The 288,358-nt window shown below is 35.3% G+C and overlaps 1 protein-coding gene across 4 annotated transcripts; it reads left to right on the top strand.

The window, feature by feature from the left end:
• The first annotated feature begins 87,249 nt into the window (after positions 1–87,249).
• On the top strand, positions 87,250–219,786 carry LOC149552836 (lysM domain receptor-like kinase 3). 4 transcript variants are annotated; one of them, XM_089788375.1, is made up of 12 exons: positions 87,250–87,384; positions 87,657–88,539; positions 93,372–93,401; positions 143,593–143,877; positions 144,050–144,204; positions 144,333–144,422; positions 174,364–174,469; positions 174,677–174,828; positions 186,080–186,177; positions 186,389–186,530; positions 218,984–219,079; positions 219,319–219,786. In XM_089788375.1, the coding sequence occupies exons 2-12, from the start codon at positions 87,972–87,974 to the stop codon at positions 219,481–219,483; spliced, it is 1,887 nt and encodes a 628-aa protein (XP_089644501.1). In that variant the 5' UTR covers positions 87,250–87,384; positions 87,657–87,971; the 3' UTR covers positions 219,484–219,786. The 4 variants fall into 4 exon arrangements, with proteins under 4 accessions (XP_089644501.1, XP_089644500.1, XP_089644503.1 ...); XM_089788374.1 differs by lacking the exon at positions 87,250–87,384 and adding an exon at positions 141,955–141,996 and having other exon boundaries at positions 87,712–88,539; XM_089788377.1 differs by lacking the exons at positions 87,250–87,384; positions 143,593–143,877 and adding an exon at positions 141,955–141,996 and having other exon boundaries at positions 87,838–88,539.
• Positions 219,787–288,358: the final 68,572 nt, after the last annotated feature.

Genomic DNA, 288,358 nt, shown 5'->3' with positions numbered 1-288,358 from the left:
CAATAACAACATAAGAGAAAAGTACACTCAGTCATGTTAATCTATCAATAGCAACACTATCCCAAGAAATGGTAGGGAATCTCATCTAAACCATAAGACACAACATCATAACAAGGAATGCATCAAGAAAAAACTACTATAATCTAAACTTGATATCAAATGCATCCAAAGAAAAACATAACTCACAAGGAAACATACTCTAGATACACCGAAGTACCAAGTGAATATCCAGCATTGGCCTCAAACTGGAAATAGACCATCTTTGTACATTGGTCCCTAGTAGTGGTATAGGTAGCTACACCTCCCAACCATGTCAAACTCAGATCAGATTTTCTCTATGATTATTCTCTGCAGAACTTAATGGCAGGTAGTTGTGAAGTAATTACAGTTAGAGGACATCTCAGTTATGCCTAAACTATAAAGGCAATTTTTGTAAATTTTGTTCTGGTTGACCCTTCTCTAACTTCTCTGATATTGCTCTGCAATTTCACTATAAATTCCCTTGGCCTCTGAGCTGTATGGCATTCTACCTTATCTCCTTTAGCCATTGATGTAAAGTGCAAGAACTATTTGCCTCTCATTGGTGTTTTGTGGATATCTGCAATCTGCATGAGTGTATCTCTTTTGGCCTATAAATGATAGATAAGTGAATCTTCTCTTTCCTTGTGTCATTCATCTGGGTTTTCTAATCTACATGTGGTTGTAAGATTAAAGAAAGTCTAAATGTGTATATCTTTTGGTGTCATGATGGTTCAATAGTGCATATATGGGCAGGGATTGGTTGAACACTCTATTTTGGTGCATCACCCCCTTAGGCTAGAATAGGTAGATTTTCTTTTCATGCATTCCTTCTCCCTTTTCCTCTCCAAGAGTAGTTAGGTGCACCCTGATAGTAAGAGGAAGTCGACCTCCTCCAGAGATTCAACCTCCCAGTTCAAATCCCACAACTTGGAGGTTGTTTCCATGTTTCACAAGGTTATCCTTAGGTAAGACTTTGGACAAGGGTGCAAACCTCTGTGACAACATTTTTTGGCATGCCCGGTGGGACAAAGAAGTCTCAACTATATAAGTTTTTTGGTTAGCCAGTTGATCCTGATACACTAAGAATTTGGGTGTTATTCTTAGTGCCATTAGCCTTTGGAGGCATCCAATCAAACACCATGGCGACTCTAGTGCAAATCTACTAGTTTCAAATAGAAACAGTGCTAGTATGTAAGGATCATCTTTGATCTTTTTGTGATTTTCAAGTTTTCTATGAGATTGCAATGTTTTATGAAGCTTTGTCCATGGATGCAATTCATAGAAATAGTTATTATTCCCCCCCATATCATGAAAATTTTATTCCTCAACCTTCATATTGCCAATTTCAATCTCAACCCCAAGTTGCTTACAGCCAAGCCACTCAAAATTATTATGCTCCTCCTGCCTCTACTCCACCAATCCCAACATCCTTGTATAAGAAGCTTAAAGATATGATGTTGGAGTTACAAAGGCAGACTAACTGCAAACTCTAGGAGAGTAGTATGAGAATATACCAGAGGCTATGTGAACAAGATGAGTTGTTGCTATATCTTGATAGGTGGCTTGATGAGGTTGCAAGGCAACAAGAACTTAAGAAACAACAAGAGGAGATGGCCTACCAGGCCTATCCCTGACAAGAAGAAGAAGGGAGGGAGAAACAGAGACATTTTGACGAGAACCTTGCAAGGCAAGTTGCTACAGCAAGAGAGCAAGAAATGAGGCTCCAGTCAACTCATTTTCAAGCCAAGGAGGCAGATACCCCCCCTCTCCAAAATATGTCATCCCAAGCTTTAAGAAAACCCCTCCCTCACAAGAACCTGCTATTGTAGCCCCTCCACCCCATGTAAGAGAGAGTTGGACTAGTCATGAACCCCTCAAACCTATTTACTATTTCCCTATTTCTAGGTGGGCCGATTGTATGGACTCTTGATGGTCCAAATATGGAGTTTCAGGAGAGTGAGTCCAAACTCACAAAGATTCCATGTGAGGAGCTACAGTCTGCTGAGGAGAACAAAGAGGAGACTGCTGAGCCAAAGGAAAAGGACCCAACTCTCTTATCTAAAGAGCTTCCCTCTTTTATTAAGGAAGAAGAAGAAGACAATAAAGTTGTTCCTCCCCTTAAGGAACAAGTCATGGCTTTTGTGCCCTTGCTAGTGAATGAGGATCTACTGCTAGAGAAGGAAGAGGATCATTTACTGTAGCAGACAGCCCTCTATGATGTGGAGGATGGATAAGAAGACCTCAAGGATAGATTTTTCCTTAAGGAGGAATGTGCTCACCTGCATGAGGTTGACCCCCAACCTATGCATATTTTTGAAATTGCAATGGAGGAGATCAATGATGAGGATGATATGTTGGATGAGTTGGATGCTCTCTACTCTTCCATGGACATTGAATCAGTATCTCTTATATATGAGGAGCATGTTCCACAATAGCAACAAGTGGAAGGTCACACCATACTAGTAGATCCAAAGGAAGTAGTTCATGGGCAGCATGAACAAGATGTGGAAAAAAAAACAAGAGGAGGAGCCACTTCCAAACCAGTTGAAGACTACCATTGTAGAGAAGAGTCAAGTGGTCAAGGATGATTCCTCTAGGCCTACACCATCAAGAGGATGCCCCATAAGGTATCTTGCTCTGCAAAAAATCTACAAGTTGCCCCCAGTCATGCTCACTCCAGAGCATGAGGAAGATTATCACAAAGAGGAGCAGGTATGTTTTTCTCCACAAGGAAACACCCTGGTGTTGGAAAGCTTCATTGTTTTCAACATTGGGAAGGAGGTTTTCCATGCAGCAATGTGCTTGTCATACCTATTGATTCACCTGACTACCATTACGCATGGAACAAGAAACCAGTTGATAAGGAAGGGTAGCTATTTTAGCAAACCAATCAATGGGTTTGTTTGACCCCTCTCTTGTAAATATTTGTATATATTAGAGTAGTTTTCTTTATGTTGGTTTCCTACTTTCCAAGAACTACATGAGCACAGGTTGTCTCTCTGTGAGGAAGCTAGTTTCTTCAAAGTTTTGAAGGTTGCAAAAGTTTTGGTCTTCAGTTCTAGTTGCAGAGTTGCAGAGACAAAGCTTTCAGGGTTTTTTTCTCACAGAGGTAGGGTTAGGGTTTCATTATGCACAAGATCCATAGCTTTTATTACTCTATAGCCCAATGGATGCATAATGCCACTGGTTATATGCATAGCTAGCTTGCGTCCCCTCTGAGTCACCAAAAATGTTACCCATTTTGCCTCCTGCCAAAAATTTGAACTTTAAATGCTTGCCCCACCCAATGGCTAGTTCCCAGATTTAACATTATTTTAAATGCCATGGAAATATTAAAAAATAAAATGATGAAACCTTATGTTTTGTTCCATTGGCCTGCAACTTTCTGCATCGTTAGATCTTATCCAAATCCATGGTAGGCACTTTCTCGCATTTTCCAAATGCACAATCTTTAAACATTGCGAGAAAGCCCCTTAGTAATGCGTGGTAGGTGGGTCCATGTCCTTCTTGTGGGCTGTAGGGTGGACAAGGTGGCAAGATGAGCTGGCAATTCTATTGGTGCTCGCTTCCCCACATTTTATTTTTTGACAGACTTTCTGACAATGTGGGCAAGCACCCTAGCGACACGCATCTAGATGATGTTACAGCTAATCTTGCAGAAGTTTAGAAGACACAGATGTTGATCACCATTAGATCTTCACAGATCCATGGCCGAGGCTTCCTTGCATTATCAAGATGTAAGGGTTTTAATTATTGCGGGCATGCACCTTTGTGACACCTATCTCATGACATCCCATGTTCCCACTTGTACCTCCCACTATTAGATCTTCTGAGATCCATGTCTAGCACATGCCTGCAAGATGGAGTTACAAGGTCTTTAAACAATGTGGGCATGCCCCTTTGTGACATGTGTCCCATGGCATCCCCTGTTCTTAGTTGTGCCTTCCACCGTCTGATGTGATCTAATCCACAGCTGGCACATGCCTGTAAGTTGAAGTTATGAGGATTTTAAATATTGCAGGGAAGCACCCTAAGGACACGTGTCCCAGTGGGCTCGGTGGAGGCAATAATAGTTAGAGGCACTAGCAATAATGTAACCATCACGATTAGAGTTTGAGGAGTTGGTGCGGTTAGTAAAGAGGGATGGTCAACTTGGGAAGACCCCTACAAGGTGGTGAAATGAAAAGAGACTATTGGTCCACGTGGTCCATTCTCGTCACAGTGTCTAGTTGACCTGCTGATCCTGTTAATTCATGAGTTAGAAATGAAGGAAAATTAGGTTTTCCCGCATGATCTGATCCTTTTGATCAATGCCAACCACTCTAGAATGAAGTCAAAACAAAGAGAAACACTCCACCACCTCTAATCCTATCTATCTACCTATTCAGAACTATTTAATGGCGTTGTTTCTATCTTCTCAAGGCCCTATTCCAACAAAGATTAGATATCAATACATCTAGATCTGTACTCAGATCAAATTTTCTCTATGATAATTCTCTGTAGGACTTAATGGCTAGTAGTTGTGAAGTAATTATAGTTAGAGGACATCTCAATTATGCCTGAACTATAAAGGCAATTTTTGTAGATTTTGTTTTGGTCGACCCTTCTCTGACTTCTCTGATATTGCTCTGCAATTTCACTGTAAATGCCCTTTACCTCTGAACTATATGGCATTTTGCCTTATCTCCTTCAGCCATTGATGTAAAGTGCAAGAACTATTTGCCTCTCATTGGTGTTTTGTGGATATCTGCAATCTGCATGATTGTATCTCTTCTGGCCTGTGAATGATATATAAGTGAATCTTCTCTTTCCTTGTGTCATTCATCTAGGTTTTTTGATCTACATGTGGTTGTTAGATTAAAGCTAGTTTGAATGTGTATATATTTTGGTGTCGTGATGGTTTGATAGTGCATATATGGGCAGGGATTAGTTGAACACTCTATTTTGGTGCATCACCCCCTTAGGCTAGAATAGCTAGATTTTCTTTTCATGCATTCCTTCTCCCTTTTCCTCTCCAAGAGTAGTTAGGTGCACCCTGATAGTAAGAGGAAGTCAGCCTCCTCTAGAGATACAACCTCACAGTTCAAGTCCCATAGCTTGGAGGTTGTTTCCATGTTTCACAAGGTTGTTCTTAGGTAAGACTTTGGACAAGGGTGCAAACCTCTGTGACAACAGATCCCATGCCCATAGCTCCTACAAAAAATATAATAGTATTTCCTTTTGAAGAGGATTTGGAATTTTCTCTCAAATTTCTATTTCAAAAAGTGAGAAGTGAGGAATAAAATTCCTTTGTAGATATATATTCACTTTTCAAGTGAATAAAAGGATTAGGGTAATTAACTAGATCACCTAGTTAAACCCTTAATCAACCTAAACAAAAATAGGTTATTCCAAGTAAGTGGAATTCAACTATGACAAAGTTTTCACTAATTAAATTAAATAATTAAAGCCCAAAATTTCCTTAAACCAATAAATCACAGAATTCTTTAATAAATTTCATGGCAAATGCGAACCTCTAAATGCATAGACACACTCACGGGTCTAAACACATAAAGCAAATGAGTCTAGATTTATTAAATCACTGGAGAGTTTAATTAATTAATTAATTAATTAAGATATGTCGACCATACAGGGATGATATTGGCTAGATATGAATAGTTGAATCACTAACTCCATGTGCCACTACCAGGGACATAAATCCTACACTAAAAAACATGATCAAGTGCAATTGCATATAATAATATAGAGGAAGAAATAAATGCATTAAATCACCTAATTTAACCATATATTTAATCGTAGTAAAATAATCCATTTACATCACTCACTTTTGCATAAAACATCACAAAGCAAGATCATCAAGATGACTTACAGAAATCCATTGGGAGAGGCACTTTGTGTGTGTGTGTGCGTGTGTGTGTGTGTGTGTGTTACTTCTATATACAAGGTTGTGATCGATAAGATTTGTTTCTACCAATACGAAAGGGTCTACTGCCAAGTACAAAACTTTATGCACTTATCTAGTTTGTCACAATATTTACATAATTGAATAAATTATTAATATGCATAAATGGTAAAATATATATTTATTGATTGTATCAAGAGAGTTTACACACCAATACCAATTATCACCAGTATTACCATGTCCTTACCCATACTCTAAGATCCCTATATAAATGACTCAAGTTGGTTACAAGAGTCAACTATTATCATCCTTAGTACATAACTTTTCCTAAAAACTATTTAAATAGTTTATTTTATTTTATTACCATCTACATTATCCCCCCTAAAAAAGAAGTCATTGTACAAATGATTGTATTGAAACAATACAATACTTTATTAAGAGGGGTGAAATGGCATCCCTAGAATGGAATGCTTGTAGTTTTCCCAATTTTTATCTTAGAAGTTCCACGTCTTGTTTTTCTACTATTTCTTTAGCACGTACACCTTGTAAAATTTGTAGTGCATCCATTTTGTCTTTTTCTACATCCATTCTACCTTTTTCTGTTGTTGTAAATTGTCTTCCATGTGCAATTATCACCTATGTAAATTTTAGATTCTAGTTTATCCACTTAATCCCCAAGAATAATTTAGACACCTTCAATCTCTGCTAGTTCCTAATTATATTTTTGGAGCTCCATGAAGGTGGATCAAAAAAATCCACAATCTCAAAAAATAGTCAAGGGAGGGCCATGTGCCTATACAACTCATGATGTTTTCCACTAGTCAAATTGTCCCTCTGCCTCTTCAATATGTCATCCATGTTTAGTGAATAACCTCTTGAATTCTTCCTATAAGATGTTTTTCACAAAATGAAATAGTGATTCTACTACAAAAACTATAGTGGTTATGTACACTTCCCTAGCCTTCCTTCTAATCTCATGTGTAGCTTTAGTCATAGCTTCTAGCTCAACCAGGAAGTGTTGGGTGCATTCTTTAAAGTGCACTAGGGAAATGTACTAAATTTTTCCTTTCATCCTTTCTAACTCTATTTGCTGACACCCTTTGACTTCCTAAATTTATAGAGATGGTTCCTCTATCATAGGTGGTGCAAGATACCCCAATACACTTAGGGAAGGGGTTGGCATGTCCCCTACTTCAAGCTAAAATTTGGCAAATAGATTATATTCCTCTTTATCCATCATATTGTGGCCTTATTTTTTATGTGGCCTTATCTCCATTGTACCAAAATTGTGATATTCTTGTGTTCCTAACAACTCTTGTGTTTGGGGTGTTGCCAAGGATGTTAGCATTGTTCTTCTCATTCCTCCTATAGGTGCTACCATCAATGCAATTAGTTGTGTCATATTAATTCCCTGAAGGGTAATAATTCATACCATTTGCCCTGAATGGTTCTTATATTAGTTACCTTGATATTTGGTAATCTATCAACTCGAACAAAAAGATGAAATTTGACATGGTGTAAATTTTTTTCGCTTGGCCCCCCAATCTAGAAAATTTGGTATGTCACCTAGGCCTATCTTTCCTATGTCTATGTGTTCTTTCTAGTTCATATGTATATTGCCTTATGAGGGCATAAAACATGTTCTTATATTCATATGACCTATATCTTAATGGCCTATGTCTATATGACATATTTCTATATGACCTTAGCTATCCTTGGTATTAGAATTGCTTTAGAATAACTGAGAGGGGGGGGGGGGGGGTGAATCAGTTATTCAAGGTCCAAATGTCCCTTTCAAAATTTTCACAAAGTGTGGTGAATCCATTCAATCATTCATTCATTCAAACTTTAACTTGTCTAATTAGCAAGTTACTATAAATCAACATGCATGTATAACACAAAAGAAATTAACACATGACACAGTGATTTATGTGGAAACCCAATTTGGGAAAAACCACCAGTAACATGCTATTCAATTCTCACCCTTCTGAAGTGATTCCCTATGAAAGGTCTACCCTATTAAAGGCTTACAACACACACTGTTAAATGTGACCTCATTAGAGGATTTAACCACCCTGTTAGAAGTGGGCCTAGTTAAAGGACTTTAGAACATTCACTTGGAATGCTACCCTATTAAAGGGTTTACAAATGTCTATTAGGCCAACCTAAGTCCATAGGATTTTCAAATCTAATACAATTACTAAAGAGTATTAGAAAATCTTGACCTGACTACAACATACAACTTATCTTGCAGATCTCAGATCACTTCTCTGCTCATACCCTTGTCTGGTCATCTATCTCTACAACTCTTAATTGCTTGCCTTATCTTTCAATCTTTGTCTCCTTGAGTATCCATACTCAATGTACCATTGCAATCATCTCTTCATGACCACTTGTAGAAGCAGAGCCTCTACGCTCTTCCTTCTCCTAGATGTATCCTTCTTGACACCCTTTCAATCTCTTCGTAGATTTGACACTTCTGCAGCAACAGTATCAGCAGCTCTTTTCTTCTTGGTTTATGACTTCTTAAATAGAATTCTTGGGGTTCCTTTTCTCGCTCAATTTATCTTTTCTTCAATTTCAATTTGCATGGATTAGGTAGGATTCATTGCATCTAACTCATATTTTGTTTCCTCTAGAAACTTCTTGAATAATCCATTAGAATTTTTCCAAAAATGGTTTACATAGGATTCTATGCCAACAACTCATCATCCTTATCCTCCAACTCATTCACAAAATTCAATGTAACCACTAAGTCAGCTTGGATTTGGAAAATCTTTGTTATTCAAAATAATGCAATAGCTCAGCACTATTGAAATACTGGTGCTCGGCACACACTGTGTTACTCGACATCAACTATGTTTTTCCTGATGCTTGGCACCTGAAGACAACTCGGCACCAACTAAAAATTTTCTTGATGCTCGGCACCTAATCTTTACTCCGCACTTGAAGATCACTTGGCACCAACTAAAAATGTCTGTTACTTGGCTTCTACTAAGAATTTTCTCTACTTCAACTGATTTGCTTGGCTTCTTCTGATGATCAAGGTTAAAGCTTTGCAATGAAATTTGTTACAACTTCTTCCTCCAATATGTCTAAGTGTGACCATCCTCTGTATCTTTGATTATGTTATTAATACACTACTTAACCATTTTCTTAGCTAATCCTTGCACTTCATTACAACATCATAACTCAACCTTTCCTTTAGGTGCTCTTGTTACATCTTGTTGATCAAATCCTCTTCATCAATCAACTAAGTGATAGTGCTTGAACCTTATAAGAAAATATCATTCCTACAAATAGCAAGTTTGACATCAATGGAAAAATAATGATTGAAAACATTCTTTTACAAAAATCTCCCTCTTTGATCTTCAACAACAATGAGCTTTTCAATCAGATTTCCAATAATCTCCCTCTTTTGCATTGATGGCAAACCAAGCTGATCAACCATCAGACTAAACTATTCAACCACAAACTAACTAGGTTAGAACAGTAAGTCAAAAGCTAAAAGTAAATTGTAACATTACATCTCCTTCTACTATTTTGATTGCTTCATTTCAGCTTCTCCCTCTTTACTGATGTAGCCTTGTACTTTGTCTTTCTCCCTCTTCTGTATTGTTCATCTTCTACTATTCTAATCAACCTTTGAAATCTCCATCTGTCTTTATTTGTTCAGTTGTCTATATTCAACCTTTGTTTGAATATTTTATCTTCAATAGTCATTGATCAGCTATTGACTTCTCCCTCTACTTCTTTGATCCTTTATCTTTAACAGTTGTTGATCAGTTGTTCACTTCTCCCTCTTTGACAACAATGCTAAAGACATATTAGCATCTTTAATATGTAGATGTAGCTTTTACAGATTTAGTCAATTTCTCCCTTTGTCACCTTGCTTGTGACTGATTTGAAGTTTTTAGCACTTCTATTACTTTAGGCATGGATCCCAAAGTAAACATCCTCTACATCAATGTGCAAAATCTTCAACATTCAACTTCTTTGATGTAGGGCATTCTTGTTTTTGCTTTAAGTAGCCTTAGCTAGGGTATCACCCCTAAATTACCTCTAATATACTCAAAAGCATCTTTAGGTAGTGCTTTTGTGAAGATATCAGCAATCTATTCCTTTGAGCTAACATATTCCATCTTTACTTGTTTATCTTTCACTAGCTCTCTTACATAGTGATACTTAATTGCAATATGCTTGGTTTTAGCATGCATTATTGGATTCTTTGATATATTGATAGCACTTGTATTATCACAATAAAGTGTCATAGGCTCAATTACCTCTTCCTTCATACCTTGCAAAAAATGTTTGATCCACACAATATTAGTGTAGTTTATAGCAGCTGCCACATATTCAGCTTCAACAGTAGACTATGAGGTGTAGCTTTGTTTTTTGCTTGTCCATATAATCAACCTCTTTCCTAAGAAAAGTGCTCCTCCACTAGTGCTTTTTCTATCATTAATGTTATCTCCCCAATCTGCATCATTGTAAGCTCTCAGTTCAAATTTATCATTCCTTTTGTAGTACAAATTGAAGTCATCAGTTCCTTTCAAGTATCTCAATATTCTCTTTGCTACCATTAAGTGGTTTTCTCTTGGATTGGCAGAAAATCTAGCCACTATTCTAACAGCTAATGTAATGTTTGGTCTACTATGTACAACATATTGCATCTTTCTAATCATTGACCTATACAATGTCTAATTTACTTTAGCAGATTCATCATTCTTGGATAGCTTATGTCCAGTTACCATTGGTGTGCTGGCTGGTTTTGAGTCTTCTAGCCCAAATGTTTTGAGTACTTCCTTGATGTATTTGGATTGAGTCACAAATATGCCATGGTTCAATTGATGTACTTGTAATCCAACAAGGAATTTGATTTCTCCAAACATTGACATCTCAAATTCATGCTTCATTTGATTTGCAAAATCTTTGCATGAAACATCTTTTCCTCCAAATATTATGTCATCAATAAAGATTTTTTAAATCAAAATGTCTTTACTTTCCTCAGATTTGATGTACAAATTGCTATTGTCATCTATTCTTTCAAATCCTATCTTTACGATATATTTGTGCAACCTTTCATACCATGCTCTTGGCACTTGCTGCAATCCATAAAGTGCTTTGTGTAGTTTGCAGACCATGTCCTTGTTCTTCTCACCAACAAACCCCTCTGGTTGTTCTATGTAGACTTCCTCTTCCAATATACCATTCAGAAAAGCTGACTTCACGTCTATCTAGTAGACTTTGAAACCTTTTTATGCAGCATATGCAAGTAATGTTCTTACTCCTTCCATTCTTGCAATAGGAGAAAATGTCTCTCCATAATCCAGTCCTTCTTCTTGCACATAGCCTCTGCAAACTAATATGGCTTTGTTCCTTGTTATTTCACCATTCTCACCAAGTTTTTTTTTGAACACCCACTTGGTACCAATCACATTCTTATCATCTAGTTTAGGAACTAGAGACCAAGTTTTGTTCTTCTCAATCTGATCTATCTCTTCTTTCATGGCCTTATACCAGTTATCATCTTGCAGTGCATCTTTGACTATTTTGGGTTCAACCTTGCTCAGTAGACATGATTCATTTCTAAGTCTATTCTGTGTCATTGGTCTAGCATCCTTATCATCAATGATTTGATCTACAAGGTGATGTCTTCTTACATACTTCACTAATTTGGGTTTAGTCCTTCTTTCCACGCTTGATCCTTCAGCTTCAAAGTCATTTCATTCTTCTTCATTACGTAATTCATCATTCCTTTCATGTATACTATTTTTAGAACAAGTTTGTTCATTTTCTACATTTTGCAGCTCAACTTCTGGATGTAACTTAGCATTCACAGGTTGAAACTCGGTAGATCCTAAAGTTTGTTGTTGATTCCCAACTTAATTTGCAGCATTGTCTTCAGCTATCATTCCTTCATAGAAGTATACAAAGGATCTATAATCCTTTATTTTCTTTGACTCATCATCCTAAACTTCTACATGCTCATTAAAATTTACATTTGCACTCTCCACAACTCAGTTAGTGTTAGTATTCAAACACTTATATGTCTTGCTTTTAGTCGAGTACCCAAGAAATATTCCTTCATCACTTTTTGCATCAAACTTTCCATTTCTAGTGTCTTTTAGAATATAGCATTTACAACCAAACACTTTGAAATGTTTAACATTAGGTGAATGACCATACCATAATTCAAAGGGTGTTGCATTTGTACCTTTATTGACTTGAACTCTATTCAGTGTGTAGACTGTAGTACTTATAGCTTCTCTCTAGTACTTAAGTGTAACATTTTTCTCCATCATCAAGGTTCTAGCATAGTCAATCACTGACCTATTTCTCCTTTCAGCAATACCATGGAGTTCTTGGTGCTGACATTTGTCTTTTGATACCTCTGTCATTGCAAAATACTTCAAATTCTCTTGATGTAAATTCACCTCCTCTGTCTGACCTTAGGCATTTCAGGTTCTTTCCTATTTCCTTCTCAACTCTAGCCAAATACCACTTGAACATTTGAAATGCATCAAATTTTTTCTTTAAGAACATAGCAGTCATCATCTTGAAATAATCAACTACAAATAGCATTATGTATATATCTCCTAGGTAGCTTTGTACTTCTATTGGGCCACTTAAATCTGTATGAACTAACTCTAGAACTTCATTGGAAGTGTATGCTTTGCTTATGAAACTAGATTTAGTCATTTTCCGTAGTTGACATTGTTTACACATTGTTTTTTCAAGTTTCTTCAACTTAGGTAATCCTCTAACTTTGTTCTTCCTACTAATGTTGATCAGATTATCAAAATTAACATGACACAACCTTTTATGCCACAACCATACATCATCAAATCTAACAATAATACATGTTGCTTGTTCACCTTTTCCTATCAAATCTCCATCGATATCATAGATCTTGGCAGTTTTGTTTCCAAATTCCACTTTGCAACCTACATTGCCTAACTGAGATACACTCAACAAGTTGTAGTTCAATCCTTCAACATAGTATGCATTATCACATGAAATTTTCTCTGTAAGTTTGATAGAGCATTTTCCTTTGATTTGACATGGTGCATCATTACCAAATCTAACATTATTTCCATCATATTGAGTAAAGGTAATGAACTTACTTTTATCTCCTATCATGGATTTGAGCATACACTATCTATGATCCACTTGTCATTCTTGTTCACATAGGTAACCAATATTGTTACTTCATCTTCATCTTTGTCTAATTCATCCTTCATGGCTACATAGACTACTTCATCATCATTTTCATTAGAGTATTCTTCAACAATGTTGCATCTCTTGCCTTTCTCCTTGTAGTCTTTGCTATCATCTTCTCTTTTGTTCCTAAACTTGCTTCCTTCTTTAAATTTTTTCTTCTATGGGCATCTTGCAGCTATATGACCTACTTCATTACAATTGAAACATATGATAGGAAGCTTACCTTTGAATTTTCCTTTACCTCTATGGGATCTCTTGGCCAATAGTGCTTCTAATTGTTCCACATCTTCCTTATATGTGCTACTATCAAAGGATGCATGTTTTCCTTTTCTTCTTCTCTTGCTTGACGTGTCCTCCTTAGTATCTTTTATTGTCATCATGGCCTTGAAAGTAGATTCAAGGTTCTTAGGTCTGTAATTGTCAAAATTGGATAGCTCAAATGCAATCAATCTTCCAACTATTCCTTCAAAAGTTAGTGTGTTCCCTTGTACACACCTCAGCTCTTGAATGGCTGAAACTCTTATAGCATAGATAGGGAGCAGAGTTCTCAAGTATTTTCTAATGGATGTTTCTTCTTCTAGTTGACCACCTAGACTTCTTATTGCACTCACCACTTCTTTTATTCTTGCAGCATACTGAGCAGCATTTTCACCTTCCTCCATCTTCATGTCATCAAACTTCACTCTTAGGCTTTCTCTCTTTGCTCTCTAGACATTCTGATCTCCTTCATAGATTTCTAACTGGGTTTTACAATTCTTGAATGCAGTGTTGCAGTCTTTGACATCATCATATTTGGCATAGCTGAGTGCAGAGACAATCTCCAACATTGCTTGATTGTGTTCCTTCTTTTTGTTCAAATCATTTGCAATAAGAGGTCCTATTGGAGTTACATGTTCTATTCTAATTGAATTTTGTGCATAGTCACCTATTGATTGAAGGTGCAATTTCATCAAACTCTACCATGTAGCAAAGTTGTCTTTGATAAACTTGGGAACTTCTCTCTTGGACATCTTTATCTTCCTACTTCTACTACCTTGAAACTAAATCAGCAGAAGGCTCTGATACCAATTGTTAGAATTGCTTTAGAATAACTAAAAGGGGGGGTGTGAATCAGTTATTCAAGGTCCAGATGTCCCTTTCAAACTTTTTACTAAGTGTGGTGAATCCATTCAATCATTCATTCATTCAAACTTTAACTTGTCTAATTAGCAAGTTACTATAAATCAACATGCAAGTATAACACACAAGAAATTAACACATGACATAGTGATTTATGTGGAAACCCAATTTGGGAAAAACCACCAGTAACATGCTACTCAATTCTCACCCTTCTAAAGTGATGCCCTATTAAAGGCTTACAACACACACTGTTAAATGTGACCTCGTTAGAGGATTTAACCACCCTGTTAGAAGTGGGCCTGATTAAAGGACTTTAGAATATTCACTTAGAATGCCACCCTGTTAAAGGATTTACAAATGGATGTTAGGCCAATCTAAGTCCATAGGATTTTTAGATCTAATACAATTTCTAGAGAGTATTAGAAAATCTTGACTTGACTACAACATACAACTTATCTTGCAGATCTCAAATCACTTCTCTGCTCATACCCTTGCCTGGCCTTCTATCTCTACAACTCTTAACTGCTTGCCTTATCTTTTAAGCTTTGTCTCCTTCAGTCTCCATACTCAATGTACTAGTGCAATCATCTCTTCATGACCACTTGTAGAAGCAAAGCCTTTGTGCTCTTCCTTCTCCTAGATGTCTCCTTCTTGACACCCTTTCAATCTCTTCGCAGATTTGACACTTTTGTAGCAATAGTATCAGCAACTCTTTTCTTCTTGGTTTATGACTTCTTAAATAGAAGTCTTGGAGCTCCTTTCCCACACAATTCATCTTTTCTTCAATTTCAATTTGCATGGATTAGGTATGATTCAACATCTAACCCATATTCTGTTTCCTCTAGAAACTTCTTGAATAATCCATTAGAATTTTCCCAAAAATGGTTTACATAGGATTCTATGCCAACAACTCATCATCCTTATCCTCAAACTCGTTCAGAAAATTCAATGTAACCACTAAGTTGGCTTGGATTTGGCAAATCTTCGTTATTTGAAATAATGCAACAGCTTGGCACTATTGAAATACTAGTGCTCGGCACATACTGTGTTACTCGACATCAACTATATTTTTCCTAATGCTCGGCACCTGAAGATTACTCAACAACAACTAAAAAAAATTTTGATGCTCGGCACTTGATCTTTACTCGACACTTGAAGATCACTCGGCACCAACTAAAAATGTCTATTACTTGGCTTCTACTAAGAATTTTCTCGGCTTCTTCTGATGATCAAGGTTAAAGCTTTGCAGTAAAATTTGTTACAACTTCTTCCTCCAATATGTCTAAGTGTGACCATCATCTGTATCTTTGAGTATGTTATCAATACACTACTTAACCATTGTCTTAGTTGATCCTTGCACTTCATTACAACATCATAACTCAACCTTTCCTTTAGGTGCTCTTGTTACATCTTGTTGATCAAATCCTCTTCATCAATCAACTAAGTGATAGTGCTTGAACCTTAAGCAAATATCATTCCTAGAAATAGCAAGTTTGACATCAATGGCAAAACAATGATTGAAAACATTCTTTTACAACAATCTCCCTCTTTGATCTTCAACAATAATGAGCTTTTCAATCAAATTTCCAACACTTCGAAGCCATACATGTATGGACCAAATGGACTTCCCTTGTTCATATGGCATCGTCTCTTCTATGGATGGACTCCTATGTTGTGATTGTACCACTAGATTTATTGAGAAGTGGTCCTTTTACTACCTCTATCATCTTGATGTCTTCTCATGTATCTTCCCTAAGTGTTCTAGAAGTGTGGAACACTTCTTCTTCATTCCAACTAAATTCTTTTAATGATGTTTATTCTTCCTCTTTTGTGTTGCTTTCCATGTCTTGTGTATCTTGTATGCTAGATGCATCGTGTCTTTCCTTCTTCTTGTGTGGTTCAATAATACCTACACTTCCTCCTACTATGGCATCCAAATTTAATCAATAGAACATAGTAGGTTACTAGAAAAAATTTCCCTAATAACACAGGAGCTATTTATGTGTGCATTACTTCTAGAAATAAGGCTATAGCATGGTGGGGCAAGAAAAATGTCTTATTCTTTAGCGAAAGGAATTCCTTTATTTTATCTAAAAGTAATTTCCCTCAGTTTTAAACCCTACCACTATGTAGCCCATTTACCTGTGGAAGAATAGGAATAGCAATGTCTAAATTTTGGCTACCTCTAGTTAGTTTACTTTTTATTAAGTCCACAATGCACCTCCATTGTGCATTCATAATGATGATTTTCTTAATTCCTCTATGTAAGGAAACTTGCATCCAAAAATATTATCATTTCCATATAACCTATAATAGATCTAAAATAAATAAGCAATTAAAATCTATATGCAAGAGAATAAACAACATACACACAAAAATGTGACACAAGATATACCCTGGGAAACCCTCATTGAGGATAAAAATATAGCCTTTAAAAGAATCCATAACAATATATAATTCAAAAAAAATAGCATTTCAATACGACCATGGAAGCCTTCAAATCCATAGCCACAACCAAGCAATCCATGTGAATAAGCATGAGTCCACACATCTCATTCCATGCTTCGAACCTTCACAAACACTACCTTGGCTAACCTTTCAAGCCTTATCTTGCCTGACTTTTCTTTTTTCCTTTCTTTTGCCTTCTCATACAACAACTAGCCTTGTTTTTGCTTATATAGTTGCAAGATTCGACAAAACCACCAAGTGGTATTATATAGACCATGTGCTAAAACCAAGTGCTACCTAACCCATTGACCCTGCACTTAATATTGTACATTTAATTATTTTTTCCAATTTTAAATAATTACATCAAGTATTATCACCATGTCACAATACAACTCATCAATTATATCCCATGGGAATCTCTCCATGTTGCACGCCCATCTACATTATCCTACGTATAATGTTACATAATAAAATAAAATAATACAATATAAACAATATTATGCAATGTGTGCAACACCCATTGTCATTCACAATGAGGGTTTTCTTAATTCATATATTGCTACTCCAAATACCTTCCCACTAGTCCTCTATTAAATTGTCTTCGCATACTAATTCCATTAACTTTCTCTTTTCTTCCATAGTCATTATGGGAGGTTTTGTTGTCGGATGCCTTCTATTTAGCACTTTGTAAACCTTGTTGAAATCCTTGGGTACATATGAAACTACCATATCTTGCTACAAGTATTTGATGGAGGACTTTTTTCCCTTCTTGTCATAGCTGTGTACTAAGGTTCTCAATACTGGCTCAAATTCTTTATGATAAAAAAATAGGCATGAGTACAATTTTATCTACATATTCTTTTTTGAAGGAAGCCTTCAATAGATATTGATCATATGTCCCTTGATACCAATTTTTGTATTATGTTCATGCAACCCCTTCAAAGGTAATTCTTGCAACAAAGATTTTTTCTATGCTCCCCTTGTTCTTCCTGGTTTTTCTTTTATTAGCCATTTTGTCTTGGTATAGTCTTATTTCTTCCTCATCCCATTTTTTAATAATCTTCCTCCAAAGAATCATTTTTATGGCTTTTAAAATTTCTCTGAACTAAATTATATAATCGTTTCACCATGCCTTTGCACCAATTTTTTATTGTGTAGAATTCCATTATGAGGAGGCTCGTGTATGCATGTTTCTCTTGTACACATACTCTTTATGGGTCGATCCATTGTAAAGACTCATATGTACAATGTACAATCTCCCCTTATCTATGATAAATTGGGTATACAGTCTCCACTCGTGTATGAATGTTTGAGCATATGAAATATACTTGTTTCTATCATATGTGGGCTACTGTGTCGGCTCTATGTATGTGTAAAGCCAGGATACTTTCATGTATGTGTACAAGTGATTGGATTGAGATAGTACATACAACTATCTTGGCCACTTTTATTTTATGTGCTAGTACAGGCCCTTCATACATATGGATATCTATTTACTCATACAACTTGCACTTTCCTCTCTCCTTATTTTTATCGAATGATACCTCTCTAATGTATGTTTTTCTCTTCCAGATATGGAGTGTTGGCATCCCCACCCACTTTATTCTAGATGATTTTTCCCTTTTTTATTTTTTGTTTCCTTTCCTTCATTCATTTTCCTAAGAAACTATGTATCTTCCTCCTTAGGGGACATACCTCTTTATATCTTGACATTCCAATGTGTGCTTCTTTCCTTAGCCTCTTTATGAGTCTTTCCTCCTATTCATGTTTTTATTTCCTCCCTTTCTCTTCTTGGTTCCTAATCTTTGTTTTCAAATCAAATATTTTTCATATGCAAGAGCATAGGAATTTTTTATAGCATTTTTCTTCACAACAACCTTCCAAGTAATCAAATTCAAGTATTTTGTCCAATAGAGGAGTTGGTCCCTCACCTTTGCAAGTCTCATCAACATGCCTCCCATTGCACTTCTAAAACCAGGTGATCTTCTCCCCTTAGGCTATTGGTGCCTCTTTTGGGTCACAAAGAATACATCGTGTATTAATTTATGCAAGTGGCCTGGAGAGGAATTTTAGACATGGAAGAGGAGGTGATGTGTTTTAGTTAAGGTGGGTGAGGTGGATCACTTAACTGGAGGATATGGGAGTTGGATGGATTTGTTAGAGAAAAAGGTTAGTGGGTGAGCTTAATTAATTAAATGAATTATTTAATTAAAAGGGAAATTATTGGTGAATGATATTTTAATTAAATACATGAATTATTTAATTAAAAGAGGAATTATTGGTGCATGAGATTGAATTAATTAAATAGAGAAGGATTTTGGAGGTTAAACTAAATGAGTTTTACATTTATTTAATTTAATAGAGGAAGGGGGATTTTATTAATAAATTAGACTATTGGTTGTCTATTAATTTATTAATTGAGCTATAATTTATTTATTTAATTATTTAATTAGGGGATATCACTAAAATAATTTAACATTTAATATTTAATTAAAATATGCTTTAGAAGATGACTAAATTATATTAAGAAGTTATATGATCAGATTTAGGTGTCTACATTTTCCCCTCTTTGATAAAGTGTTGGTACAACACTATTTCAAAGATTTTTTTAAATAATGGATGACTTGAAGAAAGTTTTAAAGCAACTAGGTTGCTCCATTCTTGATAAAAGATTGTACTATGTGATGCCCCCTCGAGAAGGTTGTGGGGAGAGAAAATGATACTAGAAAACATCTCGAAAAGTAAGAAAATTAGGGTGAGATGGAGGACACATATAGGATGAAAGAGGTTTAAAAGTGTCTCATACTCTCACTACGGGAGTATGAGACAAGGGGAGATCAGTTGTACAAATTAGAGAAAATTGTGAGATGTGATAGAGGACATGAGGGATAAATGGGGGATTTTTATTTTAGAATTAAACCCTTAGGATGTGGTGGATGAATGCATGGTATTTTAGAAACTTTTTAGGATTTTTCTAGGATTTTTGGATAAGTTTCAAGATAGGATAGGGATGTAGGATAGATGCTAATAAGATGATTTTGATAAGGATAAAAATTACTCTTTTTGTTGTTTCCTTTTTATGAATGTGAGATGAGATGGAATCCATTTGAAGCTTGAGCATGGGATTCTCCATAATGAGAACCACCATGTAGTTGAGCACTTAATTTAATATAGCAATATCAGGGACAGGCCAAGGTTACCAAGAACATCAAGGACTTTTTGCCATTTTTGCATAGGACTGACTCAAAATAAACATGCAAGGATTTCCCCAACATCACAAGTGAAACCCAATGGGAATCATAGTGGAAATGACACTAGGTAACCCATAGATAGGTGATATTTCCCAAGTGCACCTTGTAATCATAAATGTTCATATGTTTGGATATGCAAGGGTTATACCTAAAGAAAACAAAAAATGAAAGATTGATCAAAGACCTTTTCTCTCTTATTTCCCCATTCATAGTGCATTGTGACATCAATGATAGTGGAAAATTTGAGGAGGGATAACCAAATTGCTCAAAAGAGAAAATCAAGAACCAAAATTAAAATCCAATGTAAAAAAAAAGCCAAAAAAAAAAAAGAGTAAATAGAGAAAAATAATAATTGTGTGCCAAAGAGATTGATATGACTCGATACTGATAGACCCAAGTCTGACAAGAGGAAAGAGGTGTCCTACAAGGACTTATCGATAGCACTTAGCACCTAGCACCTAGACTCAAAAAGCAACCATAAATTAAGGACAACACTTTAGTGATAGAGGATTGCACATAAGGACTTTTTGAAGCATGGAGAAGTGAAAACCAAAGGACCTTTTGTGACATGAACTGGAATGAGATTAGACTATGTATGATGGGACCGATGAAAGACTTATCAAGACTTTGTGCTTTGATTGCCCCATTCGCAACACAACATGATATGAATGATTGTGGAAAACTTGAGGAGTGGATAACCAAATTTCTCAAAAAATATAATCAAGAACCAAAATTGAAAACCAATATCAAAAGATAGAGTAAATCAATAAAGAATAACTATGTGCTAAAGATATCATTACAATTCGATATTGATGGACCCAAGTTTGACGAGAGGAAAGATGTATCCTACAAGGACTTATTGGTAGTACCCAGTGCCTAGATTCAATAGCAACTAGAAATTCTAAGGGCAACATTTTAGCGACACAAGATCTTATTAATATTTGGTAGCTTTAGTTGGATAAACTATAGTACAAATATATATTTATAAGTGTGAGATATTATATATGTATGCATATTTATATATATATATATATATATATTCATTAAATATATGAGATATTTATTTGTCATTATATTAATTGCATTCTAATGAATACACATGTCTCATGAAGAGACATGTCTATCCATACTTCATCATATATTAGAGAGATGGCTGGCATTTGGAAAGTACATATTGAATATATAGGAAGTGCTATTACATTTGCAGCAGATCTAGGAAATACTAACATGGTATCAAAGTTGTACTACAAATGTAAGTAAAATATACCATCAAAAGGAGAACACTTGTAATAATCCAACACAAGGAATTTTTTTTAACTCTTCTACAGCAGTGAAATTCTCTCAAAATTGGCAGCAAAATAAATCCTTGAAAAAATAGCAAGATATCTCTTCATTGGTAGTGCTGATTTTTGACAAGTTCATCTTGAGGGGCTTTAGAAGTAGTGATCTTGCATGTGAAGGGGCAGATTTCTTCAAAAATTGAAGGAAATTGGAAAGAATAAAGAAAATTTTGGGCATGCTTGTTGGTGTCATTGATGTCAAACATATTGATGTGAAGATAGAACATTTGTGTGCAGAGAACTATTTGAGAAAATAGGCATTGACATTCATCTAGTCATTTTCAGTCAGTTTCAAGGCACCATACCTTGGTTCAATCTCCAGCAAATCTCTAGTAATAGGTGTTGAGTATGGTATACATTTTTGTTAACATACACACACTCAGGTTGGACACCTACAAAAGAGGACCCGATAATATTTCATTTGTCTTATTTGACACACAGTCAGGTAGCTCTCTATTAATATCATTTGTCTCATCTAACATACAACTAGGTTGGTTAATCTATTAGGCATAGATCCTAGCAGGTCAATGATTTCAAAGGATTTCAAAAGAAAAACTTTTTCCTTTTATTTTTGTTTTTGTCTTTTTTTGTGAATAAGTTGCCTATCTAATAGCTTGATAGATATTGGGTATATATGAGCACATAAAAGAAAATAAAAATAAAAAAATGGAGCATTGTTTCAAAAAAAAAAACTTTATCAAAAGATAATAAAGAAAAAAGTAAGAAAAGACAAATAAAGGTCTATTATTGTCTATGTGGCAGCCCGATAAAAATAATAAAACAATCTTATTAAAGTTTTTGGTTGTGCTTATCAAGGAAAACCTATTACACAGTTATCATCAGATTCAATAAAGTATTGAAATGGTGGTGTCAATTCATATTTTTGATGACTCAAACATTCAACGTCAAGCATGAGAAACAAAATGTTTAAGCATCATGTTCTTTCGATTGAAACGGTCGATTCCTTAAGCATATTTGGTAATATTAATATAATTGGTCTGCCAACTATTCCTAGCTTAATTGAGTCTAATAGGTAATTATAAATATCATTCTAGAATGATGAAATGAATGCTTCTTAATGAATGCTTCACTGACATGTGTAAGAAAAACTCTGAGTCAGATGGAAATGAAAACATATTTCAAGGAGATGTAAAAGTGAGGGAGGAATCAATGATACAAAATTATGAATGATGTTGAACTTAGTGATTTGAAGACAAATAAGGTATATCTTAACAATTTAATGTCTTTTTTTATAAGATAAACAAGTTTTATAGGGACCCTAAAACCCAAAAGTAGCTACAAACCAAGGTTGATAATAAGCAATAAAGCCCAGCCAGATAAAACAAGTCTAAAGGCTGATAATAAGCACGAGGCCTAGCCAACAACAAAGGCCAACAAAAAGGCCAGAAAAGGTAGTCTTTAGTGGAACTAAGCAAAAGCCAAAATGAAAAGCCAATAGAACAAAAAAAACACAAAAGATAGAACCAGAGGACTACTTTTCATTCTTCTTCTCGAAATCCTGAATGGTTTGGGCAGCCTCATAAATCTTTTGGTGCTCCTCAGCCTTCTGCTCTAGGACTTTCTTCGTTTCCTTGTCCAAATTGGTAAAGGTGATGTCAGTAGCCATATCATCCTTAGACATGGCTCTTTCTCTATCCTTTCCTTCCTCATGTACCAGCAAGCCTCTGCCTTTGATCACACTAGTTAAAGAGAGCATATTGTCATTGATCGAATTGAGGAGAGAGATCATTTGACTAGCCAGATTATGATTGTAGTTTTCAAGATTCTTTATTCTCCTCTCTAACAGACTAGCTCTATCACTCGGATCCTCCTGGTTCTCATTTTTAGTCTTCTTGTTGTTGCCCTCCAACTGACGCACCTTCTCTTTGACCTCTTCTAGCTCATGGTATAGCCACTTGATTGATCTAAAATTATCAATCATGTTGTTACAAGCATCATTCAGAAGGTTCATTCCTATCTCCCTTGCATTATCAGAGATGGCCATAATAGCTGGATCAATGAGCTCTTAAGCCTGAGCTATTCCTAATTCTCCACCAAAATTTGAGGGTTCATGGCTTCTCTATAAATTCCCAATGTCAAAGTTCTAACATTGAAATTCCTCCAACCTTTTCTCCTATTGTTGACAAGCACTTCCCCCTCATTAGCATCGGCATTATCCTTTTTCTTCTCCTGAGAATGAGATTGAGGGTGGGGATGAACAGGGGAAAGGGGGAGAATCGAAACATCTGGTTCTTGATTCAAAACACTCACTATATCCGCATTGTCCCTCTTCCATTTTTTCTAGGCATGGTCTTCTTTAATCTCCTCTTCCATCTCCTTGTCTTCATCCTTAGAGTCCATGTCCTCCTCATCCTCTTTGTAATCCATATCCTCTATGCTAGAGGTTTGGCCATGGTCCTTAGGGCTCTTTCTCCTAGGGGTAACATCAGAGGACTACTTCTTAATATGACCCTTAATTTTCTTTCCAGAAGAAACATTCCCCTCCTTCAAGCTAATGCTCTGAATTTCATAAGAGTCAGAAGAATAGCTAGAGCTACAACTATCCTCATTCGCATCCAGTGGGGGATTGTTGCTAATTTTTTAAGCTTTGAAGTATTCATGAATTAGAAGCAACAATCCCTAATGCAAAGCTGGGTTGATAATGGGTTTCTTCTTAAAGCTAGTGATAGCCTTGCTCATGGAATTAAATAAGTAGAAAAGGAAAGAAATTTTCTTATCATGGCAAAAATGATTAAGAAGAATAAAATGGTGAGTTCTTACTCGATCAAACCTAGGGTCCAGAGTTATATATTCAATGATAGCATGCAACACATACCTCCAAAGCTTTTTGATGGATTCTACCACATAAAATGTCTCACTCTTAATCAGTTCATTCATTTCCTCGATGCTTTTCACAAAATCCTTCACAGCATTGGTAGAGAGTTTCTTGTCCCTATAAAACTTGAAACCCTCCATAGGAATCTCTATGACCATAGCAACAACCTCCTCAATGATCAAAAAGGAGACACCATTCACTTTCACCTTGTCATCTTTCCACAAATTCACCATACTATTTGTGACCTCAGGATCGAAACCATGAAGTTTGGCAATGTAACTAACAACCCTCCCTTTTTCAATTGTTTCCAAACTTTTCCCCTTTTCCTCCATTTCTCCAACTCCCCCACTGGATCCTTTTTGCAATGTTCTCCCACCATCTCTTTAGTATTTGCTCCAACAATTCTCATAAATTCCAATCTCTACAAATCCTTCACAGGCAAGATTTTGACACAGTATCTCTAATACGCACCAAGATAATTCCCCTTACTTAAACACAAGCAGTAAATGACAATTTCAACCCAAAAAATGTGTCAAAAAGACAAAGAAATCCTCAACTACTTGCTTAAACCAAAAAGGCCTTTATGACTCATACTCATATCCCATATACCTTTAATATTCATTATTACCATTAGATCTCCACCGTACACCCCTGGATTTTTTCCAGGTCGATAAGGGTCTTGGCTTCCACCAAAATATCTATTCCTAATTTCCATGTAATCAACTTGTTAGATAGCACACCTTTATTGGCAAACCAATCCACAATAGTATTTGCTTCTCTGAACACATTTGTGATGTGGACAGTCTCAAATTTAGCAAGGGTGTCACGTGTCTCTTCAATTAGATTGGCAAACAACCAAGAAGGATGAGATTTTCCATTAATACAATTAATAATTTTATTCGAATCCCCTTCTAACCAAAACTTAGTTATTTTGACTTCAAAAGCCAGATTAACCACTTGGCACGATGCTCTGGCTTCCGCAAAATGATTAGTTTGGATTCCCAATGGAAGATAAAAAGATGTGACTCCCTCTCCAAAACTATTTCTTATTATTCCACCACTTTCTGAGGGACTAGGATTTCCTTTTGAGGCACTGTCAAAATTAGCTTTATGCCATCCCTCTAGGGGAAAGAGCCATCTAGCTTCCTATCTTTTAATCTTCCTGTATTTTTCCTCATCTGTCTTGCTACCACCAACTTCAAAATCTCCTCCCTTCTTAACTTGATAGTTTTCCTTAATTTTTTAATTAATATTCCTCCCAATAAAAAGAGTTGGCTAACCTCTCTCCCTAAAAATTTTGTTATTCCTTTCCTTCCAGATACTCTAGCAGAAGTGAGGCAAAATCTAGTTGCTTAATTCCTGCAAAATAGAAGAATTAAACAGACTTTTCCATTAATTGAAAAAATCTAGAAGATTATCCGGCATACACCAGCTAATCTCAAAATCTTGGTTAGGAACTCCCAAATCTCCCTAGAGTAAACACAATGAATGAAAAGATGGTTTCTCGACTCCAGCTGGTTTTTACAAAGAGGACATCTATTAGGCATTACATGTCCTCTCTTTTTAAGATTATCTTGAGTAAGGATTTTATTTAGAAGGGCTAGCCAATAGAAGATGTTGATCTTGGGAATGAGGCTAGGAAGCCACACATTTTCCCAAGGGGGTTTCTCCCTCAAACACCAAAGAGAGTTATAGCATGAAGCCACTGAATAACTTCCATTAGGATTATCCCCCCAAATCATTTCATCTCTCTTATTATTGAGAACCGTAGAGTTTAATATGATCATAATAGGCTTCAAATCTTTAGATATGAGGGAAAGATCTCTCCATCCCTGGCCATTCCTATAATTGCTAACTTTATAGCCAAATTGTTGCATACATTCATTCACCCAGACTTCATGAGCAAGATTGTTAATAAGGGGACCTTGGAAAAGCCAACTATCATACCATAACTAAATATCCTCTCCATTTCCCAATTTCTAGGAAACCTTGGCCCTTTCTAGGTCCCTAGCCTTTAGAATACCATTCTAGATAACCGACCCCTTGGAATATCCTCATTGTTTAAAATAAAATGAAGAGAAGGCCTTCTGATATAGTTATTAACTAGGATATCCCTCCATTCACCAATGCTATTGAATAAATGCCATATTTGCTTTGCCAGCAAAGCCTTATTGAGATGGGTTAACTTTCTTATGCCAAGGCCTCCATACCTCTTCGGAAGGCACACATTCTCCTAGGTGACCAGAGGATACCTTTTTCTCCCTTCAAGACCAGTCCATAGAAAGTCTCTCTAAATTTTTTCCATCTTTTCAACAAATCTCCCAGGAATTCCATATAAGCTCAAAGCATACATAGGCAAGTTCTGTAGAGTTGATCTGACCAATTGACATTTGACCAACTTACAATTTAATGTCTTGTTTCTTATACATAGAAAATCTCTTCTCGAATTGAATCTGCATATAAAGATAATCAGTCCGGGATTACAGAATCTTCATTTTATTCTGATTGAAATAGTTGTGATTCTAGAATTTAATAATAAGATTTGATTCAGGTAAAAAATTTATATGAATTAAGCTACAGCCTTGAAAAGGATATCAGTATATAGAAATGGGATAATTTACTGAATGATTATCAAATTTGTTTTATCAAAAGTAATAATATACAAAATTGGAGTATTTTTGCTGAATATTTAATAGATCTATCACATGTTTGTTTCTATGTGATACAAAAGGATATGAACTTTAATCGACTTTCAAAGTATTTGAAAGTTGTAACTAGTTAGATGCTCAAAACTTGTTGAGTTGTTGCTAAAATTGAAAGATTTGTAGCTCTGAAAGTAGGGTTTTTTGCTTCTTGCATTGAAGCCCTTAAAGTGTAAGTGACGAGTTGATTGAGACTAGATAAAAATAGTAGATCCTAGCAGTCTTTGTATTGGTGGTTTTTCCCAAGTTGGGTTTCCATGTTATATCTGGTGCATAGTATTTTATCAATGCTTATGTATTTATTTTAATTACTCACAAACTAAATCAATCAGTAAATTAAATTGATTAAAAGATTTTCCACACTACTAATTTACCCCCCTCTTAGTAGTGTAATTGTGTTCTTCAATGCTCGAAGATGAAAATTGATTCATGCCTTATAAATCCTATATGGGCTCACTTTATGAAAGGAAATATTTAAAACAAAATGATGAAAACATATGGAATTTAAATTCAAATGGAGTTTGGCATCTTCAGAGGTCTAAATTTCAATGAACTCAAGCTTTAGAGGGAGCAGGTGGGTTCAATCATCTTGTGAAATCTCAATCATAGTGATTGAGAAGGAGTTTCTCTATTGAAGGTAAAACACTTATGAGGTAAACTTGATTTTAATTGGTTATTATACTAATGATATCATTTTAATGCCTTATGGGCCCTGTGTAAATCATTAGGAAGTGACGCTTTCAAAATGAGTATCACTTGTATTTGTTGATGTTATTGGAAGATGACAATCTTACAATAACTTAATCTTCTATCATGATAGACTCATGTGATGGCTAAAAGAAATCATGATAGATGATTTCTAGCATGGTGGATTCAATTCCTTAAATAGACCATGACCTTCTAGATTGTGAATGTTCCTATAGTAAGTGCACATTACCTTTGAACAATTTTGAGTTATGGTGAATATCATGAGACTTGATATTCGTGGTCAAACCATATCTCTGATGTCATATTGAGATTATATCTAAAATTTGGTATCACATGTTAAGTGATTCCTCATATCACAAATTAGGTGATATGTAAAAAATGGGTATCACATGTTAAGTGATTTCTCATATCATGAGTTAGGTGATACGTAAAATTGGGTATCACATGTTAAGTGATTCCCCATATCACGAGTTAGGTGATATGTAAAACTAGATATTATGTGTTAAGTGATTCCTCATACTACAAGTTAGGTGATATGTAAAACTAGGTATCATATGTTATATGATACTTCATATCATGTGTTATGTGATCACAAGATATGTAATATGATTATACCATTTATCTTCCCTAGCTAAGAGGGAGTGTTGATGTTTGTAGCATTGATCAGATGTCATATGAGTTAACATTCTAGAAATCATTAACTACGTTGAGGTAATATGTTATTCATATTGTGTATGAATCATGTTTATCCTCTCTAAGCCAAGAGGGACTGTTAATATTTGGTAGCTTTAGTTGGATAAACTATAGTGAAAAAATATATATTTATAAGTGTGAGATATATATATATATATATATATATATATATATATATATATATATTCATTAAATATATGAGATATTTATTTGTCATTATATTAATTGCATTCTAATGAATAGACATGTCTTGTGAAGAGACATGTCTACCCACACTTCATCATATATTAGAGAGATGGTTGGCATTTGGAAAGTACATACTGAATATATTGAAAGTGCTATTACATTTGCAACAAATCTAGGAAATACTAATATATCTTGCATAAGGACTTTCTAAAGAATGAAGTGGTAAGAGCTAGAGGACCTGATCTAATGTAAACTAATATTAAAATAGGTTATGTATGATAAGACTAAGATGAAGATTGATGAGTTGATGATTGGCGCCTGTTGAGGGATGAGTGATGATTGATGTGGGGGATAATGTGTATAATGAATTTGACTAAGATATTTACAAGGACAATACTATATATGAGCTATTTAGAGGGAATAGTGAAGATATGTTGGTGCTATGTATAGGGGATGGTGAAGATTATGTGGGATGTATTGTATAGTACATGGTTTGAGAGCATGGGATAGTGTGATTGTAAGTTGTGGATATATTACATGAGATGTGTTACATTTGGATATAGTTATAGTACATGTGAAGATTTGGGATGGTATCATATATGGTGCAGCTATAGTACATATGGATCGTGATAGAGTACAATGTTTTTGGATTTTCTACAAGTATAGTGTTTGGTACAAGTGTTTTGAGTGTGATTTTTGAACACCTTAGTGATATGGGTAAGTGGATGGAGGAATAATATGGGGATTTGATAGATAATAGAATGGTCCAAGTACACGTGGCACCTATTTCTAGGTTTTCACCAAGTAACCTATCCAAGGTGCTTGAATTGCCAAGTTTTCACTATCAAATGCTTATTTTTGTGATTATCTCTCTCTCTCTCTCTCTCTCTCTCTCTCTCTCTCTCTCTCTCTCTCTCTCTCTCTCTCTCTCTCTCTCTCTCTCTTTCTATGTATATATACATACATATATATATATATGGCTTTTTATGATATGTTTGTACTTTTTCCAGGACTAGCACGGTACACTAAGTGGCTCAAGCATAGAACTTCTTGAGGTGAATAATATTGGTGGGATCATTCAGAAGTCTTCCTTCTAGAGTAGATAATTGATATGCTCCTAAGAAAAAATATGTTGAGATAAAATAAGGACCTAGATAGGCAAGCTCAAGTTTTTCTTTCTTGGGATAACATATGGACCTAGCTAGGAAAACTCAAATTTTTCTTTCTTGAGATAACATATGGACCTAGCTAGGCAAGCTCACATTTTTCTTTTTTCTCTCTATCTGATTGGATCTTCATGTTCTCTTTTAGGACCATGTCACCCACTTGAAACTAATGGGGGTGAACCTTTTTATTAAAAAATTATCTAGAGTCTATTTTGGTAAACCACTAGATGTTCATAGGCATGTTGCCTTTTCTCATCAAATAGATAGAGTTGGGTGAGTCTAGTAACTCTATAGTTATCATCAAATATTTTGTCTTGCAAAGAAATGCATAAGGACGAGAGTTCAACCTCTATGGGTAAAACCACTTTGGTTCCATAAACCAAGGAGTGTGGGGTTGTGTTAGTGGATATATGAAATGAGGTGTAGTATGCCCAAAGGGTAGGGTTGATTTTCATATGCCAATCACAACCAAAATCATTGACAACTTTCTTTAGGATTTTAAGTAGGGTTTTATTGGTTTCCTTTGCCTGACCATTACCTTGTGGAAAGTATGGGCTAGAAGAACAGTGATGGATGTGTAAACAAGAGCATAATTCCTCCATATTAAGGTTTTCAAAACTACCCCATGGTCTGAAAAGATAGTGTCTAGGATACCAAAGCAACAATTAAGGTGGTAGATGATGAATTTAGAAACTTGAACTCTTGTGGTGTTGACAAGTGGGACTATTTCAACCCACTTGGTGAAATAATTAGTACTTGTGATGATCCATTTACATCTATCAAAAGATGGGGGCTTGATTACCCCAACAAGGTCAAACCCCCAACATGCAAAGGGCCATGGTAGTGCAATGAGTTGTAGATCTTGTTCTAGTGCATGTATTAGATTAGTGTACTACTAACATGGTAGACATTTCTTAACAAACTCACAAGCATCATGTTCTAATGTGGGAAAATAATACCCATCCCTTAAGATTTTCTTATCTAGGACCATTCCACTCCTATGGGCACTGCAAATTCTAACATGTACTTCCTTTAAAGACATAGCAGCCTCATTTTAGTCCAGACATTGAGAAAGAGTATCATGATAACCTCAGTGATATAAGGTGTTTTCCATAATAGTGTAGTGGGAAGTTCTATGAATGAGGTTGAGGTATAAGTGTTTTGTAAGATGGGGGGAGATGATACCATCTTTGAGATAAGTGTGAATTACATAGTACCAAGGGGATTGGGGACAAATTAAAATGCAAAACATCATTGATTCATCATATTCATAAGAGGGATCATGTAATTGTTCAAGAAAGAATTTGTATTATGAAGATTCAGGTGGAATGTCCGCCAATAGTAGCCATAGCATCAAAAACCTTATTATAAAGCCATGTGATCCACGTGAACTAGATCTAGGTAAAGTGTTCTTTCATCTTGTTAACCATCTCTTTATAGGGAAACAATTTATCATCTTTTGTTTGATACTCATCCAACACTTGTTTGTTGATGAGTTAGGAATCACCAAACACTTGTAATTCTATAATGTTCCATTCAATGGCTATTCTAAGTCATGTGATGAGAGCCTTATATTTAGCTATGTTGCTTATGCATGGAAACTTAAGTATTTAGGAATGTAATCACCTTGAGGGGTGACCAACAAAATTCTTGTTCCTGATTTAGTAGATGTATAAGGTCCATCAAAGTAAAGTGTCCATGGAGGTTGTTCTTCTATTAAACAAAGATACTCATCAGGAAATTCTATAATCAAAGGATGGTCTCTTCTAGAGGGACATTTGCCAATAGATCTAAAATAACTTGTCCTTTCACTACTTTTTGATCTACATATTGGATGTTGAACTCACTGAGAAGCATAACCCACTTTGTGAGACACCCTATGAGAGTTGTCCATGAGAGCATGTCTGTTAATAGGTTGATTTTGGAGATGAGCTTTATTGTGTGGCTAAGCATCTAGTGGAAAAAAATTCAAGTGAAAAAGACCACTGCCAAACAAGATTTTTCCATAGGTGAATAGTTAAGTTCATAACCAACAAGAGTATGACTTATGTAGTATGTAGCTCTCTCTTTTCAATTATCATCTAGTTGAGCTAAGAGCACTGTAAGGGCTATTGGTGTAGTTTGTATGTATAGGATCAATGGTTTTCCTACATCTAGTGACACTAAGATTGGTGGATTTTCTAGATACTACTTGAGTTTTTCAAAGCTACATTGACAGAGTAAATCCCACTTGAAAATTTGGTCCTTTTTCAATAATGTGCGAATGGATCACACTTATTTGCAAGTTGTGAGATGAATCTACACATTGATTTCAACTTTCCTTGTAAACTTCTAAGTTGCCTAAGTGCCCTAGGAGGAGACATGTCCATGGTGGTTTTTCCCTTCTTGGGGTCAATCTCTATACCTCTACGTGAAACTATGAATCCTAGAAGTTTTCCTGATGTGACACCAAAGACACACTTTTTTGAATTCCACATGAGATGGTACTTTTATAGATGGTTGAAGACCTCTTCTAAGTGATGCAAATGATATAAGTTGTCTAGTCATTGGACCAATATATCATCTACATAATCCTCAAGAGTTTTGTGGGTCAAATCATGGAAGACAATTGTCATGGCTCCTTGATATGTGGCTCTAACATTATTTAATCCAAATGGAATCATGTTGTAATAGAAGATACTTCAGGGGGTTATATATGTTATCTTATGTTGATCTTCTTCTACAATGTGGATCTGGTTATATCCTAAAAAAATTTCCATGAATGACAACATCTAATGTCTAGCTATAAGGTCTAAAGTCATGTCTATATTTAGGAAAGGAAAGTCTTCTTTAGGACAAGCCTTGTTGATATCTTTGAAGATAGTGTAGATTCTAATGTCATTGGATGGTTGTATAATAGGGACCATGTTGGAGATTCATTATGAATTATAAATACGTCTAATGAATTTTGCAATGAACATTTTCTCCAATTCTTCTTTTATTAACAAGGCTACCTTAGGGTGCATATTTCTCAATTTTTTCTCGACTGGTTTTGTACAACAAGTTCTTGATCCAATCTCTACATGTCTTGATAGGACCATGCAAAGTGACCAATTTTTTACCTTAGTAATTGGTCCAGTGATTCTTTTTGGGCACTGGTAATGACATGGAGATGTGAACAAGGCTTGGGATTTCTATTGTAGCTATGTTGATCAACTTTTTTTCCTTAGTGATGATAGATGATACTTATTGTATTTTATCCTATAAGGGAAGGATGAAATATCCATCTTTAGGTGCCTCTAAGAGGTTTTCACCATTAGAATGTCCTTTATTTTTATTTATTTTATGATTGAGTCTAGTGGTGCCCCAAGGGAGTTTTCACCAAGGGACCCTTTGATTTTCTAATTTTCTATTTTTTCTCTTTTTTTCTCTTTTGTGACTAGAGATTTCCTCCTTCCCAAAGTATCTCTTTGGATCTAGTTTAGAGACATATGTTGTTGGTACTTTCACTTTCTAGTATTATATTTTAGCTCCCATGAATCTTAGGAGTGCGATCTCACTTGGAAATTCATCAATATGGAGTACACTAGGTTGGCCCGAATCAATGAGTTTGATATGTATAAGTGGAAGATCAATAAGATGAATGGATAGTACATGGCAGATAGATTCTCCTAGGTAGATGTCATCAGGGGTATCTCCATAGGCTCTCTTTTCTACATCTTTCGAGATGTTTTCAACTTCCATGAGTTCATTTAGGATTTTAAGAAAAGCATGTTCATTCTTAGTTGTGACCCTAATTGTTGGTAATCCAAAGCCAAGACCTTTCTTCTTTGTAGTTTCATATGCTTCTACAAGTTGTGCATCCTAGGCCACCTCTTTGATAGTCCCATTATTTGATCGCAAGCTTATGGCAACAGGGATATTTATCTTTTAGATAATTTCTAGGAGATGTTTTCCCTTAAGAGGTGGTGCCCTGTATAGCCATGTGCTTATTTCTTGTGTCATTTCCTTCCCATTCAGTATGTCATTGGAAAAAAATGTACATTTTTTCATATGCTTGAGCTAAGGGGTAGTGTTCTTTTTTCCTTGGTGTGATGGGCAACCTTGCATATGTGGGTGAAGGGACAAGGCACCAACTGCAAATGCATATTGGTTAATCTTAATAGTGAATAAAGTGGAGGCAAGGATGGTGTGTGGATCATGGAAACTATTGGAAGAACTGGCAATGGCAGTGCCAATTTCAATTCTAAGATAATGGTTGTTGTAGGATTTTTTCTACTACATTACAATAGGCAAAGGTTTTTGGATTAGCATGGATGGTTACCTTAGTGCCTTGATGCAAAAATTTGAGAAAATGATGATATGTAAATGGAACAATGTTCATTAGATGAATACAAGGTCGGTCGAGGAGGATGTTGAATGGTAGGTTTAGATCAACCATGTGGCACATTGTTTCCTGAATAATTGGCCCAACTTTGATAAGGTGTTTGATAGTTCCTTTTGATGTTCTTTCAAGGTTATTATATGTCCTATTTTTTATTACTTCTTTCATGATGTTAGCCTCAGTATACCCTATGTATTTAATAAATTTTAGAGTGCATAAGTTGAGGGTCAAACCATTATCTATCATGACCCTTTTGAAATGGAAAAATTGGAGATCATGATGACTATGCAAAGTGGGAGGATGTGATCTGGCTCTATTGTAGGAATGTTGGATGGCTTAAAATATAGTACACATGGTATAGATAGGTGTTCTACTAGATTTGTGAATTTGGTGGTGTTTATGTCTGTAGGGATAGAATATTCATGGAGGTTGTTATTTAGGATCTCTTGATGAAGTAGGATTGTGTGAAGAAGATCCAAGATGGAGATTTGGGCTAGTGTATTCCAATATGTTGTACTAGGCTCTTGAGGTGGTAGTCATAGATGGTCCTAGGGCTCTTGAGGCGGTAGTCATATTTGGTCTTGCAACATTCATAGGACCACACTGAGTTATGATAACACATTAGTGCTCAATGCCTTTGACATAGATGACATTAATTAAAGGTTCTTCTTTGGATATACAATTGATAAGATTTTCATAATTGATTTAACATGTAGTGTAATTCATGTTATCTCAAAAGTCACCTTGCTTGTGTGTGCCATTTTTGTTGTTATTGGGTTTTTTAGTGTTATTGGTGTAGTTGATAGGTTCTTTTCCCATGTTATTGTTGTGGGGTAGAAAAGCATTTTGGTAGATTTGTAGTTTTGCATTTTGGGATGTTTGTGCATTTCCTCCTACTATGATTTCTTTTTATCAACAATGTATTATACGTAGTCTTTAAGGCTCGTGTGCTTGAGGGTGGTATGCCCTTTTACTTCATGATAAGCATAGTATTCATTATCTTTGAACCATGTTGGTTTAGGACTGTCGTCATCCATTTTTTTGTGTATGTGGGAAGATCACTATATTATTATTTTTCATTCTATCAAATATAACATCCAAATGTTCATCAAGGGGAGTATAAACTCATTTAGTCTCATTTTGGACATGTGGTCTTTTTCTTGGCATGACAAGTGTGGTGTTTATTTGATTTATGTGGGCATGTTGTTGGTTTTCCCATGTATTTTGTTGTTACCCTTGTTGTTGATATGGTTATTGTTGTTGATAGTATTATTGTTTCTAGTAAGATTGTTGTTGTTGTTGGTAAGACTATTGTGGTTGATAAGTGGTTTTGTATTGATTTTGAGTGACATCTACTACATGAATATTCTTTGTATCAGTAACATCGTCAGTTACCACATTTTTGTTTTTTCCTAGTATCTAGACTTGTCATTAGGATAACTACAATCCTAATTGTTTTCCTTGTATAACTTTATGACACCATCATCAATGAGTCCCTTCCCCAGTTGCATACCTTTTTCTCTAACATCCTTGTATGTTTGTAGACAATTCATGTGCATGTGGTGTGCAAATTTAGGATGTGTATTTTTTATGAACACTATAACAATTTGTTTTTCAGTCGAGTTGCACACTACTATAGTAGTGAGGGTTTGCTACCTCTATATGAAGTCAGCAAGGCTTTCACCCCCTTTTTATTTGGTGTGGACTAAGTCCACCACTGATAACTCTATCTCAAATAGGTGAGTGTATTGTGAAATAGATGTTTTGAAAAGTTAAGCAAAGGTATTCACAGTCTCATAAGGTATATGATAGAATGATTCTGGAGAAAGACCCCCAAGACTTTTAGAGAATAGACGCATAAGAAACATGTCACTATATGCTACTTTGACAATGCATGTAGAATTCTTTGACATGTGTTACAAGATCTCCCTTTCCCTGAATTTTTCAAACTTGAGTATCTCAAAATATTTGGGAAAGGGTATAGTTGTGATAGATCTATCAAACAAATAGGGACATATAGTCTTGAATTTTAAAGTCTTACTTTCATTTCTTTCCTTGAGCTCTTTAAAGGGTTTTCTCATTCCTTCCCACTCTAGGTTTACTAGTGGTGTGGGGAGTGTCCCCATTACAAGTACCCTCGGTATATGATATTTGATCTAATGGAGTGGGAGAATATGATGAGTTCTATGGTATGAATGGTGGTGGTTGAGATGAGGATTATCATATTTCTTGGAGACAACCTTGGAATTGTTGCAACTATGTTTGGACATGCCGCAACTATGGAGGTGGAATTGGTGGATGTTTAGATAGGATGGGAATGGGTGATTTCTACAAGGATAGATGGGCTTGTGATTGTATATATGACATGTACTATTATTGTAATTGTTGCATCAGTGATGAAGTTTGTACACTAGATTGGGCAATGATTGGTTGTCCACCATATGATGGTTGTGCATTTGTGGGATGAGATATATGAGGGGGAGGTGGTGCAAAGTAGTTGATAGGGGATGTTCTCCTCATTTTTGATGACATGGCAAGTGGGTGATTCTATTATTTCCAAGTGGTGGCATTGTAAATTAGTTGGTAGTAGGTTTAGGTATACTTTTAGGTGATGGTAGTGGTGGCAGTTGAGAATTCATCTTTGGTGGAGTTGGCATTGTTGGGGTGAGAGTAGGGATGCTTGCATTATGAATTTGTGATTGGCTTAGCCCCCATGATGTAAGTGTTAATGATGTGGATACATCTAGATTTTTTATGATAGTATTGGGTGGTGGTAACAAATAGTGAGATAGTTTTGGTAATTGGCCCTATAGATGGCATCCTAGTATATTGGGCTACAAATAGTGCACTTTTTTGAGATACGGTGGTGGTATCACTAGTAGGTGGAATGGTGGATGCAGATGTGGTTGGTTGAAGGATAGTATTTTGATTTTATAAAATGGTGGGTCCTATAGTATCTAATGGGAGAGGCATAGGTTGGGTGGCAACAATATCTGTAATAGGAATGTTGGTGGATGGCATTTGAGGTGAAGTGGGTTGTTGCAGCATACTATGGATTATAGACTGTGTAATAGCTGATGAATTGTTTTGTGGTATGGGAGGATTAGTTTGGGTAGATCCTATATTAGGGTCTATAAATGATGGTATCAATAACATTCTTTTGTCTCTAGAGTGGGGATTTATGGGTTCCCAACATGTAGGCATTCCAAAAAGAGGATGATCAATATCTATGATGGCACTAGATGGTGGCATTCTAATGCAAGAGCACCATGGATTGCCTTTCTATCCTATTATTTTGGTTCATTATACCAATTTCTACCAAGTTCTAGTGTTAATAGAGTTATAGTGTTAAGCAAGTTGCAGTGTTACCAAGTTGCAGTGTTAACTGAGTTGTCCAGTGTTAATCAACTTCCAATGTCAACTGATTTGTCTAGTTTTGACCAAGTGTTTCTTCATGCATCAAGTGAACCTGTTATTTTGTTGATGCTTAGTTCCTTCTTTGGCTGAGTTTTTTTGTGATTGGTTCTTAGTTTGAGCTAACTTTTGTATTTAATTTGAATTGTGAATTTAGTGATAAGATCTTGTCTTGGGATGAGTGCAAACAATTTTAGGTCGACCTTTCTATTATGTAATGATCTAGAATCTTTTGTAAGCCATTTTGGCAAGTATAAGTAGAGGTATTTGGTTTAGGTTAAGTAGGACTTAAAGAGTTGAGAGAAGATGTTTTTGGAATAGGGGATTTGAAGTTGGATTATGGATCTTGAAGTTGTATTTTGTTTTTGGTCATAACCCAAAAGGCCTTATAGTTGGGCATGTATGTTGATAATTTGGTGAATCAATAAAATTAGTTACTTTCTCTCTCTCTCCTTGGTGTTATTCTTTGTGTATTTTCTTCTATTGTGTTTATTCAGCAAGGTGTTTAGATAGTTAGGTGTGCCTCTAACCCTAGTTGTTCATTCCCTCCTTATGTCAAGTGGTACCAAAGTTTGAGGTTCATCCTTGTGAAGTTTGGATCATGTAGAACCCTAAGTCAAATTTGGTTGTAGGGTGGAAGGTCTAAAGATTTGACCTATAACTTGTAGAGGGTAATGATCTTGTCTGAACTTGTTTGTAAAGATGGTTCAAGGTAGAGGAAATGTTGACACTACTATTATGGACATATTGAGACAAGTTGTAGCTAGAATAGATGTTGTGTAGATAGCCTAGAGAAGAGGAGTACATCTTGATGATGTGAGTGATGATGAAGTAATGACACCAACCCCTAATCTAGAACCTAAAGAAGATCAAGATGAGGAAATATTGTTGAGAGTATTGTCTAGAGAACATTCAAAGCCTATTATAGAAGATGTTCCTTATGATGGAAAATTGGACACTAATGTTGTGTTGGATTAGATCTATGATATGGAGAAGCTCTTTGAGTTTGAAAACACTCCTAATAATAGGAAGATGAAAATTTAAGTCACTAGGCTAAAAGGTCACACCTCATTGTGGTGGGAGTATTTGCAAAGTGATAATCAAAGGAGAGGAAAGGAAAAGATTAGGAATTGGCTAAAAATTGTGAACAAGGTAAAGAAGAAGTTCCTTCCTATTGATTTCCAAGCTAGCTTGTTGAGAAAGATGCAAAATTTGGGACAAAAGGACATGATTGTGAAGGAGTATATTGAGGAACTCTATAGATTGGACATTAGATCTGGACATGTGGATGATGAGGTTGAGAAAGTTGCAAGGTATCTCAATGGATTAAGATTTGGAATTCAAGATGAGATAAGTTTTGTGAAATTGAAAAGTGTGGAAGAAGCATACCAATATGCCTTGAAAGCTTAGGAGATCTTGACAAAGAAGCATAAACAAAGAAAAAGAGGTAGAGGTGGTAGATTCCATAGAGGCAGAGGTAGATCTTATGGAGAAAATGGTAGATCTGACAATTTTGTGCAAGATAAGGGCAAATCTGAGTGGAAAATGATGAAAAAGGAAAGATCAAATGGAAAGGTAGTAATTCTTAACAAGGAAGTACTAGTTCTTACTAAGGAAAAGGTAATTCTTATTCTAGAAGTGGTTTTCATGTTAATTATTTTAGATGTAGAAAAGAAGGGCATAGATCCTTCAAGTGTAGATACTTTGGTGATAATGAACAAGGTAATAGAAATGTTGTGATTCATGGAGATCTTGAGGGTTCACCAAGTAGACCTGAGGTAAGAAAAAATATGATTGTGAGAAGAACTTTGTGTAATAAGGGAATTGGTGAGGAACCTATCCAGAGGAGAAGTCTTTTCAAGACCAGCTATAAGATGGCTAGAAAATGTTGCAAAGTGATCATTGACAGTGGAAGTTCATAAATTTTGGCATCAAAGGAGTTGGTTACAAAGTTGTAGTTGCATAGATTGAGACACCCTAAGCCCTATCATGTTTCATGGATCAAGGATGAATATAAGTTGTTGGTAAGTGAACAATGTATTGTGAATTTCAAAATTGGAAATTACTTTGATGAAGTTTTGTGTGATATTATGCCTATGTATTGTTGTCATATTTTATTGGGTAGACCTTGGCACTATGATAGATACTATACATGATGGAAGAGTAAATCAATATACTTTCTAGGTGAATGGAAGAAAGCAAGTATTGTTGCCTTTGAATGAAAGTCTAGATAAGGTTAATTGTACTACTAGTCAAGTCTATGTGGTCAATGGGAATAAATTTGAAAAGAAAACAAAGAAGAATCAAAAAAAAAATTCCATAATTCCTAGAAGAGCGAGTTATTCTAGTCATAACCGAGTGACAAAAAATAGTGATGACTGAGTGGCAAATAGTAATGACAGAGTGTCAAAGCTTAGTAGTAACCAAGTGATAGCAGAAGCTAGTAGTATTGACTGAGTGCCAGTAGAAATTGAAAGTTTACTTGATGAATAGAAGGAGATTTTTGCAGATGATATACTTGGTGGTTTACCACTAGTAAGAAGTATAATTCATTGTACAGGTCTAATTCTTATAGCCAGTTTTCCAAATAAAGCACCACATAGATTGACACCTATAGAAAATGAAGAACTTAATAGACAAGTGCAAGAGTTGTTGTAAAAAGGTTTGATCAGAGAAATTTTGAGTCCATGTGTTGTAGCTATTGTATTATCACCCAATATGAATGGAAAATGGAGAATGTGTACTAATTCTAGAGCTATTAACAAGATCACAGTGAAATATAGGTTTCTTATGCCAAGGATAGATGACATAATGGATTATTTCAGTGGAGTAAAATATTTTACCAAGATTGATTTAAAGAGTGGTTATCATCATATTAGAATCAAAGAAGGTGATGAATGAAAGACTACTTTCAAGAAAAAGGATGATTTGTATGAATGGTTGGTTATGCCTTTTGATTTGACTAATGCACCTAGTACTTTCATGAGGTTGATGAATGAAGTTCTCAAGATATTTTTGGGTAAGTTTGTGATTTTTTATTTTAATGATATTATGATATTTAGTAATATTAAGGAAGAACATCTTGAGAATGTTAGATAAGTGTTGCAGAGATTGAAAGAGGAGAAATTATTGATTAATTTGAAAAAGTGTTCCTTTATGAAAGAAGAGATTGTGTATTTGGGATTTGTGATTTCAATTAATGGTTTAAGAATGGATCCTAAGAAAGTTAAAGCAATTTTTGAATGGCCTACACCTTAGAATGTGGGTGAGGTAAAAAAATTTCATGGTTTGGCTAGTTTCTATAGAAAATTTATAAAGAATTTCACTTCTATTTTTAATGCTATGACTAAGACAATGAGAGGAAATAAAAAAGATTTTAAGTAGACACATGGGGCTGATAAGAGTTTTGAGACTTTGAAACAAAAGGTTGCTAAGTTACCTATCTTGGCTTTGCCTAATTTCAATAAGGTATTTCAAGTTGAATATGATGCAAGTGGTAGTACAATAGGAGTTTTGTTGAGACAAGAAGGTAAACCTATTGCTTTCTTTAGTGAGAAGTTGAATAATGCTAAAAAGAAGTATTATGTGTATGATCAAAAGTTTTATGCTATTTTTAAAGCCTTGAAGAAGTGGAGACATTATTTGATTCCTAAGGAGTTTGTGTTGAACACTGATCATAAAGCTTTATAGTATTTGAGAAGTCACAACATAAGTTGAATTAGAGACATATGAAGTGGGTTGAGTACTTGTAGAGTTTCACATTTTTGATAAAGCATAAGAGTGGAGTTACTAATCGAGTTGCTGATGCATTGAGTAGAAGATATTCTTTGTTGACCGGGATGAAGATTGAAGTTCTTGGTTTTGATGAGATGGATTTGTATGATATTGATTGTAGTGCCTCTCATTTTTGTAGTTTGTACCCTATTTATTTTGATTCAAGAGATACTTGTTACTCATGTTATGTTTTACATTTGAGATAACCTAAGGGTTAGATGTTATACTTTGATTTCAATATCATAGATGTTAGACTACTATGTTGTTCAATTGATCATATTTGCATGATAATGCCATTTTGAGATGATAGTAGGTTTATGATGATATCTGGTTATCTGGTATTTGGAAATATCTTTGATCATGTTTATGTGGATTTAATGCTATGGTTATTTACTTCATTCTTGCTTTGTCATGCTTTATGCAAATCTGAGTATTGTAAATGGCTTATTTCAATATATTCGAATAAATAGTTAAATTAGGTATTTAAAGTAGTTATTTCTTTGGCTATGTAATTATATGCAATTACACTTGATCATGTGTTTTAGTGTGCATGATTTATATCCTTGATAGTGGTACATGGAGTTAGTGATTTAGACGTCATATTTAACCAATGTCATCCTTATATGGTCGACATGTCTTATTTAAGTGTTTAATTTAAACCTTCCAATGATTTGATTAAATCCATACACATTTGCATTATCTAATTAGACCTATGAACATGTCTATGCGTTAAAAGTTCGCATTGTCACAAAAGTTATTAAGGAAATTTATGTAATTTTGGGTTTTTGTGCTTTATTTTATTTGATTTTAATTTTTGAAAGCTTTGTCATAGATAAATTCCAATTACTTGGAATAACCTATTTCTGTTTGGGTTGATTCGGGGTTTAACTAGGTTACCTAGTTATTTTCCCTAATCGATTATTCACTCGAAACATGTATAACTAGATCCAAAGAGGAAATAAATTCCTCACTTCTCACTTTTGGAAATTAAAAATTTGAGAGATTTTTCCAAAATCCTCTTCTAGAGGATTACATTTATGTTCATTGTGAGAGCTATGAGTGTAGGATCTTTGTGAGATCGATCTTGTTGGATCTAGCTCGGGGAGACCTTGTTTTATGTGACTTTCAAAAGCTTTTGTAGGTTATTTATTTTATTTTGTTGATTCCTATTTTTTCCCTTTTGGCTATTAGGTAGGGCTCTCCCATTTTTGTGTTTTAGCTTCATGTTAGCTTTTTTTTCTAGTGGTTGTTTGTTAGGAGGCTGAGAACTAGTGTTTCCCTCCATTTCTAATTGCTAGTTTTGCCCAATGGTTGGGTATAAATGTTTTCCTATTTTTTGGGAAGAGGGTTTGGGGTTTCACACTGTTATGTTGATCATTTTTGCATATGGTGTCCAAACATAAATTTTATTAGATTTTTGTGGCTTTCATGTCTTAAGACCATATGGGTTTTTATTTCAAAAAATTTGAGTTTCAAGATTTTTACCTCATTTTGTGTGTCGCCAATTTTCTCAGGTTTTCTTGGTATGATATTGGTTGTAGACCTAGATCATCCCTAGGATGTCACTTAGACCATTGTTGCACTTTTATGTTGCATTGGGATGTGTTTCACATCCATCCTCCTGCGCTTGTAATTGGTTGAGTATTATTTTTCTTGTTTTCTCATCTAGTCTTTGAGTTATGATCTTCCTGATGATGGTACACCACACACGAGCACATGCACGTGCATTTTTCAAGTGAATTGTGAGGCCTAAACTTCCATTTCTATTTTGAAGAGTTATGATCATTTGAAGTTGGGTTCAAAATGTGCATGCCTGTGGGCACTCATCATTGGATGAGCATGGGTAGAGTAAGGTAGCACCATGGAAGGGGCTTCTATCTCACAGCCTGGTCATCATTGTGCCTAGATGGTTGGTAGAGAAAGTTTTAGATTACGATAAAAGAAAGTTTTGAAGGGGTCTCAAAACCCTTTAACATCAAGAGAAAATATAAAGCAATAATAACCACCAAGAAAAATAGTCCTGAAACCTACGAAAAAACAATATCAAAATCAAGTTTTACAGGGACCTGAAACCACAAACATAGTCCAATAAAAGTACTCAGGTTTTACAAGGACCTGGAACCTCAAATATAGTTTAGACTGAAAACCAGTGGTAGGTAGAGGAATTTTTAATCAAGTGATAACTAAATAAAATACTAGGTGGTAATAAAACTTAAGATAATAAAATGTGTGAGCACCCGATTAAGTTTGAGGACATAGTGTGAGAGCCTTCTATTCGGAAGTTGAACCGCACAATATCTAGCTTGGGCTTTTTAATGCCAAGTGACTCTCCATGTAGCAAGCCCCTACATAGTTACCCATTAAGTGTTTGACTAGGACCTATAGTACTTGCATTGTCTCATGCTCTTGGTTTTAGTCATCTTTACTATCTAGCATGAGTGTTAGCCATGGACACTTTCTTTATGTGTGTTTGTGGTTTGATTATTATCTCCATCAACATGGTAGGAGTGGACCTATGGGTTTCACATGGTTGGGAGGCATAGATACCTATACCACTATTGGGAATCGGTGTATAGAGATGGTTTATTATTCCAGTGTAACTAGTGCTTAATGTTCACTTGGTTTTTTGGTTTATCTGAAGTATGTTTCCTTGTGATTTATGCTTTCATTGGAATGCTTTGGTAGCATGTTTAGATGATATTAGTTTAATTTATGCATTCTTATATTATGATGTTTAGCATATGTTTAGATGTGTATTTGATTAGTTGGAGTATCTATTTCTTTACTTGTTAGCATATTAGATTTCCTTGTTCTTATGATGTAATTATGCTTTAGTAATGACGCCCTCATAAGACAACTCTCACTATCTAGTTGGAAATTTAGGATGTTATGCATGGGGGATGGCTAGGATTTTTGAGGCCTCATGATGCTATTATGGTTGGGAGTAACCATGCATGATTTTTTTTTTATTCATTCATTGTGATGTTACTTTCAGTATTTTTCATTTCTGTTATGTTTCAAATGGTTAGATGTAGTTTCCATTTTTTAGTTATTGTGTTCGAGTGTATAAGCCTCAATTTGTGCATCTAGTACTCCCTGATGTGGAGGAATTGTTTGTCCTATCTTTTTATCTTGTGTTTTTCTTGCTTGTTTTTGCAAATCCTTACACAAGATTGTACTCTCTCCTACATGAGACTTAGTATTTCCTCACACCCAAGCTTGCATTTCTTTGTGTGCTTCCTAGTACTTCCTCGCATGAGCCTTAGCATCAATGCAATGGGTTTTGGCTACTAGACTAGGCATTCCTTCATGTGAAAGGGTAGTTTCTTGCATGGCATGTTGTACTTCATCGCACGATACTATCTATCATAATTTCTCACACAAAAAATAGGGGGCATCTCCACTATTTTTCAAAGAATGTTTTTGGTGTTTTGAGTACCCTTTTGGATTGCTTGATTTTCCTTGCTTTGACAAATCTAAGATTGTGTTTTCTGTTATCATCTTTGGTTTTTGTCTTTTAGTTGAGCATGTTAGTTTGGTAGTGGCATTTGGAGATCCGTTGGTGTTTGGATGTTTTTCTAAGTCTTTTGTTGTGATCATTTTGATCCTTATATGTTGATTGTTGCATACATCCATACTTGTTTATAAAAAAACCTTGGCTTGTATTGAATCCTTGTTTCAAGGATCTTTGGGTGGGGCATTACATTGACCCTAATTTTTCTAAGGTGTAGAAAGAGTGCAGAGCACCAAAGATGATAGAACATTCAAGTAATTTTGATGAGTGTTTCATTTAAGAATATATGATGTTCAAAGGAATTAAATTGTGTATATACCAAGAAGTTCAATGAGAGTTGATTTGATTAAGGAAAATAATTGTGGCGGTTTGACTAGACATTTTGGAATTGATAAGACATTGAGTTTTATGAAGACTAAGTATTATTGGCCACATATGTATAAGGATATTCAGAAGTTTGTAAGGAGTTGTGGAATTTGTCAAGTTTTAAAAGGAGTATGTCAGAATACTGGATTGTATACACCTATTCTATTCCTGAGAAACCTTGGAGTGACATCAGTATGGATTTTGTTCTTGGATTACCTAAGAGGGAAAGAGGGTATGATTCCATATTTGTTGTTGTGGATATATTTTCTAAGATGGCACATTTCATACCATGTAAGAAGACATCAGATGTTGTGCATATTATTGAGATTTTCTTCAAAGAGATTGTTAGATTGCATGGATTACCAATTTTTTATAGAGATAATAAGTTTGTTGGTTTTTTTTGGAGTACTTTGAGGAAGAAGATAGATACTGGGTTGAAGTTTAGTTCTACATTCCATCCATAGACAGATGGATAGACATAGGTTGTGAATAAAAGCTTGGGTATTTTGTTAAGATGTTTAGTTGGAGATAAGTCAACTAATTGGGATATGATATTGGCACACGATAAGTTTTCATATAATTATTATGTGAATGGAATTAAATGTAAAACACCTTTTGAGATTGTTACTGGAATGTAGCCTAGAGGAATATTAGATTTGAGGGATGTTGCTAGTGAAGAGAAGAGAAGTGTTGAAGGAGAAGAATTTGTTGGTTTTATGAAGTCTTTGCATGAGGAGGTGAAGTTTAAGTTAGAATAGAGTAATCAAAAGTATAAGGAGAATGTTGATAAGTCTAGGAGACATCATGTTTTTGAAGTTAGGGATGAGGTGATGGTTCATTTGAAGAGAAACATATTTCTTGTTGGAATATATAGTAAGCTAAAAATGAAGAAATTTGGACCTTGTAAGATCTTGAGGAAGTTTGATAGTGGTAATGCTTATGAAGTTGAATCACCTAATGGCATGGATATATCTCCTATATTCAATGTTGCTGATTTGTATGAGTATCATGAGTTAGATGATGAATTTTATGTATCAGATGATTATCCTAAGAAGCATATTGAAGAGATTGAACAGATATTGGATCAAAGAGTTGGTAAAAACACAAGAGGAAAATATTACTATGAATATTTGGTGAAGTGGAAGAAATAGACCAATTGAAGATGCTACTTGGATTTCTCAATTTGAGTTGGATTCAACTTAGGTTGTAACATCTCAATGATTCAGGGAATCATTTCTTTCAACCCCAGTTGTCTAATGCAGGAGCATCCTAGGTTGCCTTGCTATCCTGCTCTTTTGGTTCATTCTGCTAGTTTCTACTGAGTTCTAGTGTTAACCAAGTTCTAGTATTAACTGAGTTCTAGTGTTAATCAAGTTGCAGTGTTAACTGAGTTCCAGTGTTAACCAAGTTGTCCAGTATTGACCAAGTGTTCCTTCATGCACTGAGTGAACCTATTATTTTGTTGATGCTCGGTTCCTTATTTGATCAAATTTGTCTATGATGGTTCTTAGTTTAAGCTGACTTATGTATTTAATTTGAATTGTGAATTTAATGATAGGATCTTGTCTTGGGATGAGTGTAGACTATTTTAAGGTCAACATTTATATTATGTAATGATCTAGAATCTTTTGTAAGCCATTCTGGAAAGTATAAGTATAGGTATTTGGTTTAGGTTAAGTAGGACTTAGAGAGTTGAGAGAACATGTTTCAAGAATAGAAAATTTGAAGTTGGATCCTGGATCTTTAAGTTAGAATTTGTATTTGGTCATAATCCAGAAGGCCTTATAGCTTGGCATGTCTGTTGATAATTTGATGAATCAATAAAAGTGGTTACTTTCTAATGCAAGAACATCCTAGGGTAGCTAGAAATCCTGCATGTTGGAGTGTTTTGACCTTGGAGGTAGGGAACTTGGTCAAAGAAAGATGTGTGGCTTGGTCATTAATGAGCAGTTTGGATGCAGTGTTAATTGAGTATTAACCTGTCACGTTAACTGAGCTATAGTGTTAACCAAGAATTAACATGTTGTGTTAATTGAGTTGTAGTGTTAACCAAGTATCAACATGTCATGTTAACTGAGTTGCAATGTTAACTTTGTATTAAGTTGTCGTGTTAACCGAATTCTATGTTAACCAGTAGTATCAACTAAGTTTGCAGTGTTAGCCAAGTTCACATGTTAACTAAGTGTTCCTTCATGTGTTGAGTGAACCTAATAGTTGCTAATACTCAGAATTGGTTTTTTGATGCTTGGTCATGTCTTGGTTCCAACTTTGTCTAAGTTGTCTATGTTTGGTTTCTAGTGTGAGCCGACCTTGGCTATTAATTTGGTTGTATTTAATTCATGTTGTAAGACAACTTGTGGCTTAAATATGCATTTAATACAAGAGTTTATTTAATTTGTAACATACTAGGTTGACTTGTGGCTTAGTTGGGTATAAGTAGGGCATCTTGTGGAGTCTATTTTCATAATCATCCAACTTGGAGAAGATGATGTGGCAGAGGAGAAAACTTTGAAGAGTTAGTAGCTGAGGCTTGGGAAACAAGGAGATTGCTTAGTGGGTTTGTGAGCACAGGTCTAGATCTTCCTTAGAGGTTTCTACCAGAGTGTGGATCTAGACTAGCTAGTTTTGGGTTGGATCTTGATAGATCTTTTAGAACTATTATTGTAATTTCTATTGTATTTTGTCGTAACTAGGATGGCCTTACAGTTTGACACATTGCATGTAATCAGTTATTTTTATGAATTAAGAGTTGTGTTTGGCTTGTATCTTGTATTATGTTTCTACTATGTGGTTATTTTTTGGGGGCTAGGACATCTCTTTTGGGAATTCTCCTACCTTTTCCTAAGCATGAAGATAGATCACCAAAGTTGAGGTAGTTCGTACCGAGACCTAGGGTGAATATTATTTGATCGAAGGTTTGATCTAGTTAATTTTTTGTGGAGGTTTACAAAAATCTTGGAAGATGTCTCCAAGATAATTTGACCCTAGGGCGATTGAAGATCTTTGTGATGTTGTGGAAGTAAGGATCTCAAAGAAGATTAAAGAAAAATTCAGATCTAAGATAGTGTTGATAAAGAGTGATATGATCCCTAAGATCATAAGTGATATAGGTGGTGTACCTCAACATGTGGTACTAAAGATGGTTACGAGGAAGTTTTTGAAGACTTTAAGGTTGCTAGATTAGTGAGGATAGAATTGATCATGTGAATAGACCTATGGGAAATAGGGCTGGTTAGTTTGCTATACCTGGATCTTAGTTGAAGCTTAAGCATAAGATGGAGGTTTCTAATTTATCAAGCACTTTAAATCCCGAAGACCTAATTGATTAGATTGGTGAATTGGAAGACTACTTTGAGCTATAGGATATTAGAGATGTGATCAGAGTGAGATAGGCACAGATTAAGCTAAAGGGGCATACTACTCTTTGGTGGAAGGAATTACAGTGAGATAGAGAAGAGGAAGGTGAAATGAAGATCACTTGTTGGAGATTGATGGTGACTAAACTAAAGCCTAAGTCCATTCCTACATATTATGAACTTGAGTTATTTAAGAAGCTACAGAATATAAAGCAAAAAGATATAACTGTGAAAGATTATACAGAGGAGTTCTACAAGTTGACTATTTAGTATGGACATAGAGAACTGTCTAAGGAGAAGGTGACTGGATATATTAATGGCTCGAGATTCAATATTTAGGATGAGGTTGGTATGTTGAATGTTGCTTCAGTTGAGGATGCTTATCAATATGCCCTAAAGGTAGGAGACAAGTTGAAGAAAAAGAATCGAGGTAGTTCCCAAGGGAAGGAGAAGCATGACTACTCGAAAAAGGCTAAATTGAGTGTAGAAGATGCACCAAAACCTATTGATTAGAAGAGAAGATAGGTAGAGGTGATTTTGAAGGTATTTGTTTCAGATTTCATGAAGAAGGACATAGAGATTATGAATTTCCTAAAGCTAGTGATAGAAGAGATGATGTTGTGAATTAGGCTGAAAACAATATCAGCAAACTTAAGCAAGGAGAGAGTTTATTGGCTCAGTGAGTACCGGTTGGTCAAAGGACACTGGAATCCTATCAGAGGAGTAATTTTTTTAGGACTCCTTGTAAGTTTGGTATTAAAGTCTATAATGTGATTGTGGATAGTGGTAGTAGTGATAACCTTGTTGCTGAGGAGATGGTTCAAAATCTTGGTTTGAGGTGAATAAGACATCCTTGTCCTTATAGGATTGGCTAGTTGCAAGATGAACATGCTTTAGAAGTGAGGGAGCAATGTCTTGCTAATTTTTAGATTGGGCAGTATAAGGATCAAGTGTTGTGTGACATTGTGGACATGATTAGTTGTCACATATTACTTGGTAGACCTTGGCAGTATGATTGCAAGGCTATGGATGATTATGTCAAGAATGTGATTACTATTGAGAAAGGTGGTAGGAAGCATTCCCTGATTCCTTTACAGAATAAAGAACTCGAGAGGAGGAACCTAAGTATTGGTAGTTGAGCTGAGTTTAAGGATTCTAAGAGGGTTAGAGATTAGCATGGAAAGAAGACCTGTAGCACACCAAGGATGGATGTGAAGAAGCAGAAGTGGAACAAGGGAAAGAGTGTGCAAGTTGAAGACTTGGAGAATGTGTATGTGAAGTACCAGTTTGGGATTTATTTGGTGAATCCTAGAAGATGTTCTTCTAGCTACTGAGAACATTTTTTTGCACCTGGGGTGTCTAATGCAGGAGCATCTTAGTGTAGTAAGAAATCCTACATGTTGGAGTGTTTTGACCTTGGAGGTAGGTAATTCAGTCAAAGAACCATCTATGGCTCAATCATTACTAAGTAGTTTTGATACAGTGTTAACTGAGTATTAACCTATCGTGTTAACTAAGCTGTAGTGTTAACAAAGTATTAACATGTCATGTTAATTGAGTTGCAGTGTTAACCAAGTATTAATTTGTCATGTTAAATGAGTTCATAGTGTTAACCAAGTGTTCCTTCATGTGTTGAGTGAACTTGATAGTTTTTGATACTCAGAATTAGTTTTTTGATGCTTAGTCATGTCTTGGCTCCAACTTTGCCCAAGTTGTCTATGTTTAGTTTCTAGTGTGAATTGACCTTGGCATTTAATTTGGATGTATTTAATTTCTATTGTAAGCCAACTTGCAAATTAAATGTGCATTTAATGCAAGGGTTTATTTAATTTGTAACATACTAGGCCAGCTTGTGGCTTAGTTGGGTATAAGTAGCCTAGGGTATTGTGGAGTCTTTAATCATAATCATCTAGCTTGGAGAAAAGGATGTCGTAGATGAGCAAACTTTGAAGAGCTAATAGCTAAGGCTTGGGAAATAAAGAGATTGCTTGGTGGGCTTGCGATCACAAGTTTATATCTTCCTTGGAGGTTTCTACTAGAGTGTAGATATGGACTAGCTAGTGTTTGGGTTGGACCTTGAGGGATCTTGCAGAACTATCATGGTAATTGCTATTGTATTTATTCGTAACTAGGAAGGCCTTACAGCTCGACACATTGCATGTAATCCGTTATTTTTATGAATAAAGAGTTGTGATTGGTATTAGATCTTATATCTTGTATTGTGTTTCCACTATGTGGTTATTTACCAGGGGCTAGGAAATCTCTTTTGAGGATTCTCCTACCTTGCACTGCATCACTTTCCCTCTCTCCTTGGTGTTGTTCTCTATGTTTTTTCTTTAGTTGTTTTTACTCAACAAGGTATTTAGATAGTTAGATGTACCTCTGATCCTAGCTGTTCATTCCCTCCTTGCATCACATTTGCCCAAAGTTAAAACTTCTGACATTTTCTCTTTGTAGATTCGATATAATAGTATCTATGTTCTGCTCAATAATGGCATTGACAAGTGTCGAATATTTTGGGTGATCCATGAATGCATCCATGGTAGAGACCATAGGCTACATACTCATATTACCTTTATTTTTAGGTTTTGGATCTTGAGATGTGGGATCTTGCATGTTTTGCTATTTTCTTAGATTTGAGATGTGTGTTAGTTCTTGTGGTGAGAGGGTACGGGGTAGTTTCCTTTTTATTCCTTTTTCTTTTACTAAGATGTATGGTTGGTGGCATGAAATGATACTACAACCTAGATATGGAATGCAAAGATGATGTGATAATAGATGCAAGATGTGAGATGAAGTCTATGATCTTCCTAAAATGCACAGATTCTTCTCAGGATCTACAGGTGGTGACCAATGCAAAAAGATAGGTTGATGGTGGAGGATTAGTTTAAGGACATGATGCCTATAGGACCATGAGGATTATCTTGGTATCAAAAGGATGGATGAGATGTGATCAGTGTAGGAGATGTAGGATGATGGTAGATAATCAAGTGTGAAACCCAACCTTTTGATCAAGGTGGTGTGGAACACAAATGATGAGATAAACTACATTGGACAAGTGTGTTAGTCAAAGGATAGTTTGCAATGATATAAGATTGTTGGTTTCTAGGATAATGATACCAAAGATGAGATGAGGTAGAGGATTCAATTTGGATGAGGATTTTTGATATGATAGCTAAATGATGATGGATCTACTAAAATACTTAAAGAGGATGACTTAATGATGATTCCTAATAAGAGATTCTAGGGTAAATGAAAGTGAAAAAGTGTGGGATGAAGCAAAACAAATTTTTGATAGTGATAGTCGTAGGTTATCATTTTGGAATTAAGGCTCAAATTGTACTACTTTCTAGTAAACAACTTTTAGACTTAGGTAGTGACTAGAGTAAGTATACTCTAACTTAGGTTGGATGATAGCTTTCTATAGAAAAATCCTAGGGTTGTTTTCAATGGGTTTGCTAAAAACCTTTTTGCACATCAATGATAGAGATTGCAATGACAAACTATATATACAAACAAACAATCTTTTAAAAGAAATGATAATTATTTGACTGATAATACTTACTCAAGAATTAAATCCTAGGATTGTTGCAAATAAACTTGATAACAACCTTTTCGGCACATGCAAATAAATTTACATCAATAAGATAAGTGACAAAATAGTCTCTCAAAGGATATAGCAACTTTGAGAGAGACAAGCAAGTGATTTCTTCTAAAAAGGATTGTGAATAATATGACTAAGAACTATGTATGTTCAACAGATGTTTTCACAAGGTCAAATCACAATACAAGCACTTGATAAAAACATTATCCCTAAGGTCAAACTGGCTTTGTAGAATATAGCTAAAAAGGTAGCTACTAAGTTGGTTCATGATTAGACCCATGGAGTCCTCAAAAATAGTTGTTACATGCATGACCCCCTTAAGAGTCTATTTTGACCATGTTGAGATTGTAGAAAAATTTTCCTAGCTCAATCTACCATCAAAGACACATCGCTCGAACTTGCATGAATATAAGGCGAGAGTTTTTTTAGTGCCCAATGGACATGGCTCTCTAGAAGTGCTCCTAGGGTTGTTGTGAATTATCTTGCTAACAACCTTTCGATACACATGTCACATAATTAATTATATTCTAAAATGGAAGAATTCAAATGAGCCCACAAAAGTGTTGTATTAGAAACACTCCTAGAAACACACCAAAAAGAATTGTTCTTTCCAAATTGAAGATTTTTAGTTGGCTATCTATGACAAAAGACACATGTAATTAAGATGCAATGTTAATTTTTCCAACTTGAAAATGTGCGTTGTCAACTTTGTAAATTGATCGTCAACTTAATAAATTGTTCAAAGGGGTCAACTTAATAAATTGAATCATGAAAGCTAGAAAGAGAAGGGTATAAGAGCATGTTAACCTTAGTCATTCCAGAATTGTGCATTCATTTTAAAGCTCAAATTGAAGTGTGTGCAATTTGCAATATTCTTTAAAATTTTATGCATTCAAGATTGTGTGACTTCATTTTAGACCCAAATTTAAAAATTCATTGTTTGGTTCATTAATTCTCTTAATCATTCAAGATTGTGTATGTGAGAGCATGCATTGTTCTTTTTAGTACCCAAAATACAATGTGAGACAGATTTTAAGATTTAAAAATTTAACTCCTGAATCTTTTTTAGATCTGAATTTTTTATTGCATCCTACTAACAACATCGCCAACCTGCACAAATAATTCATCAAAGAATGCCTTTATTTTCTCCCTAAAGGATTTTTTATGAAAAATCATTAAAAATTTATAAATTGCAAAATATTGATCTAACAAAATTGAAATTTTTATTGTAGGTTGTCAACATCAACATCAACTTGCGAAAAAATTCATTAGCCAATTCTTTAATTTTTTCCCAATATATGTTTTTAATGAAAAATTATAAATTGACATAAATTAATCTTTAAACTTTAATTTCTTTACTATAGGCTACTAACATCAATATCAACCTACAAAAAAATTTCATTATCCAATTATTTTATTTTCTCCCAAAATTATTTTTGTATGAAAATTCATGCAAAAATTATAAAATATCATAAAATACTCAAAAAATTTTGAAATTTTTACTGTAGCTTGCACACATCAATAATAACCTACACAAAAAAATCCATCATCTTATTTGTTTATTTGCTCCTAATATATATTTTTTATGAAAAATCATACAAATTTTTTTTTAAAACCACAAATCACTTTAAAATATCTGTATTTTTTACTTTAAACTCCAGACATGAACAACAACCTCCAAAACAATTTTTAGTTTCCAATTCTTTAATTTTCTCTAAATATAATTGTTTTTTTTATGAAAAATCATTAAAAATTTATAAATTTCAATATATGATACAAAAAATCTGATTTTTTTGTTAGGCTCTTTGTATCAACCTTGACCTGCAAAACCCAAGAAACTATGCAAGTGAATCACAAAAATACGAAAATGTTAGATAATCCTTTAGTCCATTAATAAAGAAAAAAACAATTGGATAGTGAAATGACCCATTTGTGGGTCCCACCGGGAGTGCCAAAATGTATGCGATAAAATTAGTATGCAACAAAAATAAAGAAAAGGCTAAACATTCACAAATTAATACTAAAGCAAAAAATAAGATTGACCAGAAAGAAACCTAAACGATATGTAGATGTGATTGTGATTGTGGATGTGTGCTCAAATTTGGTGCTTGATGTTTCCACAATGGATGATTGTGGATGGATGCTTGGAAATTTCAATATCACCAATTATCACATTGAAAGTAATTAGCTTTCAAAATGGTATAATAATTCTACTCATAAGGTGGATGATTTGTGAGGAGCAAATGGTTCAATTTATAGGCAATTGGGTGTAGAGGAGATAAGAATTACTTATGGATAGTTAACTAAGTGAGGTGTGAGATAGGCTTGAGTTGACTGAGATAGGTGGAGGAGATGGACTTATGTGTTTAGAGATAGATGAGGGAGATGTGGTATGAGAGTGGAGTTGGGCTTGAGTCGAGAAGAATGCATGGTGCCTTAATTTATGCAAGTGATCTGGAGAGGGATTTTAGACACGAAAGAGGAGATGATGTATCTCAGTCAAGGTGGGTGAGGTGGATCACTTAACTGGAGGATGCGAGAGGTGGATGGATTTTTTAGAGAAAAAGGTTGGTGGGTGATATTAATTAAATAAATGAATTATTTAATTAAAAGGGGAATTATTGGTGCATGAGATTTTAATTAAATACATGAATTATTTAAGTAAAAGAGGAATTATTGGTGCATGAGATTTAATTAATTAAATAGAGAGGGGTTTTGGAGAATAAATTAAATGAGTTTTGCATTTATTTAATTCAATAAAGGAAGGGCGATTTTATTAATAAATTAAACTATTGATTGTTTGTTAATTTATTAATTGAGTTTTAATTAATTTAATTAATTAATTAATTAGGGGATAGCACTAAAATAATTTAATATTTAATTTTTTATTATGATATTCTTTAGAAGATGACTAAATTTGATTACAAATTTATGTGATCAGATTTAGGTGTCTACACTTTCAATCTCCAGTAACCATTGATTTATATACATAGTGCACGGGGGCCAAATAATGCATTTGTGAGGTTCTTGTGGATCCTTGGGATTTCTACTCCCTCCGCCCTTTTTCTGACCATTTGTTCTTCTAGATCCATGATGAGTTTATTTTAGTTCTCATCTAGTCTATAACGTTCCTCTATGATGACTAGGTCTCCTTTGATTTCTTTGTCTTAATGGAGCATCCTGATGGGACTCAGATTTGCATTCCCCATTTTGAGTACCATTCCAAATTTTTGAGTCACTTTGAGCCCTATATGCACATTTTCTTGCTTGTGTACTTGACTATCATTTTAAGACCTAAGAGATGTTTTATGTTTCTAACATCTTTCATTCAACACATCTATGTGTCCTATAAAGATAAATTGTCCTTTCGAATCATTCTATGAAGTTCTATTTTGAGCAGTGTTTAGTTCTACATTTTTGCTTAAGTGTCAAACAATGATAGGAGGCCTAGTTGCATTCAAATATCTCTCATCCAGATATGTTTCATGACTCACCACTTTGGGATTATTTAGCATACATATCACTGAACCTATGCTTCAATTTTTGAGTTATTTTGATATTTTTTGACTAAGTTTGAGTCAAAAAAAAGTTGGTTACTTATCTTTGTCATGCTGATGCATATTTATCAAAAATCTGGGAAGCCCTGTTTGACCAATTATAATTTTGACCCAATTGACCCTATAGAGAAGATTCCTTTTACATTGCATTCTAAAGGTCACATACTTTCTACACTCCAAATTTGATCTTATGACGAATCCATTTGATTAGATTTCAAACAATATTTTGAATGCAATTTATAACTTTTTACTGGTGTCATAAAATGCAGATTGGTCGGTACCCCTATTCCAGATGTGATATACTATGATTCCATAATAGATGAGATCAAATGGTTGTATCACTACATTCCACTTTGAAAATACCTCAAGTGTGCCAGTTTGTAAACCTTGACAAATTTGTCTGCACACTTTCCCACGGCCATTCCATTTGCAAAAAACACTTTTTTGTTGTTGTCCCCTGTTCTGCAATTTTGAGTAGCCCACTTTGCACGCTCGCCAAATGCGCCCCATGATTTTTCATGAGCCCAAATCATAGAATTAATTTCTCCTCATGGCAATGAACTATTTTTCCAGTTTTCAAGCCTTCAAGTATCTGTTTGCCCAGTTTTTGAAGCTAAAACCAAATGTATTTTGTGTTTTTTTAACATGTTTATTTGCAGACAGTTTTGACTAGGCAACATTGAATGTCAATATCTTATGACTGAGTGATCGTCATGTGAAAAAATTTGATAAGGTGCAAGGATGTTAAACAAAGAATTAGCATGTCAACTTTCAAAGCCTAGTTATCTGTTTGGGTCAATTTTTAAAGCCAACATGTAGGCCTTCCTATCAGCAAGTCACAAATTGTAGATAAGTGGTAAAACAAGTTTTAAATGATGATTCAGTTCTTGATTTTGAATTTAGACATTTTGAGAAGATCAATGGATTAGTTTTCAATGTTAGTTTTTTTAAAATGAAAAAAAAATTAGCTGGACCCACTTTGGGGCCCGACTGATTCCATCAAATCAACAACATGCTATGAGCATTTTCATTAAATCAGGTCACTGAGATATGGAAGGGATGGAATATGTTTTGTTTTTAAGAGATCAACATGGTTATTAGTATATACATTTTGTTCTTCAGTTTTGAAGGATTTTTTATTCTTAAATGCATCAACAAATAAAAGATGAAATTGAGCTTGTCATAACAGTCCCAAGATTCACACGTGTTTGAGAACTAATTCCAATACTAAACTTTCTAATGAAGGGTAGGTTTTAAATTCTTCATTTGATGGAGTATGTCTGGAGATCTTCTATAATTAAGGCTTGAGTTATTCTAAAGCTCTCATCTAACTAATCAAATGGTAAAGTTATAAAATAAGGGAACTTAAGCAGTAGGATCCGACAATGATTATGAAATGGTCAAATATATTTTGATAAAGGAAATAAGGAGTTGTTTTAGTCTAACGGGTAGTATTTTTATGTATGTTAGCATGCCATAAAATACATAAGGATTCCATACTTTTATCATATGCATTTTCATCACAAGCAACTCCTTATTCCCTCACCAAACTAGCAATTTCTTTTCTATGGGCTCTAGATTCAAAAGATCATGCCAAAGCTAGAAGAACGGATTTGGTTTGCAAAGAATATCCATCAAGCTTGCAAATCTCCATGTTGAAAGGGAGGCCTCTAGGGCAGATCAAACCTGCAAGCACATCAGAGAGTCAACATACATGAGGAGTAAGGGCACTAGAGGAGTAATCACATGGCGAAAGGTAGAAGAAGAGGTCTCCAACTATGGAGACAGCATGTGAATCTCCCCCACATTAAAGGAAGTAGTCCATGTTAAGAGATTTGTAATGTAGTAGCACTGGAGTGGAGTAGGGCATGTAAGTGGAGATGCCTATCATAGTAGGGCACCCGCATCCAAAATAAAATGGGATCCCATTCCATACAACAGAATCATGATGTAAAAGAACTCCACGGCACTGGAGGAAACAAAAGAGCATGTCCACAACTAAGGAAGATCTGTAGGGAAGAGCCCCACAATGTTAAAGGGCTAGTGAAGCTAGAGCTTCCACGATGAGGAGTAGAGGAGCTACAGTCTGCAGCAAAGGAAATGAAATGAGTAATATCCCATATTCATTATGGGACAGATTTCTTTTACTTTAAATATGAGAACACAAAAACGCCAAATATCTTCTAAGGTAGGCTAGAAGAACAAGCCATAGCTCATGTGGAGAGACCCACTTGGCGAACTGGGTATGACCAAAAATGCATTTTGACCAATGATGCCTATCACAAGAATGCCACGTGGTATGTTTGGGTATGTTGTTGGGAGATTAGAAGGCTTAATTTGGAGATATAAGATGCTACGACGGGGCTCCTTATTGTAAGATCAGGACGTAAAGAGAAGAGGGCTGCTATGTTACACCAAGCATGAGATTGGAGGAAGAGGGATGAAGGCTTACGATCTTATAAGATTTGTAAGATCATAGAGATTAAACCAAGGTGGGACAATGCTATGACGGGATAATTAATGTGCTCATCGTATTATTCTATAAGTGAAGGATTAATGCTAAGATGTTACAATAGGTTAAAAATGTGGAGATTTTCAATTTCAAATATTTCAATGATATTCATGGGGCCCATCTAGGTAGTTAGCTAATGAGATTTCAACAAGTGGCAGAGGGGAAAGAAATTTTTTTAAAAAAATTCAAGGAATTCAACACATCAAAATTTTAAAGAATGAAAAAATTATTTGATTTTAAGATTTTATATAGTTTTAACTATATGATCATTTAATTTTTTCATTTTCTAACTCTGTTCATAGCTTGGGGCATGAAATTTTGGATGAACTTCAAGAGCATGATTTTCGTCTAAAATATACAGCCTAATATACCGTTGGAATCGGTAAGCAATGACCTATCCATTTCTGCCATTAGTTTTTATATAGGTATTCACTAGAAGCAGCTATACGAGGATTTGTGTTTTTGGGGCATCCTTAGTGCAAAGGCAGATTTGATGTTCTCGGATGAAATAATATTAGGATTTGATCAATTTTTTATGTGATCAAGTGCCCTGAGCAGTTGTAAAGGTAAAATCTAATGTTTTAAAGGCATTTGGAAGCAATAAAGTGTTTGCCAATAGCTCAATTGAATTTCATGGCAAAAGCAGAGCATGACAAACCAAGATTTGATTTGATGTGTATCTGATATTTCTTCAATAGATTTTTTTTTATTACTTTAAGTAGATATATATCAGATATTTTGCTACAGTAATTTATGGTTTTGATTGCCAGTAGATGAAGAAGATCAGTTTCAACAACATCAGGATGAGGACAATTTCAGTAGGACACATGTCAGTATCAGATTACAGATCCATAAATATCTTCTCTTCTATAAATTCTTCTTCTTTGCTCATTGTAAGGGTTCCAATTTTTGGATATCATTCATTACAGTGTGACCACTCTGTGGTTCTAGCCTAGTTGAAATCCTTTCCCATTACTATAATACCATTTTTCTCAGTATTCCTCTACTATGAAAAGCAACGGTGTATTTCTTTTTAAGCATTTTATACTACACAGGGTCATTCCTTGGTGTTGTCTTCTAAGTTTTGATATATAGATGATGTATTGGTTTCAATGAGATTAATACAAGAGCTTCATTTTTCTTAGTTTCATTCTGATTCTCATCTCCTTCCTCTATTATCTACAATCTTTTGTGTTTAAGAATAGAGAGCTTAAACTCAATTGTAATCCCTTAGATTGTATGTCTGGATAGGTTTTCTATTGGAACAAAGAGCTAAGTAAATGCTTATGTACCTTGACAGGGTTGCGGTTTTCACTAGGAGGATTTTGCAATAAGTATGAGAGTTTTATGAAGATTGATGTCTTTTTGCAAGCTAGATAGATAGATCAGATGTCTAAATATATGAGTATATAGTTGATACCCAATGGATAAGGGACTGGTCAGCTTAGAGGTTACATGTTTCTGCAGTTGCATACCTGGGCTATGTTGATGATTCAATTATTAATCAAATATCTTTCCCTTTATGTTTAAAGAGTTGAAAGAGTTTTCCCTCACTTGGTTTATTAGGTTCATGTGCTCGGTTATTAGCTATCTCATGTACATGAATGCTTGCATAAATATAGAAGATTAAGGGGTTTTATCTGTTATCGAGATTTAGTTGTATGCCTTTACACTGGTACCATATAAAGAATCTGAGGTCCACTCACCTAGGTCTTGCAGAGCCTAAAGAAGAAGGAGAGTTAAATAGCCTTATAGTTGGCCCTGGTGTCTGAATAAGTGCATTGAGGATGAGAATTAGCTACCCCTAGGTGTAAATGTTCTTCCACTAGGTTATTCAAAAGTTGTTAATTCAGAAGCCAACACATCCAATCTCCTTTGATAGTATATCCCAACATATTGATCTCCTCTATATTTATTTCTTGATAATTTTTTAGTTTTGACCCATTTACTAATTGTTTAATTGGTCTATAGTCAAGCATTGCCAATTTTACTGCCTTATTATTGGCAATTTCTTTGATTATAGGGTCCAAGCCACCAAACTTTTCTTTCTTGGTTTAATTTCATTATAACCATTATACTTTAGAGCCAAATTCCCTACTAAAAAATCATTTTTGAAGATGTTTGACATGCTACAATTTCCTCTGGCATTGTACTACTTATTTTTCCCACTGGGATGTCATTCGCCTAATTTGATGAGATTATTGAGTCCTTCTTTCAAGTTGTCTTCCTTGCCCCATATGTTATGCACTACCACCCTAAGGCTTGGTATCATGAAATTGTTTAGTACAACTGCTTCCTACTTGTACATCATCTACATTCACGTATGACTTGTACTTGCCTTGTATGAAGTCTAGTAGACCCAGAGTATTGTAGGTAGCTTTTCTTCCTATTCGTCATCCTCCACTCCACAAGTATTATATAGAATGGATACTAAAAAAATTTAGTGGATTTAGCCTGCCCATTGACACTTGGGTAGTACAAGATGGATAAGTTGTGAAATATGTAGAATTCTTATTTCATGGTTCATATCACCTAATTTATGAAATGTATGCGTCTATCACTTGTAATGGAGATTGGTACCCCAAATCTCATTACAATATTTTCATACAAGAACCTCAACATACTCATTATTGTGTTGTTTGGGAGCACTCTTTCCTCGACCCATTTCCTAGGCTATTATATGGTAATCACAAAATACCGACAATGCCTAGTTGTACATTCCTTTAGGGGTCTCACAAAGTCTTTTCCCCACCTCTTGAATAGTTATTGTGATTGTGAGGGAAATAAGGGCATGAAATATTTTTTTAGTTGCTTTCCTATCCTTTGGCATATGTCACACCCCGTCGCCCACTCCTTTGCATCTATATAGAGAGTTGACCACCACAGTCTAGCCAAGAGTACCTTCCTGGCTATGGCATCTGGTCCCATATAACACACATACACACAATTAACCTCTAATAATCTACACACACACACACACACATAAATGACCTCTAAGAATCTATACACACACATACATCTTTATTTATGTATTATGTATGTGTATATATATGTATAGTTATGTATGTATATGTATATATCTCTATACATCTATATATCCATGTATATATGTATGTATGTATGTATATATGTATAGTTATGGTATATATGCATTTATCTCTTTATTTCTATGTAATAATTGGATAGTTGCCAAATAGGGAAGAACATGGAAGAATATACATTCAATTCTATTTTTTGACCTACCTACTAAGGATCTAGCACAATTTATGATTTGACCAAAGCAATCGCGTGCATTCATATGATACCAGTGAATATTCATGGTTTTCACTCCCTACTATATCATTGAGTAGATGCTACATTATTGTATGAAATGGAAGACATGATACAATGTTGCACCAAAATTAATCTAATTCCTATTTTGCCAGATTCTTTGACTAGGGTTGGGTGCTCAAATTTTATGTTGAGCGTTGGGGGAGATAACACCTTCGAGGAGCTAATCACTCTATGATTGGGTGAGAAAGTTCTTGGACATCATTCTTGTCCTTGAGCATAGTAGATGGAGAATAGTCCAAGGTTAAAGGAGGCAAAATGTTGTATAGTATCATTTTATGTTCTTGTGATGTATCGACCCTCGAGTAGTCCTTTCTATCATTTTCATTTGAGGGGTGAGTAGGTCGATCTCAAAGTAACAATATTGTAATATCTCCTAATATGTAAGAAAATTATTTTAAATTTGTTATTAAACAATATTAGTTAATATCGATTTGGATATTTTATGTTATGTTTTAAATACTTGTGTTATCTGGATGTTAATACCTTACAAAATTTGATTATTTTAAAAAAAAAAAATTGAAAGATAACTAAACAAGAACATAGCAATTATTGATATATGAATGGTTATAAATACTTTCTTCAACTCTTCAACAATATAAAAGAATAGTTATCAATACATATGAATATATCAATTGTCTTTTATTTAAAAACTAATAATAATTATTTAAAATTATTGAATGTTAACCACGACTAGATATTTTCTTCAACTCTTCCAGCTATGTAAAATAAAAGCTATTGGTACATAGGAATATATAACTATTTTTTTCATTTAAAAATATAACAATTATTGATATGTGGATTTTCTCTTTTCTAATCAGGGATTTACTGCCTTGTCTTCTACTTCATTTGCAGTCTCTTGCAAGAGGACCTATCTTGTGGAAAATATATTAGGTCATTCTAGTACCTTTCCATGGTCCAAGTTAGTTCCTTGGATTCATCCCCAACTTGCATTGAGTTGTAGGATAAACTTCATTTGCACAAGTTGTACAAACCAGTATGGGAAACCTATCCCTTACAATAGGACTCATTTCCTTAGGAGACCTTTGATTATCTATGGCTCTTGTTCTATAGTATTTTTTTATGCCCATACTTATTGCAATGGTAGCAATGCCCATCTATTATTTTATCATTGAAATGAGAAATACATTGTTGTGTAGTATGGTCATAACTATGATAATTATTATAGTACCCTTCATAGGTACACTATTGAACATGTGTAATCTACTTAAACCAATACACACCAGAAGTGTGCCTTTTCTTACCACAAAAACTATAGGTAGGTTTAGCAATACCCTTACATTTTGGAGACACACTTCTACATCTATCATTGTTTAGTTTTTTATCTCCAGAAGTCCCTTCCTCTTTAGTCTTTCTGTCACCTTGGTAACCAAGACCAATTGTGCTCTTGCTTCTTCTTTAAGCCTCCAATTTCTCATCAATCTTCTCGAAGCTCTCATTGAATCTCCTCAATTTTTCATTTATTGGTTCTTCATAGCTCTTTAGTGAGCTTGAGCACATTCTTTGACAGTTTCATGAACTGCTCCATATTGAGATAGGTGCTCTCCTCAGTCCTCATCTCTATTAGAAATGTTTATAATAATTATGAGGAGGGGGCTGAATCAATTATTCAAGATCTATATGTACCACTTAAACAATTAAACATTAAACACGTCACTATTCTGCTTATCCTGCATTTCCTATTTTTGCTTGGTCTCTACTATAAAACTATCATAAACTTAAATTTGCATTGCATAATGAAAACAGTATCACATGAAAAACATTCATAAGACATTCATCATAGTTTGACACTAGGATTTTAGGTGGAAACCCAAATTGGGGAAAACCACCAGCAACATGTCACTAGTTTTCACTCTTTCGAAGTGAGCTCTGTTAGGAGCCAACCCTGTTAAAGGTTACAATACACACTATTAAATGTGACCTGGTTAGAGGATTTAATCACCCTATTATGAGTGGCCTTGTAAGAGGACTTTGATCATTTCATTTAGAATGTCACCCTGTTAAAGGATTTACACAGACTATTAAGTCTTCAAATGACGATTAGGTCAACCTCTGTCAAAAGGATTTGCATACAAAATATTTACAATGATAAGAAAGAAAATAGTAGGTTTTGATCAATGTGATTACAACACACTTTTTTTGGTTCAGATCTTAGTTCAATCCTTATGTTGGTTCACTGATAAGACTTTCATTGCCATCTTTGATCACGATCTACTTGGACACCCTTCAAGTAATCAGTCCACTCTTCTCATCAATATTAAGCCTTTTGCTCAAATTCACTTATCAACAACACGTCACATCTGCAAGTTTTTTTTCTTTTAGCTTCACATTCACTCACTTGTGTGTTTTTGATCAACCTTGTTCTGCATGACTTCCTTCACATACAAACTTGCACACACACTAGCTACAGCTGGACTAGGCATCAAATGTTCAATTTTATATCACCTTAAATATGCAATCTTTGATTTACCATTTTCTACATCCATTGTAGTTCTTAAGCTTTATGATCAGATTCAACTCAATTTAATGCATTAGTACATCTTCTTGATCATCCTATAGAAACTTCTCTAGAATCCTTCTGTTAGGTCTTTACATAATCATCACATTGAATTTAATGATCCAACTCATCAATCTTATCTTCAACATGTTTTACATCTCCCAAGAAATCAACTGAGTTGGCTTGATCTTACAATTTCTTTGAATTTGATCTTTTATTATCACTCGACAATCACTAAATTATGACACTTGGTCAATGTACTTTGTCTTAGTGTGCATTACTGGAATCTTTGAAATGTTAATAGCACTTATGTTATCACAATAGATAACTACTGGATCTATAATCTCTTCTTGCATGTCTTTCAACAATTGTTTGATTCATATTATATTTAAACAATTGACTACAACTGCCACATACTTGACTTTAGCTATTGATTGGGAAGTACAATTATGTTTCTTACTTTTCCATGACACCAATCTCTTTCCTAGAAATAATGCACCTTCACTAGTGCTTTTCCTATCATCAATATTTCCTGCCCAATCTGAGTTAGTGAAAACCTTCAATTAAAATCTATCACTTCTCTTGTAGTATAATCCATAGTCTTTTGTACCTTTTAGTTATCTCATTATCCTTTTTAAAACCATCATGTGATTCTCTTTAGAATTTGCTGAAAATATAGCAACTATCCCAACTGCCAATGCAATATCTAGTCTGTTGTGAACAACATATTGCAATTTTCCTATTATGGATCTGTATAGGTTCTAGTTCACATTAATAGAATCATCATTCTTAGGTAGCTTATATCCTGTAAACATAGGTGTTCTCACTGGCCTTGAATCTTCCATACCAAAAGTCTTCAATATTTCCTTGATGTATTTGGTTTGTGAAATGAAAATACCAAACTTCATTTGACATCCTTTTAGTCCAAAAAAGAATTTGATTTCACCAAACAAACATTTCAAGCTCCTTTTTCATTTTGGCAACAAATGATCTACATAATTCTTCTCTTCCTCCAAATATGATATCATCAAAAAATATCTCAGACAATAGTACTTCATTGTTCTTATCATTCTTGAAATATAAATTATTGTTATCATTTTTCCTCTCAAACCCAATTTTCACTAAATAGTTATGTAACCTTTCATACCATGCTCGTGTGCTTGCTTCAACCCATTGAGAGCTTTGTTAAGTTTACATACCATGTCCTTAAAGTTGTAAATGTATATTTCTTCAAGTTCATTTGGAAAAACAATCTCTGGCTCATCTCCTCTTTCTTGTTCTAGTTCTAGTTCAGGTTTTGAATGATTGACATTCATTGTCTTATGGTTGGCATTGCTTGTCTATGACTCAACATCTTTAGTCTATTGCTTGACACCCACTCTCTGTTGCTTGACAATTCACATTTGTACTTTCTACAACTTTGTTAGTGTTAGAATTTAAACACTTATAAGCTTTGTTTTTTGTGGAATAACCTAGGAATATGCCTTCATCACTCTTTGCATCGAGTTTTCCATTCTTATTATCTTTTAGTATATAGCATCTACTTCAAAAGATTTTGAAATATTTAACATTAGGAGCATACCCATAACATAGTTTAAAAGGTATAGCATATGTACCTTTCTACTTGAACTCTATTTAGGGTATAGACAAAAGTACTAATTGCTTCTCTCCAATATTTTTATGATACACCTTTCTCCATCATTAGTATTCTTGCACAGTCCATTATTGATTTGTCTCTTCTTTCAGCTATCCCATTCTAAGGAGGGGTCCTTGGTGCTAAAATATGTCTTTTAATTCCTCTGTCATTGTAGAATGTATTCAACTCATGTAAAATGAATTCACCACCTCTATCAAATCTCAAACACTTTAGACTCTTCCCTATTTCTTTTTCAACTCTGGCTAAATACCACTTGGATAGCTGAAAAGCATCATATTTAACTTTAAGAAACATCATAGTCATCATTCTAGAGTAGTCATCCACAAATAGAATGAAATATTGATCTCCACAATAACTTTAACACCAATGGGTCCACATAGGTCAGTATGAACTAATTCTAAAATACCATTAGCAATATATGCTTTACTCTTAAAACTACACTTAGTCATCTTTCCAAATTGATATTGTTTACACATAGCATTATCAAGCTTCTTCGGTTTAGGAAATCCTCTCACTTTCTTCATATTATTGATATTCACCAAATTATAAAAATTTACATGACATAATCTTTTGTGCCATGACCAAACATTTTCTTGTTGTGCAAACATACATGTTTCTCTTGATAGGTCTAGATAGAATAAGTTACGTCGTGTCTACTCACTAGTTCCAATTAGCTTACCATCATCATCATGTATCTTGGCCTTTATGTTGTGAAATTCGACTTTGCAACCTAATTTGTTCAATTGTGAAACACTCCAAAAATTGCAGTTAAGTCCTTCAACCCAGTAAACATTTTCATATGTTATCTTGTTAATCAGTTGAATAGTTCCTTTACCTTTTATAACACATGGGATAACATTACCAAATTTAACTCAAACACTATTGTATGAACCAATATCTTCAAATTTTTCTTTATCACCGGTCACATGATTGGAACATCCACTATCAATTATTTATCTATCACTTTTGTTCACATAAGAAATTAACGCAATTTTCTCATCTTCATTAGACTCTTCTTTAATAGCAACATAGACAACTTCATCATCATTATTCTCAGATTCTTATCAGTCTTTTCTTCAACAATATAACAAGATTCCTTACCTTTGTCATCCTTGCTTCTCTTATAGTCTTTGTCATTTGTAATGCCCTGCCCAGAGATCCTTAGAACAAAGATAAATATAAGCCAAGATATAAAAACTAAAAATTAACAAGTATGGATACACACAAGATACGACATACAAGGATCACAAAGATCACAATGGAAGACAAAAAAAACATCCAAACACCAACATATCTCCAAATGCCAATACTGACCAAAATGATTAACCACGGAAGGACGTAGACAATTTTGAATCCAAAACATTTTGAAATCAAAATGTAATTCCAAGGTATTCAAGAACACCGTAGAGGGTAGCCAAAACACCTCTTGAAAACTTCTGATCAAGCTAAAAAGTGCCCATTGTTTGCCTGGATAGGATTTTCCAAAGACCTGGGCAATACTTTATTCCAGTATTGTGCAATACTTTCCAGTATCATACGACCTTTCTAAAAAAGGTGTGCAATATTTTCAAGGTCTGGGTGACACTTCTCCTGAAGTCGTGCAACACTATGCCAGTGTCATATGACCTTTCTCCAATGGGCATGTGATAGTTCAAAGTATTACATGATAGTTTTCCTATGGGCATACAATACTTTCTAGTATCACACGATTCTTCTTCTTTGGGTGTGTGATACTTTAATGTATCACTCAAAGCTGACACATGGTCACCCAAAAAAAGCAAGAAACACTCCAAGGACAAACAAAGGGATAAAACAAGAAGTCAGAACCTCCACACCAAGGAGTACTAGATCCATAGTCGAGTCATAGCCACTTGAACAATAACTACAAGATGGAAACTACATCTAACCATCCAACATAGTAGTGAAGGGAAAGAACTGAAAGCAACATCACAATGTACTAAAATAACAAGCTAAGTGTGTGATTCCTCCCAACCGTAATAGTATCATGAGACCTTGAAGGCCCTAGCCATCCCTCACACATAACATCCCAAACTGCTAACTAGATAGTTAGAGCTATCTTATAAGGGTGTCACTACTAAAGCATAATAACATCATAAGAATAGGAAAACTAACATGCTAAACCAATAGCACTAGATACTATAACTAAGCAAATAACATCATCAAATCATATGCTAAACATCATAATAAGGAAATACATCAATACTTACCTCATCTAAACATGGTATACAAGCATTCTAAAGAAAGCATAAATCACAAGAAAGCATACTCTGGTACCCAAAATACCAAGTGAAAACATCCAACAATGGTCACACTAGGATAATAGACCATCTTTATACACTGGTCCCCAGCAGTGGTATAGGTAGTTACACATCCCAACCATGTAAAACTCATAGGTCAACTCTCATTGTGCTGATGGAGATAATGATCCAACCACAAATACACATAAAGAAAACACCCATGGCTAACAATTACACCAAACAGTAATGATAACTGAAACCAAGATCATGAGACAATGCAAATACAACATGTCCTGGTTAGACACTCAATAGGCAACTATGTAGGGGTTGACATCATGGAGAATCGCTTGGCATTGAAAAGCCCAAGCCAGTATTGGCAACGACACTTCCCAATAGAAGGCGCACAATCTAGGTAGTTGCACTTCCCAACGGAAGGTGCACAATCCCACTTTTTAATTATCTTAAATTTATTACTACCAAGTATTTTTTTATTTAGTTATCAATTACTTAAAACCTCCTTTGCCAACCCATGGGAAATAGTCAACAGACTTCAAGATAGAAGCCCCTCCATGTGCTACCCTACCCTACCCATGCTCATCTAATGATGAGTGCCTGTAGGCATGCATATTCCCAACCCAACCCCAAATGATCAAAACTCCACCAAAGTACCAATGGGAGATCAAGCCTCATAAGTCACCTGACGAAGTGCGTGCACATACTCGTGTGTAGAGCACCACCATCATGAAGATCATAACATAAGAACTAGATAAGAACACAAGAAAAATATCACTCAACCTAAAATAAGCTCAGGAGAATGGATGCAGCACGTATCCTAATGCAACATGAAAGTGCAACAATAGTCTAACTGACATCCAAACAGATCATCCAGGTCCACGACCAACATGATGTCAAGAAAACCAAAGAAAATAGGGTGGCACAAAAAATGAGGTAAAAACTCCAAAACTAAAAAACTTCAAAAAAAAAACCATTTGGTTCTTGGGCACTAAATCCATGAAAATCTAATAAAATTTGGGTTCAGACACTATATGCAAAAATGACTAGCATAATAGTGTGAAACCCCAAACCCTCATCCTTAAAACTGAGAAAGTGTTCATACCCGACCAATCGAGTGGAACCAATAAATAGAAATGGAGGGGATCACTAGTTCTCAGCCTTCAAACAAATAGCTACTAGAAATAAAGCCTGAAACAGAGCTAAAACATGAAAATGGGAAAGCCCTACTAGATAGCTAAAAGGGCTAAAATGAAAAATAGCTCAGTAAAATAAATAATCTGCAGATATGGCCAAAAATGATGGCAAAGCAAGGTCTCCCCGAGCTAGATCCAATGAGACCATCCTTGCGAAGATCCTACCCCCGTAGCTCTCACAGTGAATAGAAACGTGATCCTTTAAAAAAGGATTTCAGAAAAAGCTCTCAATTTTCCAAATTGCAAATGTGAGAAGTGAGGAATTAAATTCATCTTTCAATACTTATTCACTTTTTGAGTAAATAATCGATTAGGGTAAATAACTAGTTAGATTAGCTAGACTCTGAATCGACCCAAATGAAAATAGGCTATTCAAAGTAATTGGAATTCATCTATGGCAAAGATACCAAAAATTAAAAATTAATTAATTAAAGCCCAAAAACCCTGAAGCCAAAATCACAGAAGGCCTTAAAAACTTCACAACAATGTGAAACTCTAAATGCACAGACACACTCACCAGTCTAATCACATAATGCAAATGTGTCTGGATTTAACAAATCATCGAAAGGCTTAATTAAACATTTAAAAGATACATTGACCATACAGGGACAACATTAGTAAAATATGAACATCTAAATCACTAACTCCATGTGCCACTGCCAGGGATATAATTCTTGCACACTAAAACACATGATCAATTGTAATTGCATATAATAACATAGTTGAAGCAGTAAATGTAGTAAATACCTAATTTAACCATTTATTCAATTATACTAAAATAATTCATTTACATCACTTGCATCTGCATAAAGCATAATCAAACAAGAATGAAGTAAATCACCATAGCATAAATCCACATATAACAAAATCAGAGATATGTCCAAAATACAACATAACTAGATATCATCATAAAACATATTGTCATCTCAAAATGGGACCAACGTGAAAATACAATCAACTACACAACATAGTAGTATAGAACCTATGATACTGAAACCAAAGTATAACATTTGACCCTCAGGTAATCTCAAAAGTAACATAACATGAGTATCAAGTATCTCTTGGATCAAAATAAACAAGGTACAGACTAAAAACACGAGAGGCACTACATCATCTCTTCTTCTTTTGTACTTGCTTTCCTTCTTTTCATCCTTGTCTTCTTTGTTAGGACATCTAGCAACAATATGACCAACTTTGTTGTGTGAAAAACAAATGATAGTTAATTTACCTTTGTATTTACCTCTTCCTCTTCCAAACCTTTTTGTAATGAGGGCTTCAATTTCATCAATCTCATCATGAGAACTATCACTTTCACTCTTCACATGTTTTCCTTTCTTCTTACTAAGAATCAATTGTGACTTAAAACTGGATTCAATGGTAACAGGTGTATAGTTATCAAAATTAGCCATCTTAAAAGTAGTAAGTCTACCAACTACACCTTCTAAGGTCAAATTTTTACATGGTGTCCATCTCAGTTCTTGAATTGTAGAGACTCTAATAGCAAAGAAAGGAAGTAGAGTCCTCAATACATTACTTATCACTATTTCATCTTTAATTATTCCATTTTCTTCTTGAATAGATTTAACAACCTCTTTAACTCTTATGAAATATTGTACTATGTTTTCACCTTCCATCATTCTCATATCATCAAATTTAGCTCTTAGGCTTTCTACTTTGGCTCTTAGTACATTGTCATCACCCCCATATATGGTCTTCAATCTGTCCCACATCTTCTTTGCAGTATTGCAATTTTTTAGGTCATCAAACTTGGCATAGCTAAGGGTTGAGGCAATCTCCAAAATTGCTTGGTTGTGATCTAACTTTTGTCTCAGTTCTTCAGTAGTCAGAGGAGTGGTTGTTTCCTCTACATATTCATTCCTTAGAAAATTGACAATAGCATCACTGATACTGGATATGTGTAGCTTCATTAGGGTCTGTCATGCAGGAAAGTTCTCCTTATTTAGCTCGGGTACATCTCTCTTGTTTGTAATTATCTTTAGCTTTAAGTACATTCAAAAATTTCTCTATAAGCACTAAGCTCTGATATCAATTTTTAGAAATGTTTAGAATAACCTAGAGGGGGGTTTAATCAATTACTCAAAGTCTATATGTACCACTTGAACAAATAACCATTAAGCACATCACTGTTATGCTTATCTTGCATATCATGTTGTTGCTCGGTCTCTATTATAAAACTATCATAAACTTAAACTTGCATTGCATAATGAAAACATCATCATGTGTAAAACATTCATAAGATATTCATCACAATTTGACACTAGGAGTTTACGTGGAAGCCCAATTTGGGAAAAATCACCAACAAATGTCCCTCTTTTTCACTCTTTCGAAGTGAGCTCTATTAGGAGCCAACCCTATTAAAGGTTACAATACACACTATTAAATATGACTTGGTTAGAGGATTTAATCACCCTATTAGGAATGACCTTGTAAGAGGACTTTGATCATTCCATTTAGAATGTCACCCAGTTAAAGGATTTACACAGACTATTAAATCTTCAAATGACTGTTAGGTCAACCTCTATTAAAAGGATTTCAATATGTTGGTTAAAAATTTGTGCTCTAATTATGGTTTACAACTTGACTCTCTTAATACCCAATATGTTGGAGAAACAAAAGGATGTTACCAACAAATGGGTCAATGTATGTGTTCTATCATTGCCCTTTGAATTACAAGGTACAAATCCCTTAGGACTTGCAATGATATGCAATGATTATGTCATTCTTAGATCAGAAGCTTATGACAAAATAATTTTTTAACCTAAGAGTGATAAAGGCTAACCAAATTGCTAATAGACACAAACAATTCAGGAAAAATTGATTGGAACAACCTATCACACCCAATGGAATGACTATAGTAGATTGTCTTGAAATTTTCTGACCCTTACTCCTATTCTAAATTTAGATTAATCATCTAAAAGCAAAGGATGAAAAGGAAGAAGAGATGCACATGAGGGAAAATTGAATTTCTTTAAATATTAGACTTAGGTGAAATGGAATCCAACAAGTTGCTAATAGATTCATTCACATTTATTCTTCAATTTCCAATGAAACTAATTTGAACATGCCATGTAACAAACAAGAGGAGAAGCATAATAACATGTGAAAAAGTAAATAAAATTACCTATACTATAAATACCATAGTAAAATAGAATTTAGAGGGTGATCATAGAATCACATGTAATCATCCTTCAACGCTCAATGCAAAACTACTCTATGAATTGAATGACAACAAAACATATAGAGCAAATAAGGTAAATGGAATTATAGAACCAATTCAGTATCAAGTTTTCCAATCTTTTTCATTATCATCAGAAATTACATTTATATTCTTTTGTCATTCCTTTTTTTTAGTAGTACAATAGTCACACAATAGAAAGAAAACATGAAAATATCTAATATATAGCACTGTATAGACATGTGACATCTTTCTCATCAATGATTCTGATCCCATGGCACCTCTGAGAACACCTGACGATGATTTATCTTCATGCAGCTTCAGAAACCTTGTGAAAATATTTATTCCCTTCATATTCTATTGTTAGCGCCAAATCCATGTAATTCATATCTCAAAAATCACAGCAAGTTTGAACTCTGACCGTTGATCTTGAATCAATGATCACAATTAAAACATAGTAATCCTCTTTGTTTTCCTCTTGTCACTTCTTCATAACTATCATTCATACAATATCATTACCCGATGTGATGATGGGATTCACCAACTATTATTTCATTTCATAGTTTTGCAGCCTAAAATGTTTTGAATGCTTTTTATCCTACGACCTTGCCGTTCCTCTTATTCACCACTTCGCAACTGCTTATTGCCTCCTTTACTAACCACAGCGAAGTAGCGATGACTGTACACTAACCATGATCACACCTTCGCAACATTAAAACTAATTGTTATTTCAAACCTATGATATTGTGATGACCATTTTGAGTTTATCTGTTACTTTTTTCACAAGCTCGCTACTCAAAAATTTGACTCATCCTTTAACCCTACAAAGCTGCAAAAAAGATTTTTTGCTACTTTGCAACCTTGACCTAGAGTTAACTTTAACCTCCTGTCAACATGCGATAACTGTTTGACTTAACCACCACTATCTCTTGTATCTTCACAGCCTTCATTAAGGATCAACATTAACATCATGTGACAATGTGATTTACATACTTTTGCTGCTTTGTAACTTAAAATGAAAGTTTAGCTAATTACATGTGATGTTGTGATCATTAGCTTTGACTATTATTTCATGCTCTTCACATCATCACACCCTAGAATTCTTCAAGCTAGAAACAAGCCGCGAAAAAGTGATGATCATTGGACAGATTGTGTCACATCTTCGTTGTGGTCTGAGACTTAACATCCCTTTCATCTTTGATGTTGTGACAACTTCATACTTAACTGTCCCTCTACATTCCTAGCTTCACAACTTATCTTTCATCATATGTAATGTGAGTTGTGATCTTGCAAAAACCTTTGAATTGATCTTCATATAATGGTCATGGATCCATCTCCAAGGGAAATTTAATTTTCAACTTACCAATGGCATGTGCTCCTTTTGTTTATTGACTTTTCCACTTGTCTACATAGTTGCTGATACAAATTGGTTTCTCTGCATTCTGAGCTCGATCACCTATGATATCTTCCATTGAAATGTAACCATTGCAGATCTTTGTCCTCAGAATCCTTTTGAATATGTAGATGATGAATCATTGGAGTTTTCAAACCTTCTTCTCATCAAGGAGATGCTTATAATTAGCCCACCAAACTCTAAATCACCTAGCTTTTGACTAGTGTAATGCTTACATAATTTCTCGCATAGGTCAGCTTGAAAGGGGATGATGAGAAGAGAAGTCATCCCAGAGGTGTTCTAGACAAATACTCAACATTGACAAGTGATTTGACTTTAACCTAAAGAAGAAAATGAGATGAGCTAAAAATTGGGCAGCAACTGGCTCTGTTTAGTGATTTAAGCATGGCAATGCTTAAAATAATCCTAGTAATCTCTGGTTCTGCAAAATAGGGTAACAAATTGGAAACAAAAAGAACAAAATAATCTAGGAAAGCAACAGCAACTAGTTAAGAAAGTGAGCAACTAAGCTAAAGAAAACAACACGAAAGAAAAACCTACCTAACTAGCTATTATGCAAGGGTTGCCCTACTTTCAATTTCACATTTGATACAACTTCAAATCCTGCCCACTGTAAGAACATGGTAGGGTTTCTCTCATGGGATATGCTAACTTGAAAGAGTTGTTCTAGTTTACTTGTATGGTTTGAAATGGCCCTTTCCACAAAGACTGAAACTTGGAGTGCATTCCTCTTGATTCATGCCTCGTATCCCATAGCAAGACCAAATCACCTTCCATGAATTTCCTTGGTCTTTCGCTTTTATCAAATAACTTCTTAACTCTTCCTTTATGTTCAATGATTCTATCTACCATTTCTTCTCTTTCCTCCTCCAACTTGGTGAGATACAAAATTTTCTTTTCCAATCCATCTCTACATATGTCATCTTCAATCATAGTCTCCAATTCACAAGTGGTAAGCTCCATAGGTAATGGAAAGTTAACTTCTACTCCTTAAACTAACTCAAAAGGTGAGATATGAATGGCTCTTTTAGGTGTGGTCCTATGTTCCCATAAAGCATCATGTATCTTCTTGTGCCAACTTCTCTAATTATCTGAGACCAATTTCTTCAAGATATTAAATCAAATTCTTATTACTAAATTCAACTTGTCCATTTCCTTGAGGAAAATAATCAAATGAATGACCAACTTGGATACCATTATCATATCAAAACTCAATAATTTATGAGGAAGAAAAATAAGATGCATTGTCCATTATCAATTTCATAGGAACTCCAAATCTAACCAATATATGTTCTTTTAGAAACCCACATACCACCTCTGATGAAGTCTTCTTCATAGGTTTGGCTTCCATCCATTTACTAAAATAATCTATGGTAGTCAATATGTAAGAGTGTCCTTGGCTTGAAGGATGATTAATTGGGCCTATGAAATCTAACCCCCATTGGTGAAAAGTAGCTTCAATCACCATTGGCCTAAAAGGCAAGGTAGCTAGCTGAGGTTTACTAGTAAAAATCTTCCATTTTTCACAATTGGAAACCCACTTATATGCATCCTTAAACATACCAGGGAAATAGTAACATTGCTTTAAGATTTTGAATGCAGTGACAGTAGAAGAGAAGTGTCCTCCACATGTTTCATTATGAAAAGACTTTAAGAGCCTCCCTTGCTGCTCTTTATCAACACATCTTAGGAATGCACCATCAATAGCTCTCTTATACAAGACACATGAATTAAATACTTTAAGGCCTTTGTTTTTAGATCTCTCCTCTGCTTAACAATCAATCCGTTAGGACACTCACCATAGGGCAGAAAGTATGCAATATTTGAAAACCAAGGGTCTTGAAGACCTACCATGAGAACCTTTGGAGTATCTTCCTCTTCAATTTGCTGATTTTTTGCCAAGGCTTTACAATGTGTATTTCCTCTCACAAGTTTAGTTGGCTTGATCTCAATGTCATATTCTTGAACCTTTGCAATCTAGACTGCTCTATTATTGCAACCAATATCTTGTCATGTCAAAATGCTTTTTACTGTAGAATATGACACATGTATCACTAAATGAGAATGCAAAATATAAAACCTTAAGTTCTTGAGAGCTCTCACCACTACATATGCATGTTTCTCTATTCATGAGTATTTCAATTCTTGATTCTTCAATGGCATACTCATGAAAGCAATTGGGGCTTGTACTCCTACTTTGTTTTCCTACATCAATATAGCTAACATAGTATACTCTGATGCATAACAATATTTAATGAAGTCCTTGATATAATCTAGATGAACAAGAATAGTGGCTTTGGCAATAGCATTTTTGATGTCTTCAAAAGCCCTTTTTCCAATATCACTCCATTTGAAATATTTATTACCTTTCATCATATCTATTATACACTTAACTATTTCAGAGAAATCAAGCACAAAACTCCTTAAGAAACCTACCTAACCAAAGAAAGACTTTACTCTAGTTTTTCTCAATGGAAAACTTAATTGTTGAATAGCTTTAACTCTATCTAGATCAATCTTCACGCCTTCTTGAGAGACAATGTGACCAAGCAGTTTACCTTTTGTCACACAAAATATAGATTTCTTGGGATTCAATGAGACACCATGATTTCTATACCTTTGTAGCACTCTCTCTAAATCTTTGATATGATATTCCCTTTTCTTTGAAAAGACTGTCAAATCATCAAGATACACAACAATGAATTTATCTTTCAAATCACCAAAATCCAAATTTATTGCATATTGAAATGTTACACCTACATTAATTAATCCAAAAGGAACCCTACTATATGCAAAAGTACCCCAAGGTGTGGTGAATGTTGTCTTGAATTGATCTGCCTCATCTATTTGAATATGATTATACCTTGAAAAGTCATCTAACATAGGCATCATCTCTGACCCTACAATAGTCTGTGAGAGATGATCCATGCTGGGGAGTGCAAAGTTATATTTGAGAGAAGCCTGATTTAGATTTCTAAAATATACCCAAATCCTTGTCTCTCCATTTTTCTTCCTCACTGGCACAATGTTAGCTACCCAAGTAAAGTGATGAATAGGATATATGATCCTAGCCTGCAACATTTTATCAGTTTCTTTAAAGATTTATCCTTCAACTATAGGTTTGTAGTTCCTTTTTTTTTCTTTTGGTCTGAATGGTGTTGCTCGTGGCTTTAGAGGGATTTCATGTTTAAATTTCCCATCCATGAAATTTTTTAAATCTTCATGACTTCAAGAAAATACATCTTGATATTGAATGAGTAATTCCTTGATTTCTACCCTCTCTTTTTGTGTGCAACACTTCCCTATGTTTATCATTTTTGGACTAATCTCAGTCCCTATATTTAGTCCATCATACTCACCACAAGCTTTTCCTTTCTTATCTCTTTCTCTCTTAATGTATGCATCACGTCCATCAAAAAGATTTCCAAAGAAATGAGATGAGGCAGGATCTTGTTACCTTTCAATTGAATCATATCTAGCTCTGGTTTCCTTTTATCATATATTAATGGATCACTACTTGAATTAGTGCTTCCTTCAAAATTCAAGCCTGCAAAAGGTTTAGCCCCTTCAATGAATTGTTGTATGTGTTTGTCATCATCAAACACCTGCCAAGAATCTTCATTATCAAGAGTATTAGGCCTGAACGAAACTTCCACTTTATAGATTTGATCGTTGAAGTCAGGATGTGGTAGGATCAAAGATGCAGAGGCTACCAAAGAATCAACTCTTGAATTGAATTCCCTTGGTATTGCCACAACTAAGAAAGCATTCAAACTTTCAATCTCATCCCACACCTTATTAGGGTAGTTTTTCAATCTTTGGTTCTTTACTGCATATTGGTTCTTCAGTTGTCTTGCCACCAATTCTGCATCTCCTTAAGCTTTGAGTATCTTGACCCCTCTTTGTTTTGCTAAAATTATGCCAAGGAGAAGGGCTTCATATCCTATAGTATTCTTGGTATTTTTGAAATCTAACGTGTATGCCAAAAAAAATCACTCTTGCACATGGAGCAGCATTAACACAACTATCATCAAATTCTAAGGTCCATAATTGCTCAACATTAGTCTGCTCCGATTCTTCTTGAATATCATGAGTATCAAAAAATAGCATATAGTTGCCAAACTAAATTTCTTGATATAAAATTTGAGATCTAGGATCATTTGATTTTAGGACAGTGAACTTTGCCTTTTCTTCTAGCTCTAATTTAACCTTTCCATTCCCAATTGGAATGGTAGCACAAGACCAATCTAATTTTATCTCTCCCCCCATGTCCTTGCAAAAACATCTGCTTAAGAGCATCCCATAACTTGCAAGAATGTTTGCCACTAGGATGGTAAATTTTAGTCTTTTAGAAGGATAAGCAGCTAGAGCAACTTAAGTATCTTTGTCTAAGAAAAGGTACTTGTTTTGCCATTGAGTAACAATGACCAAAATTTTTAGTCAAGGGTAGACCTAGAGCTTTAGCTATAGAGGTAGGCATTACATTATCAAAAGCCCTTGAGTCAATGATGTAATTACTCAACCTATTTCCATTGATAAACACAAAAATGTAAAAAGGATCTGGTTTTTTATTTGGAGAGTTGGCCAAGACAATGGATTCTTCTTCTTGAAACAATTTAGGTAGTGCAAGATCTTCATTAGCCAAAGAAGTTTCATTAATACTAGCTTTGTTTTGATGATAAATGTTAGCATTAATACTAACATGTCCTCCGTCTTTATTTTTACAGTGTTCAACTAACCTTTGCAATTGATCAGGATTAGACTTCAAGTAATCTAGTGGAGATATTTGAATTGTCACTTCTTCATAGTATTGTATTATATTAAAGGAATCAGGTGACTTACCTTAGTGCTCCTTTTGCGAAGTTTAAGGTACCATGCCACTATCTTTATCTGCTTTGTTTGTTGATGCATGATTCTTAATAGGTACTGAATTGGAAGTTTGATTCTTACTCTTTTGACCCCTAGTCATGACTGTCAACTGAGGTCTATAAACAATCCCCTCCAGTCTTTGAATTTGATTTATACTCCAAATAAAAGTTTTCAGAATCACCACGAGGAGTATGATCATCTTCACTGTCTGGATATTCCATTATTTGTTCTTTATTGTCCACCATCTCCTTATATTTGATCATGTCAGCACATGTATCCCCATCATCATCTACCCTTAGGTGGAAAGCACACATATTTTGTCTCTTTGGAGCAGCCTCAATTGCTAACCTTTGTTGAGCAAGTGGTATTTGCAAAGTCTTACCTCCATTTTGATGCCTAAAACCTTCTTGATAAGGTTGGCGAAAAGAATGAATAGGTCTATTGATTTGTTTCTTCAATGAAATAACCTCATTGGACAACTTTTGGAGCATGGCATCTGTATTATATAAAATGCTAGCTACATTACCTATGGTTCTAGATTGAAATTCTCTTTTCCACTTACTAGAGGCTATTATGCCATCTTCCATCTCCACAACTAGTGTTTGGGTAGCTTGTAAATTTGCTACATTTTCTCTCCTAATTTGATATCCCAGATCAAGAGGCATAGAGTTGATGTAGAAGGTCTTCTTATTGTCATCTATTGGTGCACTTGTAGTAGGTATTCTCTTGATGATTATGTTAAACTTTGCATTAAAATCCCTCATGGAAACATATGGTTCTTTCTTCATTTGTGCCAATTGTAGTAACAACACTTGAACATCTTATCTACTTTTATAGTGTTCTTCAAATCTTTGCTTCATGTGATCCCAATATGTGATGCATCCTATAGGTAAATCTTGGAACCAATCAACAACATTATCTACAAGAGTATCTACAACCATCCTGACTGCCACATCTTTATGAAAAGTACTTGAGTGCTTTTCTGTAGAGATTGTGCCATCACCATTGAATCTTGGGAAAATTTTTCTTGATGCTCTTGGAAAATCATTATTAACTGCAAGGGTGAGAGGACAAATTGCATTCCCCAAGGAATTTCCATAGTTGTTGGTCTAATGATATTATTTGTTTGGAAAGTGACTGAAACAGGGAGTGTTGGACCAATCAACAACAAAGCATCAAAGGTAGGAGAAATAGAAGTTTTAGCAATAGAAGGATAAGAAGATTGCCTTCTCCTTTTCTAGTATAAATGACTATAGGCAAGTGAGTTTCTTAGAGCTTCTCAACCACAAATTCCCTTCCAAGCGCTCTTCCCTTTCTAAAAATATCTTCTAGAATAGGAAAGTTGACCTTCTTGAGTTCCTCATACATTGGGTCAATCCTCCTTCTTTCCTTGGCACTCCTGGTATACTTGGGATCCAAGATGAATCAACTACTTAGATAATAGTGTTTTAAGTTTACCTTAACCTTGATGACTAGGGAAACTTTACTTGTCTTCAACTTTGAGTTAGCTTCTCTTTTCTTAGTAGGTTGAGGCTGTAAAACTGGTATTAGGTTCTTATGGCAAACACCTCACTTCCACAAGACCTATCTTGCAACTCTTAATATATAAGAAATTAGAGTGCAAACTAATTATGAAGGGAAATTCTTCAGAGCATTTATTTTAAATTCTTCCTAGTAGAGTCACCAAAAATTGTTGGTTAATAGTTTGTTCTCTTGTTGTGGTTTACAACTTTTCTTTTAATACCCAATATTTTGGAGAAACAAAAGGATGTTACCAACAAATGGGTCAATGTATGTGTTCTATCACTAACCTCTGAATTACAAGGTACACTTCCCTTAGGACTTGCAATGATATGCAATGAATATGTCTTTCTTAGATCAGAAGTTTATGACAAAATGAGCTCTTAACTTGAGAGCAGTAAAGACTAACCAAATTGCTTATAGACACAAATAATTTAGATAAAATGGATTGGGACAACCTATCACACTCAATGGAATGACTATAGTAGATTGTGTTGAAATTTTTTGACCCTTACTCCTATTCTAAATGCAGATTAATCATTTAAATGCAAAAGAGGATAAGGAAGAAGAGATGAACATGAGGGCAAATTGAATTGCTTTAACTATCAAACTTAGGTGAAATGGAATCCAAAAATTTGCTAATAGATTCATCCACATTTATTCTTCAATTCCAAATGAAAATACTTTTAACATGCCATGGAACAAACAAGAGGAGAAGCATAATAGTATGTGTAAAAGTAAATGGAATTACCTATACTGTAAATACCATAGTGAAATGGAATTCATGGGGTCATCACAAAATCACATGTAATCATCCTTCAACTCTCAATGCAGAACTAATCTATGAATTGAATGAACAAAAAAACATGAAGAGAAAATCAAGTAAATGGAATTACATAACCAATTCACTATCAAGTTTGCCGACATTTTTCATTATCATTAGAAATTACATTTATAGTCTTTAGTCATTCCTTTGTTTTAGCAGTGCAACAGTCACACAGTAGAAAGAAAACATGAAAATATCTAATTTGTAGCACCGTATGGACATGTGGCATGTTTCTCATCAATGATCCTAATCCCATGGCACCTCTGAGAACACCTATCAATGATTTATCTTCATGCGGCTTCAGAAACCTTGTAAAAATCTTTATTCCCTTCATATTCTATTATTGGCGCCAAATCCATGTAATTCATATCTCAATGATCATGCCAAGTTTGAATTTTGATCATCAATCTTGAATCAATGATCACAATTAAAACATAATGATCCTCTTTATTTTCCTCTTGTCACTTATTTGCAACTGTCATTTATATGATATCTTTACTCGATGTGATGATGTGATTCACCAACTATTATTTCATTTTGTAGTTTCACAGCCTAGAATGTTTTGAATGCTTTTTAGCCTATAACCTTGCAATTCCTCTTATTCACCTCTTCGCAACTACTTATTGCCTCCTTTACTAACTGCAACGAAGTAGTGATGACTGCACACTAACCATGATCACACCTTCACAACATTAAAACTAATTGTTATTTCAAACCTGTGATATTGTGATGACCATTTTGAGTTTAACTATTACTTCATTCAGAAGCTCACAACTCAAAAATCTAACTCATCCTTTAACCCTATGAAGCTGTGAAAATAAGTTTTTGCTACTTCGTAACCTTGACCTAGAATTAATTGTAACCTCTTGTGAACATGTGATAACTATCTGACTTAACCGTCGTTGTCTCTTGCATCTTTGTAGCCTTCTTTGAGGTTCAACATTAACATCGTTTGATGATGTGATTTATATACTTTTGCTACTTCACAACTTAAAATGAAAGTTAAGTTGACTGCATGTGATGTTGTGAACATTAGTTTTGGCTGTTATTTCATGGTCTTCACACCATCACACCTATAATTCTTCAAGCTAGAAACAAGTCATGATCAAGAGATGATCATCAGACTGACTATCTTGCATCTTCACTATGGTCTAAGGCTTAACATTCCTTTCATCTGTGATGTTACAATAACTTCATACTTAACTGTCTATCTACATTTGCAGCTTCATGACTTATCTTTCATCATATGGAATATGAGTTGAATTTTTTTGAAAACCTTTGAATTGATCTTCATCTGAGGGTCATGGATCCATCTCTAAGGGCAATTGACTTTTCAACCGACCAATGGAGTGCATTCCTTTTGTTGATTGAATTTTCCACCTGTCTACATAGTTGTTGATACAAATTCGTTTCTTTGCATTCTAAGATCAATCACCTATGATATCTTCCATTGAAATGTAACCACTATAGATCTTCATCCTTAGAGTCATTTTGAATCCTTAGATGATGAATCATTGGAGTTTGTAGACCTTCTCATCAAGGAGATGCTTATAACTAACCCACAAAACCCTAAATCACCTACCTTTTGACCAGTGCAATGCTTACATAATTTCCCACATAGGTTAGCTTGAAAGGGGATGATGAGAAGATAAGTCATCCTAGAGGCATTCTAGACAGAGACTCGACATTGACAATTGACTTGACTTCAACTTAAAGCAAAAAATGAGATGAACTTAAAATTGGGCAACACAATACAAATTGTTTACAATTATAAGAAAGAAATGATTAAGTTTTGATCTATGTGATTACAGCTCACTTTTGTTGGTTCAGATCTTTGTTCAGTCCTTATGCTAGTTCACTGATAAGCCTTTCATTGTCATCTCTAATATTGATCTTCTTGGACACCCTTCAAGCAATCAACCCACTCTTCTCATCAACACTTAAGCCTTTTGCTCAAATTCACTTGTCAACAACATCATCACATCTGCAAGCTTTTATCTTTTAGCTTTGCATCCACTCACTTGTGTGTTTTTGATCAACCTTGCTCTGTATGACTTCCTTCACATACAAACTCACACACACACTGGTTGGGGCTGGACTAGGCACCAAATGTTTGGTTTTGTATCACCTTAAATAGGCAATCTATGCTTTACCATTTTCTACACCCACCATAGATCTTAGGGTTTATGATCAGATTTAACTCAATTCAATGTATCTATACATCTTCTTGATCATCCTCTAAAAACTTCTCTATAATCCTTCTATTAGGTCTTTACCTAATCATCACCTTGAATTAAATGACCCAACTCATCAATTTTATCTTCAACATGTTTTACATCTCCCAAGAAATCAACTGAGTCAGCTTGATCTTATGATTTCTTTGAATTTGATCTTTTACTGTCACTCGACAATCACTGAATTATGACACTCGGTCAATACTAAAATAATTGATCCTTGAAAATCTTTTTGGCTCGACATCAACTAACTTGCTCTGTCGATGCTAATGCTTGGTCAACATTAGATTTTCTCGACACTAACTGTGGCTCGATTGACACAAGCATTACTAGAAACTCCTTAGTATTTTACTCTTTTTCTCAGCTTGACTTACCTTCCTTGACATAAACAATTACTTTTCTTTATGAAAGTCTATCTAATCAAATGTCCATTGTAACTTTCTTTTCATAACTTCAACCTTTCCTCTAGGTGCTATAGTTATGAGTAACTCTCAAATCCTCTTCATCAATCAAATAGATATGACATTTAGATTAGGTGGCACTATGTCTCATCCATAGATTTGACATCAATAACAAAAGAATAACTGTTCCAATTGTAAGTTTCCAACAAGCTCACCCATTCTCCTTGTTGCTTCCATGGCTTTATCTCTTGTTAGGATGGCAATATTTTGTTTATCCCGAGTTTTAACAACCTCTCTAGTTAGCTCTTCTTTCTCCTTTCTTAACTAAGCAATAGTTTCCTTCAGTTGTTCTATCTCAACCATCAAGTTAGATATGGCTTCCTATGACTCCTTAAATCCACAATATTGATGTTCAATAACTTCGTGGCTTTCACTAAGCTTTTGTATCATCTTCTTCCTTTTAGCTAAGAAATTTCTCAACTTGTCTTTTAAGTTTTCAATGGTGGCCATGGCTTACTCCAACTGTCTTCTTAGAGACACCATCGGATCTTCCCTCAAGTTGTTAGAATTGCTGCAATAGGGATATGTGCTTTGATACCCATTATTGGTCCCAACTAGTAGTAAGAGGGGGAGTGAATTAATACCATCCACAATATTGGTTATTCCTTAATCACTTCAACTAATCCTAATGTAACCCACTTTACAACTAAAGCCAAGATAAATGTAGTAAGATAAAAGCAAGTAATATCACACACAAAAGCATTCATCAAGATGACACAAAAGATTTTTGCACGTAGAAATCCTTGGTTAGAGGGCGGAAACCATAGTGGGGATAATAGACCCTCTACCCTTATAATGCATGTAAAGGAGTGTCTTGTTAAGAGCTACAAGTGCTTCTTTTGGAAGTGCATCCTGTTACAAATGCCTGCAACCTACCAGGCTTATGAAAGCTTGTGAAAGCTACCTTGCTAGAGGATTTACAAATCTCCTTATGAGAGACACCTTGTTAGAGAATTTTACAACAAGCTTACTAGTGAAGCTTTCCTTGTTAGGAGATTACAAATGGATGCAACGGTAAGAAAGCATACTAAGTATTTTGACCTTGTATGTGGCGTTGAATTTTCATGTAGATCTCTACTTTGTGCCCTTGAAGATGCATTGATCTTCCTACTTGCTCAGTGAGTGCTTTGTTCTCACTTCTCCCTCAACTGTCTGTAACAACTTGTCGCTTTTCCTTCTCACCTATAATTGCTACTTCTGCTAGTTTTCTTCTTTCCGAGTTCTTCATTCTTAGTTCTCTCTTTTTTGTCGTAGTGCTAACAACCTTCAACAACTTGTAACTATGACTGATTTAGTTGTTTATATCCTTTCTTCAGTGTCAGGGCACAATTACCCATGACCAGATTATCCCACTCATTCTTGAATTCAAATTTAAATTCCATGTCTACTTCATTCACATGAGACTTGTGATTCCTATGCCTAGGGTCTAGACTAGTGGCTATTCTAGTCCTTCTCTAAACCTATGGTGACCTTTCATCCTTGCTTGTTTTCATCGTTTCACTCTTACCTTCTGTCATATCATTGGTGACTCATTGTGTTGATGAGTTAGATCAACTGTTATCCATTTATGATTGCCTATGCCAATGTAGGTGTACCAGAGTGTATGCCAGTGTATCTCGTGACCAATAATTATCAACTTCCTTCTTCTTTTGACCGATTGTCATACATTTTACCAATCAAATACTTTCGGCCATCAATGACAACACTTCATACTTCTTTCAACTTTTGTGCCAAAATACTTAGAGGATCAACAATAATGTCTCCTAATATGTAAGAAAAGTTTTTAAAACTTGTTATTATGCAATATTAGTTAATGTGAATTTTGATATTTTACATTATTTTTTAAATACTTGTGTTATGTAATAGATGTTAATACCTTACAATAATTGATTACTTTTTAATTTGTTTGGAAGGTTAACTAAATAAGAACATAACAATTATTGATATACGAGCGACTATAAATATTTTCTTCAACTCTTCAACAATATAAAAGAGTAGTTATTAATATATATAATGTGTGACTGATTATTTCTTATTTAAAAATTAATAATAAATAGATAACAACTAACAGTTGCACACTTTTGTGATAAACCGATAGATGCTTGATAATAAAATTATTTAAAAAAATATAATCTTATGTGAATAAATTATATTAATAAAAATAATTTCTAATTTAAATAACATAATATTTACAAAAGTACTTTAAATAAATAAATAAATATTATTTATTTAAATTCAATTTATCATATATGAATGAAATAATCATTTTAAAATTAAAACCCAATAAAAAAATTGATTATGAAAAACTAATAAGAGAAATAGAGAAAAATAATATGAAAAAACTCTCACAAATATTCTATTACAAAGAAAAAACTAAACTAGTATTAAAAAATTTTTTAAAAATTTTTTAAAACTAAAATGGAAATCAATTTTTAAAATAAAATGTTAAATTAATGGAAATACGACTAATTAATTTTCTAAATAAATTGGAAAAAAGAACAAGAGTTAGAAATGGAGATACTAATAAAATAAGAGAAAAAATAACAAAAAATAACATTAAGTAAGATGAAAATGGGCCTAAAAATAATTAACTAGAATTCAATTTCACATAGCCTATGAGCTAAATTGTTGAATATCAACCACCACTAGATACTTTCTTCAACTCTTCCAACTATATAAAACAAGTGCCACATGACACAAAAATTACATAATACAATAATAAAATTATAAATGTCTTGTTAATATGGATTTTTTTTTTTGAAAATATAAATAATTAACTTAATTAGTTATAGTATTAATTTTTTATGTAACTAATTTTTTTAAATAATCAATAATGTCAGTAATGATTTTTTTTTATAATTTAAAATTGTCATGTAGAATCATAAATAATTAAAATTTAAGAATAAACATTTAATAATAATTTAAATAAAAAAATTATTATTTCATTGCAGTAACAATAAGTAATTTAATTTAGATTAGATATATTCAAACAATCATAAATCACAAATATTAATTATAAAAGTGCCTAAAATTTTGTAATTTTATAATTCTCTTATTTGTATAGCCAATCAAATAAGCGTAAATTAATTTTATTCAATTATAAACATAATAAATTTGAATCTATGTTATTGCAATATATTAATTTTATAATAAATTTTAATAATAACTTATTAGAAGAAATTTTTTTAATCAGGAAGTCATATAGTACTAGGCATATAACAAATACTAATAACAATTATTGGTACATAAGAATGTATAAAGTTCAAATAGAGCTCCTTGTTGAGCTCTCCATGTTATATTTATTTCTGTCTTAATAGATCTTTACCTCTTTTTCCAAAAGCAAACGTTCGGAACGAAGGAGCTTTGGAAAATGCGCGACTCATTTTTTTATCCGCACTATGGACAGAAGGACTACATTTCCTAAGAAGATATGTTACAAGTGAAAATCTTCATGTCAGCGTTTGGATACTCAGGAAGCCCACGTAAATCGAATTTCTGCCGTCTTAGCTCGTAAATGATTATTTTACAGAATCCCATTTGTTTGTCGTTCCATCCTACTGAATCTAACGTCAGCGCCATTCGACAGAGATCTAGCAAGGAGGCTCCACATGGCGGGAGAACCGAAGAAATCGAAACAAAAATATTATGTAGATTGGGAGCAAATATATTTGAGTTGTTTGCTAGTACAAAGCTGCGTGAAAATGGCAAAAGAATGAGGCAATCAGTTTTCCGCAGGCTACTGTAGAAAACAGCGACGCACAATTATTAACATAGACAAACACACAGCTTTGGCTGTCCGTGGAGCTCCTCGTGGAAGAGCAGAATTCTCTATGAATGTAATGAACCATTTGTGATTCAGACTTAGAATGCAATAGATAGAGTCTTTTTACACAGAAGCATCCGGAAAGATGCAAGTTTTTACATGATGATTTGAAATAGGCCGAGTTTAATGTTCTTTCATGTACCTATCGTTTTTTTCATATTAGTTCGTGTTTGGCATGGATTCAAGCTAAATAGCATACATACTCGTCTATTTATTGTTTTGTTCAAGTGCTCAAAATGGAGCGTTGTGCTTGGTCTAATGGCAAGCTTTTTAAATTCTTTGCAGGCATAGAGACGAAAATTTATGTACAGATGGTTTAAATATAGAGAACCTTTGTGTGGGAAAGAATTGTTATCTATGCAGGCAGAATGCTATCCTGAAAAGGGGCCTTTAAATGGACCTGGATAAGGGCTTTGATTAACCCCCCTCTCAGAACATGGACAGCATTTTCAACACCATCGATTGATCTTGAAAGGGCATGGGTGCATTCCACAATACCAACGGCGAAATATTTAAATTCATTACAGTCAGGGATTTTCAGAGAAAAATACTTTAACTAAACCCCATAGAGCTATTTTATGAGTAGAGAAAGTAGTGGAAATGGGTTGCCGCGCTTTAATCTCTTTAATTTTGTTGGTCTGTATAAGTTCTGTGAAAGTAGAGTCAGCTCCTTTGGCCTGCAATGTTTCTACTTTAAATTCTTGTGTTGGATATCTATATTTTGTTTCACCCCAAGAGATGACTGCGGAACAAGTAGCTCATATGTTCAGTGTATCCACGATGGACCTGGGGATAATCACTGGAGATGAACCCGCGTATGTGATCAATGTCACCTGCAGCTGTGACCAAGATTTGAACCAGTTCCTTGCCAAAACTGACTATAATGTTAGTGATTATGATACCTGGAGTTCTATATCCGATGCATTCAATGGCCTAATTTCTGTAGACAGTAGTGCTGATCCGATTCCGGATGTCAAATTGGAACTGAAGCTTCAGTGTGGATGCCTAGATGATGTGGGTGTTATGACATATGCGGTTGTCTTAGGGGATAGCGGGTATGACCTTGGAACTCGGTTCGATACAAACTGGGACAGGGCAGTGGAGCTAAACGGATTGGTGGATCCAAACGTAATTGACGTTGGTGAGATCCTTTTTTTGCCAATGGCTTGTAAGTATCCTTCTGAATTTTTGTTTATTTAAAGAGTTACAAAATGATCACTTTAAAATTTACTAGTACAATTTAAAGTAGCATAGTTCTCTTGGGAGGGAAGCAACAAACTGAATGGAGGAATGATGCAACTGCCCTTTTCTGGTGTGGGTGCCAACGTTCGTTTGTTCCATTATGCTGTTTATATTAAGATTTTGTTTGCAACTGACTCTGGTGGCTGCGTGGTAGTCTTTTAGTGATTTCCTTATTGGTTTTATGGTAGGAGTCCTTTGCTCGGAGGTGAGTCCTTTTGGGGTTTTTGGGTTGGGTATGGATTTGGAGTGGTCGTGCTATTTGTGCAAAAGAAGATTTGAAAATAGAGGATTGGAAAGGGATCTGGAATCTGCCCTGTATACTGAGTCAGTTTTTGTGGTCATTAGAAGATAATAGATTAGCAGAGAATCAATGGAATGTTCACAAAGGATGTTATCATTTTGATGGTGAAACAAAAGATTTGAATTGTTCACATTCCTTTCTCCTCAACAATGCAATTATTAATTACAACATCACACATATCTTGCTAGATGATTAATGTGGAAAATAACTACAAGAAACAACTCATCTACAAAATATTCCTATGTCTAAAATTTTGCAAGACAATGGAAACTTAAAGTCATCATTTTCCCCATAGTTGGATAATTCGGACTCGGCAAAAACTTGTCAAGCCCTGGAAAAAAATAAAATCGACCAGTTTATGGAAAAGCTCGAGAACTTAAAGAACAGCTTAAACTTAATGAAATGCATTTTTTTCGCAAAATTCAATCAAAAGACGCATCCAATGAGTTATTTAATGAGAACACAAACAAAACAAGCTGAGTGTAGATACATATAGATGCAAAGTGGGTACAAAATTACATTCTCATGTGGAATGCTGATGGCTGGAAGCAATTAGTAAATGGTTTCTACAAAACTAGAAGTAATTACATTATTACAATTACATCTTCCTCTTCCTAGCTCTACTACCAAATAAAGGAGAGGAACTAGAGGGTCTAGTCCTAGAAGTAGGACCTTGTGCGGGGCATGACTGTGCCTCCTGGCTTGGCATCTTTGCTAATGTTTGTATATGTGGCTCGTTCTCTATCCTAGATGTATCTCCTCCTAGCACTGGCAATGACTCCTCTGACTCTTCATCGTCGTTCTCCTCAATGTCATCTAATCTAAAACCAAATTCACCCCCGTCCTCCTCCATGGCCTACCTCTCCAAACAACCATGTCATCCTCTGTAAACAATGGAGGTTGCTCTTGTGTCGTCCAATCGCAATAAGGATCTATATTGTCCAAATCAATTGGACCAGATGGTGCTTCTTGTGCCTTTTGTATGCACAACTTAAGATTATATTGCACATAGACAAGGTCATTGAGGTGTTTTTGGGCTAACTTGTTTCTCATCTTTGAGTGGATGGACTCAAATAAGCCCCAATTGCTCTCACAATGGGATGAACTACAGGATTTCCATAAGATTCTGAGAGCAAATTTCTTTAGATGTGAGGTTTATCCACCCCAACTTTGCCATTAAACATCTGCAAAATAAAATATTGAGAAATTAGGAAGCAAAGAGAAAAGTAAAAGCATAATTTATGAAATGGAAAAATTACAAATGTTTTACTTGGGTTTGAGTGCCTCTTGCTATCTTTGCCATTTCTGACGAGAATAACTTACCCTTTGATTCCACATAGGTTTGTTGTTCGGTCATAACAAGGTGTCTCTCTGCAACATTGGGTATCATCCTCTGAATGCATACACAGAGGCCCTCCGTGACCTCTCCATCAGGATATGAAAAGGAATCATCATGCTTGAAACAAAAACAAAGTGAAATCAGGTCTTAGCAAAATCTGAAGAAGAATCATCATACTTGAATTAGGGGTTGAGGAAGTGCCCTGCTGCATGAATGGGTTGATGGAGTTGATTGTTCCACCTGCTATTAATAATTTCCTAAATGGGTTCGAATTCGCGTCTATCCCCCTTATAGCAATTTTTGAATTCTGTCTATACCTCCTTGTTTTGCAAGGTCAATTCTGAAGGAAAGTGGGCTTAGAAGGTGAAAAATGGAGATGATGCTACAAGCTCAAGTTCAATACTTCAAATCAGATCTAGCTCAGGACTCAGAAGGATGCTCAAAGTATTCAAATTGAAAAGTAGAGATTCCTATTCAAGCCACCAAAATGCAAGAAAGACAAGTCCAACCACATGAAGACATCATTGTCAAATTTGAAAATCAAGTCCACAAATACAATCAAGATCACAAATGCCATCCACTTGATGAGATTGAAGATCAGATATTGATTTGAAAACCATTTAAGTCTTCCTTAGAAGCTTGTACTAGGTGGGTGGAGTCGTCAATTAAGCTACATTCAGTAGAGTCCAAATTATTCACAAGTCCTTGCATTCAAGGTTAGGAGTAGAAGTAGAAATTAAGTTTAATTTTAAGTTGAGAAGTCAAGAGTTTGAAAATGAAAAGCGATATTTTCATTGCACTGTTTAGTCTCTGCTTTTAGCTATAAAAAATAGTTTGCAGGTATAGGATTTTCATTTATTTACAATAAAATATCATAAGGGATCTTCTTCTTAGCATTGAAGTGTGTGACAAAGTGAATATAGAAAGATACACCTTAGTTTCATTCAGCATGAGCATGAAACGCCCTACAAAACATTGTGAACATTGTACAGTAAGTATATATTGTGCATAGAAGGTTATTTATTTATTTTTAGAGGGCTTCTCCTTGTAATTTGAAAAGTGGTTATACTATTCCATATTATATTGCATTGAAAAATGTGAACTAAAACCTTGTGAAAATTTGAATAGGATTCTAGTTCTTATAAGTAACAGAAAATGCATTTCTTTATCCACAAAATATTTTCAAAGTAAAGAGTAATCAGATTGAAATTTCCTTCTTGTAAGTGAAATGAGTTTTACTGATAAGAGTCACGGATTCTAACTAAAATATGCAAGTCTAGCTTTGAAATCTTCTTGCCTTTCCAGTTTTCTCATACACACATTGCTTGTCTACGTTCTGGTGCCAACTTTTTCTTCGATATTTTATATTTCCATGTAGTCTTATTTCAGCCTTTCATGTATTCTAGAATGTTATTCACATTTTTGTATTCCAATCAATGCAAATTATTTCCTTTTAACTTTCTAAAGTTATCCAGTACACTTCAGATCAATTTCTATTTACCCTTGATCTTAAATATGACGTGTATTCTTCTACAAGCTACCTTATCTATACAAAATGAATCACTTTGTACATAATCAATTTTAGTGATTGCAAGACAAATATGATTTCCTCTAAATAACTTGTTTCAAGTCTTAGTATTTAATCCGATCTAGTTATGCTGTTGTCAATTTTTATTGTAATCCTCCCAAAGTATGATGCCATGCCAACACCTATAGAACTTTGAGTTGAGAAATAAGTATCAATCTATAGTACCCGACACACTTTTTACATCTATCGCTTCTTCATATGGCTATACGCCTATCCTAGTATCCGTCTATATGGCACAACGAAGTTCGTCACTAGATAATGCCACTTTATGTGGGGGAAAAATGTAACAGATATGCTTTTGATCTAATGGCCCATAACACAATTAAGCAATATGGAGTCCAAGTTCAATCCTACCCATATCAAGTTCACTTGACTCTTGATCATTTGATTCCATCCTGATGTTATGAATATCTTCTTAATAATCTTACATATCCCCAACAAATGATTCCTCACCATTTGCTAGCATAGAAAGTTAGCCATCTTGGTAACAAATATCAATTCAGTTTTTATAAGAAAATTAATGTCAGTCAAAATTGGACTTTGCTAGAAAAATGCTAATTCAAAATTTTTATTATCACATGGAAGGCCATCAAGGCTGTTTTTCATTGTTCACTGAAATCTAAAAGACTCATGTGAGGGCTCTATTCTAGTCAAGATTTTCTCTATCTGAATGACATGCGAATAAAAGGAATAAGTTTTGTACAAGCACCTTGAACTTTGGTAGAGTAGTTAATATTCATCTAGCAGTTAAGAGAAAAGGAATCTTATATTGTCGAGTGTGGCCTCTTAGGTTGTGTTTGAAGAAACTTCTTAATAATACAAAACAATGCTGCAGATAATCACATCTGAAAATCGATTGTCGTTCTGAATATCTAGCTATCTACAAAATAAATATGTACTAGTTGTTATGGTCGATGCAGCTTTGAAAGTTGGCTATCCTAATTGTATTGTATTTATGCCATCAAGGAAATGGTTTCTTGAGAGAAGGTATTTACTACTTTTAGGCATTCCCACGATCTGAATAAGTCATTTTTGGTCTTTAGGCTTTAGCCCAATTATTTTGAGAATTTGAAAAAATGTAATGGCTGAAGTTAATGCATTAAATATGTTAGGATTTTGTAAATCAGTCTTGAATTTACTCAAGATGATGATCTAGCCCATATTTTTAAAGGTGAAGGTATTCTATGCTGGCTTCACAATGATCCTTTCGGTTGTATTTATGTAATCAGAATAGGTAGGTTGTTCCATGGACCATTACCATACTTATTATCTTCTTTATAGTTGAATTAGTTTATCATTTGGTCTAAGGCCTATGACATTTGCTTTCCTTCCAAAAAAATATCTTTATTAAAAAATATTTATATTCAAAAGGTTTAAGATGGATCTTGATTCTTTTTCTTCTCAGATATATGGTTAGTTTCTAGTTTCATATCAATTGCTATGTGCATTTTTTTTTCCATTATAGGATTTTTTCTTTTTTTCTTTCAGAGAATAACTTAGCTTTTCTTTGTGATGCATGCTACAATGAAGATCCAGGGGGACTCATTTTACGACCAATAGGTATGGAATTAATGCTCTTTTCTCCTATTCTGGTAAACTGATGTAAATTGAAATGCATTTTCTCCAATGGGAAACATCTTCAGATTGTTTTCCTATCCCCTAATAAAAATGAAGTGGATAGTCATATGGATAGGCCAGATCATTAACTGCAATTTTCATTGGCTAATGTTAAGTTTCTGCTTGTTACATTTTTTCTTGTAGTTTCTGGAGAATTCGATAATACTGAGTTTTGCAACTTTCATTTACTTATTTGAACAAGATTGTCATCAATATTCAATTTATCATGCCGGTGTTGTAGCATGTCTTAAATATATAGGATTTTAATTTTTGGGAAAAGTTGTGCATTCTTTAGGGTTCAATATTAAGTAGCTACACACTACACCAATGAAGAGGCCATCATTAATGCTTTTTCTCTCATTTTAGAATCAATATTGACCATCTTTCAAAACACAAGGATGGAGTCAACTAGAGTTCTATTAATATGATCTTTCCCTCTTGAAATGGTTGTTTTCTCATGAAATGTACAAACTGTGCTAGATTGTGGTTGATGAAAATCAAGGAGGAAAGATTCTTGTTAAAGGAAACCATAATCTTGGAATAAAAAATTAACAATATTGAGTATTAGAGCTTTTATCATATTAGTGATATTGGGATTCATGTGGTTTGGGGATATATGATCCAAGATTCCAAACTAACATGTGGAGGAGAATCCTCACATAAACGAAACTAGAAAAACACCTAATTTTTGTAAAGAGTTGAATATTTATTTTGGGTGAATTGTGGACCATCCTTTATCATCATGACGATGTTCTCAATTAGAATCTGCATCTCTGTAATGTCCCCAACTTAGCTCACTTTAAGCTGCAGTCAGGATTAGCCTATCAATGACCTTCGTAGGTTAATCAGGGGGTTAGAAGGTCTCAGTGGTCGAGCCAGAGGTTATGTTTCCACTGCAGTAGGTGGTGATGTTCAAGGTTGCTCTTTGTTGGATCCAGATTGGAAAACTTACTATTTATACCAAGTTACTATTTTGGGAGAGTCGGGGTTGCTATTGTGAGTAGGGCAGCTGAGCAGTTGGTAAGCATCAGCGGAGCTTCCAGTTTGGGACTTACTATTTATAGTAATTCAGTTGTTATTCATGTGTCAATTTAGGCATGACTTCCAAGCATCAGGTTCTTACCGGAAGCACTTGGATTTCGTATGGATCATTAATGAGATTATACGTTATTAATTTGGTTTATAATCTTCAATTACCTTTCACTTAATTAATGATTAAATTTAAGCTTATTACAAAGTATTACGAGTACATGTATCATTATGGTTGACGTAGATGCCTAAGTCAAAGTGGAGACTTAAAATGGTTTAATGGATATTAAAGTGGAAGCCCTCTTCAAAAAATAATGACTAAATACTTTGCGTGATCCCCTAGTGTATCTTGGCATTAACTAAAAGGGGGAAATAAAAATCAAATATTTTAATTCATAACATTAGTAACTTCACCTGTTTTTCCCTAATATGCCTTGGTGTAACATTGAAGCTGAAGGTTGAAGCCATATGTTCATTTTTGGAAGGAAAGGAATTATTTAGGCCAGGGCTGGAATTGAAGTCTTCATTCTGCATGGTTTTGATAATTTGCGAATTTTTTCATCTGTACCAGGGGTTTTGAAGATTTAGAGACTAGAGACTTGGGAACTCTATTTGTTTTGCACTTTCAATTGGTTTCCCTTCAGCCAATGAATTGTGCTTGCGGCTATGATTGAATTTTAAAATGTTCAAACTGTGAAGGAGTTTCAGCGTTTGAATACGGGAATTAATACAAGTTAGCGATAGTGGTTTTGGGTGCAGATCACAACACTTTCCTGAAGTTTTAATTAATTTATAAGCTGATGTAATACTCTATAGAACAACCATCAATGTCTACGTGGCTGTGTTAATAGTTGGGAGAGCCTTCAATACCCGGAAAGGGGCTAAATTTCGTTAGAAAGAGTAGACGTCCAACTCTTAGCATTTCACGTTAGAGATGCTTGCATTATTTGGTCACTGCGATCCATTCAAGGGATATTCAACATCAATTAAGTTGCTGTGCATACTTCTTAATTGCATTTCAAATGTTATGCACTAAAAATATTTTATTTTAGAAAATATAAAAAAAGGCATGTATTTGAAAACTCAAAAGATTACAAAACAATGCCAAAAAACACAAAGTTCTCAAAACATTCAAAATTTAGAGCCAAAATTAGACTTAGGCCCCTTGAGGTCCTTACGGTCAGAGCAGTTTCCTACTATCCATGCATGCACCCTCAGAGGTTTGATCTGGATAGATATTATGCTCGTAGGGGTAGATTACTACCACAGGTTGAACATGTACAAGAAACTCAATGGTTGACAAGAGGAGTGGTAGTTCACTTGGAAATATAATCCATGATGATGAGAGAGAGGCGAGAGAGTTATTTAGGTGGTTGGCAGAAGGGTAACAATAGGTAGACAAGTCTCACAGTAGCTCACTACTTTCTTCCAGTAGTTGTCTTCATCCAAGAGACATAATCATGATAGGGATGAACAAGGTAGCATAATTTGGACTTCACAGGCTAGAGAAGCTCCTACATCTACTTACGACACACAACCTATGTTCTTGAGGAACGAGTATTAGATAGGGAGTGTTGGTTCCTAAAACCACAAATTGGAAATCCAAGAGCTTTGCCAATTCTCCAATAGGATTCCTCAATCAGTTCTGGCCAACAAACGGGAATAATTCAAATTCCCCTGCACTTCACGTTTCACTACACCTAGGCGGGTAAATCTTCACTCCAACCGGATCATCTCGTTCAAAGTATTTCTATAACGAATTTAAACTTTACTCTTTAAGTTGGCAAAATCTTAGAACTTAATCAAAATAAAATTGAATGAATGCTTTGGTATGTTTGAATGTTTATACAATAACTGAGTTGATGCTTGCAAGGAGGAAGTATATAGATTTCTGACTTAATTATGAATCCAATAACTATATTTCAATGATTTTAAAAGATTTATGCGTCTGCTTATCTGGGCATTAGAGTCAAGTACAATAAGGATTATTACGTACAACTTTATGAGACAATATTTATTAAATATTATCAACTACTCTTGTGCACAACAACAAATAAATTTGATAAGCAATTCTGTGTTAGCCAAAAGGAATTTAACTTCTTAGGTGGGAAGTCTGTATTAGAGAAAGTTCACACCATCTCTACCCAATGTAAAAGCTTTGACAGAATAATTCAATAATCCTTTTATTGATCATGAAGTACAAATCCAAATCTTAATTTTAATCTCTTTGCATTTTAGATAAACAAAAGACAAAAAAGGCTCTTATTTATCATTAAATAATATATTTGAATTCATAATACAGATCATTTTTAATAATTCATATTCCTCCTTGCAGGTTTGCATTTCTCTTCTAATATTTCTCAATGTGTCTTTTTATGCTTCCATACAAAAATAAAATAAGTTTTATTTATATCTTAACCTTTATAAGATATGCCCCTTCAATATTATATTCTCTTAATCTATGTCACAAGGTTCGCCAAATTTTTGACTACAAGTTCAAAATTCGGGAAGCCCTGGTGCTTCACCCCTGTAAGCATCACCTAGATCCAATGAGTGCTAAGTGTTCCATTTATTCTCATGAGAGATAGAGTCATGTTGAATCACTACTCACGAAACATGGGTCAATGAGTTTGACTCAAAATCACACAGTTAAATTCTGATAGCACTATCACAAGAATCATAAAAGTTTGCCGTAAATTCTTACGAAACTATCGAGAAAAAATATTTTTGTGTCATTTTTGGAGGGTTTTGACAGAGAAAAATAATAAATATGGCCCCTCTGTGCAACGAAATGACATCAATCCATAGATTATTGTCACTGACAGAAAAATAGGGCAAACATATTCAATTTGTTGTGATGGCCATTGCTTGCTCGGTCCAATGTTGTGCGATCATATTTTCCTAGGCGTCGTTGCGCCCTATTCGTGGTTTTTGAACGATGTTTGGTAGCAGTTCAACAGTGTTTCTTCTATGTTTTTTGTGGTTCTTGTGGTTTGTCTACTACTCGTGGTGTTTAGCATTTCACAAAATCATCTCGTCAACGAATTTTAATTATGTTTCAATCGATTAAAATTTATTGAGTATTTGTTAAGGTTTGAAGATTATTTAAATGTTTAAGTTTATTTAATGTGATTTATTTAAAGATTTGAGTTTATTAAATGATCTAAGTTTATTTAAAGATTTAAATTTATTTATCATATTTATTTAAATATGAATATTATGTTTGTTTACTAGTAACAACTATATTATTTTATTGTAATATTTTTATTTTATTTATCAAAGGAAAAATAGAATTACATATTAATAATTTTTATGTTTAATTACTATTACAAATTTAATTATTAACATTTTTGTATATTTATAATTTATATATTTTTATATTACTTTATTAATATTTTGAATATTAATAACATATATCTATATTATAAGTTATATTTTGAATATTATGCTGCACTTGTGGAAGGATAATCAAGAGGGGAACTCACTACTAATGAAGACTCTAGAATGCTGTTTGACTTCCTTGCCTCGCTAAGGACTGGGCCAACATCCTCCTTAAGGGAAAGGATGAGAATGAATGAATGAAAGATTTTTAATGACGTCCATGTGGCCATAAGCCTAAGGAACCCACATAAAACTCCTAGTTAGTCTGATTTGATTTCTCCAACCTGTCTCTTTTGTTGTGAATCTATATAAGTAAAATGGCTCCCTTGAGGAGTCTTGGTCTTTCGGAAAGGTCTTTTATTTTGCTCACTTCTAACGTTTCTTTGTGTTGGTACAATCCTTCAAATATTGCCACTTTGTTTTCCCTTAGGGCCAACTCCCCTTTGGTTTCTTTTGTTTTATAGTTTAAGTAGTACCGTTTCAAGCTAAAGTAACAAGTTGCCTGGTAATACATTTTTAATGATCCTTTGGGTGTTGTTAATACTTTTTTAATGATTCTTCAGGTGTTGTTTTTGCTTGGATTAGTAGCATTAGAGAGTAATTTTGTTTGGTGGTAATTTGTTGGTTGTTTGCGAGCAAATTCTTTTCAATTTTTTTTCACTTGTCATCCAACTTCATAATTGTTAAAGGCACCTTGTGATTTAGCTCGCTCTTCTTAATTATGTGGGCACCTCTTCATTTCAATTAATTTCTTTCAATCACACGTTTCCCCTTAGGTTATTATGATGAAGATGATTCTTGATAGTGCCACCATTTTTATCCCTAGTGGGCTTCTGATAATTTTAGTAATACTTATATTATTTTATTAACGTCATGAACATATACGGCAGGCTTTTGTTCGCACCTACAGTAATGTTTAATTCCCAGCAATAGTATTACAACATCATCGCGTATGCAGGAGCCTTCATTTGTCAGAGGATATAATTTTCATCTTGCAGATTAATAGTGCCGCGTTCAAATGAAATCTGGAGAAAAATATCAGCCTCCCTCTGCTAAGTGCCTGGAGTTTGCAGATGGTGGTTTGATCGGCTGAGTGTATTGGTGGAGTTTCTGTTATCGTAAATTAGTCTTTGAAGACTCTCGACAGCTTGACTATTCTCTGCACTATTCGTTGTCTTGGTTTGTTGCTCTATTAATTCCCATCGATTGCCCTTCCATCTCAACGTCTGACTTCAGATGTTAATTCATATCAGCCTCTTATAAATAGTTAACGACATCTTCAAAAAGATTTCCACGACTCCCTTCAACGTCACTGCACAACTATATCGGTAAATCACGTCTATCTTTCCATCATCGCGGGCTATCCATCCTTCTAAGTTTGGCGGACAATAGTTCTGATAATTCATTTGGTTTGGTAAGTGTTGGTGAACGCATATTCTAAGGGAAATAGGCACGGGCCCTGACTGCTAGTTGATCCTCTCATCATTGTGCTTTGACCTTTTCCATCTCTGTTTGAGCAGGGACATTTATAGTTTCATGTCTTTTATTGGGCCTTTTTATATATTTGCAAAGAGCTTTGGTGGTGGACAATAAGTTTTGTTAGCTCCCTCGTCTTTTCACATACTTTCCGAAAAACAGTCTATTTTAAGAGAATATCTATGATTTGTATCATCTCCTTGATATGAGAATATATTGCCTTTTCTAACAAGTCCAAACCATCAACATGATCTGAACTCAATAAGCATGGATGCAGAACTATATGTGAGGAAATTCATATAGAAGACATCCTTTTAATCACGTCATAGCATATAATGTCTTTATGTTTCAGTCATTCTGCCAAATGCTTAGTATGCATCTTCAATCGCACATCTTTTGAGGTCATTTATTTTTAACAATTCATGCAATTTGTGCTTTCACATCTACGCACAGGGATCATACTAGTAAAGGCTTGCAGAGACTCTCTTTATATCTGCTGAGTGGATTTTCTTGGAAGTTTTTCACCTTGCAACATATCTATTCTATGCATGCCTTAGGAAAAAACGAGATTTGTTATATACTACTCCAGTCCCATCTTGCATTTTATTTTCAGTGGTACAATATTGCTGCTATTTTTCAGGTGTTCACGCTAACTCTCCACCTTTGCTCACTCTTTACAAGAAAAAATGGAGACTAAAATTGAGGCTCCATCAGGGACTATGGGCAAGGAGGAAGCTGGTGATTTTGTTGATGATATGATGACTATACATGATGATTAGGAGGCATTGCCTGAAAGAGTTAGGAATCACCTTCCTTTTGATAGATAAATAACTGAAGGAGAGAGCATGGAAGACCCGGGTAAGAGAAGAGGTACAGAAATCAGAATGCCAACTTGAAGCATACCACCAATGAGCTTACTCTTCCCATGTTTTATGGTAGTGGGAAAGTTATTGCTCAAGCTTGGATCAATAAGCTTGATATATTTTTGATACGTAGTCCTATGACACAAGTGGATGTTATCAAATTTGCATCTTTACATCTAGATAGGGCAACCCATGAGTGGTGGTATCATGGGATGATCACCCTTCATCATAATTTGATTACATCACATCAGGAGTTTGTTAACAGATTAATAGAGCGATTTGATCAAAAAAATCTATAATCTTATTTTCAGAACCTTGCTCACTTCAGGAAGACAGGCAATTTAGAGTCCTTTGTTAATGAGTTTCTGAGAATATATAATGGTTTTGACATGATAGACAAATGCCTGATTATGCTATATACAAAGGGGTTGCATGAGCCCCTTAGAGGGTGGATCAAGGCATTTGACCATCCTTTTCTACACAGGGCCATCAAAAAGGTCAGGAGCATGCAGCCTTTTGCTCCCAAGAGGCAAGCACAACCTCAACCAGTCAACTTACTTGTAGATGATATTCACCCACCAGTTGCTGATGAAGAAAAAAATCAGATGTAAGACATGACGAAGCAACTCGTGAGAATTCAAGGAGGCAACTTTTCTATTCGTGCAAAGAGGCTTATGATAGAGAGCATTCCTGTCCCTTTAGGCCTTGGGTAGGATGCAAGGATAATCTTCCCAATTCAACATTCTGCATGGGTAGCTAACATTGTTCATCTGTGGAAAAAAGAATGGCCAGATCCGCATTTGTGTGGATTTTCGCAATCTAAATCAAGCATCTTTGAAGGTTAATCATCCTTTGCTGGTCATGGATCATGTTTTGCAGATAGTTACTGGTTAACAAATGTTATCCATGCTTGATGGGTTTTTTGGCTAAAATCAAATTGGGGTTAGAGAAGAAGATCAATACAAGATAGCATTTACAACTCCTTGGGGTACATTTGCATACAACAAAATATCCATTAGATTGATAAATGTAGGTGCTACTTTTCAATGGGCAATGAATTTTTCTTTCTGCAATATCAAGGATAAATTCATTGTGGTCTACTTTGATGATCTCAGCGTGTTTTCGAAACAGAGACAAGATTATGTTCATCACTTTCGTCATGTGTTGGAAAGGTATTGCAGACACGAGATTTATCTTAATCCTAAGAAGTTAGTTTTTTAGGTTACAGAGGGTAAGCTTCTTGGACACATTGTATCCAAAGATGGAATCAAAATTGATTTTGAAAGGGTCAAGTCTATTTGAAGTCTTTCATTACCACCCAGTAAGAGTGTCATTTATTCTTTCTTTGGAAAGGTGAACTTTCTGAGGAGATTCATTCCAGACTTTGTCAAAAAAGATTCGTCATATCTCAAATATGATGAAAGGAGCGACAATTTTCCGTTGGAGTACTCAGGGAAAGGCTGCATTCAAGGAGATCAAAGAAGCAAATTTGTCCAAACTTCACGAAGGACTTCATCATGTATAACTATGCTTTTGAGCATACTATGTCAACTCTTCTCATGCAGAAGAATGCTGAAGACATAGAGTCTCCTATTGCTTTCATGAGTTGTCCACTCAAATCACATGAGCTGAAATATTCACTGATGGAGAAGAACGCCTATGTAGTTGTCAAAGCAGTTAAATCCTTCAGATTTTATATACTAAATTCACATGTGGTGGCTCTTCTCTTATATACAACTATCAAATCTATTTTGACGCAACAGAAGCTTGGAACAAAGAGAGGCAATTGGATTACGAAAATTCAAGAGTATGATATCTAGATTAAGCCTACTAAGTTGGTTCATGGTAAAGGCTTATGTCATCTCATGGCTGAAAATGAACCAGATTAAGATCTATCGGAAGAGGTTCCCAAGGTTTTGTTCATCAGTAGAACCAATGAATGGTCCTCTGATATAGTGTACTATCTTACATATGGTGCATGTCCTCATTTCACTTACAAGCAAAGAAGAAGTCTAATTCTCAAAGCCGCACACTTTTGATGCAGGAGCATCGAGCTCGGATTTGTGGACTTATGGTTTGCGCAATTGGGGATTTGTGTTCGAGGCACATTAGGGAACCTTGTCCTAAGTGCACATAAAGTTTGGAGTTATCATGTTGGAGTTAGAGCCATTTTGATGGCTGCTGGTAGCATGTTCTTGATTTCTTGGACAAACTTTGGAGATTGTTTTCGCAAACTTAGATCCGTGGGAGTTGGCTTGCACCCTCTTGGATTTGGATAGTTGGATGGCACGTAGACCTATTGCTAAGGGTGTGTACTTTTATGTTGTCATATGAGTTAGTTATGCATTGTGAACTTAGGCCTTGTCCTAAGTGTTACACCGACTTGTGGCTTGAGGGTGTATTTAATGTGAGTGTTTATTTAATGTAACATGCTAGGCCGACTTGTGGCTTGGTTTAGTATAAGTAAGGGGTCTTATGATGTCTAGATTCATTCAATTCAAAATGGAGTAGTTGAAAGAAGCGAAGTTGAGCAGAGCTAGTAGCGAAGTGTGGGCTAGGGAAACAAGAAGGTTGCTTGGTGGCTTGCGAGCACAAGTTTAGATTCTTTTTGGGGTTTCTACTAGATTGTGGGTTTGGGCTAGCTAGAGTTTGGATCCTGTGAGGTCTTGCAGAACTGTTATTGTTATTGCTGATGTATTTGGCCATAACCTAGAAGGCCTTACAATAGGGCATGTTGGATGTAAATCTTATGATCTTATTATGAGATTTAACATTATTTTGGATCTAAATCTTTGTATTATTGTTATTCTTCCGTTGTGTGGTTATTTGCTAGAGGCTAGGACATCTCCTTTGGAGGTACACCTACCTTGTACTGCATCAAGTGGTATTAGAGCTGATTGATCTTGTGGAGCTAGTTGATCTTGTGTATTTGTTTCTTTGGGTTTGTGGAGATCTTGAACGATGCCTCCAAGAAGATTGGACCCTAGGGCAATTGTAGATCTCTGTGATGCATTGAAGACTAAGATTTCAGAGAAGGTTAAAGTGGATTTCAAATCTGAGATGGAGTTGATGAAGAATGATATAGTCGTTGAGATCGTGAGAGCTATAGTTGGTGTACGTAGGAATGTGGGTACTGAAGATGGTTATGAGGAAGCTGCTGAAGACTTTGAGGTTGCTGAATCTAGTGGTGAAGATAGAACTGATCACATGAAGAGACCTAGAGAAGACAAAGATGGTCATTTGGATGGCTCAGAAGCTTAGTTGAAGTTGAAGCACAAGATGGATGTTTCTAATTTCTCAGGTACTTTAAATCCTGAAGACCTTATTGATTGGATTGGTGAATTGGAAGATTAGTTTGAGTTGGAGGATATTATAGATCTTCTCAGAGTGAGGTTGGCACAAACTAAGTTGAAAGGACATGCTTCTTTATGGTGGAAAGAATTGCAAAGAGATAGGGAAGAAGGAGGTGAAATGAAGATTATTAGATGGAAATTGATAGTGACAAAATTGAAGGCTAAGTTCATTCCTTCTGATTATGAACTTGAGTTGTTTAAAAGGTTGTAGAATATGAAACAAAAGGATATGTTTGTGAAAGATTACACCAAGGAGTTCTACAAGTTAACTATTCGGTCTGGACATAGAAAATTGTCTAAAGAAAAGGTGGCTACATACATTAATGGTTTGAGATTCAATATCCAAGACGAGATTGGTATGATGAATATTGCTTCAATTGAGAATGTTATCACTATGCTCTGAGGGTAGAAGAAAAGTTGAAAAGAAGACATCAAGGTAATTCCCAAGGGAAGGAAAAGGAGTAGGTGAAGGATAAACAAATTGTTGAGAATGAACCAAAACTTGTTGAATAGGGGAGAAAAACAGGTAGAGGTGCATTTAAGGGTTCTTGTTTCAAATGTGGTGAAGAAGACATAGAGCTTTTGAATTTTCTTAGAAGGTTGGTGATAGAAGAGTTGTTGTTGTGAATCTGGACTTAGTGAATGAGACTGAGAAGGAGGGCGAGAACTTGCTGGTTCAGCAAGTGTTGCTTGGTAAATAGGTGTTGGAACCTTGTCAATGGACAAATTTGTTCAGGACTCGTTGTAAGTCTTGAGGCAAATGCTGGAATGTGATTATGGATGGTGGTAGTATTGATAATCTAGTTGCTGATGTGATGGTTCAGAAACTTGGTTTGAAGAGAGTGAGAGACATCCTTGTCCATATAGGATCAGTTGTTTGCAAGATAAGCATGTTTTGGAAGTTAGGGAGTAGTGTCTTGATAGTTTTCAAATTGGATAGTATGCGTATCAAGTGTTGTGTGATATTGTGGACATGAGTAGTTATCACATATTACTTGGTAGACCTTGGCAATATGATTGTAGGGGAGTGCATGATTGAGTTAAGAATGCGTTTATTGTCGAGAAGGGTGGCAAGAAGTTTTCATTGATTCCTTTGCAAAATGTAGAGCTCGGTAGCAAGAACCTGAGTTTTGGTACGCGAGTTGAATTGAAGAATTGTCAAGGGGTTAGAGATCAACATGGAAGCTAGACCTATGGTACACTAAGGAAGGATGTGAACAAGCAGAGTAAACAATTGTTTATTGCAGGAGAAGATTTGTAGAAATGGAACAAAGGCAAAAGAGTGTACAAGTTGATAACTTGGAGGACATGTATGTGAAGAACCGGTTTGGGAATTATGTGTTGAACCCTGGCAGATGTTCTTCTAGCTGTTAAAAACATCTTTTCTCTCACCTAGGGTGTCCAATGCAGGAGCATCCTGGGGTTGTCAACAATCCTGTATGTAGGAGGATCGAGCTCAGATTTGTGGACTTATGGTTTGCACAATTCAGGATGTGTTCAAGGCACATTGGGGAACCTTGTCCCAAGTGCGCATAAAGTTTAAAGTTATCGTGTTGGAGTTAGAGCCGTTTTGGTGACTGCTAGTAGTGTGTTACTGATTTCCTATACAGACATTAGAGATTGTTTTCGTGAGTTTTGATTCGTGGGAGTTGGCTTGTGCGCTTTTGGATTTGGATAGTTGGATGACAGTGGATCTATGCCTAAGGGCGCGTACTTTTATGTTGTCATATGAGTTAGTTATGCATTATTAACTTAGAGCCTGTCCTAAGTGTTATTTAATTTAGTTTGTCAGACCGACTTGTGGCTTGAGGGTGTATTTAATGTGAGTGTTTATTTAATGTAACTTGCTAGGCTGACTTGTGGCTTGGTTTAGTATAAGTAGGGGGTCATGTAATGTCTAGATTCATTCAATTCAGCATAGAGTAGCTGAGAGGAGAGAAGGAGCAAAGCTAGTAGCTAAGTGTGGGCTTGGGAAACAAGAAGGTTTCTTGGTGGCTTGTGAGCATAAGTTTAGATTCTTCTTGGGGTTTCTACCAAATTGTGGGTTTGGGTTAGATAGAGGTTGGTTCTTGCGAAGTCTTTCCAAATTGTTATTGTTATTGCTGATGTATTTGGTCATAACCAGAAAGGCCTTATAGCCGAGTGTGTTGGATGTAAATCGTATGATTTTATTTTGAGAATTGACATTATTCTGGATCTTGATCTCTGTGCTATTGTTATTCTTCCACTATGTGGTTATTTGCTAGGGGCTAGGACATCTCCTTTGGAGATACACCTGCCTTGTACTGCATCAACTTTGTTCTCTGGAACAATGGTTTGTATAAGCAAGTTGTTGATGACACTTTCCTTCGTTGCGTTGACAAAGCACAAGTCAGATTGTTGGAATCATTTCATGACCCTGCGTGTGGTGGACATTTTTCAGCACCTTTTACCGCCCATAAGATTTTGTGAGCAAATTATTACTGGCCAACGCTCTTCCAAGATGCGTGCAGTTGGGTATGTAAGTGTGAACATTGCCAACATTTTGTTGGAAAACAAAAGTTAGCAACTCTTCCATTGAAACCAGTGGTGATTGAAGAACCTTTTCAGTAATGGGGTCTTGATTTCATCGGTACCATTGATCCAGCATCCAACCCAGGACACACATATGTTTTGATTGCAATGGATTACTTCTCTAAATGGGTGGAAGCAATTCCTACGAAGAATGTAACAGATGAGTAGTATGTTCATCCTTAAAGGAGAACATTTTTTCTCGCTTCAGAGTACCCAACAAGGTCGTTATCGACAATATTGTAGTGTTTTTCTCTTAAAAAATTACCTAATTTTGTTTTGAATATGGATTATTCTTGCTCATGCGTCTGATTACCACCCACAAGGAAATGGTCAGGCTGAGTCAAGCAATATGAATCTGGTTACCATTATTCTCAAGCTCGTGAATGATAATTGACATGTCACCATTTCTGCGTCTTAATGGTTTGAATGCAGAAATTCCCATATCTTTAGAGCTTCCTGCTCTCAAGTTAGGAAAGGCAGTAGAAGATGGAACTTTCAAAAGTTCCTTAGATAAGAGGATCATGGTTCTTCAATAGCTCGAGGAACAAAGAACACAAGTGATGGATAGGCTTGTCTTGCATTGACAACAAGTAAAAGCACTGTTTGATAATACAACTAAGCATAGAGAGTTTCGAGTTGGTGATCATGTCCTACTCTGGAACAAAAGACAAGAGCCAAAAGGAATGAGTAGCAAGTTTGATTCTCTATGGCGAGGTCCTTTTACCATCCATTAAGTGACAAGGGAGTACTTTTCTGTTGGCCTATTGTGATGGAACTCCTTTCGCACTTCCATACAGTGCGCAACATTTGAAGCATCATTTCGAATAAGCTCCAGATAAGTACCTTTGTACATAATGTCCAAGTCTATTTAGTTTAGGATTTTTGAATTTTTTTTGTCACCCAACTCTATAGCCCAATGGAGTAGATAAAGATACTTAGAGGTCTGGATTCTACATCCCTTGTCTCTAAGAACAAACAAGATATGTTACCTAGATAGAGGTAGTTGTTGTCCTCAATTTTGGCTTCACAAAATTGGGGCAAGCCTACGCAATTTTCTCATGGATTCATAGGCATATCCTCTTTGTTTTAACACATCAATAAGGTGTCATGAAGACAATTTGTTATCCCTGAATTGTACTCTGTTGTAGCTCTATCTATGCATTCTTTTGAAGGTTTCCACCAAGTTAAATCCTCAGTTGTTTGCTAGTAAGAGTTTTTCTTCTCTAACTTGTTGTCCTGCATTTTGTCACCACAAAATGTAGGTAACAATATGAAACTTTTTCAACTTAGTTTCGCATTTTTCTGAGTTTAGTTCTTTATTTAATTGGATAACATTGATTAACCAATTGATTGCAATTGGTATAATGATTTCTTTTGCTGAAGGCTTTTGTCAAGTCTTTTTTATTATTTTTATTAGGCCTATGCTTGATTTATGAAGCTTTCAACGTCCTTTGTCTCATTTTTGAGGATGTGTTTGTTTGCTTTTGGTCTTTTGGTTTTGTTCAATCCCTTGCTTTCAGTTTTTCCTTTGATTTGGTATATCTTAGGGTTTAATCGGGCTTGACAGTCAAAAGATATGACCGTTTTAATGCCCAAAAGGTGGACTCTCCATATGCAATTGTATCATTTAAAATATCATGATATATTTTAATGTTGACATTCACTTTTTGAAAAACATAACGTAAATTCACTTTGTTATGTTTTTAAATGACTTTATCACCTAAATTTATCACTTAGGTGACTATAGAACACTCTATTTTATATTTTAATGTTTAGTTGCTTTTTAAATTTTTCAGTTAAGTGACTTTATTAACTATATAGTTTGATTTATTTTTGAGTTATTTTATGTTTTATTAAAAAACATCTAAGTTAAAATATTGCTTTTTGAAATAATATATACACATGATATATTAATTATATAGTATAAATGTTATTTTTGGCCTAATTAAGTGATATTTCCTCAAAAATCAATTAAACATGTGCTTAATTGATCACTTACGTTGTGCAAATGCAACTTTCAAACCCATTTACATGTTTTCATGTAAAGAGCTTCCAGGAGTGTGATTTGCACTAGAAAGACACTTTAAAACACTTAAAACATGTAACAAACCTCCAAGAATGCGATTTGCATGAACTTGGTCTTATACATGTTAAGTGTCACATGTAAATGCATGGGGAGAGTGCAATTTTGTTGGAAGCATGAATGCTGATGATATTCCTATTGGGGAGTATTGTAGATACATGGCTAGATCATTATCATGATGATATGTTACATTCATGACTGTGTTTGTCATTGATGTCAACATAGCAATTTTCTGTGATATCTGATAGAAGAACAGTGGAAAGATCAAGTTGGTACGGATGACTAGTTGATTATTCTCACTATCCGAGGTTATGGGATATACTTCTGAGTATCTAGTATATGCAGTTAACGTTAGATGAAGAAATGTTAAGTTTGGAGGAAGTTAAGTTTTGGTGATGTCTTGTTGATGTGAGTTTTGTATCACTACAAAACATATTAGTAATTGGATATCCGATACAGAGTATCAAACATACAATTCCTCTCTTGAAAAATTATTGCTAATGGGATATGAGAATAACTCTAATGTTCCTTACACTTGTGGATACTCACTCAGTTTTATCGATGTGATTTGTTGGTAATCACGTAGGCGGCCTTACGCTATTCATTCGAGGATGACTTGGGCTTTTGGTGAGATGGTGATGATTTTGTATGAGTGCCAGGTGATGTTGATGGTGATGGTGGAGGATGTAGCGCCAGACAATGTTGATTGCGTGAGGAGGTGATAATGGTTCTAATGACTTCTACCCTCCTAACTTTCTTAGAGTGAGATTCTACTACCCAACTACTCTCTATTCTACTCCTACTCCTTCAACTACTCACTATTCTACTCCTACTCCTATGAATGGAAAGGTTAGCAAATGGACGAGGATCGAATCTAATGAAAGCTAACCAGCGGCCTCACCTTCACAGATGCAATGATTCAAAAGAAAAATAAACTAGTTTGCCACACAAGGCTTCCCAACAAGCCGCTAGGATGCTAGTGGTCTAGTATTGATCCCTATCAAACATTCACTAACATCACCATACAATTAGCCATCTACTTCTACTCTAACAACATGAAATGAAATCCTACTTTAATTTGAGAGATGAGAAGAATCATGCAATACACCAAAATGATCGTGTATATCCACCATGCAAGTCACAACAATGAATAGAGAACAATTTTGATAGTATTTTGGCAACAATCTTTCAACATAACTCCCTCACAAATGTTACTCTAACTATTTGGAAGTAGAAACCATGCAATAATACCAAAGACTCTTAATCACCATGCAAGTCACAACAATGAGAAAGAAAGTGATTTTGGCATTATCTTATGCAACAATTTTCTTTGACCCTTACAAATGAGAGCAAATGGCCTTTTATAGATGCCAAAATTACAACCGATGGTAGAGATCAAAAGCAAAACCGACGATCCAGATTGAATCCTAGAAACCCTAATTAGGGTTGCCACCCCACCGGCCAATGAGAAGACGCCACCTTGCTAATGGACCAATGAAAAGTGTAAAAGTGGCAACCAATGAGAAGGCACCAAAATGGTGGCCAATCAAAAATAGACACTTGTCCTATTCTAGAAGAAAGAGAAATTGCCACTTGGGCTTACATCAAATGATCTTTTAATATAGCTCTCCCTTTTTCTTTCATTCTTTTAGTTAAGGCAATGAACCTAGCTAATCTTTCGTTGACTTCCTCTATAGGAGGACAAGGTGTATGCTTTATCTTGAGCTCCGCCGATTTCATCACGCTGTTTGCTACTTGTAGTGTCTTCTCATGATCTTTCTCATACTCCTTTGTGAATCCAATGAAAGCATTTAGGGAGGAAAGGGTGATCAAATGTTTCTTCTTGATGGCAGACTTTCCTAGCTCATCCAATCTCGATCCAAGTCTTGTCTCATTCATATCCTCTTCTCTGATATCTTCAAAATCAAGTGCCATCCCAACGTCGCTTATCACGGTTGAAATGGAAGTATCGACGCTTGGGCTGTGATGTGCAACCACCTTCTATATATCTTCTTTGCCAAAGGGGATTGTCTTTCCTTTAGTCTGTCCTTTACCTGTATCATACCGACATTGGTATCGGTTATTCACTTCATTTTCGAGAAGAAAGGTGTTTTGGGCCTCATATCCTCTTTGTCTTTCTTAGTGTTTGCCCCCTTAGGATTCTTTCTTGTACTAACATCCTCCATCTCGTTGCCCTATTACGGGATGGTAAAGTGGTGGACAATTAGGCTAGCAAAACCAAGGGAGGCAATCTTTAGACTAGAACGAAAGAAGGAAGTCAGCTTAAGGACCCCTTTCAACTCTAAATGATTAAAAGTCACCTCTACCAATAGCCGGATCTTGACTCTTTTGGAATTTAGGATCAGACCTTGAGAATTTCAAACCCTCTTGCAAATTAGAAATTTAAACACTTGAAAATGTCCACCATTTGTCCACAAAAATTTAGACCTTTGATCTTAATAATTTCCCAAATAAAATTGCCCAATTTAGGGCAGAAATCACAGCTCCTTCAACAAAAATCAGAATTTGCAAAAAAAATTGCCTAACACCATGAAAAACTGCCTTTCAACAAAAATTGCCCAAAAGAAAGAGCCAATCTGCCCTAGGAAAAATCGCTTATGAAGGAGAAATCTGCACTTGCAAGAAAAAAATCGCCCAAACACCAAAGAGGAGAAGATGAGAAATGCGGAGAGAAGAGGAAAAAGTTTCCTCTTATACTCAACTTCACATACCTTCCCCAGCTGGCCGACTTGGACCCTGGGAGCAAAAATAAATTAATTAGTGCACAAGATATGGCCCCCCAATTAAATGTTAAGCACGAAATAACTTTGCCAAAATGAAAATTGCCTTTTTTAAATTGCCAATTAGACCCAAATTGCAAAAAGAAATTAAATAATGCTTTGGAGATGTTAAATATTTCCATTTAATGAGGATTTAGTAATTAATACGTCATTAAAATTGGATTTTGGCTAACCAAAAGCCATTTTTCAATATTAAATTACCAATTTCATTAAAGGCTAAAAAGTTTTCAAGGCAAATTTAATCTATTAAAGCCAATTTTTTGCAATTCCATTCAAATTGATTTTGCTATGCCATTAATTTTTTTTTTAAACAAGAATAAAATTACTTCTATAGTCTAAAATCGATTTTGCAATTTGGCCTCATTTCTACAAAATTAATTTTTTCACCAAAGAAAAACTTAAGATTTTCCAAAACTCAAATCTAACAAAAATTTCATTTGTTGAATTTTTTAAAGTTAACACAATTATATCCAAATTTTCAAAAGAAATCGATTAAGTACAAATTTTACAATTTTATCCTGCCAAGCGTTGCCTTATAAAATTTTGTTTGGCCTAAGGATGAAATTGGTTGTTTTGGAAAATCAAGTTGGAATTGGGTGAAAATAAGCTAAACCTCTCCCCATTGGCCTGAAGGTGTCCAAGACTTAAAACTCTTGAAAATCAAATCAAAATTGTTGGACAATCCAAAAATTTGCCAAGGTGATTAAAAAAAGGGGGTCCCTAAAGTTTTGGGGTGATGGTGTGAGAACCTCACAACATGTCTGTTCTGAGATAGAGTTTACAGAGGCATGTTTTGGTAAACTTATTATATCTTTTAGCAGAATTACTATTCTAAGAATCGAGGTGGAGGATGTGAAGAAGACATGTTGGTGATGATGTGGTTAAGCTCGCTCATCATAATATTGCACGTACAAAAAGTTATTCAAGTTGCAAGGCGAAAGATTAATGTTATCATCAAGTGTAACGTGTTCTTGATGTAGTCCTATAATAATTAATTGAGGTGTAACAGTCAACTCAGAGAATTGTTTTATGGATTTGGTATAAAGGAAGGACACTTTCCTTTATCTTAGTAGTATGATATGAGATGATTGTAAGCAGCACAAAGAACATAATGCGAAGTTGAGCAAAGCAGAGCGTAAGTGAAGGAAACTTCATTGCCGAGGTTTTATTGAGTGATCCAAAGTTGGATACTTGGATCCGATGTTCGTGACCTGGTCTACAAGGTCTGATAGTGATTGGTTCGGTTGACAGAATAGAGGAAAGAGAAACTTAACAATAAATTACTTGTTTGGGTAGTGAGCTCTTCTTGTAATTGAAATTGCATGTTTGGGCAGTGGGCTTTTCTTGCATACATTGTACTACAACTCCTAACAGGGTTGGAATCTCCTAACAGAGATTGAAAGTCTCCTAACAGGGACTCTATGTACTAAATGTTGTAATAGACTCCTAACAGGGTCCATCCTCTAACAAGGAATATTTATATTAGTACATCATCTTGTGGGGATCATTCCCACCAAGGTTTTCCCTCTGATCAAAGGTTTCCCTAGTTAGCATATCTGGTGTAATTGTCTATGTGCATCTTGTTATGGTTGATGTTTACTTTGGTTGAATGGATAAGATTGCTTAAGGTTAATAAATGTTTTAATTATTGTTTCGAATAGATTTTGCTTCCAAGGGTAAAATTGCTCAATGCATATTATATATTTTAAAACATGCAAAAGGGTTTAGAGAGTGCGATTTGCATAAAGGAGCCATTCACATGCCTTTTAAATCACGCGAGACTCCCCTAGAGTGCGATCTGCATAAAAGACATAAATAGATGCATTTTAAAACATATAAAGCCTCCTAGAGAATGTGATTTTGCATTCCATCACATGTTAATGCACTTTGAAACCATGATTTTGCTTCAAGAGAAAAAACGTCAATGTTCTTGTGCTTGAAGACCATGTTTTTGCAAGAATGTCTAGTTTTGCCCACTTCATGGCATGAAATCTATACAAGAAGGGGCGTTTTGGCATTCCATGCCTTTTCATGCTTTAGGCGTTGCTTTCCCTTGCAAAAATGTCACATTTTATTGCCTATGAAAATCGCGTTTTGATACAAAATGCCCAGATTTTGGTGTTTTTAGTTCACGTTTTGGCTTCAATAGGAGGCGTTTTGGAGTTGTGATCCATGCCATTGCTCTTGGAAGTCATGTCTTTGCATTCCCTTGCAAAACAATGTTTTGTGTTGTTGCATCTCAAGACCACACTTTTGTCAAAAATGTCCCAAAAACAAGGTGTTTGCAAAAATGTCTTGCACATTGAGGGATTGAAGATCACGTTTTTGGCATCCCCATCCAAAAACACCTCATCCATTGCTCATTCGAGTTAATCATTTGCAAGTGAGGAAAAAGTCAAGAAGTTGTTTAAATATTCAAATTTCGAGGAGAAACATTCTTTCAAACCTATTGATCTTCCATATTTGACTCTTTGATCACCAAGTAAGTTCAAGTGTTGCATTCTTTGCTATTTCCTTGCATAATTTGGTTCATCCTTGTATGTTTGTCCAAATATATGCTATGTATTTTGCAAATCCTCTTTAAATAAGATGAAAACCTTCATTTTCAAGTACTTGGGAATTTCCCCAAATTCCAATTTTCAATTTGCACAGGAAGCAACTTGGTATTTGCCATGTTTAAGTGAAAAACCAAACGTATGTTTTTGTTTTGTGCTTGGTTTTGTATGTTGTTTGGTTGCTGTTTAATTTTTCAGAAAGCTTAAGGTTCTTTCCCAAGAATCCAAAATCATTCTTCACCATTCCACTTTCCACCTTTTCATGCAAGTGCACCACAGTGAATGTAATGTCCCCGCTTTAGTTCGACATGGCATTGATCATGGATTTGCCTATTCCAGACTCTCGTAGGCAAATGGTGTGGAAAGAGAGTCAATTCTGCGGATCAGATAGTCATATCTTGCTCTTGAAGAAGTGTTAAGAGGTTATATTTTATCATTATGTGATATTGGGGCCCACATGTTATAATTTTAATTTGAGTTGCACTTTTTATTTTATAAAATTACTTTATTATAAAAAGGTGCATTATAATGAGAAATTATAAAGGATGTTTCTAGAAGTTCTAGCAACTTCTTAGAAAAGTGAATAAATAGAGGGCTGGGCCTCTCATTTGGACATGCTTGGATTGGAGAACTCTTCTACTTCTTCATTGTGAAGACATTTGTGGACTTTGGATCTGCAAATTATTCGATCTTTGGGAACGAATCACTCCCTTGGATTGGCGACTTTGAGGGTGTGAAATATCCCCTGAATTGTTGCATAATTGGAGTTGGTATTCAGCCATCTCATTGGAGCTTATTGAGAATTCGTTGTTAGGGTTTGTTTTTGGTTGGAATAAGGATTTCAGATTTGCCCTATCATTGGAGAAGCATTTGACAAGAGTTTGAAGACAGAATAAGTGCATTTTCAGAATTGGCAAAGCAGGGTTCGGAACCACATAATTGCTCATATCTCCTCAACCCCTTGGAGTTATTTTTTATGGTTTTACAGGGTTACTACCTAACCCTAGGCGCCCATTTTCCTTGCATTTGGGGGTCCCAAAACCCTAATATTATTTTATTTCAGCAGCCGTACAGGTACGGCCTGGTACGGCACTGCTAGTTTGGGCAGCAGCAGCAAATTAAGGACAGTTTGGGGGTGCGGTTGGAGGTCTTCATCAACGATCTGCAGCAAAACGTGGTGTTCTTCCATAGTTCTTTAAACCAGGTTCTTGCATTCTGAAATATATGTCAATTTTGGGTAAATTTGCTGTCATACAGTCATTGTAATAATCAGTCCAGAATTGGTAATAAAATAATTTCAGAATTTATTGCATTGTAATTGAAATATAGTCCAATGGCTTTATATATATTGTAATTCTGTGATTATACTCTGAAAGTATCAAATCTGAAATTACCATATTCTGAATATTGTTATTGTTACACGCCAAGTGTTTGACAAAATTCCTAAGTTCAGTTTGAGGGTTTCTGTGGCCTTTATAGAGAGGGTCATTACAGTGGTATCGGAGCTATAAGTCCTGCCATCCTGTGGAGGTCTTATAGGGAATTTGGAACAGCTGGATAGGAGGGAAAGTGTTTGACGAAATGTCAAAACACTAAAATCAGAGCATGTGACAAAGGCCTTATAATTTCCGCAATACCAAAGCAAGACAAGATAGGATTTCTGACCTGCAGAGCAAACAGTCTAGCTCATCTATCCAGGTGGACATAGAATCCAGTCATACAGACACAGGGGAGGTATTTTTTGATCAAGACTACGACTACAATATGGATAGAGGCGGGAATGCCGGTCCAGATCCGCAAGAGGAAAGATTTTTACAGTTATTAGACACCCTGGCACAGGGACAGCGATTAGCCGAACAAAGAGCACAAGAACAGAATCAGAGAATGGAGCTTATGATGCAGATGATGGCTCGACAAATGGGGTTGAACGCTAACATAGGTGGAGGAAATAATCAGAATGGTCACAATCAGAATGGGAATAATCAGGATGAGAGACATAATGGAGGCGAACAAATTGGGAACAATTTCGGTCATGCCCCACAGCAAGCTCGGACAGTAAGTTCGAGGCCTATGATTCCTACGTTCCTTCCTAGAGCTCCAGAGCAGCCGGTACCAGAACCCCAGATCACTGACATACAGGATCAGCTGAGGAGAGATTGGGAAGCAGGAGGACCAGATTTTACAGCTGCAATCACCTTTAGAGAGTATATGGATGTGCGGATGAAGCATATGCCCCGTGGACAAGACATGACTCAAAACTATGAGCTACGAAAGAAAGTAGGAAAACTACAGTTACCATATTATGATGGCTCGGGGAAGTCTACAGCAAGAGCTTGGGTTCAAAAGCTTGACACATACTTTCAATTGAATCCTATGTCTGAGGAAGAAGCTATTAAGTATGCAGCAATTCACCTGGATGGGTTAGCACACGAATGGTGGCATCATGGAATGATCACTATGGGTCATGCACACATTACCTCATATGTGGAGTTTACGGAGAGACTGATTGAACGTTTTGATAAGAAAGATCCAGAACTCCATTTCAAGGAATTAGCCCAGCTTAAACAGTGGGGCTCATTGGAAACATACATTTCAGAGTTTCAGAAACTTGCAGTGTTAGTAACAGATGTATCTGAACGAAGGCTATTGGTTTTATTTATGGATGGGTTAGTTGATCCGTTGAGAGGGTGGATTAAAGCTCTCAACCCTCCCACTTTGCAGGAAGCCATTAAGAAAGCTCGTGACATGGATTCCTCTTCAGCTTCTAAAAATAAATTTCAGGCAAAGAGTTTCCCTTCAGGAAAAGATAAGGACAGGAAACCCTTTCATAGAGAGGCACAGCTACCTAAGGAAGAAAGTAAGAGGCTGGACAAGGAGACACTTAATGACTTGCGTAGGAAGAAGCTATGCTTCTATTGCAAAGGCCTGTATGAGTACGGCCATGACTGTCCTATGAGGCCAAAAGGGAAGGCCAACCGGGCAATGTGGGCTTATTACGAAGGCTCAGATTCAGATGGTTCAGAACATCATGATGAGGATCCTGATGAAGCAGAGGGAGAGCAGGAGATAGACAGTGCAGGGCAAAGGCAGGAAACAGAGCTACATTTACAGGAAGCACGACTGTCTAGTATCCAGAGAGGGATCTTTCAGACTTCGGGGAGTCTTGGCTGGGCAGAAGGTTATTACATTGTTGGACACAGGTGCCATGCATAATTTCATTGATGCACGATTCGTAGAGAAGCGTGGACTCATTACTGAGGAATTTGAGGGACTAAGAGTCAAGGTAGCTGATGGATACACTCTTCGTTGTGACAGGATGGTACGAGACTTACCTTTGCGCTTGAACAACTATGAGTTTAAGGCGGACTATCATGTGGTCAACATGGGTGACATGGACATAGTACTTGGAATGCAGTGGCTACGTTCATTGAAGGTGGTTACCCTAAGATTAGAGGATATGGAGATACAATTCGAAATAAATGGTAGGACTCATGTGCTAAAGGCTATCTGTAATGGAGACATCAGGACTATCTCATTTAGGCGGCTGGAGAGATTAACTAGGCATAATGATATAGAGTGGGCAACAGTTTGTACTTTGATACCTACACAGGAGGAGCAACATAAGGCGGAATATCATCCTGATATTCAGAAGTTGAGGATTAAGTACGAAAAGGTATTCAGTGAGATTCCACCAGGCAGGTCACCGGACAGAGGCATTGAGCATATTATTGAGCTGGAGGAAGGTGCTAAACCTATCATGGTCACACCATATCGACATCCAAAGCGACTCAAGGATGAGATCGAAAGGACCATTGAGGAGTTGCTAGCGATGGGGCACATCCGACCTAGTAAGTCACCTTTTGCATCTTCTGTTGTTTTGGTATAAAAGAAGGATGGAACGCTTCGGATGTGTATTGATTACAGGGCATTAAATAAGAGAACCATTAAGAACAGGTATCCTATTCCTCGCATTGATGAGTTGATAGATGAATTGCATAGGGCCTGTTATTTCACGAAAATTGATTTGAGATCAGGATATCACCAGATCAGAGTCCGTGAACAGGATATTGAGAAAACTGCTTTCAGATGTCATTGTGGGCACTTTGAGTTTGTAGTCATGCCTTTCGGCCTGACCAATGCACCTGCCACTTTCCAGTCCACTATGAACAGAGTTTTCCACCATCAGTTGAGGAAATTCGTGCTGGTGTTTTTTGATGACATTTTGATCTATAGCCAATCATGGCAAGAGCATCTAGAGCATTTGGAGACGGTGTTGAGCATTCTACAGAAGGAGTCCTTGTATGCAAAGGAGTCCAAATGTGACTTAGGGATGACCGAGCTGTTATATTTAGGACACATCATTAGTGCAGAGGGAGTGCGGATGGATCCTGAAAAGATTCGCGCTATTGTTGATTGGCCTCCACCAGAGAACCTTACACAGTTGAGGGGGTTCCTTGGTTTATGTGGTTTTTATCGCAGGTTTGTCAGTGGCTACTCACGACATGCAGCTCCCATGACAGATTTACTGAAAAAAGGGGAATTTGTGTGGACTCAGAAGGCACAGGACTGTTTTATGAGATTTAAGGAGATAATGACTACGTGCCCAGTTCTAGCATTACCTGATTTCACGAAGCCATTTGAGCTTCAATGTGATGCATCTGGAGAGGGAGTAGGTGCTGTACTTATGCAGAATAAGCACCCCATAGCTTATGAGAGCAGGAAGCTCAGAGGCCCTGAGCGTTCATTCAGTATATATGATAAGGAGATGTTGGCCATCATGCATGCTTTGGCCAAATTCAGACAATATCTTGTGGGTAGCAAGTTTTGTATTAAAACTGATCATAACAGTTTGAGGCATTTCTTGGGACAGCAGGACTTGAATGATCGCCAACAAAAGTGGGTAAGTAAGTTGCAGGCATATGATTTTGACATCTCATATGTCAAGGGAACTCAGAATGTTGTTGCAGATGCTCTATCTCGAAGGCCACACCTCACTCTTATGGTTCAGATATCAAAAGATTGGCGACACTTGATTACAGCAGAGTATGCCAGGGATACATGGGCCTCCGATATAGTAGAGGGAACAGTGATTGATACCAGATACACACTTGTAGATGATTTGATCATTTACAAGAACAGGATTTACCTAGTCCCAGGATCGAAGGTTAAGTAACTGATTATGAGAGCACTTCACGATTCACCGACAGCAGGCCATCCCGAGTACTTCAAGACTTACAAGTCGGTTCGAGAGCGGTTCACTTGGAAGGGGCTGAAAGCTGATGTTTTGCAGTATGTTCGAGAGTGTCATGTTTGCCAGCAAAACAAACAAGAACACAGCTATCCGGCAGGGCTCCTACAGCCACTTCCGATTCCCGACAAGAAGTGGGAATGCATCTCCATGGACTTTATCAAAGGTTTGCCCAAGGTACAAGGACGAGATTGTATTTATGTGGTGGTAGATAGATTAACGAAATATGCTCATTTCTTTCCTATCACCACTACACATTCAGCAGCTCAGGTGGCAGAGGTTTTCAGATTGCACGGCTTGCCTCAGAACATTGTGAGTGATAGGGATAGCCGTTTCATGAGCCACTTTTGGCAGGAGGTATTCCGGTTATGTGGCACGGAGCTTACACCCAGCACTAGCTATCACCCACAAACCGATGGTCAGACAGAAATTGTGAACAAATGGGTGGAAGGGTATTTAAGGAATTATGTGGCAGCTCAGCAGCGAGCTTGGATCAGATGGATATATCTCTGCGAGTATTGTTACAATACTACATATCATATGACTATACAGATGACACCCTTCATGGCACTTTACGGTTATGAAGCACATAGTTTCTTGGATTTGTTGTTGAGCGACAGCCGGGTACCCAGTGCAGGTGAATTATTACAGGAGAGTAAGGATATAGTTGCTACCCTCAAAGACAATATTGCAAGAGCTCAGAACCAGCAGAAGCAGTATGCAGACCAGAAGAGAACTGAGCGTAGTTTTGAGGTAGATGATATGGTTTACCTCATGTTGCAGCCATACGGGCAATCTACTCTTAAGAAGAGTGGGGCAGAGAAACTTAAGCCACGCTATTATGGACCATTCAGGATTATCAGGCGAGTTGGTGAAGTGGCTTATGAGTTGGAGCTTCCCGCAGACAGCAGAGTGCACAATGTGTTTCATGTGTCACGCCTCAAGAAGGCGTTGGGTCAGAATGTGGTGCCTTCTGCAGTATTACCTCCTTTAGACGATGAGGGAAAATTGATTTTAGTACCAGAATCTATCCTGGAGAGCAGAGAAAAGCAGCTTCGTAGAAGGGTGATCAGAGAATACTTGGTTAAGTGGAAAGATTTACCTGTTGAGGATGCTACTTGGGAGGGGGAGGCTATTTTGCAGCACCCGGCGTTGAGATTGCTTGAGGCCAAGCAATTTCAGGAGGGGCGGACTGTAATGTCCCCTCTTTAGTTCGACATGGCATTGATCATGGATTTGCCTATTCCAGACTCTCGTAGGCAAATGGTGTGGAAAGAGAGTCAATTCTGCGGATCAGATAGTCATGTCTTGCTCTTGAAGAAGTGTTAAGAGGTTATATTTTATCATTATGTGATATTGGGGCCCACATGTTATAATTTTAATTTGAGTTGCACTTTTTATTTTATAAAATTACTTTATTATAAAAAGGTGCATTATAATGAGAAATTATAAAGGACGTTTCTAGAAGTTCTAGCAACTTCTTAGAAAAGTGAATAAATAGAGGGCTGGGCCTCTCATTTGGACATGCTTGGATTGGAGAACTCTTCTACTTCTTCATTGTGAAGACATTTGTGGACTTTAGATCTGCAAATTATTCGATCTTTGGGAACGAATCACTCCCTTGGATTGGCGACTTTGAGGGTGTGAAATATCACCTGAATTGTTGCATAATTGGAGTTGGTATTCAGCCATCTCATTGGAGCTTATTGAGAATTTGTTGTTAGGGTTTGTTTTTGGTTGGAATAAGGATTTCAGATTTGCCCTATCATTGGAGAAGCATTTGACAAGAGTTTGAAGACAGAATAAGTGCATTTTCAGAATTGGCAAAGCAGGGTTCGGAACCACATAATTGCTCATATCTCCTCAACCCCTTGGAGTTATTTTTTATGGTTTTACAGGGTTACTACCTAACCCTAGGCGCCCATTTTCCTTGCATTTGGGGGTCCCAAAACCCTAATATTATTTTATTTCAGCAGCCGTACAGGTACGGCCTGGTACGACACTGCTAGTTTGGGCAGCAGCAGCAAATTAAGGACAGTTTGGGGGTGCGGTTGGAGTTCTTCATCAACGATCTGCAGCAAAACATGGTGTTCTTCCATAGTTCTTCAAACCAGGTTCTTGCATTCTGAAATATATGTCAATTTTGGGTAAATTTGCTGTCATACAGTCATTGTAATAATCAGTCCAGAATTGGTAATAAAATAATTTCAGAATTTATTGCATTGTAATTGAAATATAGTCCAATGGCTTTATATATATTGTAATTCTGTGATTATATTCTGAAAGTATCAAATCTGAAATTACCATATTCTGAATATTGTTACTGTTACACGCCAAGTGTTTGACAAAATTCCTAAGTTCAGTTTGAGGGTTTCTGTGGCCTTTATAGAGAGGGTCATTACAGTGAACACACCATTCGTATTCCACCAACACATGCCAAAGCACATTGCATCCTACGCAAAAACATTCATTTCATTTACATGTAATCTCATTCTTCATCAGCATTTACATGTAACTACCTTCATACCCACTTACATGTAATTCCATCCACTGAACCTAATTACATGTTTACATCAAGTCATGATTACATGTAATTGCATCCGGAGAATCTGACTTTGGTAGAAGGTCACCCTTTAAATACCAAAGTTATCATTTGCACATTACTTCATTTATCTAGCTTACATCCTTAAAGCTTTCACTTACTCATGTGCATTCCATCTTCCTAAGTTACATTTTCGCCCACTACATGTACTTTCCATGTCTCATTCAAGTCATTGCATAAGTTCCATGAGTATTTAATCAATACTACAAACTCACTATTCTTTAGAGAACCGTCTTTGCCAATATCCTCATGGAGTCCATATCTTCTGATGATGTATTCACCCTTTGGAATTTTCATATTGCAGCACAAGACATGCCTGGATCTACGAAATCTAAAGGAAATATGAAGTACCAGTATGACAAGGAGTTAGCTCATGCAACATCTCAGGGTTCATCACCTCTGGATCAAGTTTTTGACATAGAGATCAGACTCATTCACATGGCTGATTTCTTGCAAAGGGTTGAAACTCCTTCAAATAGAGAAATGGGGCACATCAAAAGAAGTAACATTCATTTGGTGTCTACTTTCCCTATGGCTGCGCTGGAACCATAATTCATCTTAGAATGTGCTCAACATTTCAGTCCTAAGTCCAAAACAATCAAGGATGCAGATGGTAACATCATCATTAGCTTGGATCCCGAGGTTATTGAATAGATCTTTTGAGTCCCTTAGAGCATAGAATGTGTAGATTTGTCAAAAGAGACGTCTTTGGAGTTATGGAATGAGAAGAAATTAGATTACCAAAGGTACATGAATGCATATTGGTTGGATGTCAGAAGAAATAACTTTACAAGATGGCCCAAACAATTCATAGATTTAATTTCAAGCCAAAATGTAAAGATTTGATTACTCTCCTTAGTAGAGTATGTGGTCTCAAAGAGTCTAGTGACCTTGAACCATGGATGTACAAGTTCATGTTTCAAATCTTTGACAATGGCGAACCCATGTTTTGGGGAGAACTTATCAGTACAACACTATGTGAGAAATTACTCAATATAGGAACGTCGGTGCCATTTTACATGAATTCATACCTAGTCTACATTGTTGCATCTATGGGATCCTTCTCAAGACTTTTAATTAAAGGGGATTGACTTCAAGTTCCAATTTGTAGGTATTATGATCAAATCACATTGATATAGAGTAGGTTCCACTATAGGAGAGTCCAAGATGCATTTTTTGGACATTTCAGGTGTCGGTTTGACAAAAAATTGGTAATCAAGAGAGTATTAGATGAAGGTTGGAATAGGATAAATCAATTTGGTGCTGTCCTTTTGCAGTTTCCAACTTTTACTTATTTGAGAGTTGGCTATTTAAAAAGAAAACCATATACTTTGCCAAGATATGCTGCTCATAAGATCATTTTGGAGTTAGCCAAACAACTGATGAAGGTGTAGGCATACCAGAATATTCAACACAGGCCAAGAGTCAACATCACTATAGCCAGGCCCTTGGTGATTGGTTAGTATATGATCAATTCAGTCTACAAGGCAACAAATATGGAGACAGAACTTTAGCTTATCACATTGAAGAAGTTCGAAGTTAGGTATGATTTTGATTACCGAGGAATGCACTCAAATTTCAAAGAGCTTTCACTTATGTTCATCGTATAGAGGGCATATGGATCGATTTGCACACAAAGCTGGATATCATGAAGATGGATTATTGCAAGCTCACATTGCAACAAATCATTGATCTTAACATGATTGAAATCCCACCCAATTCTCATGTTGAAGCTGATGGCAACATTCTTGATCCGAAATATCATCAGGCTGGTTTTGACTAGTGTCCTTTTCCTATGCAGTGGAAACCGAAAGAAAGTGCTTCTACCCTTGATAGATTTCAATCCATCTTGGCTAATACTAACAAGTGGCTGAAAATCAATCACCTCAAGAGATTATATCCTAAGCTTGGGGTAGATTGTGATAGTTTTGGACTAATTGGAAAGATAAGTCGGGTAGAGATTTCAAGCAAAGAATGTGCATCTTCCTTAGTTCCAACTAAAATATCTTAAGTTCAAGCTTAAAGGTGGAAAGGGATCAAAATCAGTTCAAGGATCTTCTCAAGCACCTGTGCAAGCTCAAGAATTTGAGCAAGAATCTGAGGAGGAATCTGAAGAAGAGTCCGATGAGGAAGATAAAGAGGAAGGAGAGATTATGATCATTTCTCCTCCACGATTGACAAACACTCAAGGTCTATCCACTCAGGAAGCACCTTTTTTTGATAATATAGACAATTACGTGGATTCATTCTCCACAGCTGTTACATCGACCATCCCTGTTTCAGAGGTGAACATGTTAGCATTCTCTATTTCTTCGGCGGCCCCTCCTATTCTCACAGTTGAGCAATATGAAAAGTTGGAAAATTTGTTTGAAGATTTCCCAACTCTCATAGAGGGTCAAGTTTCCCAACTTGGTACTTCAATGGCTGGTTTTGATTTATTCGTGACAAAATCTTCTTATCAAGCACCTATGAATTTGACCGCATAGATTGAAGCACACATTGTTGTTGATGTCAGTTTTGTACCACTACATAACATATAGCAATCAAATACTTGATACGAAATATCAAACACTCAACCCTCTCTTGAAAAGTAAATACTCATGAAGAACATGAGAAAAACTCCATGGTTCCTTACACCTGTGGATACTAACTCAGTTATATTAATGTGATTTGCTGGTTAATCACGTAGGTAGGCTTACGTTGTTCATTCAAAGATGTTAGACTTGTGTTGTGATGATGATGAAATCTTAGCTTTGCAATGTATGCTAGTACCAAATGATGTTGACGGTGATGATGGAGGGTATGTCTATTGGTAATGCTTCTAATTTTCTAACCTTCTTGACTAAACTCCAACTATTGAACTACTTGCTGCTTTACTTCTACTCCTATGAATGGAAAGATTAGCAAATGGACAGGGATCAAATATGATGAAAGCTTACCAGCAGCGCTTCCTCCATAGATGCAATGATTCAAGGGAAAAAAAAGACTAGATTACCGCGCAAGGCTTCCTAACATGCTGTTAGGATGGTAGTGGCCTAGTTTATGGATCCCTATCAAACATCCATTAATATCACCATACAACTATCCATCTATTCTTACTCTTGCCTAACAACTTTCTTGAAATAAAATCTAATGAGAGCAAATGACCTTATCTAGGGGCCAAAATTACAACCAACGGTAGAGATTAAGAGGCAAAATCAATGATCCAGATCAAATCTCAGAAATCCTAATTAGGGTTGCCACCCTAGAGAAGACACCACCTCATCGATGGACCAATGAGAAAATGAAAAGTGGCAACCAATGAGAAGACACCAAAATGGTAGCCAATCAGAATCAAACACCTATCCTACCCAAGAAGAAAGGAGAATTTGCCACTTGGGCTTACATCAAATGATCTAATATAATTCTACCCTTTTCTTTCATTTTCTTAGCCAAGGCAATGAACTTGGCTAGCCTGTCGCTATTTCCTTCATAGGAGGGCAAGGTGTGCGCTTCATCTTGAGCGCAACTGAATTCATCATGTTGCTCACTGCTTGCAGTGTCTTCTCATGATCCTTCTCATATTCTTATGCATATCCGATAAAGGCATTAAGGGAGGCACAGGTGCCCAAATGCTTCTTCTTGATGGAAACCTTCCCCAACTCATCCAATCTCGACCTAAACTCTGTCTCATTGACATTCTCCTCTTTGATATCTTCAAAATGAAGAGCAACCCCAACATCGCCCAACATGGTTGAAATGGAAGTGTCAACGCCTGAGCTATGCTGTGCAATCTCATTTTGTATCTCATCAAGTATCCTCAATGTGATGGTCAAGGAAATATACCAAGACTCCACCATACTCATTCCTCCTTCATCCACCAACTTGGCTCTTTCCAAATATCTCTCCGGTAGCCCAATAAATGCCCGTAGCCTAGGAATGGCTAAGTCCTTGACTGGAAGGAAATCCTTCCACTCCCCTTCAAATGTTCTGAATTTGTCTCTAATAGCCACCAATGACCTAAATGTTGAGATAAAGGAAGGCAAGAAGTTTCGCCCATCTTGAATTACATCTTGATTTCGTGCAACTGAGCTGATATCTCGTCTATGTTGCTCTCGTTGTCTTGCAGAAGGGCTGCGTGATGCAACTGTTGAATAGGCTAGCAATCTCTCCAATACTGGTTTTCGGCCTCCAACTTTACTATCCCCTCGTTTGCCTTCCTCAACCTTTCTCTAATTGAAATCATGCTTTCTTGGATCTCCTCACATTCCATTTCATCTGCGATTCTTCCCAAGTTATGCTTTACTACCTTGTACTCTTGGGCTACAATCTCATCCACTGCCTTGCTAACCTTTGGTATAGCAATCTGAACTTTTCGGTGACCCTCATCATCGCTCCTGATTACCTTTGCCACCACTTTTGCAATTTGTCTTTGTTTCCCACTATCTTCCTTTTCCACTAACTCTTGAATATCTTCAACTGTTCGGACAGTCACCGCTTTGCCTCTTGGCATAAACATTTGCCTTAACCATAGTGGTGCAGTGCATCTCCCCAAATCTGGATTCGGTTCAACCAGCAAAGCATCACCAACGGCCCTAGGCGCCTGGCTTACTTCCTCAATATCAATTGGCCTATCCTCTTCTTCACTAGTGACTGTCATACCATCTCCTTGTTGGTCCTTCAAGAGAGGAGAGTACTTGGTACTATTATTGTAACCATTTGATTATTAATCAGAGCTCACCTCTACTGAGACCTTTTGTCCACTTGTATTAACCTCTTGGTTCCTAGCCTCAATTATGCTCTCCCTTGACAGTGTTGCATTCTGCATCTTTGCTGGAGGCTCCTAATGTTCTTTACTTTTCTCAACCTCCAAATTTCTCTTCTTGCTTTTAACTACTCTTTGTTGCCGGCTACTGCCCCCACCTTTCTGTCTGATTGACTCTGCTGGACCTTCTTTCTCTAGTTTCATCTTCTCATAAGTAAGGCGTACCTTCCGACTTTGTAATTGCCTTATATTCTCATTGTACCATGACTCAGTGTGTAGATCAACTGTCCTTGTAACTGCCTCTAAGGAAGGATCTTGATGATCATCCCAATCCACTAGACCCAATTCTATTCCATCCACTCTATCATAATCTTCTCTTAGCACCTTTTCATCATCTTCCAACTGATTGGGAATATCAAGGCCTCTCCATCTGATTGCCCTCATCATGCCCACTAACAATCTTGAGAAAGCTAGCTTTCTCACATGAAAGTCATCCTGTGCATTAGTCCGAAATCTTCTATAGTAGAAATATGCTTGAATTTGTTCTCCTGAGATGCCTTGATAAGACCATTAGGATCGAATCCTTGTCTTGCTCTATACCATCCTAGAGGATACCGCTCTGACTCCGTAGTTGCAAAGGCGACAGGATTGGGGCAAGTATCATTGCCTATTCCAAATGAGAAGGTAATCCATGTCTCACTTTTAAGTTTCATCATCTTGTCATAATGCTCAAGTTGCCTAGCCAACTCTATCAAAATTATCCTGTCAGGTGGGTACCTTGGAAGTCTCTTAGGACAAACAATACTTCTTGCCACTCTAATATATGTGAATTGCAGAAATTGGATGAACCAACTCCCATACTTCTTAACTTTTGCTTCCGCTTCCAATGAGAGCCTCCTAGCAGGTTTCCCTTGTAATATCCTTACCGTCTTCATGGCAAAGGCGTCATAAAACATCTTATAATCTTTGGTGTTTTGCAAATGAAGCTGTGGATAACACTCATGCACCAAACATTGCCCCCACTCATTGCCAATCACTCCTAAGGCCTTTAAGTCCAGGATCTTCATATAGTCTTGCAATCAAATAGAAAAGATAGGACCCAATGTAGAATTGCTTTTGATTTTGCACTATCCTAAGTTACAACTCTAAATTTTCACTTATAATTCTAGCCCAATCAAATTTTCTCTTTCCATTTTTGATTTCATCAATAAAATAGTACATCCAGTTCTCTAATTGCATACCTTGAGCCACACCCATGATCCGACTGAGAAGCACCATAAGGTCACCATACTCTGATTTGAAATCTGACTTGGTGAGCCTTGATGACTTGGTAACTCCCTTTTTGCCCTCATGTAACCAATTCTACTTTAGATGAATGAAGTAGGCCTCTTGATTATCCTGAAAGAACTTGGTTGTTTGATCTATCATTACCATTGTCATGCCTTTATGCCGAGGAATATTGAATACTTCTTCAACTACTCGTACGCTGATGTTAGCCAACACTTTCTTCCCTTCATCAAAAATGATGGACTTGGTCACAATATCAAACCAGGATGCACACTCCATTACGAATTCCGAACAAGGCAAGGCAGGAGAGAAAGCTGTTGCATGTACAATTCCTCTCTTGTAGATCTTCTTCACCATGGGGGATTGTTCACTTATTCGCTTCACTTCGAGAAGAAGGTAGTCTTAGGCATCATGACTTCTTTGTCTTTTTTTGGTATTTGTTCTCTTTGGTTCTTGCTTGCACTAACATCTACCATCCTAAACACTTATTTCTGCCCCTTCATTCTAAATGATATGGTTTACACTTATCAATCTCCAAGCTTCTTTCTATCGATGAAATCTAGCTTATTTTTGCCTCTCCAAATCCTATCTTTACACTTATCAATCTCCAAACTCCAATCCTAGGGGTGGGACTACCACTTATTTCTGCCTCTTCGTTACCTTAGGATGGATTACACTTATATCTCCCGACTTCAATCCTAGGGTGGTCTAGCTTATTTCTGCCTCTTCAAGTGTCCTATCATGAAATCTACACTTATATCTCCCAACTTCAACGTATCAATGGAAATGATGAAGTGGTGGATGAGTAGTGCAAGAAGAATATTAAGGGAAACAAACCAAGCAAGAACGAGGAATAAAATCCGTCTTTAAAACCAATCTTCACTTATAAACATGAATGAGAATCTTAAGTTAAATCTGCCTTTTACCAATAATCGGGCCTCTTCAAACTCAGATCTGATCTCAGAAATTTCAATCCTCCTCCAAAATGTGATGCCCTAGCAAATGACTTACTTGCAAAAATCTGCCCCTTTCTCCAAATAAATCACCATAGTTGGAGGAAAATATCGCTGCCAAAGAAGGAAAACTTAGACCTCAAAAAATTGCTCATTCTTGCAAAAATCGAATATGCTCCTCCAAATCGCCCTAGGATAGAAATCACCCAATTTGAAGGAAGAAAATTGCTGCCAAAGAATGGAAAATCTAACCCCAAAAATTACTGCTAAGGAAGAATTCGCTCAGCTGGAGGAGAAATTTGCACAACCAAGAGGAGATGAAATGGATGAGGAAATAAGAGGGGGGAAGTCCCTTCTTATATCCTCCAATTGATCTCCAGAGTGGCCGAACCTGCCTGGAGGGAAACAAATTTAAGTTAAAACCCTCAAAGATGGCCTAAATTTAAGTGAAACATGAAAATAATTGAGCCCTACAACAAAATTGACCCATTTAATTGCTAGTTTGATTCAAGAATTGCAAAATAGAAACAAGGTAAGCCTAGGAGATGTTGAAATTTTCATTTAACAACACTTTGACAATTAAATATCATTAAAATCAAATCTAGGAGGTCGAAATCAATTTCCAATTCCAAACTACCAAATTCCTTTAACATTTCTAAAATCCTCTAGGCAAATTTTCAACCAAATTAATGAGATTTTGCAATTTAATCCAATTTCAATTTTGCTATGCAATTTCAATTTTTTAACAAAAATAAATCCTTTTCCTGGCAATCGAAATTCAAACTCTAAATACAATTTCACTATCAAAATTCTTTTCACCGAAAAATTTCAAGGTTTTTCAAAATGATTAAATTCAAAATTTATTTTGAAAATGCTCAAGCTTATACAATTATATCAAATTTTCAAAAATCCGTCTAAGTGCAAAATTTGCAATTTTATCCTGCCAAATATCATTTTAACGATCGAAAAAATGTTACTGTATCAAATTTGCTAGGCTTAAGGACAAAATTACATGTTTTAGAAAATCAAGTTTAGAGCTGGATGAAAACAAACCAAATCGCCTTTTGGCTCGAAGGCATCCAAGGTGTAAAATTGTCAATTTAAAAAAAACCTCTGGACAACTCCAAATCTTGCTAAGGCAACCGAAAAATTCCCAATACTCCCGAAAATTGCCAAGGCTTGCCCAAAAAAGGGGGTCCCCAAAAATTTTGGGGCAATTGTGTGAAAACCTCACAACAACTATCACAGTGGAAATACAATCGTGATCAATGTCTGTAGTAGTCACTATTCTTGTTTCATTAGATGAAAGTTTCAGTTTGCCTGCATGGTTAGATAATTCCACTATGAAAAAAAGAAAGGTTGTTGTATCTCTAGACACTCTTCCTATCAAGAAAAATAAATCTAAATATTTAAAGGACAAGATTGTTTCAAGGATTGTGGTATATTTTGAAAAGACTTAAGTATGCAGAGATTGATGAACCTTTGGTAGATAAATTAGCTGAAGAACTTAATCGTTCAGATTACAAGTTCACCAAAATTGAACTTGGTAAACAATCATGGGTGAGTTGTTTGCAGGATGCTCAAGATGCAATTGCCAATGTGTCAAAAAACAATCATGAGTTGTGGGAGAACAAAATCAGCTTAAGCAAGAAGTCAATTATCTCGATGAGGTCATTTGTCAGCAGGCTTCACAACATGAGGTCACTACATCTTAGGCACCTTGAGAAAAATGAATAATTGAAGCAACAAAGACTTGGTTTGGAGAGGTTGTCTCTGAAGGAGTTTAGGCCATCAAGGATGCAGTCAAAGTTCTTGAATGTATCCGAGGTGTTGAAGAAATGTTACATGACGTGATTGCTTCTTTGAATCAAGAAGCTGATACCTTGAAAGAGATCTTAGGTGATTGGAATCATAATACTGATTTGGATGGTCTTATTGCATGTGAAGTTGTTCCATCTTCAGAGATGTTCTACAGATGTCAAGGGCTCATGGGCCACAAAGAAGAGACATTAAGAAAACTTTTGATAAACTTGTAGGCACCCTTAGAAGACTGTTAATCAATTGAAACAAAGATCATGTGTAATTTGGAGCAAATGGGATGTAATGTCCTTTTAGATAATAACAACTTGGTCATAGAGGAGGAGATGACTTTAGAGTATACAATCAGAGTAAATACTGATCTTGATTCTGAAGAATTTGGATCATGCACCATGAATAGGTTTTCTAAATACAAATCGGTAGCAAAACGCATATGGGATTCTCTTTCACCAATTTACAAGGTTGTGAAATCAGCCTATGCCAATACAATCAGAATTGAAGCCATATCAAAGACAATGGGAATCTCAGATCTTCCTAAAGTACGTGATTGTATTGCCAAGTACAAGGCCCTTCAGAACAATCCCTAGGATTGTTTCAATCTTCTTCCATCTTCATTCTTTCTTTAGTTTTCATGTTTGTAGATTGGAGAGAATGAATTGCATGAAATTATGTAATTACATGTAATTCGAGTGCATATCCTTATGACATGTAATCCAATAATTTCTCTCGCTTAGTTAGACTGAGTCAAAATTGGTTGAGTTACTCCCACTTTTTTCTCCACTTTTCTCTCAATTTCTTTGTCTATATAAAGGAGTGCCCTGTCATTGGAAAAGTCATCTTTTGTTGTATGCAAGAAAACTCTACCAAATGTGTGCAAGCATATATTTGATTGTGTAGCACCAATTTGGGAGAAAAGTGAATAAAGGAAGCAATTGGATTCAAAACTTTGAGTGGAAGCAATTTTGATAGTGCAAATTAGAAGCTTTGATTGTAATTTGTTCCTATTGTCTTTGATTCATGTTATTATTCTGTGTTTAATCATAGATCATAGTGAGTTAAGAAGCAATCAGAGCCGAAGCTTTGATTGGGAGTGGGTGTGGTAATGTATAGATTAGAAGCTTTGATTGTAGATTGTATCGCTGTCTCAATTAACAAAAATAATTAGAATTCTCTACTTTTGGAAGTCTTTTTGCCCCAATGGTAGAGGTTACTCTTCTAGAATAGATTTAAAAAAAGCCTAAAGCCAAATCGGTATGCTTTCAATCAGCCTTTGAGTTGGTGCTGGTTTATTGGTATCACTATTTCCAACTATTAGATAGAAGTGTAGTTAGAGATTTCATCTTGCCCATTATTCACTCCACAGGTAAGTGCATTCTTCCTGAAAGCCAAGAGGAAAGAATATAGGTAACATCCCTTACGAAATCTCTCAACTTCTTTCTTACCTTGAGTTGATCCAAGGAATGGTGAGAAGAGGGAGCCTTCCTTTTAATGTAGGAGAGACTTGGTCTTATATGCTATGGGTGGTCTACCTATTTTGCTACTAGATTTTCACAAAATTGTCAGTGACAAAATATCCACTCAACATAACTGCAAATGCTCGATTTTTGGTAAACTTTCGTGTCCTTTTTTCATTTTCCTTTGTTTTATAAATAGTTTTTAGTCTTGTTTTTGCCTTACTTAATAGCCCTTGGAATCCCGCTCATTTCAAGCTAACTTAGGTCTAAATCAAAGTTGTCTAGCTCAAGTTATAAAGGAAAAGATGGAGTTTTTCAAGACTATTAAAAAACCTCATAATAGTAGGCCTTTTATTGACAATTGCATGATATAAAATTATATTTAATGTTTAAAGTGGATTTTAATATTCATTTTGAGTTGATTTGACCATAGTTTTTTATGTTTTATGAAAATTAGCCTATTTCAAGTCTATTCTCATGTTACTTCATTGAAAACTATTGTTAAACATTAAATTCAATTACATGAGACACTTTAAGTGTATTTAAGTGGGGTTTTTATTGTTCATTGCATATATCAACATGAAAACCATATGTAAAACTCACTTCCAATAAAATATAAGGTCCCAATATCACGAAAGTGGACTTTTTAAATGCAATAACACATTTTCATGTGTATAGTGGGTTTTTAATATGCTTTTGCATATTCAAATCTTATTAAATTGATTTAAGTGGACATTTTAAATTCATTTACACATGTTGCCCATATAAGTTCATTTTTAATGTTTTAATGCAATTAAGTGGAGTTTTCCAAACCTATTACATATGCATTTTAAAAATTGCCATTTAAGTGGACTCTTTAACTCAATTTATATGTTATTATAACATGTAAATGCATTTTTAAAGTGAGTTTTCCCTTAAGTAAACCATAAGTGGCATCTTTTGACCCAATCACGTGTACTTGATAAAGAAAAAACCCATTTCTGCAAGCCTAAACTAAAAGTGGCAAATTTTAACCCCATTACATGTGTTGTTTTTAATGCCAAAAAGAACATGTATACCCATGGAAAAATCTTGTTTTCACTTGAAGGCCAAAAGTGGCAAATTTTCATGCAATTTCATGTGGTTTTAAACACATTTTTGACTTCAAAAATGCGTCCAAGCATAAGTGACGAATTTGGACCCATGTGCATATCATTTAAAAATGCAATTTTTTTGAGGAAATACATATTGTTCTATGCATGCCATTCACTCTAAAAACCATGTTTTGATTCCAATGTGTTTTTGAGAAAGGGTTTGGATGTAAATGTCATTTAAAAGTGCATCCAAGTATCAATAAACATTTGGCATATTCATTCACGCAAAAAAGTCTTGTTTCAATCATTGACACAAGGCGTTTCAAGGCATTTTTGTAAGTGGTGAATTTTAGAGTGATTGCATGTTATTTGGTACAAGCATTCGAGCAAAATCAGCTCGTCTAGGACACACTTTTGGCCATAAATGGTTAGTATTTTAATATTCTTGGCATTCAATCGTTCCAAGGAAGCTTTCTAGGGTATGTCCTCATGTTTCTCATCATTTCAAAGCTAAAAATGATGCCTTAGATGTTGTTTTTGATTATTGCATTGATTTAGTCGAAGACTATTGCATTTTTTGTGCATTTTATCTCTCTAACCTTCTACACTTGTCTAAATTCAAACCTTGACTATCCTTGGGGATTGAATTTTGAAATCTATGTGTCTTGTTGTCTTTATTAATTCTAAATCCAATATCTCTTGGATTTGTTTTCAGATTTTCCAAAGATTTGAAAGAGACTTATTCTTTTGTTCTTGGTGAAGAGGTAAGTTTTCCTTGTATTTTTCTTAAGGCAAGTTATAGAGTTTTGTTCTTGCTAACTGTTGTTGCAAATTTCTTCATTTCCTTTTGTATTTTTCTTAAGGCAAGTTATAGAGTTTTGTTCTTGCTAACTGTTGTTGCAAATTTCTTCATTTCCTTTTTTTAGATTTGCATTTGTTTTATATATGTCAAGTTGCTCCTTCTATTCTTGCGTCTACTTCTCTAAGTGCATATGCAGTTAGGGGTAAAATCCTAGTCTAAGAAAAAGACGATCTCTTCATTTCCCCTCTTGCGAATGCAAGTATAAATCCCACCATCATGCATTTCATGAACCTCCATATGGCTGCCCTATGGTTGAAAATAGTTCCCCCAAGCTGGCCGGATAAAATATCAATAGTTGCATCTATTAAAACATGCTATGCCTCTAATTTGCCACTCATTTTTCCTCATTTGCATAACTAGAGCACGTTGACGACTCATGTAATGGACCCAAAAAAATCCATTTTGGTTTTTCTAGTAATTTGTGAGCTATTATGAGCTTGACCCATTAGCTCATTTTCTGTCAGCAATCATCCCATACACTTTTCCTATTCATAACTTGCCCAAATTTGTGTTTTTACACCGCAAAAGCTTGCTATGAACCTCTTAGATGATGATGTTCTCACACTATGGAACTTTCATGTAACAGTTGCACAGGTACATAACTTTGAGATGTCAAAAAAGCTTGTACTAGCAAAAGGCAAAGATAAGAAAAAGACGAAGTACTAGTATGACCAATACCACAACTCCATCCCACCATCACAAGTGATTTCCTACAGTGACGAGGTTCAAGATATGTATGTTGTGCACATAAATATGGAAGATTTTCTCGTAAGGGTCAATGTTGAAGCTGCTGAGAATATGACTTGTAATCAAACAAAGTCATATTCATTTGCTATCTACCTTTCCCTTGGCATCTTATGAACTCGAGTTCATCCTTGCATGTGTCTGACAGTTCGATGCAACCCCCAAAACTGTCAAGGACCAAGAAGTCATGATCAACAAAGGTTTCAAAAGGCTGTCATGAAAAGTTATCACTGAAAGTAATGAACTTAGAAATGAAGAAGACATCCTTACAAGGCTCACAGAAGCAAGTCACTTGCGGCTTGAAGTGGTTGACTTCCATATCAGTGTGTTGGATACATTTGCAAGCTGTAAGTATTCACCGAATGATCTACAAAGCAAGATAGGGATTTGTAACAAAGAAACCTTGGAGGCAACAAGTACAGTCCGAAAGATTACAATACTGGTGAACCAGATGCCTTTCAAATTTTTCATATGCTTTAATTAGAATAGAAGTAAGAAGATCACATGTAAAGAGCAATTATGTTGTAATTACATGATAACATGTACCTGTACAACCAGCTCATGTAGTCAAGTTGCAATCACATTAGGCTTGCAACTTTGAACAAGTCAAATTAGTTAGTTAATATTTGTTAGAGAATAAGGGGGTTGAGGATTTCCTGTTTTCCCTCCACCTTTCTTTCTCCTATTTTCCTATATAAGGAAGAGAGCTCATTTTAAAACAATCATCTTTGGCTTTGTGTAAGAAAGATTACATTGGAATTTCCTGTGTCTTGAAAACTTGGTGTTTCTTGGTGCAAACATTCTACGTTGAATAAAAGGAAACAAGACAAAACAATCTTGGTGTTGTGATTCTTGGAGTTAATTAGTGTATTCTTATGTTGCATTGATTGGTTCATCCTAGTTTCAGCTTATAGCTTGTTATACGAATCTTTGGAGCAATTTAACTAAGTTCTTGGATAAAGAACAAATCTTAAAGTTAGAAGTGGTTGTAGTTTGTTAGTTTATAAGAAATTTGTTGTGAGGTTCTCACACCATCGCCCCAAAATTTTGGGGACCCTCTTTTTTTAATTGCCTTGGTATTTTTTTTGGATTGTTCGACAATTTTGATTTTTTGAGAATTTTTTGAGTCTTAGACATCTTCAGGCCAGTGGGAGAGACTTAGCTTATTTCCATCTGTTTTTCGCTTGATTTTCCAGGGCAACCAATTTCATCCTTAGGCCGGACAAAATTTAACAGCCAACATTTGGCAGGATAAAATTGTAAATTTGTACTGAGACATTTTCTTTTGAAAATCTGGATCTAATTGTGTAAATTCGAATAATCTCTCAAAAAGGAAATTTTGTTAGACTTGAGTTTTTGGAAAATCTTAAATTTTTCTATGGTGAAAATTTTAATTTTGTAGAAATAAGACTAAATTGCAAAATCGATTTTAGATTCTAGAAGCAATTTTATTTTATTTTGTCAAAAATTTTTAATGGCATAGCAAAATCGATTTGGATAGAAATTGCAAAAAAATTGTTTTAATAGATTAAAATTGCCTTGAAAACGTTTTTGCCTTTAATGAAATTGGTAATTTAATATTGAAAAATGGCTTTTGGTTAGCCAAAATCCAATTTTAATGACGTATTAATTACTAAATCCTCATTAAATGGAAATATTTAACACCCAAGGCACCATTTAATTTCTTTTTGCAATTTAGAACAAATTGGCAATTTTAAAGGGCAATTTTCATTTGGCAAAGTTAAGTCTTAGCTAAGTATTTAATTGTGGGCCATAATTTTGAATTATTTTTTTGTTTTTTCTCCCCTCCAAGTCCAAGTCGGCCAGCTGGGAAGACATGTGGAGTTGGGTATAAGAGGAGATCCTTCCCCCTTTCTCCCTCATTCCTCATTCATTCATTTCCATGCTTGGGCGAGTTTTCATGTGAGGAGTAGATTTGGAGTTTGGCGAATTTGTTTCAAGGCAGATTTTCTCCTTATTGGGCCACTTTGCAAGGGCAGTTCAGATTTCTCCATTATTGGCGATTTTCCTTCTTGATGGCAGATTTCCCTTCTATTGGTGATTTTCCTTCTTGAGGGCAGATTTCTCTTCCATTGGCGATTTCTTCCTTGGGCAGATTTGGCCCTTGCTTTTGGGCTTTTTTTTCGAGGGCAGATTTTTTTATGGCGTTGGCAATTTTTGCAAATTCTGATTTTTGCAAGGAGCTGCGATTTTTTTGCCCTAGGTTGGGCAATTTTATTTGGAGGTGAATTACATGGTAAAATTCTGATTTGGAAGGGATCTGAAGTTCTTGAGGTTTGATCCTAAATTTCGAAAAGTCACTGTCTGGCTATTGGTTAAGGTGAATTTTAATCATTTAGAGTTGAAAGGGGTCCTTAAGCTGACATCCTTCTTTCGTTCTAGTCTAAGGATTGCTTCCCTTGGTTCTACTTGCCTTCTGGTCCACCACTCTACCATCCTGTAATAGGGCGACAAGATGGAGGATGTTAGTGCAAGTAAGAATCCCAAGCGAACAAACACTAAGAAAGACAAAGAGGATATGATGCCCAAAACACCCTTCTTCTCGAAAATGAAGCGAATAACTGACACCAATATTGGTACAGTGGACATGATATGGATGAAGGATAGACTAAAGGAAGGACAATCCCCCTTGCCAAAGAAGATATACAGATGCGAAATTGTACACAAAGCAACTTTTCCTCCTACATTGCTGTGTCCGGAATTGATTATGGAATGTGCATCCAAATTTGATCTAAACAGTAAATCCATCATTCTTGATGAAGGGAAGAGAGTGTTGGCCAACATTGGCAAACAAGCAACGAAGAAACATTCAACATTCCCCAGTACAAAAGCATGACAATTGTGATGATGGATTAGGCAACCAAATTGTTTCAAGATAACCAAGAGGCCTATTTCACGCATCTAAAGCAGAATTGGATTCACGAGGGAAAGAAAGGAGTTAATAGATCATCAAGGTTCACAATGGCAGATTTCAAACCAGAATATGGCGATTTTGTTGTTCTTCTCAGCCGGATCATGGGCCTAGCTCAAGGTATGCAATTTGAAAACTAGATGTACTTCTTCATTGATGAAATTGAAAAGGGAAAAAGAAGATTTGATTGGGCTAGAATCATAAGCGAGAACTTAGAATTGCAACTTAGAACCGTGCAAAACCAAAGGCAATTCTACATGGGATCCTATTTGTTTTACTTAATTGCTAGATTGTATAAGAGTCTGGGACTTAAGGCCTTAGGAGAAATTGGTAGTGGGCTGGGGCAATATTTGGTGCATGAATGCTATCTGCAGCTCCATTTGCATAACAACAAGGATTACAAGATATTTTGTGATGCCTTTGCCATGAAGACAGTAAGGGTATTACAAGGGACACCTACTAAGAGACTTTCACCGGAAGCAGAAGCAAGAATTAGGAAGTATGGGAGTTGGTTCATCCAATTTCCACAATTTACACACATCATAGTGGCAGGAAGTACAGTTTGTCCCAAGAGACTTCCTAGGTACCCACCCGACAAGGTAGTTTTAATGGAATTGGCTAGGCAACTTGAGCACTATGATAGAATAATGAGAAATAATAGAAAAACAGGCATTACCTTCTCAATCATAATTGGCAATGATAGTTGCCCCAATCGGGCCTCCTTTGCAGCTGCGGAGAAGGAATTGGAATGGTATCATCTAGGATGGTACAGAGCAAGGCAAGGATTCGATCCCAGGGGTCTTATCAAGGTATCTCATGGAAATGAATTTAAACATGTTCCCACCATAGAGGACTTTTGGGCCAATGCTAAGGATGACTTTCATGTAAGAAAGCTAGCTTTCTCAAGATTGTCGGTGAACATGATGAGAGATATCAAATGGAGAGGCCTTGATATTCCCGATCAACTGGAGGATGATGGAAATGTGCTGAGAGAAGATTATGATATAGTAGAAGGAACAGAGTTGAATCCAGTGGATTGGGATGACCATCAGGATCCTTCCTTGGAGGTAGTCACAAGGGTAGTAGATTTACATATTGAGTCGTGGTATAATGAAATACTAAAGAAGCTACAAAGACAAAGGATTCCCCTTACCTATGAGATGATGAAGCTAAAAGAGAGACAAACAGAATCAGTCAGATAGATGAATGAAGGAATTAGCCGACAACAGGAAACAATTAGAAACAGCAAGAAGAAAGCCTTGGAGGTTAAAAAAAGCAAAGAACATCAGGAACCTCCAACTAAGAGACAGCACACAGCGCCGTCAAGAGAAAGTATAATTGAGGCGAGAAGCCAAGAGGTCAATTCAAGTGATAAAGGGGCCGCGGTAGAGGTGAGCTCTGATCCAGAATCAAGTGGTTATAGTGAGAGTACTGAATACTCCCCTCTCTCGGAGAACCAACAAGGTGATGGTATCGCAGTTACTAATGGAGAAGAGGATGGACCAATTGATATTGAAGAGATAAGTTAGGCGCCTGAGGTCGTTGGTGATGCTTTGTTAGTCGAACCGAATCTAGATTTGGGGAGATACACTACACCACTATGGTTAAGGCAAATGCTTATGCCAAGAGGCGAGGTGGTAACTGCCCATACAGTTGAAGACATCCAAGGTTTAATAGAACATGGTGATAGTGAGATAGTGAGAACCAAAAACAAATGGCAAAAATGGTGGCAAAGGTAATTAAGAGCGACAATGATGGTCACTGAAATGTTCAAATTGCTATACCAACAATCAATAAGGTAGTGGGTGAAATTGTGGCCTAGGAATATGAGATAGTAGAACACAACTTGGGAATAAATATAGATGATATGGAATGTGAGGAGATCCAGGAAGGTATATCATCAATCAAAGAAAGGTTGAGGAAGGCAAATGAAAGAATAGTAAAGTTGGAGGCCAAGAACAAATATTGGAGAGATTGCCAGCCCATCCAACAGCTGCACTAGGCAGCCCTTCCTCAAGACAGCAAGAGCAATTTCGAAGAGATATCAACTCAGCTACATGAAGTCAGGGATTGGATCCATGATACAATCCAAGATGGGCGAAATTTCTTGCCTTCTTTCATCTCGACATTCCAGTCATTAGTGACTATTAGAGACAAGTTTAGATTATTCAAAGAGGAGTGGAGAGGTTTCCTTCCTATCAAAGATTTGGCTATTCTTAGGCTACAGGCGTTCATTGGGCTACCAGAAGCATATTTGGAGAGGGCCAGGTTGGTTGATGAGAGAGGATTGAGTACAGTTGAATCTTGGTTTGTTGCATTGACTACTAGATTTAGAACACTTGAAGAAATACATAATGAGATTGCACGCACAGCTCAAGTGTCGACACTTCCATTTTAACCATGATGAGCGACCTTGGGATGACACTTGATTTTGAGGATATCAGAGAAGAGGACATCAATGAAGCAAAGCTTGGATCGAGATTGGATGAGCTAGGAAAGGTTACTATCAAGAAGAGACATTTGGGCACCCTTTCCTCTCTCAATGCTTTTATTGGATTTGCGAAAGAATATGAGAAGGATCATGAAAAGATACTACAAGCAGCAAGCAACGTGGTGAAATCAACGGAACTCGGGACGAAGCACACACCTTGTCCTTCTATGGAGGAAGCCAACGAAAGGCTAGCTAAGTTCATTGCCTTAGCTAAGAAAATGAAAGAAAAGGGAAGAGTTATATTAGAAGATCATTTGATGTAAGCCCAAGTGGCAATTTCTCTTTCTTCTAGAATAGGACAAGTGTTTATTTCTGATTGGCCACCATTTTGGTGTCTTCTCATTGGTTGCCACTTTTTGCACTTTTTTCATTGGTCCATTGATGAGGTGGCAGCTTCTCATTGGCCGATGGGGTGGCAACCCTAATTAGGGTTTTTAGGATGCAATCTAGATCGTCGATCTTGTTTTGATCTCCACTGTTTGTTGTATTTTTGGCCCCTATATAAGACCATTTGCTCTTATTTGTAAAGGGTTGGAGAAATTGTTGCTAAGATAATGCCAAAATTCGCTATTTCTTTCTCATTGTTGTGACTTGCATGGTGATTAAGAGCCTTTGGCTTTATTGCATGTTTTCGACTTCCAAATAGTTAGAGTTAAATTTCTTTTCAAGTTGTTAAAGTTGGTTGCATTTCAAGTTGTTAAAGCAAGAGTAAAGTAGATGGATAGTTGTATGGTAGCATTAGTAGATGTTTGTTAGGGATCAATACTAGACCACTAGCATCCTAGCGGCTGGTTGGGAAGCTTTGTGTGGTAAATTAGTTCATTTTCCTTTGAATCATTGCATTTGTGGAGGTGGAGCCGCTGGTTAGTCTTCATTAGATTCAATCCTCATCCATTTGCCAACCTTCCATTCATAGGAGTAGCAGTAGAATAGTGAGTAGCTGAGTAGTCAAAGTAGAGAGAGAAGTTGGAGAAGTAAGTTAAGTATCAGAACACACCCATTCACCCTCCACCACCATTGCTTTCCCATTGACATCATCATTGGCAGACACATCCTCCATCATCACCACCATCAACATTATCTGCCACTCGCATATTTCACAAACCAAACCCCCATCTCCATCATCCCACCAAAGTCCAAGTCATCCTCAACAATTTGTGTAAGGCCACCTACGTGATTACCAGCGAATCACATCGATAAAACTGAGTATCCACAAGTGTAAGGAACATTGGAGTAATTCTCGTATCCTATGAGCAATAGCTTTTCAAGAGAGGAATTGTATGTTTGATACTCCATATCAGATATCCAATTACTAATATGTTATGTAAGTGATACAAAACTTGCATCAACAAAATTCAGTAATAGATTTTAAGCTATACTGTCCTTCTTATCTAGTTTATTTGTTTGCATTCCGTTTATTGAATCATTGTTTGAATTAATTGTTGGAGGCTTTGGATTCTAGTTGTTAATTCACCCAAGTTATCATTCGTAAACTGTTGTCTTAGGAGTTGTTCTTGCGTCAACCACCGAGCCACTAGTATTATCGTAGCAATAGGAGATTTTTGTAGAGTTGTAAGTTGTTGTAACTTGTGCATCTTTCCTGAAAAAAGAGGAAAAAATTGAAAGAACCACTCCTATTGTAATTTTAGTTCAGATCATATTCGAGCCACCTACGATAAGAAGGGAGCCTTCCCTATTGCTGAGAGGAGAGATTTGTCTCACTACACTGTTGTCTAAAATCACAATTTTGTAAGTTGTAGTTTTAGTGACTTACAAAATATTTAGCCAACAAATCTTTTGTGAGTAATTCCGTAGCTGTGTTATTAATTTGTAAATTCATACTTGAGACCTACTATTCTAGATTAATTAAATATAGAATCACATCCATTTGAAAGTATAAAATATATGAAGACATAAAGCATAACGAAGAATACTCTTTACTGCACGAAGATGCAAACCATACGCGAAGAATACAGTTTAATGCATGAAGACATGAAACATAAACAAAGTATACATGTTATACACACCTTATTAGATTTCTTCCTATAGAAACAAATGTGTCTTTCTATCCATAACATTTATAATTAATTTTTTTACTTCAATATTTTCTCAAGTACACATGTATGTATTTCTAGATTCCGTTTTATCTACTAGAAATTAGAATGATTCCCTGTTTTGTACTTTTATCCTACAGGATGGCAGGATCTTGCTCTATCACCTTTTGTAATATCCCCAAGTAAGTCCATCCAATTATGCAGAATGAATTTATGTTTGCTGTATTTGAATAAACTTAATTTATACCATAAAGATAACAACTGTAGGTAAATTAGTAATAAGCTGTATGTGTGAATTGAGAAGACCATGTTATCTTGGTTATTATTCCCGTTTATGAGAATGCTGAAATCCAATAGATTGCTTAGACACAAAACTCAATGATTTCCCTCAAGGTTTTTATAGAGCCAAGCCCTTAAGCCTTTCTTGGACATGTCGGCAAGTTGCTCAGGGTCGCTGATCTTTATCCTGTCTTGGGACTGACTGATTGGCTGGATTTACAGAAGCCTCTTCAATATTGCATTTATGCTCTTCTTCTCACACTGAGAAATAATAATTAGACTTGGGCATGTATGTTTAAAATAGTTCTCTGATATTTTTTTATCTTTATTATTTAAATAGGCAAATTGTTCATACTAGTCAATCGATGCATAAATTCCTGATTTATGATCTGGAAGTTTTCCTTACTTGCCCGATGCTATTGGTTGTATAGGGATCTAACTGTATTTAATATACAATTGCAGACATTGTGTAATTAATTTCTTTTTCATTATATTTCTTCCACGGTGCCACTGTTGTGTGGAATGTGTTGTAGATATTCTGAGGTGAATTCTCAAATGTTATTCTGCTGTTCTTACCAAAATTCATCTTTTATATTCTATATTACCATATTGATTGAGTTGAACTTAACTTTTATATCTTCTTAACCAAGATGTGGCAGCTTTTCGAGTTGAAAAGTCATTTTGTTTCATTATATTTGGTTCTTTCATTAACTATATTGTATTATAATGGGTCAATATTTATTTATTTTTATATTCTATTATTATTATTGTTGAATCCTATTTTTAAAAAGGGGACATCACAAAAATATTATATCAAATATACAGAGAAAGACGTGATCATGTCCATCAAACTATATCAAACATATGGAAAAATTATGAAATTACTTATCTCCACATATTTGTATTTATAATAAAGTAGTGCAAGCTTGGACTTGCTCATTATTCATCTGCTAACGATATCTGGTTGTTTTGTCTTTCCTTAATCTTTAATTTGGTCTCAATAAATTTGAATTCATCTTTACCAATCTCAAGTAATAAAAATACATACAAAAGGTTCCCAAGTCTTCCTTAATAAGAAACATTAAGAACATCACAATATACAACTCAAACATTCAAAATTGTTTTCAGTTTATGTTATAATCTAATAGTTTATATGGAAAATAGAGATGGAATTGAAACATACAAATTTTTCTTTCATCTCAAGCAGTTGGCTGTGTGCTTTGTACTCCCTCTTTGAATGGATGTCAGTCTGTTATCCTCTTCTTCAGTCTACTAGATCAAAATTCGTGATTCCATTTTTTGATGGAACAAATATCCTTTCTGGTTTCATTACCATTGCGTTCAGCTAGCCATCCTTCAATGTCTTTCCTTCCAAATGCAAGAATGCTTGAACAGAGCCTAACCTTGGGTAATCTGCTTTTTCTAACAGTATGTCTGTTGAAAATAATTTAGGCCAGTATTTCCCTTATCTAACATTATTTTCTTTTAAAATTCCTCAGAAGAAGAAAAGACCAAGCCTAAATATCAAACAGGATTAATTCTAGGAGTTGCTACTGGTGTGGTTTTCCTTTTGGTTGTGTTGATAATGGGGGGATCCTATTTGCGATCAAAATCAACCGAACAGGTTGAGGAAACATTCAGTAAGAAAGATAGCCACCACAATCGAGATCTGGAAGCATCAAAACATTTACAGAAGACCAGTTCAAAATGTTGTTATTTGCCTTTCTGCCAATTTCTTGAGAAGGAAAAGGTCAAAACTAAACATGCAGATTCTTTTCCAAAAGGTGTGGTTTTCATTTGATGCTAACAGATAGATATGTAAATAGGATTTGAGTTAATTTTTATAACATGGTTATGAATTGGTTGTTGGAACTTGTTTCTTCTGTTTGATCAATTTAGCTCTTTTCCATCTGTCTGTTCAATATAAATTCTGCTTTTATGTTGTTGTATATGCAGGTTCCACAACCTTTAGAGTGATAGAGTTGGATTCTGAAAAGCCGGCTGTTTTAAAGTATGATGATATTCTTGAAGCAACTAATAATCTTGACGAATCTAAAAAGATCGGCGAGGGATCATACGGCTCAGTTTATTTAGGAAAGCTTATGGATAAGGTTTCAATTTCAAAACAATAGCTTTAACTGTTTTGGCATGCCAGATATATTGCTTGATTCAAATACATTGAATAATATTGTCTTAAACACTATTAACATTTGAAATTTTATCCTTTTTGTTTTCTCAGCTGGTTGCCATCAAGCAAATGAGGAACACAAAATCAAAGGAATTTTTAGCAGAACTGAAAATCCTATGCAAAGTTCATCATACAAACTTGGTATGTCATATGTCCTAGAATAAGTAATGTGGAAATTGGCCATAAACTGTTGCACACTGTTTTTATCTTCCAAACATACATTTTTTATGTTCTGTTTCCTCAAGTTCTGCATCTTGATAAATGCAAATGACAGTACCCAATATGGATTTTTGATTTCTTCAAGATGGATATACAAGAAATGCGATTTTATCGTTTCATTGCTACATATAATACTTTTTAAGTTAATCTGTTCAGACTATATAAGTAGCATAGCATGGGTTTGTAATGCATCACATCACACTACTAATACATTCCTGTCCTCCTAATTCTTAACCTTAGTCTAATGATATATTCATTTGTCAAGCAATGTCAGCACAAATAGTTAGTCTTTTTAAATATTGTCTCATTATGTTCATTGATTATTGGATTGCTCATTAGGCCTCTATTTTATTTATGTGGTGTAGTGAAGCAGTACTTTTTTCCCATAGCATGTTGTATAAGTTTGCCTTGGTGGCTAGAAAGATGGTTCTGTTGGGTAGGGAAAATTGCACGACTAATATTTTGACAAGGTGCATTATATATAAAATGTGTATGTGAGAGAGGACTAATAAGAGCGTGAACTCTGATTTATCATTGGATTTAGAAACTCTTTCATATGTCAACTAATGCCTGAGAACTTTGCTGAGCTAGCTTTTTTTGAGAGAAGAGAATTCCTTAGTTGGAACTAGCTGAATGTTGTATTCAAAGGAACAAAGGATGATGACTAAAAAATGTGGGAAAGCAATAGTGGCCCCATAGGTAGGATTGTAGGTCCATCAAGATGCCCTATAAAATTAAAATGATAGAAGCTAAAATGGTGCGGTGTGATGTTTTTTATTAAGGGAAAAACAGGTTTTGAAGGGACCTCAAAACCCCTTTTACATCGAGAAGTTAAACAGATATAGCATTATGCCCCATCACAAAATTATGCTGGCAAAGACTAAAACCCAAAACCCAACATCGAGAAAGACAGAGATCAGCAAAAAGCCAGCACTAGACAGAGAAGAACAAAAAGACAAAACACAACGATCAAAAACATCAGAGACCCTGAAAGGACAAAGATAAAGACCAGAAGAGAAATTAGACCAGATTCTTAAGAGTGTTGGCCACCTCATCACTGATAGCATTCATTGTTTTGGCTACCTTCTTAAGATCCTCCAGGTCATCAAGCTGAGAAGTAACCACCATCTTCCTCTTGCTCGCCCTAGTCCTCTTATCCTTCAACATTCTCAAAGCCAACCCCTCTATCTCTACTGGGTCCATAACCAAATTTTCTCCTCCGCTGTCTATAACCCCTCCTCAACCGTACCATGTTGAGGAGGGGCACTGTGCAGATTGTCCAGCTTAGCTGTAGGGACTTTTGTTTAAGATTTAGACTTCTAATCTCATGGAAAGCCCACCTATTCAGGGACAAAGCCTTAGCTGTTTGGAGGACACCAAAATGAGGCTCTTGCTTATCTTGGAACTCAGTAGACCAGATGTCCCCAGAACCACCCTAGTAGAACTTCTCTTCTCACCATAACCATGCAAATAGTTGGGGGAAATAGAAATATCATGAACCAAATTGGTGGTAAAGTCATTAACCAGTGACAATTGTATATCCATTTCCTCTTCACTTTTAAGGAAGACTACCAATAGGGCTAGATGGGATCTTCGCCACCTATGGCACACCAATGCAAACTTCACTAGGGGCAACTCCAATTTCACTGTTTAATCCCTCCAACATCCTTCTTGAGCCTAGAAACCTACCTCACCTTAAAAGGGACAACCATAGGGGACCCTTCAATCTGATGGGAACCCTCAATAGTGTCACTATCCTTTGCGTGTTCACTTTCCTCTCCAAAATAAACATGAATCTTTTTAGGGGGTAACATCTCATAAGATGGAGAGCCATCCTTGTGGTCTTTTGTGTGGTTTCCCTCTTCACCAAAGACCACCTTCTTAGGGGTTGGCTTAGGCTTCTTAAGAGCAGGGGACTTCATCATCTTTTTTGAGCTTCCCTCCTTGACCACGAACTTAGAATCCTTATCACTAGCAGACGCTGTATCAAAAGAGGGGGACTCCACACCCTTGTCCGTAACAAAAGATAAAGGATTTTTTGCTTTCTTCGCCCTCAAGTACCTATACAAAATTAAGATTTATCCTTGGTGAAGCACCGCTTTAGAGGGTTTCTTCTTGTAGTCGTAAATACTAGCATTCAAAGAGGAAAGGAAAAAGAAAGGAAAGGACACATGATCTTTGTATCTGAATTGGTTTAGAAAGACGACATGATACCCATGGAGCCTCATAAATCTACCATCAACTTGTTGGCCTGACTTTTCACGTTGTTGAAATCCTCAAAATTTGTTGTGAAAATTCATTTTTTCCCATCTAAGCTATTAGGGTTTGCGATTCTCATGTTCAGTCATGCCCTAGAAAATCCCTAGTTTTTGTGCCTTAATGTCTTGAATTTCCTTAAATATTTTGAAAATTTTAACGGCCACACCTTTGGTTAGGGCGGGAGATTTTAAAAAGCCTTAGATATTACTATAAAATACTTTGAAAAACCCTAGTACCTTTTTAAGTTTATTCTATAGGGTTTTTCTTTGTTATTTTTGAAATCTCTTGTGAAATTTGTTTTTTCCTTAACTCGTGACTCTATTTTCAACCCATGGTTACATTGTGATTAGCCTGTGTCTCGCAAATTCCCTATTCGTAACCCTCCTGTTGCGTTATTATTGTAACCGTTGATTTTCTTGAAAATCTATGGATGTCGCATTCTCATAGTTTCAAGATGCAATATTCTTAACCAAAGCGAGAAAGCGAGGGAGTGACACCTATTCTTTGGGACCTAAGGAAATAAAGAAGTCAACATTTTAATAGCAACCCTACAATCTTGCCAAGATCAACGATTTGCATATTCTCACAAAATAAAGCTATGCAAATTTTAAAGAAAGTAACATTGCGAGATTTTGATGCGTGTCCTTGTAGGGGTCGTAAGGTCTTACTTTAAGTGTTTCGTTCTAATGTGCTGGCTGTCACACCGGGATTGGTTCCTAAGTTAGACTGAGTTTTCTTTCTGGGCTGTTTCTTGATCGTTGATCTAAGTGCAAATCAAGGGCTGTCGCATCCTTACAAGATGTTCGATGTTTAAAGAAAGCGAGAATGCAAGGGATTGTTGTGTGTCCTAGTGGGTCCCCAAAGCATGGAATACGATTTATTTTTCCCAACCGTTGATCAAATGGTAGATCGATCACTTGTGTTGTCGCATAATGAAGGTACAAGCAATTTAAAAAGTGCGACAAAACGAGAAGCTAGAAAAGTGTCCCTATGGGCCCGTATTACATTTCAATAGCCTGAAGAATGAGCATTTTCTTTGGCCATTGATTCAGATGAAGATCAACGGTGGTCGCATTCTCGCAAAGTTAAAGTGCAAAGTTTTAAACTAAAGCAAGAATGCGAGACTCGACACGTAGAATTTGTGGAACCAGCTTGTGTTATTAGTTGCAAAAGGGATGATATCAGCATAGAGTACCAGATGGCTTGCTTTGATTTGCTTTGCATATTGACTATGACAGAGATTAATAATTTCTCCCAACCGTTAGATCAAGCTAAGATCAATGGCTGTCGCATCCTTGCAAAATAAAGATGTTTGAAGTTTAAAGAAAGCGAGAAAGCAAGAATTCACCATGTGTCCATGTGGGCCAAATTTTAAATACAATAGCAGAGAGGGATCTTAACCATCCATTACCTAAGGATCTACAGTGCTCGCATTCTCGCATAATGAAGATGCATGGTTTTTAACCAAAGCGAGAATGCGAGGGGATAACACATGTCTTAGTGGGTCCATTTCTTAAAAAGAATGTAAAGACGAAGTAATTTTCCTAAGCATGAAATGCAAAAGGATCAATGGTGCTCATACTCTCGCATAATAAAAGTAATCAAGTTTTAACTAAAGTGAGAATTCAAGACTTCGACATGTGTCCCACTAGTTAAAAGGTGATGCAATTTCGAAGTTTGAATCATAGCCATCACAGCCATCAGACTTTATCCAAATCAATGACCAATTTTCAAATTGTTAATGTAACATGCACAATTCGACTGTTAGAGCATTAATAGTGTTTCAAGGTGACCTTGTGCGAAATAATTCTGCTTAAAGTTTGTAATTTACTCCAAAACTTGTTACAAAGCGAAAGAGATTTGAAGCATAGTAAAGCAGAGCTTGGATTTTGGGTTTCCATACAGTGAATTGTTTCGATTAGATTATCTTGTTGAGATTGAAAATTTTGTGAGTAAGTGCTTGAACTTGTGTTGTCTGAAGATTTCCTGTTTCAAAATTTCTTGAATTAATAAACAATGCCTCCACGAAGAGATTTTTCTAGGAAGACGGATTATCGGCATAGGAATGTACATGATGATTTCCTTGAACAATTGCCCCTCTCTACCAACGAAACAACTAAAGGAAAGGAATTGGTTCCTAAGAACCCTAGACTGATAATTAGTGAGGGTTTCTATGACAAGGAAAACTGGTTGAGAGATGCAAAGACATCAATGGGCGGGTTGGAGTTATTTAGAAAATGATTTTTGCAAAGAAAGCATGATACCCTAATCTTTGGGAATTTGACATTGGAAAGTTGGTTGTCCGGAGTGTTTTTATGGATGATGACTTGCTGACAATGTTGGCAAAAAGATATGATCCTGTGTTGAGGGTTGTGAAGAATCATGTTGGAGATAACTTGTTTAGGGTAACAGCTGAGGTAATCAGAGAAGTCTTTATGCTGAACCCTAATCATGCATTGCATGAAAAAATTGACTTGGATAATCTACGATCAAGGTATGATTCTCAGGGAGTGTACCTTTGGGGAGGACCATTACAAGAATATTTTACAAAGGTAGGGCATCTTTCATTGGTAACATCTTATGCCGTAGAGCGCTTATTAAAGAAGTATTTCAATCTAAGGGCACAAACCCTTTATATCTCCCTTTGCAAAATCTTTGGCATGGATGAGCAAGACCACATCCAGGGGTCTTTGGTTTTTATGGTTGCTCAAACTTTTCAATATGGTATGAGATCTATTTTTTATTTTGCATCTTACTTAGCTAAGGAGATACATAATGGATTGATTGGCATCAACAAGAGTAAGGCTGATAGGCCCTTTTTCTAGCATTCATTTTTTATGTACATGTGCTTGTACAAGGTTGTTTCTGTCTTTGCAAAAGACATGAAACTAGAGCTAGAAAAAGATGGAGAGAAGTTGCCAGTTCAACTCTGGAGTGCAGACATGACTTGGGAAGTCACGGATGCCAGTTTCATCTGTTTTGACAAGTATTTTGCTTTGAAGATGAGGATTTTGTTAATTGGAGACAACCCTTGAATTCTTCAACCCTTGTTAGAGTTGATCAAACCTAAAGATCATGCTAAAGGTTTTAAAGTTAGTCACAATTGGGGGGATATTATCCCTTGCTTGGTTTCAACTATATTCAGAGCATATGGTTTCCAGGGGAAACCTCATGTCCTACCATATCAAGTGGCCTTAAAAGTAGGAATTGCTGAATTCTTATGGCAGGTAGGAGGACTTGAAGAGAGGAAATTGGTGGGAAGATCTAGGGGAACAATCTTTCCAAATTTTACAATCATTCACAATTTTGTGCTCAACAAAGGAGGATGGAGACACTTAGGTAAGTTCCTTGACAATTATCAATTAGCCCAGTCCCATTCTCGTTTTATTGATTTAGAAGGATTCTATGATATGTTCAAAGAAAGAACTAAGGCCAAATCATATGACAAATTGGTTTGCTTTCTTGAAGATATAATTAGGAATGAATTTTCTCTACAAGAGCAGGAAATAAAGAAAGAAAAATGGAAGGTATATAGTGGGGTTTTGGAATTTGTCAATGCCCTAGATAGGAAGTATGACCCCTTAGCTGACATAAAATATTGGGGAGATAAAATAAATAAACTCATGGCACATTTTGCTGGGATAAAGCAAACTCCAAATGAGAAGAAGGAAATACTAATAAAAGCATACCCAGATCAAGCAAGGGAGGTAGAAAAGAAAATGACTAATAATTTTATAATAAGCCTAGGGTAGTACACCCTATAGAGGAAAGCAGGGTATGTAGTTGCTAGGAATGTCGGCCACAACCAATTCTAGTAAACAAAAGGCAATTTTCAGAAAGCCCACACAACAATAGTTGCAAAAAGATAAAAATTGGAGCAAGGTTCCTCAGCAAGGGTAGAAGAATATTCCCCATCCCAAACCCCTATCCATTTTGATAGTGAAGACTCCTTGAGGGAGCAATTGAAACAGATAGAGGGTCATGATAATGTCTTAATAACAACATCAAAAGTAGAGGGGACACCTGAAGAACCTCCAATGCCACTCTTAGCCCTTACTGTTGAAGATTTGAAAGGGAAAGAGATGGATCCCGTTGTAGAGCAGGCTACCAAAAATTTTTTGGATGATGATAATTTTGTGAAATCTAGGGCATTCATCTAATTTTTGTGGAGGAGCAATATAGAAAATTTTGAGGCAAAGTGTAAGAAAAGAAAAAAAAGCAACCTAATAGATAGGACTCTGATACAAGAGGAAATAAAAGCTAATTTGATGCATGAATTTAGTCAGATAACCCCTTCAGGGGGAAGGCAATTACTGAAGGGTTCAGGAGTGCTCATACTCCTAGGATTGGGACATAGCTAATGCAATGATTTTTGATGCAATAAGGAGGGAAAAGGAAACAAAATTTAGTACTGAGGAAGAGGTCAAGGAAGCCCATAAAGGGGCAAAGTATAGCAATGATCACAAGGCCTTGGTAATATGGTCTATACAAAAGAGAGATAAGGCAAAAATCCAAGAAGTTTCAGATGTTGAGCACGTGGGAAGCCTGGTGGTATATAGGGTTGGATAAGTGGATAGTGAGAACGTTGCTCAAATGAATAAAGAAGTAGTTGATTTTGGTGTAGAGATAGCTGCAAAAGTCAAATAAATTTCTTGAGCTAAATGCAAAACTTGAAAAGGTGCTAGAGGCATATGATGAGAGGGGAAGAAGAATATATGAAATGGAGAATATCATTTCAAACCTACAGAAGCAACAAGGAAAAAGAAAGGTGGGCGAAGAACCCAACGAACCTTTAATTGCTTCCTCCCCCACTCTGCCTCCTCCGATTGGACCCATAGTAGAAATTCCAAGTACACCTCAACATCAGGATGTCTACACTGCAGATGAATTGAGCGCGGAGAAAGCCAAGCTCAGAGCAGCACAGGTAGAGGTGCAAATTCAATATGAAGACAGGGTAAGGGATACAATTTTGTTTCTGGTAGATAGGGTAAGCTGGCCTCTTTTCTATTTAGAATTGTCAAGGTTGGCTATTTGGAAGGAACTAGAGAGCAATGAAGCCACCTTTAGGGAAATTTTGAATAAATGGATCAGTAGGGATGATGTCATCACCTCTCTATGTTTCTCTGTCATTGATATAATTGATGACCAGATTGAGGAAAATTTCGACCAAGCAAATGATTTGATTCTTGACTAGAAAAGAGATGTGTTGCAAAGGTAATTGAGAATTTGCTTCTCTAGGTACCTCAGTAGGAATTTTGATCTTTTCCCCTATGTACTGAAAGGCCTAGGTATCATAAAAAGTAAGGAGTGGGGGAATGAACAGAAGGAAATAATGAGTGTTAGATTAAATGATGTGGTAAATAAAGAGAACTATATTTGGTTTACAAGAACAGTTGAAGAAGTCGTTCAAGTCCAATTATTCTTTGATTCTTTCCAAAAGGATTTTGATGAAATAAATAAGTTGGGAAAAGACATCTTGAAGAAAGAGAGAAATCTTGGATTTTAGTGTGCCAGATGACACAATTTTCAGCAAGTGGATGGTAGAATATTCTTCATCTTCAAAACTGCTATAGGTGGCATCTAAAGATAGGCTTGTAGACAAGGCGACAACCACAGAGGAATTTTAGTTAGTTGACAAGGTTGTCCAAACAAATGATAAAAAAGACCAGCTAATTGCTACAGATATCAAAGTGTCAGAGTCAAGTAGAACGGAAGAAGAAAAGGTGGTCCCACAGCCTGAGGAAAAGCAAGAAGAAAAAGATCAATCATCAGGTATAGTGGAGGAACAAGAAATTGCCAAAATAGAACTGGCCCCACCACAAAGCAACTAGTGAAGGATTCATTCTGCAATCAAACAAAAGGTCACAAATATTTTGGTTCTTCTTGTGCAGTTTTTGAAAGTGACATTTTGCCTTATATGTAATTCTTTTGTTGTAAGGACAATTGTCCTTTTCCCTCTAGACCTGAAGCTTGTTGCAACTCACACTATATAAGTGAGTTTCCAAGGCTAGAGGAGGGTCCAAGTTTCTTTTTGCTACATTAAGTTTGTATTCTCTGAGTCGGTCCATGCATACTGTAATTCTTTTCTAGAGTTGAATATAAAAGTTAACAGTTGCTGGTCTATGTGTATTATTTTCTGATGGGGATAACCATTCTATTGTATATCATTTCATAGAGATTAATACAAATGTAGAAAGCTAGTTGTTCACCATAGTTCTTGTCTCTTCTTTATCTCCATTTTGTTCTCTAAGATTTAATGGCAAAGTTTTTTAAGTTTTAGTTGTAATTCATTTTGAATTATATTTCAATTTGCTTTTGCTGATTATCTAATGGGTTATGTAAGTGCTTAATGCAAATTGGAAGAACTTCATGGTTTTCATTGAAGATATGATAATTATGAGATCTAGAAATGAATACTAATAATCCTTTCACAAAGTGTCAAGATAAGATCCCGAAATAGATGTATAATCCCTGTGAGTTTATAGCCCAATAGACAAGGCACTGGCCAGTCTTAAGAGTTGATCTGGTTGGGATGTTTTACATAATGCAGAAATCCATATAAATCAATCTTTTACTATTCTGTTATTAAATCTTGAAATGTCAACCTATGTTTGACTTATGAAGTTTTAGGGTTTGATAAAGTAGCTTTTGTCATCTCTTTAATGTTCTAGTGTTAGAAGAAAGAAGGCTTAACCATTTGTTATTTCTAAAGTTCATGTTGAGAATCTGAATACTAAGTGAATAAGAATGAATTCCTAGGTAAATCCGCCTGAATCTTACAAAATTCAAAGTGGAGAAGACCCCAAGGTCTTGTTGGTCCTTTTATTTTGCTTCTTAGAGTACCCATAATGGGTTTTAGCTCATTCCTAGGTTTCTGACATTGTAAAAGGTTGTTAAAATTCTGTCAAATTGGAAGCCAACACAATTGTGACAAACTCCATAATCACCTTGGCCATGCATTGCCAAAAGGGCTTCAACTGACTGGGGTCATAATAAGTGTTACTCTTTTTTGACATGAACAAGGCTTCCTTCTCCTTATCATCTTTAGGGAATTTCTACAACACCAATTCAGAAACCTTCCAGTCCTCAAAATATTTCATCCCTTAGGTTGAGAGACCAATGGCCCTAGCAATAACCCTTTCAGTGCTCACAAACTTCTTACCTTCAAGGATCACCTCACCATGATTTCAATCTTCAACAAAAATATTAGTTACATTCGTATTAAACCCCTCAATTTTCTCCAGAAAGGGAGTCGTTCCACCTTTAGAAAGCTTGCTCCATATTTCAAAGTCTCTTTGGATGTGCTCACAGGTCGGGGGTTAAAGCCTCTTCAAGTTTCCACCCATCTTGTCTTTGCAATCGACTCTTATAATGACAATGAATAGAGAAGGCAAACCTTCTAAAAAAGAAGCTCTAGACACCCAAAAAATGTGCTAGTAGAAAGTAGTAACAATTAGAGGAAGTGAGATCCCATCTCAATGCCTTTTAATGCAATTAAATTTGTTGTGTTAGTTCCATCAAGCGTACTTGAATGATTGCCTTTTTTCTATTAAATCTTTCATAATTGAGCACATTTCTCAAATCGTTATCAATTAGTGTTTCCTCGTACCACATGCTTTTATGATTACTTCAGACCTTGAAATTGGCAAGGGAATTAGTAGTCATATTGTATTCTCGAGAGACATAGCAAGATATAACAATTTCCAAAGCTAGAAATAATTTCCTTGCACTCTTTTATAATATTGTCGATTAACCATGAAGCAGGACTAACCACCTTTCGACATTTGATAACGTTGTTAGAATCACCCTCTATCCAAACATGACTCACATTTAAATTCTTGGCAAGGATACGACCTTGAAGGGCTCTCATGGCCTCTGCATATTAGTTGGTATGATGGTGGCAAAGTCTCCTTTTGAGATTTTTTCATTCACCAAACTATAGAAGCATAAATCATTTTTGGGAAAAAATGACAAATCAAATTAGGATTTTTTTGAAAAATTAGGTAAAAATAACTTCAACCAGATTTACAAAAAAGAAGGAAAAATGTAAAAAGAGCCCAAGCTGGTTCTTGCTGACAATGCTACAAGACGTGAACGAGCATTTTGAATATTTTGGTGTTTTATTGTTTTTTGCTTTTTTGAGTTTTGAATATATATATATATATATATTTATAGAAATGAAATGAAATACTAAAATATGAAATCAACAGTTTATACAATACGCCAAATGTTGAAATGTGAGCAATATACAATATTTTCTTATTCAATTCAAAGTTGCAAACATATATAAGGAATTATAATGTAATGACATGAACTTGGGAATGATATACTTAGTGAGCAAGGGGCATCCAACTTCAAAACAAATTGCAGACCCAATATAATTAGCCATGACAGTCTAGGGTCAATGCCAATAATGGAATCCAGCGGCAACAAAAATGAATGTCCAAGTGGTGCTGTGTAATGTCCCCATTTAATTTTTTTAAAAATTAGGTTAATTAATTAAAAGGTCCTAAACATTAAATAATATCACAAGGACTTATTTAATTAATTGATTTAATTAATAAAGGGGACCAAATCATATTAATTATCTGTAGGTGTTAGCCATGTCGACACTCTTTTGTAAACTCTCAGGACTTTTCTCTGAAGGGGTATTTATGTGCGGCATGTAGGTAGTTGTTGGTATGCTATTTGGATTGTTTTCTTTGTACTGTGAATTCCTGTTGGAATTCTCTTGTTCGCCATTTTGGAAGTGAAAGATCTTCCCTACTTGGCTTTTCGGTTTCGGTTGGATTCGACCCTCACCCTATTTCGTTGCTTGTAATACTTTGCCTAGATTTGGCAAATCAGAGCACCATCTTTGTCTGTGAGAATTAATTGGATTATATTAGTATTCAATATCTATTCATGCTTGGCATTTATTTGATGGAGTTGTGTTCTAATATTATTTGCATATGAGTATGTATGCTCTTTCCAATTTTCGTACAATACCTGGCGTACTCCTCCATCCACCTCCCTCCGTACCTCTACTTCCATCCCTCCGTACACCTCTCTCCGTACTCCTTCCATCTGCCATCTGCCATCTTCCAACTTCCATCTACCATCTTCCATCCACCAACTTCCATCCGCCAACTTCCATCTGCCACCTTACTTCCAACTTCCATCTTGCAACCTCCATCTTTGATCTGCCAACTTCCATCCACCACCTTTCATCTGCCATCTTCCATCCAACAACTTCCATCTGCCATCTTCCATCTCCCAACTTCCATCTGCCATCTTCTATCCGCCAACTTCCATTCCCCATCTTCCATCTCCCATCTTCTAGCTGCCATCTTCCATCCACCAACTTCCATCTGCAAACTTCCATCTACCTTCCATCTACCATCTTCCATCTTGCAGCTTCCATCTTCCATCTGCCATCCTCCAAATCCATCGTACAACATTCCATTCTTCTATATGGGTATATACATTCCTCCATACGACATTCACATTTGAGGCATATCCAGTCCTCTGTACGACAAAGTCATTCCATCGTACGGTATCCTATTCCACCATGTGCAAAAGACATTTGTCCCTTTAGACTTAGACCAACGATAAGGTTTAGAAGAGGAACATTTCACGTTGTAGCAATAATAATCAAGGGCTTTACACAACCTGATCCCCTTCCCGAAGTGACGCCAATTCATAGGTGGTAGTGCATGGGGTTTCTCCTGAATATGAATCCCTAGTATGCAGAAAATAAGGCACTCAATTTTTAGGTAATGGAGTCGCCTCTAGACAAAGATTACACATGCTTGATAAGGTTGTTAATACCCAGTGCTCTATAAGTAAAACTGAATGCCATTTAGTAGGAAATTTGGCATTTAGAATGCAAAGAATGCCCACACTAAAACAAAGATCCTTGACGCCAAATAATGACGATGAAATGCAATCACAATTGTAAATTTTTTCAGACAAATTCATGTTTTAATATCTTAATAATACTTTCTAGAATAAATATTATATTCACAAATATAATATCTTATATTATTCTTCACAAGAACATATTACTAATTATAATTATAATTTCAATAATAAATATTACTAAGCACTTCACTTAGTATATTCTTAATATATCAAAAATGACAAATTATATATTGAAACACCTTGCTGATGTCACCTCTATTATTGACTTTTGCTGACATCACAAATAAAGGAAAGGCTGAAATTGTTTTTATTTGATGATTGTTTTACAAAGGTACTTGGTACCTTTAATATGGGGCTTGATGGGTGTGACTCATACACAAGTCATGTTCCACCCGATGGGCATGGCTCATGCATGAATATATATATATATATATATATATATATATATATATATGAGATATTATATATATTTGTTATTTTATTAATTATAATGGATAGACATGTCTCATGAGGAGACATGTCTCTCCATGTGTCATTTGCAATACATTTAAGAGGAGATTGACACATTTAAAAAATATACCAAAATGGCAATGCAATTACATCTGCAAACGATCCTTATAAAATCAACATGGTATCAGAGCCAGGTTGCATATGTAAATTACTATATGAAGAATTACGCAATTAATATAGATTAAATAAGGAGTGATTGAAACATAGAGAACGGATGCCAGAACCTGTGTATCCAACCATCAAATCATCATTGTCATTAATTACAAACTCTTGTACGCCTCTCTTTGACGCTTTTTGTAATAGCAGGGCGGCGTAAAAGCGAGCGTTGGAGGTGCCCCTCTTGAGAATAAAACCAAGATCAAAAGCTGGCATCCGGTGGTGGCAAGCGGCTCCTAGGCTTTGTTGGTCAAGTGAAGGGAATGAAGAATCCGCAAGGCTTCTTCACATGTCATCAAGGCATCGTAGTGGCATTCGATCTCGCAAGCTTCTGTAGGTTGCCTTTCAATAATAGAGATCAACATGGCCAATGCATTCGATGATGAGATGCACTGTCTGTTACTCTTATTTTTTATCTAACAGAGACATTTGGCACCTCAAATAATTTGTCATCGTTTTCAGAAAGCAACACTTCATGATATGTTAACAGGGGGCAAACCCCATCTCTCAGCACTAGCCCGCTTCCTCCATAGCCAGTAATAAGCGCCAGTTAGGCTGAAGATATAGGTAGGGATTGAGTATTTGGTAAGTCACCGAACCACCACATGGCATTTTATATACATTCAAAGAAAGAAAGGTAAAGATTCATACAGATAGTTTCTTATTTTAAGGAATTTATATTACTTAATAAGTAAATAGAATTGAAATTTAATATTGGTAGGGACAACTATTGAGTGTCTATTAATATTATAATTAATAATATGAGATTTAATAAATTGATAGATTTTATAAATTAATTGATATGTTGCAAGAAAATAATATAATTTATTATGATATTAATTGAGATAGATTTATATGTAGGCATATGTGATTATAATTTATCTATGGATATATAATATGATTATGGAAATAAATCATGATAATATATTAATAATTCACATTGAATATTGGAATAAAATCAATTAAGCATGGAATCAAGTTCTATTGTTCTTATTATTGAGAATAATTACTAAAAGTAATTTTATTATTATAAGAGCTATATGCCTTGATCTTTTCCTCTAAGATTGTTATTGCAGGAAAAAGAGGGAGATTTGAGATTCGGAGGGAGTCTGACATTTCATCAGGAAAAAAACCTTGAAAAAAAATCGAGCAAATAGAGGACACGATTCAATCAACCTTCAGTGATCTCTATTGTATTGACTCAAAGGGAATAGATCATGTTGAGAAGGATTTTCCAATGATCTATAAATTGTAAACAGTCAAAAGGACTACGATTTATGAATATTGTTCATAACAATGTGGGCCTACCCCCTGTGTACATCATGAGGAAGTGACGACTTCCGAATGATCATCACTTGTATTTGCAGAAGTTATTGAAAGGTGACGATCTTTCAATAACTTAATCTATTATGATGGATATCTTACGATGTCTATGTAGATCATGATAGATTATACTTTGCATGGTGGATGTTTATATGGTATGCATTATGAGAATGCAAGTGCATATACTTTATGAACATATAAAGCACCTAGTGAATGTCAAATGAGTTGACATTCACGAATGTCAAATGAGTTGACATTCACGAATGTCAAAAGAGTTGGCATTAAAATATCAAATGAGTTGATATTCAAAGTCAAATGAGTTGACTTTAAAATGTCAAATGAGTTGGCATTCAATAAACCAGGAAGTCAAATGAGTTGATATTCCTTAAACCATTTTTTACATTAAGGTAATATGTTGTTCATATTCTTGTTTATCCTCCCTAGCTAAGAGGGAGTGTTAATGTTTGGTAGCTTCAGTCGGTTAAACCTATGAGACTAATATATGTGTGTGTGTTATATATATATATATATATATATATATATATATATATATATATATATATATATGAGATATTATATATATTTGTTATTTTATTAATTATAATGGATAGACATGTCTTATGAGGAGACATGTCTCTCCATGTGTCATTTGCAATACATTTAAGAGGAGATTGACACATTTGAAAAATATACCAAAATGGCAATGCAATTACATCTGCAAACGATCCTTATAAAATCAACACTAAGGAAATACCGATGGGAGGATTATTTTATATAGGAAAATTGATGACAAAAAATGGTTTTATATAAATATAATACACATAATAAAACCATTAGATACCTAATATAATTAAATGTATTTCTATCCGAAGTGACCATAAGAATTTAACACTCCCTCTTAGTCAAGAAAGATAAAGACATTTTGATAATCAAAGGTAAAGGACGATCAATATTTGAATAACCCAAATATAACCAACCAGTGTTATCTAAGCTCTTAGTTATTAAAATACCTAGTATGCATTTATACAAACAACCCAAAGATAATCAACATGCTGACATCTGAGCTCTTAGTTGTTGATCTCACATAAATGCATACTTACCTTATACCCAATATGCATCTATACAAACAACTCAAAGATAAGTCAAGTTAATGACATCTAGGCACTCAGTTGTAAGTCTTACAAGGTGCATATTCTCATGATTTAAGTACAACACGTACTCAAAATGAATAATATAGTTATTAAGAAGATTATCTCCTTATAATAACTTTCACAAAAATATCATATGAAAGACATTTCTTTCAATAAGATTCACAAAATTGCAACAATTTTGGATACAACAAATAATATGAATCTCAATTTATTGAGATTTGTACTCAGGAAACATTATCATACCAAGACCTTTTGTGAATGTTTCCACTTTGGTTTTGGCAAGGGATTTGGTAAGAATATCAGCAATTTTGACACTCTGTACTGATGTAATTAAGCTGAATTACATTTTTCTCAACCATATCTCTCACATACTGATATGGTAACTCAATGTGTTTAAACCTATAATGAAACATTGGATTAGAGAGAGTTTAATACAACTTTGGTTATCCCAATAGATTATAGTAGGTTCCAAAGGTTTCTTGAATAGATCAAAGATAAGCTTTCTTAACCATACTGCTTCTTTGGTTCCCATGGCAGAAGCAATGTATTCAGCTTCTGTTGAACTCTGAGCTATTGATGATTGCTTCCTGCTGAACTATGATATCATTTATGATCCTAAGGTAAAGCAACATCCTGAAGTACTCTTGTGTTCTACTGAATCTCCTGCCCAATCTGAGTCAGTATATCCTTTAAGCTTGAAATCTTCATTCTTGTATTCTAGAACATACCCAATAGTTCCGCAAAGATATCTTAGAATGTGTTTTGCAGCTACTAAGTGAGTTTGTGTTGGTTTACTCAAGAATTAACTTAGTGCATTTACTGCATAACATATGTTAGGTCTAGTATTTACTAAATACATTAAAAATCCAATACTTTGATGGTAGAGAGTGGGGTCAGCATCTTTAGAGTCTTTAGTTTCTTCTTTTAGTTTAAAAAGATTTGTTTCCATGAGTGTCTTCATACGTTTGCTTTCCATCATTCCAAATCTTCTTAATATATCCAACGTACACTTCCCTTGATTAAAAAGAATTCTATGAGTATCTTACCATACTTCTAGTCCCAAGAAGTAATGTAGAAGACCTAGGTCTTTCATATCAAATTCAGGAGCTAGATCTTGTTTACATTTTGCTATAAGATGTTCCTCACCTGTAATCAGCAAGTCATCAACATAAAGAACTAGTATTACCATATCATTATTTTGTATTTTGAAATACAAGTTTGGATTTGCATTCTTTTTGGAGAATCCAAGTTTGATTAGATGGTGATCTATTCTTTCATTCCAAGCTCTAGGAGCTTGTTCTAAACCATATAGGGCTTTCTTAATTTTCACACATATGTTTGTTTGTTATGCACTATAAATCCTTCGGGTTGTTCCAGATAGACTTCCTTTTCTATTTCCCCATTTAAGAAGGCTGTCTTAACATCCATTTGATGAATTTTCCATCTTTTAGAGACAAAAATTGCAATTATAGTTCTAACTTATGTATATCTGGCCACTGGAGCAAAAGTTTCTTAATAATCGATCCCTTCCTTCTAAGAGAACCTTCTTGCAACAAATATCGCTTTGAATTTGTCGATACTTCCTTCTAGAGTATGTTAATTTTAAACAACCATTTTGACGACACAACTGATTTATTTTTAGGTCTAAGAACAATATCCAAAACTTCATTCTTAAGGATAGAGTTATATTCTTCAGTCATGGCATTTCTCCAATTTTGTTGTTTCATAGCTTCCTCTACATTTGAAGGTTCAGATTTTGAGATCTCACTCATAAGTGCAATGTAACTAGAGAATATGCTAGGTCTTTTGCTTTCTCTAATACATCCAACAGGGCTAGTAAAATTTTTAGATTCCTCAATTAATTTATGGGCTAGGATTGAGGCCTTTTCTTTTCTTTATGTTCATTAGTTGTATCCATGGGTTTAGAGGAATCATTTTCTTCCATTTGAATCTCCCTCTCAATCTCAGGAGATGGATCTTTAATAGGTTCTTTAAAATTTGAGTCATCTTCTATTTTGAACTTTTTGTATGCTGCATCTTCATCAAAAATCACATCTCTACTTAAGTCAATGTTTCTTTGACTTGGGATGTAGATACGATATGCCTTAGAGGTTTCACTATAACCTACAAGTTATCCTCTTTTTCCAAAAGGTTTGAGTTGGACCTTTTCTCTTTAGGTATGTGGATATATAAAGGACATCCAAATTTTTTTAAGTGGCTAAGATTTGGTTTCTTTCCAGAGAACACTTCTTCAGGGGTTTTATGGTCAAGGTGAGAGTGGGCACATCTATTTTGGATATATGAGACAGTGTTTGAGGCTTCACCCCAAAAGGAAGGTTTGCAGATTTTGTAGGATGGAAACTACAAAAGAATTTAACACTTGGTATTAGAGCTAGTTGAGGAAAAATCTGTTCAGACAAATTTATATCAAAATGGTAAATGGTATGAGGCTAGAGGATCAACTTGAAGGTGACACAGATTTTGTAGGATGGAAACTACGAATGAATTTGACGACAGTGAATTCCCAATTGCAGATGTAAATGATTTGTATCTCCAACAGAAACAATGTCTTCCCAACCATAGTAGCCTTAGAATTGGAAGACAAACAGATTCTTAGAAATTCAAATTCCATTTCCACTATACCTCAACAATGGAGTGGAGAAATATCTCAGCATTCAAACCCTCAGAAATTATCAGAGCAATAAACACTTAATTCGATGATCAATTCTCACAATTGGAGTCATATTTATAACTCATTGGTGCAATTCAGCTTCTTGCACACACTTCTCACTTAAGAGGCTTCAACTTTATAGCACCAAACTATAATATGAAATAACATAAATTTCTTTTATAATAACGAAACTTCATTAATAACGTAATAAATATGAACTCCAATAAAATGCTCAATTGTATGCAGATGATGACCAATTGCTAATGCACCACTGTATTGCGAAATATGGTAATCGTCCAAATTAGACCTACCAGAAATACAATTTTGCCTCAGAGACCCTCAAAACTCACTGCCAGCTTACAAGGGTCGCAATGATGAACTGACCAATCTAGGCTATGAGAATTTGTTAAATCGGGGGGAAGAAAAATAGTCAAAATTTTTTTTTTTTAATATATTTTATGTAATAAATACAACATACAAATTTATAGAGTATATATATATATATATATTATAATTGTAGTATATTTAAATAAATAATGAATATTTTATACTATTATATAATATAAATCTAATAGGTAATAATAATATGTATTTTTATTATGTATTTTTATATTGTAAATTATATTAATAAAAATAGAAATATTATATGCTATTATATATGCAAAACCTCGATTTAAAGATTTTCCCCATTTAAGAGTCGGTTTTGCCTTAATTCCTTCATCCTTAATTGCTTAAAAGTCCCTCAATCATGCATGCAAAGAAGAAAGAGGGACATGAGGCAAGCAAGATCACACAATGGAGCCTACAAGGAGGTAAAGAATGATTACAAGCATAGAATGCTTTCAAGAGAAAAATGGCCAACAGACACTCAAAGAAACAATGAAGGATGCATATTCATATTCTGATTCAAGATGGTTCCAGTAAACTTGAGCGCATCATTCATAAAACATTCATTTGGTAGTATGAAGACCAAAAAGGATGATGTAATAGAAGTTGTGTCTTGTCAAGCACTTAGAATATTTTCATTTTGTATTTGTAAATTTTCATTAACATATTACGTGTAATGGAAAAACAAGATGTAATTGCATGTGATAGCATCATGTGCAAAGTTGTAACATGTAATCAAATTGCAGCTGCATTAGGCATGCATCTTTGAATAAGTCAAAGTTAGTTAGAAGTTTCTTAGGGAATAAGTCAACGTGGTTAAGGGTTGTCCCCTTCTTTCTACATCTTTTGGCAAGGCAAGAAGATTCTACTAGTTTGTATTTGTACTCTAAGACTTTGTGCTCGAATGTAAATCAAAATGCTTTCAATAAAAGGGGTAGATTGTTTTGAGATTTTGTGGCAATTCAAATTGTTTATGTGATGACATGGATTTCTTTGGCAGGCCTATACAAGATTGGTCGGAAGAAGAAGCATTAGTTGAAATTTTCCAACAATGAGAAATAGGTTAAGAGGTGGATATGCCAGATATAGAGGTCCAAGGTTTAAGAAAGCAACATAATAATAATCTAGAGACACTGGCAGAGATGGCTGGAAAGGAATCCCATGGAAACATTGATCCAAGAAGCATAGACAAACTCCCCATGTTACTAATATTCCCCATGATTATCCTATGCCCTCTTGGCATGCCATTTCCCTAAAACTTTGGAATAGGGCTCAATTGTTATAGCTATAGGAAAATAAATGGTCAAAGGAAAGCAAAATATTGTAGAAGAAGTATGAAGAGCTGCAAGATAAGGACCGAGAGATTGCTAGATTGAAAGGTAAGGTAGACCACATTGTTAACATAATTGTCAATTGCAAACCACTTGCTAGGGTGTACACCATTTTCTAAGAGAGCAGCTATTAATTTTTCAATTCATGCAACTGTATTTTGACCCGCCTTTCTCCTTGGTGACTACTAGACAAATTTTAGCATCTATAGCTCATCTATTTTTCATTTCCAAGTCTCACTCTGTGAGTATTAGCTGCACAACCTTTCTGTTCAATATGAGTGGAGCCCTTTGTTATACATTGGCGATTTTCAGATCAAAAAATTTTGCTCTTACATAAAGAATTAGGAAAACATGAAAACAAATGAGTAGCTACAGAGATGGAAAAGTTAGTTGCATTGCCTTTTAAGGGTTGAATTTAAGGCTCCAATGCTAGAGCATTATAAATTTAATTCTAATTAGCATGCTTGATGTTCAACAACAAGTAATAAGGGTGAGGTGTGGCTATCATGTCATATTCAACAAGTTTGCAAAGACCACTAGTAGAGATGTAATGGGACTTGTTGCAGAGAGTTGGTAGGAACTTGAAATGTACCGTACCTGCTATAACCCCTTTTAATCAATGCACCAATTCCTGAACTAAGGCCGTATGGTCTAAAATGTGCTAGTTGGATACTAATCACTTCAAATCTACGATCGAATTAGCAATGTGCGAAGGAGGCGAGCAAACTGGAAGCACTGAAGGTAACCTTATAGCAGGAAATAATGTCCGTACGGTGGGTCTGGACAATGCAGTGTACGGTGACTGGGTATGATACCCGCACAGTGTGCCAAAGTCCATACGGTAAGATACCTGTACGGTGATTGACCGTACGTTGAGACCAATGTCCGTACGGTAGGAACAAAGGCCGTATGGCAGGAAAGTGAGGGGGGTCCGTATGGAATGGCAGAGTATGAAGTCGTTCGTTGTTGTGGGTGTCCATATGGATTTGAAAGGTGAATGCGAGTTGTTGGGGATTGCAATGGCCGTACGTTAGGAGGTGAGGCACAAACACTTGAGTTGTTAACAGTGTGATTTGTAGGTAGAGGAGGGGAAGTGAGCCGTACACCATAAACATCAACTGATATTATTTAATTAATGGCAAATAATAATGTAAACACCATGCAATGCCTGTACCAATTTGGATGAACATTCACAGATTGATAAGTATTTGCAAATAATGAGAGCACTCCAATTGCTGGATACAAATTAGATGAACACCGATGGAATAGGGTGAGGGTTGATTCCCATCGAAACCGTGCAAGCCAAATAGGGAAGGTCTTTCACTTCCGAAATTGCGAACAATGTCGAACTCCAACAGGAATCCGTAGTACAGAGAGATCAAATTCCAAAAGCATACCTATCGACTACTACGAGCCGTGCTTAAATACCCATCGGGAAAAGCTTTTTGAGGGTGTACAAAGATTAGTCGATGGCGACACAAACTACTATGACAAAAATTAAATTTGGGTCCAAGTTAAATTAAAACAATCGGTCCGTTACACAAAATAATTAATTATATTTATTTTGTTAGGGACATCACAGTTCTCCCGCCCCGAAATTTGCTTGTCCTCAAGCAAATGCAGTGTCAGATGCTGTAGGATGTGTTCGCCCTCCCACGTTGCATTGTCTAGTGGTAGATGTCGCCAACGTACCAAATATTCTCTCACAGTTCGGTTACGCAAGGCCTTTTTGCGCACTTCGAGAATCTCAACAGGTTCCAAGATGAGTTTCCCCTCCTCATTGAGTGGTGGAAGATCTGTAGTGACGGAGATGTTTTGCCCGATAGCCTTCTTCAGACAAGAAACGTGGAAGACATTATGAATGCGACTACCTTCAGGAAGCTCCAATTCGTACGCTACCTCACCAATGCGGCGGATCACGCGGTAGGGACCATAAAACCAGGGCTTTAGTTTCTCCTTCCCTATTCCCTTCAGTGAGGACTGTCGATAAGGCTATAGTTGGAGATAGACCAAATCCCCACTTCAAAACTCCTCTAATCGATGTCTGTCGACATATATTTGTCGGTTTTGTGCCTGCTGCAGGTTTTCTTTCAAACTCTTCAGAATGTCCTGTCCTTCTTGAAGCCAATCCTTCGCCTTTGGAGTGCGACTGTCGCTCAACACTGTATCGAGGAAGGAGAGTGGTTCGTGCCCGTACAGATCCTTGAACGACATCATTCCGATCGACATGTGATAAGTGGTATTGTAGCAGTATTCTCCGAGGTGGATCCATTTCACCCACGCGCGTTGTTGTGCCGAGAAGTAGTTCCGTAGATAACCTTCGAGCCATTTGTTCACAATTTCAGTTTGGCCATCTGTCTGTGGGTGGTAACTTGTGCTTGGTGATAGTTCAGTTCCTGCCATCCGAAACAGTTCTGTCTAGAAGATACTGATGAAGCGTCTATCCCGGTCGCTGACGATGTTTCGGGGTAACCCGTGTAGGCAGAAGACTTCTTTGAAAAACAGATTAACGATCTGTGCAGCCTGAAGGTCCGAAGGGATGGCGAAGAAGTGAGCGTACTTTGTCAATCGGTCAACTACCACAAAGATGCAATCCCTTCCGTTCACCTTGGGAAGACCTATTATGAAATCCATTGATATACTTTCCCACTTATGTTCGGGAATCGACAGAGGTTGTAGCAGTCCAGCAGGAAGAGTGTGTTCGGATTTGTTCTGTTGGCAAACAATACATGCTCTGACATGCTGCAATACATCCCCTTTCAATCCCTTCCATGAGAACCTCTCCCGCATACTTCTGTAAGTTTTTAGGAAGCTGGGATGTCCAGCTAGAGGGGAGTTGTGCACGTGCTTTAGGATCTTTTTCTCCAACTTTGATTCAGGCACTAGGTAGATCCGATCCTTATAATAAATGATATCATTCACCACCTTATAGCGATCATCGTGGGTGTGACTATCCATTATCTCACAAGCGAAAGTATTCTTGGAATATTGCACCAGCAATTGTGCCTTCCAGTCGGTTGAGATCTGCTCTAGTGAGCAGATGGTGGGTCTTCGGGACAAGGCATCTGCAACAACATTGTTTTTCCCCTTTACATATTCAATATCAAAATCAAAAGATTGAACCTTGCTTACCCATTTTTGTTGTTGTTCGTTCAAATCCCGTTGCTCCAGGAAATATTTCAGACTGTTGTGATTTGTACGGACAACAAACTTGGCACCAACCAGGTACTGCCGAAACTTGGTCAGTGCGTGAACAATGGCCAACATTTCCTTATCATAGATGGAATACAGGTGCTCGACTGGGGTAAGCTTCCTGCTCTCATAGGCGATGGGGTGTCTATCTTGCATCAAGACTGCTCCAATGCCTTCCCCTGACGCGTCGCATTCCAAAATGAATGGTCGGGTGAAGTCGGGCAATGCCAACACCAGACAAGTGCTCATGGCCTCTTTTAACCTATCAAATGTGAGTTGTGCTTCTTCGTTCCACTAGAAAGCTCCTTTCTTCGTCAAGTCCGTTAAAGGCGCATTGAGTTGAGAAAAACCTTTGACAAATCTTCTGTAGTAGTTGCACAATCCGAAAAACCCTCGCAGATCCGAGAGTGATTTTGGGGGAGGCCAATCGAGGATAGCCTGGATCTTCTCCTGATACACTTGAACCCCATATTGACTGACAACATGCGCCAAGTACAATATCTCCGTCATTCCGAACTCACATTTGGATTGTTTGGCGAACAGGGACTGTTCTTCCATGATACTTAGAACCTCGTTCAAATGTTTCAAGTGCTCCTCCCACGTCCTGCTATAAATGAGAAGATCATCAAAGAATACCAACAAATACTTACGCAATTGCTTGTTAAAGATGCGGTTCATGCATGACTGGAATGTAGCAGGTGCATTGGTCAGATTGAACGGCATGACCAAGAACTCATAGTGTCCGTAATGGCAACGGAAGGCCATTTTCTCCACATCCTCTTCCCTCATTCGGATTTGATGCTATTCGAAACGGAGATCTATTTTTGAGAAATAGACTGCACCATGTAGTTCATCCAGCAGTTCATCTATCCTTGGAATGGGGTACTTGTTCTTTATTGTCCTCTTGTTCAGTGCACGATAGTCCACACACATACGCAATGTTCCGTCCTTCTTCTTGACCAACACCACTGATGATGCGAATGGGCTAGAACTGGGACGGATCCATCCCTTATCAAGCAACTCCTGGATCGTCCGTTTGATCTCATCTTTGAACTTTTTCGGGTGGTGGTATGGTGTGGTTATAATAGGTTTCGCTCCTGGTTCTAACTCTATTGTATGTTCAAATCCTCGATGCAGAGGTTTGCTAGGAGGAATATCCATGAAAACCCTTTCATGCCTACTTAAAACATCCTAAAGCTCTTTATCCTGTGGAGGTGTTCGATGCCCCTTAATAAGTTTCGTCGAGATGAAACATTGCGTAGCCCACGCAACATCATCGTGCCGTAGGATTGCCTCCATCCGATGCGTAGACACTTCCTTCGGTCCTTCATTTGCCATCCCTCGAAGGACCACCTTCTTCCTGTCAGCCACGAAAGTGAAGTCCATTCGCTTGAAACTCTGAGTGTATTCATCAAGCGTCTCCATCCACTATATACTGAGGATGACCTCCATGTCAGCCAGATCCACTATGAAAAAGACCTCTGTCACTGTGTGATTTGCCATCGTGATGCTCAGCTGAGGAACTAGGTGCGTGCAGGGCAGGAAAGTCCCTCCGGCAACTTTGACCTAAAAGCCCACGTGTGCTTCCGTTGGAAGATTTCTTCGCTGCACTAAAGATGAATTTATGAAATTCAATGTAGCTCCACTATCCAGCATCACTGTGACCCTTTGTCCCTGAAGGGTACCTCGCACACGGAAAAATGTGCACCTTGGATTGCCAGCCAAGGCAATGGATCCTCCGCATTTTATTAAAGCAGCAATCCTCTCCGTATGGTTGAAGTTGGCCATGTTAATGACACTGCTAGGTTGGATGTCTTCCACTGGCGTTTCCTCTCGATCCTGCTCATCTTCTTCATCAGACATCACTTCGATGTAATGAATTTTCCCTTTCCCGAGGCATCGGTGGCCAGGTTCCCGGGGCCCCTTACAATTAAAACATAACTTCTTTCTTCAAAGTTCTTGTTGGGATGCTTCATCCAGTGATGGCTTCTTGGGCGGAGGTTTGTCCCTCGGGAATGTCAGCGGTTTCAGATGTGAATGAATCCGAGAGGATGAGGATGATGCTGACAACGACGCCATGCTTCGTGCCTTACTGATCGTTTCTGTCAAGGTTGACAGGTTGAATCCTTTCACCCAACCTTTCAGTGGTTTTGCCAGTCCATCCATAAAGAGAACGACCTGCCTTTGTTCAGAGATGTCTGTCACCAACACAGAAAGTCTCTGAAACTCCGCGATGAATTGATCTACTGATCCCGTTTGCCTCAGCTGTGCCAGATCTTTGAAATTGAGCTTGGGGTCTTTTCCATCAAATCGTTCAATTAGTCTCTCCGTGAACTCAGCATAAGTCTTTATTTGATCATGCCCAAGAGTAATAGTGCCATGGTGCCACCATTCGTGCGCAACGCCCTCCAAGTGTAACGCGGCGAATTTGATCGCTTCTTCTTCGGGCATAAGATTTAGCTGGAAGTAGGTGTTGGCTTTCATTACCCATGCCTGCGCTGAAATGGAGCTTGAACCGTCAAATGGAGACAGGTTCACCTTACTCAATTTTCTCCTTAGGTCATCGTTAAAAAATCCTCCTCTGTTTCCACCTCCTGCGTATCTCATTCTTAGATCTGCATAGTCCTTATAGGAGATGTCTTCTTCAACATTTGCATTCTGCCAATCCTCCCATATTTCCTCGAAGGTTGGAAGTCTCTCTCCGTGATGTGTCTCAATCCGTGGTGGGAAAGTCGACATGGATGGTCGAGAGTGTGCAGTGTGAGGGTGTGATCTGCCTGCCACCGAATCTGCGCTATGTCCATTCGGTTCTCCAGAAATTTTGTTTTCTGCCAACTTTTTGAGAGTTTCTTCCATAAGCCGCTGAGTATCAGTGATCTGTGCCTGGTTCCGCGCAAGATCCCTCAGAAGTGCAATGAGTTCGGCACCTGTCGGTTCCCGTTTCCGTTCCTGTTCTTGAGCCATTCGATCAACATAATGTGTCCTTCTTCTCTTTCGGCTATAAACTCGCATCCACCAATCACAAGTTGGCAGGATTGATTGCTCTGATACCACTGAAATGTACCGTACTTGCTATAACCCCTTTTAATCAATGCACCAATTCTTGAACTGAGGCCGTACGGTCTAAAATGTGCTGGCTGGATACTAATCACTTCAAATCTATGATCGAATTAGCAATGTGCGAAGGAGGCGAGCAAACTGGAAGCACTGAAGGTAACCTTACAACAGGAAACAATGTCCGTATGGTGGGTCTGGACAATGCAGTGTACGGTGACTGGGTATGATACCCGTACAGTGTGCCAAAGTCTGTACGGTAAGATACCTGTACGGTGACTGACCGTATGTTGAGACCAATGTCCGTACGGTAGGAACAAAGGCTGTACGGCAGGAAAGTGAGGGGGGGGGGGGGGTCCGTACGGAATGGCAGAGTATGAAGTCGTACGTTGTAGTGGGTGTCCATACGGATTTGAAAGGTGAATGCAAGTTGTTGGGGATTGCAATGGCCGTACGTTAGGAGGTGAGGCACAAATAGTTGAGTTCTTAACAGTGTGATTTGTAGGTAGAGGAGGGGAAGTGAGCCATACACCATAAACATCAACCGATATTATTTGATTAATGGCAAATAATAATGTAAACACCATGCAATGCCCGTACCAATTTGGATGAACATTCGCAAATTGATAAGTATTTGCAAATAATGAGAGCACTCCAATTGCTGGATACAAATTAGATGAACACTGACGGAATAGGGTGAGGGTTGATTCCCACCGAAACCGTGCAAGCCAAATAGGGAAGGTCTTTTACTTCCGAAATTGCGAACAATGCTGAACTCCAACAGGAATCTGCAATACAGAGAGATCAAATTCCAAAAGCATACCTATCGACTACTACAAGCCGTGCTTAAATACCCATTGGGAAAAGCTTTCCGAGGGTGTACAAAGATTAGCCGACGGCAACACAAACTACTATGACAAAAATTAAATTTGGGTCCGAGTTAGATTAAAACAATTTGCCCGTTACACAAAATAATTAATTATATTTATTTTTCGTCAGGTACATCACAAAACTTACTGATGAATTGAAGAGAAATGAGACACATTCCTTGTACAACTACCATGCTTCCATTAGGAGAGTTAGAAGGCATATGAAACTAGCTAGGGACCAAGAAACCAGTTGGCTACCACCTATCCATTAGCAACCTTTACTTTGGCAGCTAGTTTATGATTCGAGGGGGACTGAGGAGTATAGTGTCTAGGTAGAAGACTCCAGGTGGTAGAGACTTAATTGGGACAATGGTTTCAATTTGATTCCACCCAGCCTACACCTAGGGATGAAAACACGCTGGGACCTCAAGGAGCGAGCTACTTTGATGGAGAATCAATTGCACCTATCTTCTTGGAAACAAGAAAAGCGATAAGCTAGGGGGACCAATGAGTCCATACTTTGACTCCCTATGATCTTTTATCAGACTTCTACATTTAAACATTGGGAATTTCTTTAATCCTGTACCTTGATACTCTGTATCACTCAGACTAATTATGAGCAAAATATTAAGATTAATTTCAAGCTCAGTAATATCTTTGTTTAATAGATGATAATATGATATATAAATGATGAAATTGTGTATAAAATTTGATTGATTTATATAATTAGTATCCTGAGGAATGTTCTAGTGTACTTATTCGCTATGCAACATGTAAACTAGATTTCTTGATGTAGTTCCTATAGCCGGAGACAGAACCTGCCCAGGTCCTGGAGCAATGAGGTATAACACAGTTTGAATGCGTTAAAGTTTATTTGTCTATTCAGATTTGTTGGAAAGAGGCCATCAACACGCTAATATTTATTTTAATGCTTGCTATTAAAGATTCTGTTATACCATTGCAATATGAGTATTTATGTCTTGAAAGCAGTTATGTGCTAATCCTCATAAGATCAGCCCATAATTGGTATTGGCTCTGCAGTTGTCAGAAATTATATTGTTTCTCTCTAGGAAAAGCTTACTAGTGACCGTGTCTAATGTTGGTCCTAAATACATCTCAGAATCTCTATGTTAAAATAACAATTATAAACTCCTTTTGATTAAGGATTTGAATTAAGGTTCACTATATGTTATATTTAAGAAACATGGCATTTTTTAATCTTGTTAACTATGGCACAATGGAGAAGCAGATTGATCTTTTTGTCATCTCGAAAACACAGTGGCAATTTCTAGGAGCTTTGAAACCTTTCCTTTTGGGTCCTCTTAAGTGAAACTTTTACAAGGATAGGCAATCCAAACAAAGACTTTGACTTTCTACTAAACTTCAGATCTGGATATTCTCTCTCATGTAAAAGATGTTATGATTTCAGTTACAAGGGTGATAAGCTTATCATAACCAGGTTTCATTGAGTTGTTATCTTCTTATTGTCTATTTCACCCCAGAGAGTCCTCCATACTCCGAATAAACCTATAAGGAATCTACACACCTAGTTTGTTATATTAACTAAGTTACTGGTACTTCAGAAATTTCCTTAAAATGCTGGTATGATACGTATCAGAATCGGATACGTTGAAAAATCGCTGTGGAATCCGATAGGGTTCGAGTTTTCCAAGTCTGAAACGTACATGACTTTTGCAACCTCTATCCGAAACTTTTTAACCTGACATGGCGATCTGACTTCGTTTTTTTTTGTTTTGTGACGAAGTTGAGGGTGACGTGTTTTTTAAAACCCCTTTTTTACATTTGAAATCTCACAACTAAAGCTCCACGTCTTTCCTTTCTATCTGCTGCAAACAGAAACCTTCCCAAACACAGACAGAAATTCCTGCAGATGTTAGCTGTTCGAATCCACTGCAGACGGTCGTCTTCTGGTCAACCTGCGTTTATATTAGTAAATTCTAACTGAATCCAAGTGCAGACGTTCGCCTTGTCTAAATTCTGGAAACGGTAGCTGCAACGATGGACCAACCTGTGTAACGCAGCTACGAATGATTTTTTTTCAATTTCTTAGACTATTAAAGTTTTAAATTGCTTCAGGTACGGGGGATTTTTAGGACGATTTAAGAATTTTTAAAATTTATTTTAAATATTTAACTTTCAAACATTTACAATCATTAGGAAAAGAAGATGTTACCGAAATATTAAGAATGATCTAGGATAATGGTTAAACTTAAAAATAGTATTAAACTTTAAAATATTATATATATTTATTTAGAATAGTATTAAACATTAAAATATGATAATAGTATTAAACGTTAAAATAATATTAAATTTATTTAGAATGTTAATAGTATTAACTATTAACCTTTAAAATACTAAATATATTTATAATAGTAAATTCTATATAATATATTAAGTTGTTAAAGTTTCTTAAACATTTAAAAATTAAATTGCAAGTTTTTTAATGTATAGATGTTATAATATTTAATTATTATATATTTTTCTAATTTATTACTTAATATTGTATTGTTTAATGTTAATATGTTTTTTTTAACTTGTTGGCTTTTGTAGATAACATAATGGCTAATATTCTACTTTTCAGGCCGTAAACATCTATACATATATATTTATGATTTTTTATATACTTTTTGGTCTAAACGTACCCAGACGTACCCAAACCCCTTCCAAAAAAAATTGTCGTACCCACGTACCGTACCCGCGTATCCGTATCCGTGCCCGTACCCATACCGGCAACTTAGGTTATATATTGATTTTTAGATTACAAAAGATATAAAAAACTGGTTTTAAGGGCTTAAATTTTCACAATACATAATTAAGATTTTATTATGAACACATCATTTTCCTTATCATTGCCTTTCAGATTATGCCAATTATTTCAAAAAAAAACAAAATGCATCTTCAATCTGTTTTACAGAATTGTTTCTGCTACTGACCTCCTTTATACTATATGTGCTTTTAATGCTTTTAAATTTAAGACTGCTCATACTCATTCTTGGTACATGCATCCATTTTAAAATCTTAATATTATTTTTGTAGGTTGAGCTCATAGGTTATTCTGCTGGAGGTGAACATTTATTTCTTGTCTATGAATATGCTGAAAATGGTGCCCTAAGTGAATGCTTACATGATCCATCAAGCAAAGGTAAGGTTTATTCACATGTTTTTATTCAAAATTCTCTAAATATTAATTAATCTTGCAAAGTCTTGGATAAAAAGGTTTTATAATTTATCTTTGTTGTTTGAACTTCTTTCTATACAGTTGTATAACTATTGCAGTACATCTTACATAGTTTGTGCCCTAAGATAATTGTGGATCATATCATATAACTTTCTGTGCAATTTTCTGCAGGTCGTAAGCCACTTTCTTGGATTGAAAGGGTGCAAATAGCCCTTGATGCAGCAAGAGGCCTTGAATATATTCATGAACACACAAAACCAATTTATGCTCATCGGGATGTCAAAACAAGCAACATTCTTCTCGATTCAGATTTGCGTGCAAAGGTTAAGTATCATTGTTCTATTCTTATTTTAACATGCAACAAATGCAATGATAAGAATTTAGCTATATTCATTTTTTTTTGCCACATGAATGTATAAGAGATGAAATTTATCTCAACAATTGACTTTCTCTTGATGACCATAATACACAAGAATTATCTAAAGCATTAATTTTATCTTGATTTTGATGTAAATCAATGTATAGCTAAGAATAATGAAAGTAAACTTAAGGAGATCAACACTACTGAATTTTCTAAAAGCTCGTTCTGTTGGTTTCCTATTTACATGCAAAGATAGATAGTTATTACGAAAATTTCTTGTATGACTTTGTGTTGGCCAAAAATTTTGGACGTCACTGACTATGACTTACAAAATTGTGGCTTTAGGCAATATTTTATGAGATTTCTCTCTCCTCTCAACAATAGGGGAGCCTCCCTTCTTACCGTAGGTGGCTTCAATAGGAACTTAATTGAAATTACAAAAAAGATGGTTCTCTTGATCAATTCCTCTTTTTTCAAGAATGATTTGCATACACCTATAACTTTCCAACTTAACAAAAAGTGCCTTATTGCTATGATTTTACTGGTGACCCTAGAATCGATGTAAGAACAACACCAGGGGCGGCAATTTACTTTTTATATTTTGTGAAACAAAATTAGGAACCCAAAGTCTCCTACATTTGTCTCGAAAAAGGATTCAAGCAGAATAAACAGCAAGGCACAAAGTCTCTTACTGAATACTCTCAAATTTAATAAAAACACTTACAACTGAAGCCCAAAGACTTCAGCTCTAAGTAATTGCAGCCACTACTATCTATTATAATTTGTCCTCCTGCAGCACAAAGTCTTCAAAAGTTCAAATTGGCTCTGAATGCAATAGGTAGCTCAAAGTTTGCACGATTAAATTCAAATCCCTCTTGATCAAAGCTCCAAAACACACAATCAATATCTAGAAAATGCCATTTCATAACAACTTGAATCACAAAGTCTTAGAGTGCACAATACAAATTGGCAGAATTTTCTCACCTTTCCAAAAGATGATTATCTACAATGAGCTCTCTCCTTTATATGGGAAAATAGGAGAGAGGAAGGTGTAGGAAAAAGTGGAACAACCTCAACCGCCTTGACTGATCTCTAACTAAATACTTTGACTTTATTCAAAGTTGCATGCCTAATGCGATTGCAACTTAACTACATGGGCTGGTTGTATATGTGCATGTTATCTTGTACTTATAACATAGATGCTCTTTACATGTAGCTTTCTTATTGCTATTCTACTTAAAGCATATGAAAATCTGATTCGAAGTAGTCACATGGTATCACCCAACTCTCCAAACTTCCGCAAGGACTCGCGTACAAGTGTAACATCTGGCTCACCGACATGTTGCGGGATCGTTTTAACATTCTTGAGTATGCTTGCTGCTCCAGATATTTCTTTGTTACAAATCTCCATTTGATTTTGTAGATTCTTCAATGAATACTTCCAACTTGCTTTGTATCTAGTATGTTGATGTTGAAGTCATCCACTTCAAGCTATAACTGGATGGCCTCTGTGAACTTTGTGAAAATATCTGCATGATAGCCCTTTGAATGCCTCTTTGATTGTGTTTTCTTGGTTAGTGCTACTTTTGCATCTTTTACAAGTCCTTGTAAAACTTGCTCTTTGTTGGTCATCACATGTGTGCAATCATGGTATGTTTCAACAAACGTGATAACTTCATACTCATACAAGATGTCCAAATAAATCTCCATCTTGTTATTCCAAGCATCGAGATCTCTATCTAGCAACTCGAGTTAATGATTGAGTGACTTGAGAATGTCATTCAATCTAGCAGCAATCTCTTTCCCATTTGCTAGTGTAACTTCTCTTGACATTGCCGAATGGTGTGCTTGTGCAATTGTCACATGAAAGTTCCATAGTGTATGAACATTGTCATGTGAGGGCTCTATGGAAAGCTTGTGATGTAAAAACATGGATTTTAGGTAATGTATGGATAGGGAGAATGGATGAAATGATTGAGGACAGTGAATGAACAAACAGGTCAAGCTCAAAATGTCTAAAATAGCCAAAAATGGGTTTTATGGAGTGGATTGCATATGCAAACAATGAACTTTAAAAGATGTAAGTGAGGAGTGAAGTTTAATGAAATGAAAACACAACATGCTTAAATAGGTGTAAGTCATACTGTTGGGACTCAAAATTGAAGCCCCGATTTTGAGTACCATTGAGAAAATTAAGCCCTACAAACGCTTATTGATGCATATGTACCCGGCTATTCTTGTGAGGCCTAAGAGGTGTTTAATGCTTCTAACACCTTCCATTCAGCATATCCACTTGTTTCATGAAGTTATTTTGATGTTCCGAGCTATTCTGTGAAGTCTTGTTTTGAGCAATTTACAATTCTGCATTTTCACCTGTGTCAAAGAGCGACAGGAGGCTGTGTTTGCATGTGAATATCTCGCACCCAGTAACGTTTTATGACTCGCCGCTTTGGGAGTATTTAGTTTCCATACTAGAGAGCCTATGTTTTAGATTACGAGTCATTTTGAATCCATTTGACTAGGTTTTGAATCTCTTAAAGTTGGTCATTTATTGATGTCATGCATTTGCAAATTGTGCAAAATTCTGGATGGCCCTGTTTGACTTGTTATAACTTTGACCCAGTTGACTGAAATGATGAAATTCCTTTTGCATTGCATTCTAGAGGTCAGAGACATGTTATGTTTCAATTTTGAGCTTATGACGAATCTGTTTGATCACTTTTCGAATGTGATTCCAAATGCAACTAGTAACTTTTTATTGGTGTCAAGAAGTGCAGATTTGTCAGTACCCCTGTTCGTGATGTCATATCTTTGAATCCGTGATAGATGAGATCAAATGGATTGTACTACTGTGTTGTACTTTGAAAATACTTCAAGTTTGCCAACTTTCAGATCTTGATGAATCCGTCTGCACACTTTTCCAGGTCAATTCCATTTGCAAAAAATCACCTTGTCATTGTTTCTAGTCAATGATTTCTGAGTAGCCCACTTTGATTGGTTGCCATTTGCGTCCTGTTATTCGTCATGAGTCCTAATCCCAGATTATGTTGTCCTCATGATAGTGATCCTACGCCCCAATTTTCGTGCCCCCAAGTGTCAGTTTACGTAGTTTTCGTAGCCAAGTCCGAACGCCATTTACTGTTTTTTGACATGTTTTCTTGCAGGCAATTCTGAAAGGGTAACTTTGACAGTCAATATCTTTTGACTGAGACTTCGTCATCAGATGAGATTTGACAGAGTAAGAGATTACTGAACAGAGAATCAGTGTGTCAGATTTCAGAGCCCGGTCAGGTGTTCTTGTTAGTTTTTAAGGCCGGTCAACTGATCCGTTGGCACTAAATTGATAGTTGGCGAAAATGGGGTAAAATGATCTTCAAAAGTTGAATCAATGATGCAGATTGATTCCAATTAGAATCAGGCATTCAGTAGATCAATTTGATAGTTCAGGTGTTCGAAAACGAATTTTTTTATAGTCGGACCCACTTTGGGGCCCGACTAATTGCACTGGATTGATAATTCAAGATTGTTTTCTCTGATTATAATTTATAATGGAATTAAATTTTACAATTGCAAGGCATATTATCTGGATCAATTTTCCATAAATTGATGGCTTTATAGTGAGAAGGTGAGTGAGAAACTAGAGGGAACTGGTTTGAATGAATTGCCATGTAACAAGACAACCCAACCACTGAAAATTGATTATCTTCTGATTAAATATGAATCACTGTCCAATTCTGAAGGAACGGAATTATTAGAGAGTGTGTGTGTGATAGGCATATCATCAAACCTGGTTACATGGTTGGGAAGTTGCATCTCTTCTTTTACCTAAATCTTCATAAAGCCGAGGAGGCAAGGTCCCTACACAAAGAATATACATGGAAATTATGAATTCAAATCAAAGGTAGAGGAGCATGGCCAATCAGTAATACGTCAATGAGAGATGTTCGACAACAATAAGATGGTGTGCGTCGTATATCGACTAGAATTACTTCCTACATGATAAACACATGATTAGCACCCAAAAATATGAAGAAAAGCCAAAATAAAATGACGAAATGTGTAGAAATCTTCATGCCAAAATAGCATCAAAACACGATTTTAGATATTTCTAAAAAATCCTTTGATGTCGGCTCTATCATATATAATCAACAAATTGATTACGGAAATTGATTTAGCAAGTGTATTGGAGCAACTATTAGCGATATTGTGGGAGTGCTTACAGTTATGGACGCTGCTGAAGGAAGAAGGGAGCCCAAGACATCAAATCATGTGCAAGTTTCTTGACGCCATGTATTCATGCTCTCTTTCCTCACTAAGCTTGGAGAAAGGCATTATCAAATCGCAGGGGAGTGAGTTGTCTTTTTCTTTTTAAAAACAGGTAGAGCAGATCAACAATAAAGCAAAAAGCCGCAGCTTGCAAATGGGTAGCTCATGTTAGGATAGAGGAGCCTCACACCCACGTCAAAGGAGGACTTCCAAACAATCAACGCAGAGAATGGAGAAGTCACTAGCAAAAGAAGAAAGTGTTTGAAGAGAAGCCGCTGGTTGAAGGGAGAGAGGCCGCGGTAGATGTGAAGACCATGCGAGTAGAGGGCAGCGCTAGTTAGAGAAAACCCACGACAGGGGAGCTCCACGTGGAGACATGGTGCCGACAGAGACCCTACGCAAACAAGAAGAAATCCGTCAGAGGAAAGCGTAGGGATGCCCGTGGTGCCTGTGGTCGGCCAGCTGGGGTCACTATGGTTAAATTTTTGACCAAGCAATTACGACTGATGATATGGAGGTAGGAGGCACAGGATTGCGCCACGTGGCGCATCCTGTGGTGGGTGCTTCCCCGCTTGGGGAAGTTGCTCGAAATTTAAACAATGTGGGAATGTGCCCGGGTGCCACGTGGCAGTGGGCCCGAGGCGCATGGTGATGTGGCGAACCTTGTCAGTAGGTGAACGTAGCAAAAAATTAGACCAATCGAAGGCCGCCACATGGCGTGCCTTGTCAAAAGGGGTTTGACCCGAATGACATCATGAGGGTTAAAAAAAAATAAATTTTTAAATGTCATTTTAAAAGTGTTTTTTTTCAAAAAATGGGATCACGTGCAGATTTTTTAAATGCAAAAAGGGCATATTTTCTAAAGTTTAAGCTTTAGAGATTTTTAAATTTTTGAAAATTTAAAAGTTGCAAACCAGGGGCCATGCAAAGGGGGCATGCTTTTCAAATTGACTTTCAGGGAGTTTCTTGTAGGCGAATATAGCGATATTATATATCACCGGAATCGGGAGAAGACGAACTTTCCGATTATGAGGTTAGTTTTTGTACAGGAATTCACTGGTTCGAGTTATAGGCAGAAATGTAAAATTTGGGGCCTTCTCAGTGAAATGGGCAAAAAGTGAAAATATAGTTACAGGCCTTGTAAAACATGGTAAAAAGGCAGTTGGGGTCGAATTTGGTCACTTTCAAATCAGTTAAACCTCAATTCCTTCAGCATTCTTGATGCATATCAGATATTTTAGTTGCGTAAAAGTTTTCTTCATTCAACAGAGGTATTTGCAAGTCAGTTAGAGGAAAGTGATGAAAACTAAATTAGATCAGGTGGAGAGAGAGATTAGAGAGATTCTTTTCACTGCAAAGGAGGGAATTTCAAGTGGATACATGTCGTCTTCAAATTAGATCTTAGAATTCACTTTTTGTCTATATCTTTCTTTCTTTCATCCATTGTAAAGGGTTGGTTCCAGTTTTTGGAGAAAAAAGGACTCATTGCTGTGATACCATGTGTGTTCCAATCTGGAGTTTACTCATATCTGTGAAACCAGGGTTCCAGTCTTGATGTGTTCCCATTACTGTGACACCACATTCTTCAGCATAATTCTCTTGTATGAACAATAGTAGTGAAGATAAATACAGAAAGTTAAGATCTATTAGGTTTTTCTATGTTTTGATTTCATGCATATGAATGTATAATTTCAAGGAAATGAATACAATTGAGCAGAAATCTCTTTAGTTTCATTCTGATTCTCGTCTCCTTCCTCTGTTATCTGCAATGTTTTGTAGTTAAGAACAAAGAGCTTAAACCCATTTGCAATCCCTTAAGGTTGTATGTCTGGATAAGTTTTCTATTGGAACAAAGAGCCAAGTAAATGCTTATATACCTTGATAGGGTTGTAGGTTTCATCAAGAGGATATTCAGTAAGTAATGAGATCTTTATGAGCATAGATGTCTATTTATAAGGTGAATGGATAGATCAGATATTTGAATGTATGAGTATGTCTCAGGTATCCATATGTATGTGTTTGATTCATGGATTTTCCCAATAGATAAGGCACAGCTACAGGATCACTTGTTCATACTGCTGCATATTTGGGGTTTTTTTTGCTGAAAATCAACATCATTAATCAAATGTATTTCCCTTTCATGTTGAAGAGCTAGAAAAAATGCCCTCACTCAGCTTGTGAATTTCATAGATTTGCATTTAGCTTGCAGATCTATGTTATTGCATGAGTTATTAAGATATATAAGGGTTAAATCTGCTGATTATAGATTTAGGAATATGTTTTTGCACTAGTACCATAATAATTGAATCTGAGGTCCACCCGCCTAGGTTTTGTAGAGCCTGAAGTAGAAGCGTCAAGCCTTATAGTTGGTCTGGTGTCTGAAAAGATATGTTAAAGATGGGAGTTAGCTGCCCCTAGATGTATCTTATTCTCATCGGGGTAATTTGAAACCTGTGACGTTTCAAAACACCAACACATACTATGCATCCGACAAGCGTGTGGGAAATTCTTCTTCAACCATAGGGCAGCCATATGGAGGTTCATGGAATGCATATTGGTGGGACTTGCACTTGCATTCTCATGAGGGGAAAAGAGGGATTTCCTTCCATTATAGAACGAGAATTTATCCTCAACTGCATATGCAAGTAAATGGGACCTTGCATATGCAACTTGAAGAAGAAGACGAAAGAAAAAGGAGCAACTTCATGCACATTAAAAAAGATGCAAATCTGATGGAAGAACAAACAAAGCAAATATATACAAATGTCTTAAGGAAAATGGTCAAGGAAATTCATCTCAACTCCACCAAGAATGAAAACAACAAGTCTTTATCCAAAACTTGAGCAAATCTGAAATGAATCCAAGAGATTTAAGATTTAAAATTTGTCCAAAGCCAAATACTTAAATAGATTCCGAAATCCAAACAACATGGTTTGAATTTGGACATGTGGACATAGTTAAAGAGATTAAATACCCAATACTTGGAACAAACTTTGACCAAATCAATGCCATATGCAAAAAATTTGGAAAATGGCATCCAAAGCATATCAAGTGATTTAGAAGACTTGAATGCAAGCTAGGAAGGATAGGAAGTACTTTCAAACCTACCTTGATTCAATCACTTGCTGTTTTAATGGTGCAAATTACTTAGAACTAGGGCATTTTCTAGAAAAATGTGCCCTAGATAGGCTAAGACATGAAGAAAACACTCAACAAACCCATTTTTGAGTAGCCTAATGTGTTATTTGGGTGATTTAAGACAAAAATGACCCTTAGATCATCAAAAACGACCAAAAAATGCTCAAGATATGAACATTGTAAAACCCGTTTTTGGAGAAAAATGCCCAAAAGTGAAGTTTTCAGAGTAAAAAAATGTGTTTTTGGGCTAAAAATTGCCACTTTTGGGTGTTAGATAAAAAAATCTCATGTTATGAAGTAAAAATGCACTTTTTGGTTGCATTTGTATGTGAAAAATGTGCCCAAAAACCCTCCAAATTCAAGCTGCAAGTTAAAAATGAGATTTTCTTGTGCAAATGCATATATTATAGTGCATACAATGTGCTCCAAAATCACCATTTTGTGTTTTTCATTAAGGACTTAGTGTAAAATGCACTTTTGGAGACCATTTACATTTTTTTGAAAGGCATGAAATTGGGCAAAAGATCGCCACTTTGCCTTGGTGGGGTTTTAAAACATGAAAACACATTTTAAAATGTATGTAGTTGGGCCATAAAAATGCCACTTTGGCTTTTGGCTAAGTGTAATGGGTTTTTAAATATTACATACACATGCAATTGGGTCCAAAATCGCCACCCAGTGCATTTGCATGTTATTAAAACATGTATTTTAACTTAAAAAGTCCATTATGTAGCAATTTTAAAAGATGTATATGTAATAGGTTTGAAAAACCCCATTTAAATGCATTAATATAATTAAAATAAACTTATACATGCAACAACATATGTAAATGGATTAGATTTTTTCACTTGTATTAATTAAATAAGTTTAATATATGTAAATACATATTTAAACCCATTTAACACATTAAAACATGTTATTGCATATAAAGAGTCCATTTAATTTAATGTTGGGACTTATAATTTATTTGAAGTGAGTTTTCACATTATGATTTGCATGTTGATTAATGCAATGTCCAAAAACCCCACTTTTTCCCCCAATGACTTGAGCTAGACAACTCTTTTGGACCTAAGTAAGCTCGAATCGAGCAGAATTCCAAGGGTTATTTACTTAAGGCAAAAACAATTCTAAAAACTATTTACAACATAGAAAAAAAAAGAAAAGACATGAAAGTTTGCCAAAAATCTAGCATTTGCAGCCAAAGAAGAAAAACTCTTACTAGCAAACAATTTGGGATTTAACTCGATGGAAAACCTTCAAAAGAACACATGGACAAGACTACACAAAGAACAATTCAGAGATAATGAATTGTTTTCATGATGCCTCATCAATGGGTTAAAACAAAGAGGATGCGCCTATGAATCCATGAGAAAACTGTGTAGGGATGTCAAAATTGAGGACAACACTTTGACAAAGGTATAGTAGGTTGATATTCTTATGGATCAAAATCAATACATAAAATTCCTTAGAGGTTATTGTGTCATACGTAAGTTCCCTTGTATAATGATTATCATTGACATACATTTACTGAAGTAATGAATTTCCCATGATAGTTCTACATTATATCCAAATAAAGAATGGTCACGTAAGGTCCAATCAACTTAATAAAATGAATAATATTGGGTTCTTTGCGTTGATCCTACGTTGAAATGTTGCAAGTAGGAAATAGATTAGAGGTGGAAAGTCCAAAGTGGTGAATTTTATGACCACTCATGGATATTGGTCATCCAAGAAATGACTTAGAATATACATGGGTGAAATTTTCACAAAGATTAAAAAAACTCATAAATGTCTATAGAAAGCTCTGAAAAAAATATGTAGTTATATTAAAGTATTGTTTAATAGTATATCATGAGATTTTACATCCTTGAAGCTAATTTTTTCAAGTCATTCAATTACCTAACATTGGAAAATGGAAATTTAAAAAAAAAACAGTATAAAATGTTTATATTTTTGAATACATGCAGTAAAAACCCCCTGGTGATAACATCTCTTAGAGGTGCTTGTGTGCTTTGTGAGCTCATTTTATTTTCAATGTTTACCAATATTTGTGAGATATATGTCAAAACAAATTATTACAAATAGAAAACTGTTTATTTTGGATGGCTTCACCAAAGACAATTAAAAATCTCACAGATACAAATGCCTAAATAATGTTAGATTTGGAAGACCCAATTACTAAAAGAAGGATTGGTGTGATATAGTTCCACACTGCTAATAGTTGTGAGATAAGGAAGGCCTAGTGGGTATCATATAAATGAAAATATTTTCCATTTTTGAAGAAGGATTCAGGATGAAAGATCAAGTTGATGTATTAGTATCCTTACTGACATTAATGTTACTTGCTACCACTGTTCACTAGGTAGTGTCTTATAAGAAATGACAACTGACGAAAAATTAGTCATTGTGAACGACATCAATATAGTTATAATTATATAAATGCCAAGAGGCTGAGTATTATATGGAGTACATGTAATGGAACATATTGTTACCTAATTAAGTATCAACGATGGAAGAGACTCAAAGTCTTAAATTTTAATGATCAATTCTGTGGGAGAAATCAAATATGCAAAAAGATAAATATTCACTATAACTGACATGTCATGGCATAACCCTCTTACGTGCACATTGCCTTGTAGGCACAATCTGTCGTTTTTGTGTAGTTACCCATGTATCTCTTATATTTATGTATTTATTCTAGTTGGTTTGTATGCTACAAGGTAGACAAGTGTTATTTTTTCAAAAAATAGAGGTAAAAGAGAACAAAGAACTAAAGAGCAGAAATAGCAGATGTGCAGTGGAAAATATTTGTCTGGAAAGATAAGGTTATGTTCCATTGAGGATGAGTTGCACTAGAGTACATGAGATATCTTCCTAGTGTACATGAGATTCATCATTCTAGCAATTGTAATAGTCAGTGGAGGAGAAAAAATAACGAAGAAGAAGAAGATGAAGATGCATATTCCAAGGATAACCCTGGACACTTTAATATAGAATGAGGGAAAGAAATTGGGGAAAATAAATTTCCTCAGATTCATACAGAAGAATAGTTTACAAATATGGAATTAGAATACCCTAGAATGATCCTTTGTTTTTGATGCAGTAGAAGAGAAAGAAGATCTGAAAATATATTCCATGAATGGCCCTAGACAGTTTGATGAAGACTGAGGGAAACAGAGTGAAAATAATTTATCACATATTTACAGGAAAATGCAGAGATAGGGAAAAGATTTGGGGGACATAGGTAAACTAGTAAGTGGAAAGGAATGCACTTAATGGGTGATCTACAGAAAGAAAGGATGAAAGAAGTCCAGAACCTAGTGCTAAAAGTCCTCTGATTTCAGTGATAGTTTTTCATAATAGTTTGCAACTAAATATGGGATGCAACTATAAGTACACGAGCTGGAAGAGGAAGAGTAAGTTATAGAGTAGGGTCTCTCTTGAACCAATTGTGGGTAACCAAACAACTCATGGAAAACTAATGTAGGTTACTTGGTTGGAAGAGCCAATCAAAGTGCACACTGTAGTTGCATTCACTTTCCAAGCATTTTGTTATTGTGTGAGTTGTGCCTTTAGGTGATTTAGGATGTCAATGGCTCAAACTTTGATCCCTTCAGTTGTCACAGTTGATCCCTTTAGCTGTCATAATTTGGTATGCTAGTGGATTTTAGTCACAACTTCTTCTCAATTTTTTATGATTTGCACTCATTCTATCTTTAATATTTTGAACACAATATTTAAGAAACACTCCATGAATGTGATAATCTGTCAACTTTACCTTGACTAAGTGTGGTTTTCTTTATCAACAGATTGCAGACTTTGGTCTAGTCAAGTTGTTGGAGCAGTCCCTTGAAAATCATGCTGCAACAACAAAAGTGGTTGGAACATTTGGCTACCTTGCCCCTGAGTAAGAAATCCAAAATTGTCCTTGTCAAATAGATAATATTTTTTTATTTTAACTACAAAATTCAATATTGGAGTCATAACTTTCAATGTTCATATCATTGACTCATGAAAGTATATATTACAATTTGCAACAACAGATCTAAGCATAAGTGATTAATTTAACAAGACCTATTTCAAGATAAAGTTGATCATGTTTTGTTTTATGGTTATAGGTATGTTCGAGATGGACACGTAAGTACAAAAAATGATGTATATGCTTTTGGTGTTGTTTTGATGGAGTTGATTTCGGGGCAACCGGCACTTTGCAGGAGTACAAACTCAAATGTTGGAGAATGGAAATCATTGATATCTTTTGTAAGTATACAATTGTGGATTTAATTTTAATATTTCTTTAGCTTTCCTTCCTAAATTTTATTGATAGTGGAATTGTTGTTTGAATTGAAAATCTGACGTAATTAAAGCTTAAAACTGAGTACATGTCCATTTGAGCATTGGTACTGCTGATGCCTCAAATAAACAGACCCAACTTTGGAGGTTGGAGAAATGTCGATTTGAAAGACATTTAGTCTTAGATGATCATGCACAACTTCAAATGTGTGAGAAACCTTTGGAGAGGATCAATTCCTATCTAATTAAAAAAATCAAGCTAGAACTTGCATATAAAAGAGTTAGGAGGCATAGGGTTAGAAGGAGATAAGGGTGGAGAGAGAAAATAAAATGAGGGGGCGCAAGAGAGAAACAATCAATTAGCTTCTCTTTTAGCATTCAACTATCTACTAATCCCATTTATAATGACTAGGGCCAAATCTTGCTCAACTCTGCTTTCATTGGAGGACCACGAACTAGTAGCCATAAATGGCTATGCTCAAGGCTCATTCAACTAGTTTCCATTTGACGCTCATGAGAAAGAAGTCATTAACCATTACCATCCAGATAGAGGACACTCTTAGGGTCTAGATGGAAAAAAAAGTCAAAACAATGCTTCCATTCAACATGATGTAAAAAATTCTTCACAAGATTAGGAAAATACTATAGTTACAGGATAACAAAATCTCAACTATCGATTAAATAAATTTATTTCATGGATTAAAATAACTAGCATGCTAACCTAGAAACAGTCTTCCCTTTTTAGATAGCTTTCCATGGGAAAACTCATAAAGGAAGAGTAATACATCTTGATCTAATTGAAAGAAATGATAATAAAAATAGTTATGCTTTGCTCTACAAGGTCTTACTAAAATTTTCTACAACTACATTCAAGATTTTAACTAACATTTTTCAAATGGAAGTAACATAGAGGAAAGCAGAAAGTTATACTTCAACAATCCTAGTACTATTGAAAAGTTATTAGCCAGATCTCTATAAGATTGATGCAAAAGTTACCATGATGAATATAATATGGAAAACTAATTTCTTAAAAGAAGATTATAAAACTAAAAACACCCCAGTGCACCTATCCAAAAGGACATTCTTAATTCTTTTTTGTCTTTCTATCTGTAATGCCCCGCCCGAGAATCCTTGGACACAAGGATTAAACATGCACTAACAATTTCTTTTTGTTAAAGATGAGTTACTTACAATACGTCAAAGTAACCAAGTGCAACCAAAAGCAAACAAGTAAGATAAGAAGCATAGGGAACTTGGCATAACTACATGCCCACAAAAACAAGCGGAAGTCTTCTTGATACCTCCAAAGATTCCCAAGCTACTTACTAAGTATTTGGGATGGAGAACATGCGTCCATGAGTTTGCTTCATTAGTGGATGGCATTCAAGAGTTCATCGAGAGATATTCTATGCTAAAAAATCCAAGCATGATGTTAATTTTAAGCCCAAAGAACAATTTGTACCATGATTAACCATACTAGTAAATTTACCGTTTTATCGCAAATCCAAACATCAATAATGCATAAAAATGCTTTAATGGTAAATATAATTTGATCTTCTATGAATGGGGTGGCCACGTCTCTGAAAAGGGTATCCAGATCACCAATTAGGTCTTTTTGACCAAGGGTAGAAATGCCCTCTATTTTCAATACAACAAAACAGCTGAAATACTCGTACTAGCTAGAATTAATCCTAGTTCGAAAGAAGGATGGACCTAGTACAATAGTGAGTTCTGAGTTGTACAAGAAGATACTTTTTTTTACGACATAATACCCCTGTCATATGACAAACTATCTCCCATACAACAAAATACTTTTGTTGTATGATAATTTGTTGGATGACCGAAGGGAAATGAAATCAAAAGCATTAAAAAAAGTTTACTCCACATCCAGGGGTAATAGAAACATGCATATCGAGGTGATAACAACATAAATCTATGAATCTAGATCAGCTTCAATAAATGAATGCATCATGAATTATAAGCAGTAAGAAAGTGAACATGCAAGCTTCAATTCCTGTAGTTGAAGGGAGTTCGTCTCTGTTCGTCAATCCCCAACAGTGGTATAGTTAGCCATGCTTCCCAACCACATGGAACTTGCAGACCCACCCCCCCATGCTCATGGAGATAGTAACCCGGCCATAGTCACAAAGGACAAACACACACAAGAGGCTACACACGTGCCAATTAATGCATGACTCAAGGTAACATAAAATCTCATGTAGGTGATAATGCAATATTCTAGGTCACTACTCAAAGAACTCTATAGTTGATTATGTGGGCACTCTAGTGGAGTGCCATTACTTGGCTTGTAGTAGCCCAGGAAGAATCGAGTCTTCGTTCCAACTCCCTCGAGAGGCTAGGCTTAGAAATTTATCTTCAATCAACTCCCTTGGGAGCCAAAATACTGTGTCTTCATTCCAACTCCCTCTAGAGGCCAAACATTGACTCACCTTCATTCCAACTCCCTTAGGAGGCCAGGCGGTCAAAATCTCTTATCTCATATTAAGTTTTACTACCCCATGTGTTTATTTGGTTATCACTTATTAATAAGCTCTTCACATTACCTTGTTGGCCACTTCCAGGGTGGGATACCGTGAGAATCCACTCTACAATTCTAGCCTACATACCCTTCTTATTGTGAAAGTGGAAATCATCTAGCCTACTCACCTAAGAATCCGGAAATCACAAAACCAAAACCATGTGATGAGTGGAAATATGGAGGAAAATCTATTCCAATTCCCAAAACTTGTTGACAAAATCCCAACACAATTCTGGGTGGCTTGCAAAATGATGCAACATAAAAACACCAAAATTTTGAAGATCTCCGAATTTGATGAAATTAAAAAATCCACTTTCATTTTATGCCTTTGTGAAAGTAGTTGTCAGGCCTTAAATCTTGGATAACAATATAAATTGGCAACTTTTTGATAACGATGAGCAAATTTTAAACTTCTTCCTGGCTGAAGATGTCTTCTTAGTGTCAAATCAGAATAAGCTGACTCGGTAATATGATGATCAGGTTTGCAGCTAAAGACTAATAAATTGTCCAAGAGATTTGTGACTTTGGAGACTATTTTCAACACGAATGACCAGTTAAAGAAGAACAAGACCAGCATGCTGATAAATGAGGAACATTATGAAGAAGTTTAGATATTGAAAGGTAAACTCATCAAACTCAGTACAGTTAATTCTCTGCAAGAAGGGCAAGCCTTCATAGAGTTGTTTCAAGAGTTTAATGATGTGTTATTCTGATTTGAAGGGGTTTGATCCTCAACTGACCCGTCACACCATTGAGTTAGAATTTAAGTGCCAGACCAATAAGATAGAAACAACCTGTTAATGGTAGGTTTGAACCCTCATGCTAAAGGAACTTAACTAACTTATTGATAGTGGTATCATTTTTCCTTAAAAAAACACTTCACGAGTTTTGAATTTAGTTCCAGTTAGAAAGAAAAATGGAGAAATAAGGTTGTGTGTAGATTTTAGGGACTTTAGTAGAGCTTACCTGAAGGATAGGCACCCTTTACCTTCTATGGAACAAAATTCTACAATATGTTTCTGGATCAAAACACTTTTCTTTACTTGCTTATTCTAGTTATTACCAAATTTTGGTAAATGATGATGATCAATTTAAGATAGCCTTCATCGCAAAATGGGGAACAATGGCTTACAAGAGGATGCCTTTTGGTTTGTCGAATGTGGGAGCTCATTTCAGAAAGCCACGGATATGGCCTTTCAAAATTTGATGTACAAGTTTGTTGTTGTATACTTAGACGATATAAGAGTTTATAGCAAACAAGTTAATGATCATATTGTTCATCTCAGGCAAATGCTAGAAAGAGGTAGAGAGTTTGGTATCTCTTTGAGTCCAAAGAAATCTGTTTTGTTGTACATGAAGGTAAGTTGTTTAGTTATATAGTCTCTAAGAATAGAACAACCATAGGCCGTGAAAGAGTTCAAGCACTTGTAGAGCTTACTTTGCCAAGTCATAAAGAAGGGATTACAAAGCTTCACGAGGAGGATCAATTTTGTAAGCCATTTCGTACTTGATATTGCTAATTTGTTAATATAATGTCCCTCTTTTCTGGGGCATTAAAAACTGATAGGCCAACCCCATATATGACCTTTGAGGATTTAATACAAGATTATTAAGTCAATTTTTAATTAAAAGAGAGTGAATAAGAGATGAGTTGGCATGAGGGATAGGGACAAGAATACGAGAGCTAAAGAGTCATAGGTTGGGTTTTTGAAAGGAGGAGAAGTTCATTTCTCTATGCTTGATTTATGATTCAGATTTAAGTTTCTTTCTTGAGAGAGTTGTTTGGAAAGCTTCAGCTTTCATCCAGCTTGAGGATGTAAACCCTCGTGCTAGTAGATAGTGGACACAAACCCATTGTCCGTGGAGACATCACATTAGGTGTCTCACATGTGCTTATAGGTTCTTTTCTTAGTATTCCAATCTGATTGTAAAATTGTGTCTAAGATTAGATTTTGAATGCTAGTTATTGTATTGTTGAGGTATAATGCAATAACATATTTTAAGGTATTTTATGAGAATCTACTAGTTAATATTGTTGGTTTATAATGCATCTTCATATGTTTATGTTCTGAGAATTATCTTGAGATAAAATCGGGTCAATATCCATTTGGGATGTTACAGTGGTATTAGAGCTAAAAATCTTGCCAACCTGTGAAGCTTATTCAAAAAATGCTCAGAAAGTTTTTATTAGAGTTGTTAGCCTTTGAAATTTTAATCGAGGATTCATTTCAGAAAATTCATTATATTGGTAGTCCTGAAGATTTTATCAGATGATTTTAGTGGTAAAATTTTGAGAATAACTCTATCAAAGTGTTATTTATGATTCTAGATTGGAAAAGGGGTTTTTGGGTTGAATTTTAAACAGACTTTGGGGGATTAAAATTCTTAGTATTGATGGCTTCTGGAAAGTTTTGAGAAAGAATCGAACCTAGCTATGAGTTTGTGCCGCTCTCTGACTACTGATATATTCCATTATTTAAGCCATACTCTAAGATTGGCGACAAATATTGTTGTGGAGCTACATATCTATTTTGGAAAGAACTTATAAGGGAGGCACGATTGTAATAATTTATAAAGATTTAATTAGTTGAGCTTATGTTTGTGCGAGTCTTTCTAGATCCCAATTCAATATTGGCATATTAATATATAGTTCGATTAAATACAATGTGTAGTATTATAGACATTTCTGAAGTTGCGTGGAGAAAATATAAATTCATTATCTTAAGTGCAATGTCATTGACCATTTTACTCTATAATTATTGGGCTATAGAGACTTTCTCATCAGTGTGCCTGTTAGCATATTTCCTTTGGCACAATCATTTCTAATTGTCTTCTAGGCAAGCAACTTGTTATATTAGGGAGATGACAGGAGAAAGATAGGTGTGGGGAGCGGTATCCATAGCACAAGAAGGCACAAGACAATGAAAGTGTTGTGCGGATCACTTGGAAGTCTATAAATGTCTAATAAGCCTTACCGTGAGATCTTAGGGACTTTCCTATCTTGGCAGTTTCCAAAGTTCTAAAGATTCTAGGAATTGTATGGTTATCTTCTCGCACAAGTTGCAAGCATTTGACAGGGAGACTTTCATATTCTGTAAAGGCAATAGCAATCATTGTAGTCCTGAGTATTCTTCTAGATTTGTAACAGATGTACACATTTTTCTTATGTAATAATGTATTTGCAGTTTGTTATCTTGTCAATGAATTTTTAATGAACGGAGGGAACAATATATATTGTTTGGAGTCAAATATCAAATTGTAGCAGTGACTATAGTTGGAGATTGGAAATATTAATATTTCGAATGGGAGAAATATTTGCCTAAACACTATAGTTTATCCATTAATTGTTGTGATATCAGAAGGAGCTCTTATTTTTGGCAATCGACAAAGCAATGAATTCCAGAAGCATTACTTTCCAAAAAATGGACAAAGGGAGAAAAACGTTACTGAGCTGAATTCTCTCAAAACTTGATGACATAAATATTGCTATAAGTTGAAACGCAGTTGACAAGAGTTTGCAAAAAATAATTTGGTATACACCATCAGGAGCATTTAGAAAAATAATTCAAATCAAAAGAGCAAGGAAACTAAGGCTTATGATTATATTCTTGAGAGGTGTGATGAGCCATGTGTTTCTTAGACACATGATATAAATCTAGAAGAACAATCCAAGATGACACTGCAAGATGATGAACTGCTTCAACATGACAATAATGAGATGCATGCCTTTAAGAACTAGCTGAAGGTTAGTGAAGACATGGTTGTGGAATCTTTGGTACATTATGACAACACTCATAGGATGGTTGAGGATCTCCATAGTAAGGCTCAAAGGGGAGTGGAATGAGATTGGCTTGTTGCTGATTTGCAGGTAGTCAAAACAACCCTTGAATAGATAAGTAGGAGATGATTTCCACAGCTAGTCAAATTGTGATGTGAATATCAGGATTTAACTGTGTGATTTTTGAGTCAAACTCGATGACCCATGTTTCATGAGTGGTGATTCAACATGAATCCATCTCTCATGAGAATGAATGGAACACTTAGCACTCATTGGATCTAGGTGATGCTCACAGGGGTGAAGCACCGGGACTTCCCGGGAGGTCACCCATCCCAGTACTACTCCAGCCTGAGCGCGCTTAACTACGGAGTTTCCTCCACAGTTAAACCCAAAGCTTGCAACCGTTTGCAAGCTTTGGGTTTAACTGTGGAGGAAACTCCGTAGTTAAGCGCGCTCAGGCTGGAGTAGTACTGGGATGGGTGACCTCCCGGGAAGTCCCGGTGCTTCACCCCTGTGAGCATCACCTAGATCCAATGAGTGCTAAGTGTTCCATTCATTCTCATGAGAGATGGATTCATGTTGAATCACCACTCATGAAACATGGGTCATCGAGTTTGACTCAAAAATCACACAGTTAAATCCTGATATTCACATCACAACCCTTGAATATATGAAATCGGATTATTTATGTTTGCTTTCCGACAGGGATTGTATTATTAAGGTTGGTGGAATATATTGTTGATCAGTTGAGTAAAGGAAAGAATGAGATTATGGAGCTCAACAAGGAGCTTAAATATACTCATGAGGCATTGGGTTATACACAGATTGCTCTTCATAAATCTGAAAAACTTGTTAGGGTCACAAATCATACTAGGGAGCATGAGAGTAAAGAGAGGCAAGAGTTTTTCTAAGAAGTAATTAATGAACTTGATAGCATTTGATAGACTTATAACTTGGATATTTGTCCCAAAAGACTAATTACCAAAACTTCAGATCACATTCAACTTGTAGACAACCTCTTGTTTGAAGTAGATGCTGATTGGACTTCTGATAATCCCCTTTTTGAGGTAAATGAGGAAACTCTTTTTTGTCATGAAGAGGATGATCTTGACTTCAAAATATTCGATCCAGATACAGTTCCTAGTGGTGAACCTTGGTCATAGGATTGGTGTGGTTAATTGACAACGGTTGCTTATCCTTTGATCAACCCATATATGGCTCTCGATTCTAACCTATATATATATATATATATATATATATATATATATATATATATGATTTGGATGGATTTCATACATCAACCATTGAATAGATCTTGGTGGAGGATTGATGAGAGTTATGTTTGGATTGTAGGGGATGGTTTTTCAGCTTCATTCTTACTAATAGCACCTATGTACTTAGGGGTTCTCTAGATTGATGATGACAATATGGTATTTGATGTGCCCATGGTGTTGTTTTCAGCTATTGAGCAGCTTGTTTCTTACATCAACAATTTAGGTCAGATCATCACAATTTATTGGGATATACATAGCTCCTTGATACATTTCTATCTCATCATATTTGATGGGTATGACAACAGGGTTTGGGAACTTAGCATTAGCATGCTTGATGTGTTGTTATTATGGGAAGACGGTGAATGGTTTAGCAGTTCTCAGTCCTTCGTTCATATCATAGTAGCACAACGGATTGTCAGAGCATTATTCATGATGTTGTATGGGACCCAGGTATCATGGTCACATGTTTGCAATTGTTTGAGAAAAAACAATCTTGAGAGGAGAGTACTGTAATGTCCCCCTTTTCTGGGGCATTAGAAACTGATAAGCCAACCCCATATATGACCTCTGAGGACTTAATATTAAGTCAGTTTTTAATTAAAGGAGAGTGAATAAGAGATGAGTTGGCATGAGGGACAGGGACAATAATACAGGAGCTGAAGAGTCATAGGTTGGGTCTTTAAAAGGAGGAGTTCATTTCTCTATGCTTGGTTTATGATTGAGATTTCAGTTTCTCTCTTGAGAGAGTTATTTGGAAAGCTTAAGCTTTCATCCAGCTTGAGGACATAAACTCTTGTGCCGATAGACAGTGGACGAAAACCCATTGTTCGTGGAGATGTCACATCAGGTGTTTCACATGTGCTTACATGTTCTTTTTTTAGTATTCCAATTTGACTGTAAAATTGTGTTTAAGATTGGATTTTGAATGCTAGTTATTGTATTGCTGAGGTATAATGCAATAACATATTTTAAGGTATTTTATGAGAATCTGCTAGTTTATATTGTTGGTTTATAATGCATCTTCATATGTTTATGTTTTGAGAATTATCTTCAGATAAAATCGGATCAATATCCATTTGGGATATTACAGTTAAGACCATTAATAGCTATTCTAAAAAAGAATGGTGTTTTTAGATGGACAAGAGAAGCTAAGCGTGGCTTTTAAGTTATTAAGAAGGCGGTATCTACTACTCCTACATTGGTAAATCCTAATTTCTCTAAAGACTTCATTTTGTATGCTTATGGTGCTATGAATGTTATTTCTACTGTGCTGGTTCAACAAAATGATCAAGGTTATGAGCAGACTATTGCATAGTTTACAAGGGGTTAGAAGATTATGAATGACAATACAACTTTGTTGAAAAGCATGTATTTTCTCTTGATAAAAGTCTGAAAAAGTTCAGGCATTTGGTTTTTGACAGTAAAGTATGCCTAATGGTAGCTCATCCTAGTGTTAAAGAGTATCTATTGAACAAGAACCTAAATGAAAAAAGGGTTGGTTGGATTGCCTGAGTGGTGGGGTATGATGTTGACATTCACATTACCAAGCTGGTAAGGGGTAAAGAGTTGTGTGAGCAATTAGCTAATGAGAAGGTACAAGGTGCAAAAGAGGCTGAAGAAGTGGTTCTTGTTCAAAGAGACGTAGCTGTAGTGATCAGCCAACCAGTTGGTTAGAAGAAATGATTTACTTTCTAAAAACAGGTGAATGCTCTCTTGGGTTTGATAGAGCTAAAAGAAGATACTTTAGATTGCAATCCTTACCTTATGTTCTGATTGATAATGTCTTATTCAAAAAGGATTATAATGGAGTGCTCTTGAGATGTGTAAACGTTGATGAAATCAGCAAGTCATTAACAAAGTTTCATAATTCAGTGGGTCATTTTTCCACCAAAAAACATCATATAAGTTCATAAGGGCAGGCTGTTATTGGCTTGATCTATTAAAAAATGCCCTTGCTTGGACAAAAAAAAGTGAAGACTTGTATTAGATAATTGGGGAGTGGGGGGTGGGGGGGTGGGGAGTGGTGGGTGAATCCGTTATCCTCAGGCCCTTTAAACAATTCACCAACTTTTACCAACTTAACTTATCAACAAATCCACTCGGTAAATAGATTAACCTTAATTAACCAAATCACAATAGTAAATAACAATTTTCACATGTCAACAAGAAATAACATGTAAAACATTCATGTACACATTAACACCACTATTTTAAATGTGGAAACTTGGTTAGGGTAAAAACCACTTGGGAATTATCACCCAAAAATAATTCACTCTTCTGAAGTGAGATCGGTTAAGAGCCAAGCCTGTTAAAGGTTACATACACATTTGTTAGATGTGACCCCTATTAGGGTATTTTCACCAAATATTGGCTAGACATTGTCATCCTTCAATGAGTGGCCTATCTAAAGGTCTTATAGACATTCAATAAAATGTCACCTTACAAAAGGATTTACAAATAGAATTGTTAAGTCCACTCGGTTAAGAGATTTTCTACTACAATGATTACAGAGTAATAGTGAAATGATTTGATAAATATGCAATTACCTTTGGTTTCTTAGATCTTTGTTTTGCTCATATCTTTCCTTACTGACTGGCCATCACACTAACTCTTTCAATCCACTTCACTTTGCACTTTCAGATCTGCTCGGTATCAACTCCTTTAGCCACTTTGCCACCAAATCGACTTACAAATAGACCAATAGGGTTGCCTTCTTGTCCTCTCCTTATATAGACAAATTTTTGCGGCTCCATCTCATTCATTAGGGTTCCCATGAATTCTTCTCATCCAAACGATCAATTTTCAACTCAGGTTCATTGAATTTGGCACTAGGTAAAACGTTTTTTGAAGCTTGCCAGTTGAATCTCCATGTAGGAACTTGAACTTTCGTTGGATCTGAAAAGACGTCTCAAATATCCACCATCTGATTTTACCTTGTCAATTCCAGCCATCGATCTTATTGACTGACTTCGTCCTTATCTTATAATCTTCTAGAAGTCCAGATCTTCACTTGATGTCGTCCTTTACTCAATCTTCCACAAAGTGTTCTTCTTTACCGAACTGTGTTCTTGCTTCGCTAAACACCTCCTTCACTCGATTAACACTATGCTTAGTTAACATTGTTCTCTCTCAGTAACCATCCTTGCTAGGTTATAACTACTCACTCGGTAACACTTGACTTACTTAATGTTTCTTCCTCTTTGTTTGCCGACCATCATTTCTAGCTTAGTGCAACTCACCGATTTCATACCTTTTCACTTTGCAACTTCATTCCTTTCTTTATTGACCAAAATAACTTGCTTGTACATCATCTCAACACTTCATCAAATCATGTAAAATAGTCAAAACAATATTATGCTGCCATAAACCAATTCATCGGTTGCCCAATTAAGTTTACATACTTAACATCAATTCTATAGTTCATCTTCTATCTTTTCCATCCATTCTCTATGCAACATCACATCCTTCAGATGATTTGCGACTTACATGTATTAGTATTGTCATTCAACTTGACATCAATGACAACATAACAACTGCTCTAACTCTTCTAAATACATCTGGTAGCTCGATTATCTGACTCTGTTCCTCATCGACATCACTTTCATTCATCAGCATCAATTGTGTCCAACAATCTCCCCCTTTGGCATTGATGACAGCACATTATGAAATATACTTTCCAATATCAAACTTCATCATCTTCTCAGCAATAGTTGTGTCCAACAACTTGTTTGCTAGAAAGGAAAGGATTGCGGCCTTACCTTTGCAGCCCATAATTGTTGAGAAGCCCTTTATGAGATGGGGCATTGATTTCATGGGCCCCAATAGTTTAAGTTCCAGCATAAGTCATAAGTGGATTTTGATTGCAACAGATTACTTCACACGCTGGACTGAAGTTATAGCATTAAGGGAGGCTAATGAATCTCATGTATTCAATTTGAATGAGGATCTTATAACCAGGTTTGGCATCCCCGAATCAATCATTTCTGACGATTCCTTAGCATTTGAGGGAGCTAAGTTCACTGAATGGGATCTGAAGAATGGTATCTACCTTGACCCTTCCTCGAACTACTATCCTCAGGCTAATGGGTTGACTAAGTCAACTAATAAGAATCTGATCGGAATAATCAAGAGGACATTGCAAGAGAATAAGCATGATTAGCATGCAAAGTTGAAGTCTGCACAATGGCTGGATAGGATCACTCCTAAACAGATATTTGGCAATTCCCCCTATGTTCTAGTGTATGGGAAGAAAGCTAGGCTGTCTATTTCTATAGAGTAGGGAGATGCATATTCTGGATTCTATAGAGTTTCCCGTACTTGAATTGGCTGATCAGCTACTACTATTTGAGGAAGATGATCCTTTGAAGCTGAGGTATACTAAGTTGTTGGAGCTGGAGGAAGAAAGGAACAAGGCACTAAAGATAATGGAGTATCAAGAACTGCAAACTAAAAAGAATTTTTGATAAGAAAGCTACTCAGATAAGTTTTAAGGAATGAGACCTAGTTCTAAAGTGGGATGTTCTGAAAAGAAAGCTAGGACATCATACAAAATTTTGATTTGATAACATGTGGATGGATCCTTTCATGATCACGGAATGTAAAGAACATAACGCATTTCAACTTTCAATAATTGATGGAGGAGTTCTGCCTATCCCAGTGTTGCTTTGAGGTAAAGATCTATCTAGTTTCTTTTGTATATATTAGGGTTAGGTTTTGTGCTTTCAATAAATGCATTCAGCATACTAGGTTAGTTGTTTCCAAGTACCGTCCAAGCACAGGTCAGTTTGTTGCCTTTTCCTAGATTAGATTTCCTATTTTCCTAGGTCCATTTTGCTGTTTTCAAGCTCAAAGGTCCTAATATCAGTTTCTTGCTGCTTAAATCAGCTACATACATATCAAGAAGTCCAATGAGTTTTTTGTTTGTCCCATTGAACTCATTTATACATACACAGCTGGTCCAAACAGCAAGTAAGAGAGTCTACCTGTTCTGTTTTTAGGTCTTACGAATGCATTTTTTTCTTGACTCTATTGCCCAGTGGATAGAGGATCACTGTTTTGTGTCTAGCAGGTACACAACTAGAAAAAGTTGCCAAATTTGTTACTAAAATTTTACACATGTTTAAATTTAGTTTCAATAGTGCTTCATGTTTCACCTAAAATACACACCCCTTAGTTCTCTATATTCAGCTATTATTTATTGTAAATCATTTTCATTATATACAAAACTTAAAGCCAGAATGTCCTTTGTATTAATCATCAAATGATATGTACAACTGATGAAAATGAAATTAACATGCTGAATATAAATGTATATCCCAGACAAGGCTGTGAGAATAGCCTCTACTGCTAATACTGCCTATTCTATGCAAATGTAAAGAACATGAAAAGAAAATAGAATAAATATGCAGATATTCCAAGAGAACCAGTCATTGCCTATAATGGCTGGTTGTATCACTTGTCCTAGTTATGTTGTTCTGTCCACACTTTAAGTTATGCATCCAAGTCCACCCGCTTGTGTCCTGCAAGCATAAAAGAACTGAATTAGGTCAAATTGATCTAAGCAATGCTGAAAATAACTCACCTCACACATAAAACATTCTCCTCTACTGTGATGTCATACACTTGCATAGAACATAGTTTTCTGCACAAACAACCAACCCCATTCCTTATTGTTATGTGGATGTAAATGGGCTCCCACAAGGGTTTGAGCTCAGCATATTAATAAGTTATGTGATCAACAAATGGTGAAGAGAACTGCGTGAAAGTAATTTGCAAAGTGCTAACTGAATATGAGCATAAAAGGGACATGTATCCTACATGAAACCTGTTGCTCTATAATACAAAAAAGACGCATTAAAGGGACAAAGAATCATTTGTTTGAAACCTTTTGTTTCATATCATTCCAGTAAGCAGAATATCAAAGTATATCACGAAGATATAGTTCAGCCAAATAGAGACATGAGGGCACATTATAAAATAGAGCATGTTGATGAAACAAGTATGACAAGAGATTGGTAGTTCTTTAAGGGTTACACTAAGTTTTGCATGGATCAGTCACATGAGGAGAGAACGCATAAAGAAAGCAGGAGACAACTTGGCAAGGGTAGCATTATAAGTGGTACATGTTGAATGGACAAGCATGAAGATTAAAGAGGAAGATCTGATACAACAGCATATAGGAGTGCTAACATATTATCAGAAGATGCTCATACGTACATTGATCTAACATAGAAGCCCAGAAAGTTGTTTGCTTCTACAAAATAAACAAGCAGAGAGGTGTGCTCCGGAATCATGGTGTTAAATGCATACAAACAGATTGATCAAGGTAAGACACCAACAACAGGGACTTTTCAGGACAGTAGTAGTATGTTTTTATCAAAGATACAACAATGGAATTCTAGAGTGATCATTCAAAATGCTGTCACTAGCAGAGATTGAATGCAAGTGTAGTGTATTGACACAAGATGAACATCAAAGTATTTCATAAATGAGGAACTTTCAGCATGTGAGTTACAAGGGAATATTCAATTTCAGAAAGATCAAATACAATCTTTTTCATGCATTATTGTGTTCATAACAGAAAAGTGGAGATTGTATGCATTCACCTCAACTTTTTTTTTCCAGCATTCTCCAAACTAGTATATGTCTACCACCAAATGTTTCAAGCAAACATGAAATCATGAAGAAATGATAATGAGTTTCAGACAACAAATAAAATATCAGATTGGTCAAAGTATTGAGTAATGCTGTGTATATTTTTAAAACAGTATGAGATCATGGTGTTAATGTTTGGTAGCTTCAGTTGGATAAACCCATGAGATTAAATTGAAGAGATATATATATATATATATATATATATATATATATATATATATATATATATATATGGTTAAATAATTAATTGTTATATTAATTAAATAATAATGAATAGACATGCCCCATGAAGGGACATGTCTCTCCATGTGTTTTCCACAATATAAGAGAGATTGCTGCTCTTGGAAAACATATACCGAAGAGGCAATGCAAATAAATTTGCAGTGATCCAAAAAATCAACGTTGTATCAGAGCCTGGTTGTAAATGTAGCAAGATAAATGAAGACCAATAATTTCACAATTGGGAAAGATCTATAAGAAAATATGATTGACTACACAGGGAAAAAGATAAAGTAATTCAGAATGAAGAGACCTCAACCTACATCGGTTTGCGATTAGATCGAAGACCAATCTGATTTGACCACGACAAGTGATATCAAGGCATTGCACAAACTAATTGGGAAGTTCACATCGAGCAAGTCAATTCCATCAATGCCTCAACCATCGAGATCCAAGAAAAGACAATGGGCAAAGAATGAGGCTCAATCACGTTGGGTGTTCACTGATTAATTCATGTGCCTAAATCAATTAATAATAGTAGGCAATAATATTGTTAGTATTGATTAAATAAAACATTGCATGCCAAAGAGACAAAGCGGACCCACCGCTAATATGACGAACTAAAAGGATATTGGCTTATGCAAGGAAAAATATTAAACATAAAATCATTTCATAGAAGACACCATGGGCCACAGGGTGAGAAGGACAAGCTACGTGGTTAAGACTATGCTAAAGGAATAGGACATTGTAATGTCCGTGCACATTAATAAAGGTTTCTAGCACTGAAAACATATCGAGATCTGTTAAGGATGTTGGATGTCGACGACACCAAGGTTTTTAAATAAACAAGAAAAATACTCATGGAAAAATAGATATTTCGGAGATCAAATTTAGCGGAGGAATTGTATTGGAAAACAAAGAACTCTCATTAATCATCTGCATGCCACATGAGAATGGTGGGACCCATCACTGATGTTAGTGCACTATTAAATGGAGGAATAAAGAGAAATAAGGCATGTGGAAAGGGCGATGCTTGATTGGCTTGACCCATATTTACCATACAAACATTTGCAAAGGGGTGAATGTTATTGGCACGAACCATGATGCTAGAATGCAACATACAACATAATCTTAAATTAGAAAGTAAATGAACACCCATTCTTCATCATGGCATTCAACTGCCGCCACCATGGCAATACCGACATAAATCAGGGTGGCGTATGAAAGCATGACCCTGCCAAAGGGAGATTATTGGGAAAATCATGTAGGGCCTCCTCTATAATTTACATACACTTAGTGATGCAATCTTGGACATTCAGAATAAGACAAAAGTCATATCATTCAAACACAAGAAGATTGAAAAGAAATTGGTGCAAATAGAAAAGAATATATTATATATCTTAAAAGAAAAAAATTGTGTGAGGTACAAAGAATCTAGAGCAGTAGAAGTAAAGAGATTATAAATTGGAAAGTCTTCATAAGTGGATGTGTGAAACAAATTACTTATATTAGAAAGATAATTTATAAAATAACGAGGACAATCAAGGATATTGAGAAACTTGCATCGTACAGATAAGTATTTATTAACCTTGAGTGTTTTATTTATCTAATCAACTGTACTCTCTCTCTCTCTCTCACACACACACTTGTTTTTATATACACTATAAGAGCTATTTGCCTTGATCTTTTCCTTCAATAATGTACTTACAAGAAAAGGGAGATTGATGAGGAGTCTAACACTTTCAAAGGCAACTTTGGATGAGGAGCTTAGATGATTGATATTTAGAGGGAGTCTAAAAATCCATGAGTTTGATTGCATGATCTTGATGGGCTTACCCCCTATGTACATCATGAGGAAGTGACGACTTCCGAATGATCATCACTTGTATTTGCAAAGTTATTGGAGGGCGATGATCTTACAATAACTTAAATCATGATGTACACTTTATGTAAATGTTGAAACATATCATGATAAATTATGTCTTGTAAATCAACAACTAAGTGTTAGATGTCATTCACTTGACGGTCTATGAGTTGTTTGTATAGATACATGATGGGTATCTGGTGAATATCATGTGTTGATATTCTGCAAGCCATTACCTTATTAACTACATGGTGAATATCATGTCTTGATATTTTGCAAGCCATTACTTAGAGTATTTGGTGATTATCATATGTTGATATTCTGGAGGCCAATACTCATGGTATCAAATTTGATCTCAAAATAGTGGATATCTTTAGATCAAAGATATCCTTAAATTTTGCCATTCCGTATATTGCCAATGGCATAATATCTGTGTTTATCCTCCCTCTCTAAGAGGGAGTGTTAATGTTTGGTAGCTTCAGTTGGAAGTTCAAGTTCATCTGAAACAAAAAGATTCACAGTACCAAAAAAACAAGGACCTGTTTTGTTTTAAGGAAGGATGCGAGCTCATGAAAAGAAATGAGAAAACAAGATCTGCAAAACAACATTGTTGATAGCAATGTCTAGATAGTTCAAGAGAAACCCTTATCATTATCAATAAAAAGGAATGTAAGAAACAATAGTAGGCAGTGATCTCAAGAAGAGAAACTTGTGAAATGAAATTTAGAAGATGCAAAATATCAAATGATACAATCTGCTATAGGTATCTAAAAAATAAACAAAATCATGGAGGAAGCCCCAATTCAAACCTCTCATAATGATATCAAGATGAAAATCCAAGCAGTTTACGACAAAATCTCATCCCGTAGAAAGAATCTGCAAGATGTCGTATGGAAATAATACAAATGGTGGAAAGAAGTATTTATGAAAGGTCTGAAGTTCAAAAATACACTGAAAGGTATGACATAAAACCATTGTGGCTTCGAGCTGTAAAAGAAAGAAAAACCCTTCTCCAATTTTGAGAGAAACTTATGATATCAGCATATAGTTGGAGGAAGAAGATGAAGAGGGTTTCTGTCATGGAACCCCATTAATCCAAGCAATTCAGGACATGCTACAAACAAGACAACATATCAATTTCGGCAGTTCAAGCATGCCTCAGATAAAAGAAAGCAAGGAATCACAATTAATGGCAGCGGCCACAAGCTTTCATGTGTCTACATTTGAAATAACTAGTGATTGCTAAGGGAACCCATATGAGGAATAGCTCAAACAAACATAGCAAAAGGTACCTTCAAGCTTTAAAAGAGAAGGAAATATGTTTCCCTATTAAATGACAAATGTTGCAAGAGAAAAAGGCAAATCTTTGTAAGTTTTCACCTATGGCTTGGTATATATGGAATACCGTGAAGAGCACACAATTATACTAAGAGATTCAAAACTTTAATCCAAACATTTAACTTCAAATGCTGAAATGAACAATTATGCACGTAACACAATAACACATAATTTACATGGAAACCCGATGCGGGAGAAAACCATGTGAAATAAATGCTTTCTTATATAAACTGTTCTTTTACAATTGTTTTATAGGCTACGACCTACTAGAGGCTCCAACCCCTATGTTTATGAGCTTCGACTCATTGGAAGCTCCAACTCCCACACTTCGTAGGCTCTGATCTACTAGAAGCACCAACCCACTGCACACAAACTTCTGTTCCACCTTGGCAATATTGCTTATTTCAACAGATTATGGACAATTTAATCAATTCATTATTCTCTTCTTTTAATTTGTATTTGCATATTCTTCTTTTACTGGCATATATGTCTTATTTATATCTCTGCACAAATCAACTTTTGCATCTGCTTATATTTTAATATTTATATCTGCACGTGTATCTCCATTAATCACACAAACTTCTGTTCCACCTTGACAATATTGTTTATTTCAATGGATTATGGACAATTTAATCAATTCCTTGTTCTCTTCTTTTAATTTGTATTTGCATGCTCTTCTTTTACTGGCATATATGTCTTATTTATATCTCTGCACAAATCCACTTTCACATCTGCTTATATTTTATTTTTATATCTGCACATATCTCCATTAATCCTGCACTTCTAAATCTGCATATATATATATATATATATATATATATATACATCAGATTTAATCTGATTATATATATCCTTGCTTTTATTCTTCACACTTCTTTTTGCACTCTTTCTTTTCAATCTTATATCACATCTTTAGAATGGCTTGTTCTCTGCTTTTATATATAATTTTTGTAAATAGATGTGTCTTTTGAACATGAACCATCACACCTTTTCAAATCAAACCTCTTGACTTAAATTTAAAAAAAAAAAATCATAACTTTAATTAGATTCCATACTTCATTAATCATGCCTTCCCTTATAGCTTCTTCCAAACATTTATCGCATAATCTCCATCACTACCCCTTTTTTAATTTAGGCTTCATTTATAGATATTGATTAACACAGCCTTGAATTTGCATATGCCATCGTTGCTTAAAACCCAGTGTATTATAATTAAGCCTCCATCTTTGCTTGTTGATTGATAATTGATTACTTATTATTGATTTTAGTATAACCTTCAATCGAAAGTTCTTAGACTTCTATTGTTGGTGACTTGGAGTCCTTTATTTGCTAGACTTTCATTTGAATTTTGTCTCTGAAAATATGTGGCTATTGACATCTTCAGAGAACATTGTATGTTTCAGATAGATTAATTCCATCTTCAGGCTCATTACTACCATCAGAAGCAGAAGAATATTTGATCCTTATATTATCCAGTCAATGGAACTTCTTCACTGTAGTCGCTGCTTGGTTTATCCCTCTCTCAGCTCTTTGTACAAATTTTGACAATTGATTTTTGATATTAATGATAACTTCTTCATACCTATTGACATCAATTTTGCCACGATTATGCTAAAACTTATAGTTTTGTTCATGCTCATGAAAACCCTTTGACATCAATGACAATACTTCCATCATACCAATCACAAATAAAAAGACACAATAAAGAATAATCAAAGCCATTTTCTCTTCTTCAAACTTATACAGAGGAAATATGTAAAATTTGAAACCCACAAGAGATTTCTCGAAGGAAAACAAATCTTGTCTGTAGAAGAAATCCAATTTAGTGTCTCATGGCCGCTCACATGTGTTGTGATCTCATCAAATACCAAGTAACAACACAAAGGATCTGCAACCTGTTATTTAAAAAAAAATTAAAAAAATCAACTGAATGAAGCAGAAATTATTGAAAGAAATCTGATGAAGATTTAGCAGCAAGGTGCCTTTACCATCGTTTGTCCTTGAAGTGGAAGCAGTTAATGGCGGCTTATCTTTTCTTCGTAAGATTTTCACAATTATTTTACAAGAAAATTGAGTTTCATAGCAAACAAAGTTGCTGATTTCTCTATCAGTTCATGGTGGTGGCCAAGGGTTTGAAGCAAAGAATGGTTGACTTCTTGCATTTTCCAGAAGATGCAAATGAAAGAGTGAAAAAAGGACATATTTTGATTTAGGGTCGTAACCCTAATCTTTTGAAGAGGAATGTGCCACGTGACGCCTTTAATTTTTAACTACGTTTCTTTCTAAGGACTGACAGTTATTTGGGATTTCTGTTTTTTCTCCTATGTTTTCATTGTTTGAAATATGTGTAAACGATTAAGGGGGTTGGGTGTTGTAGATGACTAACAAATTGCATACTTGCATACTTTTCTATTGTAATTAGAATTAATTGATTGATGGCTTATAAGTTATAAGTCAATATATTAATTTTAAATATTAGATGCAATTTTATCTTTAAGTGATCATGCAAGATTTAGGTCCAAAGTCACTCTATTTTCAGTTGAAGCAAGTAATGATGGGTAAGTAGTGGCATGTTATGAAGCATAGGGAGATATCTTTTCTATTTCCACCATGTGTCATCGAGTCTGCTTAGACTTCCAGTTGCAGTTGAGGACTTTGGATTCTTTCTGGGAGGATTCATAAAGTTTGTTTGACTTGCCATCATGTGGGCATAATGGAGGGGCAGTTTGGCATCTATTGAGCACTTTTTGGAGCATCTAGAGGGCATATATTCTGGGCTTTTAATTTCTATCCGACCCATGGGGTTCCACTTTTAGAGGTTGCAGTTATGTGCAGTTGAGACTTGGATTTGATATAGGCATTCACTTTTACTTGTTGATGTATTCAGTTTTGGGCAGAGTCTTTGTATTTTCTGAGCATTGTGCTTATTCGTTTTTTGAATTGTTTCAGTTTGGAGTATGTACTTTTAGAGTCTTTAGAGCAATCATACAACATTTTTGTGTTTATCTTGTGAACTTTTCTTGTATGCAATTCAGTGATTGATATTAAGTGTTCATTGTATTTCATTTTCTGAAATCTTACACATATTTATGTCTCATTATGGATCTTCGAGTTATAGCAAGTTATGTTCATAGGTCATAAGTTGTGTAAAGCTGTTTGGAAATATCCATTGTAATTCATATTCTTTTGATGTTTCCTTGTAAAGCCTATTTATGAAATGCTTATATAAACAGGGTATCTATCAAGATTGTACCTTCTTGAGATAACCGTATATGCTGAAGTTGTGTTAAGAAAATTACAGTCTTTAGTAAGTATTTTTTGTGTATCACCTTGTTTGTGAAAGTTAAGTCATCAGCCTTTTCCCATCAGTTTGTTTAAGTTAGTATAGGTGAAATACCAGTTGAAAATTCGAGCAACCGGCCTAGAATTTAGAGCTTCAACCATTCGAATAGTTTACCCACAAGCTTGTTCCCATGTTCTCCAAGAGTGCTATGTATTCAATTGCTTAATGTTGGATGCACTTTTAGGAGTTAACAAAACCTTTAGGGAAAAAAGAGATATTTGTTGGCTACTGTGAAACATCTAAAGCCTATAAGATTTATTTCCCTGGACAAAAATTAATTGAGCTAAGCAGAGATGTAATCTTTGAAGAAGGTGTTGGATTTAAAAGATCCAAAGATACTCAAGAAATGGGTATTAAAAATCAAGAGCCTCCTCAAAATATGGAAGAGGGTCACACTTATGAGATTGAGAGGGGGACTAATGAACATATGGGGGATGATAACCAAAATGAACCTATGGATTCTACTAAGAATCCTACAGTAAATTGCAAAAGCCCTCTATGTGCAAGAAAGATGATTCAAGAAATTGAAAGTTGTGCAGTCCCAAAAGGAACTTTTAGGGAAAGCAAAAGACCTCATAGACACTCCAGTTATGTGGCCTTTATGAGTGAAATGATCAAATTAGAACCTTCTAATGTTGAGGAAGCCCTTAAACATCAAGTTTCAAAAGATACAGTGACAACAGAATATCAGTCTATTCTTAAGAACAATGTGGGACATTGTACTTAGACCAAAAGATAAATTAGTGGTTTCATCTAAATGACTCTTCAAAATCAAATATGCTGCAGACGGCAATTTTGAAAAGTATAAAGCAAAATTTGTTGCCAAAGGTTTTTCTCAAAAGGAAGGAATCGATTATGAAGAAACTTTTGCTTCAATTGTTCGATATACCACTGCTAGGACCATGCTTTCTATCGCCACATGAAAAGGATGGAAGATACATCAAATGGATGTGAAGACTACTTTTCTCAAAAGTATAATAGAAGAGGAAGTCTACTTGGAGCAACTTGAACAATTTGTGGCTCATAATAATGGTTCTCATGTTAGTAGATTAAAGAAAGCCCTATATGGTCTTAAACAAGCTCCTCGAGCCTAGTATTAGAGGATAGACAACAATCTTTTAGAACTAGGGTTTTCTAAAAATGATGCAAATCCAAACCGTTGCTTCAAGGTAATAAATGGCAACATGTTAACTCTCATTCTTTATGTTGATGAATTATTGTTTACAAGAGAAGATTGTCTCATCACCAAGTGTAAACAAGATCTAGCATCTAAATTTGATATGAAGGACTTAGGACTTCCACAATATTTTCTTCATTTAGAAGTATGGCAAGTATGGCAACAAGATGATGGTATTATTCTAAATCAAGGAAAATACATTACTGGTATTTTGAAAAGGTTCGGTATGATGGACTACAAACCAATGTCTACACCTATGGAGACAAATCTACATAAGTTAAAAGAAGCGGCTAACTCATAAACAACATATTCCACTCTTTACCAATAATTGATTAGATCCTTGATGTACTTGGTCAATAGTAGACCAAATGTAATGTCCCCGTTTTTGGCGAGTCTATGCAGTTGATAGAGTTAGCTCATCATAGCGACCCTCTTGAGTTGACAGAATGTTTTGGGGGTCCCAGTGGTGAACTTACTATTTTTGGCAGTTGCTATTTTTGGCAGTGTAGTGGGTGACTCTGGCAGTTGGTCGTCACCTGCAATTGATTGGATTAATCATTGCTTGAGCTCTTATTTAGTTATTTTTCATTAAGTTGTGTTGTTATAATAATGTTTATATTATTATAATAATGACTTTAAGTGTTATTAACTTATTTCTAAAAAGCAAGCTGGAAAGTTTCAAGTGTTGAGTCTTTTGGGAAACTTCCACGATTTCTGAAGTGGAGATTTTTGGAAACTTTTTCCAACGAGAGCTTATAAATAAGAGCTCATTTCTTTGGGAAAACACGCTTGAAAATATAATTGCTTTTTTTGCCTTTGTGGCCTTTCCTGTTTTTTGTCCTATTAGCCCTTGCTGAAGTATAAGGGTCTCGTCTGGGTAGTTCCTGGCAATCGTGCTGAAGTATACAATTGGCCGACATACTCCTACTGTATTTCTATGGCTAAGGAGTAGGATCTTGAGTATATTCATCTTTTAATCAATTGGAGAGGGTTTTTGAAATTCTGAGAATCATCCTGTAAAAAGTTCATTGAATTTGTTGTTGTTGTATAGAAAATTCAGCACAATCTCTTACTGTTTAATCACTGTGTCTAAGAGATTGTTATCGGTTTTATGTCGATGTCTACAAGCATTAAATCGACCTTCTGTAGTTGATATTCTGAAAAAGTGTGGGCGAGATTGGGAGTTGGAAGAAGGGGCTGAGTTTCATCTGCTAGCGGCGCCTAACAAACACAATAATTTGGACCTGTTGTAAGGCGTAATTCTGCCCTGTATATGGTTGACGTCATCTTCAATCAGACTGCCATTCAGTTGCAGTCACATGTAATGCCCGAGTTACCATTTGGAGGGAGAACTTAGGAGTGCGGACTTTGGAGTGAAGAGGTTGGTTTTGCAAACACAAGCCGTGGATAGCTTTGGTATGATTGCTAATTTCGTGTGGAGCTGTTATACTGCCTGCGGCCAGCTCTGGGGCCTATTGCAACTTGGACGGAACTCAAACTCAAGCCTGCAGACATGTCAATTCTAGGTTTAATTGATTTTGTAATTTTGAATGGTGTCAAAATTTGAATAAATAATTCATAATGGTAAAAGAATATTGTTGAGCATAATTTTGTTCAAAAACAATTTCTTTATCCACAACTGGTTGATAAATTCGAAAAATTATTAAGACCAAGAGGAAGTGAGTTTTACTACAAAAATTATAATAGAAGCTAGGTAGAGTTTTTACAGTGGTATCTGAGCGGTTTCCTGCCAGCCTGCAGGAATTAGGCTTAGTTTGGTCGGTGCTTTGTTTGAAGTGCAGTCAATATTTGATTTGATATTATGACTGATGATACGAGGTTTGTGCCGAGTATGCACTATATCTGAAGGGGATGTAATTCACCTCCCAGGGAAGGTAAATCTGAGATACAGTTTGGTTCTGTTGGTAGTCCAGGCAGTTCAGGCGGGTCCGGAAGTAGAGATGCTAAAGTTGACAGAGAGGCTATGCGAACATTTAGGAACCTGGCAGCCGGACAACAACAGATGGCAGGTGTACTACAACAGTTGTCTAATACTCTGCAGTAGATAGCACTTCCTCGAGGAAGTAGGGAGAGTGCAGATCTCAAGTCGAGGATAGAACTTGAGATGGTGAGGTATAGAGATGTAGACCGAGCACTTATAATAGGCCGTAGAGGCCCACATTTTTGAGACCTGAGGTGGATGCAGTTAGAATTAAGTCTGAGGCTGCTCCTTTTGCTGATGATGTGCTGGCACACTTTACCGAGTGGGATGCTTTACCACAAGCTATTAAAGAGCATTTGAATTTTGATAGGTTCCTAACTTAGAAATGGGAGCATTCCAAAGCAATGTTGGGACCCGAGAGACAACGACCTCAACAGACTGAGTTGCAGTAAGTTGATAGTAAGATGATGCTGGAGCACTTTGAGGGCACTGGGAGAGTGATAACTCGGGCTTGGATTCATAAGCTCGACACATATTTGGCTTTGCGTCCTATGTCTGAGGAGGATGTTATCAGATTTGGAGTTTTGCATCTGGACGGAGCTGCCCATGACTGGTGGTACCATGGGTTGGTTTCTTTGCGACATGATCAAATCACTTCCTACCAGGAGTTCGTGGAACGCTTGATTGAGAGGTTTGATAGGAAGGATCCAGAGGTGTATTTCCGTTAGTTGGCTCAGTTGAAGCAGTCTGGTGGATTGGAGAGCTACATCATTGAGTTCTAGAGGCTTTCCGTCATGGTTTATGATATTTCAGAACGCAGACGAGTGATGTTATTCATGGAGGGATTGATTGAGCCACTTCGTGGATGGGTGAAGTCCTTGAACCCATCCTCTAGGTAGCGATGAGGAAGGCATGAGACCTGGAGTCCTCTTCTTGAAGCAAGGTTGCTTCGAAATCTTCTGCTCTTTCGGCTGATGATGAGCCCCCACCAGCTGTAGAGGACAAGGGTAAGTCAGCGGAGAGATCTGATGACATTCCTAGAGAGGATTTGAGGAAGCGCTAGCTTTGCTATTGGTGTAAGGGGCCTTTCTCTAAAGGTCATACTTGTGCGTTGAGGCCGAAGGAAGCAGCGAGCCGTGGTATGTGGGTTTACACTAATGAGATTGAGGATAACGATGACGATGATCATACTGATGACAAAGTTTATACTGTGATGAGCATTTATAGTTTGGTATTTGACTCACATGTCCAGGATTTCCACTAGTTACAGAGTTGGTCTGAGCCTACGCTGGATTGTCTGCAGAAGTTGAGATCTCCTCAGGATTTGTCGATTAGTGATGTTCCGATTTTTACATTGCCAGCACAATTATTTGGTGCTATAATGTAGGTCATGTTATTGGGTTTGATGATGGTATTGGCATTTGGTTGGTTTAGTGAGGACACGAACATCACTTGACTTCTTGTGGGATCCTGGTGGAGGTTTTTGCGTGATACCGGATTGCTGAAGGACAAGCAATCTTGGGGAGGGAGGACTGTAATGTCCTCGATTTTGGTGAGTCTATGCAGTTGATTGAGTTAGCTCATCATAGCGACCCTCGTGAGCTGACAGAATGTTTTGGGGGTCCCAGTGGTGAACTTACTATTTTTAGCAAGTCTATTTTTGGTAGTTGGTGTTTTTGGCAGTGTAGTGGGTGACTCTGGCAGTTGGTCGTCACCTACAATTGATCGGACTAATAATTGCTTGAGCTCTTATTTAGTTATTTTTCATTAAGTTGCATTATTATAATAATGACTTTAGGTGTTATTTCTAAAAGGCAAGTTGGAAAGTTTTAAGTGTTGAGTCTTTTGGGAAACTTCCACGATTTCTGAAGTGGAGTTTTTTGGGAACTTCTGCCAACGAGAGCTTATAAATAAGAGCTCATTTCTTTGGGAAAGCACACTTGAAAATATAATTGTTTTTTGTGCCTTTGTGGCCTTTCCTGTTTTCTATCCTGTGAGCCCTTGCTGAAGTATAAGGGTCTTGTCTGGGTAGTTACTGGCAATTGCACTGAAGTATACAATTGGCTAATCCTATTGTATTTCTGTGGCTAAGGAGTAGGATCTTGAGTATATTCATCTTTTAATCAATTGAAGAGGTTTTTTTGAAATTCTAAGAATCATCCTGTAAGAAGTTCATTGAATTTGTTGCTGTTGTATAGGAAATTCAGCACAATCTCTTACTGTTTAATCATTGTGTTTAAGAGATTGTTATCGGTTTTATGGCAAGGTCTACAAGCATTAAATTGACCTGCTGTAGTTGATATTCTGAAAGAGTGTGGGCGAGATTGGGAGTTGGAAGAAGGGGCCGAGTTTCATCTGCTAGTGGTGCCCAACAAACACAATAATTTGGACCTATTCTAAGGTGTAATTCTGTCCTGTATATGGTTGATGTCATCTTCAATCAGATTGCCATTCAGTTGCAGTCACATGTAATGCTCGAGTTACGATTTGGAGGGAGTTAGGAGTGCGGATTTTGGAGTGAAGAGGTTGGTTTCACAAACACAAGCCCTGGATAGCTTTGGTATGATTGCTAATTTCGTGTGGAGCTGTTATACTGCCCGCAGCCAGCTTTGGGGCCTACTGCAACTTGGACGGAACTCAATCTCAAGCCTGCAGACACGTCAATATCATGTTCAATTGATTATGTAATTTGAATGGTGTCAAAATTTGAATAAATCATTCATAATGGTGAAGGAATATTGTTGAGCATTATTTTGTTCAAAAGCAATTTCTATATCCACAATTGGTTCATAAATTCAAAAAATTATTAAGACCCAGAGGAAGTGAGTTTTACTACAAAAGTTATAGTAGAAGCCAGACAGGGTTTTTACACCAAATATTTGTTATGCAACAAATGCACTTTGTCAGTTCATCTGTGAACCAAGATAGTTACACTTAGTTGCAATAAAAAACATTCTGAGATAGTTATGTGGCACAATTGGATAGGGCTTAAGATAATATAATGATTTAAATCTACATGGATATATTGACTTAGATTGGGCAGGGAGCATAGCTGATCATAGGAGAACCTCAGGGTGTTGCTTCAGTCTAGGATCTCCTAGTTTAGTAGGAAGCAATCTTTAGTAGTATAGAGTTCCATAGAAGCCGAATGCACCGCAGCATCTATGGGATCTCGAGAGGTTGTATGGTTAAGAAAACTACTTGTGGGACTTTTTGGACAATCGTTGCCCCCACTATCATTCATTGTGATAACTAAATTTGCAGAAAGCTTTTTCTGAATCCTGTATTTCATGATAGGTCTAAGCACGTTGAGATCCCCTACCATTATGTTAGAGACACAATGGAGATAAATGTTATCTAGCTGAGTTACATTAGTACAAATGAGCAAACTGCTGATATTCTAACCAAGCCTCTCTCCAAGATAAAAGTGGATCACTTTAGAGGTAAGCTTGGTATGGTAAAAATGTAAATTTTTCATTTGAGGTTGAGTCTCAATAAATTCATTGTATTAATACTTGTCATGTGAGTTATTATATGATCTTGTGGAAACATCTTGAAAGAAGACTATCTTTCAATGATGTTTACTTAGCATGGTTACTATTGTAAAGTGACGACTTTAACATTGTTTAACCTACTATCATGATGGAGATCATATGGTTCATATCCATGGACATGTCATGATAGTTCATATCTCTCATGTAATATTAACTAAGTGGTGTATAACCACAATGAGTTATATTATTGAGATATGTCATGGTGGATGTTAGGAGATATAGCATCCATGGATCTGTCATGAGAAGATATCTTCTTTGGTAGGCATCATGAGACTTGATGCTAGAGTACACGCCACAAAAGATAATGAGTGTGGTGATTATCATCTGACTAGGTATTTGTGGACATGCCATACTCCTGATGTCACTGTGAGGTAACGTCATTATGGTGGATGTCATTTTGATATTTGTGGATATGTTGTAATTTCAGATATCAAAGTGAGGTGATATTCTGCTCCTACAATACATGTGCTTATTGTGGTTTCATTTGGATAGAAATTACCCTCCCTAGCTAAGAGGGAGTGTTAATGATTTGTAGCTTCGGTCGGATAAGTCCAATTGATGAAATCAAATGCTTAAGTGGCCTATTGGCCTTGAGCATTTGATATCTATCCTCTCTATATTATTGTTATGAGTATTGTTTAATGTAATATATAATCAATATTTATTAGATTGTCATATATATATATATATATATATATATATATATATTTAAGGATATATATTATATAATATATCTATATTTATTCATCTAATAAATATTAATTATATACTAATATTCACAACTTATTTCGATATTGGGTATTGACCAAATTATCTTATTGTAGAATATCAATTTGAGAAATTGATAATAATATGAAATATTGACTATATGAAGTTGTTGATCAAATAACAAAGCAATTGAATTGAACGAGTGTTGTCTTATAAGGAACTGATAGAAATCTTGTGCTTCCTCCATGTTTTCATCGTTGACAACAAAGTCAACAATCATTGAATACGACTATGGTATCAATTGCAAGTCAAAAATTAACAAGTTGTTAAAGATACACTTAGTTGTAATGAAATGACATACCAAAATGCTGATTAGTATTGTTTTGGGACATGTCTCATGTAGAGGCATGCCTCTACGTGAAATTGGTTCATGCAGGGACATGTCTCTACAGGAGACATGCCTCTACATGAGAGCATATATATTGATCTGAAATGTATCTTGGAAGACACAAAAATTGACGAGTGTTATTACAAGTTACAGCAGAGATATATATCATATCTTCTCAAGTGGAAAGCAATATATCATATATTGCAACATTGTTCTCTCATATAGATCTGCATCATCACATTAGTTTTAAAGAGACCAAGGTATCTCATCAAAAGCTAATCTGGTTTCATCATTAGGAATTGGGCTCATCATACATCTAGGAATGTAAGAATCCTTTCTTAATCTGATCAGAAAACTTAAACTTGGACTAGAGGAATTTTTGACAAACAGTTGGCATGTGACCCAGATGTTATGATACCACTGAAATAATGAAGCTGTCCAGGAAACAGTACTATAATTAAAAATTGACTTTAACATCAAACATACAACCAAGTTCTCAGGCTTTTCCTCTACTGCTCATTACACAGATTTTCACTAATGAACAAAACTTATTGCATACATCAGTTTGGACATAATATAGCTCACTCACATTAAATATCTAAACACAAATATAGTAACAGTTCAAGAACCTGGGATGCCGCAGGCTCAACTATGTTGCTGTCTCGAGGAGCAAGGCTGCTGTATAGCTCACGCACACACGAGTTCGAAGTAGAGACATCTACCCAAGCTTCTGAACTGTCAGGTCTCGCATGGGGAAGCCGTCTACTGCTGATGAACACGTTATACTAGTGTTGCTGTGATCAATACTTCTGCCCACAGCTTTCAGATATCCTCTTGTGTCTCTTCGTGAATCACCCTTGCAATTGCACTAAAGAAGGTGACTGCCAGGAGATGCACGTTGATTTCCTACAGACCCCGTTTCCAGCTGGAGGATGCCAACAGTTGACAAAGTGAGTTTAACCATGCCATGGCATTGGAGATCACCTTAGACTCTCCTGGAGATTACCCGCAGTCACTGCCAGTCCTGTATTCTGCTCCTGCTACCGTCTACGGTCTGTTGTCTCTGTTATAAAGGGACCCGTGCAGTGTGTGTACTGGGGAATGATTTGAGGGTGCCAACCACGTTAACCCTGCTGCTGAAGACTGCTAAGGGGAGCTGACTATACAGGAACTCGTGAGAATGGAAGCTACATCAACGCTAAGACTTACCCTTGTCCACTGCTATATAATGACCATTCCCTTGCTTGCTTACCAGCTTACATCTGTTGTTACTAACCTGTATACTGCTAGTAAAGTCGGATATTCAGCTATCTGTGTCCTTCCACCTGCTGTTGAAACTCCAATTTATTTCAGATGTCCAATATACCAATCTGAACCTTAGTCATAGAATGAGTGTGAGTCACTGGGTTTGCATCCAGTCTCATCTTTTCCTCAAGGGGTTTTGTCCTCAAGAAATAGCCAAGTCACATTAAAGCAACCTTTTAGGATTTTAAATAACATAACCTTTCATGGTGACAATCCCAATGCAACTGCTTTCTTATATATCCTCAAAGTGTGGGAAGATGCGTACAACTTAGTAATGTGGGATAAAAGACTATTTTGACTTTTAGTCACTTAAAGTCATTTTGTCGTAAAGTGACTTTAAATAATAAAGTACTTCATAAATCAACTCAATAAAGCAACATGACTTTAACCTTAGAATTTCCCTCTTAAATATCTCCTCTACTGAAACCAAAAGACTTCTGTGATTGGCTGGCATCTTAAAACAAATGCAATTAGCCTATCCTGATGGAAATATAGACCAACTAGGCACCAATAGATCTAGCGTGGAGAAGGGGACATTACAAGGAAACAAGAAATAAAATTAAAATTCTTTAATCAAAAGTCTGATCTATATTTAAAACTATAAGGTTCTTCATGGGGGTAAGCCCTACTATTGGAAAGGTTTTGATGGGGGTGAGAGGGCATGTTGCATATATAGTATGGTATGGACTGCATCGACTTAGGTAGTCTCAAAAAGTAGAAAATCTCTATGAAAGTTCCCATACTAGTTTATCCTCCCAGCATCAAAGTAAGTTTGTTCTCGAGAAAAGGAGATTATGTTTACCAAGTATCAGTGACAACACAAGTAGCAGCTGTTCATGCCGCTTGATCCCGAATTACTATCAGTAGGAGGACCATACATTGACTTGGCTATAGCACCACTGAGGATCCATACGCGCCCAAGGCCCCTTAGAATAGTAGGGGGATGGGAGCCTTTTATGTCTTTGAATAGCTTCTAAATATTTCTTTCACACTTAGATCTCTGAGGAGGGTAGAGATACAGCTAATATCCGAGGAGAGGAGCCCAGGGATGGTGGGAGATAGAAGTTGGGCTGGGAACTTAGGAGCAATAATGAAAGGGTTTATCCCTCCCAATTGATAGAATTGTTGTGGGATTACAACATCAATGGCCCTGCTATGGAATCCGTCCACACCCCTGGACCAACAAGAAAACAGATAGGCCCCAAGGATTTTGTTTCAACTGCTTCTGGCGAAGAGGAAAGGCTAGTCCTTGGCTCTGGATGGATATTGTCTATTCATGGATCGACCGAGGGTTGAGAAGGAAGTTCAGATGAGAGCTTTAGAATGAGGGATATGGTAGCTGAGTCTCTGTCTCCAGCAAGACCTCTTAATATGATTCACTAATGTGCAAGGAATTGCTGCCAGATTTAGTTCTGTTTCCTGTGTCATTAGCTCCTAGAAGCCTGTCTATTGAAACTCAAAATAACTTGAGAAGTCTAGAGCACTTAAATGGCACTTTCAGTATTTTCAGTCAAATATTCTCAGACAACAATTCAAAGAAAAGCTCAAAATCCAAATTTTCTATAGCATTTCCAGAATCCATAGAAGTCCCAAGCTTCCTGGTATGTCTGTTTCTAATTTCTTCCCTTCAACTATAGAGTTATTGCTGCTTCCTAACATATTCGTATGCACTTCTAAATCTTGCATTTTTGAACTTAACAATTTAGTATTCTCATTCAACAAAATTTGTTATCCCTCAATAACTGGAGGGTGACAATTGGAGGTGTGTTGAAAGCATTTTGTATGTAGGGTTTTGGATCCCCTCAAAACCTTTTTGATCCTGAATCAATGCCAATTGCAGACAATTCTATTACCATGTCTAAATGTGTTCTGCTCTTAGACATACAATTACAAAACACTACTCTTTTGTGTTATTAAATTCACCTATTGTATCCAATTTCTAATTCTGATATTCATTTTGATTGAGAATTGGTGCTAGTGTTATGATATGCTGGGCCTAAATTATTCCTTCTTGTCTGGTATGTTTCTGAGCTTTTGACTTGCACTTTTAAACCCTGGCACATTCTTAATAAGCAATAGTATGGTAAACTGTATCCATAAAACCAGTGTGTTTTACAAGACCTCTTAAGACGATTCACTGATGTGCAAGGGATTGCTTCCAAATTTTGTTCTGTTATCTCTGTCATTAGCTCCTAGAAGCTTGTCTATCGAAACTCAAAATAATTTAAAAAGTCTAGATTACTTTTGAATGGCGCTGTAAGTATTTTTAGTTAAATATACTCGGACAACTATTCAAGGAAAGCTCAAAATCCAAATTTTATTTTTTGGTGCAATCAGATGACATCAAAACTTAAAGAGCCTGACATTACAACACATTTGAAGAGCATTGTTGACAAAAGCTTACTTCAATATCCTGAAATTCTTGTCCTGGAGGTAAGACCCTTACACTGGCATAAGTTCTTACGATAGTTTTGCGCTGTTAGCTATTTTGGCGGTTGTTTTATATTCATCGTAGGGTGCAATTCGGAACAAATGATATATACATTAGTAGCTAAATATGTTCATTTGCAGCCGATGTGCCTCTACTTTCAGTTTCAATTTTAAATAGTATTTTTAGAACTAAATAAAATATATTTGCAAACCAAATGATAAAATGGATTGTTATGCAAAAGATGGCTTTGATTTCAAAGTCTTGCGTGGAGGAAAATCCAGAGCTACGGCCAAATATGGGAGATGTTGTGTTTGCTCTTTCTCAGATGCTTCAGTCGTCATCCTACTCGGAAATGCCTCAAACAGATCATATCCCAGATATGAGCGTCTTCTACCAATGTCGATAATTGGTGATAAATCTGGTATTCATATCTGCCCAGATATAGACCATGGAAGAGCTGAAACAAGGCTAAAATCCTGTAGATTTGTATAAAAACATTTCCTTTTATCCGTATTATGAGAAACTATAAACTAATGAGCTAGCTATCTCTTAGATGCAGGAATGATATAAATAGTTCTGCATAGACCAATTGTTGGCAGCAGGAAGACTGCTTCTTTAAATTTGTATTTCACTCAAAGGGGAAACTAAACCAGTCAAGATATTTCAGATTTCTTCCATTCTATAAATACCAATATTTCAATCTTTCTTATATTTTTATCTTCACATTTATAAGCATACCAAGCGAATGTATAACTTCAACTGATATCTATTGCGATCTCACAGTACCGTGTTTTATGCCAATCAAGCTTTCAAATCTGTTAAGGATTTGACTCTCGATCCATCCGAGAGCCTGTTTCTAAAATCAACTTGGGTTAGCGTAGCATAATAAGATAAATTAGCAATATTTATTAGTGTAAATGGAATATATATATATATATATATATTTGATGAAGAATCATTTTCGATTAATAAATTAATATATTTATATTATGTAATTGGAGTGGACATAAATTCATATGTGAATATTTTATATTATTAACTAAGTTGTTTATTTTCTAAGAGTACTTTAACTTAATAACACAATGATGTCATATGATTGGAATTAATAAGATGTGGAATACATGAATGCCTTCTTTCATGTGATCTTGGTGATTGTAAGTATGGGAGTGGGAGGATGATGCCTTGGGTGGGTTGTATCTTAGGACTTGTATTGTTTCATAGTCTTTTATATCTCATACTCTTTAGATTTATGTAATGGATTGTCCATAACCTTTTGATATCACAATTAGTTCATATGTTGTTCATGCGATGTCATCTGTTTTTTGAGTCCTTGATCAATTTGATATTTGGCTATAAGAGGTGACAACCATTTCTAACTTGAGTTTATTTTGTGCACTTGGTCACGTATATCATGATTAGTTCATGTGTTGTTCATGTGATGTGTTTTTTGAGTCCTTGATCAATATGATATTTGACTATAAGAGGTGACAACCATTTCCAACTTGAGTTTGTTTTGTGCACTTGGTCATTTTGTTTCTTTTAATATGATTGTGTGATGTCCTAAGTAATGGTATTTTGATTATGATTCACTCCATGTTGGAGACCTAGATGTTTCTTATGTTATTGATGATTAATGTTTTGTGATTTGAGATAATAAGAATTTGATATTTGATTATCGAGGTGTCCATTGTGGAATTGATTTGGATCTTTTATAGGATGATATGTTATTTGTTATGTTCCAACAATTACTTAGTGAATTTCACAACTTGGTTATTTATGAGAAGTCCTTTATGCTTTTGGTATTGTTTACTTTTGGTTTCTTTTGGGTTGGAGCATTAGGGTAGGTTATCTAGAACCATAGAGGAAAATGGCTTACAATGAGGGTTGGGGCTCCAAAGAGATTGCTAAACTAACTCATTATAAGTTGATTTAATAACTTAGTAAATTTTTTAAGACAAATATTAATAAGATAATTGTGTTCTCCACTCACGCCTTGAGTGATAGTACAACTCAGGATGGGAGTGAGATAAGATGCTTGATTGAGGTCTTGTATAGTTGGTCCCCATTGTTTATATGCAATGATTACTTATACCACATAGAGTCAGTAGGGGGTCGACGTCCAAAGAGACTACCAAGATAACTCTAGAGTTGACTTATGTGATGATACTTCCCCATATCTGTCCTAGATTGCTACACATGAGCATTTGGTACACTTAATTTGTGTCTGGATAATTTATAACCATTTATTACCATTTTATGCAATGTACCATTTGCATTAGTCTTGCTTGTTTGACGAGATCTTGATTGAGACTTTATGTTATCTCAACATGTTGGGGGTGGACCTTTGGTTCTACATGGTCGTCTAGTAGTGATTCTATTACCATTTGAGTTTCTAGCGATCTTGTAGCAATGTTGGATGATCCTTGTTCATCGTTATTGGAGACTTCTTATCTTATGATATTATATCATGTATCATTGTATCAATTATAATACTTATGTGATATCGTATTGTATTTTGTACTTAGATTATTGTTACATACCCTTTGACTTGGGTAGTGGATGTCAGTGCACTGTGTTTATCTTATGGTATCTATTGCATCTATATATTCACTCATTTGGTGATGTAATTTAGATTCATCTATAGATGTGAGACTTTTAACTTATAGTTAATCTAAATAGTTAATTAACAATCATGTGGTTCTACATTATGGAGCCCTTGAGAGATGTAATCGATATTTGAATTACATTTATTTATATGTAACAACTTTCATTGTGTTGCTTCCGCATTGTTATCATTGTTGTGTAAATATTTAAGAAATAATTATTATTCAATAAATTTAGCACATTGTATATCCATGTATCTAGATACATTTGTATATACAAGTTTGCTTTTGTTTTTTATGAATGACTATTTAGTTGGTTGCATAGCTAAGAGTCACACATGCTCTACATATAGAAAGGTTATATTGATTTTTAAATATAAAGATCTTCATTTTAGAATAAATAACATAGTTTTATAATAAAGAAAATTAATTTTAAAGTACAATAACATATCTTTTTATTTAATATAATTCTATGAAAAAATAAACTGATAACTATTTTATTGCATTTTTATAAGAATCAAATAATTCTAGAAATAAAATAATTCTTTGTTTAGTAAAGCATATAATGCAAATAACTTAAATCAAATTTTAAAATAAATTAAGCAAAGTTTAAAGATTATATGAGTCCCAATTACTAAACAAGTGTTTGTGCGTTTCATGAGTTTGAAATTAAACACATTAATTACATTCATTTTGCTAATAGAGCAATTATTCAAAAATTGTTCAAACATAGGAAAGGAATGTGGGATGAATGTTTTAATTGGAGTATCCAAAATTAGTTTGTATTATCATCTACATGTCCAAAGGTTATTGTCATAAAGCTAGTCTTATGATGTGCATTATTTAAAAGAAAATTAAAATGTTTATAGATATTGCCTCTCTTTGAAATTCAATAAAACATAATGAATTCTCCAAATGTTCTATTGGAATTTTGCACTAGACCAAGTTAGATGTGTCTATACCAAATCCATGTCCACAAAATGACACAACTCATCAACTTACTTTTGATATAGATGATTAGTACAAATACAAAAAAAAATGTAAGATTTCTAGAACTTATTCATTCTTCATCATTATTAGATGATATTATGAACACCTTTACATTTAATTTATTAACTTGACATTTAATTGTTCAAGTTTTTTATCGATTAAATGCTAGAGTTGGAAATATATTAATAATAATAAGTTCAACTTATATGATATAACACATGTTTTAGAAAATCATAATAAGAATATTGAAAAAAAAGTCTACTAAACTGGTTACAAAAGTCTATGTTAAAATAACCATAACAAAGTAATTGCTCAAGGAACAAAATAAGTGATGGAACTCCAATCTATAGAGGATTCAAGAACCCATCCTTCAAACCAAAAAATTAGCTATCAAACGCTGTCAAAAAGTGATGCAAGAGCACCCTGGGTGTAAGGGCAATCTTCCATCACCCAAAAATATTTTATTTTCAGTCTTTTCTATTTTAATAAGGACTAGTAGACAGGGTGGTTACTATTATGAGAACTTGCTATTTTTAGTAAGTTTGTCAAATGAGCTCAGAATGTTCTCATTTTCTACAGGAAAGTTCATTTTAGAGATATAAGCCTACCATAAAAATCTCATTGCTCTAGCTTACATATCAGAGAAGTTATTGTGGATTTTTGGTAGAAAAATTTGCAAAAAAATCTTCAGGCTCACCGTTGGAGGCCTTAGAGTGCTCGGATGAGGTCTAAAAACTCGATGGAATGACGCTAGCATCGTTTCGAGTTTGTAGATTAGGAGCTGGCATTTCCAAAAAGTGGTTATAATGGCCAATCAAAGCAACAATTCATGAGTTATGGCCTTTGGAAGTTGGGTTACCGAAATTTCTAAAATAATTTGTCAAAGATGTATTTGGCTGACTCTATGTGTATTGTTAGGGTCTGTTAGCCCTAGGTATTAAGTTTGAGCATCTAGGACCTTCCTGAGCGGCATAAAACACCTATTTAAGAAAGGTCGGGACATTGTCTAGGACAACTCTGGGTGATAGTTCACAACACTGTCTTGCAGATTACTATAATGAATGCGTCCTTTTGGGTTAGCATATTGTAATTGAGAATTCTGTAATTCCGCATTTGCGGCGATAATAAGAAGTCCATATTTTGTTCTCACATTTGTTGTTGTTTCTTTGTTTCTATTATGAGTTTATGGTATTAAGGGGAGCACCCTACATCAAGTGGTATCTGAGCTAGAGTTCTTGAGTGTGTGGATAGATTGTCGATTGTGAGGCAGTTTGCACCAAGATCGTGGTTTGGGCTGAGCATGTAGACAGATCACCGATTGTGAGGTAGTTTGCACCAAGGTTTCAGCAAAAGCGCGAAAATGCCTCCATGAAGAGAGCATGGCGGAAGAGCTGTAGGTGTTACACCTGAGGGTTTTCGAGCCCTCCAAAGAAAAATGAAAGTGTTGGAAGAACAAATGCGAAGGGGAATAAATCTTCCTGTAAGAGATGAAAGCGAGGATGAGGATGAAGTAGAAGAAAATGCCGAAGTAGAGGTAGTTCTAAATCTAGAGGAAGAGAGGCTTTTTAGGGCCATCTCCAAGATTGGAGAAAAAACCTAAGTTTGAGGTTCCCACATTTTCAGGAAATCTTAACCCAGAAGAGCTGACTGATTGGATCAATGAACTAGAGGAGTACTTTGAGTATGAAGATATTGAAGATCCGGAAAGGGTCAAGTTTGCGAAGGCAAAACTGAAGGGACATGCAAAGATCCAGTGGCAAGAGGTTCATTTGGAGTGAAATAGAAAGGGAAAGGACAAAACCACTAGATGGGATTAGATGATAGCTAAAATGAAGTGGCAATTCATTCCTATGGATTATGAACTTGATCTGTTAAAGAAGATGCAAGGAATGAAGCAAGTGGAAAAATTTGTTCAAGAGTATCCCGAAGAATTCTGTAATGATCCCTTTTCAATTCTTTGACCTGATATTCAAAATTGGGTATAAGTTAGGAAGTCATTCAAATTAAATATGGCTTGGATCCTTATTGTTATTTGAAGTTTGAGGAGTTGAGCATTATAGTTAATTAATTTAATTTGTTTAGGAAGTTTCACCTTATAGCGCTAGGCAATCTTCTCTCTCCTGGTTATGATCATCTCGAGACGGTAGATTGACGGTGCAGAGGGCGCATGAAACAAGCTACAAGCGGCTCCCTGGAGGATACCACTAGGTGCTCGAATTTACTTTGCCTCTCCCTCCACCAACTCCCTATCTTAAGATGTCATAACTCAGATGAGAGCAAGACTTTCTGGATTATAAGTTGAAAATACATTTTAATGATAATCCTTAAGATTGTTGTTAAGTATAATGTAACAATATCTCATTATTGTCATAATTTTTTACACATTATTACTATTTGAAATATTTATCATTGTGTGCATATATATATATATATATATATATGTATGTATGTATGTATGTATGTATGTATGTATGTATGTGTATATATATATATATATATATATATATATATATGTATGTATGTATATGTATGTATGTATATATATGTATATATATATGTATATATATATATATATATATATATATATATATATATATATATATATATATATATATATATATATATATATATATATATATGTATGTATGTATATATATGTATATATATGTATATGTATATATATGTATGTATATATATATATATATATATATATATATATATATATGTATGTATGTATGTATGTATGTATGTATGTATATGTATGTATGTATGTATGTATGTATGTATATATATATATATATGTTTCAATATTTATATAAATTGATCTGATTCCATTCTATGTATATTCATGAATTATTTTTACCAATTTAAGTTGATGGATGAAAAAGCTTTTATATTTGATTAAGCTCTATGTAATACATATGCCACCAATCGGTAATACGTGTGGCTCGATTATAACTATTAATAATAAAATCCATTAGTGATGTTCATAGCATAAATGTTATTGCAAACTTTGAAAGCATATTATCATGGCCGGATCCGAGTATCAAAGCTTGTAGTAAATGTTTGCAGGGCTGTCAGTCTGCGACACAGAGTTAATTATCTCTTGGTACATTATGTGACCGGTTGTCGGGAGGAAGATTTTCGAGCACCGAACGTAGCTTGTAGTATTATTATTCTTCACTCTATCGCTTGGTGGTTTATACTGTATTCACCACCATTTCTCTGTCTTTTTGTAACCTAACCCTAATACTGGTATTTATATATCCTTCGACAGTCACGAATGTAAAGTCGTGTCTCTTAAATATGATTTGATTATAGTTTTAACTTTCTTATTCACATAGTTCAATGTTTATAGTATATTTATTTAGTAAGCATTATTATATTTATGTAGTAAACACTTGTAATCATATGTAAGTGTCAATATAATAATAATTAGTAGATTCGAGTTTTCTTGGATTAAAAGGATGTTTTTAATAATCAAATTAGATTTAGGTTTATTGAACATTGATAATATTTATAATAGCAAGATTTATATATTGGAAGTTAATGATATTAATGCATTTTGAAATAATAATATATTTATAATTATGACTATTCACGAGGGACTTTGGAGATTATGAATTTAACATTAATAATATTTATTATAACTTGTATGCTATTTGATTGAAATAATTCAAAGTATTGCCATCACAGTAGTATATTGAATATATCAATCTTAAATATTTGAACTTAATATATTACATTTCTGATAAAGGAAAACATATTAATTTAGGCTCATTACAAATTCTACCGAGTTCTCATTAGAACCGGCTATGTAGAAACTGATAAGGAGAAAGTCGCCTGTTATCTTAATGGGTTAAGGCCAAGCATTCAGGATGAGCTAAGTCTGGTTCAAATGAGCAGTATTAAGGAGACATACCAGTTTGCCCTAGGAGTTCAAGAGAAATTGAGCAAGAAGTTTGACAATAAGAATAGTGGAAGAGCTCGTGCTGGAAGATTTGGCAGATGATCTTATGGAGGCCATAATGATGATCAAAAGAACAAGGATGCGGTTGGAAGTAGCAACCAGAACCAAAGGGGAAAGAATTCCAATCGTTTCCATGATCAAAACAATAGAGATTAAAGAGGAAGAGGCAAAGGACAAGGATGTGGAAGAGGAGGCTTCAGTGGAAAATGTTTTCATTGCGGAGAAGGGCATAGAGCATTTGAATGTACCCAGCACCAAGGAAGGATAGATCGAAGAACAAAAGGTTAGGCGAGAGTTGCACATGTTGATGAAGATGTCAGATCCTCACATTTTTTAAGATGTTGAAAGAGAAGTCCTAATTAATAGAAGAGTCCTACTGAGAGGTGAGAATGAATCTGATCAAAGGAGTTTGTTTTGAACAAGGTGTAGATGTGAAGATAAGTGTTGTAATGTGATCATTGATGGTGGAAGTACTATCAATTTGGTGTCAGAAACAATGGTCACCAAGTTGAAGCTGAAGAGACAGAAACACCTGCGTCCATACCATATTGCTTGGGTGCAAGATGCCCACAAGGTTATGGTCAATGAGCAATGCTCAGTGAAGTTCAAGATTGGGAGCTACTAGGATGAGGTACTATGTGATATCATACCTATAGACATATGTCATATGTTGTTGGGTAGGCCGTGGTAGTTTGATAGGCATGTTGTACATGATGGGCGAGCAAATACCTACACTCTAACTAAGGATGGAGTGAAACATAAGTTGAAGCCATTGAAGGATAAAGAAGAAAATGTATGTAGTGCTGGTAGAATATGTTTTGTTGATGGAAAAGAATTCTTTAAAGATATGAAACATGAGCATATGTGTTTTGCTATAATTCCTAAAGATAGTAAAGAAGAAGTAGAGGAGGTACCTGGAGAAGTTGCAGATATGTTGGAAGAGTTTTCTGATATTGTATCAGATAATGTACCTGATGGATTGCCCCCAGTGAGGAAGATTAGTCACCATATGGATTTGGTTCCAAGAGCCAGTTTGCCAAACAAGGCAGCACACAGAATGACACTAGCAGAAAGTGAAGAGTTGAACAGGCAAGTTCATGAGTTGTTACAGAAGGGATTGATTCGATAGAGTTTGAGTCCATGTGCTATACTAGTAGTGTTAGCACCAAAGAAGAATGGAGGATGTGCACAAATTCTTGTGCTATCAACAAGATCACCATCAAGTATAGATTTCCTTTGCCGATGATGGATGATATTATGGATTGTTTGAGTGGACCTCAATATTTCACAAAGATGGATCTGAAGAGTGGGTACCATCAGATTCGTATCAGAGAAGGTGATGAGTGGAAGACTACTTTCAAGACAAGGGAAGGACTGTATGAGTGGTTAGTCATGCCTTTTGGGCTAACCAATGCACTGAGCACTTTCATAAGACTCATGAATGAGGTACTGAAGGAGTTTCTAGATAAGTTTTTCATTGTTTACCTAGATGATATATTGATCTTTAGTAAGACATTGGAGGAGCATTTGATTCATATTTGCAAGGTGTTTGAAAAGTTGAGGGAAGAAAAGTTGTTGATAAACCTGAAAAAGTGCAGTTTTCTAAAGGAGTTGGTGTACTTGGGATTTGTAGTCTTAGGAGAAGGTCTGAAAATGGACCTAGAGAAAGTGAAGGCTATCCTTGAATGGCCTACTCCAAGGAGTGCGATAGTGGTAAGATCTTTTCACGGACTGGCTACATTTTACAAAAAGTTAATAAGAAGTTTTAGCAATATTTGTGGACCCTTGGCTGAAACAATGAGAGGAGACATGAAAGAGTTTAAGTGGACTATATGAGAAAATAAGAGTATCAATTTGTTGAAACAAAAAGTTACTGAGCAACCTACTTTAGCACTTCCTGATTTTAACAAGGTGTTTCAGGTAGATTGTAATGCTAGTGGTACTGTAATAGGGGTTGTTTTGAGCTAGGAAGGTAGACCAATTGCTTATTTTAGTGAGAAATTGAATGATGCAAAAAGAAAATATTCTGTTTCTGATAAGGAATTTTATGCTATAATTCAAGCATTGAAGGAGTGGAGACACTAGCTTCTTCCTAAGGATTTTGTTTTGTATACTGATCATCAAGCTTTGCAATATTTGAATAGTCAAGGAAAATTGAACCAAAGGCATTTAAAATGGGTTGAGTTTTTGTAGAGTTATACATTTGTTTTGAAACACAGAAGTGGGAAGTCTAACAAAGTTGCAGATGGTCTTAGTAGAAGACAACTTTTGTTGACAAAAATGCAGATAGAGGTGGTTGGGTTCAAGGAACTTAGTACATTGTATCTAGATGATCCTGCTTTTGGTGAAGCATGGAAGAGTTGTACATAACCTATTACACTTGATAGAACAAAGTGGTTGGATTTTATGATCCAAGATACTATGTTGTTTAAGGGATGTTAGTTGTGCATTCCAAGAAGTTCAATGAGAGAGAACCTCATCAAGAAGAAGCCTAGTGGATGATTGGTTGGACATTTTGGCAGAGATAAAACTATAGCTTTGGTTGTTGAAAATTATTATTGGCCACAATTACAGCAAGATGTGACAAAGTTTGTACAAAGTTGCCAAGTATGTCAGATGGCGAAAGGAGTGAAGCAGAATACAGGATTGTATCAACCATTACCTGTACCAGAGAAGCCGTGGCAGGATGTCAGCATGGATTTTTTTCTTGGATTATCGAGGACACAACACGAGCATGATTCTATTTTTGTGATGGTTGACAGGTTTTCAAAGATGTCACATTTTGTTCCTTGCAAGAAGGCTAGTGATGTTGTTCATGTAGCAGAGTTTTTTTTCAGAGAAGTGGTGAGATTACATGGTTTGCTAAAGCGTATGGTTTCAGATCGAGATACCAAATTTGTTGGGTATTTTTGGCGTACATTGTGGAAGAAGTTGAAGACAGATTTGAAGTTCAGTTCATCACATCATCCACAGACCGATGGATAGACAGAAGCTGTGAATAAACCAAAAGGATGAGATATGATTTTACCATAGGCATAAATATGCATATAATAATTCTGTCAATAGGAGTATTGGTAAATCACTATTCTAGATTGTATATGGGAGTAGTTCCAAAAATGTTTCTGAATTGAGGAAGTTGGATAAGGGAGAGATAAGTAGTGCTAAAGCAGAAGATTTTGTTGAACATTTGAAGAACATCCATGAGAGGTGAAGAAGCACATCATAAAGATGAATACATAGTATACGGCTAAGGCAGATGTGAAAAGGAGATACAAGGAATTTTAGATTGGAGATGAAGTCATGGTTCATTTGAGAAATGAGCGTTTTCCAGTAGGTACATATAATAAGTTGCAGATGAAGAAGTTTGGACCGTGGAAGATAGTGAAGAGGCATGATTCTGGAATTGCGTATGAAGTGGAGTTTCCTGCTGAATTGAATGTTACGAAGGAGGTGATGGAGATGACGTTGCAGAAGTGGAGTGGAGCATTCTAGCAACTAGTTCAACTACCAAGGAGATTGAGGAGATACTAGACAATCGTATTGGAAAAAGTACCAAAAATAGAACTTATGAGGAATATCTAGTCAAATGGAAAGGGAGACTGGTTGAGGATTCATCATGGCTAGCAAAGGAGGAGGTCAACCGTCTTGGTTTTCCTTTGAACACTCTAGACGTGACGGGGTAACTTCTCAAATCACCCCAGGTTTGATGTAGGAGCATATTGGGTGTAAGGAAAATCTTGTCTCACCCAAAAATATTTTATTTTTAGTCTTTTCTATTTTAATAAGGACCAGTAGATAGGGTGGTTATTATTTATGGGAATTTTCTATTTTTAGTAAGTTTGTCATATGAGCTCGAAATGTTCTCATTTTCTATAAGAAGGTTCATTTTAGAGATATAAGCCTACTATAAAAATCTCATTGCTCCAGCTTATGTATCAGAGAAGTTATTACGGATTTTTCGTGGAAAAATTTGCAAAAAAATCTTTAGGCTCACAGTTGGAGGCCTTAGAGTGCTTGGATGAGGTCTGAGAACTCGACGGAAAGGCCCAAACATTATCTAGGACAACTCTGGGTGATAGTTCACAACACTATCTTGCATATTACTATAATGAACGCGCTCTTTTGGGTTAGCATATTGTAATTGAGAATTCTATAATTTCGCATTTGTGGTGATAATAAGAAGTCCATATTTTGTTCTCGCATTTTTTGTTGTTTCTTTGTTTCTATTATGAGTTTATGGTATTAAGGGGAGCACCTTGCATCAAAAAGGAAAACCTAAACATTATTATGTGTAGCTTCTAGAAAGGGTTTATAGGCCCCCCTTCTATGATGACATCCTCTTTGTCTTCCTCTCCTTCTAGTCATTTCATCATCCACTATCTTTGTCATTCTTTGCATGTGGAGCATGGATTAACCTCTCTACTTCCAAATTCTCCATAGTTATTCTTGACTTCTCAAGGTCCCATACTCAACACTCTAGTCTAGATCCCCTTCTTCAATATCCTGTAGCAAATGACTCTGGGAGTAAACATTTCTTAGAAAAGCTTCTTCCATGCTTCACAATGTCTGATTCCCTCATTTACTCCCACCAAATTTTATATCTCTAAGAAATTCTCACACCTATCTTGGCCCCTTATTGTAGCGTGGCTTATATAACTTCTCTAGAAAATCAATCCTATGTTAGAAAGTAAAGTACACCAAGGTAACTGAGAGGGGAGCAGAGTGGGGTTGGGCGGAATCAATTATATGCTTAAAACAACTCTCAATATATTTATTAATTTTGAAACATGTAAGTAGTAGATACAACAACCATAGAAAGATAACCATGTACAATAACACCAGATATGTTAGCTCTGAAAACCCTTGATAAGAGGGAAAACCTTGGTGGGAATGATGCCCACAAGATGATGTACTGATATAAAAGTTCCTTGTGGAAGGATAGACCTATTAGGAGTCAATGAAATACAATCATTACATATGAATCCTTGTTAGAAGACTTTGAATCCATGTTAGGAGATTCCAAACTTGTTAGAAGTTGTGCCAACCTTGTTAGGAGTTGTAAGGAGGACAATTGAACTCACTCTCCAAATAGCCTCAGAAATAGTGTTCATTAGACAATCTTACGAATAAGCATATTCAAGATCTTTGAACTGACTAAACAACTCCTTTTCCAATACATTTCCTTAAAAACTCATAATACATTAATCCACATCAAACTTTTCTTTGACTTAGCTGAATTCCCATTCAAGTTCACACAACGATCTCACTAGTCAAAACCACACTCTACCTCAAGACATATGACCACATATGATGATTTATCATGAGGAAATGACCTTTCCTTTATACCAAGCCCTAAAGAAAGTATTGAGTTGGCCTTGAGGCTTTCCCAATTTATAATAATAATATAGGAAATTTGTAAGATATTACTTTACACATTACATTGCGATTATACTCCTTTTACAATGATTTTCACAATAGCTGACTCACATGAAATAACACTTTGAAAAATCTTTAATATGTCGGCTTAAACTACATGTCTTATTTTTCCATCTTAACCATAACATCTTCAACATGTCTCTGAGCTTCCTCCAAGCTCACTTGACTAGATTACATCTTTGTCAAAAGATATAATCATTTTACCAATGATTGCTTTTGAGAAACACTCTCTAAAAGGAACTTCTACAAAACATTTCATAAATGGGTCATAATTGCATCTCTTTTCGCAAACACATAGCATCGGGATAGGTTCCCAAAGCTATCTCCAAGTATGCATGATGCAATGCAAGGCAGGAGTATCCCCAAAGGAGATGTCCTAGCCCCCAACAATACAACTGTGCAACGGAAACACAACAACAAGAAACAATGACACAAGATATGATACCAAATCACAACTCTTTATTTATGAAATAACTATTTACATGCAATGTGCCAAGCTGTAAGACCTTCTCGGTTATGGCCGAATACAATAGCAATTACAATAACAGTTTTGCAAGATCCTTCAAGATCCAATCCAAACCCTAGCTAGTCCAAATCCACACTCTGGTAGAAACCCCCAAGGAAGATCTCAACTTGTGCTCACAAGCCCACCAAGCAATCTCCTTGTTTTCCAAGCCGTAGGTACTAGCTCTTCTCCAAATTCGATCTTCTAGCTCCAGTTCTACACGATGGATGAATAATGATTAAAGACTTCTCCACAATGCCTACTTATACCAATCTAAGTCACAAGTTGGCCTAGAACACAAATTAAATACAAATACAACAAACAACAACAATTAAGTGCCCGAAATCAATGTTTGAGTAAAATTGTGATATCTCCTAGTTGAGATGGAGTTAGAACCCGCGCTTGAAACAATAAGTAAAAATCTAGGTCCTCTTCAATACCTGAAATTTTTATCCTCTAACTCATTGTGGAAAATTACTTACACAGCCTACAATAGGCACCAAATTCCTAGGCAATGTTGAGCTCCACAAATCATGTCGAGCAACCAAAGACCATGCCAAGCTACCAAGACCATGTCGAGCTACCAAGACCATGCCGAGTTCCCAAACCATGTAGAGTTCCTAGTGTATCCCGAGCACCAGTACCTACCAAGCTCCACACAATTAACCAAAATCCCTCCACACATGCAAGATTGCAAGTGAACCCAAGATGCTCCTGCATCAGACACCCCAAGTTCGAAAAGATAAATCCCAAACTGGTTCTTCACATACATATGCTCTGAGTCTCCAACTTGTACACTCTTTCCCTTGTCTTTCTGCTTCTTCACATCCACCATAGGTGTTCCATAGGTCTGCTTTCCATGCTGATCTCCATCCTTCTCAGAATCTGCCAACTCAACTCGGCTGCCAATACTCAGGTTCCTCCTATCAAGCTCTTCATTTTGCAAAAGAATCAGGGAAAACTTCCTACCACCTTTTTCAATAGTAAACACATTCCTAACACAATCATGCATAGCCCTGCAATCATATTGCCAAGGTCTACCAAGCAACAGATGACAATTGTTCATATCCACAATATCACACAACACTTGATCCTTATATTGCCCAATCTAAAAATGAACAAGGCATTGCTCCCTCACTTCCAAAGCATGCTCACCTTGCAACCGACCAATCCTATAAGGATAAGGATGTCTCATTCTCTTCAAACCAAGTTTCTGAACCATCTCTTTAGCAACAAGGTTATCAGTACTACCACCATCCACAATCACTTTGCAAACTTTACCACCAGACTTGCAACGAGTTTTGAACAAACTAGTCCTCTAACAAGAATCAAATGTCCTCTCACCAACCAGTACTCACTGAGCCAACAAACTTTCTCCTTGCTCAGGCTAACTGTTCTAGACTTCAACCTCATTGACAACAACAATTATCCTACCAATCAGACATTCAAAAGATCTATGCCCCTCTTGGCCACACTAGAAACAATTACCTCTGAACCCACCTCCACCTGTCCTTCTTCTCTGTTCAACAGGTTTTGGTTTACCTTCTACGTACGGTTTAGCTTGTGCTGAACTATCATGCTTTTCCTTTACTCAGGAACTACTTTGATTCTTCCTCTTTAGCTTCTCCTCTGCTCTCAAAGCATAGTAATAAGCATCCTTAACTAAAGAAATATTCAACATACCAACCTCATCCTAAATATTGAATCTCAAACCATTAATATATCATGCTACCTTCTCCTTTGACAATTATCTATGCCTAGACCAAATAGTTAACTTGTAGAATTCCTTTGTATAATCTTTCAAAGTCATATCCTTCTGCTTCAGATTCTGGAACTTCTTAAACAACTCAAGTTCATAATCAGGAGGAATGAACTTAGCCTTCAACTTAGTCACCATTACCCTCCATCTAGTTATCTTCATTTCACCTTGCTCTTCTCTATCTCTTTGTAGTTCTTTCCACCAAAGAGCAACATGTCCCTTCATCTTAGTTTGTGCCAACCTTACTCTGAGTGGATCCTCAATATCCTCAAGCTCAAAGTAGTCTTACAATTCACCAATCCAATCAATCAGGTCTGTAGGATTCAAAGTGCCTGGAAAATTAGAAACCTCTGTCTTCTGCTTCAACTTCAACTAAGATCTAGGTCGAGCAAATTGACCAACCCTAATTCTAGTAGGTCTCTCCACATGATCATATCTATCCTCACCACTAGATCTTGCAACTTCAAAGTCTTCAGCAACTTCCTCATAACTACCTTTAGTACCCACATGCCTAGGTACACCACCTAAAGCACTCACAATTTCAGTAATCATGTCACTCTTCATTGATGCTATCTGAGATTTGAACTCTACTCTAACATCCTCCATCTCAGATCTAAAATCTTCTTTAACCTTCTCTGAAATCCATTCTTCTACAACATCGGTAAGATCAACAATTGCCCTAGGGTCCAATCTTTTTGGAGACATCTTCCAAAATTTTAGCAAACCCTAAGCGACAAATCCACCAACCAAAAGATCAATCAGCCATAAGATCAACCTTCATCAACCCAAGTCGTGGTGCAAACTACCTCAGCTTTGGTGATCTGTCTACACACTCAGGAACAACCTTCGCTTCAATACAACTTGACGTAGTATAAGGTAGGAGTATCCCCAAAGGAGATATCCTCAGCCCCAACAATACAACCACGTAGTGTAAACACAACAACAAGAAACAATAACACAAGATCTAATACCAAATCACAACTCTTTATTTATGAAATAACTATTTACATATAGTGTGTCGAGCTATAAGGCCTTCTCGGTTATGGCCAAATACAATAGCAATTACAACAACAGTTCTGCAAGATCCCTTAAGATCCAATCCAAACCCTAGCTAGTCCAGATCCACACTCTGGTAGAAACCCCTAAGGAAGATCTCAACTTGTGCTCGCAAGCCCACCAAACAATCTCCTTGTTTTTGAAGCCGCAACTACTAGCTCTTCTCCAAATTCGCTCTTCTAGCTCCTCCACGTCTCCATGATGGATGAATAATGACTAAAGACTTCCCCACAACCCCTACTTGTACTAGTCTAAGCCACAAGTTGGCCAAGAACACAAATTAAATACAAATACTACCAACAACAACAATTAAGTGCCCAAAATTGATGTCTGAGTAAAATTGTCATATCTCCTAGCTTTGATGGAGTTAGAACTCGCGCTTTGAACCGTAGGTAGAAATCTAGGCTCTCTTCATTCATTAAAATTTCCATCCTCTAACTCATTGTGAAAAATTACTTACATGACCTGCAATAGGCACCAGATTTCTAAGCAATATTGAGCTCCACAGATCATGTCGAGCAACCAAAGACCATGCCAAGCTACCAAGACCATGCCGAGCTCCATAGAACATGCTAAACTCCAAGACCATGTCGAGCAACCAGGACCATGCCGAGCTCCAAGACCATGTCGAGCTTCGTAGACCATGTCGAGTTCCCAGACCACGTTGAGCTCCCAGTGTATGCCGAGCACTAGTGCCTACCAAGCTCCACACTATTAACCAAAATCCCTCCACACATGCAGGATTGCAAGCAAACCCAAGATGGTCCTGCATCAACGCATAACAAAACTTGTTGACCATTGGACGTGACAAACAATTCTTCTTTTGTAACTCTAAAATCCTTCACTGAATAAGGTGTATGTTGACATCAATGAAAAATCTATTATGAATTCAACGCATAAGCTCTAAATCATGTCTCTAGCATTACTATGATATTGTCCCAAAGAAATACCATCAGCATTCATGCTAACAATCTCCCCCTTTGGTATTCATGACAACATAAATGAAAAATATCTAAGTACCATGAATACTAAATATATTTCTTCCTCATCTACCTTTACTCACCCATTCATGCTACCCATGACTGTAAACATACATCTCAGGCTTAGAAAAGTTGTAAAGAGTTTTTCATGTTCAAATCACAACCGTACAATAACCACCATGCACAACGAAGGTGTTACTCTCCTCCATACATAATATTCTCTCCCCATCAATATTTTTACATGTATTACTCTCCCTCATCAAGAATATATTAAGATAATGTGTTTCATGTACACTCCTTTCCCCATGATGTTTTTCATGTGTACTCTTTTCATCCCCATTGACATCAATGACAAAGGTATCATTATGTCAATTCTCTAAGTTCAATCATTTCTAAAACAATATGTTCAAGATCGAGTGTCCAGAGGCACTGTAAGATATCAATACCAAAAGTCCTTAATGACCTAGTTCAATCACATATACTCCCCCATACGAGAAGCAACAAGAATCCTATCCAAGGAAAGAAATAATGCTCTACTACCATCTAGATTGATGTGATCTCTATATCAACTACTTTGAAGTAGGTTGGATCATATCCCCAGGCATACCTCTCAAGTACTCACATGTGTCTTTAGCCAAAGGTTTTGTAAATATGTCTTCTATTTGCTCCTTTGTGCTAATATAGTCCAATATGATTTCTTTTTTTGCAACTTTCTCTTTCATAAAGTAATACTTAATGGATATATGCTTTGTCTTTGAATGCAAAATTGAATTATTTGACATACTCACTATACTTGTATTATCACAATATATGATAATAGGTTCTGTAAACTCAATTCCAATGTCTTTCAATATCTGTTTCATCCAAATAATTTGATTACAATTATTTGTTGCTACTACATACTCTTCTTTTGTTGTACTCTATAAAATGCAAACTGATTTTTTTCTCAGCTAGAAAACCAATCTTCCTCCCAAGAAGAATGCTCCACCAATGGTGTTCTTTCTATCATCCTTAGTTCCTACCCAATGAACATCAGTATATGCACATAATGTGAAATCACGTGATCTGTCATATATTAAATGATAATCAAGTTTTCCTTTCAAGTATATGAAAATTCTTTTTACTGCTACAAGGTGTGTCTCTTTAGGATCTACTTGAAATCTTGCGACAACCAACTGCACTAGCTATATCAGGTCTAGTATGTGTTAGGTATTGCAATCCACCAATCATAGGTTTGTATTTCTTTTGTTCTGCACTAGGGGATTCATCTTTGTTAGTAACATAGAACCTACTACTACAGCTGTTCCAACAAGTTTACAATTCTCCAATCCAAATCTCTTCAATAAGCCTCTATAATACTTACCTTGTGATACAAAAACTCCATCTTTATTCTATACAATTTTGCAATCCCAAGAATTATTTCGTTTCTCCAATCATACTTATCTCAAACTCCTTCATTTCTTTTGAAAATGTCTTACTAGGTTCATCATTACCTCCAAAATAATGTCATCCACAAATATTGTAACAATCAACAAGGCATCATTATTCTTTCTTAGGTATAAATTGCTATCAACATTATCTTTCACAAAGCCCAAAATTGTGAAGTGTTTGAACAATCTTGCATACCAGGCTCTAGGTGCTTATTTTAGTCCATATACTGCATTCTTCACTATGTAAATCATATCATTTTTATTTGTCAAAGGAAAACCATCAAGTTGTTCAATGTATACCTCTTCTTCAAGTTCTCCATTCAGAAAGATTGATTTGACATCTATTTGATAAACTTTAAAGTTCTTATTAGTTGCATATGCCAAAAACATCCTCACTACTAATCTAGAAACAAGTTCAAAAGTTTCTTCAAACTAAATTCTTTCTTGTGTTCGTATCCTTTACAAGTCAATCTTGCTTTGTTTCTTGTAACTCCATCTTGTTCATTCATTTTGTTTCTAAACATCCATTTAGTTCCAATGTTATTCTTATGTTTTTAGGTCTAGGAACCAATTCCCAAGTCTTGTTCCTATGAATTTGCTCTAATTCTTCTTTCATAACTTTAATCCAATAATTGTCTTTACAAGCTTCATCAACATTCTTAGTCTCAACTTGAGAAATCAAACACAATTCTTTACTAACCTTTTTTCTTGTCATAACTCCGTTGTTCACACTTCTAATGATTTGTTCAATAGGGTGATTCTTTCCTACATTTATGTTAGGTGTTACTTGTTCAACTCTGATTTTTCCTCCAGTCTTAGATCTAGGTTCTTCTCTATGAACTTCTCGTTGGAACTCAGTCTGTAAATCAATGTAAATTTTATAAAATAATTCTTGCTCAAAATCCTGAATGTTAGTCCTTGGATTAGTTTCTTTATCATAATTATAATCAAGTATCATTTCTTGAATCCTAAACTATTCATCAACTCTCACATTTGCACTTTTCACAATAGTCTTCAATCTTTGTTTAAAACATTTATATGCTTTTCTTTTCAATGAATAACCAAGAAACATTCCTTCATCACTTCTAGAATCAAACTTTCCAATATCATCATCTCTCTCAATATAGTATTTACTTCCAAATATTCTAAAATATTTCATACATCTATTTCCAAACCAAAATTCATAGGGTGTCTTACTAGTACCTTGTCTAATCTGTACTCTATTCATAGTGTATACTACTATGTTCACTACTTGTGTCATTGATTTATTCATTCTTTCTTCTATCCCATTTTGTTTCGGTGTCTTAGGGGCTGAAAATTGTCTCTTTGTACTATTGTCATCACAAAAATTATTAAACTCTTTTGAAATAAAGTCTCACCCTCTCTCAAATCTTAAGCATTTAATCTTCAAACGAGATTCATTCTCAACTCTACACTTGAATATCTTGAATTTCTCAAAAGCTTCAGATTTATCTCTTAGAAATGCAACCTGCATCATTCTAGTGAAATCATCAATAAGTAATATGAAATACCTTTCACCATAAAAAAAATCTTGTTCTTGTAGGACCACTAAGTTCTGTATGTACAATTTCCAACTTCACCAAAGTAGTAAATGTCTTGCTTCGAAATGAACTTTTCTTCTTCTTTTCCAACACATTCTTTGCACATTATGTAAGTAGGTTTCACAATTTTAGGAAAATCTTTGATTGCAAATGTAGTACTCACCTTCACAATGTTATTAAAATTTATACGACAAAATATCTTATGCCATAACCAAGTTTTATGCATTTTAGCAACTAAACATTTCATTTCAGTAGGATTCAACTAAAATACATTAACTATTCTCCTTATACTAGTACCAATCTATTTACCATCTTGATCCTTGATAATGTAAGTTTTTTTTCTAAAAATTGCAATGGATATCCCTTGTCAACAAGCTATCCAACACTAAAAAGATTATTTTTCAAACCATCCACAAAGTAAAAAACCTCAGTATTATTCTTTACATCAAGTCTAATAGATCTGTTTCCTTTTATTTGACATGCTATATTATTTACATTCTAACTATACTTCCATCATAACTATTTAATTTAACAAACTTATTAATGTCTCAAGTCATGTGATAAGAACAACCACTATCTATAATCCAATTAGACGTTCTCTTCTCAATTTGTGCAACTAACACTTCTTCTTTTACTTTCTCTTTCATTTATTTTCAAGGACTTTCTTCCTTAATAGAAACAAATTCTATTTTATCATCCTCGTCATCACTATTATCTAAGAAATTTATCATCTCAAAAACAACTTCATTGTCCTCATCAACACAAATGAAATCCTTAGGTACTCTTGATCTATAAGGCTTTCTAGGATTGAAGTTTTTCACACTTTTAAGATGTTTAGAAGAATAATGAGCAAGTTCTTTACATGTCCAAAACAAGGATTTTGGTACCTTTAAATTCTATCTTCATAAGAAGAAAAAGTCCTTCATCATTCTTATAGTCTTCTTCCTCTTTAGATGCTTGACTACTACTAGCATAATCTCCACTTGTACTTGCACTTCTTGTCAAATTGGGTATGTCTCTTTGTACACCAAAAGATGCTTCTATTCTAAGAAATTCTCCATTTTTTTAATCCACATCTTAGATGTCTACAATCTTGCAAGAAGATTCTCTCTTGTAATGTAAGGAGTTCATGGAATAACTTGTTCAATCATCTATTCTCTTTGATGATAAGCAGGTATCAACATCTTCAAGATTTTTCAGGAAACTTCATCTTCTATCTTTTTTTTTCACAAATTTTAATTCCTTTAACAATTTCTGATATTCTACCAAAGTAACTTCTTATGGTTTCATCTTTCAACATCTTAGCATCTTGAAAAGACATATCCAACTTTTTAATCTAGCCTACTTAGCATGATCATCATCTTTAAATATTCTTTGTAAAGTATTCCAAATATCATTAGCAAGTCTTAAAGATTTTACCTCTCCATACTCTATCTTAGGAAGAGTTGTCAAAAATGATTCTCTAGTAAGCATATTCTGCATGAATAGATCATTCTTGTTTTCTTCACAGGAATCAAGCTTGTCTTCTTCAATCACATCTTTAAGCTTTGTAATAACCAACTGAAATTCTAGACCCATGCATAGTAAATGCATCGTCATCTTTTCTCTCTAGATATCATAGTTAACTTCATCAAACTCTAGACTTTATTTTTTGAAATATGCCATGGATCTCCTTAAGTTGTTAAACTTTTCTTTCAAGGACCTGATGCTTTGATACCAATTGTAAGAAAGGAAAGTCCACCAAGATAACTGTTGGGGGGTGGAGTGGTGAATCGGTCATGTGCTTAAAACAACTCTCAACATCTTTCTTAATTCTAAAACATGTAAGAAATAGACAAAACAACCATACAAAGATAATTGTGCACAATTACATGAGTTATCTTGGGAAACCCTTGATCAGAGGGAAAACTCTAGTAGGAATGATGCCGAAAATATGTATATTAATTTAAAAGTTCCTTGTTGAATGATAATGTTAGGAGTTAATGAAATACAATTAGTACATATGAGTTCCTGTTAAGAGACTTTGACTCCCTATTGGGAGATTCCAACCCTGTTAGGACTTGTGTCATCCCTGTTAGGAGTTGAATAGAGGACAATTGAACTCACTATCCAAATAGCCTAAAAAATAGTCTTCACTAGATAATCTTCTGGATAAGCATATCCAAGATCTCCAAATTGACAAAGAACCAACTCATTTTCCAATACAATTCCTTTGGATCTCAAAGTACATCAATCCACATCAACCTCTACTCCGACTTTTCAAAAATTTCATTCAAGTTCACACAACGATCTCACTGATCAAAGTCACATTCTACCTCAATATATATGATGTCATATGATGATTTATCACAAGGAAATGACCGTTCCTTTATACCAAGTCTTACAGAATATATTGAGTCAGCCTTGAGGCTTTCCTAATTTATAATAATAATATAAGAGATCTTTAAGATATTACTTTACACGTTACATTACAATTATACTCCTTTTACAATGATTTTTTTACAATAGTCAACTCATAGGAAATAACACTATGAACATTCTTCAATATGTTGGCTCAAGCTACATATTTGATTTGGCTATCTCATCCATAACATCTTCATGTCTCTAACCTTTCTCCAAGCTCGCTTAACCATATTACATCTATGTCAAAAGATATAATTAATTTTACTAGTAACAACTTTTCATAAACTCTCTCTGTAAGAAACTTCTAGAAAACATTACATAACTCAGTTATTACTATATAAATCTTTTCATGAACATAGACACAACATTAGGTTAGGCTTGTAAAGCTATCTTCAAGTGTGCATAACAAAACTTGTTGACCATTGAGTGCACTAAATAATTCTTTCTCTGAAACTCTAACATCCTTCACAGAATAAGGAGTATGTTGTCATCAATGAAAAACTCTATCATGAATGCAACACATAAGATTTGAACCATGTCTCCAACATTGTTATGATACTTCCCTATAGAAATACCATCAACATTCATGCTAACATCCTATTCTTAGTGTTAAAAATTAGACTTCCTTATAGTGATGAAACTGTGATACTTCTGGTCTATTCTTATATTAGAGTTTGAATGTAAAATATCTATCCATTATCTATCCTTATGTGGTAGAGATACTATATTAATTCAGGCTTGTATTACTTGTAATGAAATTGGAATGTCGAAACTCAGAGTACAAATATGCTCATATGTTGTAATAAACAATTTGAAGATTGCTCGAAAGTATTTATTTGTATATGTTTTACATAGGGTTGTGGAGAGGGGTGTGTGTGTGTATACATACATACATACAATTAGATACATACATACATACATACATTTATGTATAATTATTAATTTTATTCTAATATATTATACAATAATAATAACATTGAAATATTTTACACACAAAAGCACATAGATATATAGTTTCAATGACATTTTTATCTTGGTTGAACTAACACATCAACATCCCCTCTTAGTTTAGAAGGATAGACATATGTAAATAGAACAACCTTGGTAATATTTAGAAATAACACATCAAGGAAATCTTTGATTAGAAGTTTTCTAGTATACTATATCACATAAGTATTAGCCTATCAAAATATCAACACACAATATTCACCAATGACTTTGAGTAATGACCTATTAGAAAATCAATAATTGATATCCACCAAGTACTCAATATGGTAATGGCCTGTCAAAATATCAAGGCAATATTTTCACCAAATACCTATCATATATCTATACAGACAACTTATACACTATCAATTTAATGATGTCTAATACTTAGTTGTCGATTTATAAGATAAAGTCTTTCATGATCTATTTCAACATTTACATCAAATTTTAATCATCATATAAGTTATTGTAAGATGCTCACCTTCCAATAACTTCTACAAGTACAAGTGAAGATCATTTGAAAGTTGTCACTTTCTTATGATGCACATAGTTTTCATAAATTCATATTATTTACAATATATCATGTACAATAACTAATGATTCTAAGACATTTTCTTAGAAACTACAATCATACCAAGTTCCTTACAAAAGTGTTCCACTTTTGTTTTAGCAAGTGGTTTGGTAAGAATTTCTGCAATTTGATTCTTTGTAATGATATACTTCAAATCAACCACAATCTTCTCAACCATGTTTCTTATGTAGTGATATGACATCTCAATGTGTTTTCATTTGTTATCAAATACTGGATTCAAAGAGATTTTGATGCAACTTTGCAACTTGTTAACCAACTCCTCTAATGCCAAGTTATATGAACTTCCATTGTCAATGATTACTTTGAAACACTTTTCTATGTCCCCTCAATGTGGTTCCTTGAAGGTTGAAGAAGCAACAGGAGATGGAAGAAATGAGAGAATGGAAGACTAGGAGAGAAGTATAGCCATATTATTGTTATAAGTCATGAAAATTAGTTTTTATTAGATATGAAAACAATTTACTGTACATTAGAATAGATAGTTGTGGGTGCTAGTGGCTTTCCAAACAATTCAACTAGAAGCTTCCTCAACCATATAGCTTCTCGATCTCCCATGGATGGTGTTATATATCCCACTTTAGTGGAGCTTTGAGCTACTGATAACTTTTCTCTACTAAAACATGATATCACAACTGATCCCAACGTAAAACAACATCCTGAAGTACTCTTCAAATATAAAGAGTTTCTTATTCAATCAAAGCTCTGTATAACCACTTAGACTTAGTTCAACATTTGTGTATCTTAATCCATATTCAACTATTCCACGAAGATATCTAGTAATGTATTTTTTCATTACTAAATGAACTCATTTTGGTTCACACATGAATTCACTTAGTGCATGTACAACATAATAGATGTCAAGTCTTGTATTTAGCAAATACATTAAAGACCCAATAATTTTTCAGTAGAGAGTAGGATCAACATTTTTAGAATATTTAGTTACTTTTTTAAGTTTTTGTAGATTCATTTTCATAGGAATCTTCATAGGTTTTCTTTCCACCATTCCACATCATTTTAGTATATCTAGTGTATACTTCCTTTGTTTTAGATTGATCTCATTAACGTTTTTCCATACTTCTTGTTTCAAAAAATAGTGTAGTAATCCTAGATCCTTAATCTCAAATTCAGATGCTAGATTTTGTTTACAATTGGAAATTAGGTGATCTTTTCCTCTAATGAATAGGTCATTAACATATACTACTAAAATCACCATATCCTCTTGTTTTACTTTGAAATATAGGTAGGGTATGCATCATTTTTAGACAAACCAAGTTTGGTTAAGTGATGATCTATTTTCTCATAGCAAGCTTGGGGAGTTTTTTTTTAACCCATACAATGCCTTCTCTAATTCGCATACATGTGATTTCTTATTATGCACCACAAATCCTTTAGGTGGTTGAAGATAAATTTCTTCTATTACTTAATTCAAAAATGCAATCTTGACAAACATTTGATGAATTTTCCATCCTTTAGAGGCAATAATAGCTATTACAATTCTAATAGAGGTATATCTGGCAACTGGAGACAAAGTTTTTTCATAATTGATTCCATCCTTTTGAGAGAAACCCCTTGCAAAAAACTAGCTTTGTGCTCAAGTCAATACTTCTGTTTGAGGAATGGTTAATTTTAAATAACCATTTAGAGCATACGACTAATTCTTTTTTGGGTCTAGGAAAAATACCTCAAACATTTTTCGTAAGGATGGAGTTATATTCCTCCGTCATGACATATTTCTTGGTTTGTTATTTCATGGCTTCTTCCACTCTGAATTTGAGAATTCACTCATTGGTAGAATATAGCTAGAGAATATATTTGGTCTTTTTCTTTCTCTAATAGATTGAAGAGGAGCTACAATAGTCTCAGATTCTTCAATTATCTTTCTGGCCCATAGAGGTCTCTTCTTATTTTCTTTAGATATATGTCATATCCATAGGTTCTAAAGAGTTATCTTCTTCTATTTGATTCTCCCTCTGAAGCTCAGGAGTTGATTCTTCTTGGGTTTCTGCCTTATTTGTTTCATTTTCAATTTTGGATATCTTGTAAGTAGCATCTTCATTAGATATTACATCTTGACTCAATTCAATGTTTGTTTGTCTAGGGATGTATATACGATATTCTTTAGAAGTCTCATTGTATCCTATGAATAGTCCTCTTTTCTTTGAAGGTTCTAGTTTGTTGTTTTCTCTTTAGGAATGTGAATATAAACAGGACACCCAAATATTCTTAGATGACTAAGATTAGGTTTCTTTCCAGAAAATACTTCTTCTAGATTTTTGTTTACAAGATATGAGTGTGGACATCTATTCTAAGTAGAATAGAAAACATTATTTTCTGAATTTTTATTAGAGTTGCCAAAATGTGCAAAGGAAGCTTGTTTCTTGAGTATATTCTGACATTTAGATGTTGGGTGATCATACTTATCACATCTAAAGCATTGCATTTTCTAGTAGGCTAGCTATTGCCTTTTTCCTTTGAATTTTTGTTTCTTTTTTCTTTTATTTACTTGTGTTGAAAGAACATGGATATCTTATTTTGTGGAAGTGATACCAATGCCTCGAGATGTTAACATACATTCTTCTTGTATGCAATCAACATTGAATCTATCAAGTTTAGGAAACCTAGATCGAGAGCATACTCCTTGTCTAAAAGTATCCCATGATGCTAGGAGACCTTTTAGAGCCACTATGGCTATTTTCTTTCCATCACATATATGAAATATTGTAGATAGTTGATTTCTTAACTCCATTATTCTCATAAAATATGAGGAAATGGTCTCTCCTTTATTCATCTTGATGTTGGAGAGTATGTCCCTTAATGTGATAATCCTTATGGTATTGTTTATCTCAAACATCTCTTCAAGAGATTTAAACATTTCATATGTTGTGTCTAGGTCTTTGATGATGGGAAGTAAATTGTCCTAGCATCATCTATAATTAATTTTATGGCCTTGGTGTTATCATTTTACATTTTATCCAATTCATCACTTCCTTTGGGTGGTTGTTCTAATTTTTCAATGAATTATTTAGACCATTCTCTTTCAAGGTTAAATTCATTTGTAATTTCCATCTTGCAAAATTCGAGTTACCTTCCAACCTATCTTCTAGTCTCATACTATTCACCATTTTGAAAGATATGGAACTTTAAGAACATTTGAGTGCATCCTATAGTTAAGTATGGTCAGGATCGTCTCTTAAACCTGCTTTGATACCATGTTAAAACAAAAAAAAAATTCCTTATAGTGATGAAATTATGATATTTCTAGTCTATTCTTATATCAGAATTTGAATATAAAATATCAGTAAACTATATCCAATATCTATCCTTATATGGAAAAGAGATCATATTAAATTAGGTTGCCATTACTTGTAATGAAATCAGAATGTTGAAACTTGGAATACTTTTATCACTCATGGCTTGCAATAAACAATTTGAAGACTTCTTGAAAGTATCTGTTCGTATATGTTTTATGCAAGGTTGTTAACGTATATATATATATATATATATATATATATATATAACAAGAGGAGTTACATCTCCAATTGGGAGTGACTCCATCGTGGAGTCACATTCCATTGGGTACAAGACTCTCGATGTTTAGTTTGAAAAAATAAGTAACCTTAATTCTCCATTGACTAGAATACATTTAAGAAGTCAACCAATACACACAAGTAGTTAGTCAAATTTGAAGTTGTTAGTTCGGTCTTCTTTATTATTATTCTATAATATTATATATATATTTTTAAATTGATTATACATATAAATTTTATTCTAATATATTATACAATAATATTATTGAAATATTTTATAGGCAAAAGCCTACAACGCAACGGTAACTTGAGAGCCTCTCATGTGGGAGGTCTTGGGTTCAAATCTACCTTCCCTTAACATATAATAATAATTAATTCCTACAAATAATAATTAATCTAGGCTTCGGTCGTTTACCGATAAAAAAGAAATAAAAAAATATTGAAATATTTTATGCAAATATATATACATATACATATACATACACATATATATACATGTATCTACATACATATACATATACATATATATGTATACATATACATATACATATATACCTATACATATATACATTTATAACATACACACACACACACACACACACACACACACACACACACACACACACACATCAGACTGGCATCTACAGTCCATGTTAATTAGACTTGAGTAGATTCATTAAGTGTGTTGTCAATCACAAATTCAACGAGGAGTGAAAATTATTTAATTTCATTAAATAATTTGCATTTTCAATAGAGTTTTGTAAATTTAAAATTTACAGGCATATAAGTGTCACCAGGTGCATTTTCTTTTTTGCCTTTTATTGCCTTGATGGGACCTAAAGCCTCAAATTTATGCTCATAGATTTTCTGACATCATCGCAAATGGCATAATTAGACCCCTTAGCATATTGAGTTTCAATTTGGTAGCCCACTTTTGGGAGGTCATAACTCACTCATCGACTCTAAATTGAACACAAATTTTTATTTATTTTGGCCTACATATCCTTAACTTTCTAGCGCTACAACCATTTTTGGTTTTGGTGAGCATTTTTTTAGAAATTACAAGTTTTGGTTACTGTACCTATTAAATCCTAGATTTTAAAACAATAGAGGCTTCGTTTGAGATAATACATACACATTTTCAGTTGTCATTTTTTTTCTAAGCATGCATAATTTTTTGTATACTTTCCAAATCTAGTATTAGTTTAAAGTAATTTTAAGTGGAAATGTCACTTATAGTATTTGGTTATTTTTGACCTATTTTGGCACTTGTAATTGATTTGGTCCTTGAGTGATCTTGTGTCATATATTGTTGAGTGTGCCATAGCTTCATATTTTCTATTATAACAATCAAAATTAGAAATCTACTTTGTTCCATTTGGACAAGTGGCAATTGTACACAAACTAAATATAAAGCGTCAATGCTTTTTTTTAATATTTTTTGTTTCTATGGGAGGGTGGGGGGTGGTGTCTGAAGTGATTGTGCTTCTCTTTCTCTTTCATTCTTTTAATTTTGTATCATGGGTTCTTCATTTCAACAATTAACTCCACATAAGTATGCCACATGGAAAGAAAATGTATAGAACAAGTTAATGAAGAAATGATTGATTCTCTTTGTGAATGGAACAAGTTCGATTCCCTATGGTCTTGATGTAGATACGAAGGAGGGTGAGTGCACCAATTTGGTGTACAAAAGAGTGGACACCAAAAAAAAACAAAAATCTCAATCACTTGATCGAGTTATTTAAAAGTGAAATGCGGGCTAGGCTTGTTATCCAAGCATGACCATTATAATTTAAAAAACCCAACTGGTTTTAAAATTTAACTTATTAAAAAGCTTGATTGGGTTTTCAGAAAAATAAATAATTTTTGTTACCTGCATTTGAGGGCATTTTTATACACACAAATGACATCAACAATGTGGATTGGAGAGGAAGAAGACAAAACCCGATCGGGTTTGTAAGGAAATGAGTTTTTTTTTAAAAATAAAATAAAATTATTTTGCATTTCTATCCATGCAGCCTCGCAAATGTCGTATCTCTTCATTCTCCTTATTGTTTATGTATTTTTCCATCATATTTTGTAATGTGAGTTCATAATTTGTAATTTTTGCAATTTTTTTTCATAATTTGTATAAGATATAATAATATGGATGAATAGGGGTTAGAATAATGCACACGAAAGGGACCCTGAACCCATACTTTTATACATACATTTTAATTGTAATGGGATGGAATGTAAATATGGAAATGCTAATATTGAAATGAAGAAATGAAAGTACTTACCTTCAAAAAAGAATCTGCTGAAAACCCTGTCAAACAGTCTCAGAAACTATTGATTTTTGCTCTCCTAAACTGAAACTGTGAGATCTACAAAACCTAGAAATCCTTTTCTTTTCTAAGCTAGGTTAACCTTGACCCGAATGTGGGGTAAGATCTAACCCAAGGGTAGAATCTTACCCCTTTATTTATGAGCTTGACCTGCACTGCTTCGACAAAGATTTTGTTCTCGGATCCTAAAAGTTTGGCAAAAAAGGTATCCAGATCTGCACTGATATTTGCTATCCCATGCTTGTATCTACAATTTGGATGATGGGTTTTCCTTGGTCAAACTTCGGATTGGAATCAACCTTAATAATAGAATTAAAATAGCGAATGCTAGCAAGTAGTAGAAGCAGATCTAACAATGAAGCTATAATAACCAATAGATATGCAATTGTATTTGAAATGTAAACAAGTATATTGATATAAAAAAAGTGGGCTCAATAATGTAAATAAAAACCATTAATGTTGATCAAAAGCTCCATTATTGTATGCTTGAAATCCACCTTGAGGGAAGAATGAATAGATCTTGAAGATGAGCAAAAGATCTTGATGGAAGATCACACCACCATGATGGATAGATCAAGGGTTTGAATGATGAATCTTGAATGCTTGAACCAAATCCCTTCAAAGGCTTGAATACTTGAATCCTTGGTCTTCAATGGAAAATTTGAATGCTTAAATGGGTGATTTCTTTCTCACTTGATTTTCTTGCTTGAATTTTCTTGGGAGAAAACTTGATTACTTGGTCATAAAAGCGGATATCTCTGATTGCTTGATTGAGAAAATGAGAGGGGTGTTGAACCCTTAGTATTTGGTCTTTAATTGTTGTCATTGATGTCAATAATGAGCGTATGATATGGCTAACATCATATAATTATCTTATTTGATGTACTTCAATATTGTTCAAAACATATTCAAAGAAAAATACTTAAGTGTTATATAATTAACACTTCATGTTCACATTGGTTTTGAAAATAGATATAAAAAATAGTTTTGATCTATTAGAAAGTCGACAAACTTTTTTATTAGATAGACCCCAACAATCATACCCTTTTGGAAAGGTCTCGGAGTTAGCTAAAATGGGTCTTCGTTAGTTTTTGCATAACACATGTATGGAAAGAGAAAAAGTCTGTTTATCAGAAACAATTACCAAATTGTTATGACAATTTTAGTAGTTTTGAGTGGTTTTGGTCTAATAGAAGTTTCGTGTATGTAACTGCCTCCAAAATTTTGACTTTCTTGGTTTATAAGTAGAGGATACATATCTCTAAAACATACAATAGGTGATTTTGATAGAAGTTACAGAATTGGTGTGGAATTCCTTGTAGACCGAATAGTTTGTAGGTAGATTTTTAACAGTAAAGAAGAGGGTAATGCTTTATGTTTCTATTTTCATATTTGTGATTTGATTTTCATTTCAGAAGTTTATCAGAGGTAGAAGAAGGCTTATACATTGCTGCTTCAATCATTCATATTAGTATTTGATCAAATATTTTAATGGAAAAAGAAAATATATTTGGATATTGGATGTTTTGAGGAGAATAGAAGTATATCCTACATTGTGTTTTCAACAAGAAGTTGAAACTAGTGATTCATGATTTGTGTTGTAACAGAGATGAGCCTCTGATTTTATATCTCATTTGTTCATTTTGGAAGTTGTTGCTTCTTGTATTCATAAAGTTGGTGCTTTAGGTGTAAGGGATTGGTGTTCCTTGAAATTGGTGTTTCTAAAACAGGGTCTTGGTGCTTCCCAGAGTTGTAGCTCTAAAAGATTTTCCCAAGAGGCAAATAAAGTTTTAGATTCAAAGTGGTTTTTTACCCTAAGGTGTTTTCCACGTTAAAATATTGTGTCACTTTGTTATTCATTAACTATCTTGCTCATGTGTTAAATTTTATAATTGTTTCAAGTTTTTAAAAGTATTTTAAACCATTGATGCACCTCCCCTCTCAGTGGTTTTTGTATTCCAACAAGTGGTATTAGAGCAAGCTTCCCTATATCATGTTTAACAACTTTGGGTAGATTTTGGTTGAGTGGAATACTTACCTTTTATGGCTCAAGACAGTTCTTCAAAGGTTCCTATTTTCGATGGATCAGATTATGCTTTTTGGGAAGTAATGATGCCAACATATTTGTTATCTATTAATGTTGATGTTTGGGCTTCATTTGTTAATGGTTACCTATAGATCCTGATGAAAAGAGGAAGTATGAAACAGATATGAAAGTTATATTTGCTATACTTAACAGTTTATCTAAAGATGTTTTTGTTAAGGTAATGCATTGCAATTCTTCTAAAGAAGTATGAGACAAATTAAAAAACACATATCATGTTAATGATAGAGTTAAAGAAGCCAAGATACAACGATTGAAATCAAGATTCGAAGACCTTAAGATGGGTATTGTTGAAAAGGTAGAAAACTAGCTCCTTAAGATAGATGAAACTATAAATGGCACAAGAGGACTTGGTGAAAAAATTGATGATATTGATGTTGTAAAGAAAGTTTTGAGATCTCTTCCTCATAAATTTGATTTTAAGATATGTTCTATAGAAGAAACTAGAGATATTAACAAGCATACAATGGAAGATATTCATGGAGTACTTGTTTCTTATGAAATGAAAACAAGAATCCACAAGCAAAGAAGCAACATTCAAGGTGGAAAAGAAAGTGAAGCAAGTCTCTTTAGAATTAGAAGATCTTGATGTTCTTGAAGCACATTTATCAAGGAAATTAAATAAAGGAGCAGGTAAATACAAAGGCAAAATTCCTTTCAAATGCTTTAATTGTGGTAAAATAGGACACTTTGCATGTAAATGTTGTTACAATAGTCATGATGAAGTAGATGATGAGAAAGAGAAATCAAGTAAAAAGAAATTCTATAACAAAAAGAAGTTCTTTAAGAAGAAGAAGAGTTTGATTGCTGACGTATCAGATAGCGACTCTAGTAGTTTTGAATTTGACAAAAATGAAGTTTCATTCATGGCTATAGAAATTACTTGTCAAGAATCAGACAGTGATGATGATGTTGAACTTGTTGAGGCTGATTTAGAATCTGAATTTCTTTATGCACTTAAAAAGCTCAAGGAATTAAAAAGGAAGTTAAGTGTTCAAGAAAATTAATTCTTAAAAGAAAAAAAGAACTTTGAAAAAGAAACTAAGGACTTAAATAAACAAGTTATAGAATTGAAATTACAAGTTGAGGAACAAAAGAGAATTGTCTTTGTCACTAAGGAAGAGTTAAGTTCTAAAGATTGGGAATGTACAAGGTTAATGAATGAAGTAGTATCATATAGAATAAAGTTAGAAAATATGATAACATTACTTTGGATGATATATTAAGGAAACAAAGAAGAACTGATAATCTAACAGGAATTGGCTTTGAACTTGGACAATGTTCTAATGGCAAGAAAGATAAATCTTTATTCAAGATATTTAAATCTGAAAGTAAGGATACAAATCAGAATGCTACCACTTTAAATGCAAACAAAAATACAGATTTTAATTAGATTTCTAATGATAAAAAATAGGTTATATCAAGCACTTCATTCATGGCTAAAGGATACTCAAACAGGTTCACTTCTTTCTTTGATGGGTATTGCTTCATATGCCATCAATATGGACATAGAATAAGTAATTGCAAATACATGTCAAGAAGGTATTCAAAGTTTTATTTTGGTTATTCCTTTCCTAAAATGAATAGTCTAAGATGTTACAAATGCAATCTCTTTGGTCACGTTATGAGTAACTACACAACTAAGTCAGTTTAGAATGATCAATCTTATGCTAGTCTACAAGTTGATAAAGAATTTGATACTAAAGTGACTAAGATATGGAGGCCTAAGATTAATAATTCTATGTTTGTTCAAATGGATCTACATTCTAAAGAAAAGGACTTTTGGATAATTAATAGTGGTTGTTCTAGACACATGATAGGAGATAGAACAAAGTTTGAAAAATTGATTAACTACAAAGGTGGTAATGTTAGTTTTGGTGATGATTCTTCAAGACAAATTAAAGGTTTGGGTTTGTTGATGCTTAGTGACAAAATGTCCATTCATGATGTGTATTATGTTGATGGATTAAAGTACAATATTCTAAGTGTTAATCAAATTTGTGATCATGGATATGAAGTTGTTTTTGATGACCATGGTTGCCAAAAAATGTCCATTCATGATGTGTATTATGTTGATGGATTAAAGTACAATCTTCCAAGTGTTAATCAAATTTGTGATCATGGATATGAAGTTGTTTTTGATGACCATGGTTGCCAAATCAAACTAAAATCTGGGCATTTGGTTGTGTCAGGTAAAAGATCTAAAGGGAATGTGTAAAATTTAAAAGATATCACAAATACTAACAATCATAAAGATGTTTGTCTTATGAGACAGGTGAATGAAAGTTGGTTATGGCACAAAAGGCTTCGGCACTTGAATTTTGAAAACTTGGTAAAAGTTAGTAAGCATCAGAAAGTAAGAGGTATGCCATGTATAAGTAAGTCAGAGAATGCTATTTGTGAAGGGTGTCAACATGGTAAACAAACAAAGGCATCTTTTCCCTCAAAAGAATATTTTGCTTCTAAACCATTGAAATTAGTACATATATATTTATGTGGTCCTAGAAGGACAATGTTGTTAAATGGTGAAAAGTATTTCATGCTTTTTATAGATGATTATACAAGAACAACATGGGTAACATTCTTAAAACATAAATTAGAGGCATTTAACAAGTTTTAGATTTTCAGGAAAATGGTTGAAAATGAGTCAGACATGAAGATTAAATGCTTACGATCAGATAAAAGTGGTGAGTTTACTTTAGATGAATTTGTTGATTATTGTAAAAAAGATGGCATCAAAAGACAATATGCAACATCTAAGACACCTGAACAAAATGGAGTTGTTGAGGGAAAGAACCAAACAATGAAAGAAATGACAAGGACTATGTCAGATGAATCTAAAGTACCAAACATGTATTGGAAAGAAGCAGTTCAAACAACAATATATATTTTAAATAGGGCACAACTAAGGGTTAAAATTAAGTACACTCCTTATGAGTTATGGTATAGACATCCTGCATCTGTTAAGCATTTTAGAATTTTTAGAAGTAGATGCTTCATTAAGAATTCTGATGATAAAATAAGAAGCTTTGATTCAAGATGTGATGAAAGAATCTTTTTACGATATTCTTCTCAAAGTAAAACATACAAAGGTTTTAATAAAAGGTTGAATAAACTTGTTGAAACTATACTTGTGAAAGTGGATGAAGTTATGCAGGATAAAAAGGAAATAAGAATGGATAATACTTTCCTACAAGATAGTGATAAAGACTTGAAAGAAGTAGATAATAAAGTTGTTGAAGCTGAAGAAGAGATAAAAGATCAAATAGAAACACCAGAACCCACAAGTACAAAGGCTACAGGAACAAGATTGAAGAAGTATCATCCTCAAGAATAGATTATAGGGGATAAAAATGTAGGTATTCAAACGAGAACAAGAACTACATCTAGTGAATGTGCTAATCTCTATTTGTTATCTCAAATTGAACCTAAATCATATAAAGAAGCTAGTGTGGATGAGTTTTGGGTTAATGCGATGAAAGAGGAACTAAGTCAAATTGCAAAAAATAAAACTTGGGAATTAATGCTTAGACCTAAAGATAAAAATGTAATAGGTGCTAAATGGGTCTTTAGAAATAAACTTGATGAAAATGGAAAGATATCAAGGAACAAGGCTAGATTGGTTTGTAAGGGTTATGCACAAATAGAAGGTGTGGACTTTGATGAAACTTTTGCACTAGTGGCTAGAATTGAAGCAATTAAAATCTTTCTTGCATATTCAGCTTTCAAGGGATTTAAAATGTACCAAATGGATGTTCAAACAACATTTCTTAATGGTTATCTTGATGAAGAGGTTTATATGGATCAACCTGAAGGATTTGAAAACAAAGACTATCATAATCATGTCTACAGGCTAAAAAAGACTCTTTATGGTTTGAAACAAGCTCCAAGGGCTTGGTATTCTAGGTTGGATCAACATCTTATCAAAAATGGCTTCAGAAGAGGTGGTGTTGATAGCAATTTGTACATATATGGTACATGTGATGATGTTTTCATTGTTCTTGTTTATGTTGATGATATAGTATTTGGATCCAATGATGATGCTTTAAGTCAAGGTTTTTCAAAGCATATGCAATCTGAATTTGAAATGTCCATGCTTGGGGAACTATCTTATTTTCTTGGGTTGCAAATTTCTCAGTTGGAAAATGGTATATTCCTATCCCAAACTAAGTATGCAAAAGAAATGTTAAAGAAATTTCATATGGAAGATTGTAAGCCTATGGGAACACCAATGATAACAGGACATAAACTTACTAAAAATGATGATTCTCCTAATGTTGATCAAACTACTTATAGATCCATGATTGGTAGTTTACTATATCTCATAGCTTTAAGGCTTGATATCATGCATGTTGTATTGTCATGCCCAAAAAAATCAAGGTAAAAACACACAATTTTTTTTATATTTTATTAAGTCCACTAAGTTTGATAAGTTTATACCAGTTAAGATAACAACACGTTTCCCCTAACAGTGTCCTGACATTACCATATAAGTTCAAAATCTATGAGTAAGAAAAGATCATCCAATTTGACTTTCATCATTTAATCGATTAATTAATTTAACCAATCCAATTTTTGATATTAAAAGGTTTGTCATATTGTTACCTTTATATACTTTAAAAAAAATAAAATAAAAGAAAAATATACTTACATTGTCCGGATAACATTAGCTAATAGGACGCCAATTAAGAAAATTATTAAGAAACAATATGATTGGTTCATTCAAAGGATTATAAGCCTAATTACCTTTAAAAGAAAATATAAATCAATGAACTATCTATTGCTTAGACAGTGGTCTATTACTCTTACTATTTTGATAATAACTTAAAGGAGTTATAATCCTAATAAGAACAAAACTAACCTTATTGGAGACTAACGTAACAATATATCTCTAAATTTAACCAATATTACATAGCACTTTTTTTTGTAAATTAATAATAACTAAAATCTATAGCAATCCTCATTTCCAACTACTAACCTAATTCAAAGTAATTAAAATGGTAAAACAAAATTTGCATTTGACATAACCAACATACAATAAATCATGTGACAACTAATTTAATTAATTTCAAATTTAAATATAATTAAGGTACATCTAAACTAAACAAAAGTGCATTGAATACGTGGATTTCAGCTAAATTAACTAAAAACTAAAATAATATAAATTCAAAACACAATAATTAGCTTTCTTATCAAATACAACTAAGTTGACACTAATCAAACCTTTACTAATATTAAATTAAAAATCTAATATTTATTACAACTCACACACACACACACACACACACACACACACACACACACACACACACACATTACTAACTACACTTTAACCATACTTTGATGATAACATACTCTTATATATATAAAAAGACAACTACAATAATCAACATAAAATACATCCTAAACATAACTTCATTACTGATTATACTATCTATACTTCAAATAAAACTAATTAATACTTAAACTAAATTAAATTCCAACTAACATAAATGTAAACTAATATTAAAACAAAAGTAACTTTAAAACTTTACTTACAACTAAACAAATCTAAACATCTAACAACTAACTTGGATAACATCTAAACTAATCTAACAACTAACCCCTAAACCAACCTCCTACACACCTACCCTATACTCTAACCCCTAACGAACAATCATGGTTGCCTTCCAATAGGCTGCATGCTGCCGCGAGGCAGACATGCACTACCCAAGACAACACTTTACTGCATGATACTCCCAAATCACTCAAGTCAAGGGAGATGGAAATATAAGGAGATAAAAGTATTTGCAACATTACCCATTTCAAAGCAAGCAAGACCACTAATGCATAAGGACCCACGTACACTTCCAAGGCCCTCTTCATGTGATCCAAGGTCTGCAACATTTGTTGTCTTCCTCCCAAAAAGGTACGCTAGGATGACAAAGGGACTTTTAAAGAAACAAGCTAAGGGGTAAATAAAAGAATGAAGGATGGGACTTTAATACTCTCTCCAATCAACATAGCCCCTAACATAATAGTCAACATGAATGACATGAAAATCTATATGGGTATGTGTTGCATTTAAAGCCAACCCATAGAAGCTTGTCAATTCGCCTAGGGTGGAGGAGTAAGATAGGAGTTAAGTGGGTAAAGTTTTCTAGGTAAGAATAAGAGTCATGTTTTAAAGTTATGTAGATAGTCTGAGGGATATTTATTTAATTGTTTATAAATCAATTTAATATTAATTAGATTTATAAATCAGACTTTCTAAAGGAATCCTTTTTGGAATATACTCTGTCTTAGCATGGGAATGATAATTTTTCCCATACAATTTCCAGCATCCTGTAGGTGGGTGTTTGAGAATTTTGTTTTTGTTTTCTCACTTTCTTTCTTTTTTAAAGTATATTTATATTTTCTTTGCAACTATATTCCAACAATAGGTGTATGTATCCTTTCCAATTGGATTTTTCTAATTTCTTAGTTTAACAAAGGAGATTGAATAATTTAGTTTATCGACAATGCAAATTCATTTGTTTTATCTCCCAATATTCATGATTTGATTTGAAAATTTTGACCTAGTATAATTTCTTCCTTAGCATAATTGAAATTAAAAATTTCCTAATTGAAAGCATCATCATTTTATCTATTTTTCCACACACATATGCCTAAATTGAAATAACATAAGATTTAATGCAAGGAGGTTTCTCAATCTTTTCTCTCTATTAATCAACCTGGTTCAAGGCTCTGTCAGGAAAGAACCAGTAAGAAAACCTGACATCCTTGTCAATACATCAACATTTAAATACATTTTTACAAAATGTTACAATTCAAATGAATTCTCTTCTTGGTCTTTCAGGAGAGATCCTTTCCAATATCTTCAATGCATCAAGGGCATCATGGGAAAGACGAGAATTGACCCGGAGGTAAAACAACATCATATGAAGAATAATTCAAACATGCATCCCAAACCAAGTTTTGTACAATAGGTTCAACATTGAACCAAAATAGGAGGGAGGTGTTTTTTCTCAATAGGAGACGTCAATCACCATATCATAACATAGCCCTTTCGAAGCTAAAATTCAAGAACTTCCATTCTTCTACAAATGCGCTTTCGAAGCCAATAACACAAAGATTTTCATTCCTTCCCTTCTTCAAGAATTTAAATTATCATACAAGGTATGTGATGACAAGTAGGGGCCCATACACCCTACCCTCTTTCCCTTTTCTCACCATGAGAGGAGACTCTAGACTATTGAGGTTCAACTAAGACCCTTCCCTGTACTTGGCCACTTCTTCCCTATCCAAGGGGGAGTATTGCCAAACAATCCCCATGAAATCCCCTCAAAATTTCAAAGCAAAGCATAAGAATGACACCCAAGAACAAGTTAAGATCCCTCCCTAAACAACCTCAACACACATGCAAGCAATACAAGAACAACACAATGCCTTATGCATGAATCAAAGTATGAACAATATGAAGAACATGATCAAAGAGTGAAGAACCCTACCTTCACAAAAAAAAGTTATGGTAAAATGACAAGTTGGGAAGAGCTTATCTTTCCTTTCGTTTAATCTTCAAACTTCTTTCTAAAATTAGAGATTGAGTAACAACCCCAAAACTTCTCCAAAATGCCTCTAAATATGATCCTAACTCAACTAGACTTTAGGTAACCCCAAGGTGGAGTTTGAGTCACCAACCCATGAAAGAGACAAATCAATTTTCGCAATCAACCAAAAGTAGAGTTTTTGAGTGACCCTAAAAGTCAACCAAAGAGGCTAAGGGGGTGGAAGGTACTCCCAACCCATACCCTTACCCCTAGGATACTTAAATTTAATATTTTTAGGCCTAAAAGACTTAATAGGAACTAATCGAAAGCTAGGAGAATTTTAAGACTATATAACAACCTTCAAGAAAAGACAATGCAAAATTAGCACAAATAGCAAGGGGTTCAATTTCATCTTTCCATTAGATTTCCCAGTTAAATATCCTGCACACTAATTGCACACATCAGTAGTTCAAGAAATCACATGCATATATGTAAATTGCATATCAGGAAAATTATGTAAATTTAAAACATCCATCTTTCTAATAATCAATTGTTTATCTCATTCTACTCATATTTAATCATCTGAATCACATAATCCATATAGCATAACTTATTCATTAATTCATATTAAAGTACTAGAATAATCATCATTAAGCATGCATACACCTAATCGTCATAACAACACCAATTAAAGAATACTGAACTATCTAAAGCATAAAACTTAATCATTAGGATACTGAAATCAACACCCTTATCAATAGGTGAAAATGCCTGATAGCATTGTTAGTGAAACTTCAATGTTTAAACAGTTGAGTTAATGTAGAAGTCCCCGAATCACTAAGTATTTAAAACATGGATGTATCAACTACTCTAAATTTCATTAGGACATTCACAATATAAGCATTACTTCATATCCATTTCAATCTCCTATAACAATTTTAACAGAGAATTCATATTTAATAATTACATACGAGGAGGGTCCTTACATGTATATTTGGTTGCAAGGTTTCAATATTCTCCTAAAGAATCTCATGTTATGGTAGTTAAAAGAAATTTCAAATATATTCAAGGTACTTTGGATTATGGGATTTGGTATCCTAAACATGATCATTTCAGATTTGTTGCTTATACTGACTCAAATTGGGCAGGTTGTCTAGATGATAGAAAAAGTACTTCAAGAGTAACATTTTTCCTAGATAACATGCTAGTGTGTTAGCATAGTAAGAATCAAGAATCTACTACACTTTCTACTGTTAAGGCTGAATATATAGCCACATGTTCTTGTTGTCAACAGGTTCTTTGGATGATTCAAACTTTATCAGCTATGAAAATAATAGTGTCTAAACCAGTTCTTATCTATTGTGATAATCAGAGTGCAATCCATATTTCTAAGAATCCAGTTATGTACAGCTAATCCATGGGTATTTGAAACTGATAATCTTGGAAAGCATAGATTAATTGATGGAGGAACAGGAAAGGTTTTTGAACAACTTGTTACAATAGGAATAGCTTATATATCGAAATTGTGCCATCAAGTTGACGACAAAATTCATGCATGTTCTCGTGAGCCTTATGCGTTGGTTACACAACAACCTCTAAAAGGAAAATCCTCTAGAGGAGGACAACGAGTAGGAGAAATGGAAGTTTGGGCTCTAGAAGGTTTTGGTGTTGCTTATATTTTACACAAGATACTTACTTTAAAATCTGATCATATGGACGCTCGTGAAAAAAATATTTGGTGCCATTTTCAATGGAGAACCAATGCCTAAACCTACCACTTTTACAGAATCTTTTCGATTGCTCAGTCGAGAACTACGATCTTTAGCTCTAGAATTAAATCATATTACTCTATTTGAGATAGATTTTCAGATAGATAAGAAGGAAGTTTGATCAAAATGAATCAAAATTTATTTATTAAGAATGACCAAAATAAACACGAACAACTTCAAATTGGATTAGTGTCTCCCGAGCAGATTCTCGCTTGGTCTGAAAGAATATTACCTAATGGAGAAAGTGTCAGACAAGTGATTGCAGAACAAATTTTAGATTATAGAACTTATGAACCAATAAGAGGTGGATTACTTTGTGAAAGGATATTTGGACCTAAGAAAAGGGGAGTTTGTGCTTGTATAAAACCTCCAGTGATAGAAAATGAGAAGGAAAACTATGACTCCAATTTTTGTACTCAATGTGGAGTTGAACTTGTTATTGATCCTCGAATTCGAAGATATCGAATGGGATACATTAAACTGGCATGTCTAGTTGTTCATATTTGGTATTTCAAACGACGTCCCAGTTATATCGCGAATCTATTAAATAAAACTCGTAAAGAATTAGAAGACCTAGCATACTGCGATGTGTGACTTGATCACAAGCTCTGATTATACAGATCCATAGGAACTGTCATCCTATTCAATCTAATTGGGATGCCCTTAGCTTTGACATGTCCCTCGACAAGAGGGGCATGAAGCTCAGAATTAGAACCATTTTGATAAAGAGGAATGAATCTAGGGTTAATATCTTGAGTAATATATTAATTTAAATTACTAATTGGACTTCGTAAAAATACTTCTTTTATCAGAAATATAAACAAAATGGAATCAAAATTTTTTTTAATTTTGCTTTTAATTCTAGACCAAAGAGATGACGATTTCTTCCAGGAAATCCCCAGCGAAAAAGGCATACAACTCCTCCTTTTTCATCAAACTTATTATAACCACTACCCACATTGCATAAAATAGTGCACCACAAATAAGAGCTAATGAACAGACCTGCAATCCCATAAAAACACATCACAATTCCTTGTGGAACAAAAAGTATTTGTTGAGATGACAATAAGGGTATCAGGTTCCTACCAAGGTAACTTGAAATTCCGACCACAAAAAATCCTAGTGAACCCAAAAATAGGGGACAAGCAAAAAAAAAATTGCTTATTTTTCTAGACCTTGTTATGGGTTTTATCCAGAGCCATTTGGATCGACGATTCATAAAAAATTACATCCTATTTAATTTGAGGGATTGAACAAATTCTCACTCCCATCCAAAAGTCACTCTCATAAATTGGCTATATTCATAAACTAGCCATATACATATAAGCATTTCACAAAAAAAAGAAATCTTTCTATTCAAATGTATTATATAAGCATATTTTGAAGTAGAAGTGAGAAATTCACACATGGGTCTAATATATCTCATACATATGATACCATATACATTATATATTTTTGTTATTTATCATATATGAATAGATCTATAATAATAAAAAATCAAATATCACATACCTAGATTGATGATATTCATAAAATTTCATCATTTTGAATATAAAAGTAAAGAAAAAGCATTGTAACTACTAGAAGAAACAAGCCCACCAAAGGTACTAAGAGAGGGGAAGTTGTTGATTATCATATCAAAAGTATATTAAGTATTTTTTTTAATCTATTACAAAGATAGATTATAAGATCAAATGAGTAATAGAACCAAATAAACGGACGTGTCTTTCTTTGTAAAATACCTACTTTTGTAAAGTAATTTATTACTTTACTTTGTAAGATATAAAACAAATGGGACCAATTACAACATTGTATATTGGTAGCTATAAATGATAAAATAGATCCGCTTCTCAATTCTATCTTTTAAAACTCTTTTATTAAATAGATAGATGTTAACCTTTGAGAGACAAAGGTCTAATTTCATAGCACAATCTGTCTCTAATGCGAGAAAGTTACATAGTATGTATTTTTTCTTATAAAGGGGTATTTTCATGGGGTTGCCTTGGTATTGTGTCCATACCATCGTATTGAATGATCCTGGCTGGTTAATCGCTGTGCATATAATGCATACAACTCTAGTTTCTAGATGGGCCGGTTCTATGGCTCGTTACGAATTAGCAGTTTTTGATCCATCCGATCCTATTCTTGATCCAATGTGGAGACAAGGTATGTTCGTTATACCTTTTATGACTCGTTTAGGAATAAAGGATTCATGGGGTGGATGGAGTATAATTGGAGAAACTATATCTAATCTAGGTATTTAGAGTTATGCAGGTGTGGTTGGGGCACATATTGTGTTTTCTGGCTTGTGCTTTTTAGTAGCTATTTGACATTGGGTATATTGGGATCTAGACGTATTTTGTGATTCTCGTATAGGAAAACCTTCTTTAGATTTGCCTAAGATTTTTGGAATTCATTTATTCCTCTTAGGAGTAGCTTGTTTCGGATTCAGAGCATTTCATGTAATGGGTTTGTATGGCCCTGGAATATGGGTGTTTGATCCTTATGGACTAACTGGGAAAATACAACCTGTAAATCCGGCATGGGGAGTTGAAGGTTTTGATCCTTTTGTTCTGGGAGGAATAGCTTCTCATCATATTGCAACAAGTATATTGGGTATATTAGCAGGTCTATTCCATCTCAGTGTTCGTCCTCCCCAACGTTTATACAAAGGATTACGTATGGGAAATATTGAAACTGTCCTCTCCGGTAGTATTGCTGCTATGTTTTTTGCAGCTTTCATTGTGGCCGGAACAATGTGGTATGGTTTCATAACCACTCCGATCGAATTATTTGGTCCTACTTGTTACCAGTGGGATCAGGGATACTTCCAACAAGAAATAGATTGACAGGTTTGTGCCGGTCTGGCTAAAAATCTAAGTCTATCGGAAGCTTGGTCAAAAATTCCTGAAAAACTTTCTTTTTATGATTACATTGGGAATAATCCAGCTAAAGGGGGGTTATTCAGGGTGGGTGCAATGGACAGTGGAGATGGAATTGCTATTGGTTGGTTAGGATACCCTATTTTCAAAGATAAAAAGGGACATCAGCTTTTTGTACCTTGTATGCCTACCTTTTTCGAAACATTTCCAGTCGTTCTAGTAGATGAAGAAGGAATTGTGAAAGCCGATGTCCCTTTTAGGAGAGCATAATTCAAATATAGTGTTGAACAAGTAGGTGTAATTGTTGAATTCTATGGTGGTGAACTTGATGGAGTTAGTTTTGGTGATCCTGCTATAGTCAAAAAAATATGCTAGACATGCACAATTAGGTGAAATTTTTGAATTAGATTGTGCTACTTTGAAATCGGATGGTGTTTTTCAGAGTAGTCCAAGGGGTTGGTTTACTTTTGGGCATGCTACATTTGCCCTTCTTTTCTTTTTTGGGCATATTTGGCATGGTGCTAGAACTCTATTCAGAGATGTTTTTGCTGGTATTGATCCGGATTTGGATGATCAAGTAGAATTTGGGGCATTCCAAAAATTGGGAGATCCAATTACTAAAAGAAAAGTAGAATAATATGGTATTACTCCGCTCGTTAATGCAATATTGAGAATTTGCATCTCAGGAAAATCTTCTGCTTTTTATTTTACCTTTTTCAAAATGTTGTAATTAGTATGAAAGCTATCTCTATTAATTATAAGTTACGATCAAATTTATGGAAGCATTGGTTTATACATTCCTTTTGGTATCGACCTGAGGGATCATTTTTTTCGCTATTTTCTTCTGGGAACCCCCCAAAGTTCCCGATAAAGGGGGAAAATAATTTACTATTTTTCTAATCCTTTTTCTTACTTTTACTTATTTACAATGAGACTTTTTATTTATCGTTTCTCTCTCTCTCTCTCTTTTGTGTGTGTGTGTGTTTTTTTTTGTTTCTTTTTTCTTATATATATATATATATATATATATTCGTTTTTCAAAATTTTATCCTTTTTCGTATGTCCTTGGAAAATGGAAGTAGGTGTAAATTCTCCTAATTTGTGATTTATCATACCATTTGTTATAGAAATGGGTAAATGTACGTTTCCATTATGAACAACAATGGTATGACCAATCATTGCGGGTACAATGGCGGATCTACGGGACCAGTTACTATTATCTTCTTCTCTTTAATCATGTTTAGATTATCGATTTTACTTAACAAATCATTAGATACAAAAGTATTTTTTCTTAGTGAATGTGCCATGGTTAATTAATTACCTTTCTTTTTATTGATAGAAAATAAAAATGGATTTACAACTATTCCTGTTTACGTCGACAAAGAATTGAAACATCACTATATTTATTTCTCTTCCCACTTTTTCTTCGAAGTGCAGTATAGCCCCAAGGGGTCAGGGGTTTTTTCTGCCAATTGGAGCTCTTCCTTAACCACCCCCATGAGGATGATCTACAACATTCATAACTATTCCTCTTACTTTAGGACATTTAGCTAGCCAACGTTTTGACCCAGCTTTACTTAAAGTTCGATTTTTCCATTTAACGTTGCCTACTTGTCCAATTGTTGCTGAGCAATTCTCAAATATTAAACGAACCTCTCCAAATGGTAATCTTAATGTGGTCAATCGGCCTTCTTTTGCGATCAATTCTGCCACAACACTCGCTGCTCTAGCTAATTGTCCACCTTTTCTGACTTGTACTTTGACATTATGTATAGTCGTGCCTAAAGTTATATTGGTTGAAGTAGATCTTTAATTTGTATAAATCCCTTCCCAAACTGTACAAGCCTCTCTCAGGGCATACAACTTTCTGGATGTGAATAGAATATGATTATTATTAATCTATTTTGTATAGAGGCTTAAGATGAAGGGCATACTTTCAATTCCTTATGTCCTTATTCTGTACATCCTAGGTTTCTTTATTCCATCATCTGGCTTATGTTATTTTTTCATGTAGCATTCAGAATGAATGACTTTATTAAATTACGTTAATACTTCCGTATCTTCCGGATAACGTAGGAGGCATTTGAAATATCAAATTTTTTGATAAAAAAGCTATTTGTCACTGTTCAACTTCGAATTTGCCTTTGACCATCAAATCAAATGTGAGTTACTTGTTTTTTTTCTTTAGAACAAGGGTTCCTTTATCTTAGTTGTTTCTGCTTCAGACAATTAAGTCTTCTCCATATTATCATATCTTTGGAGTCAATAATTAATTCAGAAACTATTGAACTCAATCACCTGTTGTTCTTTAGCCTCAGTTTCCCTTTGAGATTGATCCCATCAAAGTATTTTAGTTGGATCAGTGATAGAGTCTAAGGTTTTACTGTAAACCCAATCAGTTATTTCTGATTATGTACAATTAATAATTCAAACTGCACTCAAAGGTAGGGCATTTCCCATTGATATGGGGGCTCTTGCACTAGAAATAATAGTATCTCCAATCATAATCCCTTTCGGATGCAAAATATATGTCTTTTTACCATTTCTATAGTGCACAAGACAAATATATGCACTTCTATTAGGGTCACTCTCTATTGTTACAATTTTTCCCAGTGTGTTTTTTTCACTCCGTTGAAAATCAATTTGACGATACAGATGCTTGTGACCTCCTCCTTTATGATGTATGGTAATAATTCCACTGTTATTACGACCTTTCCCACAATGATGCCAACCAGAAGTCAATTTCTTTTGTGGATGAGATTGGACTTTTTCATCAAAATTTGATAGAGATTTATCATGTGTGCTCGGAATCAAAGTCTTGTACGAATGGGTGTTCATGTTTGACAATTCCAATAAGTTTCATTTTGAAGGAAAAAGTGGAATAGAATCACTTGGTTTTAGTGTAATAATAATACATTTATAATGCATTCTATGTTTCATTATTTGTTTTCTATTTCCTCTTTTTTCTTTCTTTTGCGAAGGTCGATAACTATTGACTCCTATTACTTTAACATTGAAGAAAAATTCAATCCAACCTGTTCGTACAGGACTTTGATTCCGGGCACACATGATAAATCTCTATCAAATTTTGATGAAAAAGTCCAATCTCATCCACAAAAGAAATTGACGTCTGGCCAGCATCGTTGTGGGAAAGGTCGTAATAACAGTGGAATTATTACCATACATCATAGAGGAGGAGGTCACAAGTGTTTGTATCGTCAAATTGATTTTCGATGGAGTGAAAAAAACATAATTGGAAAAATTGTAACAATAGAGAGTGACCCTAATAGAAGTGCATATATCTATCTTGTGCACTATAGAAATGGTAAAAAGACATATATTTTGCATCCGAGAGGGATTATGATTGGAGATACTATTATTTCCGGTGCAAAATTAAGATTACTAAGGTTTTACTGTAAACCCAATCAGTTATTTCTGATTATGTACAATTAATAATTCAAACTGCACTCAAAGGTAGGGCATTTCCCATTGATATGGGGGTTCTTAATGTGGTCAATCTTAAGATTACCATCTGGAGAGGTTCGTTTAATATCTAAGAATTGCTCAGCAACAATTGGACAAGTAGGCAACATTAAATGGAAAAATTGAACTTTAAGTAAAGCTGGGCCAAAACTTTGGCTGGGTAAACATCCTGAAGTAAGAGGAATAGTTATGAATGTTGTAGATCATCCTCATGGGGGTGGTGAAGGAAGAGCTCCAATTGGCAGAAAAAAACCCTTGACCCCTTGGGGCTATAGCACACTTGGAAGAAAAATTTGGAAGAGAAATAAATATAGCGATGTTTCAATTCTTCGTCAACATAAATAGGAATAGTTGTAAATCCATTTTTATTTTCTATCAATAAAAAGAAAGGTAATTAATTAACTATGGCACATTCACTAAGAAAAAATACTTTTGCATCTAATGATTTGTTAAGTAAAATCGATAATCTAAACATGATTAAAGAGAAGAAGATAATAGTATCCTGGTCCTGTAGATCTGCCATTGTACTCGCAATGATTGGTCATACCATTGTTGTTCATAATGGAAAGGCACATTTACCCATTTTTATAAAAATGGTGTGATAAACCACAAATTAGGAGAATTTGCACCTACTTCCATTTTCCAAGGACATGCGAAAAAGGATAAAAAATCGAAAAATGAAAAAAAGAAAAGAAAAAGAAAAAAGCAACAAAAAAAAAAACAAACACACAAAAAAGAGAGAGAGAAACGATAAATAAAAAAGTCTCGTTGTAAATAGTATACATTAATTCATTATGGAGGATGAAGATGAAATTGATATTTCAAAATAGGGATTTAGATTTAAATTCAACTATAAGAATACGAGTTGTAGCTAAACATGTACGTATGTCTTCTAATAAAGCACATAGAGTAACACATTTACTTCATAATTCTACCTATATACACGCACTTGCGATACTAACTTTCATGGATTATAGAGCATGTGAGCCTATATTCAAAGTACTTGTTTCTGCAGGCGAAAATGCATGTTCATTTATGGGTATACATAAGTGCTATTTAGTTGTCCTTGCGGCTGAAGTGAATGAAGGTCCTACTTTGAAAAGATTTCGAGCTAGAGCTCGGGGTCGTGGTTATCCAATACAAAAATCCACTTGTCATATAAGTATTACATTATTTAATGATACATCATTGGATTTTTGTAATTCAACTCACGATTACATAATAGTACGATGAAACATTAAATAGAAAGAAAATATCCAAATAGATGATCCATTTATGCCGCAAATATACTACTACTTAAAGTACTAAAAAAATATGTATGGGAAACAAAATAAATCCACTTCGTTTTAGACTTGGTTTTACTCAAAACCATTATTTCCTTTGGTTTGAAGAAAGGGATTATTCCAAAGATCTACGAGAAGATGAGAGAATACATAATTGCATTGAAAATTATGTAAAACATATCAAAAGTTCTATCAATTCTAGTTATGGAGGAATTACACGTATAGAGATTCTAAAACAGACTTAATTAATTTCGATAAAAATATATATTGCATTTGTCGATTTGTTTATTGAAAAAAAAGTGCCAAGATAAAAAAGAAATAATGAAGGAATTAAGAAAGGAAGTACAAAAAATGCTTGTACAAAGTATGCGTAATTATGTAAACAGAGAACTTGTCATTTCTATAGAAAAGGTGGATACACCTTATAGAGAACCCAAAATTCTTGCGGAATATATTGCTGTATAACTAAAGGAGAGAGTTGAAATAAGAAAAATAATGAAAAAAGCTATTCAACTAGCTAAAAAGGCAACTGTCGAAGGTGTTAAAATAAAAATTAAAGGGCATCTTAACGGAATTGAGAGAGCCCGGAAAGAATCGGCTATGAAAGGTAGAGTGCCCCTATAGACCCTTCGAGCTAAAATTGATTATTGTTATTATGCGGTTCAAACCATCTATGGAGTATTGGGGATAAAAATTTGGATCTTTGTTTAAGATGAGCAATATCTTTCTATAATCTAACCAATCATAAATATTAAATTCTATAAGATCAAATAAAAATTATTAAACATCTTGGAGCAGTGCTATGCTTAGTGTGCGACTCGTTGAGATCAAGCTTTTGCTTCTTTTCTAAAATGTATGATAGGGAACTCGAAATAAAAACAAATTGGTCCGTAGTATATTTTATTTGACTAAGATCCAATAAGCTAGTTATTGAAATATAGATAGTTCTATCAAAGAAACGAAAGACAGACCTTTTTTTCCACGACACGAAGAGACAAACCAATATCTCTCATAAAGAGAAAAAAGTATTTCTCGTAAAGAGAAAAAGAGTCTTTGGTAATGCACGAAAAGAAAAAGGGAAGGAGAAAAAGAGAAAATGAAATCTTCTTCCTTACAGTATTGTATGGTTCATAAATCACCCTCAAAAAGCAGTGTGATAAAGCATAAGAATTATCCTGATTATTTCTATTCAGTTTATTAAAAAGAGCTTCGGATCAATGGAAACTAAGAAAATTGATTCTTATAATAAATATAAATAAGAACTCCATTGTAGAGGGTATACCTAAGTAGCCATTTAAAAGCTATGGGAACGATGAAACCCGTGACTGCATAAGATCATATAGAAATCTTAATCATTCATTGGATAGGATGGTGAAATAAACCAATAAAGAATAAATTTCATTGGAGTCCAAAAAACCCAAATAACTTAGAGTTAATATTCACCTGTAAGATACTTATTGAACATATAGAGGCATTTGTGTCCTCATATTATATGAATAACTAATATGTATAATGAGTCAATACAGATTGATTTCTAGGACCTCACTATTTATGATCCCATAGATTCTTCAGAAGGAGCCGAATGAGAAGAAACTTTCATATCCGGTTCTGAAATAGAGATGGAATTCAAATAGTATTATATTATACAACCATCGACTAGAACCCAAAAAGAACGAAATTTTGTGACCAACATAGGGGAAGAATCAAGGGAATATCTTCTCGGGGTAATCACATTTGTTTTGGTAGATTTTCTCTTTAGGCATTGGAATCTGTTTGGATCACATCTGGGCAGATAGAAGTAGGACGACGAGCAATTACTCATTATGCCCACCGCGACGTTAAAATATGGATACGTATATTTCCTGACAAACCTATTAGAAAGAGACTTGCAGAAATACGTATGGGTTCAGGGAAAGCTAAGGGATCTCTAGAATATTGGGTATCCGTCGTCAAACCAGGTCGAATACTTTATGAACTAGATAAAATCCAAACATGTTCTTTTGGATTGAGCTAATCTACTACACTTTCTACTGTTGAGGCTGAATATATAGCCACATGTTCTTGTTGTTGACAGGTTCTTTGGATGGTTCAAACTTTATTAGATATGAAAATAATAGTGTCTAAACCAGTTCTTATCTATTGTGATAATCAGAGTGCAATCCATATTTCTAAGAATCTAGTTATGTATTCACGCACCAAGCACATTGTATGTTCGTTATCATTTCATAAGGGAACATGTCTTGAATGGTAATGTTGAATTAGAGTTTGTTCCTTCTTCGGATAAGCTTGATGACATATTTACAAAACCTCTCTCAAGAGCCACATTTGAAGGGTTAAGAACAAGATTTGGGGTATTGCTCTCTTCTCTTGCATAAGTTCATAAATGAGTGATAGGTTTCATGGGGAGCATATTTTGCTTATCTTTTTACACTGAAACCTTGGTATATCTCCTTTGTTATTAATGTCAAAGCGAGAGAAAAATGAACAAGATGTCTACATGATGGATATGTAGGTACAGGTACACATGGATGGATATACAGGTATAAGTATAGATACATGATATATAGTTACACATGGATATATAGGTGGAAGTTGGTATTGACATCAATGCCAAAGGGGAAGTATGTTGAACCCTTGGTATTTGGTCTTTGATTGTTGTCATTGATGTCAATAATGAGCATATGGTATGTCTAACATCATGTAATTATCTTATTTGATGTCCTTCAATATTGTTCAGAACATATTCAAGACAAATACTTGAATGTTATACAATTAACACTTAATGTTGACATTGGTGTATAAAATGGATATAAAAAAAAAGTTTTGGTCTATTAGAAAGTCGACAATATTTTTTATTAGATAGACCCCAACTATCATGCCTTTTTAGAAAGGTCTTAGAGTCAGCTAAAATGGGTCTTTGTTAGTTTTTGCATAACACATGTATGGAAAGAGAAAAAGTCTATTTACTAGAAACAATTACCAAATTGTTATGACAATTTTAGTAGTTTTGAGTGGTTTTGGTCTAGTGGAAGTTTGGGGTATGTAATTTCTACCAAAATTTTGAATTTCTTGGTTTATAAGTAGAGGATACATTTCTCTAAAACATCCAATAGGTGATTTTGATGGAAGTTGCAGAATTGGTGTGGAAGTCCTTGTATACCGAACAATTTGCAATTAGATTTTTAACAACAAAGAAGAGGGTAATGCTTTATGTTTCTATTTTCATATTTTTGATTTGATTTTCATTGCATAAGTTTATTAGAGGTAGAAGAAGGGTTATATATTGCTACTTCATTCATTCATATCAGTATTTGATTAGATCTTTTATTGGAAAAAGAAAATATATTCGAATATTGGATGTTTTAAGGAGAATAGAATTATATCCTGCATTGTGTTTTCAACAAGTTGAAACTAGTGATTCATGATTTGTGCTATAACAAAGATGATCGTCTAATTTTATATCTCATTTGTTCATTTTGCAAGTTGGTGCTTCTTGTATTCATGAAGTTGGTGCTTCAGGTGTAAGGGATTGGTGTTCCTTGAATTGGTGTTTCTAAAATAGGGTGTTGGTGCTTCCTAGAGTTGAAGCTCTAAAAGATTTTCCCAAGAGGCCAATAAAGTTTTAGATTGAAAGTGATTTTTTACCCTAAGGGTTTTTCCACATTAAAATATCATGTCACTTTGTTATTCATTAACTATCTTGCTCATGTGTTAAATCAATGTTTAACTTGACCTAGGCATTTAGGACCCTTGGAATATGTGCCAGAGGGGAAAAACAGTGCTTGGGGAGGCCCAAATAGAACCCTAAATAGGCATAGGAGATGGGAAGGGAGTAGAAAATAGGGGAAAACTTGATGAAGGTGCAAAACACCCCCTAAGGATAGCTAAACATTCTTAACATGGAAGTGCTTCCATTTTAAGATGATACATTAAGCCTCCACTTTAGCGGGAGTATGTTAATTGAATATGCTCATAGTAAAGGAGAAGAAAGATCTAAGTGTATTCACAATGAGATAGAATAACACTTAGTTAAGGAAACAAGCCCCCAAGCCAATGATCCTAACTCAACATACACACACGAGGGTGCAAAATCAAAGAAAAATAAAAATAAAGCTAAAAGACATAAAAGAGGGGTTAGTGCTAAAATAAACCCAAATAAACTAGTAAAGGAAACTTTACTAAGAAATGCTTCCTATACTAATGTCATATTTGTAAAGCTACCATAAAAGCATAAATGATTACACAAGAAAGGCTAGAAAAACACTATAAATAACATAGCTTCATGATCCAGTCCTACTAGCATGAGAGAGAGAGAGAGAGAGAGAGAGAGAGAGAGAGAGAGAGAGAGAGAGAGAGAGAGAGAGAGAGAGAGAGATTATCTCATCTAGTAAGATGCCCACATTACTGTTAATCACCAATGAGGGAGAGCCCAATAGGTAGCCAACTTGATAGTTCACCCATAAACTGTGCTTTACAATTGTAATGTGTCTTGTGATGGGTTTTGAAATACCCATAGATCCAACTTCTTGTATCACCATGGAATATAAAATGCATGTCCCTTTATGATTTAGCAACTTATTTGCGTTACCTTTCGTGAATTTAGCATATTGAAATTTTTTAAGATGTGTGTCTCTTCAGGATTTAGTAACTTAGGTGCGCTACCTTTAGAGGATTTAACATATTGAAAATTGAGAAATGCGTGTCTCTTTAGGATTTAGCAACTTATGTGCATTACCTTTAGAGGATTTAACATATAAATAAAAAACTATAGTATAAGGGAGACCCTATATATACCCCACCTCCTTATCATGGCTATCTACTAGACATGATAAGGAAGAGAAAGATGATTCCTACTTCACAATGAAAGGAGATATCCTATTAACAATAATGTACACTATGTTCTTAGCGAAGGGTATTGACACTTGCATCCAAGAGCATAGATAATTGTGAAAAGGATATGTCACTTGTGGAAAAAGGATCCTCAAAGAAAAAGAGATCTTATTAGGAAGACCCCCACCGTAGAGGAGTGCTTTAGATAAAATATGATCATATTTGAAAGATATGCCAAGTAGGAACAAAGATTCAATCATCGAGCCCCCTACCAAAAAGAGGAAGAGGAAACTTTGATTGAGGGAAAAAACTCTAACACCAAAGCAAAGGTAAGAGTTTATAGAGAACATAATTTGCAAAATAAAGAAGAGGTGATGACCTAGGACAACAACCTCTCATAAAAAAAAAATATACATAGTCAAAACATCTGTCATTATAATGAAATAATGTTGTAAGATAAACAAATGCTGCTAAGCTAAGGAAAGCATATCCCTAGACAAAGAGAAAGAAGGAAGAATCTTTCCCCCAAGGGATGAAGGCAAGTGATACCTTTTTAAATCAAATATTTTTAGAAAAGATATCTAGAATAAGAAAAGGGTAAAAGCAAGGTTCACCCCACAGTGTGATGGTAAATGTCACAAGCCTTAGTTGATTAAGGTCTTGGGTTTGAAGCACCCATCATTCCAACTGTTCCCACCATGCTCATTGCTGATTGTGCTTGCTGCATCTGCTTGGTGATGGTTCACATACTTATTCCTTGGGGTTTATGTGTTCATGAAGCTGTCACTGTTGTCTTGTGTTTGGGAGCTATAAGGAGAGTCGCCATGGAGTGATAAGGGATTGGGATGTATAAGGAGATATGATTGCAGTGATAAGGTGATTGGCAATTTTGACAGTGTTGACTCTAAGCTTATGTGATTTCAAGGTTGATTGCAAAGTTAAGTGTATTTAGAGCTAAATATTAGAGGTGTTGTAGACACCTAAATTTGATTACACTACTTTGGTAATCTAATTTAGCCATCTCTAAAGGCATCATTAATTAAATTCTTATTTAATTAATCCTTTGTCATCCCCTAGTTGATTAATTTAATTAATCATCTATAGTCCTAATTGATAAATCAAATAATCTATTATTTATCAATTAAATCCTTTTCTCCTATCTAATTCCAAAAATCCCCATTTATTAAATAAATCTATTTGATAAATGAAATCCTCAAATTCAAAAAAAACCCTAACCTATCTCTAATCCTCCATTTAGCCTAATCCACCCCATCCACCTATACTAACCAAGCTTAGCTACTAACTCACCCACCCTCATTAATGCCATCCACTTGCACATCTCTAACATCCCTAATCTAATCCTAAACCCAAGCCTAATCCACCCCCTAATGTTGTCACATTCCTTAAACAAGTTTAAGACTTTCCTAATCCAAACCAAAGTCTCCCCTCAAAAAAACCCAACCACTAAGTCATGAGTGCTCTTACAAAACATAAAGACTCTTACAAGCCCACTCATGACTCTTACACCCATCTTCCACACTCTTCCCTCTTCCACACTCATTCCTCTTACATCCCTCTTACATACTCAACCCCACTCATCATGCCCTTAACCAACCCTTAACCCTACCCTCTCACACTCATCCTCCTTGTGACAAGTGTCACCTTCCCATTGGTGCTAAACAAGCACAATCCATGTGCTCCCCTTTGAGTGCATCTTAGCCCTCCTTAAGCCTTCATCCATCCTTGCATCTAAGCCCTCCATCCCTCTACCCCTTAGGCTATAAATTGAATCCCATCCCAAGCCATTTCATCAACAATCTTTGAGCTAAAGTTACCATGCTATTTTGAGAACCAAAGCCATCAACCATACCCTTATAATGCCAAATTGAGAGCTCACAAAGCTACCAATTTGCCATTACCCATCTCCATTGAAGCAACTTTTGAGCATCTTGAGCATACATCCACAGCAAAAGGACACATCTACAGAATCAAGAAAGCATGGAGTGTTTTCTCTCGTGAGGTTTGCACTTCTTATTTTCTTTCTTAGTCTAAGCATATATGTGAATTTAGTTTTTGGTTTGTGAATGTTTACTTTATTTGTTAATGTTCTTTGCATACTGATTCTGGTTCTACAGGTGTTAATACCTCAAAATTACCATGGGATGGGCCCCCCAATTGTGGCTCCACTAGTTCATAGCTCCAATCAAAAGTGATTATTAATATAAAAAAATATATTTTTAAAATAAAACTATGGATGATTATTAACATAATACAAAACCATAGGTATAAAATATAGAAAGGATAACCAATTAAGCTCAAAACAAAACATAACAAATCTTAGAGAACTGAAAGAAATATCTCTTTCCCCCTAGTGAAGAGACAAGAGGAGAAAATATCTATTTTATAGAAGAATGAGGGGTAAAATTATGAAGAAATCTCAAAGGGGAAGTTTCTTTTCTCTTGCCTTTAACATCATTATGGATCAGATAAGAAGGAGAAGGCAATTCAAAGAATTCTTGCACATCTGCATCATAAACCATAGTTTGAGTCTAATCATAAGTGTGGGAAGAACTAGGAATAACAAATGAAGAATTAGTAATATGAATATTAGGAATCAGATTAGGAAGGATAGGATTAAGATTAGGAGGATTAGGAACTAGATTATGAAGGATATGACTAGGAAGAGTGTAGGAAGCGACGAGGATGGAAGACACAACTAGAGGAACACTTGGAACCACATTTGGAAAAGGGTTGGAATAGGTATAAGGAATACTATGGTAAGAAGGCTGTGAGATAGGTAAAGACATCGGTGGAACACTCACATGGAGAGATGAAAGAGATGTAACCATTATAGGAGTATAGGTAGGAATTCTAGGTAAAGGAATGGAAGAAGGTTCCACACTAGTGATAGGAGGAGTGAATCCCAAATCTTGAACTTGTTGCATTAAAGGTTTGATACCACATAGGAGATGAACACCTTGATCACTATCACAAAGGACTTTCTTAAAGGTCTCTATAGCTTGAATAGAATTTTGAGGATATAACATTCTAGGTACACCAATGTTGCAAATAGTGGAACACGAAGGTAACCATGCACACACCCTATGGTAAAGATCAATTAAAGAGGTTGTAGAGGACGATGAAATAAGAATAGGATCAATAGAGATCTCATTCGAACAATTTTCATCCTCACTTCCATGTACCTCATTAAGGGATCTATCCTTGTTTGTAAAAAAAGTCTCATGAAAGTATTCAAAACAAAAATCATACATGTTGAACACAAAGTAACACTAAAATCATGAAAAATGTAAATATTTTTGTATTTTTAAAGAAATTTGGTAATTTTAAAAAAAAAATTAAGCAAAAATATACAAGTTCTAACACAATATGAAAATCTAACACACTAGTACATTTGGGGGTAATTTTCAACGTTAATTTTTGATAGCAGGCTAATTTGGCTTGTCAGATTCATTTAAAAAAAATTGATCTCAATAACATTGAAATTTTGACTATAGTTAAGATTGGCATCAAACTTTCAACATTTTTGGAGATATAAACAGAAAAAAAAAGAATGAAACTTCATTTCATATCACATGGCAAAGTGCATATGAGAGGCTTCAGGTGTGACCAATTAAGATATTTTCAACACCATCAAGGTAAGCTTGATGGATTCATTTACATTATCCACATCCTCTTCTATTTGGAACTTGCTTTCAAGGTAAGGTCTCATCCTCTTCTATTTTCTTGTTTAATTTTGATGTAAGGGTTGAAGGTATTTTTCATTTTCATAGTAAGGGTTCAAGGTAATTTTTGTTTGCAACTTGCTTAATATCAGGGTAAGGATTCAAGGTAATTTTTACTTTGGCCATTGATTATGGCAATTAAGACATTGTTCATATTGCCCAATTTTGAGAAAATTGCCTAATTAATTTGAATTTATAACTCTAGAAAAACTTTGGGAGACTTGTGGACATTAAGCTATTTCTCTTCCTTGATCTCCTAGTGAGAGTGTTAGTGAGTCCAGAACCTTCCATGGAGGCATTGATACCCTAGTAATGAATATGTGTAATGACTGTGGATTCACTGGAGTGTAGGTAAGAAAAATCATTCTCAGAAACCCAAATGTTCTTACTTGTGAGGTCATCCATTTGAAGCATATAATTGAATGCTTGAAAACATTAGGGTTAGCTTAAGAAGATGTGAACTATATCATCTCCACCCATCCTATAATTTTTAATGAAAACTTGGATAGATCTCTTGTTTCAAATATATTACTCCTGATCAAGTTTTTGGGGTCAAAGGATAACCTATTTAAGGCTCTTAGAAAGGCACTTGGGGTTTTGTCCTATGATGTTGAACTAGTGAATGATAAATTGAAGATTTTTGAGAAAGCAGGCCTTCTAGAGTATAAGATTTAAAGAAATTCTTGAGAAGGATCCTCGATTCCTTTGTGCCTATGTAGGTAAGATAGAGAAGAACATGAAGTTCTTGACGTGTACTCTAGGGTTAAAACCCAATGTTGTAGTAAAATATCCCATATTAGTGAACTTAAGTGTAGAGAAAAGGATAAGGCTGCGTTATCAAGTGTTTCAGTATCTAAATTCATTGCGAGCTCAACATGACCTTAGCAGGGCTTTGATTACATGTCTAGTAATAAGTGAGAAGTATTTCATTGAAAGGCAAGGAAAAGTCCTCATAATTGAGGCATGATGTAATTCTTCCCTAGAATCAATACAAGAGAGATTTTTTGTCTATTTAATAAATGCATGTTTTCTCTGTCTCTTCCCCTATTTCTAGATTGTGTTTTTCTTCTGCTAAAAATCTTAATAATATCTACCAAATTTACATTTTTTTTGCTTGTGCTGCCTTGAATTTAAACATAACATTTATGTATGGTCATATATTAAAGCTAAATTAGATTTTCTATTATAAATGCATCTTTATGTTTGGTATAGAAATCATTGAATGTCTCTTAAAGATTTACTAGGTTCAACAAAGATTACATAGATATTAGTATCTCTATCTTTAAGCAGATTACAATGGATTCAATAACGATGACATATATATCAATATCTTTGTCTTTAAGTAGATTACAATCGATTCAACAAAGATTACATAGATATCAATATCTCTATCTTTAAGAAGATTACAATCATTTGAATAAATCCACAGGATGCAAATGACACCATACACTTGGCCTACAACATTCACTTGGAAGCTCAGAAAACACATAATCAAAATAGAGACTCATTATTCTAAATATTCACACAGAATGCCATGAAACAATGAAATTTATTATTTAATTTGTAGACACACAATTATAGACAGGGGCCTTATATCAACCTATCTCTAATTGAATCCAATGTAATAGGGCTAAAGCCAATCGCTCCCATAGTGTTCTACTTGAGGCAAAATGCTAAATAAGAAACTACAAGATTTTTAACCAGAGGCCTCATGCAGTGCTTAACCAATCCCATGAGGTGTTGTACCTAGAGGCTTCACCTTTCCCACTCCTTGTGCTTCCTTTCCTTCCTAATATGGTTGGTTATTGTAGCTACATGATATTGCCATATCTATCTATCTATCTTTATTAAGTATGCACAATTATCCCTTTGTAACTTAGTGTCTACAGATATTACTACAAATGGATCTGTAGTAGATAATATTGTTGTTCGATGATTCTCTCCACTACTTGTATTATATGTTGTCTCCTTCACCAAATAATAAGATATCCATTTCATGTTTTCTGTTCTCTTAGATTCTTAATCTGATACTTATATGTCCCTTTCATTGGCTAGAAGGGTATGTCTCTTCCATGGATCAACCTCCTTATGAAAGTGGTAACTTGTTTCATCTGACCTTTGCACCTAGCTAAAAGTTGTTATTGTGATAGCCTCTCAACAAGTGTTATTAGTAATACTTCTCATTGTAACATTCCTTAATTTTATTGTTCATCTCCTAATTGCTGCAATAATGCTATTTCTTATGAGAATCACTGTTATGGTAATCATTGCCTTCACTTGAATATTCTTCTTATATCTATTATTGCCTTCACATATAAATCATATCTTCTATTTCACAAATCTGCTATATTCTTCCTATTCTTTGCTCAAATATGGTTCTGCACTTATGAATAGCAATAAACATATCCACACCTACAAAATTTAGTTCCAACAATAAGTGCATCAATTTATAGGTCAGAACTCTTGACCTTACAACTTCATCCTTCCATGTTCAATCAAAATAATGATATGACTCTTACACTTCCAAATTGTAAGAAAAATTGCAAAAAGTTGCATGACAACTTTTATTGCATTTTTTGCATTTTTTACAACTTTTACACAAACTTCAAATAAAATATCCCACATGCCTTCAAAACTATACCACAATATGTCAAAAGATTATAAAACACAAAAATGGAGATTTTTGGTTAACTCACAATGTTTGACCAATCATTGACCAACCTTTGACTTGCCTATAACCTTATTACAACATGTAAACAACTTGCCTAAATGCATGTTTGAGACTGTCTAAAATATCTTGTGTCAACTTGGATGCTTATTTATCACCTTCTATACTATCCTACCTGGTGTTTGACCACATTATTTAGGACCTAGGGCCCCTGCACTAAGATCTAGGATTTCATTGTTGTGCCCTTTTGATCAATGTATATGTATGTATGTATGTACTTATGCATGTATGTATGTCTATACATATACATATATATATACATATATGTTTATATATATGTATGTATGTATGCAAACACTAAAACTCACTCAATAAGTAGCATGGCCACAAGCTTATAAACATAACTATATAAGGAATGAGTTAGGAAGTATATAATTCAATTAGTCTAATTGTTGATTAGCTGGGTTGATTACAATTTATTGTAGAACTGTCATTAGATTAGGTATAATAAAATGAACAATTAGTTGTTCCTAGCTAGCATTAACTTGACTCATGGTCTATTTAGATCCATTAATTATTGTCACAAGCTTTACAACATAACTATGTAAGGAGTGAGTTAGGACGTATATAGGTTAACCTTACATTAATTGTAAACTAAAACACAAAAGTTGCACTAGGGTATTATAGGATTGTAATTATAAAAAACTACTTGATTCGCCCTAGTGGGTGTATGATGGCAAAAAGCTATATTAGGTGATTAAAGCTCACCAGTGGTTATATGAATACAACTACATCAAAAAAATTAGAAACTAGAGCTACATATTCGTTAGAGTGAATAGTTCAAGGGTCTTGATCCCATGTATACGAGTATGTAGGTAGCCTGGTAGGTGGAGTATGCCTCTAGTGTGGAGATGCCTTGGACATAGTTAGTTAGCATGGATCATCACAATGCGGTATGGACTTTCTCCCTTACCTTGTGGATGTAATAGTTTAAAAGATTTCTACCAAGTTGATTGAAGTCTAGAATCAATGCTAATGCTATATATATTATTCAAAATCAATGCCAATATTTATATTGTGTAATTCATTTGATTTGTTTAGATGCCATTTGTTTAGTAATATTTAATTAATTTATTATTATCGATTATACACAACATACTACCAATGCTTGTATGTTTGTATTTGTTCTAATTTTATAGCCCGAATATTTGCTTCTGAAGAAAGTCCACACCTAAAAATATGGACCTAGAACAAAATAAGGAAACAATTGCTAGACTATAGTTTTAGTTCAAAAGAAACGGTGATGGAAAATGTTATTGTCCTTGCAAAAAATGCAAGGGCTCAAAGAACCAAATAATTCTAATAACAACAACTCAAGGACATTGTAGGCAACATGATCACATTGAAGGGGGGAAATATTTTCGTCCTTTGGTGAATGTAAAATTTCAAACTGGTGGAACATGGTGGTGTGACTATCGAAGTAGAAGGTAATGCTCCCATGGAAAAAGATGATCATGAGTCAAAGAACACAATTGAAGATGTTGGTATTGGTGCATTTGATAATGTCCTAGAGAACATGATTGAAGAATATGTTTCTAGCGCAATTGATGAAGATGATGAAGATGATGATAGTCGTGTATCTAATGATGATGGTGAAGAGAACCTTGATATACCTATAATTGAAAAGGCATACAAGCCCTTATACCGAGGATCCCAAAAAACACTTCTCTCTGCTGTATTGTTGATGGTGAACTTCAAGATTATGAATGGTATATCCAATGTAGAAATCTCATGTATGCTAAGGTATAGTGTCATTTATGCCATCTTCTACATTAGCGTACCATTAATGTTCTTTATATTAATATCAAAAACTTTCCATAGGTTGATAGGTAAGTTTTTTTTATCACCATAAAACATTCTACCTCGCTCTTACAGAGAATTATCGTCCATTATGAAAGATATTGGAATGAAGTATCAAACAATACATGCATGTCCCAACGATCATATTATATATCATAAACAACATAAATTTGCAATAGAATGCCCTGATTGTCACATTAGTAGATATCAATCAAATCAAATAATGAAAAATGTGCCTCATAAGGTTCTTTAGTACATTCCCATTATTCAATGTTTGTAATGATTATTTAGGTGTACTAGCTTGGCACAATTAATGGATTACCATACACACAATAGAAGTCAAGATGACATTATGCGAATGCCTAGGGGTGGTTCTACATTTAAGGACATAGAAGATAGGTGGCCAGTATTTAAACAAGAACCTTGTAATCTAAAGCTTCTATTGGCAACAGATGGTGTCAATCCATTTTGAGAGATGAGATCTATTTACTTGGTTTGGCCTATTTTTGTTATTAAAATTAACTTTCCTCCTTATATGTCCATAAAGAAGGAGCACATAATTTTGGCAATGATTGTACCATGTATTTTTCCATTTAATAGTCATCTAAATTAATTTATAAACACAGTATCAAAATGGTCGTAATAATTATGTTTTGTTTATGTTCATTCAACTAGGTAATCACCAAATGCAAGATATGAATGTATATATTAAGCCCTTGATGGATGAGTTGTTGGAGTTATGGAATGAGGTCCCTATGTATGATATCTCTAGACTAATTGATGAAAGACAATTTCAATTCTGTGCAATGCTTGTATAGACTATACATGATGCCCCTGGACTAACACATTTTTGTGGTATGTAAAAATATTAATGCATATTTTTTGTTATGTTTAAGTTGTGTGTGATGATTATAAATATGAATCTTATATTACACATGTCATCCAATTATACATGATCTTCTAGGACTTCATGCAAAGGAAAAATTTGCATGTCCAATTTGTGGTCCAAAGATGAAATCTTGCCATTCAAAAAGTTTAGGAAAGTAGGTGTTTGATGAGCATAGACACTTTCTCCACAAAAATCATATGTATCGAATTTCCAAAAAACATCTTTTCAATGGGAAAGCAGAGACAACATCAAAGCCACAAAGAATTGCACCTCACAAGTGAAAGTTGGAATACAGTAGAATGGATCATTGAGGTAATGTAATTCCATCTGATGCAGGTTTTTGTATGAAATTTAAATTTGGATACTATCTTTTGTTTACTAATGATATAATTGATGTTCATGAAGGTCAAGGCATCGATTAGAAACTTATAAAAGGACTTAAAAGCTATCCTAGACAATTTAGTAGTTTGCCATACTATGAGCACCTCCCAATCATGTGTTTGTTTGATGCTATGCATATTAGAAAGAATGTAATGTAGACACTATAGAAAATATTGGATGGAAGACATAACAAAGAAAAATTGGTCAAAATTTGCAATAACATTGATGAATCCAATTGTGCATTGAAGTTTGTCATTGAATCAAATAGAAATAGAAACTAGATTAATATGAGCGCCATTCCTTGGTTATTCATGCAACAACAAACTTATGTCATATATGAAGCCATAAAATAAACTAAATTTTGCATAGGATTTTTTGCAAACATAAGCAATTTCATATCAAAGAAAGGTGATTTTGGTTTAGGGTTGAAAACACATGATTATCATATCTTTGTCAATGTTAGTTACACTCTTCTCTATTTACGATAAATTTGTAAAACATTAGGTACTTTTGATTATTTTATTTTATATTAAATTGAAAGGATAATTTTATTATTACTGTTGTATCCTCTATCTCTATCTCTCCCACACAACTTTGACAACATGAATGTCAAACACATTATATATGATCTTGGGAAATACATGAGGTTAGAAGTTCTTTTTATTGTATAGAAATGTTATTAGTCTCATTAATATATTTTCGCATGATGATGATGAATATCTTCTAGGCGGTTTCATCTAAAGAAATTGATAAAAAAGACATAAAGCAATGGAAGAGAAAAATTCTTCAGCTTCTGTGTGAGATGCAAAAGTGTCTAAATTCAACTTTTTTCAATGCACAAGAACACTACCTCATACATTTAGTTGAGGAGATCGAATTATGTGGACCTGTACCAACTAGGTCAATGTCAATGGTTGAGAGGCACCTAATTTTTTTGAAGGTCTTGGTTCGATAGAGAGAACTTTTTAAGGGTTCCATGGTCGAGGGATATATGGTCTTCCAGACCATGGTTTACATTAGTGAATATCTTCCCAAGTTTGCATTAAAAATTCATGTAGATCGCATTTGGAATCCCAACTCCATGAATAGATTCGAAGGAGAGTACTTGATGGCAAAAGGTAGATTGAGGAAAGTGAGAGGTAACTATAAGATGCTATTATAGTTAATTAATTCATATCCATCATCAATATAATTTGATTTTAACTGGTCTATTTATTTTATATAGTTGCTCGTGAGTGGGATGCACTTTATTTGTATATTGCAAACAATCTTGATTGGATGAAGGTATGGATTGAATGATCTTAACAAAATGATCGCTCATTAACATGGGAAAGTGTTGCTTCATTAATTAAAGAAGCTCATTGTAATGGAGATCCCAATGTTACGCCAATGATGATTGATCTATCAAATGATTTAAGAGGTGGAAAGGTATGTATAAGTTAATCTATCATGTTCCATTTGATTAATATTAACTCAACTATGGATGTATAATATTTACATGTCTGAAAAATAACAGGTCAAGCACCATAGAGCTATGTACTATAATGGCCATAAATTTTGCATAAAAAAGGTGGATGAGACTAAGAGAACTTGCGATTTTGGGATAACTGCAATGTTCGAGGTCATCAATATTTCATCTATAAATGACGTGCATCCTCAACAATCAAAAAATAGATACATGGCATTTGGACAATATAATTGAGTGCGACTTTAATTCCTTCAGTCAAATGGTACAGGATACAAGAATCAAAATGATCTTGATAGAATTGTTATTGAACATGATAATATATTTACAATAATTAATATGAGGTCATCTGAGCTAGTTGGAAATGAGCCCTATGTTCTTTCAAGCCAATGTGAGCAAGTGTTTTACTTTAGCATTCCACATAAATTGGGTTGGTCATTTTTTGTTAGACACAATCCAAGAGGAAGACCGATAAAGTATAATGTGATTGAAGAAGAAGATAAAGGAGGAGATGATGATGATGGTGAAGATGGAAGAGATGATGATGTTGATGATGATAAAGATAAAGAAGGATATGATGATGATGATGATGATGATGATGAAGATGTTCATGGGGATGGTGATGGCATTGATGATGATGATGATAGTGATGGTGATGGTGGTGGCAAAGATGATGATGATGATGATGAAGATGTTCATGAGGATGGTGATGGTGATGGTGATGGTGCTGGCAAAGATGATGATGGTAGTGATAGTGATGGTCATCATGATGATGATGACAACAATGATGATGATGATCATGATGTTGATGATGGTCATTTTGATGATTTGGATGAAGGTGATAATGATGATGTTTATGATGATGAGATGGATGAAGAAGATGATCAATGGAAATGTATTAGGTGATGATTACTTATAATATGTTTTTTGTAGAGGTAACCAATTGAAAAATATACAATGTTATGTATTTTGTGATGTATGCATATTGTTCATGTTATGTTCTATGCAGAATTTGTAGCATAAGTATCATGTAATTTGTAACTAACTTAAGACAAATGATTCACATATGTAGGAAAGTATACCCCTTTAATAGGGATCATACAAAGTGATATGGATCAGGAGGTATAAGTTTATTACATGCTTGCTTTCTCTTTACCTTCGACATTAACTTTATGTAAACTTCACTGATCTTAGCCTCATTTTATATCCTGATATTTTTCTCCTTCAATTATATCTCTCATTTTATGGGCTCCAGGTACCACCAAATAGGTATCTGTCAGATTTATCTTCTTCAAGTGCGGGAAATGCAGGAATAGAAGAGAAAAATGAGACATGTACTAGATCTTTGAAAGAGAGACAAACTAGAGGGAAAAAGATTAGAAGAAAATTCAATAAAAACATGCTATTTTACCTTGCTCAAGGGGGTCATGTTCTTATGATGATGAGATAGTGCGCAGCATCAAGGTTCCGTTGAGGTACACACATCTTGAGAAAGAATTGGTACCCAAAGAATTACCTCCAATTATCAATGATTTTTCTGTTAATGAGAAGATATGTCACATAGCTCCATCATTATTACATGGTTTGGGCCTATTTTTCATGGATGGCATAAAGGTCAGTTATAACAAGGTTGTTGAATTCATGGAGTATGTAGGACATTGTTACAATTACAAAAATTGGATGTGGATAGTGCAATATAAAAAAAAATGCGTTGGTATGCAGTGTCAACAATTATCTATAATTGAAAGAAAATGATCAAAGTAAAAGACTTGCTGTGTGTTGCGTTGTCGTTATGCACGATGCTAAACGACAAGAATTCTTGCAAACTCTTCTCTTGAAAAGCTGATTTTGTGAATCAACTCAAAAGTTCCAGGTTGATCTTACGAGCTACTAGAATCCGTTCAGTTGAAGATAAATGTGATTGTTCACAAGGAGGCCTTTGCTGGTTCGTTTTGATTTCAGATGAGATGAAGAATTTACACGTTACTTCAAAATAATACACAAAACAAAACTATGTTTTTGTATTTTTTATATTTTTATGAATGCAATCTAACAATGCAACTAGTACGAGGTCCTATTCTAACAAGGGGGTTAGCAAAGAAAATAATGAAAACTTAAAAGCAAAAAACATGAAATTGAAATATTCCTAATGGACATAAGTTATAGAGAATGACATGTCTGCAAATTAAGCTTTCAATGTAATGCCCCGCCTAGAGATCCTTGGAAACAAGGATGAAATACAAGCCAAGAATTTTTTTTTTACAAGTATGAATGCACATGACAACATCATACAGGTATCACAACGATCGCAACGGAAGACTTCACCACAATCCCGGCAACCAACGAATCTCCAAACGCCACTACCAAACTGACACACACAAACAAAGCCAACAACGACAACGCACTTGATGGGGCACAAGAAGCAACCACTCATCTACAAAACACAAAGCTGGGGTAAAATGCAGAAACCTGAAATTTGGCTAAGCTTGAAATCCTGAAGCCCTGAAAATTGGCTAAGTCTGGATTTCTGAAGCCCTGAAATTTCTTAGAATCTATAGCTTATCTCCGAGAGGTCTGAAACCTATCTCAAAAGATTCGTCGCATATATTAAAATATATCTTAAGTATAAGTATATACGTCAACTTATACTTAAACGATATATTTTAAAGCCCAAGAGACTAAAATAGAAACGCGAAAACTGCATTGAATGAAAACCACCAGAATACAAAATGCAACAACATAGGGCCGAAGAATGCCCAAAAGGGTATCCAAAACAACTCACAAAAAGATCAGATCCCGAAGAAAAGTGCCCACTGATGGCACACACAGGTTTTTCACAAAAATCGTGCGACACTTCTAAAGGAGGGTGACACTTCTCCTTAAGGCATGTGACACTCTTCCAGTGTCGTACGACATTTCTCAAGAAGGCATGCGAGACTTTTTAGCATCGTACGACATTTCTCACGAAGGCGTGCGACACTCTTCCAGTGTCGTATGACATTTCTCAAGGTGTGCAATACTTTACAATGTCGTACGACATAGTTTGCATGGGCGTGCGATACTTTTTAAAGTGTCGCACCATGTTGAACAAATGTCGCCCATAGAAAACAAAGACACTCCCAAAAGCAAAAAGGGACCAAAATAGAGCAAAGAACCTCCACACCAGGGAGTACCGAATCCACGCGAATCGAGGAATGAACACTCAAGTGCAAGAACAACACAGAAAGAAGAACATCTATCCATCTAAACTACAACAACAAAGAACATACTGAAATAAACATCGAAAAGAACAAAAGCAACATTGCAATGTACAGAAATAAATCTCAAGAACAAAACAACCAAACTAAGTACGCGGATCCTCCCATCCATCAATAGCATCATAAGACCATCGTGGATCCTAGCCATCCCCTGTGTGTAACATCCCAAGCCACCGACCAGATCGTCGGTACTGTTGTAATAGGGATGTCACTACTAAAACATGCAACACTATAAGCATAAGGAAATCTAACATGCTAGTAGAAAAGCATAAGATAATCCTACAGTAGATAACATCACCTATCACATGCTGAACAACAATAAGCAACAGATATACTACTAATTCAAATAACATCATCTAATCATATGCTAAACATCATGATAAGGGAATGCGTCAAGTAAACTAACATCATCTAAACATGATATACAAGCATCCCAATGAAAGCATAAATCACAAGAAAGCATACTCCGGAACCCGAAGTACCAAGTGAAAACATCCAGCAACGGTCGCACTAGGACAAAAGATCGTCTCTGTACACCGATCCCTAGTAGTGGTGAAGGTAGCTACACCTCCCAACCACGTGGCACCCATAGGTCCACACCCTCCATGCTGATGGAGATAATGATCCAACCACAAACACACATAATGCACAACATCCAAGGCTAACACTCACACCAGACAGTATGATGGCTGCAACCAAGAACCTAAGACAATGCAAGGAGTATAGGTCCTAGTCAGTCACTCAAAAGGTTGCTAAGTAGGGGCTGACATCCTGGAGAGTCGCTTGGCATTGAAAAGCCCAAGCTCGGATCGCGTGTCCTCAAACTTAAATGGGTGCTCACACATTGTGTCCTTGAACTTAATCGGGTGCTCACACATTTTACTTATCTTAAGTTTTATTAACAATCACACATTTTATTTAGTTATCACTTGCTCAAAACTTCTTATCCTCCGTCAACCTCCGGCGCCATGAACGCCGAGCTGCGAGATAGAAGCCCCCTCCAGATGC

This window comes from Cupressus sempervirens, chromosome 6, assembly GCF_028749045.1.
Source record: "Cupressus sempervirens isolate cs-2001-9-10 chromosome 6, ASM2874904v1, whole genome shotgun sequence".
NCBI classification, from domain to species: Eukaryota; Viridiplantae; Streptophyta; class Pinopsida; order Cupressales; family Cupressaceae; genus Cupressus; species Cupressus sempervirens.
The sequence above is the reverse complement of the archived record's forward strand: the minus strand, read 5'-3'. Positions and strand labels throughout refer to the sequence as shown.

Excerpts from the sequence above, each read along its gene's own strand:
- LOC149552836 (XM_089788374.1), top strand. The coding sequence starts at position 87,972 with ATGGGTTGCCGCGCTTTAATCTCTTTAATTTTGTTGGTCTGTATAAGT. Across the intron at positions 144,205-144,332 it reads TAGGAAAGCTTATGGATAAG|CTGGTTGCCATCAAGCAAAT; the intron begins GTTTCAATTTCA and ends TTGTTTTCTCAG. Across the intron at positions 144,423-174,363 it reads AAGTTCATCATACAAACTTG|GTTGAGCTCATAGGTTATTC; the intron begins GTATGTCATATG and ends TTATTTTTGTAG.